The 280,280-nt window shown below is 39.5% G+C and overlaps 7 protein-coding genes across 40 annotated transcripts; 3 read left to right on the forward strand and 4 right to left on the reverse strand.

Moving 5' to 3' along the window:
* Positions 1–12,741: 12,741 nt before the first annotated feature.
* On the reverse strand, positions 12,742–234,093 carry LOC1275271 (hemicentin-2). 19 transcript variants are annotated; one of them, XM_061659569.1, is made up of 10 exons: positions 233,201–233,390; positions 228,460–229,044; positions 188,355–188,438; positions 160,645–160,694; positions 132,431–132,541; positions 130,809–132,005; positions 47,458–47,747; positions 43,524–43,734; positions 17,616–17,912; positions 12,742–17,405 (listed from the first exon to the last, which is right to left on the reverse strand). In XM_061659569.1, the coding sequence occupies exons 6-10, from the start codon at positions 130,864–130,866 to the stop codon at positions 17,065–17,067; spliced, it is 1,197 nt and encodes a 398-aa protein (XP_061515553.1). In that variant the 5' UTR covers positions 130,867–132,005; positions 132,431–132,541; positions 160,645–160,694; positions 188,355–188,438; positions 228,460–229,044; positions 233,201–233,390; the 3' UTR covers positions 12,742–17,064. The 19 variants fall into 19 exon arrangements, with proteins under 19 accessions (XP_061515553.1, XP_061515552.1, XP_061515560.1 ...); XM_061659568.1 differs by lacking the exon at positions 188,355–188,438 and adding an exon at positions 192,106–192,190; XM_061659576.1 differs by lacking the exons at positions 188,355–188,438; positions 233,201–233,390 and adding an exon at positions 234,032–234,093.
* Positions 100,291–106,661, forward strand: LOC1275273 (protein yellow). 14 transcript variants are annotated; one of them, XM_061659550.1, is made up of 3 exons: positions 100,291–100,441; positions 104,220–105,201; positions 105,279–106,661. In XM_061659550.1, exons 2-3 carry the CDS (start codon positions 104,694–104,696, stop codon positions 106,361–106,363), a joined length of 1,593 nt encoding a protein of 530 aa, XP_061515534.1. In that variant the 5' UTR covers positions 100,291–100,441; positions 104,220–104,693; the 3' UTR covers positions 106,364–106,661. The 14 variants fall into 14 exon arrangements, with proteins under 14 accessions (XP_061515534.1, XP_061515539.1, XP_061515543.1 ...); XM_061659555.1 differs by having other exon boundaries at positions 100,323–100,422; XM_061659559.1 differs by having other exon boundaries at positions 100,325–100,422; positions 104,331–105,201.
* LOC1275274 (mitotic checkpoint protein BUB3) lies at positions 115,128–116,480 on the reverse strand. The gene is made up of 2 exons (XM_314512.6): positions 116,185–116,480; positions 115,128–116,105 (listed from the first exon to the last, which is right to left on the reverse strand). The coding sequence occupies exons 1-2, from the start codon at positions 116,377–116,379 to the stop codon at positions 115,317–115,319; spliced, it is 984 nt and encodes a 327-aa protein (XP_314512.4). The 5' UTR covers positions 116,380–116,480; the 3' UTR covers positions 115,128–115,316.
* LOC1275276 (serine protease snake) lies at positions 147,750–151,695 on the forward strand. Of its 3 annotated transcripts, XM_061659538.1 has the most exons (9): positions 147,752–147,897; positions 149,024–149,116; positions 149,198–149,399; positions 149,484–149,651; positions 149,711–149,805; positions 149,866–150,023; positions 150,084–150,529; positions 150,594–150,880; positions 150,949–151,695. In XM_061659538.1, exons 1-9 carry the CDS (start codon positions 147,855–147,857, stop codon positions 151,635–151,637), a joined length of 2,181 nt encoding a protein of 726 aa, XP_061515522.1. In that variant the 5' UTR covers positions 147,752–147,854; the 3' UTR covers positions 151,638–151,695. The 3 variants fall into 3 exon arrangements, with proteins under 3 accessions (XP_061515524.1, XP_061515522.1, XP_061515523.1); XM_061659540.1 differs by lacking the exon at positions 150,949–151,695 and having other exon boundaries at positions 147,750–147,897; positions 150,084–150,357; positions 150,594–150,809; XM_061659539.1 differs by lacking the exon at positions 150,949–151,695 and having other exon boundaries at positions 149,866–150,708.
* Positions 152,585–156,683, forward strand: LOC1275277 (uncharacterized). Its single transcript, XM_061659541.1, has 11 exons — positions 152,585–152,882; positions 152,943–153,029; positions 153,104–153,305; positions 153,398–153,565; positions 153,670–153,764; positions 153,849–154,003; positions 154,071–154,510; positions 154,592–154,848; positions 154,928–155,598; positions 155,663–156,011; positions 156,082–156,683. Exons 1-11 carry the CDS (start codon positions 152,828–152,830, stop codon positions 156,366–156,368), a joined length of 2,766 nt encoding a protein of 921 aa, XP_061515525.1. The 5' UTR covers positions 152,585–152,827; the 3' UTR covers positions 156,369–156,683.
* On the reverse strand, positions 182,413–188,346 carry LOC133393671 (amyloid protein-binding protein 2-like). Its single transcript, XM_061659563.1, has one exon. The coding sequence runs from the start codon at positions 184,818–184,820 to the stop codon at positions 183,420–183,422; it is 1,401 nt and encodes a 466-aa protein (XP_061515547.1). The 5' UTR covers positions 184,821–188,346; the 3' UTR covers positions 182,413–183,419.
* Positions 234,094–240,944: 6,851 nt separating the features above from the next.
* On the reverse strand, positions 240,945–242,458 carry LOC1275280 (basement membrane-specific heparan sulfate proteoglycan core protein). The gene is made up of 3 exons (XM_314518.4): positions 242,298–242,458; positions 241,784–242,232; positions 240,945–241,704 (listed from the first exon to the last, which is right to left on the reverse strand). The coding sequence occupies exons 1-3, from the start codon at positions 242,371–242,373 to the stop codon at positions 241,072–241,074; spliced, it is 1,158 nt and encodes a 385-aa protein (XP_314518.4). The 5' UTR covers positions 242,374–242,458; the 3' UTR covers positions 240,945–241,071.
* Positions 242,459–280,280: the final 37,822 nt, after the last annotated feature.

Genomic DNA, 280,280 nt, shown 5'->3' on the forward strand with positions numbered 1-280,280 from the left:
GCTTGAAGTTTTAATTATTTCTGGCCATTTGGAAAACGAGTCGACTACTACCAAGAAATAAAACCCGTCGACTGGCCCTGCGTAATCTATATGAATTCTCTCCCAGGGTGCTAGTGTTTCTGGCCAAGTTGCTATTTTCTCCTTCGGTGGTGCTTTTGCTGCAGACTGACATGCCTGGCAACTGTTGACCAAATCAACTATATCTACATCCATTGACGGCCAATACACATAGCTACGAGCGATTGCTTTCATCCGGACTATCCCTGGGTGACCTTTATGGAGCTGATCAAGACATCGATTTTGTAATATTGCTGGGATCACTACCCTCTCTCCAAAAATTATGCTTCCTTGTATTATCGTTAGTGCATCTTTCCGACTATAAAAACATGATAGATCTTTTCCATACTGCATGTCGCGAGGCCAACCATGTTTCACAAATCCATATACCTTTCTTAAGAGCGTATCATTAAACGTAGCATTGGCAACCTCTTCATGAGTGAGCGGAAATGCTGACAGCGAGTTAATTGCTACATACGCTAAATCTTCTTCTACATCCACGCTGGCTATCATGCATTCAGATTCAGGCTTCTCATGTCTGCTGATCAATCTTGATAAAATATCTGCGTTTCCAAAATCTTCCGTGCGTACATATTGAATCTCAAAATCATAGGCGAGCAGGGTTAATGCAAAACGCTGCAAACGATTGGCTGTATATGTAGGAATGCCTTTCTTTGAGCCGAATATTCTCAATAACGGGCGATGGTCGGTTTGGAGGTAAAAATGTCTGCCGTAAATCATTTTATGAAATTTAACAACAGCAAAAATTATTGCTAAACCCTCTCTATCAATCTGACTATATGCCTGCTCTGTTTTGGTTAAAGCTCGCGATGCGTGTTGTACGACTCTTATTGACCCATCTGGGTATTTCTGACAAATAGTAGCTCCGAGCCCGATTGAGGAAGCATCTGCTGATACAATTATTTGTTGCCTCGGATCATAGTGTGTGAGTAAAAGATTTGATGACAATACTTTCTTAAAAGAATCAAATGCTGCCTTACATTCTGCAGTCCACTCAAACTTATGGTTATTTTTCAAGAGATTATCAAGCGGATAGCGCAAATTTCGCATGTTAGGAACAAACTTGCCATAATAATTTATGGCACCCAGGAAAGATCGTACGCTCGATACATCTGTTGGCTCTGGCATTTTCATGATCGCTTCGATTTTGTCCGGGTTAGGGCGTAGACCTCTCTTGTCGATAATATGGCCCAGGTACTTTATCTCTTTGACGTTGAAAGCACATTTCGATTTTTAAATCCTGGCTTCCACTTTGGCTTATAACTTTGGCTATGATTTTGGCTTGACTGGCAATAACCTTCCTTATGACCGAAACGGTTGCAATCGTTGCATTTGTTGTTGTAAAACGGGCATTCACTAACCCAGTGTAAATCACCGCACTTAAAGCAATTATACCTTGGCTTTCGTAATTGTGTTGGTGGTGAACGTTGGAACCGCTGTTCCCGCGACTGTACGGCAAATACATTTTCCTGCGCATTCGACTCTATCTTGGCGCTGTCCCGCTTTAAATTAACTATTCTATGACACTCAGCTGATAATTGTTGTAACGTAACATCAGGCTTATCCTCTATACGCGCGAGCATCCTAGTCCTCATGTCCTTATCTGACTCGTCCTTGAGTCCGCACACGAAAAGCAAACACTTTAACTGCTCTTCTCCCATTTTACTTAGCTCAAAATCAACACACGCTTTGTTGAGCCGGCACGCAAATGTGAGATGATCCTCGCTACTTTTTTTGTGTAATTGGAGACACTTAAAACGTTTACTAAGTAGTGATTCGCGTGTATCAAATAACGTTTCGAGCTGTGCTATCGTTTCATCGAAATGGAAATCACTAGCGCGCGCAGGTAGAATGAACGATAAATACCTGTCATGCTCAATGGGGCCGAGCTTGCGTAGCAGTAGACGAACCTTCGCTGCATCGTCGATACGAGCAGCATCCTTTTTGAACAACTCGTCGTAGCGCGAGAACCACGCTCTGAAAGTGATGCCGCTCTCACCATCGAAACGAAATTCACTAATGTTGCGGGAGAGCGCTTCGATCACTTGCTCCGGCTGGAAGCTGGGGACGGCAGGATTCAGCGTATACATTCGCTGGCACATGATTTGATTCAGCAACTGCTGTTGCTGTGCCATCTGTTGTTGGAGTAGCTGCAACGTTTCCGCCATCGTGTTGGCGCCTGTGCTGGAGCCTGAGATCATCGACCCCGTTGGCAATGGTTGCGATGACCCATGTTGAGCAGCAAAGTGCGATGGCGGAGGGACACCCGAATGCGATGGCGCAGGCCGGTCATCACGGCCGAAATTTACAGCTTGCTCAGGATAAGTACCGGCATGGTGCTGCGTAACACCGCCAATAACAGGTCCGCCGGGTTGTTGCACCGGGTCCAATGCACTGGGCCGTCCAAATGACGAACGCCGTTGATCTTCATCGGGATGCACGCCTGCACCGTTTGCCTCAATGGTGCTCATCCTCCGTCGTTTGCGTTGTGGTCGCGGAATTTTCGTCGCGTGGGTAAAATAAAACAATAAAAACAGAAAAACGTTAGACTCGTCGCCACTTTTGTGTTCGGATGACCGATGAAGCGTTGATGATAATGACGCGAACACAAACTACAATTTACAACTTATATTATAAGTAAAATGATAACATCCGTGCCGCGCTGACACACAACCGTTCGCCACCAAAGCCAGATCGGAAGAGCGAGAGCAATTCCTAGATTCTAATTCTCCTACTTCTAATTCTCCTGATTTCGCCTTGCCTATCTAGTTTTCGCCTCTCTCGTTGCGTCGGCCGCCTGACTGGTATCGGCGGCTGTCTCCAGCCGCGATCCAGGGGTGAGCAACAATACGATCACAACAGGAACCATCAACATTTTTCATTCGCTTAAGAAAAACTCATTTTTAGGAAAAATAAAATAAATGTAGGTTTTTTATGTTTGACATGATATACGATTCATGAGTGAAATCGAGTGAAATCATAAAAAAATGTAAAAGTAAAGTAAAGACACCAAAAATGTCAAAAGTGATGCTTGCTTTCAAACTTGTTTACTAAGAAAATAATATTATTTTTCAATTGTTGTTCAATCGATCACCAGAACAAAACCATTCCAAAGATATATACATTATAATTACTGGTTATTGAAATAATTAACATGATACGGATATTGCAATAATGACTTATTACAGGATATGTGGTTTGGTTTAAATAAGCCACTGGTTAGGATTACTTATCCATAGAAATCAACAAGCAACAATTATCGCCAAAAAATTGCCTCAAACCAGTTGTACCGCTGTGTCTGAAACTATTTGTAAAAACTTATTATTGGTTTATCTATTAAAAGTCGCTTCAAATTCAAATCAGAAACTTTAAAACTATACAAACTAAATATAGAACTATGCAGCAGAACTTAAGTCATCTGAATTTTGTGAGGTTCGATTAGTATCACTTCGTTGTTATCCTTCAAAAAGGATAGATGACCAACATCCGATACGATGAAAACTGAGTATCTTTTTTGTCTTCAAAGAATCAAGCAAAAGCCAAAACAAAAAAAATCCTGCATGCGGCCAGCAATCGATACTCTTTCTATCTTTCAGAGCATGAGGTGCGTTCTTTGCACGTTCGTTCCCGTTCAACACCTTGCTTGTGGTACGAGGCAAGGACACATACTCATTATTTTTCAACGCTATCATCAACACCATCTAAGCGACGATAGACACGTTTGAAATATCGATATCAAATCCACTTGCCTTCGGTTTGGTGAAAAGAAGGACTGAATGATGGTAGATGCACACGATGTGAAAAGGGAAAAAAGTGATGATGATAAAGTCTTCTGAAAGAGAAATGCGCCATTAGAAGAAGAGGATGAATTATCATGATACTACTATAAAAAATAAAAACGTGCAAATACAAATAAAATATGCAATTAAACTATTCTTCAACGACGCTGTGTGTGTTCTGTCTTTGGAAATATTCGGCTAAGTGTTAGGTCACTGATATTTAACTATGTTACCGCTCACACAGTGTTTGAATGTCTATTTTCATTTATTCTTCCATAATTATTGAATAAGTGATGATTAAAAGATACGATTAAAAGATATGTTCACCAGCCTTGGTTTATATCTTCATCAACCTATTTTACGATGGGTGACTCAGGGATGTGGTTGTGAAATTTATCCATAACATTATTGCAACTCTTTGAGTAGAGCAAAGGATAGTATTTGGAAGTGAACCACATTCATATTTGAAGAAGCTGGCACGGTTCAACTGTTCAATTTAAATAACGCTTATTTTGGCGTTACTGAGCTATACACTTATACCATTAGCTTGTTTGTTTGTTGGTTTATTCGTTAAGGCCTATTTAGTTATCAGAGCTACGCGAAACATCAAATATACACAATAGTCATTTGAGTGGCTCAATAGAGCATTGCTCCGTTATTGTTATTCAAAGCTCAATGAATTATTGTTGTTCTTGAAAAATGTCTATTAATTACGATTCTTGTTCTCATTTTTATCGATTATGTTTGAATGATTGATATGGTATGGTAAATGATGAACGATTAAAAAATAAAACACATTGTTTTGCAGATATAATTTAATCAATTTTAAAGATTTTTTTATTGCGATGTTTGATTGTTGTTGATTGATGTTTGTTTCCAGCAGTTTTCGATTTTAAGTGATTTTAAAGCTTTTTGGAAAGTCAACGATAGTACGGTCCAAATACACCACATAACAACACGTACCCAAGAGAGTGTTTCCCTTTTCGCTAGGGTAAAATCGTTCAAATTTCAACGATATTTTCAAAAAAGTCATTCAACGATAAAATCATCCATAATTTGATTCGCTTCCCAATTCGAGCAGTTTTGGATTGTAGCGTGATAAACCATATCCCCTTAATTGGTTCAACTTTTGCTTTCTACCTTCACATATATTTTGAAACTCATGGCATAAAGCATGTGTAAAACCGACCCAAAAAAAGCAGCAGAAAAACGAAAACGGTGAGCATACATCGGTTACCAAGGATAAGAACTTTTCTGAGTTTTCATCCTCAAAGTGGTCGAATGTTGCATGAAATCAATTAAAATTATTTTTTCCAAATGTTGTGTTAGCGAGATAGGGATTTATAATTCAATATTGGCTTCTTGAAGGTTATGTTTTTATGAGAAAGTAAATAGAAACATATTTTTAATAAATTTTCTTGTCTTTGACTTCGATATCTTTTTAGAAGGAACTATAATATTTTTAAGATTAATCTAAAAATTTAAATTGGATTTGGCAAAGAAAATACAAAATCCATATCCATACAAAGCCATAAGTCTATAACTTTTCTAGATTCTGTCAGTCTCTATAGTTGTGAAGCAAATTTGTTGCAATTTTGAATTATAAACCACTTCACACTGCTACTGTCGATGATGTTTTAACATTTTCCGTTAGCTACAACGTACCACCTGTCCTAATTAAATGTACACCAACTTCAAAACCTCTCCGATACGAGTTGGCAGACATATTGCATGCACAAAACCGCTGCAAAAACGTGTTTTCGTAGCGCATTGAAGGATAACGGTTATACAGTCAGGGATATATGGTTTGCATGTTTTACGCGATGCCTGTTTCCGGTGTTTGAATAGAGCTTGAAACCATACCGTTCCGTTGCGAGAATGCTGGTGAAAAATCAGAGCTGCATTATTTCTAACCTGCACGATTGGATCAGTTGCCCTCTGAAAAGAGGGTCAACCACACACCCTCACGCGCGGTTGACCAGATTTTGAAACGAGCGGTTGATGTTTTGATTCCACTTGAGCTTCCGGGTGCCTGGTGTTAACGCTGGCAAAGCTCGCATCATACTGGTGGTGCTTGTAGACTCTAGCAATAGCCAAACTTGTGTTTTTGTTAAACATTTTACGGCCAAAGCAAGCGGGAGAGGTGAACTGCTGTCTGGGTTTTCAGCGCAAAGTGAAATATATTGTTGAAAGTTCTAAACATAGCTGTGTGTACGCATGTGTCGGAAGGTCGTGTAGAGCACATGTAATTAAAACTGAAACATGTTCGTGTAGCCGTTAGTATTTTATTGAATTATTGCATTAAAGACATTTTTATCAATCTCCAGCTTTTTATTTTTGCTGTTTAGTTGTTTTTTTATGTACTTTAGTCTTCTTCCCTTTACGGGTTCCCAGATTATTAAAAGCTATGGAAATATACACAGAAAATTGTACCCGGCTTATCCCTATCATTCATATCAAGCAAGCGGCTCCCTATCCTTCGTTTGTTTGCGAACTATGTTATCCAAATCATTGGCAACAATAATGCTGCGATTGATTTATAAATCCTTAAATGTTTTTTGTAACCTGTTTGTCATTCATTCTATCCTAATTTTATATGTTATCTAGTCTGTAAGTTGTTTTTAAACATTTAATATACCACATTGATTGTTGTCAAATGTTGTAATGTTGTTGTAATTAATAAAATAGGATTTAACATTATGATTGTAACACACAATATGTTATTGTTATAGAATATGTTATAGAAAACGTACATTGCAGAATCTGTGCATCCAGCAGTCCTGATACAATAAATAAATAATAGCCGAAGAAAAAAATATAATAGTTTACACACAATTTTATATAGAAACATCATTACAAATGTCTAGAATTTGTATTGCAGAATTTTGAAGCCCTCTAAAGTCAAGGTGCCCACATCATAGGTAGGAATCGTACTTCACAGACAAAAACAAATAGGTCTGTTTGAGAAGATGATTGTCTCGTTTATTTGAAAGTGTCTGACCGCCTGTCTTCAAATTACTTTTCTCTTTTGTTCGAGTCCTGTGCCTTGTTCGATTCAGACAGATCGCTTGCTAAATCTTACTTTTACTACAAACTTTGTTGTCTCTAAATGATATATATTCATTTGGCGAATTCTATAGGGGAAGTTAGGTAAAGACGGACACTGCGGGTAAGATGGACACTTCTTATAAATGCATCAAAATGGTAATTTTTCAAAAAATCAACAATGCAGCATCCTAACATTAAATTAAACAACACACTTGAGAACATTTTTGGCATAATATATGCAAAATTGTTTAAATCCACGAACAAAATAAATTTTCAATCATGTGCAACTTTAAGCAATAAAAAGATGAGGCATTGATACGACATCGTTCAGGAATAGATGAGAAATTCTGTGGGATTACAAATATCAAATGTTGAATTTTGACACGGTGGAAAATGGCTTTAACTATTAACGAGTTCCTCAAAAAATACTGGGGTCGTGGTCTTTTCGCGGAGAAATTTCCTTAAAGGAAGTTCTAGCCTGTTCTGCTGTAAACTGGAGCAACGTCAGCTGTAAGTGCGCAATATTTCAATAATGCTTTAGATGCTGCATTCTACGATATATTAGAAGCGGTGCTTACAATTCCTTAAACCACGGCTGAATGAACCGTCGTTGCAATAGGCCAAAATTGGTTTATAAACGTACCAGGACGTAGAAAGCGATATAATTTGTTAAAATACTGTAAAACTCTTCACTTTCCAACGTTTTCTACAGGTGTCCATCTTACTCTTCAAGGTGTCCATCTTTTCCATATCAGTCCGTTTTATCCGAACATGTCAAAACCGCACGAAAAAAATCATGTTTTTCATTCATAAAAAAACGCAAAAATGGATGGAAACTTAAAAGTTTCACCACATTTTCTGATAAAACATGAGTGTAAGATAATATATGCACATTTTTATGGTCGTTGCACTCATATATCCCTAGATTTCCCTTAACGTGTCCGTCTTTACCTACCTTCCCCTATCACATCGAGTAGCTTTCCAAACTTGAAGAAAATTTCAATTGGCAATGCCATACAGCTGAGAATGCATAAACATTTCATAAACTAACATATAAAGTAAAATCCAGAAACAAACGCGTTTCCGTGTTTTACCCAGAGCCGTGGGTGCGAAACTGGCTTCGAAGCCGTTGGTACGTCCATGTTTTAAACTATACTTAAGTAAAAACCGCACCCAAACCATAAATACGATAACAATGTAAAAACCCACGTGGAAATTAAAGCATTTGTCAAACATTCGTTTGCTGCGTGTAACGTTCTAAAGCAAAAGTTATCGATTTAAACATCTGGTTGTCAAATGAGCACGAAAATTCAACATTGTTCATATAAATTAAGCTCGCAAAATATACAGCAAGTCAGTTCTCATTGGACAAAGGATCGTACGTCTCGTCCGTTCAACTCACTTGTGAGCTGGTAGTGTCAAAACAAACCGTGCTGATTATGGAATATGTGCAATTCAAGATGACAAATGTGTTATTAAATTGGACAGAGTAGCTTACACCATCTGACGTGTGATCAAGTGGTAGAGAGCGGAGTCTATTGAAAAAGATTGTTAAGTGGAAAGTTATTTATTGGATTGGTAAACCCTATATAAAGAGGTATATCTGCGAATCTTTACATACGAACAAACCCAGAACATTCAATGTTGGGCAAGAAAAAATTTACTTCCCTTCGCAAAATCCTTAAAATCACTTCAAAGATCGTCAAAGATACAGGAAGTTTTCTATTTTCTATTTTTGGTTTTTTTCTATAAATGATATCAAACGAAGTCGCAGTGAGGTTAACACTGTTTAGTGTTCATCAATGTTTGTACCCTCCTGCTTTTAATACAGTTTGCACATACGGGGTCCATATCATGTCTTCTTAATAAATTCAAAATTGTTAAAATTTCATGACTCTGAAATGTATTCAGGTGCAGAGCTGCAATGCTATAAGTACGCAACAGTAAAATAAGTAGATGCGAAATGCTCGTTTAAGTGTATCATTATGTTAGAAAATATAATGAGTCAGCGTTTGACATTAGATTGGTGAAGTTTAAGACGGTTTTGTAGTTTTACGGAAAAAGCAACTCTACTTAGGCTCAAACAAAGCTGTGAAATAACTTCATGATGTGCTTCGGTCAGTGTAATCTGTTACTCGGTTTATCGTAATTGAGCTTCTATATTATTGGTTGAATTAATCACCATTGTAGTAAGAGTGCAATAATCACCATTGTAGTAAGAGCAATAAATCCAGGCTTATCTTTCCAATTTTCACCAATCGTTACTAGGGGTTTGTCGAAACGCACACTTAATGCCTTCCTTTTACCGGGCATAGTAGTTCACTATCCCACTGAATTGCTTTTAACACGGATCAGGCATACCGATGCAACAAAAAATCAAGATTGGATAGTTGGAAGAGCTGAGCCGGATTATGATTTCATTCCGCTTCAACTCTTCTGCTAGGACGTCGTATATAAGATTGATTTTCTGCTTTCGTTCATCGGTTTTGCAGTTGTCCGAAGAGAAGAATTTGTCATTACGATTTGTTTGGTTCGTTTTTGCTATCCATCAGTTTGGAAAGATCAAAATCGAGAAACTTTTTTATCATTCTTCAAAAAGATAGAAAAAGTTGAAGGACGAATTGAACAGAAAGAGAGCTTTTGCTGACATAGCAGGGCAAAAAAATAAATATGTCCCCTAAATCAAAATCAGTGAGCAGATTTCGAAGAATGAATAGGCTTCCAATAGGGTCGAGCATACGTGGAGCAATAAATCTGTTCTCAATCAAACTCTAAAGGCGGTTGTTCCTTCGGGAGCCTGTGGGATTGAAGGTTTTGGAAGGCGAATGAAGAATGGTTGAAGTGCTGTTTTTCTATGGAGCTAAAGTTTCAACGATATGTTAATCGTAGGGTATTGTTATGCTGGCTTAAAAGTTGGACCCCATTATTTGACCTTTTTCAGAAAGCGCGTTTGTGTAGCAATACAAAAAAAAAACTAGCATAATCATGATTTTCTTATCAAATAGCCTAGCTTAGCTTAGTTACTACATTTTCTTTTGACTTGTTTTATTATTTTTTACTAGCTGCCTTACTCGTTTTGTCACGGGTCAGAATAAATGTTTCGTTTTATTTTATAAAAAAAAAGATTATTCAATCAAAAAAATACAAAAACAATTAAAAATGTGGATATATCCCTAAGCATCGTTTCTTCTTATGTGGCGCAACAACTGTAGTTGTTATAGACATGCCTTAGCTACTCAAGGCTGGCTGGCTTGCCTGTCAGTTAGCCAGCGCTCTGGCACCAATCCAAAAAGACACCGAACATGAAAAATGTATGGAACTAGACAGGTTCGAGTCTTGTTTGTTTTAGATGTCTAACGATGCACTTACATCATATACGCATGCATCATATACGTTTGTTCGAGTTATTTATTTATCTATATGGGTAGCAAGATAAGCCTTGTGTATGAAGAACTCGATTCAGTTTACATTTAGGTTAGACGTTAGTTTAGTTTATTATTAAGACTCTTTTGTTATATATGAGATTTCAATATTCGTTATTTAGCCATGATGGCAGATATTAAATTATGTAAAAATTAAATGAAATGAAATAATTCAAGAAATAAGAATCACAGTGAAATCTTTCTATGGTTTATCTTCAAGAGACATACTTAATAGAGAGATATCAATCTTATGCTAAATAAATCAACGCATTGGTTACAAGTTTTTAAGCCAAATATAAGCCAAATATACCACTGGACCACCCTTGAACTTTAGTATCTGCTGCATTTTCCACGAGTTTTTCCGTTTCAAACTTGATTGAAAAGGAATTGTTTTGCTGCACTGTGTGAAAACCGGCTCTGAAGCTGTGGGTGCGGAGCCGTTGATGCGGAGCTAGCTCCGGAGTCGGCTCCGAAATTATCTGGAGTTGGTCGGATCCAGCATTGGAGCCGTTTTGCCCACCACTTCATGGTGTACTTATAAACATTTAATCAATGATTCAATATCATATGAAATTTGTAAGGAACGATGTAAAACGGGTTCGGTCGTAATCAGTTGCATTTTATTGAAACATGCGATAGAACATTTGATTATAGGAAATCAACTTTATTTGAAGGGAATTGGAACCAAGACCATGATTAGACAAACCCTGTGATATATGTTATTTGTCATCCTATTTTACGTATAAGTATACTTACTTGCTTATTTGGCGCTGCAAATACTTTACTCAACACGCGAAACTAGTACTTACAATATTGCAAATATGTTCTCCAGAGGGTCTATTGGTTCGTTTCATAAAATAAAATAAACAAAATGACAGTTAAACCCTTTACGGCTTTGGCTTGCTACAGGAGTTTCTGTAATCACTCAGAGCCTCGAACCTTTGTCTGTCACTCCGTTTTCCCGTACGTTGCCATAGCATCCTACCACCTACGCCTACCACGAATACGCCTCTAACATGGCTAGCCCACTGGAGTCTGGTACGCTTACACAACTTGTCATTTGTGAAATAAAATATTTTATCCTCCTTCAAAGCAATATCAGTATCAAATACCAGACATCGTAACAAGAATGAGTTAACATTGATGGAGCAATTATTTGCGGTATGATGATTTTGATGTTTGAGCGCTTTTGAGGAGTATGCTTTAATATACTGTGTTTTCAATATTCTGATATGTGCTACACAGCACCAGCAATAATGACCAGCATTTTTCTCAGTACTACTATAGGTGTTGCGTTCCTATAGTAGTGGTATTAAATTAATCCTTTAAAAAGCTGTAATGAATCTGACTTCCAAAGCTTTTCGGAAAGCTAAGAAAATTAATGATTACTCATCTGTTGTCACACTTTTTGTTGACTATTAATATGTGGTTATACTAAACAAAGTCAAATGTAACAAAAAAAAAACAAAAGGACTTAAAACCTTCTTCTGAGCGGACTCCAAAAACAAATCTTGTGAAGAAAAAAAGTCAAGCTACAAATGATGAATTGAGTGGTTTGGGCGTTCCATAGGATTTTAAAAGATGGTTTTTTTTTATAATTAGATTCTTCTTATAAATCTTCAATGAATCATTCATCATTACATAATTTGAAGTGTGACTTAAGAAAGCGATCTCAAGAAATTAAAATGAACTATTAAAGAATGATGCTTAGACGATATAATTAATGTTACAACGCTATAGTTTGTTCATAAACTTCAAACAATTTTCCTCTTGGTCGCATTACACGCAAATTACACGCATTTAAACGGCACTCACACAAACGGAACACAGTAAATTGAAATAATTTAAATACTTGCTATGCGAAACAATCAGAACATCTTTTTCAGTTTTGTTTGGGGGAAAACGACACAAAACGAATCATAAATATCATGTTTTTATACGCATCCTTAGCGTACAATGACAGGGAACAGTTCAGTTCGGGCACTGATATGGCGGAAAATCGTTTCATACCCTATTGCTAAAGACCGACCCATCCAGCAAACCGTTCGAGGACAAATCCCCAGTGTGTGTAGCATGTCTGTTTCTTTGGTCAATAAAATTCTTTCCATTTTAATAACCGTCGCTGTGTTTGGGGTAGGAGCGTTGGTGGCACATGAAATGCGAAAATTGAATCGCAAAAAGGGGGAAAGAATCTCAACAGATTGAAACAGTTCATAATTTTTCCCGCAAATTGTGCTCGGGGCAAAGGCTAAGTGCACTAGATAGACCCTCGTCGAGGCGTGCTGTCTTTTTGATCGTGAATATTCCATCCTTTCGGTCTTGCATTACTAAATCTGGAAAAGATGGTGAGAAACGAAAAAAAAAAAATCAAAACTCGAAACATGAGTAAAACATTGAAGAACGAGATGATGGTCTATAGTTTTATAATCAACTCAGATGCTATATTTATTAATCATTCTTCAAACCACTTCACAATCTACTTGTCTGCCACTTGTTCGCTTTACAGTACATTCTGCTTTTTGCCTCCCTCTTGCAGGGTTTGCCCTATCCTTCTCACTCACACTTTCGCGCGTTCTTTGTCAGGTTCACAGCATTTAAACCTCAATCCTTTGGAACGGGTTCAAAATTATTTTTTGTCTCCACTTTTGATCGCAAATACACAACTGCTCTTGTACGTCAAGTTTTGCTGTTTCGCAATTCATTTTCTTATGTTTGTAACTGATGTGATTTTATACTGTGCGAGCCGCTGCGGGTGTTTTTAGTCGGTATGTTAATGTTTTACTCAAGAAGTAGTTTACATAGTGATATTTACAAATGTTTCGAATGATTTTTTATTTCCGCATTCGATTCTTCCCATTGGAATGGTTTTGGATTAGCTCTCTTATTCAGTTATGCACTTAATTCAAGATTCAAGAATTGTTTTTCGGGTTTATTATGTTTCTGTTCTTCATAACTTTGCTTGATTACAAAAAATCATACATTATTACGGTTTTTTCGTAGGTATGCATTGGATTTATTTAACTTCCACTTCCAACTGTAATATGTACACATTTTGCTAACGTCAATATTTCCCATCATTCAACGGAAAATGGATATTTATCCTCCAACTTCAATCTTTATGCTTGCTGATTGACTGTAAATTAAGTTGGTGTGTGTATTTTTAGAGCGGAATTCATGCCAGTGTTTGAACCTCCTGTATTATACTAACTTTATACACTTTTATCTACATCCGTCTCTGAATTTCCTTTCAATCTTTATGCTGCACGTTTCATCAACTCTTCATTAGCTAAACCGCGACAGTATGAAAATTAAACTTTTCCTCGAACCACCGTGCCAGGCTTGCGGTTGTGATTGCCTTCTCTGCTGTATGGTTTCAATTATAAACCTCAACTTTCCTACCAATTTCCCGAAAGTTCAAAAACACCAATTAAGTTCTTCTTCATCACTGTGCACGGATAAGGTTGGTGGCATCTGGATTTCGATCGAAGCTTTCCAGCCCTACCTTTCTGCGATCGTCACTTTTGTGCAATAAAAGCAATCTTATCAATTTCCCATGAAGCATCCTCCACTCCCCTCCCGGTTCCGAGTCCGCATTCAACAGCGATCCTAGTTGAAGAATCATTTGCGAATATTCGCATCATTCCATTTCACCGGCTGCAAAAGTTGAAAAGTTACTCAATTTATTCTTAGCTTGTGTTTTGTTTTGACTGCGAAAGCTTTGCGAATTAGGCGCAGGGCGGAATGATCGGGAGTGAAATGATTTGTGCTCGTTCGTTTGCACAAGTACGCCGTGCTATCCCGTGGGGAAACGCTTCCGCTAAAGAAAACGTGCCATTTGAGCTACAGGGTTACATTTTTCTCCCAACACCTACAAGGTGTCGGTTAAGGGTGGCTTTTACTGTTGAATGATTCAGAAGGATCCGTGTTGCCAGTGGGCACACACGTAGCTTAGGCTTTGCTTAGCTTCGGATTTTTCGGTATTTCGTTTCGGTGAGACTTGATTTGAATCGTTATTGGAGGAGCTTTCGTCTGTAAGTGATACGAAGCGTAGAAGAAGGTATAAAATCTCGCACAGAACAGAAACGAACGCAACGAACGTGATGTGAAAAAACTGGCTTGAGCCGGAAGTAAAGCCCGTCTTTGGTCAACGTTTGAAGCCGAGTGGCCAAAGCCACACGCAGACCAGAGAAGTGAAAAACCGAATCAATTATTTATGCATCAATATTTTTTTAATGATATTGAAAGGCGTCCCAGGCGTGTCTCGTGTGGCGATTGCGTGTAGAGCGTCGTGGTGCACGCTTTTCGGAAATTGTTTTCCATCCCTTCTCTTTCGCTTTTATACCATTTCACTTCCGCCGAACCGCATCCCGACGATTGTTAAACCGAACACCAAGCACACACACAGGAAAAATCTTTCTTTCGAGACGGTGGGATCATTTTTATTTCTCTGCCTTCATTTCTGCTCGATTTCGTAACCACAAACTCTTACTGAAAAGCCAGCACACAACCACTCACACGCACACACACACTTCGTATGGTTTGAAGTGCGTGTGGTGGAAAGCCCACTGAGAAGCGATTTTGGTTTGTGGTAGTTACGGCACTGATCCAGCTGATGTCGAAATGGTTACCCGATAAGCGCTGCTATTGCACGACATTATAAAAAAAGAGCGAAAGATAAGTAAAACCGCACCCATTATCTGGAAAAAAACAAACACCCCGACAGCAGTTAACTGAAACTGTGTGCCAACGTTATATCATGCTTGCTTTCTGATCGGGGTGGTAGAATGGTCCTCGCGTGGGAAGAAAGGTTGGAAGCGTGCCAGGGATCTGCCAATGGCATTATAATGGGTTTCCATAAATGGGCTGATTATGAACAAATTGTTTCGCAATTGATTTCGCTCAGTGAAGATTTTTTTTTGTTGATCATGATGAGTTAATTAGTGGAACCAAATGTAATAAACTTCGTTACGGGTGGTGTGTTGATTCACATATCCTTTTTAAATAATTAATTTTCTTGGAATCTTGGCAATCGGGCTTATCTGGCAGTTGGTGTGTGGAACAGGAAAAGCCACAGAATTTTAAATTATCTGAAAAAAGGCATTGTTCTAGAGGTTGGCAATCAAACATTAGATCTATTTTAAACGATTTCCATTTAATTTCCTCCGATGATGTGATTTGTTTTTAAATCTTTGCTGCACGCAAAGACTAGTAACAACTTTCATTTATGCTTTTTGCAAATACATTCGCAAAATTTGTCTTTTTCTATTCGAACGCATTCATTCATATTGCTTCCCATTTTACGTTTCATCAAAATGTTTCGTTGCTTGTTCTGTGTGTGTGTGTGTGCTTTTTCGGAACAATAGTGAAGTGATTAAAGATTCTAATCGTATAGTATTATGTACAGTACAGCTCTGTTGGTAAGATGAATGAACGAAAGAGGAAAATTAAGCTCATTCAGTACTAATTGCCACACACAAATGTTTTCATACTCTACCGCAAACTTTACAACTTGACCAATCCAAATTTGCCAGCATGAAATTGTGTTATATAGATTTTTTTATGCATCAAAAACTACACCACGATTAAAATCTCGCTTGTCATCATTCAACTTGTTTTTTTTATGTTTTTTTAATGACATTTTGTTGTTGAGTGTTGCTGTCGTTTTTGTTTGTGTGTGTGTATTTTTGTTATGTACCGGGTGTAGAAATAGTTGTGTAGTGATTAGGGGTTTTCTATTTTGCAGTTTAATGTGGTTGTTACGTTTTGTTGAGTGTATGAGCCTTGGGATTGTATGTTTTTTTTTCATATTCTTAAATGTACAAGATATTGTGAGTGAAAAGTTGCATTTCCTCAGTCATCCTAGTGCTACCAATTTTGCAGTTTTTTACTTATTCTATCATCAATTTGATTGATTTATCTAAATGCTGAAAACAAAAATTATAGTAAAACATTCGCATTGGTGAGATGAAAGATAACGATCTCGTTTTTTTAATTGTTTCAAAGTGTAAGTACGGATTTAAATAATATTTTTCCTATAGGTTTTATTCGTGCCTGTGAACAACAATATAAAAACGATCATTAAACGTAAACAAATATCCTTCACGTATTTTGTGGCATAATAACATTTCGATGGTTCTAAGTCAACATGGGCACGTGTTAAATTTGTACCGTTCGTATTCGGTTGTTTCAGGAGGACTGTGGTTTATATAGAGCAAACAAAACTCTTCTTTTGCAGCAAAATAAAATGAAGATTCATTAAAAGTAAAATAATATACGATGTTCGGTCGAGAAAAAAAAATATCAAAACATAGCATATGCCAATCAATTTGAAAACAATGAGACAAATCAAATAAATTTCAACGAACAACTGCAATAAAACCACATGTCTATCAACTAGCTTTATGTTCTGCTTCTGTTTTCAACCAAATCCAAAGTATATGTGCTTGATGCTATACTACCATTTCACCTAGTACCTGTCACAATAGACAGCGAGAAAATCGCATCCTCTCACAAACACTTACGCTCCCGATGTCTCCCGAGACATGGAACGGATTTATGAACGTACCCTCCCATGGCAAAACTACGATTGCTGCTTCTCTAGCATTCAGAGTAGTGGAGAAAAGGTAAAGTTATCTATGGTAACGAAAGCCAAAAACAAAAACAAAAAACTATGACCCCCTGTCCTGGTTTCGGTGCCAGACACTACTGCTCTCGGTTCCAAATCGATGGGGGGTTTATCATCTCGCAGAATCACACCGTACGGACGTCCGTTCGTCGATGCAGACAGTGACGGTAATGTGGTGGTGAATATTTGAAGCTACCCCATGCTGAAGAAGCGCCTGGTCTCTACTACACCCACCGGTGGTGAATGAAGCCAACGTCACCGATAGGTTTCGTTCGCTTGAGGTCGGTTGTCGGTCGAGTTTTCTACTGGGAATCGGCGAAACGACGCTCATCGATGCTGATGGAGATATCGTGAGGAGCAGTAGTGCGAGCAGGATCAGTGGTAGTAACAAGAGAGCGTCCGACGAAACGACTGCCGTGGCGCCACCAGTCTGCATCGCCTCCGGATGTTCACCTGAAACGACCGCGCGAACTGATATCAGCGTTAATAGAAGTGACGTGTGGTTTGTGTTATTTTCCCTACACTACACTCAGCAGGGGAACAAAGCGCGATGCGGAAAGGCACATGTTTCCTCTCACACCTTTCTATGCGAACTGAGCTCGTTCTCACTCGTGCACTGGTCAGGTGCCTATTCGGTAGCACCAGCTTCATGGTTACACTTACCGTTGAGGACGTGCACACGCACGCTGGCCACGTCTGCGTTGGACGGTGAGCAGGAGTACTTGCCCGAATCGTCCAGATCAGCATTCTGGATCAGCAGGTGCGAGGTGGTGACGTCACCTTTCTCCGTGATGACCGAAACACCTCCACGGCTCGAATCGTAGCTGATCACCTCGTCATGATGATACCAGAAGATGTACGCTGGCGGCTCCGGACTGTACTTGACCGCGCAGGTAAGGTTGATGGTGCTGCCCTTGTCCACATGCAGATCTGGTCCACCGATTATTGTGGCCGTTGGCACTACAAAACAAAGAAAAGAACAAACGTGTTCAGTTAAGAGTTTGCTGTTCGATTGCAAGCATAGAATTGCGATCAACTATGCCCGTTTTTTGATAGCTTTGTTTCGGCTATGACTAGGAGGATGCGTATGTTCGCTATGTACTGAACGACGCTTCGTATAGAAGTGAGCAACATGGGATGCAAATGTCCCAAAGGTCATTCTCGATGATGTTGTGTGACACTGAACGATATCTTTATTGAGTTGTCAAGAATCTCAGGAGCATTATTGCTGATATTGTATGAAGACACAGACGTGTTTTTTGTGCAAATTTGAACAAATGTGCAATTTGAATAAAACGTGATGAGTTTTTAATATGCAATAGGTTTGTTTTTGCCATGTCTTCTTCTGCTTTTACTGCGAAGTGGTAATATTGTACTTGATTTTATGTTACAAAAATATTGCTGTAATGTTGTTCAGGGTAATGTTTTCTATTTTGTCTCTTTGGTATTAGCAAATGTAAGGAAATATTTTCATAATTAAGATAATTGTGATCTGTACGTCTCTTATTGTTCCAACCCACATAGTTCATGCGCCTTACGTGACTTGTTTCCGTAAAAGCAATGGCATAATACAAAAATATTCGTATAAATGTACCAAGGATTTGTGATTTATTTGACTCCAACACATCTTCTATTAGGCATAACAACTTACGTGGTAATGCCGCCATATCGATTCTTATTGAGTACTACGCATCTGGATAGTCAAGTCTTACCAAGTCAACCTTATCACGGAATTGTTTACTTATATGCCTGCATGTACTATTGTAAACGAGTACATATTTTAAATAATTAAAATTTATTATTTAATAAATGTCAACGAATTTTGAATGATCATTTCAATTAGCGTAAAACATCATCTGCTCTGAAAATATTGCTCGGAATTATGAGCTTTTCATACAACAGGCCTAGTAATGCACAGGAATCGAAGAGTGACGTCATGGATATGCAACAGAAATTATGTTATACAGTTCACAAACGATCCTGTCCCTGATGCATGTTTCTCTCTTCCCCTTATAAGCATGAATTGATTTACTATCGTTGTTTCGTGTACCACCGCTTAGAATAACATGTGTTGTGCCACACCTTGTTAGTTCTCGCTCCTTATCTGTATCGCTTCAGGGCCCAGAACAAGTGTTTGCATTGTTTTACCAAATCAAACAAAGTCTTACCACATCTGATTTTGGGTGGGACTAATTTCGGCTCTGTTTAGTTTTGAGGCACCATCAAACAATCGGTCATTAACGTCAGGGATGAGAGCTTTGCCATCTCGGCCAGCGGCTAGAATGGCGAATATCTGACCCGATTACTAACAAATGGTAGGTTGAAATAGGCATTACAATTAATTAGGTCCTCCTTCCAAACCGTGATGACCCAGCCCGTCAAATGTCGAACCGCAACAAGTACACACCAGCTGCTCTAAACCAGCAAAGCGGTAAAGCTTAAAGTCTCTTGGTTTTCCTACAAGGTTTCAAAAGCACCGAAGGCAGCCGACAGTGGCAGAGGTTGAGTGTTAGTACATGGATGAAAAATGAGATCGTCCTTATCTAAACGATACTGGATGAACACAGAACAAGAGTAGGAAGGGGAAAAATGAGGGTGGAAAACACCACAACTGTCCTTTCGGAGGAGGGCGGTCTCAACGAGGCGTGAAAAATAAAAAAACACCCCCAAAACTAAGCGAACGTCCCTTTTTGCACTTCCCATACTTCCATGTGCCTACGGGAGGCTTCTTCATAGCGGAACATGTTATCCATCCCTGTGCGTTGCGTTTGGTGCGAACCATTTGGTGTGATGGGCGGGCTGGACTAAAATTAAACATCAACAGCGATTCATTTCCGCCACGTCGTTTGCAGCATTCCACTGAGACAAACAGTAGCCCTACCCACCATGGAACGAGCAGCCCAGCCGTAGGTTGTTTCTGTGACAGGGATATCTTTTTCCCACCATCGAAGCTTACATAAGAGAACTTTTTCTGTACGGGGTCGAAACGGACGGCTGCAGTAAAAACAGCACAAATGTATACCCGGGCGTATTTGGGTGGTGTGCTGTTTGCCCTGGCACTTTTTTCCTGCTAGAGCGTTCCAGCTAAATTCCTTCATTATCATCATCGTCGTCGTCACTGACAATGTTTACATTATGGCTTTCGTTTTTGCGCAACCTTACGTGTCGACAAAGCTTACCGGTCTCCTCGGAACGGTGGAAGGGCAACTGAGTCGTGATTTAGGACTAATGTAAACTGTTTAATGTTACATGGCAAATGGTGGAGCTTTACTGTGGAACCGAATTTGGTATTTTGGTAGAAATTTGGAAACATCTGTGTTGAACTTCACTTTTTGAAGAGATTTTCAAAACAAAAATGAAAGCCAAATAACCATGAGTTATTTAGATCGAGTTATTTTTTTATTTAGATTGAAAAAAGAAAATAAATCATATCAAGAGAACTTACAAATCAATGGGAATGCTTATCTAAAACACAATCCTGCAAAGTATTGATAGTATATTGCTTGAAGAAATAATTATTGATAACCTTAGTGCTGCGGTTGATGAGATGGACATGACAAATTGAGTTAAGAATTGATAAGTTAAGATGTATATTTTAGCTAGGAAAACTTCAGAACAAATGTAAGAAGTAAAAGATTATTATATTGCTTCTAGGTATTTTTTGTTAAATTAAAGTATTTAACGATATTGGGGTCCTTTCCATTTGAAGCTCGTAGGCTGAAATTTCAGCCTGTCAGCTGTTTGCATTGTATAGCAGTTTTCGAGCAGCTATCTAAGTGAATATAATATACAGGTGGGCTTATCCCAAGGTGTATGAATTTAGAAGGCTGATTTTTATCGCTTCTGCTTCTGAATGAAGATTGTAAGAGTGTTTTGAGTATTCGTCAAGCCTCCAGAAAGTTCGTTGGAGCAAAAGTTTTCACTCGTTCTGTCAAAAAGTGATATTCAAATTTGGTTATAAAAAATGCTATGAGACCACCTGGACTACATACACTTTGATTCCAGATTCGATCACCTGATTTCTTTAATGCACCTTGGGATAAATGTAAACAAACCCGTGTTTTCGAGCAGGTACTCGAATCTAATTCTAGCTTTAAGGCTAAAATTTTCTAGACTGAAAATCGCAGGCTAGTTTTTTGTGTGGTTTTGTATGGATTGTTTACATGATTTCAGCCTCCAACTGTCAAACTCCATACAAAAAACTAACTAGAATCGTGAAGGCCCCCATTATTAGATTAAATTACGCCTCAATACATTATATACGCCTATAGTAAGTTTTCATTTTGGAACTGTTTCATTACTTTAAATGTAACTTCAAATTCTTCAAGAATAAAAAATAATGAAGTTACTAGGTATCCAAGGAATTGAAATCTGTAATCGAAATTATTCTAAAACCAAATTAAATTAACGAAAATGAGTGCATTTGATTTCTCCTGTGTCGTAAAAGAAGCTTTCTCATTATGCCTTCAAGCCTTTAGCACAACCCAAACACAAATCACAAAACAACAAACAATAAATTGCCATTGCTGTTAGTTTCTTTCGAGACTCCGGCTGGATTTAGAAAACCGTAGCAGTTTGGCGTCAATTAGTGAATTTACTCCATTCAAAACCCCTAACCATGTTTCTACTTCCGCACTGATTCTGCTTCACCAGCGGGATCAATTTCTTTCAAATACGCCTGGGAAAAGCTGGTGACAGCGGCAAAGAATCAGAGTTCGTTTGGTACTTTCTCAATTACTCAGGATTTTGTTTCACGAACGAAATCGAAGATGGCCATTTCTCAGCGTAAGAAAGTTTCATCCGTTTACGAAGTCTTTAGATGGTAAATTCAATAATTTGCACCAGAACTTATACAATTCGTCTCGTAAGGCACTAAGCGACCGAACAGAAAGGGGACGAAAATAAATCCACTCGAAAGTTTACTTCCATTTGCACTCGATTCTAACGGTTTGCCATTCGCTTTGTCGTTGGTTGTGATGGCATTCGTCGGTCCTTTTTAGTGTTTTTTGTTCGTCCACAAAAGCATGAGCATTCAGGATGTAAGAAAAGCTGTTCACGGTGGACACATTTCTATGTTAATTAATCGAACACTAATGCATTTACCGGATTTAGTTTTTGCCGGTACCACCATTTCAGCTTGAACCCAGCAAATCGTTGAGTGCGAGTGAGAAATTGTAATTGCACTTACTAGACTTTTTGTTTCCCTACTCAGCCACGTCTCTGCTCAACCTTTGTACGCCTTACGGTGTACAGGGCTCCACAAGGGATTATCATTTGCGAAAGGTCAGTTTTTGGAAAAGTTTTCTTCTCAGTGCCTTCTGAAATCCTTGCACAACTAATTTCCACTTTCTGTTTTTACTTGATATTGTAAAAGGAAGTAAATGTAGATGAAGCAAGGTGAGAATGGAAAACTTAAGCAAAAAAAAGAATAGAAAAGGCAGATCCTTAGGGATGAAAGCGGACATGCTTACGATACGATGCTTTTTAGATGGATTTTATTATTTTACCGGTAATGAAGGATTTGTACATGGCTACTTTTACAATGTTATAAGAAAGGCATGTTCGAAGAAATATCGTTCGTCTCCATGGCTTTGTGATGATTCATTCGTTTTATATTTATTGTTCTTCCTGCTGAAGGAAAATCAGCTTGATAGAAACGTGTGTGGGGTAGATTACTCTGTAACAATATTCACTATTACAAAAATGGATATTTCTTACGCAGTTTCTAGGATCATTTTGCAATATAAGCAGCATCATTAAACATTCACAAGATGTTTTTTTTTCATGACAGTATCTTGAAATTTTGCGAACTTTTAATAATGCTATTAAAATTGTAATTTTGGAGACTAGTTCGGAAACCAAAGTACACTGTGAAAGTTAAAGGTCCAAGATGGCCGTATTGCTAAAGAAATTAATGTTTAGTTGTATTATCAAAACAAAAAAACTATTTTCATCACCCTTACTGTACGAGGCGTGGTGCTTTAAAAATACATACAGCGGCGGCCACCTGTGGTTCGGATTAATGAATTTAAATATCAGAGTAATTTCAAAAAGGGTATTAGTGTATTTCATAATTTTAAAGCAATAAAATAATTTAGAACTATCAGGAATTAAATAATGGAGAAAATTTTGTCTGATTTTAATTAATACAAATAAAAGACGGGAAACAAATGAATTTTAAGAAAATATTTGGATACTACCATGTAGAGAACTCTTCAAAAACATGCGGGTGTTGGAATTAACAAATAATTATTCATGATTCTGACAACGAGCTTGAGACTACGTGAATATAATAAATTGATAAGAACAACTAAATATTGTTCAAGGCCGCGTCAAAGCTATCGGTTGTAACAAATTTATTTCGATGAGCTTTACACTAGTAAAGAAGCTACATTTTGTTCAAAGGTAAGCTGTCAAGAAATACATAGAATTATATTTTTAAGTTAGAATTTATTTAGAATGTATGCATCAATACAAAAAAACATTAGTTATGATGAGGAAAATGTCGCGCAGGCTGATAAAATCCAGAAGGAATATTCATGCTTGGCACTATTGAACTTGTTACGGTATCTAGAAAGTTATGGGAATGCATGAGCGCTTATGGCACGAAGTCTTAATCATTAGCTTGCTAAATATAGATAAGGTTCATGTTATTAACATGTTCAAACATATTCAGTAACCAAGCCAGGAACAAAAATGTGGATCAAATTCGAAGCAGTAATTATTCTATCAAAAAAATGAAGAACGTTATTAAAGCAATCAGGTATTTAATGGCAGGTAAGGCAGTAAATTTCCAACACTCTTTCATTTCTGATACTTCGGAAAGTTTAAGTAACTCTAAAATTATGAAAATTAATAACATGAAAGAGTGCTAATTACTATGCTAAATTTGTTGGAGCCTTTCACCAACGGTATATGGCTGACCGTAGAGCGCTTGGCCTGAACGTCCTGAACGGTATATGGGTGACTGTAGAGCGCTTGGCCTAGGTTATGTAATACGCAGATGATCCCCCAATTTAGTCTATTGACCTTTAATGACTGATACTAAATAATTTTAGAACTTCTTCTTCTTTGGCTCAACAACCGATGTAGGTCAAGGCCTGCCTGTACCCACTTGTGGGCTTGGCTTTCAATGACTGATTGATTCCCCCCCATAGCAGGATAGTCAGTCCTACGTATGGCGGCGCGGTCTATTTGGGGATTGAACCCATGACGGGCATGTTGTTAAGTCGTACGAGTTGACGACTGTACTACGAGACCGGCTCATTTAGAACTATATTGGTCATTATTGGAATGCTACGTGGTCATTTTGCTATGAAATGAATACTGTCCGACTGTCAGTGGTTCGCATAAATTTCATACCTTTTAGCACATTTATGCATAGTGTTCCAAGATTTTAGAATTTAAAACTCAACATCACATGCACACATACGTGTGTGTACCTCAGCAACTTGTTCTATTAAAAGGGCACTTAATTTATTGCGATCGTCATTGCTACTAATGAATTATTCACAATGGTCTAAAATTAAAAACAAACTGTTCATTTCATTACATTTGGTTCGATGTTGTATGCTTTAAGTGCTTTTGAGGTAAAAACGTATGAGCTGTGTGTTTTCCAAGAAGCAAGAAGTAATGAGCTTTTTTAAATATATTTGAGGGAAACATTACTAAGAGGAGTGTGATGAGTGCAACACAGGCTATTTAAATTATTTTTAGCGTAATTAAAAAAAACATTTAGGATTGCCGGGCTTTACATTTTTCCAAACAGTTTGTAAGTTTGCAATACTGACATATGACATTGTATGACATACAATATAACCCTTTGAACAAGCAGAAAAATTCGAATCGACCATATTGCAATAGATCACGTTAATGGTACGGTACTACCCATGTGTCTCATAGGAAAATAAAACGACACCAACGTTTAAAATTCACTACCACATAAAAAAACATTTAGAATGCTTTCTACCTCATCGGTCAATGTAGTGCGAGCGTTGCTTGCATGCACCATGTACCACGATATCAGGCACGAAATTGATTAAATCTAAACTGCATAATTTACACCTGCACGACGGGAGTTGTCAGCGTCATCGTTGTCGTCCGTTGAGGTTAGATTTTGAGCCACAACTGACTCGTTGCTTTTTATATCCTTTTGCTTGAAACCACTGCACGATCATCGTGTCCATGGAATGTCAGGGACAAATTGTTAAGCAGAGACAAAAAAATCGCCTGGTAAAGAAGGCAGAAAAGGGTTGAGGTAGCCGTAAACGACACACAACGACGCGAGAACATGAACAGGATGGCTGTTTCTTAGGGTAAAGCTATTTTAATCTGTGCCATGCTGCTTCTGCTGCTTTCTAGCTGCAACTGGATCAGGCTTACCATTCCAGCTTGCTCTCTGCCGCTGGCTCTCGCTCTCTTTCCTGTTCTCTCTCCCTTTTCTCTTCACTGTATACTAATTTCAATACTACGGTGGGCGAAAGGATAAAACTGTGCCAACCCAAGTGTTGCAAGGTGCATATTAAACAGTACAATTCCTACCCCTTTTCCCGCTGTGAATCGACTTTTTTTTTATCGCGTTTGTTCATTCAATGGCGAGATCGAGACCCCTCGATAGAATCAACACGTCGGTGAAAGAAAGCGGTAAAACACAGCAAAAGCACCTGCTCATACTGCAGCGGAAGTTGCAAAGGATGGGTGGTTTCGTAATTACAGTGCAATGTGTTAGGAATTAAAATGCAATTAAGCATTATATGGCGTTGTGTGTATTCGTGTACAAAAATCCTCGATGTGAAGCGAAAAAACACAGAAGCATGGTAAGAATGCAGTGCACAAAAACATCCTTTTTTTTGCTACGTCGCTAAAACGAAGAGATATCGCGTTTGCTGTTTGTTGGTTTGTATGATTTTTCTTTACATCCTCCTATACTATTTTATGTTCAGATGATAATTTAATACATTTGTTATTTTATGTTAATTTCCAGCAAAGCAGATCCGGCCGAATGTTTTTGTATTCTAGTCTCAATAGTGCTTTCAACTATATAACAAACATTTTCAATAACAAAAGACACAAAATAGCGAACATTTATGATGATCATTATTATATGGTCTTGCTCTTGTTTACATTCAAAAACAATTATGTTTCATATTGTTTGCCTGATCGGATATAAAATTATATTAAATATTAAGCATTTTTTTTGATAATTCTGTATAGATGTAGGAATACTTACAGATATTTGTTATATTAAAAAAATGTTTTAAAACATGATAAAAAATATATCGGGCTGAATAATGACGATCATTGATAAAACTTGATTAATGAAATAGGGAATTTTCTTTGTCATGGTTTAATGTTAATTTAATTTCGTTCGAAGAACATTACACTTTTCAAAGAAATTTAAAGACTCTAATCGTTGAAAATTGTGAATCACGTGGCCCTAAAAATTGGTACTACAATTTTCTGGTCAAAGAAACATAAGAATGTTGAATAAATGAGTTAAAACAAAAAAATAATCGTCTCTGCTGCAAAAACCGCCTAAGTCAAACTTTCAGAGCAAACTAAATGATGCGATAAAGTAACTGCTGCACGGTATTTGTCGCTGTGCTTCATGGAACAGCGTGATGAAAGTATGTTCAAGTATAACGCTGGAACACTGAAAAGACACAATTTTCCTGTGCCAATTCTACACAAACCATCTTGAAGCGTCATCGAGGCACTTGCTACGGCTCAACTGTTTTGGGGCTCCGATGGGAAAATTAATTTAATTTAAATCATTGCAAAGTTTATCTTTTGCGAGCGCCTCTTCCCGTAACAGCTTCCATCTTGGCTTTTCAACTCGCTTCCTTCAATCCTGCTGTGCCATAAAGATGGAATGTAGCCTTGAAGATTCAACTCCATTGGGACAGGAGTTTAAAGCCGTGAATAAATGTTCCCAATGAAAATAATGACGGAAAGTCTGAATTGAGATGAAAGTCTTTACCACAGAATATAGTACATACACATGATAGGTTTAAAAAATGGTCCTCCTCACTCTTTTAGTACACGAAAAGATATCGTTAATATCATTATAAATCGTTCACAGTATCTGTATATGAAAATGCACGATTGGCCGCATCATGCCATTTTAATTAAAGACCCACCATTGATTAAAAGAAAATTATGTTCCAGCACGTGTATGGTGTGCCTTCAAACGTGCCATATAAACAGAAGGAAATTCATCCGTTTCGGGTCAATTTATTCGCAGTCTGAGGGTCCACATGTTAGTTTTAAAAGTAATCAGGCATGCATGTTCAATAATTACTTCTGCTCATGCATTACTTCATTCAGCCTGCCTACTTTTCCCCAGCCCAATGGAAAAGCAATTAGTACGCTTCGACGGTATTGTCCCGTGTACCGCCACGAAACGATAATCACCAAGGAAAAGGCAGTTTATTAATAAATTGCAAACCTTTGCGGTGCAATGAGACGGTTCATGTCGAACAGAAGAAGTATAAAAAGAAAGATAATTATGCCCTTTGGAATGCTTGAAGTGTGGCAAACGGAAGTCATGTAAAAGCAACCTGCAATCGTGATGCTTAACGAGGAGTGTTAAAGGAAATTTAATTTATGTAATATTTCAAACGGCATATACGATACTACTTAATTTGCAACAAAAGACCACAGCAAGTTCCGGAAAAGTCTGATACAAACGATATTTGTTTATAGCTATGTTCAATAATTGGAAAATTGATCATTAAAATAGGCTCATTCTTTCGATGAATAAAAAAATAGCTTCACTGGTACTGACCTTTACTCCTGCACTGTTGAAGGGAGTCCCCGGAGTGCTATGATGTCTATCAACCATATTACGGAACAAAGGTAAACAACCATACGTCTCCATACCTACGTTGAAACGGTTTAATTAAGCAATCTAATCCATGCTTACCATGCTAAATGGGTCGTGACGGAGTGGTTTTTTTCCTCCCGATAGTTAGTATGCTTCTTTTGACACGCGGAACAAACGATGCAAAATGTCTTTTTGACACGATTTTCATCCATTTGTGGCTGAACCGTAAACCTGTTCCAGGTAAATTTGGAAGCAAAAATGGGGAACCGGTTTTTTTTTCTCCATGAGCTATTTCTGGCCCGTTTGAAGCGACAGGGAACGCAAAAGCTTGGCAGGATACGGAAAGCAGGTTCCAAACATTAGTTTAGGTAAGGTCATTCCGATCCGTGTAACATTTAATTATGGTCGTGTTCCGATATACCTATCAACGCGAGGTTGTAGAAAGACTGCTTCTAAAAGTAGCCAAATAAAGCCCACGGTTGTGTTGTGTGCCCCACAAGCTGCTATATATTTGCCTATGTCTTGTAGTCCTTTTGTACTACGAAACTCTGCAGCCTGAAACACTGTATTTGGAGCAGACGAAAATGTAGTAGAAACAAAAAAAAAACAACTGCCGGACGCAATATATTCAAGAATTAGTCATGTCCAACGAAAAACGAACATCAGGACGTGGGTCAAACCCGCGGCACAGGGTTCGATGGTTTAATAAATATTCAAGAATGTTTACCCTTCACGCTGCGACCGAGAACAAGAAAAGGAAAGAAAATCAGCGAATATCTTACCAGCTCAACCTACCAGCCACAAACTAAGTTCCCATGGTCTCAGTTGGCTTTTTGCGAAGCACAATCTTACTTATAGCAGCACCCCAGGTCGGTGTTTGTACTAGGTTGAGACTGTTTTTTCTCCCTAGAAATTCCCGTGCTTCCACCGACAGTGGGTAGTGGGAAGGTGGCAATGGAAATGCTCAAGCCCACGACCCAGCCCTATTGTTATCCGGTGCCCATTTGCCATCGTCGTCCATAAATTATAACTTTCATGCAATAATTTTCCTACTAGCCTGTGTACGATCCAGCACGTGCATGAGTGTGTGTGTGTGTGAGAGAGAGCGTTTTGGGGACATAGCTACCGGTGAAATTACCCCAACAGTGCTGTTAGCGAAGCCTTCGGGTTCATTTCATTTCGTTTATCGAGCTTAGGAAATCTACAGAAGGTGCTCCTGTGGAAGAAACGTCTGCAGATTTTTTCTTGCACATATTTTTCTTCAGCTTTGCGAAGAAAGTTGAATTTTTATCCTTAAAAAAGGATAGAAAAAAGGGGCACGAGTTGACTATTGGGCCCTTTCGAGTGGACAAGGTTAGCTGGGTAATTATGAGATTATCATATTTCACCGAAAATACTCCTGTACAACAATTTGCATACCATTAGACGACGCTTTACCGGTATGCTTGTGAATGTGTAGCAACAGGAAGTGTAGTAGCTCTGTCTTACTTGTAACGTTATTTCATTTGTGTACGCCAATCCGCGACCATTGTCCAACAAGTGACCGAAGGGTGGAGGAACCTACCCCTTAGGAACTTAGGAAAAAATGTAAATAAACTTCACAACATTCAATACACATTCTGAGAAAAGCATATTACACAACAAATAAAATGGTTACAAAAAGCTATTAAATGCTGCTGATTGACTGTTTACTTCATGCTTTATTGTTTGTGATCTTCTTCTTCTATTTGGCTTAACGTCCTATACGGACATACCAGCTTATACAGAGGCTTTCGAGACGGTTCATTCTAGGTTTAATTCATTCGATTGACGACTATCCCACGGGAACACCCCTTATTCTTTGTGATAGACATGGCATATACAAATATATAGCTGTAACTGTAACTGTGCCCTCAAAACAATCAATATTACTAAAAAAAGACTAATTCATTATATACATAATTATTATTTTTTGTTTTTGATTCAGGAGTAACGGTCCAAAAAGGCCGTATTGCTTAAGAGTAGAAAATACAAATGTAATTCATGGCGCTACAATCCATATTGGCAGGGAGACATTTCCTTCTCTGAGCCATGGAAGGGCACCTTATCCCGGGTGTACTCGGACGGTTTGGTTTTAATCAATCCAGTCCATGATTTTGCGGTCCTATAAGCGTGGCGAAGGTCTACATCATTCGGGTTTCGAGATTGTCTATTCCAGTTCAGTGTTCCAAATGGCATTGCGGGGGTCTGTATCGTGTGGATTCCAGGCATTTCGTCGGATCCATCCATCAGAAGCGGTCCGAGTATGTTCCCATTTAGTGGCTCAAATGACATTGCGAGGGTATCGTTGTAGTCCTTTCCTTCAGTGGTCCGAGTGACATGGCGGGGGTCTGTATCGTTCCAGTTATCTAGTAAATCCTTGCAAGAACATCGTTCGAGCAAGGATCTTCTGTCTGCCGTCAATGCCGATTACTCAGCCATACAAATTGCACTCATTCATTCTTACATTCATGCATACATTCATCCATCACAAACATACAAGCGATGTACAACATGTAACACATAGACAAACAAGAGGAAATAACATAGGATGCAAGATTGCTGTTGCCAACAATGTTGGTTGGTTCACAGACATTTTGCTTAAGGAAAGTCACACAGTTAAGCCGTTCTCTTTACAGAAATCGAATATGGCCTTCAGGAATTCCCAGTCCGATGCCGCTAATATATCCCGAATCGGAATATCAGTACATTTTCCCAGTCTTTCGACCGCGTCCAGCAAGGCAGGTCGAGCAGACTCGTATTCCACGCAGGACCACAAAAAATGATTCATGTCGTGGAATCCAAGCCTGCAGCCACATACCTTGGAGTCGACCAGTCCTATACGCTGGAGATGTGCACCCAATGCGAAATGATTAGACCTAAGTCTAGACATCATTCGAATGAACGCACGATCGCCAGGGGTGTTATGGAACCAAGGCTTCAAGCTTACACGAGGAGTGATAGTATACAGAAACCTTCCGAGTTCATCCGAGTCCCACAGATTTTGCCAACGTGCCATGCAAAACGCCTGTGGGGCCTGCAAGAACTCATGAGGAAGGATAGGCCTATAAAAGAAAGACCCTTCTGCAGCTCCCCTTTTGGCCAAATGGTCTGCCTGTTCATTTCCTGGTATACCACAATGAGCAGGTAACCATACTAACGATATGCGAAACGACTTTTCAAACAGTGAGCTTAAAACCTTTACAATTTCTTTCACAAAATGGTCTGGGCTCTTAACAGCCTTTACGGATTTTAATGCTTCAATAGCTCTTAAACTGTCTGAAAAAATTACATATTGATCCGCTGGGCATGCACTTATCAATAATAAGGCATAAAAGATTGCGGCGAGCTCCGCTACATATACTGAGCATGGTTGGCGTAATTTAAAGAATGCTTCGGAGCACGTGTTGTATACACCAAATCCAATGCCCTGCTCTGATGAGGATCCGTCAGTATAAAAATGGTTACTGTTAGCATGGCCATGTTACTCCACAAATTTGCTGGGAATTGTCATCCGGTGAAGGTTATCGGGGATACCTTTAATTTCCTCCTTCAATGAGGTATCTACACTTAAAATGGAACTGCAGGACTCTGGTAAGCTGGCACTAGTTATACTTTGAGAAGTACTAGGGTGCACCTGTAAGGAAACAAAATCATGATAGACCTTCATGATTTTGCATTTAGAACCTATCTCTTGCAGTGTTTCAAAGTTCTCGATTATCAAGGGATTTGATACTGTAGAGCGGACGAAAAGGCGAAGCGATAGTAGCTCAAAACGTAGCTTTAGCGGCATCACTCCGGACATCACTTCGAGTGACATGTTATGAGTCGACTTCAAGCTACCTAGCGCGATTCTAAGACAGCGATACTGAATCCTCTCAAGTCGGATTAAATGCGACTTGGCTGCCCAGTGGAAGCATATGCAACCATACTCCAAGACGGACAGTATCGTAGTCTTATATAGGTTAAGGACGTCTTTGGGGTGTGCACCCCACCAGAGTCCGGTAATCGTTCTGAGAAAATTGATTCTTCTTGTACACTTCTGTACCAGATAGTCAATTATGTGTCCTCCATACATTTTTGCTATCAAACCAAACCCCTAGGTATCGAAAAGATCTGGCAATGGATATCTTTTTACCATATAAAAAGATATCGACCTTTGGGTCAACCAAATTCAAGCGTCTATTACTCTGAGTGTTGTAAAAGAAAGAGAATATCAGCATTTCCGTTTTCTCTGGAGAAAACTCGATACCTAGGTTTGTGGCCCACACTTCTAAATTGTTGAGTGTGGTTTGCAAAGGACTTTGAAGGTCGGCGATGTTGTTGCTGGCGACTGATACAACACCGTCGTCCGCCAATTGCCTAAGGCTACAGCCAGGTGCAAGGCAAGTATCTATATCGTTGACATAAAAATTGTACAACAAGGGGCTCAAACAGGACCCTTGTGGTAGTCCATAAAAGCTGACTCTCCGAATTTTCATGAAGCCATTGTCGAAATTCATTGCCTTTTCCGAAAGGAAGTTGAATAAGACGTTATTCAGTCTTGGGGTTAAGCCCGCAGATTCTAACTTTTGACACATAACATTGACTGATACTGAATCAAAAGCCCCCTTGATGTCAAGAAATGCAGATGCCATCATTTCTTTACGAGAATGAGCCATCTCGATTTCGGACACAAGCAGCGCCAAGCAATCGTTGGTACCCTTGCCTTTGCGAAAGCCAAATTGGGTACTTGACAAGAGGCCTTTGGATTCAAGCCAATTGTCCAGTCTAAAAAGAATCATTTTCTCAAATAATTTTCGCAGACAAGATAACATTGCTATCGGTCGATATGAGTTATATTCTGATGCCGGTTTACCAGGTTTCAAAAGGGTGACTACTTTCACTTCTCTCCACTCCAACGGGACGGTGTTAAGCTCCAACATAATGTTGAATAATCTCAACAGCCGTTTCCTCGCCAGATCTGGCAGATTATGGAGCAATTTGTTCCGAATCTGATCCAGTCCTGGAGACGAATTGTTGCTGGAGTACAGAGCAAGCGATAGCTCAACCATTGAGAACGGTGAATCCATTTGCGGATCACTCCCATGAGCACTCTGTTGATATGGTGGTGCTTGAGCGAAATCAGGGCAGACTTTTTGTGCAAATGGCTCTAGCCATGCCCCAGAAACCCTTTCGCTCTCGTTTGTTGCTTTGCTGTTGCGCATCCTTTTCGCCATGCTCTGAAGCTCCGTTAGCGAAGTGGAAGGCTTGAGGTTTTTGACATACCTCGGCCAGTATGACCTTTTTTTGCTTTAAGCAAGTTTTTGCACCTACGCTCCAGGCCTCTATAATGAACGTATAGATCCATGGAACCGGTGTCTCTATACCTGGCAAAAGCCTTCCGCTTCGCTGAGAATGCCGCTTTACAATCCGCGTCCCACCAAGGAGTGGGTGGTCTTTTAAAAATCCTTGCCTGGGGGGGCGGCCTCGTTTGGGCACCGAGGGCGCACTCGTTTATCGCCATAACGAGATTTGCATACTCCTCATTTACGGAGAAACTGGGTTCTACGCGGATTAGCAAAGCGGTTATTTGGTCGCCGTATTTCGTCCAGTCGATGTTCCTCGTTAAGTCACAATTAGCGGGGACTTGATCGACTGTGCGACTCCTCTTGATAATCGAGATCTTTATTGGCAGATGGTCGCTACCAAGCGGGTCTTGGATTACCTTCCACATAGAATCCAGCCCTAAAGACGACGAACAAAGAGAAAGGTCTATTGCGCTGGGTCGTGCCATAGGTGAGGGCACCCTAGTTGCTTCACCAGAGTTTAGAATTGTCAAACTGTGTGTGTCGCAAATATCCCTAATGATTGGTGCACGATTATCGTCATGCGTGCAACCCCAATCTGATCCATGGGCGTTAAAGTCGCCCAGGATGAAAAATGGTTTTGGTAGTACCGTTACTACTGTCTCAAGATCCTTGTTGATCTTCTTTGGATCCAGATTGGCTCCCGGTGGGATATAAATTGAGGCAATAGAAACGTTAAGATCTCCTAGCTTTGCCTGGATCGCGACGTATTCGATTATCTCGGGTGTGGGGAGGGGTATTCTGCTGAAGCTGTGACTGCTACGAATACCAATTAACACTCCCCCACCACGCCTATCGCTAGTTGGATCATGTCGATCTTGACGAATAATATTATATCCCGGGAAGGTAATATTTTTATCGGCTGAGAGCCAAGTTTCACTTAGGGCAAATGCATTACAATTATATTGCCCTAGTAATACCTTAAAAGAATCTATTTTTTCCAAAAAACTTCTGCAGTTCCACTGTAGTATAGTGGCCATTGGAGAAATTAATCATCCAATCGGACCATCATACTAAGACAAGGCCATTTTGATAACCACTGCTTGACCATTCCTCTTAGGAAAGGAAATGCCAGGGGAATCAATCCGGGAAGGGGTTCCGGGAGGTGGAGGAAGTCAAGGAGAGAGTGTAAAATCTCTGTCAGGCTTGGGAGGGATGGCCTGGAGAAAGATCTGGGTTCGCTAGGGAACGCCAGATTGCTGGGATTGGAAGGGTTACGGGAACGTGGATGGGTGCGAGCGTCACGGGGGGGTTTGGAGCCCTGGGGTTGGCGTGGGGTCGCGTTGTCGTGACGTCGAGGTGCCTTTTTGGGTGAAGCTTTGACATTTTTTTTTATCGTCCTTTTGTTTGGTACCCGTGTTGTATACAATCTTTTAACTCCATTTAATGGTGCCAGATTGGGCAACGGTTCATTACCCTCCAATAGAGAAAGGTTATCGAACGGATTCACATTTGAGGTGGACTTCAAAACATCGGCGTACGATCCTCTTGTATTCTGCAAGACGGCCCGTTTGTGTTCCGATTGTTTTTTCCGGTAAACAGAACACAACGACATTTCGTGCCATTCCTGCTTGCAATGAATGCATTTCTGGGTTTCGGCCTTGCATTCGGATGTTGAATGCGATCCCTTGCATTTGCCACACTTCACGGAGTTTGTGCAGTAAGGCTCTGAATGTCCAATCTGGCTACATTTTGTGCAGCATGCTATTTTTGCACAAATGGTCGACGGATGGGCACTCTGAGCCCTTCAATGTACAGCGTGTTTGGCAGGACTGTACCCTCGAAGGTGATCCGGAGTGAGGAAGTCTCACGGAACACCTTCTTTCCATCGACCGCACTTGAAGCGTAAAGTTTTTTAACTTCAAGGACCTTTACCCGAGGGGAGGATTGGTGTAGAAAAGCCCCTTGTCCGTACTTTAGGATGTCCTCTAAGGGGTAATCTAAGTCATCAATGACACCGACGACTTCCACCAATCCACCGGGAATATATACCCGGTAATCCTCCGTATAGGACGGATCGGCCGCAATAGCATTGGCTTGCATCCGGTCTTTTGCGGTGACCCGCAGCTTGTTTGGACGCGGGCGAATAATGTCTAAAGGCCGGGCTACATTGATCGTACTCGCAAGCGTAATTTTGATTTTCACTAGCGCATCTGGCGGCAGCTGACCGAAGCATTTTGCCAAACAACTTGAAGTCGCTTCAGAAAATAAGTTATTTTTCCTTTTTTTTTTACTTTAACTGGACTGGAAAAGCTAGATGAATGAAGCTGATAGATGAATATGTTGTTCACGTATTTCAGCCATTTTCGCATCAAAAAACGGTGAAAAAACAACTTAAATTTGAGATCCGGCACGACCATTCCCTTGATGACCAAAAAAAACTTCCACCAGCCGCCGCCAGATGCGCTAGTGAAAATCGAAATTACACTACGGAGTACGATCAATGTAGCCCGGCCTTAAGACACCTGGATATTTTTTATAAACTGATGCCGTAATTGCTCTTACATCGAGCTGTTTATTTTTCGGCATGAAAAATACATCATGTATCCCGTTATAAGATGCGGGATACGCTCGGAATCTGGGATTCCCTTTCAACGATTGACCCATGAATTGATCACGGGACGTTGAAGGTAAGGGCTCGTTACTAGCCTTTTTTTTCGCATTCTGTCCTGGATCAGAACTTTTTCGCTTCACTGTAGTAAAGCCCTCCTCCGATTCATCCATCGGCTCCGCCTCCATGAGAGAGTCGGAGCGAGAGAAAAAAAAACCCAACTGTGTGACGAGAAAGGATAGGTAAACAAGAGAGGATCACTTACCACAAGTAGACACACGAGAGCGAGAGTACACGACGAACGAGCGCTACGCACCTGTCCGACGAATGCGCTCTACACTCACAAACCTACACTACAGTACACACGCAGCGCGTATACACGCGCTGCACACAACTCTACGCACTACACACTGTACGCACTATACACTAAGCACAGATCGCTTTCCGATCGTTCTCGCACGTATTCCTTTGCAGTGCGTATGGTCGAGGTCAGTGGCTTGTTGTCCGGCAAAAAATCCATCCACTTGGAGCGCGTATCGATCACGTCTGATTCGCTTCGTGGTTGGGGACAGAATGATATGCATAATTTTATATGAGTTAATTCATATATAATTAAAAATGTTAGATCAAACTCAAGTCAAAGGTTAAAAGGTTCTCAAGAAACCCGGACTTGGAGGTAAGCATTTTTCTAAATTTCGGACGTTTTCTGTTTCTAGAAAATCAGCCGCTCAGTGGAACAATCAAAGTCTATGTAGGATACATTGTTCCTTTTTGCACTTATACAAAGATATTGGATCTGTCAGTTGCCTCGCTCATTTCCACACGCAAGCTAAAAGTGAGTGAGGTGTTAATTTTGCTACTAAGTTTACTACATTTGGTGCTTATTTCATCCTTTTTAATTTAATTTAGTCAAGAATATGTTCAAATATGTTCTCTCAGCAAAAATTCTTAACAAACACACAGGTTTATGGTAAAAATTAACTGTATTCGTTGCGCTAGATTATTCCGAACATCAAAGGTTTTTGCGTGTTTTGTTGGTGTATGATACTTATTATTACACTTGAAATATCATCAATCATAATCATTTTTAACTTTCTTTCATTTTGTCAATTCCTGAGGCATGCATTGACCTGTATCCTTTAAAGACTTTGATAAAAAGTATCATAAAACCTCCCTTATAGTTGATCTATTTTACATCTCATGCACGAAACGTATTAAAAAAATATTAGGTACTATGACTATGAATCATGAAATTATTATTAAAAGTGCTATATTTAGTAAAAATACCCATTTGGCGCAAGTATTTGGACTGAAAAACGTGATATTCAGTTAACCGCATTAACCGCGTATCTCGGGAGCAGACTGTATTTCGTTACCATTCGATAGAAAAATGGAAATAAAAATTAGTGTTTGCTCCATCAAACGAGTAACGGTTATACTATGTCGAGCAGTATATCCAATCAAAAGTAGTGCTAAGCTTTTTTTATTTCATGTGTTTAGCTAACAAAATACTGTTTCTTGGAAGAAGCTACAGATGGTTGTTAGTACCACATATATATCTCAATAAAGTTTCACAGAGAAATAAAAATTTAAATTAACTTGGGAGTCAAATTGGCGAAACAACTTTTACAAAGTTGTGTGCAATCGCCGTATCCACAAAATGGACAGCTCCCTTGACAAATGTAAAACTTTGTTACATCAATTAACTTGAGGTTTTTTTTTGGCTTCCTAGCCGGTACCATTCGAGCATCATTTTTAAATCGTTGTATGTTCATTACCCAACCCACCGTGGTACATTTACATATTATTTCAATTCTCCCGACGAAATTGAAACCTAACGAGAGCGGGCGAACCTTTTGTGGTGCAAATGTGTCAAAAAATGAACTAAAGATCACGCTCGTTGCATTCCGCAGAGAATCGCGATAAAAGCGACGAGTTTACTGGAACACGAACCCAAGAAACGCAAATAGAAACGATGGCAGGCAGAAGAACGTGCGGTGAGAAAAATGAACGGAAAAATTAGAATAAATGCTTCATCACAAACGACGACCAGGATGAACCGGAGGAAATGGAGCGTTCTTGCGTCGGCTCGACGGTGGGCGGTTAGTGAAAGGAAAGTTTTTAATGAGATTGAGTTTGCAGCGATCCGGGACTGTACGGACGATTCATTTCGATGTAGACCGATCCCTGACCACCAGACCGAAACCGAACCGAACATGGTGGTTTTTTGCCCAAGTGTTCGTGCAATGTGCACAGCGAGGGAACACGTTAGAATCCGGTCAGATAAAAGTTTTTCATTTTTGCGTAAGTTCAGCTCGGTATAAACTTTTTCACTAAATACTTGAGAGTGCCCAGAGAGTTAGGTAAGTGTACGTGTCAATTGATATGCATATTCAAAGATGGTTCATTTTTCTTGTGTAGGAATTATGTTGTGCAGCATTGTATGGAATTGCAAATGAAAAGATTGCAGTAAATAGGATCTAGGGTGTTGTTTCATCAATTGATTATTGTTTGGCTTTTACTTTGCATTATTTTCTGAGAGCAGGTAGGTTCAGGCCCAGATATTCAGTAACTACCAATGTTGTTTTTGTTTAATAAATAATGCTAATAAATAAGCCAACTGTTGAATATATCCGAAGTGTATATAATTCGTAACCAGTTTTGGTGTTGTTCAAGTGATGCTTTGCAGCGCAATGGTTAATTTTATGGTACCTATTTCTCCTTACCTGCTATAATGGGGATTGGCCCGGAAATGTGATTAAAAGTAACGTTATTACTTTCCACTTTTCACCCATCTAAACACGCTCGTTAGCTACATGCTTGCACCGAGGCAATCAAGTCATTAGAATGATTAAGAAATTACACACGACGTTAAAGCGGGTTTTCAAATTTGTTTACCCATCCGGTGCAGTTTAATCCCATCAAAACACACACACACACAAACCCCCCTTGGTGTTGGGGGTGGTGCGAATGATAAGCATGTGGAATGATATTGCGGATTAATTACTTTGACATATCTCTGTAGGTGTGCGGAATGGTTGAATATTTTTTATCTGCCTTATTGTGCGCTTTTTGATAGCTGTTGATTTAATGAATGATTCTGAGAAAAAACGGGAATGAATGCTGGCTACACGTGTGTCTCACTTTCCGGTTCCGATAAAAGGCGCTAATATTATGCCAGCTGGCGGTTCTTCGCATCAATTAAACTCGTCAGCCATCACACAAACCACGCGTCAACATTGTTTTGCTCTTAAACATTCGAATATTTTTAGTCACATCACATCGAATTCTTTACACCAGCACATACACAGGGCAAAATTGAGGGAGACATTTTTGGTTATCCGAAAGCCAAGAATTTTCTCGGTGGCATGGCCGGATGTCATGGTACACCAAACAAGCGAGAGTAACGCAACTTTGATGCTCATTATGTTGCCTCCGTACAATTTGAGCGAGCGAAAGTTTTCACACACCACAAAAACCGAATCCTTCAAACGGTACGCCGTGGCAAGAATCTAGTCCTTCGATAATTAGCACCACCCGGTACGTGCGCTCCAATGAACCCCGCACACGCAGGAAGTGCGTATGCGAGTGTGCTTCCGGTTGGGTATGGTTCGTACGTTGCACACCTACAGAACCGACGGCAGATAATAATAAGGAAGTACGCCTTTCGGGGCACAAGATAGATCGCACGTCGAAGCCGTACTGTAGGGAAACTTTTCGCTTGAATTGTGGTTCTTGTGGGATTGGGATTGATGAGACTTTTCGCCAGTCCCGCATGAAGAAAAAAAAAACAGACATCTTCCCTCTTTCCTCGGATCTACGACCTCAATGTGTGGTGTACATTAGAGTCGCTCTGTTTCCTTGCTACACTAAGTACACGATATGGCTAGATCGCCGGATGCAGGAGTTTTCTCATTAAAAGCCGCCCGAAAAGCCTCTACGCGCTTCATGGGCATGAAAAGCAAAACTGACGCCCCAATTAAAGAATGCTTCGGTGCATAAATAACGTGGCACACCGGTCGGTTTGGATGCTTTCGTTTAGCAGCGACAGAGGAAAGTTTTCGAGAGACGGAGTGACTTCCTTTTTCCGGCGTATTTCTCTGCCGTTTGTGCGACAATTACCCTACACCTTCCGGGCGCTTATTTGCGCCATTCTTGACGCTCATCGTACAAGGATGCTCCAGCGGGACAATGCCCAACGATTGAACGATTTATTTCGGACGATGCTGAACGGCATCGTGTTGGATAGGTAAGTGTTTTTCTACGAGCCTCCATAAGTTGGCAGCCGGAAATCTATTGAAAGAAGCTGCGCTATACGGAATGCGGTGAATAAGTTTGAATAGTGATTCTGTAAAAGCAGCGTGTTCTTTGTTATGCAGCGATAGAATCACTTGAAGAACTTGCTTCCGGAAAAACATTTATTATCTTACTGGATTCAAGTGATGGCCGGTTCGCTTTAGGCTGAGGAAGTTTAATATTCAAGAATATTTCACAATCAACATGAATGTAATATTTAGCAGAATCTATAACAAAAAAGTCATACTTTTGCATAGACGTTTAAAAAAGCACATAAATTAAGTTTGAAGAGCATTGTTACAATAATATGGAATAACATTCATGAATAAAACTACTTGCCCATTGAGCTAGTTAAATATCTCAAAGACAGTTGAAAACGCAACTGAAAAGTAACAAAAATTAAAGATAAAAAGATTTAAAGACACAACTTCATCTTGTCATCGAAGAATATATTTTGATATTTCGGTGGATGTTGGAATCCAATATTTTTGTTTTGTAGTTATTTTATTTCGATTCCAGAATGATTTACCTAAATTGAAACATTGTTACATTTGAAAATCACAAGTACGGTTTTTGTCAGATAAAACATAATATGGAAACAATTTGATTCGAATAGATTTAGTCAATATGCCCTTGATAGCTAAGATGCGTTATTTATGTTCTGAACATTAACTAGTAAAAGTATTTAGGAAGGAAGAGTTATTTTTGGGAATGGAGTAACACATTTTGGAAATATGGGACATATAATATCAAGACCTATAATTATGAGCTACGAATATAATTTCTAGATGAGCTCTGACAAATTTCAAAACGATCCAATGCAGCCATCTAAGCAAACTCTTTGAGGAATGTTGCGTGTTGAATACGTAATGTTAAGATTTGCCATCATGACACGATTGCTTCAAATTTAGGAAATCCAATCTGGTATAACGTAATGTTGCAAACTGGCGCTCAAAGTAAACTAAAAGAGCTATTGAATTGTTCTGAATAGTGTTGAGTTTCATGCATCTTTCGTTGAGATTCATTTAAATGAATCTTCAGTGATAAGTAAAACGAATCTCGAATCTCAATTCGTGAATCCTAAAAGATTCATAATATCAAAGGATTTATGAATCTTAAAAAAATCATGAATGTTCAAGGATTCATGAATCCCAAAAGATACAAGGATTCATGAATATCGAAAGATTGATGAGTCCATTAAAATTCATATGTATACAGGGGTTCATGATTCTTTAGGTATGTATGATTTTAAAAATGTTGAGTTTGCGTGATCCCACCTGACAACATGCCCGTCGTGGGTTCAAAACCACGCATAAACCGTCTTCCCGTAGCAAAACAAATTATCCGGCTGCGTGGTACTAGCCAAGAAGTCTCGAAAGCTTGTATAAGCTGGCATGACCACGTAGGTTGTTACGTCAATAAGAAGAATAATAAGAAGCTCAAAATCCATCGAATCTTTGAAGATTTATGATTTGTGAATCTTTTGATATTCATGAAACGTTGAGATTCATGAATCTTTGAGATTAATGAATCTTACCAATCAAGACGCAGATTCATTGAATCATTTCAAATATTAATTCAGATTCATGAATCTGAATCAGATTTTCCTAACACATTCAAATTAATAAAATATTTGTTTTACCTTTGCAAAATCATTACCGGACGCATTATACTTAGAATGCTTAGAATACTTAGAATTAGAACCTACGGGATCGATATACACTAGATTTTGAAATTGTCTACATATTCACACAAATTCAGAATGAAGAGTGTTCACGAAAACGAAACGAAATTTTAACATGATTGTGTTTCTCGCCTGGTAGAATGGTCCCATACGTTTTACTAAAATTGTTAATCAAACATAGCCATTGTATGAATTGTGTCTAAAATACTCTTATAAATACTCATAACATACGACATGTTCAATTATACCACGGATTATGCATACAATCGAGAAACAAATCATGTTGCAAAACCATGAGAGCAAAAATCGAAAACAATATTAATCCATTTGCATGTTTGATTATGCATCTTTGGTGGATATTAATTAACCTATCAGCCTATTACTGACAGGATGGTTTTTAGCGATCTTCCTAAACCCCCCTAGAGCTGGCACGAAAATCAATACTTTTGGATTAAATTTCTCTCCCCCGAGAATGATTGGCTATGACAAAATGTGACAAATGTAAATAATTAACCCACTCCGTACCAAATCCCGTACGCTTTGCACTCACTAATTGTCAGATGAGTTTTAGTTCCTACGCGACCATGGTTGTTGATCATGGCTTTGGGGTTAGGGAAAAATATCTCCAGTACATCCCCGGGAGAGATTATTGAATGTTGCAAGCTTGCGGCGTTGGTGGCACAATGCGGAAATGTTAGTGAAGGCTTATCCTGCACGCTAAAGAGATATCGCGTTTCGCATCCATTCCGGTCGATGGAACACTCTAATGGAATTCAAATCAATTCCGATCCGGTTAACTCATCCGTACATGATATTTGATTATATGTATGCGAAACGGGTTGATTGACATAATTACAACACATCCGGGGTATGCTGCCAGGTGCTACAGCAAAGGGCTGGATTCGTGGCAAAGCTCTAAATGCAAATCAAGGCCGCGCCACTAACGAAGACGGATTGCGCGATTACACCGTACGGGGTTCGACATCGAAGGCCTGTTCTCGTTAGAGAAACGGCTCCCGCGAGGGTTCGTAATCAATCGTCTTGCACTACATCGATAAAGCTCGAAAACGTGGATGAGGACGTTTAGTTTGTCTGATTAAATGTTTAGTGAAGGCTATCATCAGGCTTTCCATTTTCCAAGCGGGTAATAATAAGTAAACACATGTTATATCAAAATTGTTCTCATACTGCTGTACCGAGGGGAAAACACTCAACAAAAGAATGGCAATATGTTTTTTTTTTCATAATGTAGATCAAGTTTTGCTAGAATTGATTTGTGTTGCCTTTCGTAAGCGAATATATTCCTGAATAAATGTATGTGTATAAAATGTTTAAAAATATTATTCAAAGATTGAAGCACATAAAAAAAACTTATGTATAGTTAAATTATCATTTACATGCTATCTGACCCGATGTACATACATTTTAATTACTACTATTTTTATGTGTATTTATTTTAGAAAAGATGAGAATTATTCAATTATTCAGCCATACCGGTGAACTCGTTCGACGAGAAACATTCGTCGCTCATGAGTGGACAGGGTTGTACCACTAGGTTGACCAGTACAAAATCTATACGTTTTTCTAATTTTTGATCTAGAGGGCTATGAAATGAGTGAAAATGAGCGTCGCGGCGAACGTTCCCAGGAACGAACGAGTTCGCCGGTACGGCTGATTATTTCCTTATTGAGTTCGTGTAATGTTATATAAGTACTATATTAGCCTTGTCCTGCTGACATAAAAAAATAATGGCTTTGATGCTTGGTGTCAACCTGATTCCACCATCCTTTGCCGTGTTTATCGAAATTTGTCGAAAAAAACATCAAATTTTTTGTCAGGGTCCACTTACCTACAACACTGAGCGTGACAAAGTAGCTGCGCACTGGCTGGGTAGAAATCTGGCATTCATAGATTCCGGCGTCCCTTTTTTGGGCCCACTTTATCTGCAGCGTCCAGTCGTCGACGTCTTTGTGATGCGTCGCCTGGAATCGCTGGTCGGATGTGTACGTGTAGCTGCCGACGGTGAGTATGTGAATGTCCCGGTGCCTTATCCACGAAACCTACCCATCCCAACCGGTAACCATGAGTCATCGGATCCATCCGAAAGATATCCCATTTCGGAGCCACAGCAGTGATGGAATGCCACCCACCGGGGTGTTTTGGAGTAGCATGAAATGAGAAATTGTTCGTGAAGAGTAAATATTTAATTTGATTATTCAAAACGAGAAATAGAGAACTGCCGCTGGAGAGAAATGATGGGGTTTTCGTTCCTGAGGCACTCTGAAATCTATGACAGCTGGGATGACCTTTTTTTGTTTTGACATCCCACTCCGATTGAAAACGGAACTTTGCTCTGGGAAGATTTAATGTGCTTAATAATTTCTCAATGGCTTTCATCCGCAAAGCCTTCCATCCTCAAGTAGCCTTTTTTGATGGGTGATCTTGTTCTCCTTTTCAGCTCACGGAAAGGGTCTACTTTCACGTCGCCTGCCAACGTCGATTTGCAATGAATACTAAATTTCCTGCCTCTCAAATAATCTCGAAGGCAAAGACTTTGGAAACACGAGACTATCGACCTTTTTGTAGGGTGAATTTGCAAAGTAGTCGCGTCGTAGAACGGTAACGCTAAAAGTCGCCATTCATCTTGAGAAGTTTTTAAGGTAACATCTGCCAGTCGCTGGACACGCGTTGTTTTTGCGTGCGGAGGACGTTGCTCCAGTTAAGCGTTTTCACAAGAAACGTTCAACATTAACCATGGTGAATGGTGCAGGATAACTTTTCTTTTCAAGGTTTGGCTTTTCTTTTTCTTTTCTAAAGATTAAAGAAAAGCTTTTAAAATTTGAGTTTTTTTCTACTTCTGAATTAAGAATATCTATAGATAAACACATGGATTAAGCGTTTTATGGAGCAAGAACATTGTTGAGCTTGTTAAAGAGTCTTTGAACGTGATTTTTTGTTGCTCGAAGTATTATTTTTTATTAAAAAACTTAAAATATTGTTATCCTACTATACCTTGAAAGTGAAATTCATTCTCGGCCAAAGAGACAGGTGTTGATTTTTTAAAATTGAGTTTAGAGAGAAAGAGTTAGTTTAAAGAGAAGGAGAGAATAAAACCGCCATGAGTTGTTTTTCTCAACAAAAAAAAAATAAATAAAAAAACCCTACGGAACATGACACTGGTGTCGCAAATGAAAGAGTAAAGCAAAATGTCATTTGCACAGTTCTTTGGCTCAACAACCGTTGTCGGTCAAGGTCTGCCACTATTGGGCTTGGCTTTCAGTGAATTATTGATTATCCTTAGCAGGATAGCCATTCAGGATGTTACGGGGGGACGGTCCAGATGAGGCTTGAACCCATGACCGCCATGTTGTTAAGTCGTACGAGTAGCACGTATGTGTATGTCGATTATTAGATTAATCGATCAATCGAGCGAGGATTGCAAGGAGATGACCTATAAAACATTGCGATGGCGGCAGGATGAGAGAAAACTATTGATGACGCAACTTTGGTCATAATCCCCAAACAAAAAAACCGATTAAAGTGACTAATTTTGTGGCATATCTGCCTCAACTACCGCATTAAGTTTAAGTTTTTTGAGGGTGCAGTTGCTTTCGGAACAAATGGAATGTAGGTCGAATAGATTTTTATGACAGTTTAAATTTAAATTAAATTTAAATTAAATTTTGCCATCAACATAATAAAATCATACGTATTTGTTTAGTGTTTCTTCTTTTACCTAGCTTGGACACTGCCACAAGAGCAGAGTTTTGAAGCCATAAATATTGTTTCGCCAAATAAGATAATTTTCATGGCTTTCTACCAGCCGGTAGAAAGAACAGCTTTTGCATCGATCGTGTGTCTCAAAAAGCCTGCTAGCAAGCAGCAATTAAGAACCGGTCCCTTTAGTTGTTTTGATCGTTTCAACTGGGCATCCCTTTCAGCAACTTCTTAAAAATGATAAGCCTAACGACATTCCGGCGTTTGGCAATACATCAGAAAATAAAATAAGTTCCAAGCGGCTGCTCGATTATACCGGTACCGAAGCCTCGTAAATGTAGCGAGAAAGAGGACGAAAAGTACTTAAAACCAAACGATCCACCCGTCGGACCATAACTCTTTCTGCTTTTGTAATCGACGGGTGCGGGCGACCTGTTAATTATGGCCATCGAATGAAAATTTACGAACTGCTGCAACCATTTGCCTTCCAGACTGCTGTACGCAAAAGGCTCTTTTTTACGGGGGCACCTTTGATCATTGCGTCGTGTTTGTACGCTCCTTCGCCAAAAGGTAAAAAGGCGAGAACCCTATTCCGAGATGATGTTTGCAATTAATGAAGCCCAAAAGTCAGCAATTGTTGGGTATACTTTTTTTCTTCCCCTTGTATTCCAAAATCGTTTGTTGGCAAGCATCCTTCGCCGTAAAACAAAAAACGACCAGCACAAGCAAATTAATTTGTCTTTCCGTTAATGAATGTTTATTTTCCCGAGGTCGGTACCAGCTTCCGCGATCGGCACTCATCATACGCGCTACGGGCCACGCCGCCACTGTTTCGCGATACGTTTGTATTGTTGATGTGGTGCGAAAATTTAATCGAATCGTAGAAAACCCCTTTGGCGTGCCCGGAACGGCAACGTGTACCAAGCGGTGGCTTGTGCGCTTGCTGGTGAAGGTTTGCATAAATTTTGGCTTTTTTGGCGAGTCATCGAAACAAAATGTTGTACACACGTGCATCGCACACAAGTTGTTTGATGTTGGATAATTTAAATAATTATGGATGGCTCCGACGTCAGAAACAAGCTCATTATTCACAGTGAAATAACAAGTCGAGCGAGGGAAAATTACGAAAGGTAGCAAATGTGGTGATAAGTTAAATGTTTCCCACAACTTAAATAAATGAATGGCGAAAGCCAAAGAATTGTGTGTTGTATAAAACAAAACAAAAAATGTATAGAAAATTCTAGCTTGGTAATTAATTGATCAACACATGATTTAATCAACAATTCACGACTAAATTCTTAACCTCGTCTAAAATTTGCTTTAAACATTTTTGATAACATTTTGTAGTTTCATTCTAATATGTAACAAATAATTAAAAAAAATGAAAGCAATATTTAAATTATTTCATTTATTCGCCGCTGAAGTTGAATGAAATGTTCAAAAGCCGTAAGAATATCTTTTACAAAAGCATTTATTAAGTTAACCGATACTCTTGTTAATCCGTCTCTCTTTCTTTTACGAGATCTTCAGGCGTTTGGCTGTATAAGCTAATTATGCTTTTGTACCCTATCTGAGAACAGTAAGGACTGACTAGCTACATGTAAAAATTTATGTTGGGAATCAAATACGATCAAATCTGCATTTGTAGGAGCCTACGTGGCTGTAGAAAAGACCGCCAAGTAGCTCCCAAATATACGATAGTATTGTTAAATCAGTATGGCAATGTGATTAAATCATAATTCACGCAACCCACACCTACAAACGTCTGGTTAACTTAGTAAACCGTTGAAGCATTGCATTTCTGGGGCACTTCCAGACCCAAAGCCTGAGGGCAAGTGAATGACAATCTAATCCTTGCTGTCAACGTGTCCCTTTCGACTCTTTCGTGGTTGGCTTCTAGGGTACAGCAGTGCCTTCTCGTAGGCTGCATTTATGTGATAACATTGCATATGGATCTGGTTTTTTGGAGTGGTGCAAAATCCATACAACATATGTTTGATGAACGGAATGCACCTAAGCGGAGGGACGCAAAGCGCATGCTGAGTTGACAGTGAGTTGCATCTTACCGTTTTGTTGCCCAGGTTCTTCACCCGGCAGCTCAGATAAGCGGATTTGCCAACGAGTCCAGTCACATTCCTCGGCGTTGTGTCGTCAAAGTATGGTTCCTCCCATTTGCTTTGCGAGCTCTGCCCCGGTGTCTGCTGTTGGGCGTGATGCACGCCACCGAACTGGCTGGAGGACCCGGACGCAACCGAACCGGACGCCACGTACGTGCGCAGATGGGCCGTGCTGGTATCGAGGAATGATTTATATCCATCGTAGGGCTGATGAGGCTGGATGCCACCGCTGGTGATATCTGTAATTGGAACGCGCGCGCGCCACAGCAGCAAGCACGGCGGTAGATGGAGAGGAAAATTGTATCAGTACATCGATCACGCAAAAGCCAGCAGTCGGCGGTTTTCCCACCCATCCGCTTGTCGGGGAACCTATGCTACTTGACGGGGGAGAGATTGTGGTTTATTAGTTAGAGGTGTGGCTGACTGTGGTAGCAATCGTGGGCACGTATACGGTGTCGCACCGATGGGAAAACTTGGTGGGTTCGCAATCGTATTTACGTGCGGTCGGTTACGATGGTGTTTATACTCATCTGGTGGTCGTTTCATCTAGCATGGGTACCCCATTACCTAACCTCTCGATAGATGCGTATTGTCACAGACAATTTCGTTTGTGGCTTCCGCAATTCTTCTGCCCTCCGCTCCGCACAACATTACAGGTACATAACTACCAGCAAACATCGCCATGAATCTGTTATCGCGGCTGATGGGTATTATCTTCCCATCAGCAACCACCCAAAGCAATAGGACCAGAGGCAGAAGGTTTGGAAGTTTCAGTGCACACAGTGCATAAAACAGTGAGTTTCCAGTGCGGTGGACAGCGCTGGTAACGGTGAAATGGTACCATGCTACCGAAGATGGATGGACATGTGGTGCCCGTCTAGTAAGGTTTCCTGCCTTGCCAGCTACTACAGGAAGGGTACCCTTTTGCCGTTGATGCTAATAAATAATACAACATACTCGTTGGACAATCATTTTTCATTTAAAATAAATGGTCCGTCAGAAATGGTGGACGGTTGGTACGGGATTAATTTAGCTTCGCAGCGAAAGGTTGCAGTAATTCTTCACGGGTTAAATGAAAGATGAAAGGGGTCAGTAAAGTTAGTTTAACGAAGAAAAATGACCACGTCTAATTCTGAGAGGAAAAAAACTCAACCTTTGTTTGGTTTATTTTAGTTCTATGTTGAAATCAGAAAAAGAATAATAACGTGATTTTAAACAATTTCAATAATGGCATCAATTAGCTTTAATAAATTACTGCCGCACGAGCGTTCAATATTCCATTAATTAGAATATGCGGTGAAAATAATCATGGCATGAGCTAACTAAAAGAAATATCTTTAAGTGACATGAGAACACTTGCATTGCGGGAATGCATCATTGAGCTCAAAATTATATAATTTACCTATTCAAATCAGACTTGGATAGTGCTCGTCCGCTTCAATAATTCTGCAGACTATCGGCAGTTTAAAAGCAACCAAAAATTGCTAACACAAAATAAAAAAAAAATCTGTTACACTAAAATAAGTCTAGTAAGATTTAAATTGAGCCATTAGTAAGCGTATAAATACAACAAATTAGTAGTGCCTTAGCATACACAATGTTAATTGCTCCAGTTTTGATACTAGAAATTGAAAAAGAAACAAATATGTTAAGATTCATTACGTTGCGTTGTTATGCAAAAAGCTCGCCGTACTATTAGGCTCTACTTTTGTCGATGATCCTTGAGCAGACAGACCGCTGCTTAACTCATACAAACAAAGCACTCACACTTACGGCAAATAATAATACCCTTGGCGGTGGTGATGATATCGTCCTCACCTTTTAATATGAACCTCTAATAAACCCACACTGCAAGCATACACCCAAGATACGTAAGCTCATTCTGCTGTTTGTTCAGAAGGTGTCTTCTCAGCCTGGGCGCATCCTTCTGCAAACGAAAGCTGCAATGTCTGTGTTGCAATGCAACGAAGATAAATACACAAAACTTGTATTTTTTTTCTCTACCGCCTTTGTTCGCTTTGCTCGGTACGTTTGCGTGGCCATTGCACCATATACATATATAGGCGTGATGGGTCTGTTAAAGTGTTCTTTTAGACTCTGCCGCCAAATTAGAACGGTTGAAAAGATCCAGATGCGAGCTTTTTTTTCTTTCAAGCGCTGTTACCGAATGAAATTCGCAACACGAACTCAGCTACAAGCAAACCAGTGTGCCAGAAGGTTGACTTTGAGCCATACCCGTGCCTTTGAGTGTTTGCTCAGCTGCACCGAAAAGCATCATCCGGGTGAAAGTACGTTTAACCGGCTAAATTGGGGAGTTTCACAACATACACATACACTCACACGAACATGTGACTAAGACCTCGGCAAGCGCACAGTCAAAAAAGGCCGAAAAAAAGCCGAAAAGCTAAAAAAGACTACCCGTGGATCCCGTGAGGGATGTGTCCTTTTTTTGCTGCTTGATTTGAAATATATATTTTTCCGCTTTTTGACACAGTTTCCACCTTGCAGGCGAGCTCTGGTGCATCAGATTCTTTCACGTACCCAGTGCAGTAAAAGTTGTCGCCCTGCAAGGAAATGAAACACACTTCAAAAGTACAGCACGCATTCGCGCCGGATGCTTATTTGTTCGAGGTTATGGCTGCAAGGTGAGCAAGGAGGCCTCGTATAAACGGTAACAGCGAGTCGAAAACAGCTACGAATGCCCTACCCACGGACAACTACCAAGGCAACAGAAGGGAGAGCGAGCATGAAATTCTTGTCCTATTTCAATAAAGTTTGTATTTGCTTGCTGAATTATAGCGTTAGTTTTCCATAAATTACATTGTCGCCCGTCGACCGTGTTTCAAGACGGTTTCCGAAATACTGTTACGGTGCGATCTTTGCTACTACTTGCTTATAGCAAACACACGTGCATCGTTTGGCCAAAGGTATGCTTTCTTGCTCTAGGAGAAGGATTGCAATAGTACGGAGCCACGCGTTGGCAAGTAGAAGCATTGCTTTTGGTGCAAGTGGAACCTGAACTGTTGGCAGGGTTTGGAGACAAATGCCGGCGATGTAAAGTTATGATCCGGTACTATTTCGGGAAGATTTCAGTTCGCTGGGGTGAAACGATTAGGCGGAAACGGAATACGACTTCCATTTTTACGGGCAACATAAATAAACGAAGTTTAGATTCAAATTCTTGCACGATGGTGCTGTTTGTAAAACAATCACACAATTGTTTTCATTTAAAAATTCGAAATTCGTGCAAAATTCAAACATCCTCAAAACATTTTCTTTATTCGAACATTTATTCACAACATTTTGTTGATAAAACAGCTCTCACGTGCGTTTTTTATTACAATAACTATTTTATTTTGATTAAGCTGGTCTCGTGGTAAAGTCGTCAACTCGTACGACTTAACAACATGCCCGTCATGGGTTCAAGCGCCGAATGGGACCGTATGTAGGGCTGACTATCCTACTATGGGGAGTAATTCATAAGTCACTGAAAGCCAACCCCACAAGTGGGTACAGACAGGCCTTGACCGACAACGGTTGTTGAAGCAAAGAAGAAAAATAATATTTGATTTTGATGGTCGATACAAAATCTTAAAATTCCTCAAAAAATCTAGAATTCTGATACACGACATAAATCTTGTAAGGCTTTAGATAGGTAGATGTAGAAGCATATCATCATTTAGCGAGGAAGATAAGATTTAAATTTATAGACCCTTAAACTGCGTATTTTTATGTATTATTCTACCACGTTCGAAACCAGAGCGATTTTTCCTGCCTCTGGATCTCTCTATCAGCTAAATCCTTCATTTTATATGCCCATCTTCTTTTCTTGTGCCTAAAACTAGTTGATACAACACACTCCCGAAATCAGCCGGAAGAAGTTCGTCCGGTTTGCCTGACCGGAAGGATAACACCACTGGATACACTTCGCCGAACGTGACAAATGAGCTTGCTGGATGTATTTTAATTATTTACTGCTTCATAAACTCTCACTTTATCTCCCGGATACTTTGGGTAGGAAGATAATCTGCATCGAAAGAACCAGGAGGATGAAGATCAAAATAAAGTCCGCCTTTTTAAATTATGCTTACAATAGACTTCATACCGGAGGCCTCACAAAGGTTGAATAGAACTTCTTTGAGAGGAAGGTAAAGTTAAAAGTGGGTCCATAAAATTATGGTTCAGTTTTTCATCGACCCAACCTTCAAGAATGTCGCACGACGCTATTCGAAAAATGTAACACGCCGTCGCCTTCTTCAACCGGTACCATCATAGCTTCGGTAAAATAACTCAAACCGTGTGGTTTTAAAACGGCCCAAACGGTAGACTTTGGGGCTTTCTATGAAGCTTTATGCATGTATACTTTACGTCCTTCGTTCTAGTTGATCCACAAGATCAACCATTACACGATGGGTTAGAGGCAAGGTCCTGCCAGGGCATCCAGTGTCCAGCGGTTGAATGGAAAGAAATAATCTACTGTTGGGTTCATCCACAATCCATCGGTGGTATGCGACACCGACGGAACGACCAGAACCACGGGAAGGCAATCTTTGCACAGCGGGTGTTTTCAGTTTATTGCCAAAAAGATATATTAACTACTGGGCCATGCTAGTGGCAGGGGTAGAGCCGAATCCTACCTCATAGATGGGCAAATATTTATTCACCTTTACCAAAATTGGACCGCTCAAAATGTCACGAGAAGTTATTTCCTTTTCCCGTTCCGTTCCGGACGGAACCCAACGCACTCGGCCAAGCCAGTTTTTACGATCTTACGATAGCGGTCCTGGTGGACATTAATTTACCTGCAACCGGTGGTGGGGTCTTATTAGGATCATCGTGAAGAATCTGGCGGGGAAAACTTTATGGGAGACTAATTTATGAGGTAGCTACCGTTTTTTTGTCCAAACATTTGATTTCTGCCCTGTAGTTGGCTTCTTTACATTAAAATTGATGCAATTTAAATTCCTTAGAGTACATCGCATCATTTACGCTAGGTCAAATTAACCTCAACACTGCCGCGCTAGACGCAAACAATCACCTATACGGCACTAGGAGCACTCTTAGCATAAACCTAAACCGGCTCTCGGTTACTTAAAGATGAACATTGTCGTGCTTATCCTCCCGGGGATTTACGACTATTTTGCTCTATAAAAGAAGTCATTGTCGCTCGTAATGAGCTTGGATGGCGCATAGAATATCCCGTTAAGCGTGCGTTCGAAGGCGAACTGCAGGTACTAACAAGATTTTAGAGAGATACCCAGCCATCCCATGAAAAAAAAAAAACACTTTTCGAGAGCAGTTTGTTTGTTTAAATTTCAATGGTAAGTTGATTTTCTTCATTGACTATTGCGCCAAGGATAAGTAGATTTTGTTTTGCTGTTTTGTTGCTGTTTCGTTGTTTTCAAATAAGAAACGTGGGACGAATTTTAGGGATCCACGGTGCGTTCGGCAAACTTTCCAGGCAAGCCATTCCCATGGTGATGCCAAGCGTTCCGATGGTTGTAAACAGGTAATTACTTCAATAAAGTTAAATTTTGCTTTCCACGCCTCGTGTTGCTGCTTGCGAGACGCATCCGTATAGCATCTCGGTGTTTTGCCTCTGGGTACCAGTCGGAAGTCAGTAAAAAACATAACGAAATAAGATCGCACTAAATCACTTGTTCAACTGTTTTGCAACAAGTGCTCTGTTTTGTGAAGCGGTATGCTTTTATGGCGTGTTTTTCTTCGATAGAAGAATGATGTAGTTAGGTAAAATTGTAAGTAAAGAGACGGATAAGAGAAAATTATGTTTAATTCCAGGAATTATTTGCATGGTCACGGACAGAAATTTAAGTAAAACTTTTTAATGACAAACAATACGTTATTTGAAAAAATAGTCCAATATTTCGAATGTTTTCTCAATACACGTCAATGTATAAAATAAAGTGTATTTACTATATTTACAATCATAGATAATTCAAATTTCAAACCACTCTTGATGTAACTTGACTCCTCCGCAGGATGTTTTCATTAGCAATAAATCAAAGAACCCGACAAAAAAAAGGTCAAATTTCGAACTTCTGCTAGTACGTATGTCCTACTAGAAGATGCATAAGCATGTTTGGAAGTGCTCCAAACACACCAACAAAAATCGGTTGCGAATCACTGAAGTGGAAAATTAATACGTATTTATTGCACTGCTCAATCGTGTCCCTCTAGTGTCCACCAGCCCTTGCAAATGACAAGCTGTTGAGAATGATCGGCACACAACTTAACCACCAACTTTAAGCTAACGGTACTAAGTCACCGCTGGCCGGAGAAATGGTAGCATTCAATTTATTTTTATGGTCGCACATAAATATGCCAATACGTCTTGTCACGCCACAAATGGGTAGCATACGCTTCCAAACCACGGAAGTACCGATGAACGCAACTGACAGATGGCTAGTTTGAAGACCCTAGGCTACAGATGCTCTCGATGGTTGACGATATTACGATCCCCTAACGATATGGTATTTATTTTTATCAACGTAATCTCTACCCACATTCGGAAAAGGGACAAGGGTTCCCCAGCGAAAGTGGATCCTTCTCAAGAGGTAATGCCTGGGAGTATTTTTTCTTGAGATTTGAGATTTCATATATTGTATACTTACGGTCGAAAAGCAAACACTCGATTAGGATATATAGTTGAAGCGAGTAAAAATCATTAAAACATTTATCAGGTAAATTGAAATTTAAATCTAAATGGGAACTTTACACCCAATGAACGTGCGTTTTATCAGACAATAAGGAGATGACTTTTTTACCATGAAACATTCTTACTAAATGATTGCAACATGTGAATATTTTTCAGGCTGCGAACGACAATGGATGGAATTGAATTGTTATAGGATACTACTTATCAGCCCAATGTTACTGAAATAACTTGTTAGTTATTTGACATACGAGCAAACATTACGTTTTTGTTTATCAATGTGTGTATTTTTCGAATTGCGTTTTATATTCCATTTCTGATTGAAAACAGACGACTCAAAATCCATTTTTTATAAATACCTCGGTAAATTCCCATTATCCTGTAATATCAGCAGCATCCTTTGCATATGATACCGTGCGTTATCCTGTTTGAAACTGTGTCACGATTGGACAAAAAAGAGTATCCCGCACACAGATCGAATCCGTCAGCTTCGCTGTTGGCTCGATAAATCAACCTGACACATTTCACCTTCAAAATGCTATTTAACAGGTGAAATCGAGAGTACTTTTCCATCAAATATATCACTTGGATCGATCGTGTAAGAAAATGTATACATGTGTGTGTTCTTGTTCCACTCAAGTACGAAAATGTTTCCCATTCTACCACATCGAACATTAAGCGGGTTAAAGTCTCGAAAGGTGAAATGAGCTACGTTAACTGACGGTGCCAACGAAGCGTGGAAAATGTTCCCGATCAATTGCGTGTTTCTAAGCACCTTTTTCCGGCCACTTTTGCGTTCCATATCCACCTTACAGCTGACGTGTCTAGGTAAGCAGCAGCGAATGAAAATGCCAACACCGACCGAGTGGAAAAAGTAATGCTTCAGATGGAAAGGTACGAGGTATCGGCCGTTAAGTGAAACATTGATTGAATTCCGACGGAAAGAAAAATTCGACTATCACAGCCCACCCTACGGTAAACATCGTAGAGTGGGTAAGCGAGGTTCTGGATAGCTCAGCTTGAAACGGATTGCCGCTGGTTCTGGTTTTATTTTTCATTCGATCGCAGTCATTTTTCACAAATGTTCATGTGAACGTGCGGATGGCAGCTGCGTAAAGTGTGATATAAATTTGTATTTTGTGAGTATGCTTTGGAAAGGCAATTTCGTTCTTAGGAAGTAGATGGCTTTGGCACAGAAATGATAGGAAGCCAAAATAACCAGCACACGACTATTGATTCTTATTTAAATTTAAAAGAAGGCAATGCGAATCCACACCGCACCAGTTTAAAGTGGAAAATAATCTACGGCAATGCAGCAGCAAATTGGAGACACCCGGCACGGTGAAATTTCACCATGAGGATGGAAAAGCCATACGTTGAGAGGGACAAAGTGATGGCCGTGAAATTAGCTAATCCTTGGTGATGGCAAACTTTTTATGGAATTTGACAAATGGTGTATTCGTGACTGATGGGATTAGAAGCTTAGTTAAAATTTCAAGCTTGACATAGTTAGTGACAAGTTTAAGCTATGGTTTAGTGGCATTTCGCAAGACAATTCGAAATGTGTCGATGTATAATTCTGAAAACGGATCTTGATCGCTTGGATCAGAAAAATTAAAATTAAATGTACTTTATGCGCCTTGATGCAGTAATAAAATTCAAGCAACGATTCAAACGATTGATAAGATGTGATAGTATCTCTCAATCACTCAAACTTAATGTATTCAACTCAGGTCAACTATTTGGTGTTTATCTTTTCTCTAGTCTGCTCAATACTGTAAGCTTCATTTCCAACCCGTAAAATCCCTATATCTTCAACGATAAAGAAACCCTGTAAAGAAACCCTGTATCTTAATCGAACGCCGAGAAAACCTAGGATAATATGCTTCCAACAATGTTTTTTAAATAGGTTGAATAAATTTAATGTTCAGAAAGAAACGATAAGAATCAATCATCCATATCACTTGTTTTAAAATGTTCTACTTTTTTGCTGCATTTCACAATTTGACTTTAATCGATTAGCATCTGATGGCTTTGGCGCGAGTGAAAAATGCTTCTCAGATGATTAATCAATTTTTTGATGGATGATATCTTATAATCTGTATTTTTTTGAATGCTACAAAAGACTGCTTGTTTTCACAAAAACGCTAAACTCTCTAGAATAATAAAACCAGTGTTTTCCTGCACAAGTTGGTAATGATTCACGCATGGCAGCCTCATTGCTATTATTGTCCAAAATAATTCACTTTACTGAACAAATGTTGCAAAAGTTTTTTGTTGCAGCTCGTGCGAGCAATAATGAAAATTGTTAGCAAAAAGTATTTCTACTTTGTTATAATTCAACTGATGTGAGAGCCTCATGCATGCTCGAAGGTAAAAACCTTTTGACGCCCAATGATTGTCACGCAATTGAATTGAGAAAAGTTTGGCTTTCCCCCTTTCTTTCCTCACCACCCAGTTTGTTTTCCAATACAATTGCTGGCCTTTTGTCACATATGGCAATCTGTTTTCAAATCCATATCGATGACGAAGGGACATAAAAATGAGTTATGTTTACGTTCTGCCAGACAGATTTACCAAAACTGGAACTGGTGTGGTGTGGTTTTATTACGATTTGCAGAAACGAATTCCATGCAGCTTGCTCGCATTCCCACACACCAAGCTCCTCGCACACCGCAGTTCACGGAAAAGTATAGAAGGACGCTTACCCTTCCCATAGTCGAGGGGGCAATCAAAATGGGAACCTGCAACCAGCAACAAATTAATATGGTTGACTCGCAAAGTTTCTCTCGCGCTATGTGTGGTACACGTGGAGGAAAGTTTCTAGCCTTATATTTCGAGAAAGTACCACAATCGAAGTGAAGGGCACAGAAGTAACCAGCGGCATAAGTTTCAATATGAAGATATTTTTATGGCACATATTAAAATGGTGACATGTGGAGTTGCAGAAGTCGTTACGATTTATTTTGAGATTTATTGAGTAATGACATAACAAATCTATCGCTTGTTCTACGGGATATGATCATATATTTAATAAAACGTAGTCGTTTAGCGTTGAGAAATATTAAATTTATTTATTTTTTCTTTGGCGCCACAACCGTTGTCGGTCAAGGCCAACCTGTGACACCAATGGACTTGGCTATCAGAGACTAATCAATTACTCACAGCACATCACAGTAGGATAGTTAGTCTAAAATATAAGAGGCACGGTTCATACGGGGTTTGAACACATGACAGGCATGTTGCTAAGTTATGCTAGTTGACGACTGTACGACGGGACTAGCCACAAAGAATCTCAATCAATCAAATTATAATTTGTTACCTTTAATGTTATAAACGCATTTTGAGTAAAATAAAATCGTTTAAGCTTCAAAACGAGAAAATTTATTTATCATGAAATGCATTTTTTTTCATAAAAAAGGATAAACATTACCACAACTTCGGTCGTATTTTCGAAATACATTGTAGGATTTTTTGTTGTTTTTTTGCCGACAATTTTTGGATACTTTCCATTTTTTTTTTAATCGTTCGCATGAATTATTTTCAATTGTATGGATTTGAAACGATTTGCGTTGAAACGAGGGATGAACCCTCCAAATTACGGTAACCAACTAACAAATCCGAGAAACTCTGTTGTGTTATAACATTTTTTATTACATATACCATAATATAAAATAATCAAATTAAAATTGGCCTCGCTTAAATGTATGGTTAATTATTCTATTGCGTGTGTCCATTCTGTTGAGTATCTAAAGCAAGCTGAACAATGTCTGTCTTAAAATGAGTTTTCTCTTGTTAACGATTTATCTTCTCCTGTACGAAAAGATGTGTACCTCTCTTTTATAAGTTCATCGAAACATTTCACCTTGCAAGCGTGCGTCTATGTACGTGTCGTGAATAGTTTATTTAATTAATGAATACGAACTAAAATTTGTCTTTGCAGCACTGTCCCGTGATACTACATCCAAGTGTGCCAAGTGTTATGTCTTGGAAGCTGTTAAGATCCAGCGGCCCTAGACGTCTGTCGAGTTTTCCATTCCACAAAATGTATTAGCATAAGTTCAAAGAGCTTCGTATCGTTCATGCAGTGAAATTAGTCTGAAAGCGGTTCAAAGCTGGTGTGCTTTGATCGGCCACTGCTACTGAGAAGCTGGGTGCGTTTGAGCACGAACCGGGATTACGCTCAAGGAGAAGTTAATTAGTTATTAATTTCATCGGAACCAAGCACGACAGAAGGCGCTACTTGCAATCGATCGGCTGGCTGATGGGATTCCTGAGGAATGCTTTTCAAACCAATTAACTTTACGCTGGGAGGTCAGCGTGGTGATTAATCCAAGGGGTTTGATACAATAGCAGAAGCTTATACAAATAATGCAAATGCCGTACATATGAATGAATGAGAGAGAATGAGAAATAGAGCAAGTGTGTGTGAGAGAGAAACAGAGAGAGAGAGAGAGAGAGAGTAAGGGAAAGAGCGATTTGATACAGTCAGTGAGATAAATCTACTTAAAGTCTATTTATTGCTCCTGTGTTCGAAGCTAAGGGAGCCTCTGAACAATTTCAAAATTCACACGTCTGGTACATGGCTCGTATAGGACATTTCCAACACTAACAACCTAACAATGGTACACCATCGGTAGACCCCCCTGATCAATAAACGTACGTTACCCCTAATGTCTACAAGTTTCTGAACACTGTGATAGAAAGAATTGAACCTTCAAGCATATGGTTTTGTGCCCGATTACATACAAATCTCTTTTCAAAACAGTGTCATAAAAAGAGTTTATATGGCCTGTGCGACCTTTTGCTAGCAATGGGGAACAAAAGAGACAGAGAAAGAAAAAATAAAACCCAGGACCTGTCATCTACAACCGTCCACGACCACAGCACGGTGCCGGATGGATGGATGTTACCGGTTTATGTTTTGTGTGATAAGGTTATGTTGTGTTTGGCGCACGAACAAAAACAATAACATCGTGCCATATGCACGAAACGCTTCAACGAAGCATGCGATGCAATGGAGCATTTTCCTCCAAACCTAATACTACGTCCATGCGTCATGGTATGTTTATGTGTGTGTGTGTGTGTGTGTCTCTGTGTGTAAGTGAGTGTGAATGTAGGCGTGGGGAAAAACGTAAAGCTCAATGCTTCATCTCCGGTCGCTGAAAGCGTGTGCTTTCTGAGACGAAAGAAGACAGTTGACGAAAGAAGACAGTTGACGAAAGAAGACAGTAGTTGAGAAGCGTCTCGTTCACAGTTGGAGCACAAATAGGACAGGAGGCTAAACGAACAGGCCGAGTTAGCAATTGTGCCACGCCAGGGATGGCAAACGGGAGAACGCATCAAATAATGGCAACGTCATCAGCACGTCACGAACAGAAGTTTGTTATCATAACAGCCCCTAGTACGTATGGTAGCAAAGCAGCATTTCGAAGTTGGTTCGTCAAAAAATATTCAGCAAGCAGGAAAGCACCAGCACGGGGAAATGTACGCTGCAAACAGCAAAAACTACCGAAAAGTGGGTAACAGCGTAAGAGATTTTCGATTGTGTATGCGTTTATGGTTATGACTCTTTTTTCGCTTTGCTAAAGGATGGAGGGCAAAACATACTTGGTGATGGTGTATCGAGATACGCGAGTTCGCTTTTGATTGACGAAAGTTGGCTGACATGTTTCATTGTTTATTATTATTTCTTCCTTCGCGTTTCTTCCGAAAAATCGAACCTGTAGGCTGCTACTTCTACTGCCAAACGTATCGTGAATTTACTGGCAGTGGCATATGATTAGATTCGAATTGTCTGATAGGCTACAACCGCCCGTCGTGGTGACACATCGTCAGAGTGGCAATCGAGTAATGGCCTTCAGTTTGTAAGCAAACTGGCAGTCGAACAAATCGGCAATACAACGTTAGAAAATAAAAAGGAACAGCTACAGAATAATGTGTGCCGAAAAGTTTTCCTTTCAGCATCACCCTTACTACACTTTCTTCCAAATGTTGCGAACGAACTAAGTTTCAAGTTTGCACCTCGGAATACGCCGATCGTTTATGAAGAAAGGGTTCGAAGAATGCTCTGCTTCCTGCGTTTTCGTGATAAACTCGTAGCACAGCGGGTGTACTGCAAGTTTTGAAGAAGTTTCAACAAACTGTCAGTACAGCGTGTAGCGTTTTACCAGAAGCCTCGGTTGTTATGATGCAGGCGGGATGCAGCGCGTCGAAGTATGACACACTGCTGACAGTTCGGTTGTGCAGCTGAAGCAGAAAAAGTACAACGTGCTGTTTCCTTTAAACCTATCATCTCGAAGTTGATAGCGTCTCCTGCGAAACGTACGTTGTGAGACCGTGAAGAGGTTGTGGTTCCACAAAAGTTAAACCATCATGGTGTACATTAAAAGAGCTGAAAGAAGACTTTAACCATTGATCGTTTGAAGTAGTTTTTGAACGCTGCTGGCTGAAGTATTGTCTCACAACCTAGCTCAGGAGTATGATAGCGTGTATGGAAATTTACAATTTATGCCGAAATTATGTCAAATTATGGGATCATGAAAATGTATTTGTTATCTTATAACCGTGGTCATGCTTTCATTAAAATATTACACCCATTTTTTTGTATTAGTTTCCTAGTATACAAGATTCGTGGTATTAATCAAGTCAACGAAATATGTTCACTCTTATCTGTTGAATTACGTTTTCAATTATGTTTAAGCATTTAAAATATTATGCATGAACTGTACTAGAACGATTTAATAATGTTTTTGCTGTATTTTTTTTAACACGATGAGATTGTTATTGTTATTTATTTTGTTTAGAAACGTTTTACAAAATCACTTATTATAAGAAATACGTTGTTGTCCAGTTGCTACAAAATTTAAAAAAATGAAGATAAAGATGCATTTGCATTGTTTCGATTTCTTTCCTCCATGGAATGTACGTCTTTAATTTAGCAGATCATGTTCTGTCATCGGGCGAACGAAAGACTTCAATCAACTGCCAAAGATGCGTCCGTCACTCCGTAACAGTGCCATAAATTCAACCCCTACGAGCTAATTCACTCAAGTAATTACCGTACGACCCATTACTTATGGCCCCAGAACCCGTTCTACCGGCAGAAAATCCACCTTCACTGGCGATAATGGCGAGCAGAAGCTACGAAACTGGAGCAAATGGTAACCAATGTCGGTGACTTGGCAGCGACATCACTCAGCGCCTGTAATCACAGGCATCGCCATCGCACATCAAAATCCCATAACCTAACCTAACATAATCTAACCTAACCTCTGGGAATGGCACGAAACCGAACCATGACCGGTTTTCATCAGAACGCTGACATGATGTCGCAGGAAGCGACGGATGAAACGAGCCAGAAAGTGAAGTACATGTTCTTGAGATGTTACAGCTTTCTTATTTGGCCGGGTACTGCGACAACGCCGCCGTGGACGTCATTAGCAAACTGAAGCTGAGGCAAGACAAAGTGTGTATACATGCTTCATCTAGCACTAGAGGATGCAACGCTGTGCCAGGGTACCGCTCGTTCAGACAAGGCGTAGAAATGGATCGTTTATCCAGCGACCCGGTTGTGTTCTACGGGCGACTTTATCCGAGCGGACGCAAGTAAGAAAGAGCGCGCGAAAGGGCACCCTGTTCCTAATGCTATTACATGATAATTATTTCGCAAATAAATTAGACGCCTACATCCGAACAGCCAACCACTAACCCGAGCATGTCATTCTACACCAGCGTAACCAGCGTACGTAAAAGGATGGTACCGACCGACCGGCTCACCCTTGTGGCTGCATGTTTCATATTCCACCACTTGTGGACGTCATCTTGGGACACTACCACAGCAACGAAAACGGACATTTGTAATTGTGTACATCGGTTCCTGAGGGCGAAAATGTCCTTCATCAGGAAAAAGCAACTCAACGTGATGTGTCTTGATGGGGAGATATTTCTTTGCCGGAGTCAGATTTATCCGCACACTGGGACGGGCCCGGAAAAGGGTAAAGTGTCGGTAAATGAGAAACGTGCCTCGGCATAAATCTTCGTATGGAGAGGTCTTGGCATTTCAATTTGTTGCTTTTTTACTCACTCTCTTGATGTTAGTTTTCGAGGGAAACTTTCCCGCTTCTGTTGCAGCTACAACTGTCGTTGTTGGTTTGGTGCTGTCATGATCAGCTTACGAACGATGATAGCTTGCAAAGGGGAAAACCACATGAAAGAGGCAGATTGTTGTTTTCTTTGTGCACCCTTCGTCTTTCGCCCGTAAGAACACTGAACTGTAAAGGTGAAGGCATGAAGATAGGTTCATCAGGGTACCCATCCACCCTTCACAAGTGCATTCAGCAAGAGGGAGGTTCAAAAAAGTGGACATGGATATAGTGAGATAGATGGACAGCTTTCATCGTTGTCATTCCAAGGTTTTCATGCCTATTTTGCATGACGTTTTTGAAGAGTCTGTTTCCCGATTCCACCTCCGGTGAATGTATATGACCATGTGTAAACCAAGCTTTTATGAAACTGCATTATACATATTTGTTCCCATCATACGAATGAAAACTGGTACAAAAACTCCTACCATGATAATTTGTAGTTGCTTTTAACACTCTGGGCGCTATGTGGTTCATTTTCGATCCACAGTTTTTTTCATTCTCCTTCTTTGTGATTGATCTCTCAGCAACTCTCAGCAGAGCATATTGCAGCGGGAAGAAAAAGAGAGCGCATATTGCAAAAGCTACATTGTCTCTGAGGATCAGAAAGAGAGTGAGCGATCGTTAGCCAATGAAACTCGCAACGCTCTCTTATCTTGTACTGTGTTTTCCGCAGAAAACTAATGCAAAATGCCAGCGCCCAGAGTGTTTAAAAGTGATACCAGTCAAATTTACTCATAAAGCTCTATCAAATACAAACATCGGAGGTTTGACTAAGATATTAAACTAGTTAGAGATACCTGAACTAGTAAATCCAAAACCACTTAAACACACAGTATTTTTTAATGTTAAAGCGTATCTTTACTTGTGCTTCACATTGGTTAGCTTCATTACACTTCGAAAATTTGAAGAAAAACTGCTGCAAATAAATGAAACGTGTTTTATAAGAATATTGTTTATATATGTTATGATTAGCTCTCAATTTACAGCATTGTTAATCAGAAAACATTTTAAGTTATATTTAATATTTTTCGTCGTTGTTTGGCTTGGTCATAAGATTATGAAAATATTCTTCGTGGTGGTGTCGATAGCTCGATAGAAAATTTAAAATACTATGGAGGCGCCCAGTATTTTACAAAAACTTTCTTGCAACATTTGAATGTCAAAAGCAACATGTGTCATACGGATACTTGCTTCACCAAAGCTTACATAATTGTGGAATTATTATATTTTGAGGTTTTAAATACAATGTCTAATACATTTATGTCAAGAGACAATCATCCGGAGCCAAAAAAACAAATGGCATGGAGGCGCCTGGTAAATTAAAAAAGATGAGCTGAAGGATACTTAAAAAATCAAAGCTCAGTCGACAATAAGCAACAACCTAGCATATACTAATCTTACCATCTACTTGAAATTTTGTCTTATTATATTTTTTTATGATTTGTTAGAGTGGGTACACAAATGTTACTAAAATAATTTGCCAATATAAAAATTCCGCACATTTAAAAACGTTATTGCATCACTCAGATATCAGATGGACCAGAAAATTAACACCAATGAGCAACACACATATATATTGTCATTATCGCTGCTCATCGATTTGACACCACCTTGATGCTGTATAAACCTGTCCGGAAGGCTTTTCGATGCAGATAGCATTAAAGTGATTTAATATTGTCCGTGCAACTAGCTGCAAATGTGACATTTAAATAACATTACGCACAGATCATAAATTCCACACATCGTTCATCTGCATGTATCTATCTCTTTTCATTGCTTGGAAAGTGTACCTGCACAGATGTTCAGCACCTTTTCAACTTTTTTTCATTAGTAGTTGCAGTGTATGGAATCCATTCAAGTGGTAAGCTTTCATGACCTTATGACTGTTTCTGACAGGAGATTAACTGGTGCCCGGTGATACACCATATGAAAATAAAGTCTCGAATGCTACTAAAACTCGTAATCGTTAATCGAAAACCATGTGGGCGAACGTATGCGCTTCAGCTTTGATCAACTGAGGTGTGAAGTTGATAGCACTTTGGAGTACGCATGTGGCATGAATCCTTCAATAATTGCTTTGAAAAAATAAGCTAATAAATAAAACATAAATTTTATTTTTTACGATGTCATCGTAAAATTTTTGTAAATCACATGAGTTCGTTAAATTAACGAGAAATCTAGTTTACTGCTACTGTAAAACAATCACGTATATTTAATTCTTAAGCAACATTTATTTATGTAAGCGTCTTATTCCAAGCAGTAGAACATGTCTCCAAAAGAGTCAATTAAATGCTCGAACAAAATAACCTTCTGAACATGTCGATATAATCCCCGTAAACTCCAAGGTAATTTACTAGAGCTAAGCTTGTTTGATAATATTTTGAAGATGTTTTTATGCTGATAATCATGGATAGGGTGGCCAGGTGATGTATTCTATAGATGCGCCAACTGCTGTCAAGCCGGATAAATTCGATTCCTATTCCGACTGAATTTTTGATAGCATGTTGAACACAAGATTAAATGAAAAAAATGAAGATCTAAAAAAGTATACATTTTTTTTCATTCATTACTGAAGTTGCTGTTATTTTTTTGTTTGCGTTATGATGTTATTGTAATGTTATTTTTAGTACGATTTATTGGTTTGTAATAAAAAAGGTGCTAGAGCAAGAAAGGAATAATTCATCAAAAGTTAATAAAATTTCCTTTCCAATGATATATTATTCGTCCACCTACTACAAATATTCACACCTAAACCTAAGGTTTGGAAAGAATTTTCAACTTTGACCGGACATAACTTTTGAAATTGAAATGATAGAGTTATAAAAATACAGGTTTTTCTTAACTAACTATTTTGCTTTGTAATGAAAACGATATTTTTTTAATTCGAGAAAACATCGGACTTCTGACCGCCCTTGACCTACTGTGTCCTCGTAGCAAAAACTGGCTATCCGACTGCGTGGTACTAATAAGTTCCGAAGTCATGCATAGATCGGAAGAAGTAGTAGTAGAAGAAGACATTATAGACCAAAACAAATCTATTGTAAAACAATCCAGCCTCTCACAGATTTAATTAGACAGATGGCTAGATCCGGTCAAGAAAACGATTTCAACCTTCTTCAACCAGTAAGAAAGTCGAAGATATTAAATAGCCAACGAGGGACCTGAAAAAAAAACTTTCCAGTTGCTGCATCCTTTCAACCCTTTTTATCTTTTGTATTGGGTGTTTCTTTGCACGATAATAAATTTTCGCACGGTTGATTTTCGAAAATTCTGTTCAACCCTTAGGAGGACGTAGGTTAAAAAATAATAAGAATACATTTTCCCGATTTTTTTTCTCGTGTGGAAGAAATCAATAGAAGATCTCAAACAAAGATGCAAAGAAAAATTTACTGAAAAATGTTAAAATTCCATGCATTACACTTGTTTTTAGTTGCTTGTGCATTCTATTTATTACATTCTTACTCTTATTGCGTAAAAAATAAGTTAAAAATCTTTCAATAACTTTTTTATCATATAGTTTAAAAGCTTTAAAGTGGATATCTTGTGTTTACACTAAGACGATGCAGCATTTACGAAACTTTAAATCATTTTATGAGTGCAGTGAAATAAAAAGCACTTTAATGATAAGTGATAAGCAGATGTAAGTAACATAAAACTTTGATCATTGACTCAAAGCTCGTCTGGCTAATCTAGTTTAGAAGCTACAGTAACCTGATGGATCGGTCACTGGCTATGATGGATTGCGCTGTTTCTTGATGATGACGGTGGATGTTTTTTAGTCAATACGGTGAAACAGTCGCTTTATGCTCTACCGTAGCTGCAAAAATGTACGTGCATTTTTGTCGTCATTTTACTGCGCATGGGAGACACATTAGAGAATTTTACAGCCTTAAAGTTGTTTGATGCCAATGCCCTGAAGTTTATAGGTTAGTTTTATAGATTGACTTACAACAATCGATTTTGTGTTGAAGTGTTTTATTAAAATTATGTGGATGTACTTAATTTTATAAATTGACTTTTTTTTATTATAAACCTATCACTTGAATTTTTGAAACCGCGTCAACATCCATTTCACATCACTGGTAACAATTGCTTATAATTTGGTATTTTAAAAACCCATTGTCTTTCATTCCACTTCATATGATTGGATAAATATGGTATTTGAAAACCACTCCTAAACTCCTGCATCCAGCTGTACTGTAATCTTTACTGAATGCTCGCAATAAACTCCTGTGGCACTGTTTGAGCTATATTATCCATATATACGCAGCAAATGTGTTCGAATAAAAACAGCCGAACTGCAGATTGTAGCACAATCACCGTACCGCAACCGCATTTTCACCGCTGCAATCCGCGGAAACCGTAGGGCGGTGTTAAATTTTTATAGGAATTGGAATTTTATGTACCACGGAAAATCCCTACCGGTTGGTGCAGTTGTCCGCAAGTTGGTGCAAAAAAGTCATCCCTATCCCTGAGCCGTTAACGATCACAGCAGACGTAACCAACGTGGCGTAAAATCCGGGCATGATTTCGCTAATGGATGACAGAGGATTTGAGTCAATCGATCTACTCTCACACACAAGGGTTGGAAGCGTCGATGTGTTTAGATTTTTTTTGCGTGCTAAAACTAAGCATTTTGAACCAATTTTTTCTGTATATAGGGGAAAGTAGGTTTTGCATGAGATGAATCACATAACAGCAAGTGCAGGCACGGTATTGTTTCGCTTTCCTCATAAAAAAGAGTAACACCGTTGTCAACTGAACACCTTGTTTTTCTGAACAATCGCTCGACTTTCCCAACAATTTGCCTTATGGCTGATTGGCGTTATAGCCTTGTCTAGTGTTTCAAATAAACTTCAACTGCAATGAAATACCAGCAATATATTTCATTGGCAATAGCTTAAGACCGTAGTCTACTTAATTGTCCAAATATGCAGCTCAATTGAAAATAAAACGAAATCTTTGTGAATTATACATTATGTAAGCATCGATTTTTTGAAAAAAAAAAATTAAGTAAAGGATGGATATTTTTTTATGTTTTTCCTAGTTTAATTACTTTGCGAGTTTAAACTGTTAAATCTAGAACTGAATGTTCTTGATGGCTTAAATATAAAAAACTGGCTTTAACATAAAACAAAATATGTGTTCATATCTAGTGAAAAAAAAATCAAGAACAGCCTTGTATTGCAATAAATTAGGAACAAATAAAAAAAAGCTTCAGAAGTAAAATATTTAGAAATAATCATTGATAATAAACAAACATTTGGACACCTCATGAATGATGCCATAGCGAAAGTAGCAAAAACAAGTGGTGTATTAGCAGAGTGAACAAAGATTTAAACGTTTTTCGTATAGTGCAGTTTTACAAATCCCTTATTTAATCACATTTAGATTTTGGTGCTTTTCTTATTTTTCTTGGCAGCTACAAAAGTTACAACGTGCACAAAACAAAGTTATGAGGGTAATGTTTATTATTGGTCGAATCACTTTATCTACCGTTATGTTTTACATTTTGCAATGCACTGAATGTCAGTAAAATAAAGAAAAGCTTATCAAACAATGATTTTCATACATAAAATTATATATGAATTATTATCAAGATATCGGGGGAATGAACAAATAGTTCCTGGGACGGATGTTCATCGTTGTCCTACTAATAGATCAAATGAACCGAGAACATCAAGCTTTCTTTCATTAACAACTCCCAGCTGCTTAAAGAAATTGAAATGCATAATCAAATGCCAAGACAAGCTGTTAATGCTACAAGTCTAAACTAATTTAGATAACATTGTATGTTAAACATATAATTAAATCATCCACTCGAGTTTATAATGAAATCATATTCTAAATCTACATATATGACATAATAAAAGGTCATTCTCGAACCTTTGAAGGGGACGTGGAGGGATCATCATCATCATCATCATCAGTAAGTTGTCATTTGTCATTAAAACCATTTCTCTACTTTCTACAAAAAGGAACTAAAAGAAGATCCTGTATATTTAGTAGTACTGTAAAAATAATTTATTGGACAATCAATTGATACACCATTGATACATTATTTAAACAAATTATTTCAATACAAATAAGAACACAATTATACAAGATACCTTAAAATATACAAACGACGAAAATTTAGTAGTGTATCTGAGATGACATGTGTTTAAAAAATAAGGCTTTGAAATTGTGTGTGGTTGATATTTTTAAAGCCATGAAGAAAACTATACTGTCAACTGGAATTTCTTCTGAATGTACGATCTTATCTTACAAGGTATTTTTACTTTAAACTGCTCGAAATTATGAAATTAAATTTTGCATGTTGTGGTAAATTTAATAATGTTCTACTTTATTTTATAAAACCCCTGTAACATCAGAAATACTTTTAAGAAGCATCGTAAGTAGTGAGTTACAGCATAAGCAAGCATAACTAAGATGGCAGACATTCAGGTCATTTTTTCCTAGTACATTGGCACTGGTTATCTAACATAAATTAAGATATGTCATGTGTTTAATGCTTAATAACAAAAATACTGTAGTATGCTACATCTACTAAGGCGAAGAAGATTAAATGTATGTATTTATGAGATCAAATACATAGATGCATAATTTAGAAGCATTATCAACCTTATTCAGAGTCGGGTCTTTGAGTTTCAAGAGTTGTTTTTTATTCTAAAATTGGTGAATGTTAAAAAATTAGATAAATAACTTAGTCAATAAATATCTCAAATGTTAAATGAGTCGAATCGGGTGTATCATTTCAGAATCGAGATAAATTATTTCAGCAATCTTCATTTTCGTAAGACCACTAGTCCTATCAAAACCCGACCAGATTGCTGGCTTCGAAATAGAAAAAAACGAAGACCGAAAATCATAAAGCCGGAAGAGCACACCAAAAGCATGAAAAGCTAAATTCGCATAGTTAAACTCTGGATCAAACAAATCTCCCAGCTTGAATCAAGCCGAGTGCATGGACGATCGCCTCGTGGGAAAGATAAATTATTCATTGGAAGTCAGGAATCGAGGCACATCGGGATGGCGAAAGTAAATAACGACAAATACCAAGCATTACTCAATCTTTATTGGCAGTCAAATCAGGCCAAGGACCATCTGCCGTTGCCTTCTGTAAAATGTAGAGATTGAGACTGGGCAGTATTTTAGGAATTCTGCTCTACATTACTCGTAAGTTTTGTTACTACTTTACAAACAATGAATAATTTACTTAAAGATGAAATAATTAAGTAATAAAAATAAAAACAACAAGAAAAAAGCCTTAAAAATGTTCCATTTATGTATAAAAGGACAAATGCTAGACCAGCATTTACACATACGAGATTATTTGCTAATATCTCAAACTATGGTATGCTAGGACCCGTGATACATTAGGTGTAGAATGAAAGTTAAAGATTGATTGATAAAGAAGAATAATATTGATACATATGTGGAACTTACACTTATCTAATTATTATCCTCTCTAAAATCATTTGTAGGGGCTTCTGGAAACATAATAATAACTAATATCTCAATTAACTTACATTCGAATTTCGCTCACCAAACAGAACTTGATTTCTTTTCGCATAACTGGTACACAAATAAATATCTTATCTCTTTTCATCCCCTTCTGCGGAATAGGCTCCTAACTATTGGTTAAACCGTTCAGACAACCCGTTTTTCTGAGCGGACTTGCTTCCTTAAGTTTGGGTGCTTGGAAAATTTTCTCTATGCGTACTAATGTATCAATTACTTTTCATTTCTCGAATTGAAAAAAATATAGTGCTGTTGAACCACTATTTTAACATTTACCATTACCAAGCTAAACAATTTTAAATAGTTTGTAATAGATGAAAGATTTTCCAAGTATCACTATATTTAACTACCGAATTTGTGAACAGATATTTTTCCGAAACATTTATGCAGCCTTACATTTCAATTGTCGAAGAATTGCATAAAAACCTGTTCATTTAACAAAAGTTGTAGTACTGCCATATCCTTGACAAAGCATAAAAACAGGCGAAATTACTGGTCATACGTAGAATAAGATATGCACAAAGAAATGTAACATTTTTAAACCTGTATGGGGTAATTATGTTTTGGAGAATGCTCGTGACAGGTTTTAGAACCATTTTCCATCGTTTCATATCTTTTTCCTAGTACAGCAATACCGGTTGTGTGGTGTGAGGCTATTAATCTAATTGTTTCCTTCCCACGTGCGGTTCTACGGTAGCGTTCTTTAATACCGGGTCTGTCTGCTCTGCTCGGTAGCTTGTTTAATCTTCGCAGATGACTTTGCAACCCCACAGAGGAACATAATAAGGTTCATTGTGGCGTCAGCGTGACGCCAATGCACCTGATATCTTTGCTCACCAGTCTGCCGGTAGTTAGCTTAAAATAGGAGAACATTTCCGGGCGTGAAAAGTGTTTTACATCTCCGCCTTTTAAAAGAAAACAAAGGATTCTCCTCTCCCATTTAATGCTGGATTTCAACGGAAAAATATCAAAACCTTTTTATTCATAGACTTTCAATATAAGTTTTCATCCTTTTTTCAATTTAAAAAAAAGAAGAATGAAAAGAAATAAAATTTATGAAACTATGCTATGTCATATAACTATGTCATTATTGAACTTACTTCAAACGATTTAAAAATAAAAATATAAATTTTGTTCAATAAACTAATCATGAAAAATATGCTGATTTCACTCTCATTATTTATATTGATTTATTTTACAGACTACGCAAATTCGCACCCAAATGTTAATTGCCAGACTATGTTATATGACGTTACTGAAATTTCATCTCACATATATCCCAAACATGATGAAAACATGTGTAAATTTTTAAAAACAGAAGAGTTTATACTACTGTTTATACCTGCTGTAAGGATCATATTTTCTTTCTTAGACCAATATTTTTCCCATCCCAATATCCGAAGTAATATTAATGTCCAAAAAGTTTGTTTTTTTTTTGTTTTTGTTTTTTTTTTTTAAATCTTGTACACGCTGACTGCCCAAACTGCTCACACAACCCTAGTAATTATTCAGTTGCATTTTCGGTCTTATAATGCTCTGAAGTGACTCGTATGCCACCCTTCAACTGGACCGAAACATGTTTCAATGCATAGGTCTCGTTCAGGGAAAAAGGAGACTCTCAAGTTTCGATCAACATCATACAAAGCTAATACTAAGAAAAGCCATGGTGATGAAGAACGACGGTATAGTTATGGTACTTTCTTGTTGTTGTATTTTTGTGTGTCAAGTGCAGACATGGAACGGTACAAAACAGTTATGATAGAGTTGCCTGCTGAAGAATGTTGAAGATTTTACCGAGTCAGTTTTTGACACATTTCCCGGTAAATTGTTTCAGTTTTGGACATGTTGTTATTCATGCTGTGCAATCTTGAAGTTGGTTTTACTTTTACGGATTTTCTTTCCTCTATGTTATTCTAGTAAAGATCAATTTACAAACATGCTTTATTGCGTTATTGCTTACGTATACTACGTGTCGTTGACTAAAAATGACTTCAGTTTTGAACAGGTCTTGATTTTATTCTGGAGTTTTGTTGAACTATTGTTTAGATTTTTTAAAACATCATAAAATATTAACAATAATATTCCCGACCTCTCGCGTGATACAGTCATCAACTCGCACGGCTTAACAACAAGTCCGTCATGGGTTCAAATCTAAAATGGACCGTGTCCCTATACTATCTGATTATCTTACTATGTGTAATCAATACGTGACTGAAAGCCTGGTACCAACTAGTGGTACGGGCAGGTCTTGACCGACGACGGTTGTTGTGCAAAAGAAGAAAAGAAGTAAAAGCAGAATTATGATATGTTATATTTTTAAATGGATTAGGTTCAAACAACTAAGCACTTCAACGTCAATTTACTTCGAAAAAATTATATAATCCAAGCAGATTCAATCAAATCTAATATTTGAGTTGAAAAAAAGGTATAATGGTGTGAATATAACTGACCAATCACTTTTGCAATTTATTCACTCTTTAAAAATGTACATTACTTTAAAATTATCATAACAACGAAAACTCCATTCCTAACTCTCTGGACTCAACATATTTATTTCATACACTTTTCACACTACCTTAGTTGACCACTTATCCCACAATCGTCCATTTTTATCTCTATCTTGCACTCCTAAATCCAGATTCTCCGAGACACTCCTGTTGAATACATAATATGCTTTTCTCTCCCTATTTAGCCTGTTCCGTTGTGGTTGCTGTGGTCACTGCGGCTAATGACGAAATCACAGCTAACCGAAACGAAACCGTTCAGGGTAACATTTGAGACACTGTTTGCTATTGATTTAATCCCGTCCCTCTATCCCTTTCCGTTTGCCAAAAAAGGAAGGTGTGTTTCAGCGCAAAACCACCGAGTGGTGCCACCTATAGAGCGAGAGAAGGAATATCTAATACACAACAGTGGCAAAACCAAAAATTACCATAACCAACTGGTTTTCTGTTTGTTGCCTATAAATAGTCCCTTTTTCATAATTGAGGTTAATTACCATTTGTGCTCTGGTTGCGTCTGCTTTCCCTTTATTTCACGTTTGCGTTTGAGGGATGCAAGGTACATCCTATAGAAAACCCCATGTTGGTTTGTCCGGTAGGCCCGTACGCTACGGTCAGAACGTAATGAATTCAACGATGCTGTCGACCTCGCCACTCAAAAACCATAGGCCTCCGGCGTAGGACTGGTTTGGCTAGTTTGCGGGACCCAACCCTCTAAGAATTGTTTCCGGATCCTTAAATCCGGAGGTCCCCCTAGTGTCACGAACGGAAACATTCATTTCTCCAACACCACCTCTCTATACCTTCATAGAACCAACGCTGGCCTCCACAGCTCGGTGACTCTAAATATAAGCTCCTTAGATCCTGCTTTTTAGAGGCTTCCACTGAGAATGCTTGGCTCTCTGCTGCTGGCAGGACTGGTGTGCCCCGAAAAGCTAATTGATGGAAGATTACACAATTCCTGGAATGCCTGGTGTTGTGTGTGTGTTCTTTTTCCTTTATTTTAAATGAAGATTTTAAACGTTCCCAATTTTCTGTTGGTCTGACTGTCACACAGCAAGCCACATATTGGTCGGTTGGAACGGTGCGGTAGTACCAGTTACAATGCTATGTCAGACGAGGAACGTCAAATAAATGCCAATGTTTAGCACGATTAACCTTCGCACGCGTCAGGAGGTAGGACACGCAAACAAACTGTGCACGCAAACAAGTTTATGTGCTTTTTATGTGTGTGTGTATGTATGTTTGTTTTGTATAGTATAAGAGAAAGGAAAACAATGGAAAGCGGTAAAAAATGCTGCTAATGGGTTGTTTTGGGTAAAGTATGAAAAACACAACCCGTCTGGTGCCAAAGTTTAAATGATAATTGTACCCTTTGATTCTTGCTATCCCTATCCACGATGCATGATAATTATGGGTTACCAAAGTGTGTTTTAATATGTTTATTACTATGTATAATTACTTTAAAAAATTGTTTCGTATTAATGCAGATGGTACATTACTTCCTTCAAATGTTGGAATGATTGACAAATTAATTCATCAAAATCACGCTGGTTAATAAACACTACAGATACATGAGTTGGTTCTTAAGATATCTTACAACACCGTTGTGATTTACGCCATTTACGCATCTTTCTTTCTCTATGAAAGTTTAAATTTGTACATCTATTATTATTACATCTATTATTAATCAACAAACCGGAAACAAAACATCACTTAACAATTAACACTTTTGCGTCTGTTATTTTGTGCCCCAGCCGTCCCATTGTGTCAGTGTTTCACCCAAATCATACGTTTAATTGAATGTGCTCATTTTGCTTTCACTACAAACCACCACAGTGAAAGGTCAATAGGGAAAGGTCCATACAGAGTAACGCCGGAAGGAAAAGCATTGACCCAACCTCTACCTTCATAAATATGCAATTTCTGGTTGTTGGCTGCCCCATTAACGAGATTACAAAGGTTTCCGCATCTTCAATCCGTGCCAATTCCAAACAATAACAAAAGGCAATGTGCTGCTGCTACATACAAACTCCATTCGGACACTCCGCCCATTGTGGTAGAAAACTACCTCGAATGATGCCAAAGCAGGCATACTAAAATTAATTAACACAAAATTCTCCACCATCATACATGTACGTTCCTGTGCAAACTGTTCACACTCTCCTGTTGGTCGATACTGCTACGGTTTAACTCAGATTGCGGGGAATCTAAGAAACTAGTAGCTTGATTCTGTCTTCATTTTCTACCGCACTTGAATAGACACAAAATCCCCGTTGTTATCAATTAAATTGTTTCAGAATCGTTAAACATAAAAAGTGATAGTATCAGTGACTTCACTCTCTTAGCGCTCAGCAACCAACTGTTACAAATCAGCATAAACCGAATGAATAACGTGAATGTGAAAATGGGATATTAACTGACAAGGGGCATGGCGAATTAAAAAGTTCAATTAAAACTTACTTTTGCATATTCTTACAACTCTTTTCTCTTAAGACGCAAACGAAAGAAAGCTTTTATTGCCTTCCTTTGGAACGGAACGCCTCTTCTTCGTGGAAAAAGCGAAGCTCAAAGAACCATCATGTTCGTCGGAAGCAATGACATAATTGATGTTTTAATGTAATTTAAATAACGTATCATCGTGGGACGGTTTTATATTGTTTATTTTTACGCAGAAAAAGTGTTAAATTTTATTTTAATTTGAAGGTACTGCCACGTTTCGAATAATTCTATTACATATTGAACCATAAGTATTAATTAATTAGGGGTCAATACAAGATCAATCAAGGTAAGTTTCCGAAACAAAATTACTATTTCAAGTGGAAGTAACTTTAACATTTTCTGGTCAAGACAACCTGCTAGCAGTCACATGCTGGCTTTTTTCTGTGCTAAAGTAGACAATCAAAGTGCGATTTTATGCCGTAGGGCCTTTCAAGATCTGGCCATTAAACCACTGGACCGCCATTAGTTGAAGCTTTGAAAAAAAGCCGTGCACTGTTCACACTACATGCAGGATTGGTTCACCGATTCAACGATTCAACAACGACTAACGTAAGTAACTAGATTTCTTGTGAACTTGAATGTTGCGCTAAATTGCAACTTTATTACTCCGCTTTTTGGTTATTTTGTTCATCTGACAAAAATGATAAACAATATTTCAACAACTAGAGCCGGTCTCGTAGTACAGTCAACTCGTACGACTCAACAACATCCCCGTCATGGGTTCGATCCCCAAATAGACCGTGCCGCCATACCTGTAGGATTGACTATCCTGCTATGGGGGGAAATCAATTAGTCACTGAAAGCCAAAGCCCACTAGAGTGGTACAGGCAGGCCTTGACCGACAACGGTTGTTGAGCCAAAGAAGAAGAAGAAGAAATTTCAACAACTTCCATCTCTCTTCGTATCGCAAATGTTTTCTGTAAAACAATCACTGAAGTTCTGCTCAAAAATGCTTTACAACCTAATTAAGTTAATAGAGTTAATGGAAACGTTCAAAAATTCATCACCATGCTTAGAACGACTCAAACTAGTGTGAAGCAGCCTATTTGTCATTTTTCGACGAACAGCACAAAGCAACGCTACTGGCTCGTTGGTACGAGAGAACTGAAGCAAATGAGCCGTTCGTCAGCTTTATCAACCGAATTTCGTTTCACCTGCCCCGTTCCATATTCCTAAAATGGCATCATCGTAAGGTTCGAGGTGTTTTAGATGTGAAAATATTTCCGTAGAAGTAGGATGCTTGCGTTCCTACTTTTGTTCCTAATTATTTCCTGAACATACAAACACCTGCGACCTATTCGTTTACTCTTACCCAATTCCTTTATGTAAAACTTTGCTTACGAAGCACAGGAAGAAATTGGAGGGTGCGAAATGTGGGGTAATGAAGTTTACGCAATATTTTTCAATTATGAATATTGAAATTTCTAGATGATGGCTCTCAAGAGTGAGTGTGGCTAAATTTTAATTTGCGTTTGCTACGCTATTTGTTTGGAATCCTTTGTTGTCGAACGTTGACTTTACAACACTTTTTTTTGTTTTTTAGAGACAATATTCGTTTCAAAAAGTTATATGAACAAAACATTTATATTCAAATATTAAATCTGTATTGAGCTAGCAATGAAACTGTATTGAATTTTTTCACAAAGTTGCAATGAAAAATGTAAGAAATTAGATAACCCAATGACCCAAATCGTTCTTCTTCTTCTTCTTTGGCACAACAACCGCTGTCGGTCAAGGCCTGCTGCCTATACCCACTAGTGAGTGAGCTTGGCTTTCAGTGACTTATTGTTACCATAGCAGGATAGTCAGTCCTACGTATGGGGGCACGGTCTATTTGGGACTTGAACCCATGACGGGCATGTTGTTACGTCGTACGAGTTGACGACTGTACCACCAGACCAGCAACTCATTGGGTTAGTTTTAATCCAGAAAAGAGTAAATTACCATCTCGTTATTTATTATCTGACCTTTTGTACTTTTGCTCATAATAAACTATGACGTCCAGCTTCCGCTTTCCTTTGTAATAAGCGGTCATAAATGAAATGTTTGTAAATACAAATTTCAAGGTGTTCATCGTGTTCAATTCTGGTCCACAGCGTTGTTGAACAGCAATTTAACAAATGATAGAAAATACTTGTAATCCCATGTTCTGGAGAAGATATAAATTAAATCTGATTTAATTCCTGATAAATTTATCGAAAGATCGATAGTGATGATAATTTGAATTCCATCATAAAATTGAAGGAAAAATATCAACAAGCACGAGTACTACTCAGCTGCTATAAACCCCAACTCGTCGTGCCCAAGCACTTAGATTAAGAATATATTTACTACTTATTCTTGTCACTGAAATGGGATCACACTTTTTTCTTTAAATTTTGCTTCAAAAAGAGGTATTGATAAACGCAAAACATCATGAAAAGTCACCATCAAGATTACTTTGACCCACGGCAATGAAAGCTGGTCCAAGGCAAGTAACATTTTTCTTATTAATTTTCCAAAAATACCATTGCCTTTCATTTGACCACTCACATAAACGTTTCCAACATCGTTTGGATGTAATTTGATTACAAACTTTGTAAAAGCAAAAGCGGCCCCTAATGTCCGCCGGTAGATCCTTGCTAAGTAATTTAAATGGAGCAGCTACTTATCGCGAAATGTTTTTACACCAAAGACGCTTACGTGCAAAGATGATCAGAAATGACGCTTACCTGAAAAAAAACCAGAGAAAACGAAATGCTTAGAAAAATGGAAAAATACATGGAACCGAATGCAATGGGATACAAAATTTAAATTCATATTGCACCGCGTAAAGTGCTTCGCATTACTCGCCTAAACGTGATGGTCATGGTAAGCATCACCATTAACACTCTCAAAATTCGTCAATTACGTGAAGGTTTGCCAAGCTCCCACGGAGAAAAGGCGACGGACGAAGTTTAATGATGCAATTTAACGATATTAAATTAGAAACGCTATTAGATGAATATCTTTATCCCGATCGTCTTTATTATCATTCAAAGCGATACTTTAGATTGTATCCAGATGATGATATTACAAACATTACAAGCCCAAAATCACAATGCAAGCTGGGTTACAGCGAAGTTTGATTGCAATGAGTTTGTGAATACATGTCTAGCAAAGTAAATTTGCTAAACGTTGTGTAGCTCAGTACCGAAGAAAACATTAAAAATCAATAAATGTGTTTTGCACGTAAACTTAGACTTTTAATTTGAGATATTTAAGACCGATACAAAAATTCAATATAATAATTACTTCTTATTACATTACTTTCAGACCATACATAATTGCCGTCTCAAACATTACCAACATTCAATATTTTTAAATGTATTCATTGTTTTTATTACTTGTTTCAAATATTCAAGAACCTCAACAAAATATAGTATCTAAATTCTCATTGTGATTAAAAAAGTAAAGCATTGAATTTCTTAAAATATTTCAATTCTTTCTTTTGTATGTTATTGTTATGTTATGTTATCAGTTTCCTTCAAAACAGTTAATGATTTAAAAATTGCCGTCTTATGTCGTTTTTATTTTGGTAATTTCATATCTTCACTATAGTTTAACGCTGCAGACCAAGTGACCTCACGATTCATTATTTCGACTTCACCTGCATACTAAAAGCTCCGAGAACAGCTGCCGCCAAAGTCATAGTTTTGCGACAAGAGTCAACGAATACCGAATGTGACCCAAGTTAGCCCTTCAAACGCCGCGATCGAGCGGCAAAATTGAATTCGTAACTAAATTACGAACTAATAGAATTATAATTAAACTTCACGGCACTGGTAAAACTTTTCGTCTGGTACCCGACCTGTCATTTGCTTGTCACTAGCATTGCACTGTCTGCTTTAGAATATTATGCGCCGAACAGTTACGCCGGAGACACCGTCACGAGGTCGGGTCAAGTTAAAGTTTTCGCCTGGGAAATGGACAGAAAATTGTTCCGGCATAAGGTTTCTCGCAACTGATTACAATGCAGTGTTCGGTGGTTTTATGGCTCTTTCGAAAACGCTCACCAAAGTTTCCTGACCTGCCAAAGGCTGTAAGAAGTAAAGTCCAGAGAGTTTACATTTTCAAACAATTTTAAATATGTATGATCCTGGAGTGTCGGTTAGTTAGCAGTGTTAGTAGAAAAGGTTTACTAAAAATTGAAAAACAATTACGAACAATATTTCTTCGCGAGATATTGCAAAAAAGTGAAATTTGGTTTAATCTTAAATCCAATAACTGCTTTTGCTGCTAACAATTTATAAGTGACACACCAAACAAATTGTATCATAAAGTAATAAACTCCAAAGATTGAAATTATCATTTTGACTATAAAATATTTAAATAATTTGTAAAAGTAATCACATAGATGATTTGACAAAGCAATATCATCACAAAGATACATGCTGCATGTGATTACTTTCATTTTAATCCTCCTTCCATAATCGTCCATATCCAAAATCCAACTCAAAATAGCATGATATGGTATGGGATATTTATTGCTCGTTTGTCGATTTTTATTGCTTGCGATAAATTAGATACACACTTTAGCGTTTCTTTACATCAAACGTAAGAGGAAAAGGGACCACGTACGCAATGTTGTGACACAAATGATACAAGGCATCGAACATCTCTTTAAGAAATATGTAGCATGTCATCGAATATAGACTCACAATCTCACAATGTGTGAAACAATGGCAAAAAACACGTTACTCAACAGATAAAAAAATCGTTTCATAGCCAGATGGATACGGAAAAACAGAAAAATTCAACATATCACCAAAACCCGACATAAAACATTTCATCCAACGACATTCTACTAGGAGCCAGGACAAACCAACATACAAGCAGGATCCAATATACTGCCAATCTTGTACGCCATTCAAACGGCACTTCGATAGCCAAAACGACAGTCGCCAAATGTGATCAAATAGAGTAAGAAAAAAACATCGTTGTCCGTGAGATCTTTTATTTTTTCACTTTTTTGTACTGGGCTACTGCATCTTTCAAATTGGATGTGAGTGTGATAAAATATTAAAATTTATGTGTCGTGGCCGGTGGCACACATATTTCTTCATCTCGCTTGTGCAAGGATGTTCGTCGATTGGAACCCATTGAGAACGACAATTGTCTATCGTCCTTTCAGTAAGTTCTTTTTGCTGTACAAATAGTGCCGGTTTGTTGAGAAGATTTGTTTTTTTCCATATCTTTGTTAAGTTTTATCTCGTGTTAACGTAATTTTGATGCAATACTTGCATTAGTATTTCTTTGGATGATTTGTTATGGATTAAACTTTGTAACTAAATTTAAGAAATCGCACAAATAGTAAATAATCAAACGAGACCTCAGAATGTAGTCACATAATTGGCATGATTCTTACGAATTTTCCAATCGTTTTTTTTTTATATTTGGAACATTTATTTCCACAATGAACTCGCCATTTGCATATATTTTTTTCTTTCTTGAAAACTTTATTATTGTGCAAGGAATACTATAGTAATTCTTAGTGCAAGAGATACTACGAAAATCGTTCTTTACTCAAAATTCAAATTGGTAAAATTTCCATACGAAGGAGATCACAAGCCTGTTATGGTTTATTCTCATTGGCATGATGATACACCCTGGCATTATGGAATCAAACAGGTCCCCTAAACAATGAGTTTTTGTGTTGCTAAAGTATAGTTTTTCCTTTGTGAAGAGCAAATAAATAAACAGGCTTTGCACAAAGGCAACTATTGCAAGCACTTTTGGATTAGGAACAGACAATCTCTTCTCGAATTCATTTACCTGAACATACTCCTAATTGACAATATGATACTTCCCCTGGGAAACACCCTCTTCAGTGCTGTATGTGTGTGTGTGTGTGTCTTAAAGAAGAAGCTTTGGCTTCCGCTTCCTTAAGCTTCTCCTACTAGTGAATCTTTACATCAAACACTAACTATTCATGACAATTTCGCAACCGAAGCATTGTAAACTAATTAGGTATACGTGGAAAGAGGTCGGTAATACTTGCTTCATATGCATATAAACGAATCCTAGAGGCAGGTAAACAAACAAGTCTTTCAGCAAAAAAGTACACACTCCTGATACAATCGCAAACATTGGCACACGTACAGTAAATCACAGTTGAAGCCATTATCATTAACGAGCAGGCTTTTGGGAAAGGAGCTGAATGTTTCGCTTTAATGAACAAACAATGTTACCACTTCCAGAGTCTCGGCTCTTTGGCCCATCCAAAAGCACAAATACATGGGACTTTCTCGGCAACCATGCTTAAGATGTTCTTGATTATTTTCCGACCTTTTGTTTCGTTTGGCACAATGGGAACCTTTTCGCATTTGCTACTTGCACCAATGGTAGCTCACACAAACAATGTTGGAAGTTTGAGCGGAAAAATTAATCCAACCCGCTGCTAGCGCCAACTGTGCTGGCAGCCGTCTCCTAAAATTACCTGCCCGTCTGAGATCACGCTTTTCCGACAAACGGTGGAACGAAGGTTGGAGATCGGGGAAATCACAACATGCCCATCAACGGCACAAATAAGCATAGCATCATACACCGCCTTCCCTCATTTGCGGTTAATGGTGGCGATGATGCGGTGGTCATAGAAAATTCAAACGATGAAACGAATGGTAACTTCAACCCTGAAACAACTAACTAACAAGCTGGAGAGCCTTCAGCTCCTTTCCTTTATACGCACGAGCATCCTGCCATCATCAGAAAGTTACCATTAATTATTCCACGCACCACATAAACAGTCCACCGTAGTTTGTCTAGACAGCGAATGAGTGACGGCAAGCATCAAAAGGCGTTTACATGCCTTCGCGAAACGTCGTCTCGAAAGCACTACGCATCATCCCAGCTCATCACGTTGATTGCTTCCGTCGGATGGTTTATCGCCCACCAATTCGGATTCGCCACGTTGTTGACTTCCTTTGAATTTTCCACCATTTGCCATGACTCTTTTGCCACCAACGGTGCTGAACTGCACGAGTGTGTTTTTCACTCGCCGTTAATAGTTAAACGACTGACGAGGAAGGCGTTTTCCGGTTACACCGCACACCATGACGCTCGCATGTCTCGACTGCTACCAATTACCGATGGAGAAGAAAATGTCTAGCAAAACAGTGAATCGTCCCTGTTGGTGCCGTTCTGTTTAACCCATCTCTGTTTTCTGTTTTTCAAATGCAACACACAATCGGTTCGGTACGGCCAGATGAATAGCTGAATGTGCTGCTCGTTCTTGATTGGCGATCGCTGTTTGATTTGATGTACATTCTTTCTTGCTTCAATCGTAATACTTTACTAAAATGTCGCATGGTTCAAATGCCGCACTGTATCAAATATCAATACACTCATATATTTAGGTATATTTGAGATTTTTAATTTAAAAATAAGCCGGTCTCTTAGTACAGTCGTCAACTCGTACGACTTAACAACATGCCCGTCATGGGTTCAATTCCCAAATAGACCGCGCCGCCATGCGTAGGACTGACTATCCTGCTATGGGGGGGAATCAATTAGTCACTGAAAGCCAAGCCCGCAAGTGGGTACAGGCAGGCCTTGACCGACATCGGTTGTTGAGCCAAAGAAAAAGAAGAAGAATTTAAAAATGGCTATGGGGAGTAATCCAAAAGTCATTGAAAGCCAACCCCTCAAGTGGTACAGGCAGGCCTTGACCGACAACGGTAGAGCCAAAAACAAGAAGAATAAGAAGAATATAAAAATGGAGCGGTCTCGTAGTACAATCGTCTAATCGTCAATTCAATAACATGCCCGTCATGAGTTAAAGCCGCTTATGGAACGTCTCCCCGTAGCAAGGACTGACTATCCGGCTGCGTGATACTGAATATGTCTTGAAAGCCTATATAGGCCGCGTCCACGTAGCAGGTTACACCAAATTAAATAATATAGCAATACAGAATATGATTTTTATAACGTTTTCTCATAAAAAAGTTCATATATGTTTGAAAAAAAAACTAGCACGATTAATCAAAATGATGTACAGAAATCAAGTCAATGCACGTTCTTGAATGCATCAGTCGAGAACATAATTCAGTGAGAAAATCTTCAATTTTTCACGACAGAGTCATCTTATTAAGGTGATATATAAATGGTGCAAAAATGTACCAACAAACCTATTCCAATCTTAATATACCACTCCCAAAGCACCTTTTATAAGCATCTTTCATTGGAGCAGCATTCTTTAGAATCTCTTGTTGAGAAATATCAATGTTTTACACTAAAGCAAATTAAATTTCTTATAAATTTCATAAAAAGTTCACGATGCCTGAGTTGCAAATTGGCTTTCCCAAAAAAAAAAAGAACTCTACCGCCACCGACGAAGGACCCTTCCTAGCTGTGCGAGACAATCTAAAAAGCCACACCTCTCATTAAACTCATTTATACAAGCAATTGCAGCTGCAATGCGTAGCTACATTTCTCCAGCAAAAACTTTCCACCGAATCGTTCATTTGCATTTGCTGGAGACGAAAAGCGAGTAATTAAAGTACACTCTAACGCCCCGAGCTGTTTTTGCAGCGCCATTCAATTGCACCCTGAAGCGATGTTAATAGTTTCCACTTCTATATTTGCATACACCAGTAACGCTCTCCAGTGGGACAAGAACTTGTCCCATTTCATTACTCAATGTGGCTCACGTGGACTGTGTATTTCTTGTAGAAACGAAACAAAAAAAACCTAATACGTTCCTCAGATAGTCGTTCGCCCGGAGGTCGTTGTAATTGTTTGTCTGCTGCAGTTGCGCGGTATAACCAAAATGGGCAAAGTGAGCTTCTGATAGCATAAAATTTGGTAGGTGAAAAGGGAATGGTGGGGAGAAGGTCGCGAGTAACCTTTGTAATCGCCAAAGAGTTCTCGGTTGAGTGGCTTTGGCAGTGTTTGGCTTTGAAGTGTGACTTTTCGATGGTTATAAATTTTCCCCAGAATGGGTCTCTGTTACCAAGAGACAGCCAGTTCGATGCGGCTGCAGAACGATCTGACGTCGTTTGCAATTTGATTAGAAGACAGGGTGAAACCTACCGTCTACAATAAAGTAAAAAGAATGCCAGGCAAATGACACTAAAAGGAGAGAGGGAAAACTTTGCCCACTACGTGCAAAGTGTACAGCAGTAGCTTTAACGAAGTGTTTCTTTTTTCTCGAGACAATACAAAAAATGATGTAAACCAAGTGTCGTAGACCACGTCCGGTCCATTTGTTCCGTGTACGCCCCCCGTTCTAGAAATGGTGGTGTAACAGAGGGCAGAAAACGGTAGCTGCGGTTGACTGGTGATTCTTTGTGGCAAGTTCTTGTGCAAATGCTCAAACTGGACTGGGACGAGCGACCGAGAGTAAGAGATAACGATTTATTGCCATTAATCAAATAAACAAAGCCATAAATCTCTGGAAAAATGTGGGAGCAATGCAGACCGCCCCGTTTCCGCTCGGGAAGTTTGTCTTGTTTCGATTCAGTGCGTGAACTAAGTAACTGCAGGCGTTCAGCGGGATGTACGGTAGGACCTAGTGAAAAGAGTTACTGAGATTGAACCGCAACTAACGATCTTTTAAGAGTGTGTGCACAGAAGAAGATATTTTACCTTTGTTAAACGCGCTAGCTTAAAGCCGAATTTTCATCTAAATTCTTTTTAATCTGTAATAGAAATATATAATAAAAATACAATAGCAAGCTCAATTGTTTCATTGCTTTGAAGTGCATCTTGCTGGCGCCTACAGTTATGCAAACCAGTGTATTTATCTTGAAACACGCTTAAACGCTAGGTTGAGGCGTTTAATCAAATTACGCCTTTCGTTATTTGCTTCCAACGGTCTTACGTTCCCTCTATGCAGGTAGCACAGCACTCCACAAGCTGCCATCGCAAGAGTAGTACGAACAAACCTAACTTAACCTCATTGCTTTTAATTAATTTATACACGAAATCGATAATCTTCACTACCACAACGAGCACACGACCATTCGGTTCTGGCGAGAGACCCGCTCTGGGCGGTCTTAATTTGTCTTTCACCAATCAACATTCCTTTTCTGTTCCGTACCATTCGTTACGCTAGTAGCCGAGAAAAAAAGACACTCAATCAGTTGCAATCGCATTTACGTTCACACCGACGAAACCATGCCGCCTTAGCGAACCGGCGAAGCTAATCCTCAACAATCTGCTAATGCACGTAATTATGTCTTCAGAGGATTTTCTGGTATCTTCTGTTTGGTTCTTTTTTGTTTTGTTTGGATCTATACCCTAACCTTTACCGTACCTATCATCAGCTTGCTAAAGACGATGCCGGCGATACTTCTTCCCCTACGACAATTTAGCCAGTAGTTAACGAGCCATAACGCACACCATCCATGCTCAATCACATGGCTCAAGCTCTGGGAAACGCCGTCCGTCTACCTTTTGGGGTGGGCTACTATAGTCGGCTTCATGACCTAGATTCGTGTCAGATTTATCCCAACCGATCTTATCCAGGGATATAGCAGTTTGTCTTTATGGCCCCCCTAAGTACTGAAAGTCCCAGGCGGCACTAGAGCCAAATGATACCGGAAATGACATACATGTGGTTTTATGTAGGAAGCAAAACTTGAAACAGCAATCTAGTTTATTTTGGTTTGGAAAAATACCCTAAATTTGTGTGTTTTTTAACTTTTTACAAAATCTTAAACTACAAATACAGCCTAAAAGTCGATTTTCCAATCCCTTTGAATGTAATAGGTTCCTTTAAGCGTCGAATAAGTATATTGAATAAATCAATCCTTTCAAATCGGCTCTCGATATCGTGCTATGATCATCTTTCCATCGAACCATTAGATATCAATCTAAATGAAGTTAAGCTCAAAGGGATGACGTGATCGAACCCGTCCACGAGTCGGATTTTCAAGAAGGACATAAGTCTTCATTTTATTGCCATCAAGGGAGGTCATCTCGGTCATCGTGGGGTTATTGTTTGCTGCTTACAAACTAATCTTGTCTGCTTTGCTTTGCGATACGATGTGGGTGTTATTTTTTGTGTGAAATGATAACACCCCGTCCTACCACCCCCTCAGCAGGAGGAAGTCTGGGAGCTCCCGGGGACCACCACAGCTACCACAAATTGTTTGGCTTTCCTCGGCCGCAAATACGCTGGGAAATTTGCCATCCATCGATGGACAGGATTAAAGTCAACACGGAAGTCTAGATCCCCAGCACCGTCTAAATTGACGCCTTTTCGAAAAAGGTCCAATGAAAAGGGTCAAAGATTCTCCGGGTGATGGATATCGAAGGACAGCACGAATATTTTATGCATTTTTCTCTAACCATCGAAGTTTATCTCGGATGAAGTGATTGGATTTCGGTTGCAAACATCGTCGAGGATAACATGTAGGGCAAAAATGGTGGTGGATATCATGGAGAAGCCATTTTGTCACCAGTACTAGCCATCAAATCTGCAAAGCATCATGGTACTTCAAGAATGATAAAACACAGACGAAGAGTAGAAAGATCGAAAGGAAAATAAACAAAAAAGCTGCAAGGAACACAATCTTGATGGATCTGTGCAAGATTTGTGTTTGTTACAATAAATGAAAAGAAAGAAAAGCCAAACGACGAGGTTCGACGAGAGCTTACATAAAAATGTAATGGAAAGGCAAAACAGCGTATATTAATTAAATTTACTGTTTCATTTAGATTGAACGTATTTCTTTAAGACATATAAAAAAACGATAAAATATCAAAGGGTTAATTAAAACATAACGAAACTTCATTCTAAGGAATTTACAAAAGGCAGATCCAGTACGTGTGGTCAATTATGATAAATGGAAAGAAGATACACAGACAGCAAAAGCCACATAACGCACAAAATATATACGTTCTTTCATTCTAGCTCTCACGCACATGTTTCAAATTGCACCAGTTATCCGGACCGATTGCGTTTCACGATAGGGAAAAGAATAAAAACAGACATTCTGTTCCTGACCACAACTGCTACCCATTTAGTCGCTTTTATCCATGTCGACCGATTTCATACCGAAGCCGGGGGCGTTAATAGAAAAACTTTTCCCTTCACAAAACCTCCTGCCTAGTTACGGCAGGTTTCGTCCGTGGGTTCTTCAGTAATTTAGTTTTCTTGGCTTTATTTTTTGGTTGTCCTCGTTTGCTTCTACTCTATTGCTTGTATCCGGTTTTCTTTTACAAGTCAGCTTTTTGGCCGGCCAAAGCAGTCGAGTAATGAACCAATCAACGATTTGTTAGCTACTGTTAGGACGTTTATCGATCAATCAGTAACATAAAACAATAAACCACAATGCTGAGATGTGAAAATTGGAAAAGGAGGAAGCACACGACACCGGCACGTGTTAATCTAATTTGAGTGGTGACAGTTGTGGTGTTATTGTGTTTGGTTAGGTGTTGCTGTTGATTGTTTATCAGCCAAACTTTATGTGTCTATTATTTTTCTTCTAGTTGTAAAGATACAACGATACTGATATTCTACGTAATGTTTGTAAATGAACAGTAACTTGTAATGAGCTACTAGAGCGTGTTTTTCATTTTATTATTTGATAAAAACGATTGCCTTGTCATCTGTTGTCACAGAGATATTTCATGAGGTATTAATACACCGATTCGAAACCTGAAAAACGTAAGAGAAATTCGGATCCATGTACCATGTTGCGTGGAAAATTGATATCAAAACTCCCGCCCAATGGGAATACCGTATAATTTTCACTTACTCTTCACTTTCCTGAAAATCTTTGCGATCGATTTCACCATTTCTTGGAATCCTTCGACATAGTTGACAGTAAGAGTGTCTGTATGTTTGTTTACCTAAAACCGTTCGAGTGCATCCAAGTGGGAATCGATTCTATACGATGGTTCAATTTGTCTTGACATTTCCACGGATGACGAAGACCGTTTCGGCATCGATATGCTTGGGGAAAGTTCAATCATTGCGTTATGCATGTCCATCTGTTTATTTACCCGTGGGCTCATATGTTAAGAGCAAGGTCAATGTTGAAATTGGTTCCACCTCAACAAGCACGTTTTATCAGAAGGACTGCAAAACAAATACTTCTTTATAGATTTTCTCTCAAAAATATTGCAATGTTGTCATTGTAAACCCTTGGAAAAGGTACTTTACTGCTCTCTACATTTGAAATATTCTTGTGCAAAGAACACCAAACCACGAGACTTACTTTTATGGTGACAACTAACCTTACCTAACTGACATTGGGTGACAGAGAATTAGTCTTGTATTACATTCAACATCGCTGACAACTCGTCGTTCGTGATGCCATGTGGTACCATGTCACCTAGTCAATGCCTAGCTACATGGATACATGCGAAAAACCATGCTTAGTGATTCCGCCAGTGCTGCCAAAAACACACTTTCACACACACACACATGTCTGATCCGTCCGCCGGTTGAGTAAGTCAGGTCGGTATGCTTAAGGTTAAAGCGTGACACACGCCTTGTAGCCGCTTGGGTTGTGCGAGTCTAGCTGAGCGAGCGTGTGTTTGTGTGTATGCATTTAGTGGTTAAAACTTTGACAGTGTTTTTCCGACCGAAAGCATCACTAACCATGCCGGTAAAGTTGATTTGAGTGGCCTTTGAACCTGGACAAACCGTGATCGCTTCTACGTTCATACGTACTGTGGCGTGATTAGTAAAGTTGACACTAGCGTGAAAGCTTTTCGCTTCAACTTTCCAGAGAGTGCTTAAACGATAATCGCTGTTTATGACGGTAAGTGTCAAATAACTTTTGCAAAACAGTCGCGACGTGAAAAACGCTTTCGAATGCTGGATAAAATTAGAACCGATTTTGAAAAAAACTATGGACGAAGCTTTTACTGTAAACTTTTAATTTTCTATAGTGCTTTTTTTCGATTGAATATTTTACTATTAATTTAACAAATAACGATAAATATGAAGAAAATGGATACCACCAAAAAGGTGCATACCAATCGCATACCATCATATAAGCGCACATACCTACTAGCCACAATTCTAGTATAGTGAATTTCATCAAACTCTCAAACACTTTAGGAAGAGAAACCATCCACTACGACACTCACTCAACTCCATTAACAATGCATGGTAAGGCGACAGTGGAATTCATAATTCACAACGGTCAGCTTAACCTTGACCAAAACAGATAGACACCGCTAGGCCTTCACTGCCTCTGAGCCGTCATCCACCGGAGAAGGCAAAGTGTCTTGTCCGTTTCTTGCAAGTTGTGCGGCTGATGATGATGATGATGATATTAATTCTCGGCCCATACATGCGGTGGCGTTCAACACGCGTCCACGCCTTCTTCCCGTTTTCTAAAAGCCACTGTACCAGCCATGGTGTGTAAAGTGATTACGTATTAAAGCCTTTGGATGGACAGGAGTGTGTGTGTAAGTGAAGAAGGCAACATATCGCAATATATGACATAATCTAAAATACGATTATATAAATGACCAAGAATGGTGCGTGTGTGTGTCTAGTAATGTAAAATGTAGCTTTAATATATTGTTATAATCATTACATACACAATGTAACTTAAAGGAAATCTCATTGCAATTTTCAGCAATCAGATGGCCTTTTCTAATTTACCTGATCAAGAAAAATGAATCGAAAAACACATTTAAGTGATAATTTTACTAAGTCGTTTTTATAAAAAGACTTCATTGAACCTTTACTCATGTAACCAATTAGAACAATGAAAGCGTAAGTGGTTTAATTACTTAACAGATACTAAATTCTTCTGTACTGTATTTAAACACATTCGAAATTTAATTAAATGAATCTAAAAAGCTTGTTGATTAGTTTGATTTACTGAGAAAGAATCAAAAATAAATAAATAAATGAATTTTACTGATTCTGTGAGACCACTAACCTTTGATTTATATTGTTTTGAATCATTTTTTCAACTAAACCTAAAAATAAAGTGAGTTCTGCCAAAACAAAGAACTCCCGAAATAGCTTTACAAAGAACTCACCTTAAAGCCAATAACTGTGCTTGCATCTTAAAAATAAACTATTTTTATGATTTATGTTTTGACATGCAAAACATACAATAGCTAAAACCATACCGATGAAAACAGAATCCGTACTAAGCAGTGATATGCGCAGAAAAAAATAGCTGCAATGCTATTATCATCTTTACCTCCGCCAGCCCTTTGACATGCATGCGACGGTTAACGATATTTTAGAACCATTTCCTCTTCCTCGGAAGTGTTCTCACTTTGGCAAAGCAAAGCAAATAAAACAGCATTACCGCCTAGACGGGCAGCGACGTTTGGCTTCCTTGTCTCAACAACCGATCTTTCCCATGAAAGAAGCCAATTTAAGCGCCCATTTTGCACTCGAATCACGTAAATGCAGTCAACATTTTTATAATTTTCAATGAAAACAACAATGAGTGGGAAAGAGCAAGAGAGAAACATACAAAGAGAGCTAAACGTAGCTTTCCTCGAGGAAAACCCTCATACCCGACTAACTCCATACTGGCGGGCAATGGTGGCTGTCATCGGGTTCTGTACTGGTGGTGGTATCCTTAAAATAAATGAGCCCCCAAAGAGCTTCCTGGCCGCAATACCGTTCTGGAGCAATACACCCCTGCCAGGAAAAACGGGCACGAAGACGACAAGCAGTGTCGACTTTCAACCAAGCGAAACGGTATTGAAAACTGCGGAATGCGTGCGGTCCTCGTATGTGAGGGTGGGAATTTATGTTTAGGTGACCGTACGACAATCATGATAATAGTTATAGAATAACACCACTTAAACTTAATCGCTTGAATCCGCACAGCTTGCGGAAGTGTACCAGGGTCCCCAGTACCTACCTACGTCCTGCAAACATTACTCTTCCTCTTCCTCCTATCGATTCCTTCCCGGTTGGAAATGGTTCCAACACTTAACCTAATGGGGTGCGCCTTTTGCTCCCGTAAAGCTGAAACGGCCAATCAAATTTCTAATTGAGGGTTATAACCGTTGCTGAGCACAAATACAAACGCCAACGCTTAAACACCCTCTTCCAAGCCGCCTTCCCGGTCGAAAAAAGATTCCGATTTCACAGAGACGATGGCAACACGGTCACACTCTTCCGTTCGTTTCCGGTTTCTTAACGATAAGGACACATTATTTCCTCCCAGACGACGTGCCCTGCTGTTGGCCTACGCCACGACGGAGACATGTCAACGGGTCGGTTCCCCCCGTCCCCGAAACATACTCTCCACACTCCACCCTTACGTGCCAGCTCTCAAATCACTTCGCTTTTGGCTAATAAATTTGAATGTAAATAGTACGTGGCCCGGTTTTATGGCGCAGTTTCACGCAGACGAAATCTTTACGATCGTACGGTTCAAGTGCTTTCGACAACAGATTTTCCCTCTGCCTGCAGACAACAAAATAAAGGAATTGTTTGCTTTTTACCATGATTGTAACAATACGAATAGATTTCATTTTCACGAAATTCGCCACATAACTCCTTTAAGCGGGGAGATGAGCTTTTAAAAATTATTCTTTCTTCCATCCTTCCAGTTCAGTTCACACGTGGTTGTGAAGTAAAGCGGCAAGGCGGTAACGAAGAAGTGCTAAAAAACGGTCCCTGTTTATGGTTGGTATTTTGCAAAAGAGCATTTTCATGTAAAAGCACACGTTACGATTGAACGCGGGTCAGCCAGCGGTTAATGGTGCTGAGGAGTGCATTTTAAGCGCACATTTCACCGTTCAATTGTTTCGCAACAATCAATCTTCAATTTGCTCATATGATCAATTTAATATTTTATCTTCCCTTTGTCTGTTTTCGTTTTTTTTTTTTTCGTTTCACTCCAACAATAAAACGATACCCTCTGCTTTATACGTTCGGACTATCAATATCCAATCAATATCTCGGTGCAACGCGCTCGTTATATTCTCGCTTCTTTGTTTCGGCAACAACAATTGCTTTCAACAACAACAAAAAAATACTACGATAGAAACACAACGTTGCGTGATAAATGATTGTTCATTTCATGCTTCATTTGAACGAATTTGTTTTATGCCAGTGACGAGTGTTCATGAACATTTTGAGCTTTACCGTGCGGACGGTACTGATTTTCATTGTATGCGTTTCTTACAACACAACACTCCAAAGACAATATATCCGATGCTCTATGTGGGCGTCTCTAGTAAACCGGGCGTCTGTTTACCGACGGCAAACAGGATATTCCGATCGGGAAACGGATTTACATGACAAGCGTCTGCCGTCTGCCGAACATTGAACTGATTGAATAATGTATTAGACATGCATATGCCATTCCCTTCAACCAGGCTGTTTGAAATTGGGGATGGAAATTGGCAAATGATTGATTCTATGTGTGCGCTCTGCGTATGTGTGCAGAGTGCGATCGATTTTGCAGGAATCAGGTCAGTTAATTGAACTTGTGATCGATTGCAAATGGTTATTGTACTGTCTCGGTGGTTTGAGTTGAAATATCGATTTGAAAGTTTCGCTGAATACTAAGCTTTTCCAATCCCTTAGTTTCAACGTTAAAGATTTCTAATAAATTGAATGTATCTTTCTATAGATTTTGTGCATTTGTGCATAGAAAATGTTCTACTATTACGATTTGTTCATTATTTAATATTTGAAATAAATATAATTTCTCTGTATCATAGCAAAAAAGAAGAATAAAATCAATACGATCAATATACGCAATGTGTACAAAGATGTACCATATGATACACAGTTGCCGGTTTGATTCCAAATGATTGCAGATGATGGTTAAAATTGAATTCTGTGTCTAAAGTTAACAGGTCCCTAACAAAATAAATAATTTCTTACAAATTCCGTGCCATCTTTCATCTATTGCTTTTAGCAAGAACTTGGTAGTACCAAAATAATCAAGTCAAAGAATACATTCCGCACAATAAACTTATTTTTAAAATTCCACATCTATCTTTTTAAATAGTAACACATTTACTATTTCGTATAGCTTTCATCGGAGTGTCTATTCACAAGACATTGCAGATGTTTTCAAGTTGCATTTGAACTTTCTTTCAACTCTTGCTGTTCATTGGACTATAAAAGTGTTCCATCCGCTAGTTATTTTTCCGGTGAAATTACTGTCATGAAACTGTCAAGGAATAAATTTTCCTGTTGATTTGTACGTGAGACACGGAAGTAAGCGTTTGACCTTGACTCATTTTCTATTTACGAGGAATCATGTTTATTTACTTGTCCACAAACATAACCAGCTACTCCGCAACACGCTGATGGTACTAGTTACCGGTCACACAATGAATATGCAAAGCTGTAACAATAACTCGTAAAAATATATCCACGTGCCAGAACGGACGGCAAAAGATCAAGTCGGTTGGCGTTTGTGCGACCAGACGCGCAGTTCGCCGTCCACCTTCGCGAGCAATGCTATCCACCATTGTACACCACGATACCTTCAACATCGAATCGCACAGTCAAACAAACCCACAGAGTGCAGTATTAAAATTCTACTTGCAGCCGGGCCGTTGCGTCCCAGAAGAGTTATCTTACTTAATTATCAAAGAGACACGTAGTTGGTATATGCAGGTAGCCCGGGTTCGATCGTGCGTAGCCTTCAACCACCGCTGTCCGCATCCCTTAAGGTGTCCGGCAGCAAACAGTGTAAGATGTCCCTGCACACGTTCGTCGCAGCGTAAAGGCACACACAGAGCGCGTTGCATTTACGTAATCGCTTCTATCTTCTGAACAATGGTTTGTCAAAGCTCATCACAAAACCGTCTTACACCGGTCACCATCACCTTCTCAATCCAGGATTTGTCCACGTAAGCACAAAAAACAACCCACACACATATACACAAAAAGACTACCATTTGTTCCGCAGTTTTGGGGGCCACAGGTTAATAATGCTAAGATGTTTCTTATCTACCTTCCAGACCGACTCTCACTCTCGTCTGGTGCGCTTTTGATGAACCTTTTTGTTTATGATCCGGCGGTATAAATTGAGAGAAAATTCATCACACTGCACACGAAAGGTTCACGGGTTTAGCTTTTTAACACTTTCACCCCAAAACTAACTACCTTGTCAGTTCATGCCGGTGTTGCTGTGGCTCGGGAAGGCAATAAATGGATAAAGTAATACGTTGGAAGGGCACATTGGGAACAAGAAATTGGACACCCTATTTTTTATGGCGGTCAGTGGCGGAACTGCTGTTTGTGTGTTTAGTGTTTTTTTTTATCGTCATATAGAAGTTTCACTTTCATTGAATAAAATAAAACAAAAACCTTCATTGTATGTTTTGAAAACAAACACTATAAATATTTAACGAATCGTTTATCATCATTCTATTAAAAATGTAGCACCGTAGATACATATTATGCATTACGTTTCATGCATTCTTTCTCACAGCGAGTCATGGTAATTACAATATTCATTTATCATATACCATGGTCAACAGTTAACCTCGAAAGATAGCTGCTGTATCTGTAGATCTACAGCAACAAAAAATGTCCTACATTATCAACCGGAAAACATTCCAATCCTACCAATCGTGTCAAACGACAAAAATACATGAAACATCCAACCTTAGCAAAAACTCTAGCGTAATGATTCAACAAACAGCCATCAACATCCGGATGCATCTGCTTTTTTTATAATTTTAGCCTAGCCCAATCCCAAAGAAAACATCCCCAAACAAGGCCAAAAACATGACACGGCAACACGCGAAGAACAAAAAAATAAAAAGAGAAAAGAGTCAGCACGAACATAGCTCAAGCATAATTAATTACGATACAATTGATGCTTGCTTGCTTCTTTTCTTTTTGTCCCCCCAACTGCAGCATCCAACATCGGTGCCTTTTGACATCGGGCGTACACCATGGATGGAAAAAAAAATCATAAACGAACGATGGTGGGGACAGTTGTTGATAGCTTGCAGAAAATTCAACCCAAAAAAGTGAAACGCACTCACTAGCTTTTTGTTTTTTCCTTCATCCTTTCTTTCCCTCTATCCCTTTCCCATGAATGAGTTTTGTAATAATCCCTTCTTGGAAGATTAAAACGGGGAAAAGGGTTTGCTGACAAAATGAATAACATGTCAGACTACGCAGTTGTAGCATGCTTCTTCTCCTACCTTCCGTAGACCGAACACAACATCCAACAGATGAAGATTTCGTTTGTTCTTTTGACACATTCAACGACGGCAAGTGCACACTATGCGTCCGTTCATTCTTTGGGCGTGATTTGACAAAGTGCAACTTGTTGGCAGGTTGTTAGGTGTTTTAATGGCTGGCCTGCTTATGGATTTGCACTTTACAAACTAACGTCATGTTTATGACGCTGCTGATATCTCTTTGATTGTGCAGCATCGTGTAAACACTCGTGTAAATGCAAAAAGAGTAAAAAAGAAGCAATTTAATTGCATACTTTTCAACAATCAATCGTTGTTTGTCTGACACAAAAATGGACACTGTTTGATATTGCATCCATTCATATTATTGCTAAAAAAAAGCAATACGAATGAATGGTCTGGCTTTGCAGTAACAATAATGATTTGAGCAATAAGTTGTGTGTAATGTACCGTTTATCCATTTTACACGTCAGGACAGTGTATAGAACTGTGTCGAACATGTATAGTTTTTGTTATTGAATTGCTTTTTTTATATCCTTTGTGTTGCATAGAGTTACAAATGATTTCAATTCCACTACAAAAAATCTTTTCTTTTAACATGATGGCAGTCATTACATCCAGTATTTGACCCAACATGGTTCGGGGAAATGCTAAAAATACCATTGCGACTATTGGAGACACCACTTTTCTGTCCCAGCTACCACTTGCTAAGAGGAAAAGTTGGCGTCATAGATACTTTTCATATTGTCCCGAAAAAGTTGTTGATAAGTGGGATGAACATGATTGTCAAGTATTGTATGTTTTCACGGAATTAATCACGCCTTCCCGGCGTGTTTCGCAAACGCTAATAAGACTGTTAGTTCGAAATTTATTTTTAGAACCATGCTAATATTACGTGCAAATGGATGGCATTGCCGACAGGTGGTAATTGCCTGATGATGATCAAAATTAAGATATTATGTTTGCGTTATTTATATGAAGGTTGATACTAAGCGTATCAACGTCGACCTGGAAACAGATATGATTCCTACATATGACAGAATAGCATTTCGTAAATGGTTTCTGTAACTTAAGCAATAGACCAATAATATTTTAATAATGTCAAACACGTTACCATCGACATTCCATTTGCAAACCACAATCAATGACCGATAAATACGCACCAGCGAGAATCGCAAGGTGAACTCGAACCTGTTCCCGATGAGCATCGAGAACATTGCGCGGTTTTGTGAAGCAATGCGGCACGTAGACACATACACAAAACCAACATCCAACAAACAAACACCAGAGGAAGTACAAATAAAGTGAACAACTGAGCAAACCACTCGAGCAAATCACCGTCGAAGGTGCCCGGGTGATGGAGATGGATTAAACGGGCACTCGAGGCACCGCATGTGCCGCGAACCACCGAATGATGCGGAACGGAGCCTGCACGGAGTGTGAACAGGCGGGCCGATGCTACGTAGTTCGGTCATTCGGTCGATCGTCATCATCGTCGTGATCAGCCCCAGTGTGTGATCGTGATCGCTTAATCCACGCGCACCGGCTGAGCGCCTTTTCATGCCTTCGTTGCTGAACGCACCGCTTCCGTTCGACGTCACAAGCGCACGCTTTGGCGGGGCGGGTGGCCGATGGACATTGGAGACGCGCACGATAAAAACCAGTTTAAGCGTGAGTGGCCAAATCCATCTCTCGAGCGGTTCAATCCATACGGCCCGCTCTATTCGCATTGCATTTGACCGTATGGGAATGTTGATCGCTGCGGTCCTTTATCGGCGCTACGCATGGGAAGCATTTGGATTGGCGAAGCTTTGCCGCACAACGGCGAGTCTGAACTTGACACTGCCATTGGGGACATACTGTGGAGAAGCGACATGATCTTACATTGGCCGGATGCAAACAAGGATAGAGGTGGTGAGTCTGATGGACTTCCGTTGATTCCGTGATAAATATGGTTTTAACGGGGGACATTGGGAGTAAACATAACGGAGCTTACATTATTGTTTGAACAAAGTACTAATAAAGGCACTGCTAAGACAGGTATAATTTGTAAAATCTGACAGGAAATATTCGAAACAAAGAAATACTTATTTATCTCTAAATAAAAAAATTTAATCAAAATGAGGTATTAATCATGCTAAATTAACATATTCAAGCTTCTTCTAAAAAGAATCGGAATTAACACATGAACATGTTCTTTGAAAATAAGGAGAATAATAGAATAGGAACGGAAAACATTTCATCCTGGAAGTAGAGCAATGGCAATACTGTTAAATAACAGTAAAAAAACAATGAATTAAACAAAAATCATGTAAAACATCCTCCAATTTATCTATAAAACAAACAAATGAAACTGATATAAATTGAAAACACTCGAATCTCATAAATATCATGATTTATCCAAATATATCAAGAAATACAAACAGAAACATCAAGCAGCATACAAAAAAACTGGAAATAACAATTTACAAAAATTACAAAAAATAAGAAAAGTTTTTTCAACTAAATCACACCAAACATCTTCTTCTTCTTCTTCTCCTATTTGGCGTAACGTCCTACGCGGACAAGCCGGCCTTCACAGGCTTTCAAGACTGAATTCATTACCACGCAACCGGATAGTCAATCCTTGCTACGGGGGGGACGGTTCATTCTAGGCTTGAACCCATGACGGGTATGTTATTGAGTCGTTCGAGTTGATCAAACATAACAAAAATAAAAAAAATAATATCCCTGATAAAAGCTAATATTTTTATCATTACCATCAAAATAAAACCATAAACAACGCAGAAAGAAAAAATAATAATTGCAACCGCACAATATTTACCCTTTCAAACGATTATTCATAACAAACTGACAGTTTGACGCGATGGAAAACTTGTTCATCGAGTGAAAAATGAGTTCATTTTTTATTGCCCCAATACAACCCACTAACAACCCGTTTTGCATTTGATGGTGCGCCACAGATAATGAAAACGAACCGAACGCACTTGGGTGAAGCGCCAAACAGAACAAAACAAAACGAACCCAATTAACTATAATCACATTTCAGTAACGTGCTATCAACCTGTGCTCGTTGAACCTTTCACACCTACGAACTACTCTCTTTTTGTTGATAAATTATTCTTCAATCAAAATAAACGCTATCATTTATGTGTGCTTCCTCTCCCTTGCTGTAGCCCTTTTTACAACCAGAGTGTCGACGCGACCACCGTAACCATTCCCACACTGGCTGGGCCCGGGTAAATCAAAGGCAAATGAAGTGGCTGCCTATTAAAGCGTATGAAATGACCCCCAACGGAGGACGAGTCAAGAAGGGAGCGGTCAGCTAGCCGAGTCATGGTCGGGCGGCTCATCAAACTGGGGGCAGCCGATAGAACCGATAGAGAGCAAATTCAAATCAGCTCGCCTCGAGTAAGCCTGGGAAGGGGTTGTCATTTGTCCGTGCCGCCAACTTAGAGCCCCTGGTGCGCAATACCATCCTAGATTGCTAAAAAGTATCACCGCTACCGGAAGGGGATTCAAGGAGCGTTCGGTTACCGGTGGGCAGCTATATACACCACGAATGACGACGTTCCACCAAACTCCCGGGGCTATAATTACTGAAACTAACTCTCGGAACTTTGTATCCTGTCAGCGCCAAAACGATAAACGTTACCGGTCGAGCGATATGGCGAGTGAAACCGTATCGAGTCGCATTCTGCCAGTCCATATCTGATGGGCCTCCTCCTATCGTCGCCGAAGCGAAGCAAGCGAGCACCATGCTAGCCAGTCACCTTCCTTTATCCATCCGTTCCAGCTTCCGCGACTGAATGCGAGTCATCGCGGCTTAACCTCCGAAACCCTCCGCCCCTACCGGCTGTGTCCCTCTTTCACGCTCTCCCTCTTTCTATTCCTAATTGTAAACAAATCGTGTCCCGTCACCGTCACCTGCACATTGACGATACCGTCACTTGCTGGGAGCTAATGTAGTTTATAATTACAATACAACGCGTTGTCGATTCACGTTGACGCCTAATGCGAACACACTGAGCGAGTGCGAGTTGCAATTAGTTACACTGATTTAGTATTCATGTCATGAAAAACTATTTCTGTGCCACAATCTATCCAGCGTGTGTGGAGGTAACTCAGCTAATAATTCGAATCGATGCAAGTCGTTGGTCGTTGGGAAGGTAGTATACCTCATGGGTCCGGGATGATCGTGGGAATGTTTTCCGTCTTATATAACGTAGAACGGTGCGATTCTGAGTGATTCAGAAGCAAGACAGTAAGGGTTGTTGGTTTGCCCTGCTGTCTGAGCACACGTCGGATGCATTCGAGTGCTGGATGGACTCACATATATGAGATAATATTTCACTTACCGATAAACGTCACTCACGTACGCAGCGCTAATGAGTGTGGAGGTCTTAGACGGTAGTAGTCAATAGTCTACCGAGTCTACCGGTACCAAGCTTTGTAGAAGCGATGCTGTCATAAAGCCATAAAAAGGGGTTCATAAAATCGATCTAACTGACAACAAAGTAATTTCGATTTCCTTACACCAATCGACACAGCGGAATACAGATGACTGGAAATGAGATTGATTAAAGTGGTGAAGGCATAGCAAAAGTGAAATTAAAAAAAAAACCTGCTTCAAACAGAACAAAATGCTCTCGCCAGCAGATCAAACGATTCCTTGTGCCTATCAATACACCCCAAGAAGCTCTCAAATCATTTGAAGATTTCCACTTTGGTGCCCGTTCTAGGTGTTGATGGACAATGTACGACTAGCTCATGTAGGACCATTATGATCGACTAGGTGATGTAGAGCTGAACATCAAAAAAGTAACCGCAAGCAGCCAATCGCGCTCTACATTGTGGCTTTGAATGGCTATTTTGTAGCTCTATAGCAAACACAAGCAACTCACCTATTCACATGCGGTCAAATTTGTCTCAGAAAGATGCCACCTGATGTAATGGGTATGAAGAATTTCAATAACACTTGAGGAGTTCTGTTGGAGTAGTGTTCCATAGTGTTGTCAGCTTCGTGTAAAACTCAACCCTATCAGATCTCGCTTTATTCGTTTTCCGATTCTATCAAACAATCTCGGACCAACAAGTGGTTATAAATGTCTTTCCCGCAATGAAAAAACGCAACAATTAAGACGCATAATAATTCACCCCGCTCCCCCTTTTTTTGGGTTGTTGTTTTTTTCGCATCTCCCGCCCCATTCCAATCCGCATTCCTTCTCCCACCGGTGCAAATAAGACAAGCCAGTCGAAGGGCCGACGCTTGCCCCTCAATTATGCGCGATCAATCCGAGCACGGCTCACATGTGCGAGATTCTTCAAAGGAAGAAGTGAGAGCATCCACCGGGTGGAAGCAACGTCTAGCACGGTCGAAGTGTATATCTACACCTCGATATCCGGCGTTGGCGCTCAGTTGTCGTTCGGATGATCTTGCAGCAACACGCTAACGTTAACAAGCACCCGTGGCCCCGTACCGGTACCGATTTGTCGAGGGTGTGAGTGTGTGTGTTTTTTGAGTTGGTTATTTAAAAAATTGTGTCACGCACCGGCCTCTTCGCAGGTTGGCTACCATTGGCGAGGTTAACCATCATAACGATCGGCCCCATCGGACACCGGACGAGTGGGTCTAAATTATTGCTTTTAGCTTTGTAGTTGTTTTGCGCGTGTGATATCAAATTGGAGGTTATTTTGAGTGTGTGAGCCACACGGCCGCCCCCATCCGCTCCCAGTCGGCCGTTCGGAAGTGAGTTAAGTGAGATGGCTGTGTGCATATTAGCTCCGTGTTGGTGTGTGCGAGCAAACTTCCGGAAGGGAATGTCGACGGAACCGTGCCGTGCAATACACACCCTCGCTCGAAGGTCGATGGTGAGGGCTCAAAATTCCAAGTGAAAATGGTTTCAAGCGAAGAAATTAAAAACATAGCCCCGCACATACAGACCATGTGACTGTTTGTGCGTGCCCGAGCATACACATGAAAGACTTGCGCAAGCGACGGACGATGGACGATAATAATAAAAAAAAATACACAAAGAGGATTGGAGGTGGGAGGAGGGGAAATCCGACGGAGGAAAGTGTTTGTGTGACTATCTTTGGCCCTTTTGGGGCACACTTTGACGGTGTTCGAAAGTGTCATGAAGCGTGTGATGTATGCGGGTGCTCTGGTGGTGCTAAACAACTGCGGCCTTTAACAAACGATGTGTGGTACCATTGAACTGGCCAGCTGTTTGCGTATGTGTATGTGTGTGTCCATTTCCTGTACCGTCTGGGGTACACACCCTGTCCTTACGGAGAGGCTATCACTGTGACATTGAGCCAAGGCGAGTTTCACCATTCGGAAGCAAGCAAAGCGACGAAACTTTGTGTCCATATTGTGAGCACGAGATATCAACCAGACATGTTAATAATACGAAACAGAAAAGCTAGCATCACCTACGGCTGCGTTCGGAACCCTGCTGAAACCTCTGTGAGTCACCGTGCTCCCTGCAGTGTGCAGATGTTATGCCGCACGTTATTAGATTTGCATTCGGAAGGCAACGATCGGCATGGCAGCACGAGTTTCCCACGATTAACTCCCCCCAGAGGGTGGAGCATCACGGGGGAATTAATTGTCCACTCGCAAACTCGATCTCGTGGTGAGAAAACCGAACCCTGCAATCGACGTGTGAATTAATTGTGCGCAAATGTATGCGACTCTAGTAGGCGCCCCGCACTCCCCTCACTCTGTAACCCCCGGGAGAAGAGTTGGAGGAGCCGCCTAATGATTACGAGATGAGATCAATCAATCAGACCCATTGAGGCAAACGATGGCGGGACTCGTTCGTGGGGACAGCGGGATGCGAGAAAGGGTAGCTTGTACGATATCTTCGATCATGATTGTTTGTTGCTTCGTTAAACGGTTCTCCTGCCTCGGTGAAGCGTAAGCTGGCACAGCCGTACGGTATAACAAGGGACCCTCCTTTCGGTACATTTCGTCGCCAACATCAACGCAATCACGGCGAAAACAAATCACCGCCAGCGTGACACGAGCCGGTCAGCGTGATTGCGTTTGACGTTCGGCACGGCACACCGAACTCAAGACGAGGGAGGCAAAGATTGACATCGAGCTTAAGCAAATAATTGCCCCCGTAATGGGTGGCCGGGATTCGCGCGGCCCAGGTTTATGAGATTGTAAGCAGCAGGTGGGGAAGGAGCTGGCGTTAATAATGTGGTGTATTGGAATGCTATCATAGCAGGGGAATAGGCTATTATTAGCTTGTAGAATGGTACCGAATGCACTTGACTTTGATGTCATGCTTAAGAGCAAAGTTATAGCAGGGCTTTGCAATGCTCCACAGCCAAGCTGCCCAGCATGTTGTACCGTGTCAAATTCAGCTGCATTCGGAAGATTCAGCAAATAGCAATCAATCAAAGGACAATTAAATCCGCCATTGCCGCTCAATAACTGCAGCAGCGTGTGATAATGCAAGAATTCATCCGCAGTTACCAACGCAGTCCAAAGCGATCCTGCCGATCGCTCGTAAACAGTTTGATTAATTATGTGTTCATTTGCCGTCCGTTTGAAGTAGGATTACCTTACAGCTGCTTATAGCTGCCCGAAGTGCTAATCGAAACCCCTTGTTCATCGAACGCAGACGCCGAAGAAAATATTTTGCACCAAATTCGTTTCAGTTTCATCGGTGCTGTCAGCAGCTTCGTGCATCGCATATTAAAGCGACCGTCGCGCGTCTGATAACAAACCACGTGTTTATCTTTTTGATTTTAAAAATAGAAATACGCAAAGTGCGAAAACAAACAACTCCTTGCTCATAACAAAAGTTTACTGTAAAACAGCAAAAGGAAAATTCAAGTCTTCCACTGGTTGTGTGTCACACATCGAGAGCACACGCTTTGCACCATTTTTGCCACTGCGCATCGATCCCCGGGACCATTGTCGGGGCGCTCCGGACCATTACTAAATGATTTACCGCCGTTAAACGGCCACGGTACGTGGTATGCACCGAATGCAAATAATGGCATAATTTAATTATTCAAATTTATTCAACTAGCGGACCGAATTTATCCTATCAGCGCCAGGGCCGGAGGTGCGTCCGACAAGCTGGGGTGTTTTTGTGCGGTGGGAGAGGAATTTTTGCGCTAGCTTGACTTTTGTTACCACAAGTCAAGTACGCCTCTCACCTAAATTGTTGACGGATGACTCTTTTTGGTCTTTGTCGATGATCAGATTGTTCGAACCAAACTGTTACCTCTTTAATGCATCAGTGAAGCTACTAATAGATGTCAGAAAAAAGGAAAGTATCCTTCAACTCCGGCGATGAGTAATGTTTAGTTCAACGTACATGGTAAAGGAAAACCGCCCATTTCCCGCTTTAAAATTAAGCATAATTGCAATGAAAAATGGCAATTATTTGCACCGCACAGAAACAACAGCACAAGAACAACAACAAAAAACCCTCCAGCACAGCTTCAACCCAATGATGCGCCCGACGCTTTGAAGCTTGCCCCGTGGGCGAGCGAGCGCGAAACTTTTCCACTCGGGAACTGATATACCGAAACACGCGACCGGAAGCGAGCGTAGCGATCGTTCCCGTTGCACGTCCACTACTTCCCATCGTTGCGGAAGTAATAAAATAGAATGAATTACAGCCCGCCGGAAGTCCGCTGTTCCGTGCTCCCGCCCGACCGAGGGAAATTGTTTTAAAAGCGTACCACATCGATGAACGGAGAGATAGAGAGCATCGGGGGGCATAAGAGAAGCCTATCCAATCATAGTCCTTCATCCTTGCGGGAATACCCATGGGTGCACGTGAGTTCATCGGTGTGTCGGAACCGGTGGTATGCAGCCTGGTAGCATATTAATTAATTTTTCAAGAATCTACCTTCATTGCGGGGAAAAACTTTCCCCCTGGCACTCTTTCGCCTGACACGGTCTTCACGTGCGGGAAAGTTTATCACTCCGTTCCGCACTGCCTTCCAGCCGTCGCGCACAAGTGTAAAGGTCGCTTGCAATTTACATTAGGATGACCTCCAATCGTACTGCAGCACCTTCCGCTCAGCTGATGGACTGCTGGCGACGATTCGGGCGCCGCATATGACTACTGAGCTGCGATGGCGGCAAAAAGCGCGAGAAAAAGTGGTTCCAAGGAACACATACTCCGGTGGTGGTGGTGATACCTCTTCACACACTCGCAGAGCCCCGGAAAGTCATCGCAGGCTCGTGAAACGATCGCGTAATTATTGCAAATTAAATTAACACCTTCTTTTCTGCTTCTCTAGCACTTGTCCTAAAGTTTGCCGTTTGCCCCTCCCGGGCCATTCCCACCCACAGAGCAGAGCAGCAACTCGTGATATCGACAGCACCACCGCTCATTGCGTCTTTCGTTTTAGATCAAAACACGATCCAAGTGAAGTGATAATTGGCGCTTGCCGAGTTGCGGTACGTTTTCGTGTGTAACGCTGTGTATGTGTGTGTAGGTGTGACTATTTGTGTATGTCTGTATTATGGGCGGCTAGCTCCGTGTTCGACTTTAGCTCCGAATCAACAGCAGTGTCCGGCCGGTGCTCGTAGCAAGAAGAACCAGGTCACCAATATCATCTCTGTCTGTTTTAAAGGTGCCTGAAACACTGTGACACATAAGCGTCACCTACACATCAGGCTCGTTGAAAGTGAAGCGTTACGATCATTTACGGCGAGACATCAAATTAATTGATTTAAAACGTTGACCGTTTCGGGCGTAACCCAACGTGACCATGGCACTGGGACGCAAGCTGATTGCGTTCGCCCTTGTGGTCTCATGTGCACTGGCGCAGCAAGGCAGCGACGACGGCTCGCCGCCCCTCGACAGCCTGAGTCCACCGACACCGTCCGTACCGATCGCGCCCGGCGAAAAGCAGTTCCGGGTGGTGTACGAATGGAACGTGCTCGATTTTGCCTTCACCAATGAGGATGAGCGTGCGCAGGCCCTGTACAGTGGACACTACATCCCGAAAAATGTGATCATCTCGGACTGTAAGCCGTTTGCGAACCGACTGTATCTGACCATTCCCCGAATGCTGCCGGGCGTGCCGGCCACTCTCGGGTACGTGGTGCGACCAGAAAACAATGGCCGCACCGATCCAGAGATCGTACCCTTCCCATCGTGGGAGATGAACGAGCGGGGCAACTGTTCGGCGCTACAGTTCGTTCAGGGTGTTGCCGTGGACAAGCACGGCATCATGTGGGTCGTCGATTCGGGACGCACCGAAACGTTGACGCGTGGTGAGTGAATTTCTACCGGATCGATATCGAACTAAAACAAGATCTCTTATAAATTGTTTTCATCTCTCCCGTCACAGGTAAAGATCATGTCGTTTGTCCTCCGAAGATCATCCTGCTGGATCTCAAGCGGAATGGTACCGTCATGCTGCGCTACCAGTTCCCGGAGTCGGTCGTTCCGGCGGGCAACAACTACCTCAACAAGATCGTTGTCGATGATGCATTCGGTGGGTTTGCGTACATCACCGACAACAGTGGTGCTGATCCGGGCATTGTGGTGTTTTCGCGCCGCCTCACCCGATCGTGGAAGGTGCGGGAAAACAACTCAATGCGCGCCGCCCGCAACGCGGTCCGATTTGCCGTCAACGGTACGGAGCTGAACTTTTCGATCCACATCGACAGTATCGCGCTGGGCCCGTACTACAATCCAAACCTATCGCCCGACCAGCCGGTGCCGGATACGCTTGTCAACAGTCAGAACTACGAGCGTAACGTCTACTACAGCCCACTGTCCAGCTATCACATCTACTCGCTGCCCGCGTCGCTACTGCGCGACCCAGAGTTCAATGCTCGGGCGACCCCTCGCGACATTCTCGAGGCGGTCGTCGACTACGGTCGCAAGCAGTCGCAAACGGATGGCATGTTTATGGACAACCAGGGCGTGCTGTACTACGGTCTGCTCGGCGAGCATGCCGTCGCTAAGTGGGACAGCTACAAGCCGTTCACGGAGAAGAACCAGCAGATCATTGCGAAGGATGCGACCTACATCCAGTGGGTGGACAGCATGGGCATCGACCATGAGGGCTACCTGTACGTGGTGGTGAACCGCCTGCACAACTTTGTCGCCGGCCGTCTCAACCCGCTCGAGGTGAACTTCCGCATACTGCGCGCGAAAACGGGCGCCCTCAGCTACGTCTACACCCCGGACAACCTGTTCAACAGTGACGGTAAGTTCCTGTACTCGGGTGCTTCCGGTGAACCGTTCGCCGACAATGGGTTGGTTTATCAGTACGAGGGAACTACACCGGCGTCGAGCAGACTGGCCGCGGCCGGCATACTTGGTGCGAGCGGGGCGGCGACAAGCGCGGCCTCCTTCGCTGGATTTATCGGTGCCCTTGTCCTGGGCGCCGTGACTAGCATGATCGGTCGGCGTACCGTTGTTTGAGGATGGTTTGAGGAATATCGCACCGTTGTTGACATCATCACCGTTGTCCGCCAAGGACGAAACCGAGACGGCCAGATATGGAATAGATATCCCTCTCCCCTCCCTTGCCCCCTCCCTCCCATCCACATCCGATCCCCGCTACCAGTACTTCCGTATCAGTATTTGTATATAGTTCGAGCTTAAGTGTAAATAAGCGATCAAGCGTGTATGGGGCGCTGTCGTTTCTTTGATTTCATGTTGACTTTTAACGAGAATATGCGTTCGGAAATAAAGATGGTTATTTTTTACGACACCTGTACCCATTTCGTCGTGCGTCTGAGTGACATCGGCGCCACGGGGCGTTTGAATCAAACATTGATGACAGCTCTTCACAACAGTTCCACGAACGCACGCAATTGTCGCTACTTTATGTGCCGCTCTCCGTTTCATAAGTTGACATTCTCGCTCATGATGACTTTATGATTGCGTTCCGGGAAGGATATGAAACCGTTGCAAAATTAATAAAGATCTTCGCCAAATTGACGCCGCCCGCAGAAACGTGAGGAGCCGCGCTGACAGCGTGGGGTTTAGGGAGCGCCAACACCCTCTCAACAAGAAAGAAGTCATCCTCCCTTTTCCCAAGCGCGTAATATAGTCCAAAACGACGAATTGATACCACACAAAATTATTTCCTATTGCTGCGTCAACATTATTAATCACCTGGCGGTGGGAGAGTGCACGTCTTCGCTTCAACTGGTGCTGTTGCGGCTGCTGGTGTAGCTGTTGCTGATTGCGGGGTATTATCTTGTCCTTCGAGTGGAGTTTTCGAAAGGATTTTGCTGGTTCTTCTCGTTGATCAAGATTTATGCTCGTCTCGCCTGTCAGGAGACGCAGTTTGGCTCTGCCTGCTGCTTCTCTGAAGCTCCGAAACAGCTCCGAATGCTTTAAAATAAATGCAAATAAATTCCCATCCCGAACCAACGAGTCAGAACATTCCCATCCGCTACTAGGTAGTACCTCTTTGGGAAGGATTTTGCGGATCGGCGTCGCGACTCGAATCTCTTTTATTCCTTTCCATCAAGCAACACGTCCCAGTCCGTTTTGCTGTAAAGCACAGCGAAGCTTAAGGTTTTTTTTTTGCATCCATTTTCTGGTAAGTTGAAAGTGCGCAAATTTGTGACTCTCTCAGGTCTCGTTTCGGCCTCCCAAAATCCGTTGCCATCATTATCAACTAAGCGCGCGGCCGGCGAGTATGCCGAGACTAGCAAAAGGCACAATAAAACCTCATTGGGGCGGACCGAAGCTGAAAAATTTATTTTCCTTTCCATGATGCAGAATTAAACAAGCATACGAGGCGCGCTTTACGGTAGAAAAATCTTTTCGGCAATGGCGTTCGTTAAGCCGGTTCTCTAGGGACGGCAGTGCGGCAGAAAATTATAGGCAGCGCGAAGAGAGACGTGAGCTGATAGCAATTTTATGACGAACCAGCTTTCTTTCGCCAGCGTTGCAATGAAAAGTTGCGGTTGGTAAAAAATCAAAAATGCATGATAGTGGTATCATCGTGCGGTGAAAGAAAAGGAGCTTTGAATTTAGTTTTGAATAAACATAATTTAAGTTTGCTTTGCACCAAAGCTGTACAATGCGGATGAAATAAGTCCAGCTTTTCGTTTCTTTTCAGTTACTTCTGGCATACAGTAACCAAAACATGGTTACTAATTTAAAAGCAAAATCAAGGAGTTTTGCTTTTTGGTTCATTTTATTTCCTTCTTTATTCTTTAGACATATATTTCTTTCTGCATTATAATGATGAGTTCGTAATAAGGTTTATTTTCTCGTATGTGTTAGTTACATGACTTTGGTGAATACGTGATATAAATATTTTATGAAAAAAATATAGTTGTGTCACCTTACATGAACATATAATTTAGTTTAATTTATACTAACCCAACACTCCGTATTAAATATGTTCCAGTGCACATTAGATAGTTCGAATCTTTTAATCAGAACGATTTGCATCCTCACTTTGTTAGGCATCACTTAAGAATCCATTATTTTTTTAAAGAAATGGCAATGAAACATGGGACAGGGAAAATGTAATAAAATAAAGCAATATAATATAAACATAAATCTATTTTTAAAACAATATTTATTCTATGTAAAACGAATTGTTCAATGTAATCAACCAAGTAAAATATTATTTTGAAATGCTTATTCGATACTCAGTACTAAATTAAGAGGAGGCTACCAAAAGTGTACACAGGAAACAATATTATTTTATCATAGCTGCCTACAATTCAAAATTCCTTAACTTACGACATATTTATGGTAGCTACATTTAATCACCAAGAGGAAAATTTATCAATGTCTTTCAAGCTTACACAGTAATATGTTTGTAATATTATAGTATCTAATGTTGAAGCTAAGTTGACCATGAATGTTGTTGTGCATTTTATAGCAACATTTATGAATGTTAAATATATCTCAAAAGACAGCGATTGAACATGTTATTTTTTCGGATTTAACAGTTAGGTTTTCTTTACTCGTTTTGATTATCAAACTTTTATGTGGAATGTTTTAATGACAGTTATGATGTTATGATGATAATATTAAATTTTATTATTATAGAGTTGGTCGTAAATCGTATGTTTAGTATTGGTTAAACCTGTCATTGAATTCATAGCATATCTTGTTAAAAACTAGCTTCATATTTTAAAGTTAAAAACTGAGTTAAGCTCAACAAAATAATTTATTTATTTTAATTTGCTAATAATTTATCAATCAAATGTCATGGCAGTACATATCTAAGATCGTCTACTCTTAACATAATTAGGGTATTAATCAATTTTTTTGTTCATGCCAACACGATTTGGCTCGCCCTTATGCATTGAGCAAATTTTGAGTTTCGAGGTATGGTCATGCTCAGAAGGGTTACTAATTGTAGATAGACAGTTCAGTAGCCTTAATGAGAATCATTTATCAATATTTTATTTTGCCTACTTTTGGGCGTTTTTAGGCATGCGCTTACGCTAGAAATACACGTTAAGGAGTTTTCGGTTGCTTTTTTTATTCACTCTAAATTGAATTTATAGCTTAATTGTCCTCTCCTCCTGTCCTATGTAAAATACTCTTGGTATAACTATTGTGTTCCGAATAGGATATTAAAATATTTTAAAAATGTTCTTATAATGTCTTTATAATGCACACCTGTAAGAAGGTGTTCAATTTTTAATCATAAAATTTGACAAATGGTGAATTATTTAAAAATGTTGTGTGACTTGTTTGTCGTGATTGAGCGATACATAAAGAGCCTGAATTGCCTAAAACTGCTGAAAACTAATCTTGATTAGGAAGAAGCCACATTTCTGGTTAATTTAGAGTTGGTGTCTAAAAAGAACAGCTTTACTAAAGTCAGAAAAGCGACTCTAAAGGATCAAAATCTCTAACATTGACGTAAAACCAACAATCACTAATATTACTACCACACCATCACACAGAAGAGATATCATGCGCATGGTTTTCGTGTTTGTACATTTCATGAGCGAAATAAGCTTACGAATTTAACATTCAGCACCAAAGCGTCATCATGGCGAGCGTTATTGGGAGGAACATGCTTAATCACGCTAAGGCGCACAGTACACAATCAATTAGGAGCTAAGCCGATGCTTGATAAGCGCAATGCAAAGTATAATTTTAATTGTTAACGATGCAAGATATCAGACAGCATGGGAGCAAGTCTTGAGGCAACAAAATTACTGCATTATCCGGTTTTACGGTAGCCGTAAAGTGGTGCAGCAAAGGATTTTGTTGTTTTGCATACCGTTCGGATTACGATTTTTTTTCTGCGTCTGTTTCCTTGTTTACCTATTTTTGTGTACCCGGAAACCAAATAAAGCGATAAAATTTAAGCACGTTTCACGCTGATTATTTAAAAACCATGCCAACATTTCTATTTCCCATAAAGAAGGACCGTCCCTGAAGGATTGAGTTCTTTTCTTTACTCCTTTTTTTGTGTAAATATACTTTTTATTATTCCCCTCTAAATCCCACTTTAACGACCCCCTCGATCGGGATTCGTTTCCACAAATCCTTCCAAATTTAGCTTCGCGTAGTGTTTGTGGAGCATTTTTGATGCTTTTTCCCAGAGTGTTTATACGCCAAGGTGTAACCATAGCAACAGGACCACCGTATACCGGTTTCTATCTGCACTGTGTTGCTGTGCTCGTCGAGGTAACAAAAGGAAGTTGTACAATCCGTTCCAACAAGGGAGAGACTTCCCCACGTGTCCTTTCTATCCAGTATCCCAATGCCCTACGCTTTGCGGAAAAAAAAATACCAGAACTCAGCCAACCCATGCCCGGATATTAAATCTTGCCACCTCCTTCCGGGATGCAGCAAACTCAAAGCAAGGCAAGGTCAGCACATTTCAAAGGATGTTCCTTTTTTGCGTGGGTAATAAAATAGGGATTTCTATCGAAATTCGCAAAAAATAGGTCCCATAAAAGCATGCCACCTCCCCAGCGCCATACTACTGCTTGTTGTTTGTCCAACCCTCCCCCACGCAACATGGAAATCAAACAATCGATTAAACCTTTCAGGACCAAAAAATGAAAGCGCGAACATTGGGGACATTTTTTGTTGATGGCAGCGTTGCTCTTTCAAATACTAATCAGAAAATTGGAGTTGATTGTGTAGCGAGCAACCCTTTTTGGAACTTTTCCTTATGCTGGGAGCGAATCTGGAGGAACAATCTTTGAACTGAATAATTTACACCATCATAGTGCAAACATTTACTATCTTATCGTGCCAAACAACAATAGAAATGTGACACTCTTTTCTTTACTGGAACAGGACAGAACCTTTCGTAAAGTAAATATTGCCGAAATCGAACAGACACCAAAGAAACAAACTAGACCAATCGAGAAGGTCTCTTGAACTCGTTCTCTCTTTCTCCCACACTTACTCTCTTCTCTGTTTCCGGCTGTTTGATACCAGGTCAACGCAGCGCCCAAATCACGATAAAAGATAAAAACGTGCTTTTACCCAAATTTTGAGCCCATATCCCATGCGATGCGCGAGAAACTCTTCCAGTTTCTTATTTTTTCCACCGGCCTGCAGGCGAAGTGGGAAGAAAGACTCGAGCATAACTGAGCTGACAGTTACACCGGTTCAGGTGCAGTAATACCTGGTTGGGTAATTCCCGTTCCCTTCCTTACGTTCCCTGCGATCGCTTTCCTTTGCTGAGTATCCACCTTGGTAGAGGTAAGAAAAAACTGAGCAAAAGTTTACCTTCTTTTTATTTCGCTTCCCTTCCACTTTTACATTCACTGATAACGACGACCGAAATATGCACACGTTTCCGCGCGCGGCTGGGAAGGAAACGTTCGTTCAACGAAGCCGTTGCCAGAACAAAAGTTGTACAAAAAAGAAATAGCACAGTAAATAGTACGCAAAAGGGAAGGGAATTTGACCCTCGCAGCATCTTTTCTTGGTATACTTTTTATCAAATATTTGCATTGTGTGTCCTGTGTCATTCGGAGCCCGCCTCCGTCCCGGCCCACTGATAAGGTGAAGTAATTTCATTTCTCATCCCAGCGCATGATGGTGTTCCGGAAGTGTTCTAGAAGCGAAGATTAAAGCGAGACGAAGAACCATGCCGCCAGTCCACCAAGAACCGGCATTAAACAGTAATGAAGGACGGGAGCGCGTATCTGTAAGGCGTAAATCGATTCACGAAAACAGAAAACGTGACAACCGTTGACACGAAACAGGTAAACTTTCTTCACCGAAATTTCTGTTCCGTTGGAATCGTTCTTCCGGTTTGTCGGATGCTCCGTACAGCTCAGTATCATTCATAAATGATGTAATTTTCTTCGTTTCTTCAACGGGCGCGAATTGTAGTGTTTTGATGGTGATGTAGCGTTTGCTTATGTCCGGGACCTTACGGTTGACCCCAGACCGGCCATATCCAAAGTAAGTGCAGAGCACAGCTAATGCAAACCGCGGCCCAACGAAACTAGGATGAGACACGCTTCAACGCGCAAACTTCTAGCCAAATGTAATGAAGTACTATTTACGATCTAACTACTGCTAACCCGCAAATGGGAGGATTTCTGGGAGGCTGTGGAGCATGGCCAAAGAGCGTCCGTTGCGTTGCTCTGTGGCGAAAGTGTGGTGCTCGAGACCTTTCTCCAAAAATCCTACCCCGCCCGTTCGTAAACATCCGACGAGTAACGATTGTCGTCATCAACGAAGATTGCTTGCTGGCAATCGAGAAAAGTAATGACATTTTCGCACAGCCACAGCAGAAGAGGCTAGAACCTTCGAAACATAGACAAATTTGCGACCGTAATATAAACTCGCTTCCGTTCCCGTTCGCTTCTCGGATGTTTTTATTTTTGTTGTTGTTCCAGTACTTGCAGCACCATGGGCGATTGGAGGGGCGCTTCCCGGGCAAATGGAACATATTGCCCCACCATTCGCTTTCATCTTTCATCTGAACAGCGTGTTCGTGTTCTCGAAGACCGTAGACCGCTACCGGACCGGATCATATCCCTTCAGCTGCTTCATCGTTGGCTCTATAGTACGTGATTAACCTTGATGTGCTGCCGTACTCCCGAATATGGAGTGAGAGGCCAAGCTTCTTCTGAAAGGTTATGGATCTAGATGGAAAGTTTTACAGTGCTGCTACTTCTACTGAACTAAGGCGGGAAACCACCGCCGCCGAAAAACGAAACCATCAGCATCGTACAAAGTGGAACATCCCGTTTTTGAAGGACCTGGAAACGAAGCACTGCGACTCTACTAGTGCCATCTCGGGGTAACCATGTAGGGCATAAATCGCTTCATTTATTTCCATTACGGGACGTGCATTAGATTTTTTGCTTTTCTGGAAGGCGCGCTCTTCAACGTTTGCACACACACACACACACAATAGAAAAAAAAACCTTTCAAAAAAGGATTACACCGGGAACACATTCGTGAGTGCTGCCATCCGAAAATATGAGGGAATATATTTTTTCACAACCCCTTCGCTCCTCTCTAAAAGAGCCAGGGAGTTGTGAAATGGCGAGTTCATCAAATGGCATTTCTACGTTATGGAGTGCAATGAATTCTCGAGAAGAATTGGTGGAGAGACGTTTGTTACTGGGAAAATCCGCGTAACCCAATACCATGCGAACGGTGGATGTATTTTTCTCTTTACTGGAAATCTTCACCACGTTAACCTTGACCTTAATTGTGCAGCAATATGCTCTCTAATTTCAATCTCACTGTATTGCTGCACACAATCCGGATCCGTCTACGACGACATTATTAGTAGCTCCCCTCTAAACGCTATGTCTACTAGACGGTGTACTGTTAATAGTGCTACCAGCTTCTCGATTGCCTTTTCCGTTAAGCTACCGAATGGTTACAAATTCAATTTACACTCGATCAAAGCAATCTCTGTCTATCGGTGATACGGACGGGCAGTTCCTACTAGCGCCAAGTCGATCCACTGCAAGGAAAGCAACGTGTTTGCTTGGATCGTGCGGTCAAGAATGCAAAACTTTTCCCTCGCATGGCGTCTTCAGAGTTAAGATAACGTTACTTTTGACTGTTTTTTCACGTCGCAAATGACCAACTTGGTGGTGATTGGTGCGCTATCGCTACCCCTCCACGAAGTTTGTGGCCCGGGCCGTGGCGAATCTTGCCAGCACACGATATCAACCGTTGCTCGTTTCACGTTTCTACACGAACTGTTGGGTTTTTTTTTTGTTTTTGCTGGAAACTACTGCAGAACAAGTGAACCTCAACAGAAGGCTCCAGATTCACGGACTCCGGATCATAGTAATAGTTCCCGATAGGTGGTAGAGAGCCAAGAAACCATCAGACAAATCAGCAGTAATGCCCGCCATGACCATTGCCAGCAACGACTTTCACTTGTGTCTTTCCGTTTATCGGACACAATTTTATGTTCAAACTTTGCTCCGGCGCTGGAACGTGCCACAAGTTTCGGGTAACGGCAGTCAAACAGACCGACCGACCGACCAACCATCTTGGCAGAAAAAGATTCCGGGAACCGACCAACGTTTCGACCTCTGGGGCAGATTTTGGAAAAGCGTTGGAGTTCGTTAGAGCTTTCCGGATATGCTCTATCTTTGCCCCATCCATCCCTGTATACCATTTCAACCCTTCCAACCACACATCTTCCCGCAGCCAATGATGAAGGGTAGGGCGCATGCCCCGAAGCGTGTGGAATGTGGTCAAAAACAAAAGACGTCCCACAGTGGCTGTTCCACATTCAGTAACACTATTTGGAAAATTGAACCCTCACCACCACCAACGGGTGCCGTGCACTACCTCCTTTCCTCTCGTATAGGAGAAATAGTTGTGTAATCTTTCTTTTCATCTGTTCTCATCCACCTCCCCGGGAGCTGAGAAGCACTGACCATGATTGAAGCTGAAGCTAATTTTTCGTACTTGGTGAGCGTTCGAATCGAACGCCATCGTTTCATTACAGTGCAGTGTGGTGGTTAGGACGATTGCTCCGTATGGTTTTATGGCTAGTGCGGGAGAGAGTACATTGAAAGCAGTCCATTTGCAGTAAAAGGGACGAAACGAGCGTACCGCACTATGCCTCATTGAACTTCAAACGAAATTTGTCGGAATACAGCACCACCATGCAGGATTGCTGATATGAGCTTCCATGCACCCCGCGTCACCGCATGTTCTACTTTCTTCTTTTCTCTGCACTATCATCGTTGCATTAGTTGATTCAATTGAATTAAAGTGTGTTTAGCGTATGTTTGGAAGTAAAATTGGTTTGCTCTATATTTCCAGGAAGTCAATGGGCTATATTTCCTCTGTCCTTTCGTCCCTATCGAAAAGCTGGATGAGCACGTACATCGATTTAAATTCTACTTAACTAAACTTAGTTTATTACATTCAATACATTTAGAGCGCAAAAACCTCTCTCCCCCTCGAAGGTCCCATCCTATTTCGGTCGTGTCTCCTGCTCGCTCACGTAGCGCACGTACAGCGTCGGCTCCGGGTACGGTTCCGGTGGGGTTTCGGCCTCATCCATGTACGAACAGGCGATCGCGAGCGCACTGCCGTCCTCGCTGAAGCACAGGCTCGATATCGAACTATCGTACATGTGGAACTGACACAGCCGCTTCTTGTTGAACCCATCCCAAATGTTTACGAACCCATCGGAACCGCCCGTGGCGAAGGTGTGGTACACGTTGTGGAAGCTAATCGCGTTCACCGGATAGATGTGTTCGATCTCGTTCTGCTTCGACCGATGGCACTTGAAGGCAAACTTTTTCTTCTGCCACTCGGGGCTCGGATTGAAGTACTCGAGCGCCACCCGGCCCTCGATCGAGCTCATCACGTAGCCCTCCTTGTTCGGGAAGCAGCGCACGGTGCGGGTCTGGTACTTGAGGGACGATTCGCGCCGCTCGACGTAGTTGCTCATGTGTCGCAGATCCCAGATCAGCACCTTCCGGTCGGAGGTGGCCACCACGAGCCGCTCCTCGATGCAGCTCATCGAGTACACCTTGCCGGCGCTCTGGTCGTACGTGCCGACACACTCCTTCTCGCGCCCGTCCCACAGCTTCACCGTCCGGTCCCAGCTGCCGGTCAGTATGCCGTTCACCATCGACGCGTACTCAACACACTTCACCGCGGCATCGTGCGTCCCCAGGTTGTGCTCGATGTGTGTGTTCAGGTCGTACAGCTTCACCGTGTTGTCCAGCCCGCCGCTGACAGTTTTTACCGAATCCTGCACCCGGCGAAATCGGTAATCGGATTAGATGCATGTATCACGATAATCGGGACTAGAAAGCGAAAATGGAGCTTACCAGAAAGGCACAGTCCAGCACGGGCGAGGTGTGGAAAAACTTGTGCCGCAGCGTATTGTTGACAACATCGTACAGCCGGACGCTGGTGTCCCAGGACGCGACGAGCAGGAATTGGTTCGTTTTGGGCGCAAACTTCACCGACGATATTACGTCGCTCGGTGCGTTGAGGATTTGCACTTCCGCTTTGCGTGCCATTTCTGTGTGTTTTCACCCGAATAAATCCACAAATTTCTAGCAGCCGACCGCACCACAACACAAGCTTTGAACACAACGACAATCAATGATGCCGCAGCCAGCTGTCAAAACGTTCAAAACGACCGGTATTAGTACGCATGCTCAGATACAGGTGGCGCGACGAATGCCGACGATTGCCGAAGGGAGCCGAAGGTGACGTTCGAAAACGAGAAAAACGCGCACCGCGAAGGTGGAACGCAAAGGGCTAAGGAACAGTGGTAGTGACGAAATCGATATTACGCTTGTTCGTTTAATTTGGCCGTTGCTTGTGTGTGAGATTGTATACCATCAAGTGCTGTGGCGTTCTTATTTGACCGTTTTATGGATGGAAAGATTTTGATCGAGCATACATGATTTTTTAAGAGATTCGCAACCATCGTCAGCATTCACGGAGCCTGATAAGAAATAGGAAAAATACAGGTTGAGTGAGAAAAAATAGGGATAGGATTTAAAACACAACCCCTCGACGAAATTTGTGGTACATGAAGCTAAAATTAATTATTCCTTCAAATCCATACAGTAGACTACAAATCCTTTCCAAAAAAGGGTCGCCCCTAAATAGAAGTGGATGGAATTATTTCCCTCAAACATAAGATAACGGTCACCGAAACACTGTTCCACCACCCTGCAGAATGATAACAGCTCAAGGGTGGGAGAAAAGCCTGCAGGCAAATTGTGCTGTGGATTAAGAACTGCTTGAACCCTTAAGATAGCGTTATTGTATGTGCAGTACAGACATAAGTCCCACCGAAACCGGTGATCACGTGCTGCTGCTGCTGCTGCTGTGGTGTGGATTGAAGTCGCGTAACTTTTTGCCACACGGTAGCTACGATAGTACGGTAATACGAGAGCCAGAGCCCACGCAGCCAAGCCAGCATACTTTTGCCACAAGCGTTTACGGTAAACTTTTCGTCTTACCGAGAAGTGTGCGGCCGCACACTTTTCTTATAGATGGGGAAAAGAAAAAGCCATTCTAAGCACACTCGACACGCGTCGACGTATTCTAATCTTTTAATTCGTTCATTTGCACGCGCCCAAAGCTCGCGACCCGCTTACCCGGTGTGGAAAACCGTACGTAGGTTTAATCAGATTTGAACAGATTCTCGTATGCGCGACCTGCCACCAGCCACTGGAAAATTGTTGTAGAGCTTCGTACGATGCTGCTCGTTCTGAGCATGCTTGGAGAAGGAGAATATTTCATACTGTGTACTGCCATTTTTTCCTCTTTTATCAGACTGTTGATTTTACTTTCAGGATGTTAAAAATTCGGGCAACAATTAGACGCTCCAAGCTACCCGGGCATCAACAAACCCACAACGGTACAGAAAAACACAAAACCAGTCCAATTCGAATGCTTTTTATACATACCGTACAACCCGTACGAAATGGTGCACGGTCGGGTTGACGATTTGGAGGTAAAATATTTTAGCCCTTGCCGTTCCGTTCTAATGATTTTAATAAGCTCTCTCGTATAATTTACCCGGCTCCTAGTCCCTTACCCGTTTTCGCCGTGATCTTCAGCACCGTCCGATGTGAATTTTCTAAAATTTACGTTGGTGGTATCAACTCGGGAGGCTCAAACACATATCACCAACAGCACACAGTGACGCTGCTGTCCATGAAGCTCACGAAACGTCGAACGACAGCCGCACGAATACTCGGCATGTGGTGCCTGGTGAACGTTTGCTTATTAAATAATGAACGATAACGCCTTCATTAGCATGCGCCTTGTGGGTTTGCAAATGATGGACGTTGGCAGCCAAAATTCGCAAGTAGTTTGCTTTTTCGGTAATTGATTAGATTTAACTTAATTATGTGCGAATCATATAGTTGCCGCGTAGATTAAATGTCAGTTACACCCTAGACCCATCCCTCACGGGTTTGAAGCTCGGTTTTGAATTCCAAACAGCTTTAGAGCAACCTACGCAGCAAAGAGAATGCGCACTAATATTTGTACGAAATACAGCTTTGAGCATTATTTGTGATATAATGCCACCCTTTAAAAAAAAAAGTTCCAACAATTTATAGCTCAATGCAGAGTTTGCGTGTTTGCAGTTTGTTTTAATGAACAATATAAAAATATTTATAGACCACTGGCACTACCCAAAACCACAGTGTAGTTGATGAAACTTGTCGAAACTCTTCATAAACCGGCCGCACATCTCGTCGGGCAACGTTTCCGGACATTTCGGTGGCCATTACTCTCACCCGCACGCACCCCGAAGCCGCACCGGATCGATAAACCAGTTGATGGCGGACCGAGCCAGTGCTGGGTGCATTCCGATACACGCTTCTGGGTGCCTGGGTGTTTGCGTGTATCCATAAATTAAGAAGAAAAAACACGGTGATTCCAAACCCAATTGCAGTGAGCAACACTGCGCTCTTTTTTTTTTCGTTGTTGTTTATGCTACTCCAATATCCTTCCCTTCAACCGAAACGTCCACCGGCGGTGTGCCTACCACTGCCGGTTCGCATAGTTAATTACGCTTTTTTCTTTGTCACCGTGGACATCAAACTCGGGATCGTTCTTTGCAAATGACCGATCGAAATGGAACTCCTACTCCTGCACACGGTCGTACAAAAAGGGGGTTGGGTGGTGGTGGTGGTGGTGGCAGTGCTGTCATTAGCTGCGCTTGTGTGCGAATTTATAATCTGCAAAATTTACGACCTTCAACAGAAAACCCCAAATGCAAACCACAGCGAACCAGCTGGCCTCAGCACACATATATCCACCGGGTTTTAGGGGTGTGTGATAGGAGTGCATAAGAAGCGAAACAGACACCCCCCCCCCCCCATCCCCTCCCCTCCCTTGGTCTTCTCCTGTCTACCGAATTTAAGGGATGCGTACCGATGACTGAACAAACAAAAACTCCCGAGCACAATGATCCATTAAAATGTCCTCTCAAACACGCCATTTCGCTCCCACGGGAAACACTAACATGAGGTTTTTAGTAGTGTAGTGCTGTCACAGTGGTTCACGCTTTCCATCGCCAGATGGCACCATCGGCCACACACTACACGTCGAACGGCAGAGTTCAGTTGCACTTGCACGTACCTGCAGCACAAGCGACAGTGAGCGCGCACTCACAGCTTTGTGCGGTGTCATTATTGAACATTTGTTTGCACAAACCAGAAATGGAACGCCATGAACACAATATGATACCAAACGCTTCACATGAATGGTAAACGGTGGTGTGGCATCTCCTGCAACATACAAAGCCGAGCTGAAGCTTTGCTGCATAGCGGTATTCTTCCGTGTGCTTTATTTCTGTCTATTTTGGGTCAGATAAGAAAGGCGGCTTTCATTTTAATGAGAGGAGATTTATTCGTTGAAGGCCAGGTTTATCCTCACAAAAGAGGCTCTAGGAAGTAACCATTTGGGGCAGCAAAGAAGGATCAATGCTTTAGTATTTTGCTGATGCATCAGGCTAAGCATTATAGAGATTCTTGAATAGCATTAACAAAATCGTTCGCCTATTAGATTAAGGGCATAACATGGAAATCTATTTTGTTAACAAAACAAACTTGAAGCCTCAAAAACATTCAGCGAAGGATTCAACGAACTGTATTGCATACTGACCTCATCAACCCACACTTTCCTAATTGAATCCATTTGCCTGGCGGAGCTTACACAAAGGTTTACGGGAAGCGGAAAAACGCTTTTCATAAACACTTCCGCCCGGCGTGGTACAGAGCAGAAACCAACACAATGCGTGTAATAAATTGAGCATAAAACCCCGAAAGCCCAGATCGCCCGAGAGACTCATTAACTGGCCCACCGAGCCAGTGGCCCCGGCAAATGGCATCAATTAATATCCCTCCGAATGCCAATCATTCATCGGTGCTCGTTGAAATGCTCATAAATCCTGGCCGGGCCAAAGTTCCGCGAAACAAATGCACAATCGCTATTGGATCCGTTTATGAGTGGCCTACAAAAATAAGCATTAATATCCATTGCATCTCTTGCCCGCGCCAGCAGACTAAAAGGTCCCACCCCAAACTTTGTGGTTTAATCGATGCATCCGAGGGAGTGGGAGGGGGGGAGGGGTGGTGCGGGCGTGTGAGAAGAGTGCACAATAAATCGATCCACTCACCGACGGCCGAGCTGTGGATGGAGTAGGGAAAACGATTTCATTTCCGCTAAAACGCACCGAACTGTGCCGTAAAAGGCGGCTTTGGTTTTGATATAATGTGGTGAGTTGGCTCTTTTAGCGCTGTTTATTATCGATCAAATGGGTGAACGTTTGATACTGATTTGCTGTTTGCTGTGATGGACGGCAGACAAACAAACCCCCGAGACGTAAATAACTAGAACTGCGAGACATTCGAATTGGGTGCCTTTATCTCATTCCTTTCGCATGGCCGCGAGTCTTTTCCGATGGCCGATGACCGGAAGATAACCGCCATGTTGAAATTGATGATCGGATTATACATCACTTTTGTGGTCTGTGTGGGCTTTTTTTACTGCCTTGCTATCAAATCCCCATTCGCTGCTCGTAATCGATGCGTTTCGTTCAACGTACCAATTGAGCGGCGTTCGATGATTCTCCAAATGATGTTCAAAATTGGCTACAAAATACTAAATAGAGACATAAATTAGTGCACTGAGTTTCATACATTGAAATGCGCGACTAAAGTTTGAACTGAGCCTAATCTTTGAACCAGTTTGCTGTGAGTTAGTATGATGCTAACTACGCGCACATTAAGCTGTAATCGTACATTTCCAGGTCAGCTGAGCTCGTTTGAAGGTTTTGAACGAAAGCAGCCCTTACAGTTCCTAAAGCACTCATTACGAATGCAAATGAGGTCTGGATGGTTCGAATCGATGGTGTTTTTCGTTCACTTCTTTTGGCAGAGGGCATGGGAAAATCCAAAAATTCATTTGATACTCTGCCAAATGTCGGCCAACTCAAGCAAAGCATACTGGCTGACCAGAAACTGAAATCCCAAACCGTACCGGAAACAGCACCACATTGCGCACCATTATTGGACCACTTGCGCGATAGGGATTCGCAAGGAAATGTTTGCTGTGCACTTGTCCCTATCGCGAGATCATAGGAATGTGGGGTGGGCGATAACGATGGCCAAATTACTATTGAAAGTTGTAAAAAACCAAACTCCCTGCTGAAGCGTACGTGTGGGGAGCAGTGTGCCCGCAACCAAAGTTTGCTTCTGCGTTACGATCGGTAATCTGTAGACCAGGAAGCGGCTGAAGTCTCATTACGCACGCACACAAGAGGGTCGATCGTTGTCCATCAAATGTAATCAATATATTTACGATTGGTCGTGCAGGCGGACACCGGGCAACCGCACACAGTCGATCCAGCGACCCCTAGTAGCTAGGGCAGCGTCTAGGGTGTCCCGCGAAAGAAACATCAAGCCAATGATGGCGCGATAACTGGCGAGTGAACTTTTGCGCTATAAATACGGTGTTTATGACGATGGCAGTTTTATACCGCCTTGCGTAATGACCGATCCACTTGACCTTCTTTGTGCCTTTCCGCTGAAGAATTGCGTGAGATCAAACCAATTCCCGGGGAAACAGTGCGCTTCACGCAAATAATGGCCCAGATGTTTCGATGTTCAGTGGGTACGGGGTAGGGACGAAAATTGAAAATTCCATTGATGCACCATGACGCACGGATTGGGTTCGGTGCGGGATAAAAGTTTAGTATCTATCTCACGTGTTGTCAGCATAACATCGGGTCATAAAATATGTGTGAAACAGGCGAAAACCAAGACAACATTCGTATCGGATGGATTCGTGTGCACGATGGAGGAATACAGAATCAGTTGATCAGAGTGATCACAGTGGTGAAGTGTGTTATTATGATGTTCCTAGGAACGAAACTTTTCAACTGTTTTATGGTTTAAGGTAAGGGATTTTCGGCTCATTTGAGCTTATCAAAATTTCGCTATCCTATCTGTCAATGCATAACACTCAGAGAACAGAATAGAGCTTCTTAACTAAACTGTCCCGTTGCAAATCATTCGATTGCGAATCAATTCACTCCAGGTAAGGCGCTAGTCGACCTGAAGAGGAAGAGAATTACATCTTGAAAGAATTGTTAATACTGCTCGAGAAAAGATGAATTCATACTTTCTCTTGCCCAGTTCAACTGCAATCCGAGCACAATTCTGTACTGATAATAGAAATGCAATGAAAACTATTCATAAGAATATTACAAAGGCAGTGCTTATCAATTCAAATCAAGAAATAAATGAGAGATTTATTAGATGCCTAAGGCCATAACGAGCCTTCACTATTATATTTGAGTGCTCCCTGATTCGGTATACTTTTTTGTTTTGTTCGGTTCAGCTAAAGCAAACTTAGATTGTAAAACATTTTAATATCTGCATAAAAAATGCCATAGAAAAAAGCTCAGAGAAGTGATACACTATACACTACTTTTAGTTTCTACAGCCGCAACCCAAATTCTCGTGTTTTTGCTATATCTTCAAAAGATATTATATTGGTCAGTATGAGATGTTTGTTTGTGGTTAGAAAAAAGGAATTAGATCTAAATTCCTGTTCGGCACACTATTGACCAAATGCTCCATTTTTTATTCTAAGTTCTCTCAAGCTTTTCAAACATCGACTACAAATGTATTTACAACGGAAAATTGCCAGTTTTTCATATACCCTTATCAAAATTATTGTTTCAATATTTTCTACCCAATTAACCAATTACCCAATTGTAACCGCAATCGTGTATAATTTTGTAACGATACATTGTGTTCCTGAAAAATCAACTTTTTTATTTTATATTTTTATACAAATGGCCTTAGAAAGTTTTTTTTAATGATTGCCTAAAGTCATTTCAAACCACATTTACTATGTTTGTTGTTCTTGCGCCAGAGCACTGACTTGTTGAAAGACGTGACTGGCCTTTTGGTACAGTAATCAACTCGTACGACTTAACAACATATCAGTCATGGGTTCAAGTCGCGAATAGACCGTGCCCCCATAAGTATGACTGACTATCTTGGTATGTGTAAACCATTAAGTCACTGAAAGCCAAGCCCCACTAGTGGTTAAGGCTGGCAAAGAAGAAGAAGCAGACAATGCAACAAAATATAAATAAAAAAAAACATATTCCGAATTTAAGTAAAATCAACCTTCTCTCGTAATTTATTCAATTGCGGTTAAGAAACTAGACGGTACACAGTAACGGATTCCCCAAAAATGCTAACGATTACATTGAGCATACGCATATAACTGAATACGCAAAGCTACATATAGCGCGCAGAGCGTTGTAATGAAGCATTGGCTCTTCTTGTGTGACTTCTCTCATTAAAAACATCTAATCGAAACATTACAATTAACGTCCACCGCTTATCTAGGATGCTGCGTTTAACTCCCATCCCGACTGTCTGTCAAGGGTTTACCATCCGCTTGCTTGATAACGACGAATTCGCATTGGAATCCTGTAAACAGATATTGCTTGAACAGCAGCTTTTTATGTGAAAAATCCATGCTATTGATGTATTTAAAAAGACAAAAATATATTTTTAGAAATGAGTAAAAGACAGATTGTCACGGCTTTAAGCACTGTTATAACTGTAAGACTGTAAAATAATATAAAAACTGCTTTCGAGAAATAAAACCTCCATGGGGACATAACTAAAATAAAAAACTAAACACAAACAAAAGCTATAAATAATCAAGTTTTACAAGCACCATGAACACATACCAAACTGACACACACACACAAACCCTATTTCAAGCCACAACAAATTCCTGTTCCGTATCGACAGTAAGTTAGTAAAGTTCGAGTAAGAAATCCATTAGCTTTGCGCGTCCAATCGAACGTATCAATTCTGCCCCGGGAGAGAAAACTCAATGGACCATCGTACTGTCGCAGTCACGAAGCGCCGGTTTTCCTCGGGGCTGCCCAGTGAAGCAAAGCGGATGTGGACAGTGTAGCAACTTTTCAATTTTATCACTAAGCACTAACCCTGTAGTTCTCAAGGACCCATGCGAGTGGCCGTGTGTCTGCGTGAGTGTGTCTCTATTCACGCTCATATGTGTATAATTGAGCTGCGAATGCTGCTAGTATCATGAAGCAAAACGAAACAACGATAAAGTACTTAAAAATACGCTAGTTTCCTGTCTTCGGATACTATGTTAGCGATGGGACCAGCTTCAACCTCTTGTAATCGCAAAAAAAAACCGAAACCCATGGCTTTCCCATTGCAATGCACCATTTGGTGAGGCGGTATTGATTTCGAATTTCTCGTAGCAAGCATTTTTCTTACCGATTAGCTTTCCGCTCGGACGGGCATCGTCTCGAAAGGAGCTGGGCGGTAATGCATTGCCTTTACGACATGAGCCTTTCGTCGATTGCTCTGGGTAGCGGCCTGGGAGATGCTTGCCGCCACTGCAAGACAACGTTGGCACATTCGGAAAGCAAATGGAAAACTATTTCCGCCCTTTCTGCCCTTTTCTGCTTTCAGGTGCTTTTGCTCTTTTGTTTCCCATTCAGTGGTAGAAACAAAGCGAGACAGCTTCTTAGAAAACTGCATTCTGTTGAGAAACGACCGTTTGGTAGCGTACAGCGTTATGCACATTTGCAGCAAAAGTGCAACGAAAAATCACTTGCCAGCGCCATTTCGACTGGAGCGCAGGTCACCGTCACCGTTCACCCACTCACTGGTGAGAAGATTTATGGAACACAGCATGGAGTAAAAGGCTCATGAAACGGGTTTTTTTGTTGTTTCTTCTCAATGTGAGGTGAAATTGTAACGCGCGCTAGAAAACGCTATCTAAAGAAGCAGAAAAATGGCGAAATGGGGGACTTTCTTTGGGGTTTGGAGCATTGCTTGTATCACTGTCAACGGACACGATGTATGTGCCCGTGAGCGTGGGTATGGAGGATACGTTGAAAAAGCTCCAAACACACAACTCCAATGAACAACTTTAATCGCTTGAATGCTTTGGCATCTCTCGGGAGAAATTCTTTTCTTTACAGATCTTGACGACGCTCTACCGAGAGCGGAACAGGAATCAGAATGTGGACATTGCAGCACCAAGTTATAAGAGCCAGAAAGAAAAATAGAGAACGTTAAAACACACTGTAGTGAGGTGGAAAAAGCTTTTTGGCGAAAGGCGAATCGATATGCAACCGGTGATGGTGGTGCATCGGGCACTGTATGCGGGTGATGAAAATAAATGGATGTTCTGCTGGAACATTGCAGTGCTTTTAGCTTTCTAAACCTTTTGTCTGAAGGTCTGAGAAAGTGCGCTAAAGTGAGTAAACATAGAAGAGTAAAAGAGAGAGAGAACACACGTTAATCTAAAATGCCCGCAGCGCACAAGAAAAACTGTTTGAAATGCAGGTGAGAGAGCTTTTCATTATTCAGGATCATATAAATGGCACACTTTGAAGGATGGTGCTATCGATTGGGAAATGGAAACAGATGGCATTTTACTGTTTCTACCAAAAGATTAGTGAGAGAATATTTTATTATCATCTTTGTATAAAGTCACAATTTTGTACTTTTTTTTACGTTTTGCTTAACTAAGCCCTACTGATTTCAATAAAAGGGTTGTTTCATGTATAACAAATTTGACCAGCAAAACGTTTTCAACAAACTCCATTCAACTCGTACCATGATGTTCAAGTATAAGAGTCAAGATAAATGCGTTTTCGAAGCGCTGTATAATTCAGGCTCATAAAAGATTCCTCAAATTCATACATATTCGAACGATCTCATCAAGAACTTATCGACAGCTTTTAAGCAGCTGTGCGAACAAAAGCAGCGCAATATTCTTATTATAACATCAGGATTCCTCAATCTATTTCTAAGGTCAAGAAGCGACGGCTGTCGCATTTATCAAAAGCTATGAATTTGCCATTCCTCATCCATGAATTTCTAATTAAGCCTAGCGAATTGGCCACACCGTTATGAGGCTAAATTTAGATTGCTTTCCAAATGGCATGGCACACCACACGGGAACGATGGCTTTATTTTTGGAACATAAAAAAAAACTATGCGCAGACACTCACAGATATACATGGTCTCATAAAATGCCACTCTCGGGTTTCATATCCGCATCGCCTTCCATTCGCTTGGAAAATCGGCCAATTAAAGCATTAATCAATTTTTGTTGCTTTTTTATCTACCCGACGATGTTTTTTTTGTTTTATTCGGCTTTTCGCTTTTCCGTCCTACATCAGCTTTCAGGAATGAAAAATATATCGCAACGAGAAAAAAGCTTTAAATTTTCAGAGTACGGCTGGAGAAATCATCGACATAATTTGATTCTTAAAACTAGGTCAGAAAGCTGTGAAAACGTTCCGGTGAAATTTTGGTGGTTTGATGGAGCAAAGCAAAGAACAAATAGTATTTTATCATTTGTTTTGCACTTATCTCACGATTCCATTACCAATCACTAAGGAATGGCAAATATTTGTCGATGAGAAGTGTCGAACCAAAAAGTGGAAATGAGATGAGATGATGAAAACATTTCTTTTTTGCTGGTATGTTATATAAAAACAACAAGCTATCAAAAAGATTCTGTACAAGACGGTGCTCCTTCAAATTAGCAGTTTGAAATGAAATTATGTTTTGGTTTTTAGCGTGTGTATGGTTATGATTTAAACTGATGAGCTGCTGAAATGGTGTAAATTTGTTCTCGTTCATTTTTGGCCAATCCAATACAGGGTCGAGATCGTCATGCTGGTATACACTAAGAAAGACTCTCTGTAACTACTTAGAATACCCATAGTTTTCTGATTAAGGTTGAACATAAGTGTATTAAATGAATAAAAATAATAATATATAATATAAGATTACTAGACTAGACTAGACCGGGTTAGTCGAATAATTAGGAGTATAGTCTAGTAATGGCAAAAATGAAGTTATGGTTCAAATCGATTCCGGGTAGTTTCGATATTTTGTGGAATGGGCTCCAGAATCTAAATTCGCTCCTGAATCTCGATGAAAATAAAACATTTTGAAGTACATTTGAATCTTTTGCGACTTATTAAATTGGGATCGAAGCATCCAGTACTTTCGTGCAAAAACCGTGGAATCATTTTCACAGTTTGATGGAAAAGCATCAATCGTGCATTTTGGTCATTTTTTACAACGTTGATAAAATTAAATCGACCTTCATAGCAATTGGATTAACAATCAAAGGAATCTGATAACAGAGGCTTTATGTTATGATATCCCAAATGTTGATTGTTTAATATAAAAATGTTATTGAAATCACTTATTTATTTAACAAATAATAACATATTCAAATCAATCTGGCAGCTCAGAGTTCATATCAAACATATTTAGAAAGTTATGGAGATTGAGGAGTCAGTTCAAATTCTGGAGCAGATTCTGATTCTGGAGCTGATTCTGATTCTGGAGCCGATTCTGATTCCAGCACCGATTCCGATTCTGGAGCGGAATTCGCTTTCGGAATTGGCATCGATACCGGAGATGGATTCGCAATCAGGTAGATACGATTCCAAGCTCCCACTACTAGTTTAGTCATATCGAAGCATTATGGGCAAGGGTTTATTAAGGTTTTATGGGCTGCTTAATGTTGTCTGTTTCTGTGAGTGGGGCCCTTCACGATTCTAGTCAGTTTTTTGTATGTAGTTTGACAGTTGGGGGCTGAAATCATGTAAACACTCCATACAAAACCACACATAAAACTAGCCTGCAATTTTCAGTCTAGATTATTCTAGCCTCAAAGCTAGAATTAAATGGCAATGGCAGAATGGCAAAATAAGGTGGTGTTTACATTTATCCCAAGGTGCATTAAAGAGATCTGGTGATGGAATCCAGATTCAAAGGGTATGTAGTCCAGGTTGTCTCATAGCATGTTTTTATAGCCAAATTTGAATATCACTTTTTGACAGAATGGGTGAAAGCTTTTGTTCAAACAAGCTTTCTGGAGGCTTGACGAATACTCAAAATCTTAAATCTCTTAAAATCTTCTTTCAGAAACAGAAGCGATAAAAATCAGCCTTCTAAATTCATACACCTTGGAATAAGCTCACCTGTATATTATACTCACTTAGATAGTTGCTCGAAAACTGCTGTACAATGCAAACAGCTGACAGGCTGAAATTTCAGCCTACGAACTTAAAACGGCCCCAGTGATGAAAAATATATCGTTATATTTCTCTATTTTAATTACGTTGAGTGATAATATATCATAATTAAGGAAAATAAATTATACTTTAAACAAATATATTTATTTTGAAGTGTTTCCAATTATGTAGTGTTAAAGAATTATAGTGTCTGATATTGTTTCGGATTTTTGACTGATATTACTTTGATACGCGGATTTCAATCAATTTATATCGCTAAAATCATAATGACAGCGAGTACCATCCCTTCATAGCAATCCTATCATGGTGCGTGGTACTGCATAGGTTGCAAAAGCCGGTATAAGCCGGCCTGTGCGCGTATGACGTTGGTTTTAATTGATTTTAGTTTAAAAAATAATGTTCATTTCAGTTCTAAATTCATTTTGTTAAATGTAAAGGAGTTCGTATCGCAGTATATTTTAGGACATGCAACAAATTGCATAACTATCGAAAGAAAACATCATCACCGACCCTTAATAAACATTCTTATGTTGGATCATATATGTATTCATCCTTAACCTTGAGCGTAAGGTAATCAGAGCGTACTTTTTTAAATTTGACTTTCTATGATTGACTTTAGCAGGATAATTAGTCGTAGATTATCGAGGGTCCGGTCATTAAAACTCGTTAACTTGGTACAAGAAACCAGTACAGATTAAAAATATAACACAACATTTAAGAGCCGATAAACACAATCCAAAGATTGTTGTGCTTAGTACGCTGAAGCCCCAAACAGACAAAACATGTATAGATGTATGTATTGAATTGCATATGTAATTGTTATATATGCCGTGCGCTTATGAAACAGAACAGGAAACGCAGCAAGCAAAACCAAGAGCATTGTGTACCTATTACAAGCAACACCAACAATCTGCGGTAGTATGAAAGCTAGAAAAATAGATTATATTCAAACCAAGACTCAAACCAAGGAACCAAAAAAGATATCTCGTCCTCTATCAAGTTACTAATACAATCTTATCAGGTCATAATAATCTTACCTACAATCATAATAAAAAAACGATTATGTCTTTCGCCTGTTTGAAACAGACCACACACGTGAAATAACAAACGATAAATGAAAAAAAAACATAACAAGTAAAATGTACGAAACATTTTCTTCCAATTTATTTCAGAAAAATATTGCAATTGCGTTGCATTCGAAATAAACAGGCATGTTTCGACCGTGGAGTGCTCTACTGCTCGCTCAGTATGCATTATTTCCATTAAAAATTGTTTATTAGCGGAATTTGGGGCAAGTGTGCCATACGGGGCAAGAGTGCCACCAAGCATTTTTCCTTGAAAACTTTAGTTTAATGATCAATTTTGTATACAGTTGGTTGCTTTCCAATGACTGGGTATACTGAGCCAAATTTCATATAGATCAATCAAATTGAGCAGAATATTATAATTTTTTAATCCAATCAAATAAGCTCTCAAAAATCATGCGAACAATCAACCGAGAAAATATTTACACCACCGTATAGCTGAGAAAACGTGAAATTTTTTGTGGGGTTAGTTGAAAAAAACTTTCTTTTTGTCACTGAAAAATTCAATTTCAAAAAAGTTACAACTTTTGGGGCAAGTGTGCCATCTCTGTTTGGGGCAAGTGTGCCACCATCTTTCATAGGCGCGAGCTGTCAAAAATGTAAACATTGTTGTAGCGTGCTACGGAATGGTGCGCTATTGTGAGCGGATTCCACGCAAGAAAAACAGAACAGTAACAAACCATATTGTGGTACAGTTGGTGGTCAAAAAGGGTTCATTGGTGACTAAATACATGTAGGAATACATACACTAGTGGTACAAACGTAAATATTTCCAATTATCTAAGAAATACGGTTATTTTAACCAGACGGCAGTCTTGCCCCATACGAGTGGCACTCTTGCCCCATAGCCCAAAAAACAACGTCTTTTTGGACCCCTTTTAAAACGCTTCAAAAACTGTTTTGTTTGCACTTTTTTTCAAGCGAAACTCAGTTATAAGTGAGGAAATAGATCTTAAATGGTTATGAGATTTCAATCGGCTTTTGAAAAACACGTTTTAATGAGTTATAACTTGAAATGCTTAAGGTGGCACACTTGCCCCAAGTTCCGCTACTTTATGCTGAAACAAAGCAATAAATACTCCGACCTCAAGTTGACACCAATGCAAAATCTACTTTTTCAGTTCCACTTTTCAGTCGCCCACCTCAATTTACTCTCCGTTTAAGAAACAATTTTTTCACACCCCAAAGAAAACAATTTTTGCCTCACCCACCAATGTGTAAGCGTAAATCATGGCATGGCACTTACCTAGCACGTACACCAGCAGTATCCAGATGTCCAACGTAAGCCGCTTGTGACACTTCATGGTGATTGGGTTGTTATGCTGTGGTGGTCGCAAACAACGACTATTGTGACTCCTTTCTTTCTTTCGGTTCGTTTTACCACGTCGAAATCCTGGCTGTACAGAATAGGAATGAGAACACACTTCGGAAAACCGCTTTTCCGATCCCACTACATTTGCACCTTTTTCCGGTTGCGATATATATATTCCCCCCCCCCCCCCCCCCCCCTCCCAATCGGACTGCACTCGGAATAAAGCGCACACTGGGTTGCAATTTATATTTTCAATGCAAAACCTTCCACTGCTGAGAAAACACGAAACTTCTCTTTTCCCACTCACATACACACACACATACACAGACAAACGCGTACAGACACGCTTTCGCTCACACTGCCAACGCTTGAGGGAGTTTCCACTTTGTGAGGCACCCCAACGTCACCGCTTTTCTTTTACCACTATCATATACATGCACACGCATACATACATTCGTACACATATACACACACACGCGCGGTAAAGTTTTTCCTTCTTTAGGCTATGTGTGAGAGTGTTTGCGCGTTATTTACACCACCAGCTGGCCACTTGGCCCAAACCGCTGTGGAAAATCCATTGGCAACCCAAGGCAGCCGGAATCAGCGCGTGCTTTCCTTCCGTCGAGGTGAACGCCCTTTGGCAATGGCCCTACCGTTTGCGGTGCACGGTTGCCAGCGAGTGCACGGGATGACAGACCGCCGTGGGCCGGTTCCCAGCCATGGCTCCAGCAGTGTCACAGCTGGGGAAAATTCTCACATTTTTCAATCTCATCCCGAACCGCGTTTGGCCGCGTTTGGGTTTTGCACCTTCTTTGGTTTCGCCGCCAAGGCGTTTTTCTGGCGCCTTTCAAATGTAGTTTCTTTCGATGTTTTAGTGACTTGCGCAACAAACACACTTCACATGCACGCACACATGCACACTGCTTTAGACTTTTTTGTGCACCGTCCAGCTTACATTTGGATCTTATAGATCTGTGTGCGCTAGTTCGAGCTGGTTTGGTTAGTCAAATTTATGTTATTTTCCTTGCGGTTCCGGCTTTCCATTCATTTCCACTACTTTCAAATGCCACTTTTCATCGTCAGCAGTGGCTTTCGTTTTTGCTTCACAGTTTCACAAACACTTGCGCGCACCTGCAAGAAGAGAAAAGGGAAATAAAAAAATGATCATTCCATTTATCGCAAACAATCGCGTTTTAAACGACTACATCTAGTAACCCATGACGAAAGCTCTTTCATAAGGGAAGCTTGTTTTGGTCGTTTTGTGCGATTATTTGTTCGGTCGGCAGAGGAAGGTGGGAAGGGTTTTGTTTTCAATTTTTCTATCACTCTTCCGTCGCCGTTCTTTAAAAAAATCCACAAGGAAAAGCGCTTTTCTTGGTGGTTTTTGTTGTTGTTGTTGGTTGCGGCAAGAGCTCGACCATGCGTCACAATTCCGGATTCTGAGCTTCTCGAAGTGGGGACAAGCCAGTAGTAGTAGTAGTTGCCTGCAGCAAATTGCAAATCACATTTATCTAAATCACTTTTTCAGCTTGAAATTCCGACACAGGAAAACCTACATTTACCACCGGAAGTGTGCGGTTCGCTATGGTGTGATGCTTTTTTACGTTGCGGTTGACATGGTGGAAGGAATTTCCTGGCTGGGCAGCTTCTTAGCGCGGGTAGAAATTCTGCGAATGAAACAAGAAAAATAAAATTGATCGAATCAGAACCATACCAAATACTTTGGTGCAGATAGAACAAAATGCAAATGTTGTAAAAAACATCACCCCAGTGACGCCGGAAGAGAGAAAAAGAAAGGAAAGGAACTTATTCATCTATTATAGAATAAAGTCATTGTGTCGTTGCGGTTAGCAATTTTGCTTTCGATTTCACTGTTGTAATAAATTTGAATGGAATGAAAACGATCTTCACGAGTCATTTTGCGTAAGTTGGGGGAGCTTTTCGGAGTGAGATGTGACACCATTTTAAGCTATTTCTTTCCCTTGTTTTCCTGCTGATGTGATGTTCCGTTATTTGCAAAAAAGTGCCCTAAAACGATCGCCTTTTTATCTATGCAAGTATCCCTCTTCCGGTAAGCAATCGTATGCTTGACACGTTTGAAAAAGCTTTTGCACTTCAAGACATGCCGTGATGGATGAAATGGAGCTGGAAAATCTTATTTGTGTGTGTGTGTGTGTGTGTGTGTGTGTGTGTGTGTGTGCGTGAGTGAGGGTTTTTTGCTACTGCTTGACTCTCGCCCTCTTTTATTTCAAGCACTCGTCAAAATTGGAATTTTTAAGTAAAATAATCATAAAAAATATCCCCGGGACAGCATCCTCCAGCTAAGCTCCAGCTTCCTACGATGGTGCTGAGATGCTGCCCCTGGCAACTGAGCACATCGCCACCGTCGGGAATGGTTTCGCTGGGAGGACGCTTGAATGGTTTTTTCATTGTCAGCATTCAGCGGATGGGAAAATCATTGCACATCCACAATTGAAAACCGACAAACTGTTGAGCTCTGGGATCGATGTGCGGGACACGGGGACATTTTTCAATTTCATTACGGGACAAAAACGATGCGATTCCGTGTTTGTGGTGGATGAAGCGGGGGGTGAAAGAAAAATGGAATATTTATTGTAATTTAATACACCGTCGTACTCGGTAGCGTACTGTGGTGTTTGTTTTCTTTTTTTGCGCGGAAAACGCACGGAAAATCTGGGCGATGTGAACAATGTGCCATTATTTTTTGTTTGCGATGCTCGTAGGAATTTGAAGAAATTAATGGTCTTTGTAAAAATATTCTTTTTCGTTTCCAAAAAGCGAATGTTTACCAGAGCATCAGGGTAGAGGCGGTTCAGATGGCATATTCGGTCTTGTAAAAACTGACACAACTACCATCAGTAGTCTGATATGATCGTTAGCTGCTAAGTGATAAGCTACGGAAACAAGATTATATTTCTTCATAATCATTTTAGTAGTAATCAATTTTGAGAAACATTTTTACGGAGAGTGTGTTACACTAGATTATTTTTGATGAAACTTCAATGATGAATTGAAAAAATACAAAACCTAAATTTAGAACTCACCCTCGGTGCACTGATTTGCCAGTTAAACATTATTATGTTTGCAATTTGTAGTGTAAAGATTCTCTCCCTAACTAAACTTCATTAATATAAATCGACCTATTTGATTGAACTATCCGTTCGTTTCTAGTCTACCGTTCAAATATGGTCCTACCCGGACTAGTGGCAGCTGTGTGAAACTTTCGCTAGTATGCATTATTCAGTAAACCTTCGCCTTTTTTCTCCGGATATGACGACGCTGCTTCCTGCACGATTCAGCTTCAGTTCAGTCGTGTCCATTCGGGTGCAGAAAATAGGGTCACGCATACACACGCCAAAATGGTACAGCACAAAAAAACTCAAAGGGTTCGTTCTGGATAATGGACAAAGGAAAAACTAAGAGTGCTTGTGGCGGGGGAAAGGTGGAGATGCAACAAATGACACACGTGCTGGAAGCCGACAGTGACCCTTTGGTTCATCTTGCGATTCGTTTCATTTTTAATGGAACTGTTTCCGTAAGTTCAATTTTGAACCTGTCTACATCCTTTGCTCCGTACATGGTTGTTTGTAGGTCGCTGAAGCTTCGTTTTTCCTGTACCGTGGGAATGTTGAATGAACTATCGATTGGGAAGCATGTCGTGTCTGTTGGTATGACTAACGAGTAGACCTTTTATTGTGGCCTAGAAATGAAAGCTTTGCCCACAGAGCGGTGGGTATAGTGCAAATAAAAAGTTTTTTTTTTTATTATATTTCCTTATGTGTGCTTTCGATCTGATTTATGCTGCAATACACTCTATGTTTCAGAATAGCTGTCTTATTTAGTATTACGGGTTGATTTATTCAACTGTAATGATATTTGATTCACGATGCACTGCATTCATTGCATAACATTGTCATCTGCAAATGTTTACACGCTATTATCAGCTTGACTCATTTATAGCCGCCCCGGTACATGGGGAGGATTTATTTTCTTTTGCATATTTGTTCACGATTGTAACATGAAGATAATATTGAATTATGTACCTGGTTGAACGCAAGAAAGAGAACAAAATTGAAAAATATGCCGTGTAGAAATCCTTCAAAGTAAAAAAGACTGGATGAGTAGAAAAAGATCGAGAAGAATAAATTGCAAGAAAAAAAAAACACGTACGAACAGTGCTACGACAGATGCAAACAGCACGCCTAATACCCTACCGGCTCTCCTTTAAACATTAGATTTCGTTATGTAGATATACGCTGCAGGCTTCTGCTCTTTGCCACCCAAGATGTAGAGTCTGTACGTTTCAATTTCCGTTCCTACAAAAAAAAACACATAAAACCTCGAAAGAAACGTCCGGTTACGATATGGCAAACTGAAGATGTTACAGAACACTGATGCTGCAGCAGAAGGTACATCTCTCTACTGGTCAATGTCAACCGGTGCAGTGTGCAGAATTTCAAGCACAAGAAAAGGCAATGAAATCTGTCTACATGAAACGACGTTAGAGTTGGTCGGTGTAGAGAAAATTGTTCATCCTTTCTTCGAAAGCTGAAAAAACAATTCCGAAAACTACAAAAAGAGTTTTGTTCCATTGTAGATACAACAGATGATACAGCTTGTCTTTTTTTCCTCGAAAGGGTGGAATACATAACATTTACGGTGAACTAAGAAAGGACAGATAAACTAGAAATGAAGGATAGCCTGAAGGAGGAATAGTGTATAATTTGTCTTTTGTAAACTAATTTGTCAGGTAATATTGTTTTTACGAGAAATAAACCCAGGGATTTCAACCAATCCTATGAATATAAGTTAATTTTTGTAAAGGAATTTTCGACACATGACTTTAGAAGAATATTTCAAGTTGGGACACTTTTGATAAAGAGGTATTGAATGAGCACACGCATTTTTAATGAAATCGTCGCAAAATGAATGTCTAAAACCAAATCAAAACTCTTAATTAATGCATTGCTGCCGTTTCAGGCTGGATTTTAATAGAAGCAAGGAAAGCAAATATTATAAAAAAACTATATAATTTATTTAAAAATTAAAGCTTTTTAATATAGTTGGACGACAAAATAAGTTTAGGCAATGAAAACAAAACAATTTTTTTTAATGTTCGATGCATAGGGTAAATGTACCTATAGTGGTGGTAGTACCAATAGTGGTGGTATTGCACTAAAATGCGGTTCATACGGCAAATTACAAGTAATTAAGTTATTTACGCTAGTGTGAAATGTTATTTAGCCTTTTACAAAGGGTTTAAAAGGTAAAAGGGGCCATTCCGTTACTAAGTGACAGAAAAATCCATTATTTTGTTAAATGTGTCAACGTTTTTCCAAAATCCTTAGAGTTTCATAACGAAACTCATATTTCTTTTAACGTTCTAAATGACCACATAACCACGCAATTACTAGTTTCCAACATAACTGTTATTAAATGTTATTGTTTTACTAAAATTATTTGCTTTTTGACCATATTTATGCATTTTTAAGTGTTTTTTACCATAGTGCCATTATAGGTACACAAAACAGGCGTGTTCCTATAGTGGTTATTGTTATAAAATCAATAGAAACAGGTCGTTTTAGATTTTTTCGAGGATATTTTTGACATGTCGTACTGTTTTCACTAAAATAAGCAACAGAAATGAGTTTTATTTAGATAATTACCAAAAACAGGCCAAAATTCGCTTATATCGCTGAATGAAAAATTGACTTCAAAACAAGCGCACTCTTCCGGGTGTAGGTTGACGACAGGTGTGATGCGGTACTTTAGTCAATAGTTTAATCGATCAAATTTATACATTTTTTTACGATCAAATTACGCAAGAAACCTATATTATGGCAGTAATCCTTGCTATTCATACGAAAACAGCTTCAAAACTAAGTTTCATTGATATTATACACCGTTTTTGATGCATCTTTGTTTACCACCACTATAGGAACACAATACGACGACTATAGGAACCATACCACCATTATAGGTACAACGAAGCAGTCACAAAAATATGTATTTTTTCGTAAATTTGATGTATTTTATGGTAAAAATGGTTGTGATTGCGAAGATAAATCATATTTCAATTGTTTTGTGTTAAAATATTCAGAAATTGTCCTTCCTGACACTTTTAATCCATTAAAACACATCGGTACCACTACAAATTGCACCACTATTGGTACATTTACCCTAACTGTTTTAAAATAAATTAGCAAAATATAATCATTTATTTATTTTCAAGTATATTCCGGGAGATGTTTGTACATGTAAGGCTTAACCATTTTTATCGAGGAAGCTTGTATGTGACAACCACTAGTTTAGCATTAACATAGCTTCCTTGAATACAAAGAAAAAAAAACGATCATAAACGTGGAAAACGATCATAAACGAGGAACTGTGAAATAAATCCCTTTGAAAGTGATACCAAGTTCAATCTGGAGTTGTAGTCAGGCTTGAGGAAAGCAAAATACTCCAATGTACATGAAAACATTATTATGCACGATGAAAGAACTAGGATGTAACCATAACGTATATGAACATTCTTTACGTATCCATAGTATAGCATTCATATTTCTTTATAAGATCAATGCCGTTTTATACAAGGTACGGTTGAACCTTGCAAGAGAAATTATTCCACACATTTATGAACTGCACTATAAATAACTAGGTTATACAAGAGAACTGGCTGTTGCTCAAGCATATCGACATGTAAAGACTTTTTACATCAGAAATATGTACAGAAGGTTCATCGGGCCTTGATGAGCTAACTCCTAAATCCAGTTAAAGATACCCTTTCCCTTTTAGATGCTCTTACCTTTAAAAGAGATTAAAGAGAAGGTTATGCATAAAACCATTATTATAAATGCAGGCAATGCATCGAATGCAACGAGCTTCACCTTTCACCTACGAGAGGTACAACGTTATTGACTTTGGTTACACGCAATTTTACATGGCATCGTTTGCACCGGACCGAACCGGTTTGCTGTACACATCCTGTTCCGGGACGGGTGCCTTGCGGTGCTGTGGTACTGCTACCGATTACATCGTAGCTTTTATTGCATTTTGCAAAATTGAACAATTTCACACATAACATGGTCGATAAACATTTCGGTCTCCCTAATGGCTATCGAGATGCGGTTTGATGCAAACAAGCGCCGGTTCACATACAAACACATATAAACCTTTTGCATCCAGCATGGGAGGACAAAGAAGCTAAGCTTCGTTAGTCCTTCCATCTCGGAGCATCATCGAATATCTGGCCTCGGCCTCCCACCGATCTGCATCCTTGTCCATCTAGCTGCCTTGAACCACAGAAGGATGAACCAATAAATTATCCTTTAGCCTAGTACCGTTTCAAAACCCGATGGGTCGAGTGGGCCCGCTCCCGATGCCACTTCAAAAAGTTTATTTATGCGAGCAGCACACTCAAACAACACACGGGACACAGTTTTTGCTGTGCTGTGTTGTATAAATTTCGCACTCAGTTTTTGCATTTACTTCCCGTAACTGGACTGGTATATTTTTCCTTGTAGTGGACATGGAAACCACCTGGGCCTTGTCGTTGGATCGAATGCTCTCGAACGCTCGACAGGAAATAGTGTGTTTCATGTGGAATTTATTTCAACCTCTGCCTTGCCTGGGCACCAACTTACACCGCAACGTTGGTGCTTTTAGTCCGGTGCTGTGTTTTTCAACGCAGGTCAATGCATCCAGCGAGCTCTTCCAATTCTACACAGCAAATCGATCGCCTGGTGGAATGTTATAAATTAAATTTTGGGCATGTCAAGACGGTACTGGCAGGTGAGAGTAAGGATCTTGCTTATGGAACAAAGGGATGAGGAATATCCAAGATTTCATCATAAAAACAGAAACATCCTTGTCTGTTTTATTCGATCTTTTGAGACGGGATGAAACTAAAACCTTCCGACCTTTTGATATTCTAGCTTCAATTAGAGCAACAGGAATTTCAGTATTAATGTAGGATGGGAGAACTATCCCTCTAAAGACATCAAAATGACAGCTAGGTAGCGAGGGCATGACTGACGGCGATTTACGCTATAATCTTACCGCGAGCGTCATCACGAGGGGAAGCAAAGTTTGGACTAAATTCTTTTTTCATTGAAAAATTACATTAAACCGCTCGTTTACCTATTTCTTACATCACATTTTCTTGCCTCTTTAAAGTTCATTTCGAATCGATGCGTGCAAATTTTGTATTAAAGTGATACGTCCATTAATAAAAGCATCCATTACGAGCAAGGGTGCGTGCGCACAGAACAGACCGGTCATTAAAATATGAAACATAATTCCATATGATAAATAATCCAACACCAGGCTTAATCATCGTCGTTGCGATGTAAAGGAAAGCCGTTCATAACAATTGCCCGCCCGCTTTTCGTGGGAATATTCGCCGCAACACAAAACGAATTTGTGCTCTTTCCAGTTCTTTTCCCACGTCGATTTCCCTCCGGTGGCCAATCAGGAGGAGTAAATATTTGCAGGTCCATTTTGGAGAGGTGGGTCGGGATGCGCTCACAAGAAATGAGGTGACCATAAATTTTCTGCTATCAAATTTTACAGGACCAATGAAAATTTATTGCCACCGGCTGATTGGTGCTGGCAGAACGGGATGGCGAACTTGACCTGTTTTCCACGCATCGTGTTCTCGGCTCGTACCTTTATTTCCTCGGACAAATACGCATGCCACTGGATGAAGTTTGTTCAGTGTTCCAACCAAAAGTAAACACACGAGCCCGGATAACTACCGTTTTCCGAAAGAGGGATCGTTTTGCTCAAGTTACACAGTGCTCGAAAGCTCGCAAGTGAACAGCGAATCAGATCGTTTTGGTGAGTGCGGGGAGCAGGAGCTCAAGCAAGACAAGGGCAGACCAAGCCCGGTTTGTCTGGTCGGGCTGCTTGGGAACGCTGATCGATTAATCTTCGTTTGATTTCGATACAGACGTGTTAAATCAACAGAAACAATTCTGCAAAAGACTGTGCGTCTGTCTAGTATGTGAGAAAGGTCGCACTTTGCATGAACAGAAATAAATCATAATCTTTGTATTATATAGATACGGTTACCAAGAAAATATCAAAGCCTTATTTCAAATAAAATGTGAAGTGCGCCAGGAACCTAAGGCCGGATATTTATTGATTGAAATTTGCAATTGGTATGTGCAAGACTGATAAGAACAGACAAATTGAAACGATAAAATACTACTCGTACGTTGGTAAATTTTTCAACTCGCTAAGCATATTTTACAGTCAACTGAAATGTAGAGGATGATTTTTGCTGTATAGTACTTTATAAACGTTGAATTATTTTTTACGAATCGCTCAGTCCCATCCACTCATAAAATAAATGGAGCCTTTATTAAAAACTATGTAAACATAAAACAAATACTCCATCCCCTCCATCAGAAAGCCTAAACTTGTTTGTTCCTCTATTTAGGGAAACCCCATTCACTCCCAACCACCACATCTTTGGCAAAATGTACATTTCATAGTTTTACGGTTGATTTAAAGTTTTTCATCCCCTCCCGAGACACACATTCTTTGGCGATACTTTCCCAAACAAAGAAAAGTGCCTCGAATGTCAGCGAAAAAGTTTGTAGGAAAATGTGTACCAGCTGGACCAAAGGCGCTGTGGTAATACCCTTGAGGCGAAAAGATCTCACCCAAACCTCGATAGCTGGTGGCTAGAGTTACGGCCAAGTTTTGCATAATTAGTTCAGCCGGTTCCATCAGCTCCTAACAACGGTCTTCGAAGTGTTTTAAACACACAAAAAGAGAATAAGCAACCTTTTTTTGCTGTTGAAACCATAAGTGCTAGTTAAAAAATGAAGAATACAACAATATCAGCAGATCAGAATCATACTCATTAAGTCAAGCGCGTGTGCACGGCTGATGGGTGATGTAGAAAATAGTGTGGCAATGATAGTGGCAGCACTTCATTCTTTTTAAAACATAGAACATCAAATGAAGCTGAATAAGCTTTCGATTTTTAACCCTTACCACACTAAACATACTAAGTGCTCTTAATCACTATGCCGTTAAGGAATATGAGCCAACGATTTGGTTATGTGGGGTGCTTTCATAGACAGCGGGTCGAGAAAGCTTTTGGTAGCAGATTTTTCATCTTTATAACAAAAGCAAATGTTATATATTATGTGAAATGTTAACACTTTATCCTGAGACGTTACACACACCTTATGATTATCCATTCTGGTTGTGGTGATTTTGGTTGAAATGGAATAAATCAACTTGGTTTTGATTAATGTTACATTTTACTCATTATTTTTTAAAGAAAATTCAAATTTGTATGCTTAATTTTCAGTTCAAAACTCTTATTTGGTAAACAAGTTGAAACTTCATTTAACAAAACATTTAATCTTTTTTTAGGCAATTTTGCCGGGCTACTGTTGAATAATAATATAAAAAAAAGTTAATTTGGAAGAACTGAAGTGTTTTAACTCTTTAACTGAAGGAAGAAGTGTTTTAACTCGTTTCTACTTTTTATGCCTCTTTTATTCGAATTCTTCAGTGATTGAATTGCATGAAGATATGTTTTTTTTTTTCAATATTCATAACAATTCATAGCAATTGCAATTTTTTAAATTTTAGTATTTTATTTCGATAACATTCATTAAATACCATGAGCATCAACCGAACATTCAAGATTAACGTTATAACAGTATCTTGAATATTGTGATCTTTAGTGTAATCGAATATAATTTCATATTAATAATCTGCAAATATGCACGGGGCGGTCCTGTGGTACAGTCGTCAACTTGAACGATTCAATAACATGCCCGTCATGGGTTCAAGCCTATAATGGACCGTCCTCCCGTAGCAAGGATTGACTATCCGGCTGGGTGGTAATGAATTAAGTCTCGAAAGCCTGTATAGGCCGGCATGTCCGCGTAGGACATTACGGCAAATAGAAGAAGAAGAATCTGCAAATATCAAAGTCACAACTAAACTATCAAACTCACTCTTCAACATTCCCATGTGTTTTCATGTTTAAAATTTCTCGAAACGAATTTTATGTTTATTCTTAAGTATTTTTTTTGTATGATTTTGCAACTCAGCCAAATAAAATGGCTAAAGGTAGGAAGTAATTTCAACACAATTTATAGAATTGACAAGACTGACCAAGACATTGTAAAACAATGGATATACTATCCATCGTAATCATAATACTTGCAAATAATAATAATGGATCATTGACAAGACTGACCAAGACATTGTAAAAAAATGGATATACTATCCATCGTAATCATAATACTTGCAAATAATTATATGAAAATGTTTCTGGTTTCATGAAGGGTAGTCAAGCATACATCAATAAAACAAAACATCTATTAAACGCTGTAAAGTGTAAATTATATGATTAAGCGGGGATATGGTAGATGATATTGGTAAAAATCCAAATAATTAAGCTAATATTGTTGTACTTAAAAATTACCACCATGGGAAACAATTAAATGTAACTTAAAAAATAACAAATAATCAATAAAACACTTAAAACGAGACACAGTTTATTTAACTAAGAACCCAAGTGACCATTTTCCATACTTGCTTACCTAAATTCGTAAAGGTTCATAGGCATTCAGAACTACTGGTATGTTATCATGTGGTACGAATTCGTATCATTATTTCATTTCATATATTTCATTCATTAATGTTAATTCAATATCGGCCATGAAGGCTAAATATCGAATATTTCAAATTTCGTCTTAACGTAAACAAAACTAAACCAACTTCTGAATTAAAAAAAAAGAACAGATAAAAGATAACAGATAAAGCACAAAAGGACTAGAGTAAACTTATAAAAAATAAGTAGAGAGAAAAAGGAATCCAAGAAGATAAATTACACGATATAAGAAATTAGACGGTAAATAAAACGAAAAAAGAAAGGTGTAAAAATCAAATAGAAAGTAAAAATACTTAAATCACCCGAAGCAGGATAGAAGAGGATCATTGTATGTATATAACATATCTCGTTTCTCAATTGACAGAGAATCACGAGAGCGAAGAGAAAGAGAAGGGACATACATTAGTATTTTTTTAAATATGGAGCTACTGATTTTTATGGACGATTTGTGCTTTTTAATAAAGACAACTCAACAACAGCGTTTAAAACTTTTTTTTTTACAATAACGGTTAAATTACCCAATATGCTTTCCTATTAACGTTATTTGAAAACTACTATTTTCTTCACATTTTAATTGTTTAACATATTATTATTTATTTCAACATTTTCAGTGTTTAGACATGACCATAAAATAACGTTCGTTACATTAAAATTTTGAAAGCAGCAAGTAGACAATAAAGTGTGTCGTGACTCTGAATAGATCGTTCCCTTGCAAGCATGGTATTAATCATAAACAAAATTAACCCCATCCCATTGTCTTTTAAACAATTCAATTGTTTAAAAACTTATCAAGCAGAACACATTAAACGTTGCTAAGTGAGCAGTTTAACGCTGCAGGACTAGTGATACATTTTTGCTACCGTTTATAATTTATTCCAATAAATTTGCCTAATCTGTGAAAATCTTCATCTTCTTACCTTACCTACCCTTGCTGCTGGGTTCTGTATCTCGTCAGTTTCAGGGCCTCAAAATACTCGCTCACAGCGTGTGCTTCCGTTCAGTAAACCACTTTCGTTCGGTCACTTTCCACTTTCCAAAGGTTCATTTATCCAGTCCTGTCAACTCGACCAAGCCCGAGACCGGATATTTATCTTCAATCAAGATCCGGTGGAATTAATTATCTTCCGCTTGACAAATTCATATCGACAGTTTTTTTTGTGTATTTTGGTAGTGATCAACAACACCCGCCTTGTTTGTTCTCTCCATTGACCGGAAATCGTCACTCCCTGGCCGACCAACTTTGCTGACGACCCGTTGGGCGCAAGGAAAATTTCGCAAAACTGATAGAGCCGTGCAACCCATTTACAAACCACCGCAGGTTATTTCAGCTCCAACGGCATCGTAGGCTAGACGGTAGTATCCGATGTGGGGTGGGGTGGAGTAGGTGGGCTTTCTCAGGAGCATAAATTCAACCAGGCGGTCGAGGAAAAGCCTCCAGCAGGAAAGGCGTACAATTTAATCGGGAAAACTTCCACTTTTGGGGAAGGCACAAAGTTCCTTACGCTCTGCGCCAGGTCATGGGCAAAGGAGTAATTTTCGAAATAAACGCAAGCAAAATCGTTTATATTCTTGGAAGAAAAAAAAGTAAGAGAGCGGGAAGGAGTAAAAAACCATAGAATCGAATCGATCATGATGATACTGATAATGATGTTGATGGAAATGGGCGCAACCCTGCAGGGGGTTCACAGCTTCCTGGGCTAGCTTTCCCAAAACCCATTCCAATCCCAACCAAACGATGGTGCTTCAAATAAGAACCTCCAATCTGAATGGGGCTTTGGAGAAGAATTATGGAAAGAAAAAGTTTGGCCTCCCTTTCTCCTGCAGCAAGAAAGCAATTTTCGATCGGACGATGTTAAACAAAAACACACAATACAATGCGTTGGAAATGAAAAGGCATAAACATTTTGAAGCATAGCGAAAAATCGTACGATGGGCTGTGTAGCAAATGCTTCCTGGAAGAAAGAATGCCTTCGGCGCTCTTGCTTGATGCAGGAGTTGAACCAATGAATGGCGCTCAAACATGACAATCCATAAGGGGGCGAGTGGGGAAAAGAAAGGGTCGAGAAAAGACACGAGAACTTTAGTAACAAATTAAATTGGTCCACTTTGGGTAGTTTCTTTTTGTTTGTTTCTTTCGCAAATAAGGTAGATAAAATTGTCTCATCGTTAACGGGAAAGATAAATAACCTGCAGCTTGAAGCATTTGTTTATAGATTCATATTTGTAAACATATGTTTGTTTTCGAAGGAGTAAAATAAAAAAAAGAACGAAACAGCGTTTCAATTATTTATTTAAAAAAGTAATGCAATAACAAGATCACAGTATCTAAATGAGCTTATTGTTTTTTATTTTGCTTTATAGAATTTTATTTTTGTGGTCATGTTATATTCAACAATTAGCCAATATCTTTTAAATATTTTACCATCAACATGCAACTAAACAGAATAAATCGAGAGATATCTTCTATGCAAACTCAATCAGAAAAGGGTTGCTTTCCAGCCCTTCATAAACGTGACCAACCAGTCAAATTAAAAATCCTAGCGATGGCCCTTCACAACAGGAACTCCATTCCAATATTCACTAGCAAAACTTCAACCGCAGCAACTGAGATTTCCTTGGTTTTTTGCATTGTTTTTTGTATAGGCCGATATCGGTTGACAGGTTTTTGTCATATTTCCTATTTCTAAACCTGCCTTCAACACGATCCAACGTTTGATGAATTGTGTAGCCCTACATCAAAAGGAAAAATCGTGATAAGAAAATGTAAGCAAAAAGTGAACTGCAAAATTTCAAGGACTAATCGACGCAAAAAAAAGCATGTTTACTATCAGGATTATACACAGCTAGTGGTACTCCTTGATGCAAATGTTTGTTTGTTTTGACGTCGGTTTTTGTTGCCTCACTGTCTGACAGTGTTATGAATGGAAGAGACGTAAAAAATGTGTTGCTCTATGGCATATCCCGATCAACACCGAGCAAAGAAAACCCTCTTATCGAATTCTTTGCTCTGTGACAGACGGAAGGATGGATGGTTGTTAGGGCATTGGTTTCCCGCTGATTGGAGATTTTGATGTTTTTCGATTTTATTTTTCACTTTACCTTAGGCAAACGGTATCTGCAACGGTTCAATCGTTCTGGCATTGGTTTGATTGAGTCACTGGACGAGTTGTTTGCCACAGGTACTTGCAAAACGAACTGGTTTATTGAAGCATTTTTAATCGGTTTATTCACAAACATCACGATATTTTCGAAGCATCGCGTTACGCTTGACGCATTTTAGCATTAAAAGAGTGAATCATAACGATTTTTTGACGAAATGAAAATTGTATAACTAATACTTTTAAAAAGTTTGTTTCAAATATATTGATAAGAAATGTATAATTGATTTTTTTGTACTCTTTTTTAACAATCGCTTCAATGGTTTTCAATCCCGATAGACGTTTAGAACAATTATTTTATGTTTATGTTTCTTATAAAGGTTTATTTTGATACAATTTATTTAAGTTCAAACTATTTAAAGAACGTATTATTTAATTAAACGAAATATACATTTGATAGAGATACATGATAGATGGCTCATAAAATCCTATACAGTTTTTCTTTCTCCATATCTTTGATAACGCTTCATCTCAAGCAGAAAAGCCTCTCACCCCGCCAATATTTATCCCAAACGTATCAAACTTCAACAGAACTACTGTATTCATCATCATTCATTTGCTTTCCACCGGAACGCTGAAAAAGGGAATTCAATACTCACCATGGTCAGCCGCTCGGAATGGTTGGGTGAAATGAATGGATTGCAACGATGCTGAAATTCAGCGAACATGGTGCTGCTCATTCACATCAACAAAAAAAAACAGACACAAATATATGGATTATGGATTCGAGGAAAGCCTAACAACTGTGAGCGCAATGCTACGGAAGCAAAAGTGAATGTTGTGTAAAAATCACCCCGCAGCAAGGGTAGCTCATCAGCATGTTGAAACGCAGGAACAAATAAACTGCCAACGTGCGGAACAAAGATAAAAAATAACAGTCAAAAGCTCCTTAAAAAATGAGGCCACAAAGGCAAGGACCTATCAGCACTATCAAAGCACGCAGCATCCGGCGTGATGAAGGAACGTGTTTAAGCCGATATTCTCCTTGGCGATGGAGAAAGCATATTACAAACGCTCTCCTCTCTTCAACACACACCTGAAGCAATGGTAGGCGAGTGGGAGGTTTTCGCTCCACACAGTGCTTTGTTAGATGTGCAACTTCATAAATCATTTTGTTTTTTTTTTCTTTTCCTGTTCCTAAGGCCTCAGAGGGCTCCTTCAGAATTGTTTGCAATGTTCTTCATCCATGCTTCAGGTTTGCGCGTGTCATATTTTCATCAGTCACGTGAGTCCTCACCTGTTCAGGGCTGAGCTTTCTTATCTTCTACCTTTCTTCGATGGCGATAGAGTTTCGAAGCAGTTATTGACTCCTTCGGAAGGACGGGTTGGAGGCTCGAGCCACGAACGACAGAGGAGCCGTAATATGTAAAGACCATTAATAAGCTGACGTGCCTTTTACATCCCGTTCACACGAACGATGTTGAAAGCAACGATGATGATGACGATGATGATGAGATGTCGCGTATCCGCTTCAATCTTTGGCTCCACACTGAGGAGCGATCCGGGAGGTAAGTTTGACAGCGACGGAAGCAAAAATTTGTCACTCATTGAACAATGCCGACAAGCATGGTTTCGGTCGTTGGCATCGACCAGTGAGTAAAGGAATAGGTTTGTCAAGTCATTCTGTGCCGTTGTCAAGCAATAAGCCTTGTTTGCGTCATTCCCTAGACACGTTAAGAAATAATAATAAAGGTCAATAATCGACTGATCAAGGAAGTAAAGTGAAAATTATTACTATTACTTACGTTAAAAATAATTCGGGGGCTTTAATTAGGCAAAGGGCAATCCCGCAGTACAGTCATGTCAAAGTCAAAGAAAATGCATTGATCGGTTTGGGGATTGCTTGGCTGTACTACCAGAAAATATATTTATCTAAAATTTGGATTTTTTTATCCATTTCCAAACTCGTGAGTGCATAAATGATATCGATTAAAGTTGATTCTAACGGCTGCATTATGCGCACGAAATCACAATACACGCATGTACTTGTACTGATGCAATCAGTTGCTATTAATTTGCAATACATTCTGTATGAAACTGTTCTCTCACCGTGCGAGAGAGCAAGAGAGTTTTCAGTTTGAATACACAGTGATTAAAATCTAGACGATGGATGTTAGTCTCATCTCGGCGCTTGGCTGTAACTGACGAGTAATAATGGGCTGCGTGTATTTAATACTGCTTGTTAGTTTGGTGAGAGGTAAGGCTTATAGGGTAAATGTACCAATAGTGGTGCAATTTTTAGTGGTGTTTTAATGGATTTAAAGTGTCAGGAAAGTCAATTTCTGAATATTTTAACACATAGCAATTGGAATATGTTTTATCTACGCAATCACAACCATTTTTATCATGAAATACATCAAATTTACGAAAAAATACATATTTTTGTGACTGCTTCGTTGTACCTATAATGGTGGTATGGTTCCTATAGTCGTCGTATTGTGTACCTATAGTGGTGGTAAACAAAGATGCATCAAAAACGGTGTATAATATCAATGAAACTTAGTTTTGAAGCTGTTTTCGTATGAATAGCAAGGATTACTGCCATAATATAGGTTTCTTGCGTAATTTGATCGTAAAAAAATGTATAAATTTGATCAATGAAACTATTGACTAAAGTACACAATTTTTCATTCAGCAATATAAGCGAATTTTGGCCTGTTTTTGGTAAATTACCTACATAAAACTCATTTCTGTTGCTTATTTTAGTGAAAACAGTACGACATGTCGAAAAATGTCCTCGAAAAAATCTAAAACGACCTGTTTTTATTGATTTTATAACTATAACCACTATAGGAACATGCCTGTTTTGTGTACCTATAATGGCACTATGGTAAAAAACACTTAAAAATGCATAAATATGGTCAAAAGGTAAATAATTTCAGTAAAACAATAACATTTCATAACAGTTATGTTGAACAACTAGTAATTGCGTGGTTTTGTGGTCATTTAGAACGTTAACAGAAAAATATGTTTCGTTATGAAATCCTAAGGATTTTGGAAAAATGTTGACACATTTAACAAAATAATGGATTGTTTGGTCACTAAGTAACGGAATGACCCCATTAAACTTTTAAACCCTTTGTAAAAGGCTAAAGAACATTTCACACTAACGTAAATAACTTAATTACTTGTAATTTGCCGTATGAACCGCATTTTAGTGCAATACCACCACTATTGGTACTACCACCACTATTGGTACTACCACCACTATTGGTACTACCACCACTATTGGTACTACCACCACTATAGGTACATTTACCCTAATTGAGGTTTTCATTACGTCAAACAGTGTGTATCATGTGTCATGTACACTATCTTTACAGCTACTGTTGCGGATCTCTATCCAGTACTGTCGGGTTTGGATGAAGATCTACCGGAGAATTCTTTTATGCCGAATGAGCGAGCTACAATCGATGGTACTATTTGCAAATGCAGTTATTGTACAATTTAACAACTATTAACAATTAACAACAACAATTATGCATATTTTTCCATAGACTGTCACTTACGTCACTACAGGCATGGAAACACTGGTATAGTAGGACCGGCGTTTGCTAAGCCGGCCTTTTTAACGGAGTTTGCACACATTGGAGCCATCGGTTGGACTCAACCGGACGGCAAGATTATATGGGGTTGTGGTGGCTCATTGATATGGAACAACTTCATTATCACCGCCGCTCATTGCACAGCGAATGATGAGTTGAGTTTGAGTTGAGCTTTTTGGCATAGAACTGGAGATCCGTAAATTGTAAATATGATTAAATATGATTCATTTTTCCTCAGTAATGTTTCCCCAGATGTAGTTCGCTTCGGAGATCTGAACATATACAGCGATGAAGATGATAGGTACGCACAACAGTTAACGATCGTGAGCATCATTCGTCATCCCAAGTACAGTTTTAGTGCCAGATATTATGACATAGCGCTGATGAAGTTAGAGCACAATGTCACGTAAGGATTGTTAGTTAAGTGAGGTCAACATCACACATATTAAGAAGTGTTATTTTTAGTGTACACGAGACAGTTGCACCCGCTTGTCTATGGCTAGACGAAGAAGTCCGGTTTAAGGAACTAGAATCAGCCGGATGGGGACAGACAGGATTTGGTAAGTATGTGGTAGAATCTACTAAACGGAATCCGTAACAATAACATTAATTTGCAACAGGTGAATCTCCAACACCCATTCTTTTAAAAATTACTTTGAAACCGATGAGCAATGAGAATTGCACCGAACATTACACATCCACTACCGTTCGAGGCTTGCAAAGAGGGCTTGATCAGCATCATATTTGTGCTGGAGATGCTAAGATGGACACATGTTTGGTAAACAGTGCCTTCAATAATATATTCCAGATCTTTCAATCACATTCAATCTGTTTGCAGGGCGATTCTGGAGGTCCTCTGCATATACGGCTACAGCATAATTACAAAGTAACGCCTTTCCTAGTGGGCCTAACCTCATTTGGGCGACCTTGTGGACAATCTCACCCAGGAGTGTACACCCGGATAGCACCGTTTCGCTCATGGATTGTTGAAACACTGCAAAACAATGGACTGACGGGACTGAGGAACAATGACTTTGATCCTGCCGACTGTGCTTTACGTCACGTTGCAATACGACAGTTGGCTATTTCGAACGTCGTAACTAACCAGTCCGGTGTGTTCGAATCATTCGATATACAGCGAGAGTATATTTCGCGCGATTATGTAGGGGAAAAAGTGCAGCTAAAATGGCCTGATTCAGTTACGCCCCAGAAAAACAATTGTATGGGCTCCATTATTGATCACAACATAGTGGTTACGTTGGGTGATTGTACCTCGCATGCAGGGTGATGTTGATTAAGATTTTTCATAACATTCTTTACAAACTTTAATACTTTTTTTTCATTTCAGATTGCAACCATCGCATGTATTGCATTCTGAAAGAACCGACATTTGGGTACGAGACACTCCAGTTCTAGACGAAAAGTTGTACAATGTGATCGAGATACACTTGCATCCAAACTATATTAACGGTTCCTACTACAACAATATAGCGATCTTAAAGATCGATCGATCATTTAACACTCTACCGGCTTGCATTTGGAATGCTCCAAATCTACCAGATCCGTTGATCGAAGTAGCAACTGTTGGGAGAGTTGACTTGATTATATATCAGTACAAAGGAAACACCATATATGGTACGTAAACAAGCTCCTTTGAAATAGAAAAATTAATTTGAAACACATTGCTTTGTATCGTTTTGCAGATCCCAGCTATGCGTCGCTAACTCCCCGAGTTTACGCGTACGACAATACAAACTGTTTACTTACAGATCAATATCAAAAAAATCAGGTCCAAGGACTTGCACATCAGCACCTGTGCTTTGGTAATGACCCATTTCTGGTGCCTGAAGTGTGTAACCTTACAAGTGGTGGACCACTTCAACGTTCAGTTTTTCGCCTTCAACGCCATTACAAGCATGTGTACGGAATTAGCCTTTTTGGCAGAGATTGTGGTTACGGCGAACCTGCAGTAGCTATTCGACTGCATGCTCATATGAACTGGCTAGAGTCGGTGCTTTTACCCGCCAAATTGTCAAGCCAAAATTCTCACTCTCTAGATGCTGTTCAATTCATCAACTCCGATCTGGAATTGTTTGATCGCTGTGATTTTTACGATGAGTCGGTTGGACTTTGTGTTCCCACTGAACGTTGTAGACGAGTTCGGCAACGCTTAGAACAAAATGAAGCCATGATATTCTGTGGGAATGGGACGATCATATGCTGCCTACCTAAGGACGTCTTGGAAGATGAACAGCTGCTTAACGATGAAGATCAACAGTTAGAAGATTGTGAAAATCGTTTCGAGTCATTCCGTCGGCGAAATTTTCTTAGTAGTGCGGAGCAGCCTCAACCGACGCCACATATAGTATTTATCATTAATTTTGTACGTTAGATAAAAAATATAAACGATATTTTTTTTTTCAGGCGGAGGTAGTTTGGATGAATGAAAAGACTGGTGCTCAATATACACTATGTTTGGGTTATCTCATAACCACTGGAACTGTAATTACGAGCGCTGCGTGCACCGAGATTGTAAACCGCAAACCCAATATTTTGTTATTTGGTACCATCCGGAGTCAATATGAAGATTTTCCTATTCGAGCACCAATTGCAACTATTATTCGCCATCCACAGTATGAGTCTGCTACAGGAGCAAATAATCTTGCTCTAATAAAACTAAGCGATCCCATAAAACCCACCGCAGCGATCTTCCCCGGTTGTTTGTGGAGAAACAAAACACACACACCGTTGGTGGCAACACTACAGACCTTTGGTTGGTTAATGGTGAACTTGTAAAGAAGTATTTGAACACATTTATATTTTCTTTGCAGTTCAATCACAACTACGGCAATCATCGGTGCATCCCGTCTACGATTCTGATTGCAAGCGGTACGTAAAAACGTCATTGCACGGTGGGGAATTTTGTATGCATTCTACGACCTCGCAATCAACAAACACTGCAGGTCTTATCGTTTGGCGTGGAAAAGGAACCAAAAACGCTCCGGTTGAGTATTTGATCGGGGTATACAGCCGCGGTGGCAACTATGAAGCTGACGAGCCGCTGATTAATAGCCGTATTTCGGAATATGATCCATGGATAATAGATAACCTTTACACTGAATCAGTCTAATGAGAGTATTTATGCTTCTAATAAAACTAGCAGTTTTTAGGTGATTCTCTTAATCTTAAGCAAACTATCGCACAATAAAAAAATTGTCATTTTATATGTGAAAATGACTGAAATATTTAGTATGACCTTGCTTCATCTTTAAAATAATCATACCAATAAAATAAGAGAATTATTGTGGCAATACAATACACATGTTTTCATTAGTGAAACCTCCCCCTCTACGCTACCAGTAGAACTTGGCGATCTTTCAATCGCGTGATCTAACAGACAGATTAACAGTTGCTTCTGTAGCAGCAGTGCTATAAAGCTGTTCATAAACCGGTTTACTGCCGGTAAGAGTGAGCACGAATCAGTTGTGGCGGGAAAGAGAGACGCTAATAAACCGATGCACTTTAGCAGTACCACAGACTCGCAGCATGCTTTAGTGTACGATCAACAACAGATCAGTGATAATGGCGTGTGATTGGGCTCTGCTGGTAGTGCTAATTGTTGCAGTTTTACCATATTGTAAGTATGTGAATCAAAACTATTCGCATGTTTTATGCATGGATTAAATTTATTTCACAGGTACTTGCAAATTGTACCCGATCAGACCTCGATTACCTGAAGATGAGATGGATATGATGTTAGCGAATGATAGAATATCTCTAAACGGTGAGCAGCTTCTGAATTTCTAAATGCACAAATGTTGCATACAGTACCAGTCATTTTGTTTATTTTTGAGCCAGATTGTCACACAAGAAACTGGAAAGACGGGTTCGAGGGGTTAGTGGCACCGGCATACGGAAATCCTGCACTGTTACGCGAGTTCGCTCATATCGCCGCGATCGGCTGGACGGGAGCTGACGGTAAAGTGAACTGGGGCTGCGGTGGATCACTGATATGGGAGAACTTCATTCTTACTGCAGCACACTGTGCGGCAAACGATGAGTATGGAATCAATCAATTTTAAATAGCCAGACTCTTGCTATTCGTTATTCTATTTGATTTCTGCTTCCTGTTTATTTGTACGTCTCGCATAGAGATGTAGCACCAGATGTGGCACGAATGGGAGACCTCAACATCTACAGCGATGATGACGATGAGTTTCCACAGCAGTTACGCATTGTGAAAGTCATACGCCACCAACAGCATCGGTTTAGTGCGAAGTATTACGATGTGGCACTAATGCAGCTGGAAAAAAATATCACGTGAGAAATCAAAGCCGGTTACAAAACAGCCCAACAGATAATAACGGTACTGCTGGTGGGTTTTTTGCTAAAAACATCATACCATTTTTTTCTTTTCGAACCAGGGTACACGAAACGGTGGCCCCTGCCTGCCTCTGGTTAGATGACGAAGTGCGCTTTCCGAAGCTATATGCCGCTGGTTGGGGTAGAACAGGTTTTGGTGAGTGAATGTCTCAAAGCGCTAGGGATAATCCAGCCAGGTAATCCCAAACGTGCAATACACTCTAATGACCATGTCGTTTAGGTGAGGATAAAACAAACATTTTGCTCAAGGTCGATCTTACCCCGATGAACAATACGCAGTGCTCAAAGTTCTACACCTCCTCCGAGCGTGGCTTAAGAAACGGGCTGCACGCACATCACCTTTGTGCGGGCGATGAGAAAATGGATACATGCCCGGTAAGAAGCTAAATATATGCGTTTTTTAAATGGCATAGCACTGACTAACGTATTCCTTTTCTCACAGGGTGACTCCGGTGGACCGCTGCACGTGAAACTATTGCACAACGCCAAAATGACGCCCTTCCTGGTGGGTGTTACATCGTTTGGTAAACCGTGTGGACAAGCAAATCCGGGCGTATATGCTCGGGTATCCAGCTTTGTCGAGTGGATCATTGCGACGCTCCAGAAGGAAGGAGAGCTAGCAACGGTGCACAAATTTCAACCATGGACCTGCGCCTTACGCTATGTACATGTGCGCGAGTATGAAGACGATGTGGTGGTCTCGAGAAGCAATAACTTTGAAACCTACGATTCAGACAAAGCTCATTTAGTAGGAGGCGATAGCCTACAGCGGGTCGACATTTTTTGGGAAAATTCGATTGTTCCCTCTCGGCACAACTGCTCCGGTGTCCTCATAGAGCGAGATGCCATTGCAACATTAGCAGATTGTGCATCACATATGGGGTATGTAGGATGTGTGTGTGTGTGTGTATGTGTGTGTAACCGGCCAGTAATTAAGTACGCTAAATAACACATCTCTCTTAGTTCAACACCGTCCAGAGTGCGGCTAAGCAATGGCAATTTCATCAACGTATCGGAAACCATCGTTCATCCAAAGTACAACCCTGCGACAGGACCTTACTACAACAATATTGCTATTTTGAAGCTACCGTTTCCAGTATCAATTATTCCCGCCTGTGTATGGTACAATGACATCATTCCCGATCCGCAGTTTGAGGTCATCGGTAAAGGTCGTGCTGATTTGGTAGGCTATAATCGAGACGAACGAGTTACGACCCTAAGTATGTTTCAACCATACGATACATGTCGTATAAATTGTGATCCACTATTGTATCAAGCCAACGATTGCTCTCATTTAAGATCCTACCATCATTGGAATTTCACCACGGGCAACACTGCACTCCAACAACGAATGCCGGCTGGCCGAACAGTACCGAACGTTACTCAAAAACGGGCTACAACATGAACACATTTGCTTCCAAAATAAGCCATTTTTAGTACCAGCCACATGTGACCAGCACCTTGGTGGTCCTATCGAGAGAGAAATGTGGCGCTATTCGAAGTACTTCAATTACGCTTACGGAATGAATCTGTTCGGTCGTGATTGTGGCTTCGGAGAGCCAGCAGTAGCTGTACGGTTTAATGCACACAGGTCGTGGATTGAGTCTGTATTGCTACCGGAAATTGCTAACAACAGAAAATTCTCCACTGCAGGATCGAAGGACGAGGTGATCTTCATCGATCCCGACCTTCGTTTGAACGATCGTTGTAGCTACAGTGGAGGCGTGCAGGGTGTTTGTGTAGCCCATGATAGATGTCCCAGTATACGGCAGCGAATGTCAAACGGCGATTCTATAATTATATGCTCCGGTGGGTCCGTGGTATGTTGCCCTCATACAGATGTAACAAGTAATCCGAGTGAGATTGAGAGAGAATTTAACGAGTGCGGTCAGCGGTACGCACAGCTACGCAAGCAGCGCCAGCAACAATGGGAGGGTTTTCAACCATTGAGATTAAGGTTGCCTCATTTTGTAAGTATTGTCTACTTAGTTAGTGTGACGAACTCATAAAATCCTGATTCTATTCTCCTTGTAGGCTGAGGTAGGATGGGAAGAAGGATCGGAAATACGGTTCCAGTGCATTGCATATCTCATCAGTACTCGTGCTGTCGTAACGTCTGCGTCCTGTTTGGTTTCGAAAGAATTCGAACCGACCGTTGTGCGCCTGGGAAATATCCGATCTGGACCGCAGACCACGAATATAGCGATCATACCTATCAGCACAGTGGAAATTCATCCGGAGTTCAATCAAAGTACGTTTGAGAATAATATTGCCCTATTAAAGCTTACTTTGCCAGTGCAGCCTACAGTGTACATGTTCCCGGGATGTTTATGGCAAAATAAAACTCATTCTCCGGTGGAGTCGGCAATATTTCGAGGTGGAAGTAAGAAAAAAAACCTTCATTTATCTATATTGACGAATTGAAACCTACAACCAATTGTGTCCTTCCGCAGATGGTTTCGACCCCATACATCCAATGTACGTGAGGGATTGTAATGTACGCTTTGCCAGAACATTCTCGGATCCGCGGATTACGTGTATGGTTCCGGGCGTTTACGGAACAGGGGAACACTGTTACCCAACGGGAAGTCCAATTATTTTCAGACAAAATGAGGACACCAATCTCTTTACTGAGTATCTGGTGAACATCTATAGCCATGGACGTTGCAATTCAACCTCTCTGCGCATTGTACACCGCATTGCGATGTACATTGATTGGTTTAAGGAAGTTCTGAAGTAAGGGTCAAATCATGCATAATTTAATAAACTGCACTCATAGATGAAAACTAATAAGTGCAGATTATTATGAAATCTAATTTGTAGATTAATTATGAAAACTTAATAAGAGATATAATACAAAGCTTTTTACTTAAAACAATGTTCCGACCACCGAGACAGTTTCTTTCATTATAAATAATCAAATCTACAAAAGGTGATTCATGATTTCATTATTTTCAATTGCATAGGATGATTCCAACAACCTTTCAACATTATTAATCAGCGTAAGTAGAAAGATGTAAAAAGAGGAATAAAAGACAGGAAATATTGCATAAAACTGTATCCGGTATTATTATTATTTAAAACCCGTTATTATTAATAACTGTCTTTTTAGTATTAACGAAATTATGTCCAGCAACCACCAAACGCTAAATTATATTTGAGTGGTAATCTTGCTAGTTGTTGATTATTCGAAAAGTAATATATTCCACCAGCTTAAAGCTATTTGCGGATAATGCATGAGGCTTTCCCAAGGTAAGCCGGAAGTAAAAATCAGTGACATCTTTAGCTACGATTCACTCGTTGCCAATAAACAACACGCGCGCAAGCATTAATTCTCATTACCGAAGGGTTTTCTGTGAAGGTGTCGAGCCGAGCGCAAAGACAACCATTTTCGATTGAAATAGGAAGGAAACGGCACACATCTTTCCACAAACCTCAATTCAGCATACTTGCCAATGTCACCTAAGGATAACAGTACCTTTTAAGCCCGGAAACGGAAACCTAGTCGCTTCATCCCATGTTTCTCTCAAACAAAGTTGCTTCTCAGCGTATGTTCTTAGTGCCTAAGCCAATCTGAGACCGGATCTACGTTCAAAGCTAACGAAACTATGTTACGGAAACTGGGTTGTTACGATGCCTGCCTTTCCAAGCGTTGGTTGAGTTGGTGCTAACTAACGAAGCGGATCAAACCTCCAGTAGTCACCCGATGGGGATACTGTTGTTAGTTTTTTTTCTTGTTCACATTTTTCTATTCACGAGCACACTCATTTATACAGATACAAAACACGAGCAAAGATTTCAGCACGGTAACACTGCCATAACTAAATCTTTGCAGACCAGCTACGCTCATTGGCAATCAGTACCACCCTTCATACCGCTATTTTGGTCCCCGCAAAGTTCCCCGAAGGCATCAGAGGTACGGATGGGCAATCTTTGACGGATAGCCGAAAGAAAAGTAATTCCCAATGCCACAGAAAAACACGGTTTTTCATTTGCGATCGCTATGGATGGCATTAGTTTCGACTGATTTCACGCCATCGTTTCGTTGTGGTTCTCTGATGTGGTTCTCGTTTTCGTTCCTTTCTACACTCATCACTTCAGAAGTGAGCTTGTTGATGAGTTTTTAAACTACGATCCTACGATAGCTGTGCAAAAGCGGAATGGATAAGCCCTAACCGACATTTACTCTAAAGAAAGAAGGAAGGAATCATGCAAAAAAAATAATAGAAATGCAACCAGCAAAAAGCACAAAGCGTAAAACATAAACAGACTTGCAGCAGGGAAAGATAGTAAAATCAGCGTTAGAAAATCATCAGTGAAAGATCCCAGGATGGGAAATAGAACGGAAAATTGTCTGATTCGGGAAGTGAAGCTACCTCCTGCTGGACGGATCCCTTGGTACTGATGTAACTGAAGCGGTGACAAAATTGCTTTGTCATAAGGTATGGGGTAAAGCTTTCACGGCCACGGTGGCCGACGGCCATTAAAAACCCATCATTATACGTACCCATAGCCGCAAACCCAAGCTCCTAACGCATTTGGCATTACTTTCAAACTTAATCTCACGCTAAGCAAAAGACAGGGGAGCTTTCCAACGTCTTGGATTAAAGAGCGATAGTAAGGTTGTTTAAAATTTTGGACGCTTTTCTACAGAAAAAATTTCAGTCAGTGTTCAATTTAAAGCCAATTAATCAAATATTAGCTTTTTGCTGTACGGAGGCAAATATAAGCATTATATTAGTTGAGGGAAACAGCGTCTTTTTTTGTCACTGCTCTTATGTAAAGATATTATTTTTGTTCATACCTGTTGACAGACAGTTACATCAATATCTCTTTATCTGATACTGATGTGCTACTTCATCCCCTTAAGCAAATCAATAGCTTATTTCATGACACTCAAATACACCACACGTTGTGAATGAAACCAAAAATACTACTTAAGTCTCATCGATAGTGAAGCAACACAACCTCATCAGTGGTGTAAGTTTTCGCTCAAAAGCTTACAGTGACATCGAAAAACCGTACCAAATTTGCCGTACTTCGGACGGAAGTTTTCATAAGCCACATTGCATATACTAGAAGTCTTTTTGCTGTCTTTTCATACAGACACTACCCCAGCTTAAGAGCTCATCATCAGCAGAAAAAAATGAATAGAAAAAAGCGACGTCAAAACATCTCCATAGACACATCTACAGCCAGTGCGCTATCGTGAATGATGCTGTTGATTCAAGGATTTTCTGCACATCCAATAAGCAATGAGGTGAAACATCTCAAATCACGCCTGCAGAAATGAGCCACTGCATCGGTTCCATTTCCACTTCTCGAGCAGTGCCTGGCGGCTCATGGATCGTTTGCCTAGAAACGGTTGGCATGCCATGTTATCGACACCGTTGACGAGGCTTCATCTCGTTTGTCAGCGTATTTGTCGAATACGAGAAGAAAAAGAAGAAGATCCGCGTAATAGAGACGCGGAGCAATGCACGCCAGCTACCATGCCAATGAGCTTTAGAAAATTAAGCAAATCGATACTTATTTTCTGAGAAAATTAATAGTTCGCCCGCGACCACGATAGCAGCATCAGCAGATGGGACCTGTCGGGGCCACTATTTTCAACAACAGTGCTTGCATTGACAAATGCTATTAATAAATTAGTAAGCAATTGGCTCATTAGCGTTGATTTTGTTAGCATAATCAACAATCTTCATGATGGAGAATTATCGCGTGTTTCACGCAGTTTCACGCTTGTATAAGAATTTACTATTTCAAATATAATTTTAAAATAAGCTGAAAAATACAATCGATGCAATAATTGACATCTCTCAATTACACTTATGTAACATGTAAATGTATGTAAGAAGAATGTACTTGGTGGGAAAAACATATTTAGCACTCTTTTCGAAAACCAACCAAAAATACATTTTCATCCCTAGCTTATTTCAAACCAAACAGATCACATCCAATCAATGGTCCCATTTCACACAAGATTGAATCGTTTAAATTACAATCCCGTGTCGTTTAAAAATTGCTAAATGTTGTTTAACCTTTTTGTTTGATGACAACATGCCAATTTTTTGCAGCACAAATCCCCTTTCCCGAAATACTGACAATCGGTTTTCGATCTCTTGAAATGACAAAATGCAAATGACATTCATCTCTCTCTCTTTGTCTCTCCCCTTGGCATGTCAACTGATCGGTAAAAAGCAAAAGCGTGTTCACATCCAATTTGAAAACTGGCCCCAGAGACAACTCACCAAACTGAAACAAATTTTAAGTTTTTTTCTGTCCTTCCCAAACCACGCACATGAGCCGAAATCAGTCGTGTTTCGTGAGGTTCAACTCACAATGAATTGAATCATGCTACAGTCGGTGTACAAGAATATTTTTTTACATTTACATTACTTCCTTTGTTTTTTTTTATTTTTTATTTTGTCGTAGTTCGCATTGCTAGTGCGATGACACGCCCTTTATCGTAAGGTCCGAAAGCACCTCAAATCACGCATTCAATATTGTCAATTTGCTGTACTATTGCCATCGAATATCTGATTACAAATGGTATTGTTCGTTACTCTAGTGGGACAATGTAAAAAAATCGTTCGGTGGGAATTAGAATATACCTTCTTTGACAGCATCGGTTTCATCCTCACCGTACAGAGAGTTGTTTATCTCAATCGCTTATTGATATCAACCTAATGAATGACTAGCTTCTTTTAGCGTTACACCATTAATCTATTGACATTTTATTGCGTTTTATTTTATGCCGTTCACAAATAATGACATTGATATGATCGGACTAAACTGGTATCTTGTTGGAGAATAGCTTAATTTCAATAATGTCATGGAAAATCGGACACAAAATCTGTTTCAAAATTCGACATTAAAATGCAAGATGAGGGTACTTCTGACAAAATAAAACTGGTATCTATTTGATATGATTGAAAATGATAATTTTGTTGGTGTTTTTAGTGGTATAATGTGTAAAAATTATATTACATTATATTTACATTTTACTAGCTTACCTGTCACTTCAAAGAGAGATTTTTATGGAAGCCACACGAAATTTCATAATCTGTAATTAAACGGAAGCATTGGTGAACACGAGTTAGTTAGAACGCGACATTTAAAAAAGGATTAATTAAATAAAGAATCGTATAATTTCTGTTCATAGCAATTTTCATTCCTTATCCTGTGAATTTTTGCGGCTATTGAAGCGTTCAAACATATTTTACAAAACCAAAATGATACTTTATTGGTTTCGCTATAATCGCTTTATGAAACTTTCACAAGAAATATTACCCTTTTTTGTTCTCTCTTTCTCCCGCCGTGTTCTCTTTACATTACGCGCTTATTGGATTGGGCGATTGGTTGGCTTCCGTTAGAATCTCATCTCTCTTTGTTACAGTCTTATTAATTCCGTGAAAGTCATGAAAGATTTTTTCCCTCCACAGAACCATTTACCAACAAGGTATGGTTCGAATTTTTCATCACCATCAATGAGTAATGCTTTGGGAGAAATTTCACCCAAAGAGACAAAGGAAACATGCACAAAGAAGTTGCACGCTATAAATGTGCGTATGTATGTGAATAGTAAAGTTGTTGGAAAGAAAAAAGTACCCTATCTTGGTGAGGAAGTTTTATTAAAACCGATTAAAATTTTCTCAAGCATAAGTCACATACAAGAATCATAGCAGAAAGAGAATTTCTAATAAAATCAGGATACGATGAAAATACAACAACATGTTGTATTTTTTGCTTGTGTCTTTGTATATATTTCACCGCTTAAAGATACTTTAGGGTGGTGGAAAAGGTTTTGAAAATTTTTTTTTTATGTTAAAGAACTCTAAAGTTATCATTTTACTGGTTTTCAGCTATTTTTCTACAATTGTCTAAATGTTCAAAAGTGCTTGCACAATAATAATTAGTCAATATTCAAACAGCTTAAACTCAGACTTTCTTGATTACACGGTTTTCTATAATTTAATAATTTTTTTTTCAATATCATGAACGCACATCAAAGGTTTAAATGAAATGCAAATCTGATTGTACAAGGTCTGCATCATTGCATCAACTTCAAATTAATTGTCTGAATCGCTTGTGTACTTTATACCGTGAATAAGTAAATGTCAGTATCAAACATTTGATCGCAATCGAGTTAGCTTTACTAGATGATGTAGCCGTTTTCATATGTTGTGGCATTTGGTATTCTCAGTAAAGTGTTTCGATAGTCGAATGTCTAGATATACGATATATGCATCTTACCATTACTAAAAGCATGATTTGATCTACACATACGAGGCTTGAACTCAGGACTGGCATGCTGTAAATTTGTGCGACTTAACCACTGTGACACAGGAAAATCATTATTTCATATGTGTAGAATGAATGGGCATGTTTTCTTCTTCTTCTTTGGCTCAATAACCGATGTCGGTCAAGGCCTGCCTGTACCCACTTGTGGGCTTGGCTTTCAGTGACTAATTGATTTCCCCCCATAGCAGAATAATCAGTCCTACGTATGGCGGCGCGGTCTATTTGGGGATTGAACCCATGACGGGCATGTTGTTAAGTCGTACTAGTTAACGACTGTACTACGAGACCGGCTCAACCGGGCATGTTTTAACAATAGTAAAATATCAAACAATACATACCAAGCTTATTTCTTCACGCTGTTTTTTGCCAAAACACTTTAGTGATTGCTTTTGTTTTTGTTGAACAATTGTGTTAAATCTCATATAAATATCGATTTGATAGAAATTTGACAAAAAAACCTTAAAAACCTTGAGAGAGCCAATTCTCGGCAAATTTGTTATACGCATGTCTAGAAATGAACCCTTAATGTGTCTTTCAGTTTTACAACACCGTGGACAATACTTGCCATCGCGAGACAGCAACGATCGACTGACACGGATTAAGCAGTGTGCTGTTCCGTTGGGAAATTTTCAATTTAATTTCATTTGCTCCCAAACGGGGTCAACACCCATTTACCACCCACTCTTTCGTAACACAACTGCTACATTGTGTGCAAAAGGCGAAATGAAGTGATAACAGTTTCCAATTAGCTAAATCACCAACGATTAATCCATTTTGCCAATTTTATCCTTAATTGCACTTGGAGAGCATCATTGATTGGATAAAATGAAGCATCCCGATTCTTTTGGATATTTTTTCTTGAATTTTGTAACTATTTAATTTAATTACTACTTAAAACCATGTATTAATTTTTAAAAAGTTTACATTAAAAAAAATAAAAAGACTTCAATAAAAAGATTTAATTCTCAAACCAATCAATTACCAATGCCCGACCACCATAAAAACGCTAAACATTAAAACGGAACATGCAAGCGAGACAAATAATACTTATTAAATATAAATAAAGGAAGTTAGAAAATGTTTGGTGTACACATACTCGTTCAAGAAACGTTTCTTTATATGCCTGGACGTACAGGGTGTATAAACCTTTGTCGCTATCTACCTACAACGAAAACAATCTACCATTCTTCGAGAACAAAAAAAAAATTAGCGGCCGTGCCGTGGTTAACGGGGCTTATTTAATATTCTGTCATAAATTCGATGAGATAGCTTCGACCATAACATATGCAAATAATCTTCTAATGATGGTAGCGTCTGGGATGATCATGCCCTCATTTTTTATATAAAAAATAACCAAAAACATAAACCTACAAAATATACAAAACAAATTAAAAATATTCTGACCTGCGTATATTATAAGAAATAAAGCCCAATGATGTATAAGTCATAGAACACATACAACTGGTAGCATTATTTTAGTAATCTAAAGAGTTAATAATAATAATTGAGATACGAATACAACAACCATGAACAATGAGCACAAGTTCTCTAAATTAGCCACACGAACTCATTATTAAGTTCGAGTTATCCTTATGTCTTTATTTACCCTTCTTATAAACTTTGCAGCGCGCGAAGATTTGATCTAATTCGCATCTAATCACAAAATTTTAAGCTTCATTTGGGAGTGATTTTATAATTTTGATTTATTCATTCGTTCATTATAAATCGTCCACCGTACCCGGTGTTGAAGGAACTCAACAACACGACGATAACGGTGCACTTTCTAGCCCCGAACGTATAACGAGTGTCTCGAATGATAAATAGATTTATTGGCAACTGTATCGATTTGCAGTTTTCATTTTGTCGCTGTCGCATCGGGTCGAAGGTTTGTCGTTTTGCATTGGAGGTGCACGATGACTGATACGATGGCACTGGACCGGACGGATGAACTATGAATGTTAATCAGAGTTTGAAAGAGCCGATGTCAACCACTGCTTGTCGCTGCTAATGCAGCTGGAAAAACGACTGCGATGGCTTCGAAAGCTTATTAGCCACAACCCGTTCGTTATCGCACGGCACGTAGCACCCGGTGAAAGAGAGCATAAAGCTGTTATTTTCCCTATCGTGATGGGTCAAACGGGGGCTAACGAACACGGCCATCGGTAGTCACCGGTGGAGTTGTTCTGACATTCATAATCATTTTGTTAAGGGTCATAGAATGCCCGAATAGTTAGTGTGCTTGGTTTGCGAAGAGCAAACGCGAACAAGGAGTGTTCTCGGAAACAAAGTTTCATTTGGATTAAGATGAAGTGAAGAGGTGCATTAGAAGTGCAACACATTGAACATAAATTAGAACGATAACTAAATTATTCTCGGTGGTGAATGACTACCAAAACGTTGCGCTGGTAGAGCGTGGTTAGAGCGTTGTTTTGCTGTACATAATTTTCTTAGACCATAAATCTTCTTCTTCTTCTTTGGCTCAACAACCGATGTCGGTCAAGGTATGCCTGTACCCACTTATGGGCTTGGCTTCCAGTGACTAATTGATTCCCCCCCATAGCAGGATAGTCAGTCCTACGTATGGCGGCACGGTCTATTTGGGGATTGAACCCATGACGGGCATGTTGTTAAGTCGCACGAGTTGACGACTGTACTACGAGACCGGCTAAGACCATAAATACGAATATAAATATACTTGCGTTGAGTAGAAAGCAACTTCTACAAAACTTATCATTAACAAAGATGCACATAAAACTTTGGCAGAATTGAAACATTATTAGATTGTTCTATAAACATTTTAAAGGTAGACAAAGTTGTAGGTGTTTGGGTATGTGTATGTTTATTATGAACGAATGCTATAGAAAATCAAATGTTAGCGTAAGATTAAACCCATAATTTTCTCAATTCTCAGCAAAATAAACATAATTTGCATTGATAAAACCGTTTTGCACAGGTATTGTACAATGCACAAACATGTCACGTTTGACTGAATAATGCTTTCGAAATCGGTCAATGCACAAACCATTTATTAGCGATTTTATAGGGCTTTATGTTAATTAACCTCCAAACGCAAAAACGTCCATCTAGCATATTAGTGTCAGTAAAATAATACACGCCCGTGGTACATGCGGCCATCGTACCGAGTACAGCTTTTGTTTGCACTTCTCTATCGCACAAAACGTCACGCGTTCAAATATGCCTAATGATAGTTGACGTGCCCAAAATAGATACCCCTAACATCGAAAGCAATGGACACATTTTCCAATCGTTACCGACAGGACAAAGCCGTCTGGAACATAACCTTTCCCGTCGCGATTAACGGAGCCAATAAATATGCTGAAGACAAAACCTATTTATACGGACCATTAAGGATCGAAGTTGAAAATGGCAGTTGCAACGATGAAAAAAAAGTACTTCGTTGCCTGAGAAACGATTTTTTGCAAACGACAAGCAACATTACATGCCCACATGCCAAAGCTCATTAAACCTGTGCTCCAGTACTGAATGTTGGGCTATGATGTGGCTTTTTTTGTAACAACGTGCTAGAGCCAAAAAAAACATTCCGACCGGAAAGTGGCTCAAGCTAACGATATCGATACCGTAGCAGAGTGGTCAGCTTGCAGGTGATACAATTAGAACGGGTAGCTTTGCCTCTCCGTCCTTCACTAGCGGACATGCCTGCTCATCTGTCCGACTGGCAATAGAATTAAGGTAATCGAATTGATAGCGATCAGGTTTGCCCGCCATACCGTGCTCTAATGGCCAGATGGAGGCGGTTCTATTTCTAGATTGTATTTCACTTTCCCTTTAGCCATTTTCCGTCTCTTCGATACGTCAAAAGAAAGTCGACAGACAGACATAAATGGAAACAAATCGCAAGCACTCGTATTAATCTACATTAGGCCTATCAGGTGCAGAGATTCGCCTGCTGGAACCGATTTTTCGCAGATACCGGGTATAATTAACAACCATTGGTCGTTTGAGCCTTTTAGCTCTTTCCTTTTTTTGTGTGGATGTTGATTCAACCAGACTATCGCTCACAATCCATCAATCAATCAATCTGATGATATGAGAACGAACGAACGAACAATTTAATCCAATAAAATGACATTTCCTCTCATGTCCGTTGTTTGTGTAGTTTGTGTAGTTAGAAAACAACGTACTGTTTCATTCATGCACGTGGTTTGCTGGCACAGGAAGTAAAAAATAATGAAATCAACAACTCTCCTTAACTGTGTACTGTCTGGTAGCAGGTTAAGTTGAGATACTTTACGACAAGTGCACCTGAGATACAGTACTTATTATGTAACTTACAAATAACGGGTAGGATTACTACAGGAGCCCCTATTTTATTCATTTTTGCTGATTGATTTTCAAGGAACGAAAAAAATCCACTTGTGGGTATGGAAAACAACTTTCCAGGAGGAATCTCCATAACAATTTATAAAATATGGCGTTTTTCTCCCATCCTCCACTGCTTCTCTTAAAGCCGCTGAAACCTTTCCTTTGGTGAACTGGATATTCCGCTGACAATGTCCATCGATGACCATCAGCCTGTCGTTAGTGTTGGGTTACGGCCCAAGGTAACGTTCGTAAAACGTGTGTAGATTACATTGCCGGAACGGTGATGTTCAAAGGATTTCGGGATTTTATCATTGCGTACCTTTTTCGGTATCCGAGCACGTAGCGTACACGGGAAGAATATGGTAAAAAATGATCTCAAACAAAAAATAAGAACAGCAGAAAGGATGCGAATGTAAGTTCCGTGTGGAAAGTTTCATTTCAATAGTCGATACCTTCTCAATTGCGGATATGTTTAGCACTTTCCTTTGCATGGGTTTATTGCGTAACAAACACACACACACGTACTCGGTTTTGTACGTAGTTCTTTCCGATTGGTTACAGGGATAGGTAGATATAAATTTTTCCTTCGTTACGCTGACTGGTTATGCCAAACGGACTGTAAAAGAATCAATTTCACTGAAAGCTTACAATTCAAGAGTTTCCTGTACCCAGGGTGCCAAGAAGCATGCTGTATTTATGTTTGTAATAAAGAGAAAAGTGGAGAGGTTTGTTAGACCATTAACGATTTAAAGGTAATGGACATTTGATTTCAAATTTATTTTTAAAAAATTATACAACAAAAATATTCAAATATGTTCAAAAATTGTCAAACACTACTAAACATAAACCAAAGACCAGGTTTTGAGATCAGCATAAAGCAATGAGTATAAATGGTAATAAACAGCTAAGAATTTGATTTGCGTAAGAACATTTACAGCAAAATTATTTATGAAATAATAATGCTGGATTTGCTTTGGTAGTGAAAGTTTATCGTTTATCTCAAATGAACGATTCTTCCGATTAAAATGTAAATCATCAAAACTGTAAAGCAACATTTAAGTAATTCAACTGATAAAATTAATGATTGTACGAGTGGAAAATATAGACACTCTGGATTACAGTTTTATCTTACCATCTTATCGACATAGCATATATTTAAAACTAAGCAGTATTGTTTCTATTTGATGATGCTGCAAACGATATCGCCATGTTTGCTTATTTTCATAAGCAGTTATAAACACTGTTCATGCCAGCTTGGTCTATTTGATTCCTATTCCCGTTCAAATGCGGTGCAAAGTGTGAATAACTCGTAGCTCATTCCATGAATTGGCATTTGACACACCAGTCATTGTTTTGTTTTGGAAAGGATTTCGGTCTTGCTGTAAGAATGTTGGTCGTAAGATTAAAGCAAAAGCGTTCCGATGACAGCACACAATTTCACACGGAATGAAAGATTCATCCGGGCGCATGTTGCCATGGTGCGGCAAACAGTTATCTACTCCGACTATAAGGAAAAGGGGAAACGATCTGGTTCACTCAGTGCTACTGTCCTGCCGGGCCAGTTAGTCGTTTGATTCCTTTTAAGATAATTGAATTCCGGTCCATTTAATTTCACCAGTCAACGGATACTTCCCGTAACCGTGGCTCCTTGCCTTCGTTACGAGGATAGCTTTCTTTATGGGATAAGATTTTTGCTTTTTTTTAATATAAATTGACGCAAACCTTTGGCGAGTCAGACTGGTCACTAATTCGCTGCTCGAAGATTACCTGCCCATACTCATCCGGGAAGGAAAAGGCATCAGATCTTTTGGTTTCGTGCAACTTGTGTCCTTTCAATTTAATTAACCCTCAATCAGGATTTTACCTTTTTTATTTCTTTTTCAACGAGTATCCCACAAACCATAACGTCACCAAGGTAATTAATCAGGGTTCAATGCACGTTTACAACAGTGAGCGCTATCGTATATTTCTCCAGGTTCCTATTTTTCCTGTTTTTTTCTGGTCTTATTAACATGCTGTTGGAGGCCTTTAATTACCTGCATTATACGTCACCTTACCTTACCTGCATTCATCTTGATTGTAAGATTTGGACATTTAACAAAGAAAATGCGCTTATATTCATCGGAAACAGCACCACGTGTTCTGATAAACGTCTAGGGAAAACATTTACTACTCCCTTTCCATTGGTGCAGCAAATCGAGCAGAATCAAATCGAAAAAATACCGTGTTCTACAGTACAAGGCCATCACGAAAAACCACGAAACCAACGCTTGCCTCTTATCTGTGTGCGAAGAGTTATCCATCGATTCAAGTGTCTGTCAAACAGCGTGTCACTCGACAGAGTTTGTCCTCAATACGCTCATGGCAAAGTGGTCCACTTGATGATACTGACGATAGGATGGAAACGTAAATCGGATTCTACCACCGAATCAGCATGGGGATTTTTTTTTCAAAGGAGCTCAAGTGCTGAAGAGTTAAAAAAGTTTATACAACAGCAAAACATCCAACCAATGAATAAAATATGCGGAAAAATTCGATTCGTGGTATTGCTGATGAAGTTAGGCCGATGAACCGCTGGTTGAGTACCTTGGCAGAGTAGGAAGGCTGTTAATTATAAAGGTCAAAGATGCAATAAAAGATTGAGTGAGGTGCTCAATGGATGAAGAGATTTTTAATTAAATTCAACAGAAGCTACGCCTCACACAAAGTGTGTCTGTAAACCTGCATCCATGTTTCAAATGGTTGAATGTTAAGTATATTGCATGACATTGAAATTTCCTGACAGTCTCTCAGTGTATCTATTCATCATTATTTTTTTTTTGTTAGTGCATTAATGGTTTAAAAATAACATTGTAAAAGTACCGCCTTAGAATAAATATTCAAAATTTAGTAAGGCTAGACAACGCGATGATAAAAAAGGAGGCGCCTGGTAGTTTTAAATAGTTACATGGCAAGCATTAGGAGTGTTTTGTTATTGCAAACTGTACACTTAATACCTTACTTATAGTTTTTTTTAAATATTTTATAGAAATATAAGCTTTGTAGAGTTGTTGTTATTTTAACCTCAGCTTGGTTCATAAATTTATTATTATGTATTTTTAATATTTATACCATACCACCAATTTTACTGTTGTCATAAAAACAATGTTCCAAAGAAATTAATTAAAGCACTTAAAAGAACAATTATAGCTACCATACTGGTTCTTTAAATTAAATTTTAAATTTTCTTCTCTGACCTTCGTGTGTCCAAAACATCAGTTAACGCTTTATTAATTTGTTGGGTTACGTTAGAGTAAGGTTAGATTATAATTATGTATTAACGCATTTCAAAGAGCAACATTGATCTTCTTCTTCTTTGGCTCAACAACCGATGTCGGTCAAGGCCTGCCTGTACCCACTTATGGGCTTGGCTTCCAGTGACTAATTGATTCCCCCCATAGCAGGATAGTCAGTCCTACGTATGGTGGCGCGGTCTATTTGGGGATTGAACCCATGACGGGCATGTTGTTAAGTCGTACGAGTTGACGACTGTACTACGAGACCGGCTCGAGCAACATTGATACAATACTAATAAACTAGTAAATGACTATGAAAGAGGGTGGGTCAAGGTCCATACGGGGCTTGAACCCATGACGGGCGAGCTGATGACTATACCAAGCTACCGGCTTGATTTGCTACTATGACTAGTATTTAATCGTTTTGATGATCTGCAATCTGTGAATTTGTCTTACACATTGCAAAGGAGCAGAATATGTAGATTAACACGCGACATTGTAATTAAAACCTAACAACAATATATAAGACTACCAAAGATGGTTTCATTTATTGTCTTCACACTCGTTCTCTCTCTCTCTCTCTCTCTCTCTCTCTCTCTCTCTATCTCTCTCTCTCTCCCTTTCTCTCCCTTTCTCTCTCTCTATCTCTCTCTTTCTCTCTCTCGTTCTCTCTCTCTTTCTTTGAGCTTATTTTACATTTTATACTAATTTTACATTTTTCTCACCCCAATGCTATGATAAATGCAATCAGCAAGATTTCCTATTTTGCCTGCATCACACTCACTTAACATGTCATTTCTGATGAACATAACGCTTTTGCCCCAGCCATAATATCCGGCATAACGTTGCTCAGCCAATCACATCTTACGCGAATGCGAACGAAGTTGTACATGTGATAATAATAAACCCCCCCCCCCCCCCCCCCCTAAATTCAAACCTACATTCACCCACGCCTACAAATTGTGCTACGTTCCAGCGAAATTTTATGGAACCAAATATTTACACTTCATTGGGTTAACATCTTCGAAGGTCCTCCGTGAACCAACATCTAGCCCGACGAGAAGGATCCTTCCGAGCAGTGAATCCTTTTTCGTGCCTGTACGTTGTAGCTGTTGTCCTGGGCATGCAAGATTGGGATACATAAATATCCCATCTATTACGGCGACTGCTTGTATGGTGTTGATGTATTTTGCTTCTTCTTTTTCTTATTTTGCTTCTTGCTGAAGTGAATGAGAATCCGCTTCAAACGCTTACTGCTGCTTGCTCTGCGTTATCTATACAAGGGTTCCGTTTCATACCACGCATGAGTTGAAATGTTTGATTGAACCAACGTTCTTGTAATGTTACGAGACCAAAGTGCGTTGGCCGGGAGCGGATAACCTTGTGTGCTGTGTATTTTTTAAACACACCTTCGAACGCACCGACAAATACTACGATTGCAGGAGAGTTTAGCGTTTTGCATAGACATTCCAGGTACTTGGCGTGTGAGATATTCCAATTCAGCTGATCGTCATGCATCGACACGTCAACCAGTCGGTCAGGATATACGCTCCCTTCTGACGGCACGCAAGCCGCGCCAGTAAAGCCATTATTGACTCACCGTCGTGCACCCGGGGTCGTAAATTTGGTGACGGCAACACATTATGATAGCTACGGGTAATGATGATGTTTCGCAATAAACTCAGCCACCAGCCATTACCACTCGAATGCGCGTTTTATGTTGCGCTGATGGATGATAGAATTGCGATTACCGGAAGAAATAATGATGCGGGAAATGGATTTTTCTCTAACAAAACCACAGGCAGTGGTAAAAATCCCACCGCTGGGATCGAAATTGAGTTCGACGATGAGCCTGTGCTGAACGTAGCCTCCGGTTTTTGCAGTTTTGGTATGTCCATGAGGGTGAAGATATGGTGAAGGAAGTAAGGAGAAGAAAAATCTTGCCTCTAAAAGAAAAAAACCATTAACCGTCGCCGGTGGAACAAATGCAACAAACGAGACTCGGAGGAAATTTAAAATCCTATCATTGAGCTCAAGAAAATCCTTTTCTACGGCACGACAGTCAACCACGGTCTGTCGTTATTCGCGATTCTGTTTGCTTCCTTCGATTATTCTTTTGGGAGGCAATTAATGTCAAGTTTGATGACAAACGGTGGTGGTGTCGTACGAACAGAGGCAGAAATCGAGCCCTGCAGGATCCATCATTTTAGAATAAAGAATACCGAAAAATAAAAATACTTGAAGTAAAAAAAAAAAATAAAATAAAAATACTTAAAGTACTTAAACGCTGAAGCTGAAGAAAGATGTTAAAAAGCTTTCTTATAAACTTTAATCGTTAAAATGCACCAACACGAAAGGGTGAGGTGAGAAAAGTCATTAGAATTACTCAAAAACAACCCGTCGTAATAATGAAGTTTGTTGAGTAGGCTGCACGGTCATTAAAATCGTGCCAACATTTGGTACGACTTACGTCAGTGTTGTTTGTTGTGTTGAAATACTAAACACCGAGAAAAATAACATCGATTGAACTTTCATGCCTTTCCGCTCTTACAGAGAAACGAAAATATGAGGGGTGAAATTTCAGATCATTTCTAAACGATATATCCTTCTGTCACAAAAACTTTATTAGTTATTACAACCTTAGTAAAAATTATGAATAATTAGAAACTTTAATGTAACTGAATGAAAACTCACATAAAACGATTGATTCCTCCAAACCCTTCCGGTAGAAACATGAACAACTTCTGAACCTATTAGAATCATTGGAATCATTTTAATAATGAAACTCCAAAAGGATGCTGTAGTTGCATTTCATTTACCGAATAGTTAAGATAATTGAGTTAGGGCAAGAGTATAGTGCATGTGCGATAATTATTGAATTCTGAAGAAGTTATTAATACACGTTTCACCATTGGTGCCTTATCCACCATGCACCAAATCAATAAGTTTATGCACTTGCATAAAGCTACTTGCATAGCTTGAACTTGCTCTTTTTCGAGGAAATTTCAAACGATACCGAAAACAGTCTGATTTCAACTATTCACTATAATCATAAACTAGCTATTATGTAAAATATAGTAAAAAATGTATCAAAGTTTTGAGGATGTAAAAAATTTAAAATTAAAAAAAAACTTCGAAAAATATTATTTCAGAACATAAAAATAAAATATTTAATAAAATAATAATAACAATATAATAATAATAAAATATTTAAATAAAATCAGCAAGTGATAACAATCGGCCTCAATTATCGTTCGTTCTGGATGAAAAAGAATAAAATAAATGTTCCTTCCATCCAACAGTACAGCTAATGCTGGCGGTGGATTTTCTATACTCTGTAAAACGAAACCTTCTTTCGTTTCACCGTGACAGCATGACAAACAAAACACAACAGTTAGAAAGCCAATAGGGTATCCTTTCTTGACAAACTCGCATGGAGAGAAAAAAACATACCATAGCGAAAGAGGATCGCTTCACATATAAACCAACAAATAAGTAAACCGTCTACCGAACGCTAACGCAATCCAATAATTCCATCACCTGCCTTCCTTCGCAAGGCATAACGTCTACCTGTACCTATCGACAACGATTCTGGCGGAGCTGTGCAAATGATGAGAATGAGAAAAACAGACCATACCGATGGGATTCATTTTCAAGGATAAGAATGTGTTCCACTGATGATGGTAACAACAACATCAGCAACGGCTTCTGCTGCAAACAAAAAAACATCCTTCAAGCTCACCTTTAACTTGCACGTGAAAAGGATCAACCGGTGTGTGTGCGTGTGTGAGCGTTTGTGTGTGTGTGCAAGTGTTTGTAATTCTATGCCCTTGCTGTAAACCTTGAACAACAAGCGCCAAGCACAGCACCTACCTTTTTCGAGCGCAAACGCGAAAGCGAAAAGAGCGAAACAGATCAAGCAGCCGCTGGATGAGCAACAAACGCCACCATGTCAGCGTGCAAATGGTTCAACATACTTTTGATTGTTGCTCTGGTAGATGCTTGGATGGATGTTTTTTACATGACTAACTTTTTCGCTGACTGGCAGGTTTTGTTCACCTTCTGCGGGATGAAAAAAAGGTCTGGCCATGGCTTTGGCCATCGTTTTGAGAGACGTAAAGCATCAACTCAGCACCGTTGCAGCAGACACTAGCATGGGCTACCTTGTAAGCTCAGTGCTCGGTGCGAGATTGTTTCTTCAAAAGACACCGAGATACGGTATCCGAAGCACGCTGGAACCACGTGTGCTAGATATTAATCCTAAAGCATCATTCAAAAGTGCTAGCGAGTGAACTTTTTCCACACATCACACACAGTTTTCACTAGCAACTGATGAACGCACGTGTGGAATGTTCTACTTTGGATACAAACGGAAGCGCCTTATTGGCAGCATGTGTGAATGTGTGAGTGTGAGGGGGTATTTTTTAAGTATATCCCTCCGTAGTATCAATTTCATTAGCAGCATTTTGTGTATGGATTTGAGTTTTTACTGTAGTTTGTGACGCTATTTATTTTTACTATGGTATATTTAGGAGGAAAAAATCATGTACATCTTTTCCCATCGTTATTCCGCAGCTTTCATAAACAATTGTGATATTGTTGTACCTTCCTACTTAAACTCCTACGCTTTGTAAAATATCTTGGGTTCACATGGCCCACGCTCGGGATTTTTGGTTATCAAGGATCCTTCTTCTCTTCCTTTTTGCTTTAAAAATTACAACCATGCACCCGTTTTGCGTACACGTTAGCACCAAACTTATTTCCCATAGGAAACGAAACTTACCAGTCAGAACGAATCAAAAGTACACTGATACCTTATGTTTTTTTAACGCATAATGATACCAAATGAGCTTACGTCACAAACTGGAATGATGTTATCATGGTCTTTATTCATAACGAGAGAAATAGGCACACCCTGGGCCCTCCCTAGGCAGGGCCGATTGTTGCACAAATTTCTATGTTGATATTAATGGTTTTACACATTTAAGTTTATTTTTGACTTAAGAATATGATTCACACGTTCTATCTTTTTTGATAGCTGATTTTCAGTTGGTCAGTTGATGAAGGTGATAGGTCCATTTTACGTTTAATTTTTGTTATGAAACATTCACGAAAATCGATGAGGAGCTAAGTAAATGAAATTTATAAAAAAGTTTCTATGACGTGCAGAGTACATTAATAATAAATTCGTGCAGTATAAATACCAATCAATTGCTTAAAATGACAAAAAAACAATCGTATTCTATTCTATGTTTCTGCATATATTAGCGACAATTATTATCTTATTCGCTTGGTACCATGATATACCATCCGGTTAATAATGCTACTACAAGCATCGTAATCACTGCCGTTTTCTCATGCATAAATTGCGCATAAATTTTTTAACGTTCCGTAACATAAAAATCATATCGTGCAGATAGTCGGTCATTCTCTTCGATTCAAAATGTTAGTCACATTGTACTCCATTTCAGGAAGGAAGAAACTTTCCGGGAAAACACGTGTACATCTTCAACGAAATAGACTCGACCCTAACACAATCAGCCGAACCGCATAAAACAATGATAAAGCCGGCAACTGTCGTGTGGTTAGTATGCCGTTGCTAAACGCTCCCCAGTTCCACCATTCGACGTCATCGGTTAGATGAGGGTGCCATTTGTGTCAGTGTTCCCAAAAACAGCGTCGTGCAGCGAGTTGATCCTGGGTAAGCTTTGACCCCGCGCCAAAACAAGGTGAGCCCGCGATGACAGGCCAGAGCGGAACTTGCTCGAAGTGGGAAATTACCCAAAAGCCGCCTGTCAAAATGACGCTTATATAGCGCGGTGCTAGAAAAACGCTCCGGTGCGTGGCGAAAAACTGTTGGTTTTCGTTATTGGAGCAGGCGAGACAGGGGGAGAATGAATCGACAAATCAGGCCGACGCGTATAATTGCTTGAAGTGGATGGACGTGCCTAGAATTTCTAATACCGGTCCGTCGTGTAGGAGTGTGCCGTACGCGAGGCTAACGCTTCGTATCCCAAATCGAAACCCAAACCAAGCAATTGGTGCCGCGAACTCGGCTCGGGTTTCCACTTGATCTAATTGAGGGAAACGAGATGCTTAGGGAAAGAATTTAGTATTTAACTTGTGGATTAGGGCGAAACAATAACTGATCCGTAGGACTTTTGAAGTTTGATCTTGGAAAAAGTCGATGTTTCACGCAAAAACATTTTGAAGCGTGGCTTTACCTCCTCCGCCAAATTGGGTTTAATATGTTGCTTTTAACAACAACATCGTTCAGACACGTTGTGCAGACAAAAAAACATACAAGCACCAGGTTTTTTTAACTTAAAAACTGATTTAAAGTAATGGACTAGAATTTAAGAGATGAATAAGAGTAGATAAAATGACTTGTCCAATAAAACTCAAAATTGTTTTGTAAATTTGTGCAATGTATCTGTTTTTTTCCACGACAAAGAAATTTCTCGCTGTTTACAATGCTCTTACATTTTATTTCAAACCATCGTTCTCTTAAAGTTTTATGAAATCTGAAATGGGGTTATTCAATCTTCTTTTAATTTCTTCTGATTGAACACGTTCCATTTGCCCACCACATCTTTTTTGTTGCTTTTAATTGAAAACATACAAACATGTGCAGGAGACATTGAAAGACATTACATGAAACAAACTTTTTTTAATCAATACTTTACTTCATTCTTTCACGTATGTTGCAAAGCTTATAAAAAAAACTCACCAACTAGTAATATCAACCACAGTAAAACCCCACATATGTACAGTACCAGTGATATGGTAATTTGGCGGCCCGAAACGCTAATGAAGATAAACGGACGGCAATCCTAAATCGCACAAAAAAAAGCGCTTCATCATCATCATTGGCGTCATCGAGCTGGATGCAATCATACAAATGTACTCCAAAAAGCTCCTTTCCAGCTTTTTTTACACATTTGCTCACACAAAGTAACCGGATTTCCGATGAAAAGTGGCATACAATTTTGCCTTTTAGTAGCACTTTCCTGCCGCTACTCAGAGTGTGTTTCTTTCCTGCCGTTGGCAAATGTTTGCTTGCCATGCGTGGGTAAACACATGTTGAGCCACCGTCTCGATGCTTGGCACGTTTCAATTTCACCTATCAACGGATTTAATCAAGCGTTCATCATACGTTGGCTGCAGTCCTGCGCCCTTGCTCTCTCGCTCTCACAGTCACATCAACACACACACACACCGTTATTCACTTCGTGCATTCTGTTGCAAATGGAAGTCTGTTAAATAATTGATCGTAGAGCCAACAGGCGGATGGCTAGTTCCAACTCGCGAATGCATTTGTTGCAATGACCGTTCAGGGTGTGGTAATGGACCATTCACTGCAACAAAATAAGGCAAAAGAAACCACATCCCTCAAGTTACAATTGGAAGGAGAGGGAGGCACCGATAGGTTTGCCTTTTACCCTGTAAATCATTTCGCTCTATCGATCGACCAAGAGCCGGCTGTGAATGATTTATAGAGTAAAAATGAGCAACATACCCTTTGATCGATGGAAAACTTTAAAAAAATTTAAAGAAAATTCATGGATGATATAAATGTATTTATAAGTAACACAAATTCAAGACGAAGTATTGCAAAAATGCTAGCGAAAACGGCTGGCCGTTTTTACTTGAATTTTAATAAATCATTATTACCAAATGTATTATTTTGGAAAATCTCGAACACGGTTGGATAGGTTCAAAATTCAACTGAACTGAATATCTGGGTAGCAAGAATTGACTATACGGCTTCGTGATACCATTAAGTCTAGGAATACCGGCATAACCGAAAATATCAGTATGGCATAAAATGAGAAGACGAATATAAAATAACAAAAATAATGATGAAAACACGTAAACAAAGGAACAAATAAAATAACTCTACTCTACGCTAATTAAAACTATTTTACATGTAGGTGAACCCTTTTATATAGATAACACAGTTTAATAGCGTGCTAAACCGCATTGTTCCATTACAACTCCAAAGATGTGTTCTCTTGCTCGTGACTAGAAAACATTAGCGAAAACCAGTTTTCCACTTTTCCATCTAGCATAGGCGAGCTTTTGTATTATATCATGTTTCAGCTGTACGATTAAGAAACTCTTTAACTACCGCACTAACAATTTGAACTACACAAACTAAAATTGATATGTAAAAATGTGTGGTAACCTTGCACAAAAATTACCTAGAAAACATACAACGTCTTGAGATAACGGAAACTCATTCACATGCGCTACCGACAGGCAATAACCCAAGCAAGGTATACTTAAACCATAAACCTTCGCGTAGAATAGATAGCGCGGTCAACCAAACACCACGAAATGAAAATCTCACTTTGGAGTTTCTACTGTTTTTCTTTATATTTAACCACCTCCATTTAAGTATGTGAAGCGCCTTTCCGCGACGACTACATTGAATAGCTTGTAAGGGATGAACGACTCGATGGGGCCGAAGCGTGTAACGTGAAACGAAAACCACTCACACTTGACACGCAATTAGTGGGAAACACTTTAGTTGTTTTGAAGCATGCAACTCAAACCTCTGTGTTACTATCAAGAAGCGCCTATACATACAAACATCCGCAAGTAGTTCGTGGGAAGAAGTTCGGTTTCACCGCCAAAAAGATTCTTTTCTTGAAAACTATGTGGCCTTTGCAGCCATTCAAAACAATCATTTATTTATTCTCAAAGTAAAGCATTTCAGAGTCAAATTCATAACGATTGTGGACGCAAACGTCGTCGCCTCTTAGACGCTGCCACTGGTTTTAGAAATGTTATCAAAATTGTTATCCCACAAGATGAGCTTTCGTTTGCACGGCCAAAGCAGGCAAAGAGTGTAGCCCAAGTCCTCAATGAGGTGGAGAATTCTTCCCACCAGCAAACAGAAGACGATATAATGGCTTATGCTGTACTCTGGAGCCCTGAAGCCCATCGAGATAACTATAATTAACACGACCCACAAGCTTCCTTCGCTATACACGAACGCTTGTTTGCAACGCCCGTGCTTCCGGAACACATCAAGTCACAGGGAGAAGTTCTGCGTACGGAACACGTCCTGATTACATCAGCAGCCACCATAGGATCTCGGGAGTTTGTATGATGAACTTTCTCTTGCGCGTTCACCTTGATGATTCCCGCCCGCAACTTTCCGTTCGTGGACACTTAAAACGCTGTGTCCTATAGAAGCATGAATGTGCAGGTGTTTCCTACAAGATGGTTAGAATTTGCCCACACTCGGAATCTACGAAGGTGTGCCCATAAATGTGCAGCATCAACTGGCCGGAAGATAGCCTGTGATCTTTCCCCCATTGCCACGATACCATGATCCCATCGTAGAGCTATGGTTTCTTTTCCGGAAACCACACGGTCCTGCCACTACTGAAAAGCACGGGACACACATTTATACAGCGTGGGACAATAAAATGTGACATCCCCAGTCCTGCTTTTGAACAGGACGCTAGTGCGCATGAAAGACAGAGAGAAAAAGAGGTAAAAGGTTGGTAAAATTTATTCCACCTTATCGCTACCGTTTATTTCTTCCCAGCATGCACCTTAGATGCTGCTGCCAATGCTGCTGCACCCTCAGTGCCAGTTTGCGTCATCCTGCTTTTGTTGTTGTGGTTCAGCGCTGCAGTGTGTCAACATATGGATGTGGATGAAGGTTGAGCGGTGCATTGAGACCGGCATCCGATTCGTCCACCACCATAAGATGTGGACCGAGCAGCGATAAGTAGGACACCCTCTGGAATCCTTGGATTCCTTTGCCAGGACAAAACGTCTTTGCAAACAGACCTCTCTATTCAATGTGGTTACTATTCCGAAAGACTGCTGGAACCCTTTGGTACGTTGGTTGCATTTCTTGCTGCTCCGCGTGCAGTGTCCGGTACTCTACCAACGAGTTTTGGGCTGTGGGTATGGGTGTTTCGAATCGAATTAAGATAAAGACATGAATTGATTTCTTTAAACTGGAATGTTCGAATGCACTGCAGCCATCGCATCACGATGCAATAAAATAAATGGGACAATGCAATCCTCAACCGGATGCAAATTGCAGAGGATCTGTGCGAAAAAGGGATTTTACAGTGGCAGGACCATGTGCTTTCGCTTCACATCAGCATTCCCGTGACTAATGCCGAACCAGGGAGGTGGACTGTGGACCATGCAAATATGCACATCTGGTGGCATTTACAATCTACCGGTGGCCTGTTGCTGCTTATCAATTTATCAATCAATCGGTTGGCTTAGCACAGGTTAAGGAGTTTAAGTCTTTGGTTCGATTGTATAAAGCACTTGCACGTGACATCTAGATTGATTAATGATATTGTAAAGCTTCTCGAACCAGATGTTGTGTGCACGACGGAGTGATTTACATTGATGCAATCAATGAGTCCGGTCCCGTGGTACAGTCGTCAACTAGTGCGACTTAAAAACATGCCCTACAAGGGTTCAAGCCCGAAGTGGGAAGGTATGGACTGACTATCCTGCTTTTGGTATTCAATAAGTCACTGCAAGTGACGCTCACTTGTGTTACAGGCAGGCCTTGACCGACAACGGTTGTTGTGCCAAAGAAGAAGAAGAAGACTGAATGACGCGTGGCCACGGAGCTGAAAAAATGTTGAAAAAATTTTCAACTTTGTCAAAATTGCTTGTCAACTGCAAAAAAGAGCTTTTCTCGTGGCCACACCAAAAACATACACAAGAGCGACAAAAAGCTCCAACATCTGAATATAATCGATATTTTGTTTAAGAAGCACTAACTAGGTACATAAATCAATTAGAATCATGCATTTTAGCATTATTATCATAACAATGGGTCACAACTGTGCCAAATAGCTTTTTGTTTACGCTTTTTCACGAACGTCAAATTTTGTCAACTTTTGTCAACTTTTTTTCCTGGCTGCTCCAGGTCACAAAATTTTGACAAAAGCTCATATTTTGACAAATTTGTCAGCATTTTGTCACTCCCGTAGTCTTTCGCTTAGTCATTTTATTTTTAACCATTGTACGAATGTTAGTTGTCATGAAAAAAAAAATTTTTTGATTACAACAGCGTATTTTTGGATATCATTAATTATTAATATTTGTTTGGAAACTTATACAAATCTATGTTATTTATTACTACAATAGTTAAAATCTTCCTTGATTAACCTAAATGGTTATAACATTCAACATACCATATTCTACGTTGAATAGCAAAGTTCACCGCGAATCGAAAAATGCTCGATTTTACTTGGTTCACATTTATTCACTCTTACATCCACAACATACTTATGCTATCTCCTTGGTATGGTCTTGGTATGCAAGATTGATTGATGGAATTCATCCGTCGTTTCACGTACCACCCTTCCTCTTTCTCTATCTGATCTCTCTCTATCTCTGTCTATCTCACTATACAATTCCTATTAAATCTTCCTGCTACGGGAAAGCATTCATTTGTTTGCCACGCATCCCTCAGTGCAACAAGCTAACTAGCCGTCTAACGAAGCAAACTGTCAGCGGCTCGCCTGGTTGACCTGCTTTCACACTGCTTTACACAAAACCCACCCTTCAACCAAGGTAGCCAGCCCCACACACCCACCAGCGTAAAAAAATCAGCGACAAAAGTTGCACCACTCTTGCGTTTCTTGGGCGTGGAAAATGATTGGCACAAATAGAAAGTGTTAGGTTTCAGCGAGCATCACCCACAAGTCTCACCAGTCACGTCCGCGTGACGTTCTTGTGGTGAACTTTTCCTACAATCCGACCGTATGTGGTAGATGCCCGGAGTGTGGCTGTTATTAAGTATAATTTGATTTATTTTCATTACCACAAACGTCAATCACGGTGCCAACCAACCTGTTTCTACAGGTGGGTGTGTATGTGTGTGTAGGGTTTTGGAACACAATTTGTTCTTTGAAGTGTTCTATTCCATAGAAGCGCAGAGCAGTGCTGCAACAAGTACACCACAGTTTGGAAGATAACTTTAGCACAATTTTTCTTACAGAAGCTTCATTATTTTTCAAGGAATGGGAAATATATATCATATATTTTATTGTTATAGTATAAAGTTTTTTTTATTCATCCCTCAGTGTGCTATAACTTCACGAGAGAAGCCCACAACATAACATTTACCACTGCACTGGATAACGTGGCTATTTAAAGTGTGGATAAAGCTGGCTATTTAATTCACAAATTTTCATTGCAAAACGAGTACTTTGAAAGCAGTTTTAACCCGGCAAACAACCGCAGCACCAAAAACTGCATCAACATCATAACAACTCATCAAATTAGTAGAAACGGCACCCCAACATTTTGGTTTGCAGTGCCTTTTTCATCTCACAACAAACATCTCATTTACGGGCGCAGTCTACGAATGTGGTATTTCTACATCAGCTGGCAATATACAAAAAAAATCCAGGGAATCCTTCTCTTCTAACGAACTCGTATTTCCTCAGTTTAATGCAAGCGCTCTCTCAATATGAATGCATTTCAAGCTCCGTTTCTCAAGGGTGTGATTGGCACACTGGCATTAGGCCAACGTGTGTTTATTTAGGAACACAATCTCTTTTTCCACCGCTTCAGGCGGAATGCAGCGAAACGAAATAAGCGGATAAGTTGCGGTGAAAAGCGAAATAAGTGGCAGCGAAGCACGCGAAAAAGCGCTTGCGAATGTTTGCGGTCGACCACACGGGTGGCTCCAATGCACGGCTGCATGTTTAAGTAATTAAATGGAAAATCTCGCCTCGAATGAACGTGTGTGTGCCGTCTGTACGAGTAGTGTGGATTGTACGGTTGCTTCCTTGATGTGGGAGGCTTGAATGTGAGATTTATATTCCTCCACGGCACAATCCGCAGGCGTGGTGTAGCGCATTATATGTAAAATGGTCACGGAAAGTAGCCTTACGCTTTACACGCTACAATCAATGTGGAGAAATGTTTAAAGTTTGAGAATAAATTTCGCATGCATTAATTATTCAGAGAGTTCGGTCCTAAAATATTGAATTGCGTCTTATGCATTTTATAATTCAAAAAATGCTGAAGTGGTATATGAATTTATTCACTTCAATTTATTGAATGTAAATTATTATTTTCAAAAATATACTGTAAATATTTATATTTACTTTAAAAATCTACTTTTTCTATTGCTCACGCCATCCACTACTCTTATACTCGTAGTTTCTTTCTTAATCTCAAGTACACGACTGATGGATTTTATTGTTGGTCGCATGTTGTCAAGAATGATATTGATTGTATTAAACGAATTGCAACATTTTATAATTATACATAATAATTTAAAGTGACTAAGCTTACATATAAATTTGTGCCTAAAATGTAACCTGCTTTTGTAAGTTTAAATAATATTTGTCAAACACAATTTCAGTATTTCAGATTATGCGTTACAGTGGTTCAATAAAACAAGCTTTTGTTATTTTGAAAAGAGGAAATATATAGTTTATCCTACTTTCGCCGATCCTATCCAGCAATGCTATTTGAATATATGTTAAAAATACAAATATTTTACAGTTATAGTTACAGTACACTCATGTAGAAAAAATGCAGTAAAACATCAATCTTTTATTATTAGTCATGTTATATTCTTCTTCTTCTTCTTTTGGGCTCAACAACCGTTGTCGGTCAAGGCATGTCTGTACCACTTGTGGGCTTGGATTTCAGTGACATGTTATATTACAAGTCTTAAACGCATTGCTTAAAAGACAATTAAAATTGATAATAAAAGAACCAAACGCATTATTGAAGCTATTCCTTCAATTATATTTTAAGAACTGTTTTGATATAATATAATAAAATATAAGATATAATATAGATTTGATATAACCTCGCCTACAAAAAAAAACAATGATTTCAGCATTTTACTCATCGTTATAAGATTTATTAATTTCGTGAAAATGTTCCCAAACATCTCTTACGGATAGCGCTTCAATTTCCTTATGATTAATTGACACTACATTGAACCCATCCAAATCACTTCCAGCAACACTTCCAAAAGTAAAAAGATCCATCGTAACACTCAGTCGCCGAGCCTGAGTCAACATTCGATGGTCCGGCGGTAAGATGCGTTTATAATTTTCGACAGCCTTCATCACATGATGGAGTGCACGATCCCGACGACCAGTAACGTATGCCTGCAGATACAGCCCATACGCTAGATTACCCTGAGCAAGCGAATGTAGCAAATTGCGTGCACCGTATAGCTGCATATAGATATGTTGAGCATCTGCATACACATCGACACTTTCACTGACCTGATTGCAGGCAAGTAGCAGAATAGCAAGATCCTCTAGCGTTTCCGCATACAGTCCACTCCCACGGCCATATTCATGCGCAACTAAACCGATCGCAAACTTTAGCATACAAGCAGCTTTTGCATACCTCTGACTGGCGGTGCAGGCGCGGGCAATTTGTCGTAAAACATCCACTAGCAGTCGGCTGGGTGATCGTGCACTGATCATACTTAACGATTGCATACCGTACTCGTAACTATCGACCAAGTTTAAATCTTCAAAGTGATACAATGAGAATGCATGACATACACCGGCCTGTAGATCTTGCAAACGCTGTACTTCCTGCTCTTTTTCTGGCAAATTTTGAAACATCAACCTCTGTTGAACCACTTTACCTAGCATCCTTTTCATGCGATCATAAGTTTTGTTGGCGTTGATCAGTTTTCCAGCAAGAGTCTGGGCACGCATCAACTGTCTTAGTACAGAGAGCTCTTTCGCCGTTCCAAATTGCGCATGTTGCTGAGTAAGCTGCAGTATTCCGATGGCTTCTACAAGCCACCCGGTCTCGGTTAGGAACGTGCCTATTCGTAACCCACACCTGTAGTCGAAACGGGATAAGCCACCGGTACGGATGTTCTCGTCGATAAGTTTTTTGTACTGTCGAAACAGCTGGATCGGAAGAGACTTTTTGACACTTTCGAGCCATTGAAGGCATTGTACTAAAGGAGTTAGATCACTGGAGAAGTTTCTTATAAAGTCACTGATCAGCAGTGGATCGGAAAGAATTTTCAACTGAACGTCCACTAGGCTGGGATAATCACACATTTCACTTAACACGTTGAAGCGTATGCCCAACGGCAGCTCGTCGATGGCTTCTCTATAAGCCGTACATCGTGGATTGTTGGAGAAGTTCCTCGTTGTTGCTTCAATTGCTAAGCGGTACAATGTCTTGCTATTGAACACCAAGCCGGAATTGTTCATTTCCAAATGTACATCAGACAATGGCCAAAACTTTGCCACATGATTCATGACAGTAGAGTGCTATGAACACTGGGATGCCTTTATTTTCCTACGAATACCTCGATCAACTTATTCCAAATAAACGTTGCACTAACAACCCGAGGGGAGTATGCTGCATTGAACTTTTTCCATGTATATCACTGTTTTCCCTAAAAACACACACAATTGTTACTTTGTATCTTTCGCTTGTGCGCAAAGGCGAAGAACAACCTGCTCATCGCATACCTTGCTACGTCGTTCTTCTCCGAATGGAAATCATAAACTGACACCACTGTGAACGGGCACGATTTTGACACTCACCAAGGACAGTCATTTGTTCTTACCACCCTCAAAGCATAATATTCATAATGTTCATTTCGACACCATCACTGCTGTGAAAAATACAATAAATATAAAGGTTGTAACCTAAATAAATATCGTTTCTGTGGGCTATCTCCCAGCTAACTGAAACTTGAAGCATGAAGGCTCAATAGTTGCAAAAAAACTATATTGTGTGCTGATGAAACTTGAGCAAAATAATATTAAATGTTATTGAGTTCCATTACAACCCAAATTTATCTAAATTGATAATTTGATGAACATCTGTACACGCTACTGTTTATGTATAGAAATCAAAGATTACTTTCTACCGTATGTCACTTCTATCAAAGCTATAATTTACTATGTCTCTCCAGAGAGACGACCATCTAATCACCTCTGATAGTAATGACTTGAGACATACAATTATTCCAAAAGTATATCGTACACGTTCTATTCCCAATATCAAACAACACAGCCCAGCCACAGCAAAAAAGAGTGAAACATTAATCCAACACCTACAACGTATCCTTTTCACGTCATAGACCAATCTGTGATGGCAGGCCCAAAGCAGCATCTTCAGATAAAATTGGACCGTGTACAAAACCTGGTTCTACCTGGTACAAAAAACCATGGGATGGTTTTTACATAAGACAGGTAGCGTCTGGTGACTAACACCACAAAAGTGCTAAGGTAACAAAAGGGAAAAAGGATCGATATGGCAGAAAAAAGGATCAACATAACCTTTCTCTTAGCGTCCCGAGGGTGTACACGCTGAAAGAGATTCATTAGCAGATAATCGGAGCAAATGTTGTTCTCAGAACGGGAAAAGAACCAAACGTACCAAGGGTAGCAATTTGTGTACTGGGTCTACGGATCCCTACAGGTAAACCTAGCTGACACCTAATTAACACGCATATTTTCTGATGCGGGAACGCTTCCAGCAATGACTTACATAATTTACACATCCTCCAATATTCAAAAGTGTAAGTATAGCATGAGATGCTCATCTTTTTCAAGAGTATTGGAGCTTACCTTTTGAACCAATTGTAGACCCTGATAGTATATTTTCTACACTCAATCATATTTGCATGCAAATCCATCACTTTACCAATATCAGCCCTCTACCGAGCATCAACTTCGTCAACAATGGACCAAAACTGTCTCTGCTTATAACAACAAAGCAGCTATTCTTTAAACGAATATTGATCAAAGCAACATCCTCTACTCCGACATGTTTTTGAAAGAGGAGGCCTTCGCCGTCTGGCAAATATTCAAACTACCAGAACATCAAAAGCGGAAATAGAAAATTGGAAGGAGAGAAGTGAGTGTTCAAACTTGAATAAAAAAAGTAAAACTTAAAAAGATTGCTTTTCCTATGAAAAGGTCTTCTAATCGAAGAATTCGTGTCGGATGATGTCGGATGACGTGGAGATTTTATGAGCAAGTCTCGTGCGTAACTAGTTTTTGAATGAGCTCGGATAATGTAGATAAATTGCCCCGATGGCTCAAATTTAAATCAGGCTGATTGAAGCATCAGACTTATTGTTCTATTCAATCTAGGTTAATTCCTGGCAAACAGTGTACTGAGAGCTAGTCTTTTGACACCGGAGTACGTGGTTCGAAAATACACACACCAATGAGACGGCAAAATGACACAATTGCAATGAATCTCCACATGAAAGCTTAAATTAACATAGATTGAGCGATAAACCATTGGATCTTTCGTGTATCGATCTCAAAACAAAATCATGCTAGTTGACGTGACCTGGTCACCTACCTAGTGTTGCGGAAATCCATTGATGGACATCTGCTAGAGGGGAGCATTTAAAATAACTCTAGAAATACTATTACCTACTCTTTCTTTATTTCTCTATCTCTCTGCCTAAGAGACTCATATACTCTCTTTCTCGTTTTCTCTCTTTGATCAACGATTCTAATCTTTTCGATTGTACCCTGTACCATCGTAACAACGTAAGCGGATTTCAAAGTGATGTAACTTTTTGACAGCTTGCCAGCACCCAACTCCCAGCACACCGAATGCATCCATCAATGATGAGCTCGTGCTTCAGAACATACGACAATCGATGGCGTCAACGTGGCGTTCACTCTGACTCGATTGCAAGCTTTTCCAAAAATGGTTCAACTTTAGAAGGGTAGGCGTTTTGAGAGGCCAATTGGTTGTTGTTAGTTGATTTGATTGATGCAAATAAGCGGATTGGCTTTGGTTCACACTGTACGCGACGCAGAAATTCCAACGGGACAAGAAAAACAACGCAAATGTCCAATGCTAAGGACCGGTGCTTTGGAGTTTTCAAGTGGTTTTAGTGTTTGTTTACTGCAAAATAAAATCATATTAAATATACAAAGCAGTACAACAAAATTGTGCAGGTGTCTATAGAAAGATTTGATGTTTTATCCTAAATTTATTTAATTTTTTTACAAAATTAGCTCAAAAATGTTTATACTTCTTTGACTGATCAGTTCAAGGGCCCTTCTTTAAAAAAGTAGTATCATATATAACAAATAACATGAAGATTCAATGTAGCTAAAACAATCACGCGTAAGGAATTTTCGGAGTGAATGCCTATTCCTTAAAAGAACATTTGATCATGATTATTCATAAAGCCTCAGTTGTCTGTACACACAATCGTTTTCATGTACAATATTTTGATTGTCATTGATGTTAAGGCCGGGCTACATTGATCGTACTCCGTGGTGTAATTTTGATTTTCACTAGCGCATCTGGCGGCCGCTGGTGGAAGCTTTTTTTGGTCATCGAGGGAATGGTCGTGCCGGATCTCAAAATTAAGTAGTTTTTACATCGTTTTTTGATGCGAAAACGGCTGAAATACTTGCACAATATGATTGTCTATCAATTACAAAGCTTTTCCAGTCCAGTTAAAGTACCATGGAAACATAACATATTTTCTGGAGCGGCTCTAAATTGTTTGGCAAAATGCTTCGGTCAGCCTCCGCCAGATGCGCTAGTGAAAATCGAAATTACACTTGCGAGTACGATCAATGTAGCCCGGCCTTTATACATTTATGTTGAACAGCCGTTAAACACGGTAACATCAAATAAACAAACGCCTGCCCTAGTCACAATGAATAAATTTTCTAGTGATAGTGACTGACTGGAACATTTTCAACCTTACACCGGAAACCCATAAAATGTTCTATAAGAGTAACACTGTTCCAAAGGATCAACATCCGAAATACACTAGAAACGATCGCTAAACATACCCCTCAGGCAAATGCTATGCTCAACGCCATGCTGTTCCTACCAGTCCTACCGGATGTCCTGCTGTGTATGCTAAAAACGCTCACCTGAAACATAAAAAAGAAAAGAATGTCAAAAATTAGCACTAAACACTACAGAGCACGCTGATTGAGGGTTATTTAATTTGAAATTTAAATGACCGAAACTACCTCTAGAATATCGGAGGAACTTAGAAACAGTGTTGGTAAATTTAACTTGCTATTCTTTACGAGCAACCCGAACAGAACAAGAAAACTAACTCCACGGCGATGAATCTTGTGCAAAATAACGTCCTAATTTAACGCAACACTAAACCCCAAAGTAGTTCACGCGACGAGGGCAGCCCTCATTTTTGGTGCGGCATTCCAATGATGGTTGATGGGATGATGGGTCCGATGAAGTAGAGTAACGAACAAAGCTCCGGAGTGGAATAATCAACAAAACAACAAACGCGAAATTTTGTCGCTTTCTAAAATGGCCAAATTCATTTGCAAGCTTTTTCCAAGTGTTGTTCATAGGGATCTGAATCGATTTTCATTTACCACACTTTCAGCCTGGGCTGGGCTAGTTGCTTTTCGTTGCGTCAAAGCATCGTACACCCTTGCCTCCCGATCGATTTGCTATTTTCTTCGTTACAGTTTCCGATCCGAAATAGAAATACAAAAGTTATGGACACGGCTACAGAACAGTGAAAATCAATTTTTATCCGCTACACCGTCTTTGTCAATCGGCTTTGGCGCCAGCCTTTTTTTCACCCCATACCCCTACACTCCGGTATGTTACCAACATGTTTCATCTGACCTTGTCTGCGCATGCTATAAAACGATAACATTGTCTGACGTAGTGGGTAGGTTAAAAATTGGTTAAAAATTGGCAGCAAGCGGACGGATACAACGACAAAAACGAACCAATGTGCGACACAGAAGGAAATTGGATAGCCGTGCAGCGTTTTTCATCCCCGAAAGAGACCAATCAACTGGTAAACATCATAATTTTTGATCATTTGAGAATGCATAAATAAACGTATCGAAAAGGGAAAGAGAAATGTCCACCGTTCTGCAACTGTTATTGCGACCAGTCGATGCTGACGATGATGATAATGATGATGATGACGATGATGATGATGTGAAACCGTATACAGCTAAAATATAAGGGTTAAGAGAAAACGTCCACGATCAATGACATGCACAAAAGCGGACCATTCCACACGAAAGCCTTTCCGCTTGCTTGAAATGGCAGAATGGCTGGAAAAGGGTGGAAAATTCAATTTGATGAAAATGTTTCTTCATTTTACACCAGCGTGCCCATTAGCGCTTTGCACCAGCGAACCATTCCGAACACGCTGAGTTCATTCGGCCGCACTCTTTGCAGGTTCATGGCCGGATGCTCTTTTCGATGTTGTGCGATGGAAATTTATCTGCCTCTGGGGAGGGTACGGCAAAAACATATTGGCCGCATTGCAGTCAGGTAATAGGAAATGAAACTTTTGAAATATGATTCATCTAACGTTGGTGAAAAATACAAGCTACCGAGAATAAAAAATATTTTCAGGGAGACCATATTGTTCAAGAATAACTGTCGTGTCTTTTAAATGTTGTTTGAGTGATTTAAAAGGATTTAAAAGGAGTGAACAGGGAAAATATACGGTTCTCAACAGCAATTGGAATGTAAATATTTTTTGCATTAATAATAATAATACAAAAAAACAGAGCAAAACTGAGTTTACGCTCTTATGAAATTCTCATCTGAAATTCCCACGGGATGATATGCCAGCATTTCATCAAATATTTTCATTTGGGACTATTTGTGAGTAACGAGCAAAATCTCCAATGATATACACAGTTGGGCAAACATTTTTCACATGTTTTTCGCATCACCAATACCCCCAGTGACAACTTTTTCAGTGTCCTTTTTGAGCAGGGCATCAATAGCAAATGTTGTTTTCCACCTCGGCCCAGCACGCCTACCGCCCGATAAAATCAATCGCAATCGTAGTGGCGAAACATACCAACGCTTGGATGATGATTGATGAATTTCGAATTTCTACACCACTGTTTATTTATTAATTCCCAATCAAATGGTACGGGCGTTTAACAAAATTGGCAACAATCCACTGGGATTTGACGGCCCAAAGCTGGTACCATGAGAAACATGGCGTGATGTTAAAGTTTTCTTTGATTTTTCATCCTTTTCAACTTTAAAGTTTTTCTTTCTTGTTTTATTGTGATACACCTTGCGTTATTTATTATACTTCATGCAAATATTTGAATGGCTGTTAAACGTTGTTTTAAATTAAAAGAATACCTAGACTAAATATTTAATTAATTTTGTATTTTGTTTTGTGCTTGGGATTCAATTCAATTATAAATGCTTTTAATGTGCATTTACTTCAATTAATGTTGAACGTGGTGAGCTTCAAATAATACAGCCCAGTCCTTGCTAATGCATTAATAAGGAATTGAAAAAAAAAACACAACACAATGTTAATGTTAATGTTAAGCTCTATTGCTGACTTCAATCACGGAACAATGCCAGTTACAACAAGCGCAGTTATTGAACAATACTAAACAAATGCAGAAATCTTCTTCTTCTTCTATTTGGCGTAACGTCCTACGCGGACATGCCGGCATATACAGGCTTTCGAGACTTAATTCATTACCTTACAGCCAGATAGTCAATCCTTGCTACGGGGAGACGGTCCATTCTAGGCTTGAACCCATGACGGGCATGTTATTGAGTCGTTTGAGTTAACGACTGTACCACGGGACCGCTCCTGAATGCAGAAAGATTCGGCTCACTGATGCAGTTATTATTATATTGTAAGAAGTTAGTTCATGTTATCCAAAAAGCACATCAATATTGATTTGAGGCTTATTAAGAATAATCAGTTAATGATACGTTTACAAATATTCTTTTCAGGGTTAAGGTTCAGCCTTGTAGGCTCCAATGTGCCTATCGCATAGACAAACGTGCCATACTCTAATCAATCAACCAAAACATGGGCCCCTTTCCCTATTAAGATAGTAGGCTGAAATTTCAGCATGGCAGCTGTTTGCATTGTATACCAATTTTTAAGCAGCTATCAAAATGAGTTTAACATACAGGTGGGCTTATCCCAGGGTGTATGCATTTAGAAGGATGATTTTAGCGCCTCTGCTGAGTGACATTGTGAGAGACATCTGTCAATCCCTGCATACACTTTTCCAAAGAGTATGTAAACCAGGGTGTCTCATAGTCTGTTTTTTTACAAGGCAATAGTCTAATGTTGTTGCGCGAAACATATAGCTGAGGAGGTCTATGAGTGTGACTGGTAACATTTCGATTTGATATTGTAAAACATCAAAAACTCAAAAAGTCGATTAACAGCTCCGAGTTCATTATTTACTATCCACCTGCTGATTAAAGCATTGCATTGATTATATATACATCAAAAATGATTAAATTTCAGATTTAGCAGATGTCAACAAAACGCACATTTTATACATTTATTTTATTTTTTTATGCTGTGTAATTGTATACCCCCCATAACCGACCAAGGTATAGAAGAGCCGTATAAAATCGACCAAGGTAAATAAAAAATCACATTGCACAATGGGCAGTTTAGAACAAATTTCGGGATAATTTTTTTTTTTGCAGAAAATGTTAGTTTTTATCGTTTGTAGTAAAGTATTATGATAGAAAATAACATTTTATATGTAGTTCGCATCCATACCACCACCACCAGCTTAACGATACCTGTTACTTCTCTTTTGCCTTTTTTTGCCGGGTCGATGTCGCATACAATAGGGTTTAACGTGATTAGAAAATTTGGTGGCCAAAACTAAAAAAAATTAGTAAACATTTTGGCATTTGGTTAGATTGTGCGTATTATGTATGATTTGGCATTCAAGAACATAAGCATAAGCTCTTTACAGATTAAAACATTTACTACGGCAAGACAAGACAATATATCCATTCCTATCGCTCATAATCAACGCCATCAAATGGAATGCCAATTGTAATACCGTAAAGACACCAAGTTAATCAAAGAGAAAAACTTCAAAACACTAAGTAATGCTTTTTTTTCGATTGATTCCTTCTTTTCAACCCGCAGCAATACTTGTCTGAAACGATGCCCAAGTTAAGTGATCCACGAATGAATCCATTTGACACCTAATTAGTAGTCGTTCGTGCTGAAACAAAGATCGTTCCGGTTTGTCTACCAACGATAGTAAACTATGGTGATGATGACCGACAGGAGGGTTTACGTGACCTTCAGAAGGTTTGTCAATCGTTGTCTAGTCTGAAAGAATGTTAAAAAATGGTCTGTGTTTTTATCTCTCCTCATTGCTTTTCCTTGCTTTATTTTTCATGCCAAAAGAGAGCGAAAAATTAAAACCATTTACAAAAGACGACTTCGAAACCCTTTTCAAATGCAAAAAGGTTTTTACAAAAAAAAAAACAAGCATGAAATCATTTTGCTTTTAAACCTGTCGTGGTTACAAAATCATCATGCAGTGATATTCACTTCACTGCGCCGGTCTGTTAAAGCGTAACCAAAACAAATAACTTTGCACAAAATTTTCCACGTGCAAAACTGCATTGTGAAGCGAACGGGAAAAAGTTTGATAATAAAACCCTGACTGCAGCCCAAAAATGAACTTTTGCTCTCGCAGGAAACGTAAAAGCCGGACAGTTGAGGTGAACTTAGTATGTTTGTGTGTGTTTGCGATAGAGAAAAAAGTGGTTTGTACCCGATGTCTGCATGTTGGATGAATAAATGCGAAATGCAAACTCTACGACACAGCGTCCAATCCTTGGCCCATGTCTTTGTCTGGCGTCTGTTGGTTTCTCCCGGCCCGCTTCCATCCAGTCAGGACAAAAAAACGTAAACGAAATTCATAGTTCGTCTGATGTTATTTTTTGTTTTGTTTTGTTTCCATTCAACATCCGGACACTGGCAATCGTTTTCCTCTGTATGTTTGCATATATATGTGTGTGTACATGAGGGTTTGTGTGTCGCTACTACCTCCAACATTATCGTTTGGACTGCAAATAAACGCAGCAAAGAATTGCATCGGTGGCTATGTACACATTCAACGAAAAGTTTTTAAAACCCTTTCTCAGCACACATTTACATAGGGCGAGCAGAATGCAGACACTGTGTAAGAAGAATGAAAAAAGGGAGCTTGGTAAACACACAAATATCATTGGAATAGTCATGAAGTTTAGTACGAAATTGCAGGCTTGCACGATTTAATTGATAAAAACATGTAAGTGAAAAAGTTCATCTGATCTTCAATGGGCATCGTAAAGAGCTGAATAAGTAAGAAACAATCAGCATATAAGCACGACAGAAGTACAGTAGTACATCAAAATTGTCATTGAAATTATTAATTATAAGAATAAACAAAACTAAGTAAAACAGAATGTTTCTAAATTGGTATCTTCCTTTAAGCATCGGTCTACGGGTTTCTGAATACTTTATATCGGCAATGATATACGGAAACCAAATTGCTTTTGCGTAGAGTCCAACAAATTATAAATTGCATGCAGCAAAATGCAAAAAAAAATATTGAAGTTTTTCCTCCGTTTTTTTGTGAAACGTAGTAGAGAGAAACTTCTATCCAAACTATGTACAATTCATCCTACCACATCAGATAGGTTGAACATGACACGTTTTTCGGTCAAAGCTGTGTGACACGATTGTACTAAACTTTCTGCGTCTTTTCCTCTTTCTGATACTTTCTCTCTCTCTTTATCTTTCTCTCTCTCTTTCACTCTCTCTCGTACTTTTGCTTTTACTCGCCTGTTCTCTCACACATGCTATCCGACCGGTTGGAGTGCACGATACCATTCATCAGGCAATAAAGACAAGAAATTAAAAATGCAAATTTCATCACAACATTTCCTACATTTTAATAAGTTTTTTTTCATTTCGACATTCAAATGCAGATACGGAGATGTGCACTGATACCGCATCATGACATGGATTAGCACTATAATGCAAACAATAAACCGTGCTATGTACATGGAATTGTCTCTTTTATTCATACGTAAGAATTAAGGAACATGTTTGAATCGTTAGAAGTTTCACTTCTCTACCTTGTTTGAAGCCTTTTTACTTTTCAAAATACTTTTTTAATTTTTTTGAATATTCTTACACGACTTACACCGATTTACACGATTTACACCGGGAAGAAGTAGGTAAATTCAAATTCATTAAATATTCATTCTATTGTAATTACAATGTTACAAGTTACAAATGATTTACATTTTTTCAACTAGTTTTACGCACAACTTTAAATAATGATAAAATAAAATAATTGTTCTTTATCTTAGAATATTTGTTTCTTTATATGACGTATATCGTTCTAATTCCAACATTTCATTTAACAGGAACTAATAGCTGTTAAAATATTGTATAATAAAAACTATTTTTCAAAACTAGGTAATTTTCTTCAGAAAGTTGTAGAAATTTTGAAGATACTACAAAACATCACCCTTCTATTTCACCCGGTGTGTCAAGTAACGTCACGAATGTAAAACATACACTATTAAATTAAGATATTTGATAACATGTTTAGTGCCAGTAGTATCAGAAACAGAACATCTGAAACGTCAGCAGCAGTTCAGTGCGCCATAACTCTTACAAAAAGCGACACGACTACCACTCACATCATCATCATCGCCATCAGAATCAATTAGGACTGTTTTACTAACCGCCATAAACAGCGTTCTACTTTATGGTTCTATGCACGCAGTCCTCCCTTGAACATGAGTAATCCACAAAACCTCCGAGCGTGGCGTTCCCCATGGCGAGAAGTTATATCGATCTAATGCTGGGCGGTTGTGGTGGATCTTAAAAAATGTAAGCCAAACATTTTCCTCTATTTTATTAAAACGATCGATTATGCTAGAAGTTGTCCCATTTCAGTTCGCTTCGTGGCCACAGCTGGTACGTGTATTATCCTAGGGCGAATTATTTTGAAGCAAAAAGATCGATAAAATTCACACCTTGCGTTTGTTCGCCGAGGGCGCTACATAACACCCTCTGTAGCAGAAAAAGTTCACCTAAACATCACAAACAGGGTACTGGATGGCCAACGCAAAGGCAACGGAAGTGTCGACGTTTATTGGGAGGAATATTTTTGCCCTATTTCTCGGGCTGCAGGTACGCGTGTTTATTTGATCGTACCTTTTCTTTTTACTCACATTCAACATCAAATTCCTTCCCCACTTACGACGCCATACGATTTGAAGACACTCGAAGGAAAAACGTGTAACTTTCTTACGGTAGTATACTGATTACAATGAGCAGCTGGCATGGGCAGCCTTTTCGATGGGTGGTTTTAATGAAGGTGTTAATTTGCAAATTAATTTTCATGAGATAGAATAAGTTTGTTTCCGCAAAGAAACGAAACCAAACAGCGTCCATCGGTTAGAATGAATATGTTTATCTGCCTTTCTGAGAGCAAAACATTGTCGGCTCATGCAACAATCCAACAAGAATTAGCAAAGTCTTGCCGGACGGAAAGTTTCACTAACAAATAACGACGCATGCAAATCGTATGATCTGGGAGTTTAACACTACGTTTGCTAGCTCGCATGCCCAACTGCACTATTCAGCTTCTTGGCAACGATGTACAGTGAACCTTTCATCAGCATCAACCATCTTAAGCGTACATGGACGAACGAGAGAAACTTTTTTAAGTTTACCATAACCTGCTCTATCATGTCTCTTGCCAATATCACCACAATATGTGTTACGGATAACTTTCTGCTGTGTTTTTGTGCCTCCATTGAATAGCATAGCAAGAGTAAAAACAAAATGGAGCATGTTTCTTATGAAAATCAACACGAAATACGTTGCGGTTGAGATGAGATCAGCGTTGATTATTTACGCAAACAAAAGACACATTGCTTGTTCAGTGATGTTTCTTTTTTAAGAAAATTCAAACGCAAAACAACGAAATGAGAATTTACTTTTCATATTCTTCTACGAACGTTTTGAAAAGTACATAAGGCACAGCTGTTACAAGAATTAAACACAGGCTATTTTTTTATATTCATCCGACGCGCGTATAGGTTTTTGTGAAAATTTACCCTATCATTTTTAACCGAAACGAACATTCTAACGAGTCAATTAGCTCTTTTTCTAAACATGGTTCTGAACATGGTCCAATTATTATAACTTTTTTATTCAATTTCAATAACAATCAATTGATTGCATCGAGATATGTTGTTATGCTTCAAACTGCTCAGTGTTGAATATCCTAGCAACCATACTTGCACAACCCGCAGAAGGACAATTACCGAGGAATCTCATTAGAGAGAACAATAACACGCTACACGAACATTCCAAGAACGCATCCTTCCCTACAGCACAAAGTGCAGAAAGTACAGGACAAACCTCGACCAACCCAAAAGGAAGACCCACCATGGGTACTATCTACGGAAAATCCAATCAAGCGCACCGGAAAGGTGTGACACAGGCCCTTTGCAACACGCGGGCGACCGAGTAACTCCCCGGTGAGCAGGACTCCGGCATACCAACCATCCCATGTCAAGCGCTGCCCTGCACTGCTGGCAAGAAACATCGGGCCGTACATGTGGCAAGGAGTGAAAATTTATCACATCATCTAACCAGCACCAGCTCCCTAAAGCACACAGCTCGTACATCTTCCAGAATCCACCTACACCGGGCACACACACACACCCAACCGGCATATCCCGATGCGGGATGCTGTGACACGTATAGGGAGTGTGTAGGTTCGCGTACATGTCGCTGTGCCTTCTTTTTTCTCGCCTTGCTCAATCTCACGCAGATGGAATTCGGACAAGCTCGGTCGCATTGAGATACCTGAGGCCGTACGAAACATTCACACCGGGTCGCTCTGGTGCACGCAATGGTTCAATGAGTTGGAAAATTGAAAAAAGAATCCTTTCCACCAACTTCCAGCACGGACAAACACATTCACACGCATGCCTGCTCACGCATGATTGTGTCGAATCTTCATCACGCGACCGCCAAAAAGAGACCAATGACATTTCGTTAGCTGCGGGGCAGTGTCATAAAAACGCCTTAGTTTTAAAGGTTGGAAACTACATCCATCGATCTTGGGGCTCTGTGTTTACCTGGGGGATACCCAGTTTGAGGGATGGTCGATTTTTTAACGACCTTATCCCGCGTGATCCAAACCAAGAATCACGAGGCAAGATTCAATTACTACGTGCCTTCGTTGCAAGAAGCTGTGATCAGGGATTTTCAAAGTCATCTGAACTTTTTCAAGAGTGTGGGATCAGAGACGAATGAACTAGGACCGTCTCATGGATGCTAATGAAATACATCATAAAGCACACACATTAAAAAACGAGCTACTCAGCTAATCTGCACGTTCCGGACGATGGATCCTACCCGACACATATTAGCGTTATGGTGGAGTACTCCACAAAGATCGTGCTGTGCCACGTGCTGTCCCAAATGATACGAATTACGACAAAGTAAAGATTTGTGGAAAGGTATTTCCCACGGCAAGTCCCATCTGCCATCCGTCATTTGGTGTCAATGATTTCGTCCGGTGGTGTTATTCCTCGGACCACATGTATTCAACCCTGCGTAACCACAAAACCCGCAGGGAATTAGCGAAGAGCATGTTGTTGCCCCACATTACTATGCACAATCGTATCTTTTTTTCGCTCTCTCTCTCTCTCTCTCTCTCTCTATCATCTATCTCTCTCTCTCTTTATCTCTTTCTACTGAACTGAAAAGGTTCAGAGACTCCGAAACTCAGGTACATTTGACCACAATGGATCACTTATGGTTCTTCCGGGGATATGCAAAACCGTAAAGCCTACTACTTGAGCGAGCCTAAGCTTTGCTAACCTAAGGGTTAGTTAGGCAGTGCGATCCTGTGCCCATTTCGCATCCATTTTCATTATCCATGCACTGATGCGGAAATGCCCCCAAAAAAACAAACAACCTGCTCAGCAACGTTCCGTTCCTGACGACCTCCATTTGGGTGTATAAATAGAGGCGCCCCACAGTACGCGTTTTTTTTTTCTTTTTGCCTGGGCAAAAAGCATCTACTACAACAACTTGCTTTTAGTTTTGTATTATTTAGTTTTGTATGTGTACCTCTAAGCAATGTTTCTACCGGGCCATAACACTGCTCAGAAGCTATAAAACATGCAAAACGACGTACCACAACGAATAGAAGTGAAGAAGAATTACGTTCAGCTTGCACACCGATCCAGATACAACCAGGCTAGAAAAGTACACAACGAGTCGCTCGCACTGCCGAATATGTCTAGCAAATAGAGGCATCCTCATATGTGGACGCTCAACAAACCAACAGTGAAATACGGTGACGAACCAGGGCGTTAGCAAGTTATACATTACACGTATTTACGTTGACAACCTGCCAGAAGCAACCCGTCCATCAGCCAGTGTAAGCCGTGAAAGTTTTCCCCGTCCGCGAGTTATACAGGACGCAGAACGGTGTGCGTCTTAGGTAGGTGTGTTACGTTTCGCATGACACTGTACAGGATTTTGTGAGTTGCATTCAGCTTGTATTTTGTCGGGCCGCAAAAAAAAACATAAATGTGAAAAATTGTTATTCCTTTTGCGATATAGCACTACCAGTTCTGAGTGCAAACAAGAGAAGCTTTATTTCGCATCAGTTGGTAGCGCTGGATGAATTTGGCTTCTCTAACGTAGCGTATTGGGTAAGAGAAAAACACACACACATGTTACGGTCAGAGGGTAATAATAGGGTTACAGTGCTGATTCTTAAAATATTTTATCAATTCTGTACATGTTACAACTTTTATTTTTGCTTCACTCCAAAAGGTACGGTTTTGGTTACTAAAAGTTAGTTTATTGCATTACAATTCATACGGTATCAAGACAATTCCTTGTCGCAGCCTTGGAAGGGAACTTTATCCCGGTTGTACTCATATGTTGCATCTATATCTATTGTCAAGAACGCATTTTTGATGCCACAACGATGTAAATCGTTTACAGGTATACGAAGCGCAACGTTCATTCATTCAATTTAGGTTCAGATTCTTGATTTCAGGAGGGGTAATACCGTAATACGGCTGAAGAACACACTTCAAGGGTTCTATTAAGATTACAACTGGGACCTACGTTTACCGAACATATTGTCCAAAGTCCATCTATTAGTCACAGGTCACATGAGTGATATTCAATGTTGATACGAGCACAGGGACGTTGCAGCATATTGACTATCATTGTGCCACTGATTCTCAAGACAAAGCTATATCTATGGTGTCAGAAAATGACATAAATGAGATTTGTTTCGTATACGATACATCTAAAAGAATCAAGGCTGGGTTGTACCGTTTTGCGAAACAGCATTTTATCCCATAAAGTATTTAACTCTGATGCAAACATCATAATAGGAAAATAGAGTTTGGAAAGATTGCTCAAGTTAATAGACACATTTTCAAGCAAGCCATATGAAGATAATTCAACTACAGGATTTCTAGTAAATGGCCTATGGGAGTAATTCTAGAAATTCGTTCAAATATCATATTTCCATCCCGCATTTCACCTCGCAATGGCTGAAGGAATCAAACCTTAGTTCGTTCATAATTCGATTTATCAACCGATGTTCCATGTTTTGTCCCAAAATAACTAGTCGGGAAGGTTAGGAATGGACTTTTCAGATTCGTTCGGGTAGTTCATCATACTGATGGAATGCCAGTGGATGGCCTCTGGCACTATGAGAGATGGCCAGACGGAGATGGCTATGAAATAAGAAAAAACCATCGTATCTTTCTCCCTGCCGATTGCTGATAACCGGTTGCCAAGAGCATAGACACATCAATTTATTATGCACGACCCTTTAATAAGATCAAGTCACAAACGAAAGCTAGGATGAAAAGTGAAAAGTCAAAGGAACTACAATTTTTCAACCTGTGTAGCAATCGACTTCCCCGAAACCATTTGATATTCAGGATGCGTTGGAAGGCAGTACATCAGTGCTGTTCTGTAGTCTGATAGATTTCATCTTTGTGATTGATGATGTAGTGTGCGTTGGCGGAGATTTCATTATTTGTCAATATTTTTGAAAAGGCTTTTTTACGAGGTCAACGCAATGTTTTTTTAACTCTCGAATGGAATATTTACCATTCATTCGTCTATAAACGAATTTTAACGTACAAAACATGTGACCATTGAACAGTTTTGCTTTTACAATTTGAAGTATACTTCAAAAACATCCAGCATCAAATTACATTTACGGTACGGTTATATTCCAATTGGTTCTGTTCCTATTCGGACCGTTTCCACGAAGCAAATACTGAACAATAACTTTTGTAATATAAAGTTCACATTTATTGAACAATCACTACGCAACAAATAATGCTTTAGATTTTTCACTCTCTTCCATAAACCAACAAATAAAAATCATAGCCAAACTTTCGGACATAACAGCGACCCGGTGCAACAGTCAAACCGAAATGCTGCAGTACCAGTCCGCCCCACTACGGAATCCGTGTGAACGGTAAGAGTGCGCCTAATACGCATACCAGCTAATGTTCACAAATGGAACTGTTCATAAGCGACACCGTGCACGAAAGTAACTTTGGTAATTGTTCACACACTCACATTAGAGCACCCCGATGAGGTTCCTCGCAGACTCTGCGTAAGCGGTTCGACTCCAAATCGTTCCGGAGCGACTACCTACCTAGCTAAATCTAGCCCTAGCTCCAGCTTTCGGCTCCAACCAACAACGTACTTAGTGCGACACAATGGGAAAAAAGCAATTAAAACTTTGTCTTTCATATCCATTAAAAATTTCATTCATTCCTGCACACACAACTTCTATGATGCGCCCGAAGAAGGGGGGGGGGGGGGGGGGGCATGGTGCAGTTTGGTTTTTGTTTGTTACCGTGCTCTCTGCTTTCGAATTCAAGCAGCATCATTGGAAAACTTCATCACCTGCTGTACTCTCGGCGGCAAAGGGAACGGATGAGGATCGCGCACCGGGTGTAACATGATTATTTGCACCAAAACTCAAGCAGTAAGTTATTTTTGACGGTTGTTTTAAATGACATTCCCTTTGAGGGATCAGCTACCGGATAGTGGACGATTACCGATAAAACGTTATCACACCATGGCGCGAGCTACCGTTCAGCAACCGGTGTCATTTGCAGTGTGTGCTGGGAATTATTTGTTCCGCGAAAACATGCCCCATTTGCGCAAGTTTGTCAATAACGTTAAGGCAGCATTAATGTGTTCTTCTTTGATTCTTCATTGTACTTCCGGCACTGGAGAATTCATCACGTTACGTTAACCTACTTATCGTTCATAACAAAAACAAGCCAGCACATTTCTTAAACACGTGCTGCAACATAACGAGAACATTGGAATGTGCTGTGCCATTAGGCTGAGCATTTTTTGAGGATGCAAAAAAGCCAATACAAATCTTCTTACAGGTCGGCTGGAGCAGCGATCCCATGAAATCGCTGCTTGTTTTCTAAGTGGAGCAGGCTGTGAAGTCCAAAAGGGGACAATGATGAACCGCTTTCGTTTTACGCAAGGTTTCACTTTATTACGCCTTCACACGACTGTTTGCCATCGTCAAAATGAAATTGACTCATGCCAAGTTCTTGCCCGCCCCGTCTTAACGACCCTTGTGACGATGACGTTCCAGCTCGCAAAGCAAACGCACAAGGGGCCACCTTGCCGAGCGAATGAATCGTTGACATTCCTGCATTTCCCTCTGTCCCTCCTGTACGGACACTATTAACGATGGCAAGAGAAATAGGGAGCAAGAGAGAGAGAGAGAAAGAGAGCGAGAGAGACAGAGAGAGAGAGAGAGAGAAAGGGAGTTGAAACATTATGTTGTTTGAATTTCTCAGCTTAGTAGCCCCTTAAATCGCATGTTTGAACTACAACAATAGCACTGCCAAAGTCAATGCTTCAACCTTGCTGAAAAAAAAATATCATGAGCCTGGGAAATTCATTACAAAACCCAACGGGCAGCCCTGTTTGGTTGGAATGAAAATTGGAAATGGAAACGGGGCGTATAATTAGCGCATTTTGTGCCACACAAGGTTCGTTTAGTTTAAACGGGAGCGCACACATTCATACACTGTACTGCTCGGTAAGGTTTACGCTGCTTCTTCTTCTTCTTCTTTGGCTCAACAACCGTTGTCGGTCAAGGCCTGCCTGTACCACTTGTGGGCTTGGCTTTCAGTGACTAATTGATTTCCCCCCATAGCAGGATAGTCAATCCTACGTATGGCGGCACGGTCTATTTGGGGATTGAACCCATGACGGGCATGTTGTTAAGTCGTACGAGTTGACGACTGTACTACGAGACCGGCTCATCGGGTTTACGCTGCTACACAGCAAATAATGTCGTAAAGGATAATTTAATGAAGGTTGCCTCGAATCGTTACTACGCCAGTTTGATTCCTCTAACTCTTTGCTAATGTTCTGTATACTGGCACTTTCCAACAGCACCAATAAAACCATATTTATTGATACAGAATTTTAACGAAGTCAAGGGTAAATGAAGGATTTCATACATTTTGCTGCAGATGTCATGCATTCATTATATTCTAGTTATATGGTCTGGATCATAAAGTTCCTAAAAAAAATCAAATTTCTTTGTTTGATCATCAATTTTGAAATCAGCAATACGAACAAGTCATGAAATAATCTCATCCTCAAAGCTCGTGTTTGTATCGTTATGTGTTATCATATTGTTAAAAAACTCTACAGTGGACTTTTTCAAAAGCAAAACTACCCAGAATGAGCATTCCAATTTAAATTTTCTCACTGTCTGTGACAGCCCGCTCCAAGGTCAGATACCTACAGCGTAACAATAGAGTCCTTTTCTTCCAGCCCGATAGTGTTTCAATTGCAGCCACCGCCGATCGGCTCCACCTAATCAAGATTCTCGGCAAAACGAACGTGACCACTTATCGTGCGTCCGAAGCACAACCGAACCGTAAAGTAGCCGTTAATGAATTTCCTCTTATCGAACCCCGACCGGAAACCGGATGTACTGAGCTTTGCCAAAGGAAAAACGGCGGCACACATAATCAGTGAACGAGAAAACCCAACACGTAGGGAAACAAGGGAATCCCCGTTTGCTCGTAACGCAGATTCCAGATGAAAGATAATGAGCACGGTGAACCAATCGTAGGTGGTGGGAAAGAAAAGAGAAAATAGAATTTCCACCATACGCCAGTACTGCCACTGCAGTGGGTGCTGCTACTGAAATGGCAGGATGAGAAAGTCTTTCGTTTTGGTATTTCTTCCAACATGATGGGACCCGGTGGGAAAACAGCGGAATTTCATTATCACATCCGTTTTGCCCGGTAAAAGCTTCGTCTATAAATATTGCGAAAATCGATACTGCAATCGTTACGCCTCTTTAAGGAAAATACGCTCAATGTTGAGATTTAAGAATGAATTATTGCTTGTTGGCTGCAATCTCTTGAAGATAACAAAACGTAGCTACGAATCTCAGACCTAAATATGTTCATAGCCTGCATGCAAGTGTGTACTGAAGAACATATTTTATCTTTTCTATACTTATCTACACCCACCGCAAACGTTTCCAATCTTATTCTTCTTATTTGTTTCTATTGTTTTCAATCACCTAGTTGTTTTTTGAACGTTTAAAAACAGTTTTCAATCAAAATAAATCTACGTTTACAAACTTTTTGAAACTTCTAGTTGATTATGTATCTGTTGTTAAGAGTTGCTTCGCATAGTAATAAAAGACTATGATGCTTAATTCCTCATTCATTTCTCTTTAGGTAGTTTATTTTTAATGCGAGTTTAGCTTGGATGGCTGTGTAAATTTTTGTAAATAATCTTAAATCCAGTACTTAATATTTAATATTTTCTGATATTTCCCTTGCATTCCAGCTTATTCTCTCTCATGATTCATTCATTCAATCCATATACTAACTACTCGTTCCATCTTTTCCTGCTCCGTTATGGTAAACCACCCACATCTGCACACGTCGATCGGTTGTAAATGGTGAAATTGACTTTTATTCCACTAGGAAATGAATAAAATATGCCCCTTTCCTCTTTTCATATCACTTAATTTCCATCAAATTACCTGGCAGGGAGCGTAACGATATGACAAAAATCAACATCCGCAAGTACCTACCCTGTACTAATTTAATTTCCTATGGCTTATTAGGAAATCATTAATTTTTCGTGCGCCTCAACTTCGTTTGCAACGCACATTACACGGAAGATGTTATTTTTGTTCGGTCGCTACTTTTTGGCGGAAAAACAGTTGGTAACAAAAATATCAACTTTTGCACGGTGAACACGATTGAAAAGTAACCAGCTAACAAAAAAACTATGTAAAGTTAAATTACCGTTTTGCTTAACATGTTGAAATGAACGTATCCAAAATTAAGCTTTATATACTTTTCAAAACATATCTTAAGATCCATAAAAACTACACTCCCAGAATAACTGACGTTTCCGTAACATCTTTAACGGCGATTGTACCAACTTTTCATCCCTCTCTCGTCAACCACATCATCTTCCACATCAGCTTGCTCTAGTACCAAAGGTATTCTAACCAACTTCTATCCGAAAGCTCAAACCATTTCCGAAAATTTACCACAGCACCGACATGAAAACTTCATCCCGTATAGGAAACACATTCTGTCACCGTTCATTGCACACTAAACTTCACCTTTGCCAGTCGATGATTTAGCGGAAATTGATTAGGGCACCACTTGATTCCGGTTCTCCCTCTGCGGGCACATGCGACATTGCTGGTTCAATTTGTGCTCCAGCCGAAAGGGGAAGTTTTAACCACCTGGGTAACCGTTGTGAAGAAACAGTTGAGATATGTGTGTATCCTGAATGTGTGGAGAAATATTGAACAGGAGAAGGTGAAAGGAATGAACGCTTGTGCCTGAAAATATAGCCTTGAAACCTCACCGATGACACACACCTATCAGCGCTTAGTCAGAAGCAGCATGAGTACACTGTCTTGGTGGTATGAGTCGGAAATCGACGATTATTTCGTGGACAGGATCCTTTGTAGTAGTGGTTTTGTATTTGAAAGCATTTGTTCTCTGCTATTTCATTAACTATTATATTTGCTATTTGCTATTTGTATTATTTTTGTTATTTGTTAACATAAATGTGTAAATATGAGGTATAACATTCGATACTTCATTATGCGTAATGTTAAGTGAAATGTGTTAAGAACATTTAACATTGATTAAGAACATATTTAAATTCATAATTGAACATGATCCTTTATTATCCATGATCCATGATTGAACATGATTCCCCGAGTGTTATAATAATGCTCTTTATAGATTTACTTTTTACATATTACCTTTCATGTGTCATTTGCTGAATACACATATGTGTAACATGAAAAAATATTCCAGCATAGGTCCATCCGGACCATAAGCCTTGAATAAAAAATAAATAAAATATAGATAATCACCATCATTGGCACAATCGTAGAACTATGTTCCATAGCCACTGCCAATTAATTTTGCTTTATTATTACTTTTCAATATTGACACTCTGACCGACACGCTGCATTGCGGATTACCAAGAATCATAACATAACCGAACATTCACAGTAAAAACCATAATTTTCTAGCAAAATTATTTTACTTCTTTCCACCAAAGAGTCTTTTCTCGTTCATCGATAGAAAGCTCCCTCCGATTACACGGTATCAGCAATGCGTCAAACGATCGAAATTCACGCAGCATAAACGATTCACGGCTGAGCAATCGCGATGGTAGCAACTATTTGCAATCATAGCGCACCGTTTCCTTCGAAATGGGGTTTCTCTGTTCTGATGATTTTTTGCTTTGTAAAACATTTCCTTATGGACGTGAGCTGCGTAGGCAACAGTGCACAATAGCAAAACGCCACCACTATCTAACGATAAAAAATCACACAACGTGATGCAAAAACACACCGATAACGTGTTGGGCGGTGAAATCAAATCACAAGATTTCAATCCTCTCGAGAGGCTGCCGGCACGGATTTTGACACCTCCAGAGCATTGCAGATCAGACTGGACACAATGCTTACCTTTCCGGTTCGCAAAACAAAGCTACACGCTTTCCATTTCCAGTCCAGGAAAAATGTGTCTGCTGTGTTATTCTGTGCCATCCCAACGTCAAGCATTATAACAGAAAGCCACGAAAACGGCCGAACCCTGCAGGCCGATGGGAATGATTGGTTCTGTACCACTGTAGCGGAACCGTTGAATTCTTCTGGAACCACAACCTTAACGACATTTTGATTCACCTTCACGCCGTTTCACTTTCGCCGCACGATCGATGCGCTACACACAGCATACGGCTACGACCTTTCTATAGAAACAATGGTAACGTGGTATCAGAAATCCGATCACGTACAAAATCGAAGTAAGACGCAATCATTTCGTCAAAATAATACAATACCTTCACGGGAAAGCGTTAAAAAAAGTTGTTATGAAACCCTCGGTGGCTGGTGGATGTGTTGAACAGATTTTTTGTTTCAATAGGCTTATGCACTGCTGCAGAGCGATCAAATGATTCACGAAAAACACGTCAAGGAATGCAGTGTTTATGGTGGTAAAATGGTGTATGTACAGTGTTTTTGTAAACAATTTATTAGAACGGCAACAGCAATAATAATAACTAATACTGAACTTATTAGACCAAACCGTCATTTTTTTTTGGCAATACAAATAATGGAGACGCCCAGTACTTCATAAAATTATTCAAACTAGCAAACATTCCTTAATACATATTTAAACCAACATTCAATCGATAGCTAGCCAAGCAAAAGAAAACGATAACAAGGCATATGCATTTAACATTCATTGTACAGTCAACCTAAAAATAAGACATCATCTTAACTCAATTACATTGTACATAAAAACGTGTAAATGTAATCAAAAGATGGTTCAAAATGGACTGTGAAAATTATTGAGTGCTAACGTTCAACTCTAAATTCTTCTTCCGGCAAGTCTTTGCCATTATCATGCAAGATTCCAACGTGGAAGTGACGCCAGCCTCACAAAGGCGCAATGTCACGTTTCGTTTATCAAATTTGAGGTGGTCAATCAACGGTAAGCATATTTTCTATTCGTCACCGGCTACATCCATTCAAATCCAAATAATTCATCTTACAGCTTGAAGGAAATCACTTAATTCAATATGCGTGATAATTTTACGTTTTTCTGAATTTGCACTGTGTCTTCAAATCTGTACTGACTGTACTTAGAAAGCTCTTCATCCAAATTTACATTTATTAAAGAAAGAAAAAAATTGCTAAAGACATTTCTTAATAAATACATTATTTTATGTACTATATTTAAATTTGATACATTTTATCACATTTCTGTTCAAACAAGGTCTCCTTTCATCGTTATCTTAAAACATTGCAAAATATTCTGTTATCTCAAATATTTTGTATCACTCTTAAAAGAAGCAAAGATCATCATTTACTCCATTTCCAGGCAACATTAAATTCAAAATATTACTACTATGTTACTACAACACAAGTTGAAAGCTTTACAAATATTCAATTGATGTTCCTTTCTCTTTCCTTTTTTTCTCTTTTCAATCTTATTGCACTTCAACCACTACATATCTTTAAACTTTTACAAAAAAAAAGTTTCACCAAAGAAAAGTACATGATACCAGAATAAGAGAAAACAATGGTTCAACGTAAAAACAAAAACTCTTAAAAGAACCATTCCGAACAACTTTTTCTGTAGATTCCAAGCAAAAGTAATCCAAAAAAAAGTACAGTTCGAAAGAATTGCTTACTCGTACAGAGCCACAAAGGTACACACAACCAAACACATACTCAAGTCCATACCTCCATAACTCGAAAACAAAAAAGATACAAGCTCAGCAAGTAAGACCAGTCGTCGAACGTGATATAATTAAATAAATCTTCAACTGTAAGCACAATTCGTTTTTGCCCGAAACGCGAAGAAAAGTGATTGTAGTCGTCCCGTCTCTTGGTTTTTGGCTGCCGTGGCTGCCAGTTTTTGGAAAATTGTTTGTGGCATATTCTTGCCCACTTGTTCTTTGTTTCTTATTTCTCATGATTTTGTAACCGACTTCTTACAGTTGTTCCTATTCGGCGAATTGTGCAACTCTACCAACTATAAATTTTTAACCCCGGAAAGCGAAACGCGGAACTCGACAGGGAATATAATTCTCTCCAACAATTGTAAACCATTTGTAGGTGGAAAAGCTCCCAAAACTATCAACAAATGCTCGATTTTCAATTTGAAGAAAGCTTGCGAAGGTAGTTTCTCGTTGCTTGATTTTACCAAAAGACCTTTTACAATATTCCACAAGAGAGCTCCCCACGTAGCAAGAGTTCCACAGCACCGGTTTTGTTGGTAAAAAATCGATATTTTTCCAATCCATTCCATTTTAGTAAGGGTCGTTGTGGAGGTGTACAGTTTTTGGGGTTTATTCGATAACATATTTTTACCCTAAATCCTCCTCGAGAGCATACTATAGCAAGGCAAAATATCATTTCATTTACATCCATGCTGACGCTTTTCACCGAATATTTTCATTACACAGAGTAGCAACACTATGTATTGCTACTCCTCGTGGGAGGAACAACATTTCGTTTTTGCAAAATTTCTAATTTCGACACGAGAATTGGCCGGTATTGAGCAGCCTTCTAGTTCCACGCACCGCGTTGTGGTTATTGAAAAAAGGTGGCGTATTTATTCGAACGTCCAATTTGCTATCCAAATTGCGTGCCATTTTAACGCCGGTTCCAGTGATTGGGCTTGTACAATATGTAAGAACATGCATACATACATTCCATATAATATTTTCCGTTGCTGCAGGAGCTGATTATTAAAGTCATGTTCGATAAAGGTAACACATTTTTGCAGCTATTAGTTCACACACAAAATCAGTCCATACTTACTCTGTTTTTTTTGCATTCATGTTTGTATTCTCAAACATTGTTATATGTTAGTAATTTATTTTAATTCTGTTCGCAATTTCAACTATACCTTTTTTTATTCAACTAAATTTTGTTTAAAATCACTGTAGAGTTCATCCCTGAAAGACACTATGCTGACAAATAGTCTATTTTTGCTACTAGTGTTCATTGCACACACTAGCAAAGCCCACAAAATTACCCTTACACTCGCACCGCATCATCACTATTCAGATTCCGTTATCACCTCAAGTGTTACACCAATACTAAACTGAACTAAGGCAACTGGTGGTGTCGTAATTTCTAGACCTGCCAGAACTTGGTTAATATTCGTCGCAAAGAACTACTGCCCTAACTGTTCCAGAGGGACCTCCCCAATCGTTTGCGTCCCATAAAATGCTTAACATTCTCTTCCCCGAACCGGGAAGTACTACGTGCAGACGCCCACATGCTTCGACACTTCGATTGATAAAAGCAAGGCTGACAGCAACAGTCGCTACCCTGTGTTGCCCACCCTACAGTGAATGTGTCGCAACAGACACACTCTGCGTGCGGAGTTTTCAGAACTCCACGGTGTGCATGGCAGATATGAATGGACTGTCTGGGACGGTGTCGACTGGGGCAACAAAACAAAGACACAGCTCACCACAATCGTGCTTGCCAGCTTACGTCAGCATTATATCCCTTGGATATACTCATCCAAGGGGATACGTATGTCCTGTACGTTTATATCACACCGTGAAACTCTCCAGAGTTCCGCAACCGTCTGCTGACAGAGCCAGAAATGATGCCAACACTTACGCGACACTTTCCCCCAGTGTGTAAATGCAACGATAAAACCGGAATCTAAACGGTCCCGTCTTGCCCCACACACCCAAAATGGTACTGAGAAAATGCAGACTTATTGTGATAGCTCCACAAACTTCCATTTCCTGATGAGATATCGCGAGACAAAAGTGTTCCCACAAGCTCTTTGACATTTTCTTATCTGAACGGGATAGAGCTGCTATATTGCACGTGCACATGCACAAATACACAATTTCATACACATAGCAACCAACAAACGATGTAGGATGGGTTATGAGGGTGCTGCTTCTCATTAGTAATTTCAAAATGGTTTCGTTGCAGTAAATTGGTTGCTAGCGTCAAATGTTTCATTTCAAGTATATTGCCCTTTGTCACACTGGCGAGTGTCCAAGACCAAGTTAAAGCAACAGCCAACAGATTTAGTTTAAGATTTTTTATTATTTTCAACATAAACTGATCACAGACATACATTGTAGACCACATACACATACACATACATGATAGATGTTTGAGAGGCAATTTCGCTTTCTCTACGTTTTGCACCATTTTCAGAACGAACGAAAGTATTCATACTTTGAGGTTTTTAATTGGCGTACGTATATGTGAAAATAAAACAGGAAACTACCAGGAAACCCGTTCATAATGCCCTAATTCACTACCATCCATTTGGTGCAGCAAGGTCTTCGTTCCGGAAAAGCCTGCAACTACACTCAAAGTTGCCGTTTTCAAGTACAGTCCCCGCATAACCTGCAAGACTTTTGTTACTAGCTTCTTTCCGCCCAGGCTGTTTGTGAAGAGCAACAAACTAGATTTCGTTATTTTTGCTAGCAAACAATCTTTTACCTTAAGGGCAAGGATGCAGTGTCTCGTAATGGTGCTAGGGTACCTACAAACAAGATGTGACCGAGACGTTCCAGCATGCTGCAAAAAATACCAACCCTAATTGAATTATGTTCTAAATGTTATACACCCTTCGGGCGAATCTAGAAGGGTTTTAGCTACAAGACGCCAAGAAATCAAGTCATGTATACTGGTAGCATTTGGGGATACGGGTGTGATGAAAAGTAAAGCCAAAAGCAAGCAGTTTGTGAAACACTTATGACCATCTTTCCGTCCTTCGCTATGTGAAATAGATTACTGCAAAGAAGGTTCAAAATTTTATAGAGTGGTTGGCGTAAGCATTTGAAGTACAATTGCACCTCTTCAATTCTTCAATTTCGGGGAAAACGAGTAATGCTTCAACATATTTAACCCTATCAACTTGTAATATGACTTTGAAGAAAATGTGTTTAAAGAACATATATTTATAATATTTTAATGGCATTCACAGTTGCAGCTGCAGTCTGCAAGAAACATATAGAAATATTATTCTATTGCACTCAATTGATGCGGTACAAAAACATCAAACGGTTCGTTCATACCGAAAAGATTATTATTTTCTGCAGTAATATGTATATTGAGTGCTTAGAGGTTTTGATAAATTTCACTTGAAAATCAATATATTTGTAAGAGTTACCAAATTTTGATATCATAACATAAAATAGTTTTTCAAAATCATCAAATTACTACATAATTTCAAAGACAATGAAAGTTGATTTAATACCAATATTAAAGTAAAACTAGCTCGTGCATTCATTGCCAAATCCACTTTATGTGAGTTTCATTAAACTAGCAATAATCAAACACCATTACAATGCAATATTATTCGTAATTTCAAATCAAAAATAGCACTACCATGGGAAAAGAAAGTTGAGCCATTTGTGCCAATTGCACTTTCAATAGATGACACACCAGGCATAAGATTGCTTTTTACAATCTAAAACACCTGGAACACCACACGACTAGGAGTACTAGCAAATGTTCGTTCAAAACCATGCATACGACGATTCATTCGAATCTGCCAACGAATGGGTGTACAATCTTGCCAACACTAAATCCTTCGTTAAAAACAGCATTAACCTACCGCTGTTAGTGGTTTGGCATTGTTCCCTGAACCGGTCGATGCACGCTTAGTGAGTGGTCAATGTTTACGACACTTATCGACGGTTATTTGTAGCTTCGCTCAGCTCGTTCACGGACAGACAGCAGTGGCACTAGAACGTAAAATATGGAAGCAACGCTATTGCAAAGACAGACAATTTCACACAATCGATTCGAAGCGTTTCTAGTTCGATATGATGATTCTTTGAACTTTTTCGCCCCACTACAAGACAGCTACGGAGATCCAACGTTACAGTTACCGACGACATCATTCTCACATCGAAACAGATCTCAATGTGGTTCGATTTGTTTGGCAAGGCCATAAGCAACACGCCGTAAGGCAGATAAAAACTAGGTGCACACGAAAACTAAGGGACGCAGTGCAAAGTGAGATGTTCGAATATATGGTTCCCGTGAGACTTGGATTTCAGCTTTGAATTTCGAGTAGTGGTGCAGTTATTTCGGAACAGCCCATCATGTTGTTTCCTACCACTCGCACAGCATTGGTAGATTGTGCGATATACCACCAGTTGAACCAAACGTCCGTCCAAAAACCCGAACACCATCCTAGCCTAGCTCCTGTTGTTGATCGTTAGTTTAGAAGAAAACAAACCCTGGAGCTGTTTACCTTCCCGTTTGTCGGTCCCAATAGCAGCAACGCTTCACACAACCGAACCAAAACCCTCCAGAGAGGGAATCTTATCGAAGGCCTCGAAATGACCCCGAGAGGGCCACACTCGAACACTGCAGAGGGATAAAGAATTAGCGTTTAGGTTTATTGCAGACCGAAAGTCCATGTTTGCTTACGTTTGGGTGAAACAGCATCCCATATCAGAAGTGACAGAGGTTGACTACGGCTGACTCCCTCAGCCAGTCGTACATAGCATACAAAGCTCTTTTTCCAGTTAACCTAGCAAATAACGAACGAACGAACGAAGCACACTAGCAGCAAACCACAGTCTAGCAAAAATAGTCGTCAAATCTAGCGTAGATGTGTATTTGTTTTTTTTTTTTGTATACTTGGTTCTTAACAAACACATGTTGCTTTGAAGTAGCCCTCAGTTTAGAAATGTTTTCTTTTCGGTTAGAAAGCTAAATTCGATATTTGCAAGCCCAAAACTGAAACCGAATGTCGTTATCCCGATTGCAAAGATAACTGCCTAAGGATTGTCTTTAACACAGGCAATTCAAATAGACAGTGTTCGATCTTACGATTTCGGATAATCTTTTCTTTCGTGTTTCGGTGTAACTTTTCTAGCGTTCGATATTTACCGGCGGTTGTGGCTTGTTCAGTTGCAAAATTAGAAGAGAGTTCATTTGTAGAACTACACTTATACTCATAAACTAATCGCCCGAGCCGAAAGCTCAAAGCTCAACGAAGCAATCTTCGTGTTTCGATAAACATGATTAAATGACAGGGCTTCCGTGCCTGTGTCTCAACATCCTCCCCCCCCTTGACGCAAGTCAACAATCAAAACAAAATAAGGAAGTAAATTACATGTGCTCTCGCTATTCTGCAGTGAAAATACAAAATACATTACGTTATGTGTGCAGCAATACTACTCATGCCAACTTACTGTCGCAGGCGTGCGCATGGCTGAAGCGCTCAAGTGGGCAGCGGGTTAGAGGAATCAATTAGAGGGACCGATCGTCGGGATGAACCGTTTAGCGCGTAAGTTGTTGCCGTATCATTCGAATAACCGCGTTGCATTTTTGTAGGCGTCGAATGAAAACAAAAACCTCCGCTGGAAGCGCTGCACCATCAGTTGCAAATTGCAGAATATGCTCGTGCGCAGCTGAGTAAAGGTGGTCTCGCGGACTACATCGTAAGAAGTGCCGTCGACAGCAATGATCGCTGACGAAGCTTCAGGCTGGCTTTCAGGAGGCAAGACTGGATGCTTTGCTTCGTAGGGAAGCAGATAACGTCGAAGGTGTTTTCCGAGTCTTATAACTTCTTGTCGTGATACCATGTATGCTGCCCATGGCAAGGCAACTGCTGGCAAATCGTCTGTCAATTGGTCGCAAATCAGCAAATCAACATGCAGCTCGAAAGAGGGGACAATCTTCGCACGCACCGTTTTTTGCACCGGAGTAGAAAATTGTACCACGCCAACCTGAGTGATGCTGACTACATTCGGTTTGATTCTTAACCTATGAGAGAATCGATTGCTCATCAGGTTAGGCTGGGATGCAGCATCCAATAGTGTAGGATGCACAAAAGCATGTACATCGCTAGTGTCCGCAACTACAGTTTGAGACATAACTTTTTCGGGAGTTTGCCTTAGAGCTGTATTGTCGCTTCTTTGTGTGCCTGCCGTGTGATCGTTAGTGTGTTGTGTGTGTGTCACCGGAGCATTTTGCGCAGCTGGCTTGATCGCAGTGGAAAATGAACCGATGCTGTATGTGCAACACGCGGGAACATTTTGCGCAGCTGACGTCGGTGCAGTGGAAAATGTACCAGTGTTTTGTGCTTTCCACGCAGGAGCATTTGGCGCAGCTAGCGTTGGTGCAGTGGCAAATGTGCTGGTGGAGTGCGGTGTGTATGTGAGTGTGTGTTTTGCGCGTTTATGTTGGTAGCTCGTTTCTTTGCCGCAAGGTGTCGCTATGGCTCTGTTTACATTAGTGTAACTACCACATAATTTGGAAAGCGCGATGGTGGGCAGCTGTAACCCTCCTAAAGAGTTGATGCTTGTGATTTGCGGTTTGTTTGCATTTAGTTGAATGCATCGTTTTGCTTTCAACAAGGCCTCACCACGAATCAAACGAGGCTCAAAATCTTCGCGTAAAGCAGCATTTTGGGCGATCTGCTCTTCGTTTGATACTGCTGCATCTTCTAATTTCCATTGAATCATTTCCAGCTCAGTGGAAAGTAGTTGAGCTTTGCAATGCGAATGGGATGTTTCAATTGCATCCCGTTCTGGGATAAAGACACTCAGAAACCTTTCATGACTGGCCAATACCGCGAGTAATACTGTCCTTTTGGACGATAACACATCAACTTGGACGGGCATAATGTAGTTTTTGCAGGAAAAAAGTGCTAAATTTCGCGGACACAATGAGCTTGGTCGATTGCGTAGCGACTAAAGCAATTAAAGTTACGTGCACGAAACAGCGATTATCGCGAGAATCCGTAAAATGAAGAAACCATATCCGTCGTTATCCTGGTCACGGCACCAATGTTCGATCTTACGATTTCGGATAATCTTTTCTTTCGTGTTTCGGTGTAACTTTTCTAGCGTTCGATATTTACCGGCGGTTGTGGCTTGTTCAGTTGCAAAATTAGAAGAGAGTTCATTTGTAGAACTACACTTATACTTATAAACTAATCGCCCGAGCCGAAAGCTCAAAGCTCAACGAAGCAATCTTCGTGATTCGATAAACACGATTAAATGACAGGGCTTCCGTGCCTGTGTCTCAACAGACAGTCATTGTCTAATGTGAAATGATGTTTCATTCTCGTCCATTATGCAAAGCTTTTGGTTTTGAGATGCACTGTAGAAAGAGAGGTTTGAGCCTCTCTTGATTTGTTGCATCAAGATATGGAAATATTAGCTTGTATAACAAATAAAATATCCGCAAAGGCCAATCTGTTTGTGAGACGTTATCAGAAAATATCTTAAATTATTTCAGTTCAAATTTAATGAACACACTATAATTAGTTAAACAATATTGCTAATAATATCACATAAGTTTTGAGACAAAAACTGATTGTTTCTTATAGGTTCTATTTACTAAAATCTGATCATTATTTTGCTTCTCTCACATTAATACATTGTTTGACTGGTAAAAAGGTCAATGTTTAAATATAATTATAACGCTGTAGATCTTATATCGTATAAATCATATCAATACATTTTTCACACACAAGATGTGATGAGATTTATTCATTTTGATTTATACCAATTATCTCATATTCTATTTATCAAATATATTTATATCAAATAACATATCCTTCAAATACTCTTATTAAAATACGAATCCTCTGAACTCTTCGTGTTAAAAATAAATCATTAGTTACGAAGAGAAATAGAGTTATTTCACCAATTACTAAACAATACAAAGTCAGCAAAAACCGGAAGAATGATATAACGAAATCGTACATATACGGAGCGATTCATGTTTCTGTCGGATTTATCAATCAGCTCAGAATAATCCCCCTAGAACACAAACTCCTTGTTTGAGATTACAACCTACACCATTCTATTTTTATACAAGATGTACTGCTGCGATTTGAAAAACTGTTTCTTTCAAAACTGATTCTATAATTCTCCGCTCTCTCGAAACAACGGCATGTGAAAATAGTGGAGAATATTTAAACAACTTTCACCTCAGATGGCACGTGAAGAGATAAAGCAGTGTATTTCTTTCCATTGATAACAAATCTGATTCAAACATCAACTGGCAACCTAATTCCTTTTCCCCCATGCACTGCTAATCCATCATATGCTCTTACTTTTGAACTCATCATCTTACCAGATATTTTATCTTGAATGAGGTTTAACTTAAATTGGTTCAAATCAAGAGAAATTGTGCTGATATTTTGATGAATAGGTTGACCAAAAATCCCCTTATGTTCAAGTGCATTTTCTTTTTTTATTTTATTTCAAGTGACGCAAAATAGCAAACGGAAAATAGGGTCCCTAATCGGAAGTACATCATTTGCACACGCTAATAAATACATACTAGAGCATTGAAGGAAACTTTCATAATCTTTTACAACATCACAACCTACTCTTTTGAAGTGATTTGTACCTAGTGAACATGCCATGATGCTTATTTGAGCTTCGAAACCAATTATGATGGAATGGTATGTGTTGCCCATCGAGTGCTGGTGGATTTATGAAAGAAAAATATACACCCCATCTAGCATGCACCTTCCACGAACTACCGCAAAATCCCAATACTAGAACCTCAAACACAATTACTATAATCAAATTGCCTGTTTTGTAGAACCGGCAAGGTGGATTACGGAGGCATTGGGGAAATGAGTTAGCTTACCAGTGCTTCCCTTAAATACACAACCACATACATTTTCACACACACACACATACACACACATCCATACGTGTTAGAGGCTGTGAACTCGCAATTTTCCAATTATCCACAGCGAACAACTTTGCTAATCAAATTTGCCAACTTACTAACGGGCTTCTTGCCGCACGTCTCTTCCTCGGGCTTTATTTTCTCTGATTTTATAGTGTCCTGCTGAGAGTCCTGTGGCACTTTCATTGTTGAGCAACCATGGGAAAGTCTAATCATATTCTGTATTTCCTTTCGTTTTTTTTTACTTCATCTACGAGATTGAGCCAAAAAGGAATAGCGAATAAAGAAACCACACCAACGGCAATTGCGATTGGAATAAGGCCCACTCTACCCGCACGAAAAATCCTACGGGAAGTGATTAAATCGATCCTGTTGCGGTTATGACCAAAGCAAACAAACCATCCCGTACAAGCTTTGACCGCAAATTCTCATCCTGTAGAACGGTAAATACGCACAGACAAGCGCAAAGATGGCAGCAGAGACGCGTGCACGAAACAATTTTTCACTCCTATGAAGTACCGTCGTCAAACACGGGTGGGCCATTTCCGGGTGCCCCGTGGAACTACAAGCTAATAAAGTCCCTCCAGAACGGGAAACTTTGCCCGGTTTGCGCGTTTCATCCATACGCGGCCAGAAGTTGACCCGAGGGCTCGTAAAAGTTCGTAAACCACGCAAAAGATCAAGCTGCCCCCTTTCCAACCACACGATCTCCTGTCGCCATCACCGCCCGCCCTTACAAATGTCTGAAATGTCTTGTAATATAAAATTAATTGAAAGTAATGTTTAAATTAAACCGCAAGCACCACGCAACACGCACTGTGCTAGGGACATGTTGCCGGGACTGACGGTCGGATGTCGAGCGAGTATTTACCGCGCTTAAAACGACGTTCGAATCACGGTGGTTGGCCCAAAGGCATACCTCTGAGGGGTGTTTTTTGTAGTTGTTATTCGTTCGTTCCTGGCTCATGAAAAGAGGCTTGTTAGTGGAGCACCACGGACATGTGCTTTATTGTCGGTACCCGTGGACCACCCAGGGAGAGATTTAAGGATTCATTTACAACACCCTAGCTCCCGAGAGAGCACCACAACCACGAGCTCGTAATGAAAGACCTGCCGGAGGGGGCAACTAACGAAATGGTGACACCATTTGAATTTTGTTCCCCAAAACCACACACTATTCTCAGTGCGAACTAGCGGGAATGGGTTCGGCAGGAGGCAAAGACAGTTGCGATTTATAATTTTATGCACATCACGCACGTCAACATCTAGAAGGAAACTTAAACATCATTAGCATCATACAGTGCCATGGTACTGTTTATGTGGCGGAAAAGGTTAAAAACGTTCTTACATAGTTTTTGCTGTTATGAACGCACAAGAGCCTTGAAAGAACATTTAGAATTCAAGATATGACCTTTTGGATTACATGGTTGTTTAACAGGTACAACAACCTGCGCTCTGCATATGAGTATGGTAGGTAAATGGGGTACAATAAAATGTAAGTTTAAAATACCATCATTAGGTAGTATTAGCATGTTAAAAACATTATGAATGTCTGCAACGTTTTGCAATTGAAAAGTCTTCCACTATCTGCATTAATGAATGATTTAAAACACAACAGATGAGATTTAATTAAGCCTTTTAAGCTAATTAGAGAGAAAGGTACATCAAATTGACCTAAGCGATCAGTTTGGCTGAAGATGCAAACTAGCGATATGGTACTTGCTATAAGACAATGGAAAAACCAAACAATAACTTCAATCCTGGCTAAAAGTCAGCACTTCTGTGATAACAGATCAGAAGATGTATTCCCAAAAACTCATGGTGCATTTTTTCAGTAAAAGTCACTACTACTGAATTTCGAGTGTAAAACAAGAGAAATGAAAATTATTTCACAAAACATACAAAACATCTGATTCTAGAAACTTTACTCATAATTTCTAAAATATGTATTCTAGGTACTTCGCAAGGAACTATCTTCCATAGTCCTAAATTTATTTGTTACTTACTAAGAATTACTTGCATTTTTGCAATGAATTTTTTTTATCTGACAGAATCGATTAATGACCCATGAACGGTACACATACACAATACCGCTGTGACAAACTTTTCATTTGTTACGAGCAATATTTTAGAAGTTTTTTATGATTTATTTTTTTGTGAGATGTGAGATTTTGAGATGTGCTATTTCTAGTTATAATAATAGTACTGAGATATGTATGTTTTTGAAATTGTTTATAAAAACGAGGAGCCAATAACTTTGTTTGTTTTTGAATTTTTAGTTTTTTGGTAGTTACTTTTTAATCTCGATATTATAGTCTCTATAATATGATTTTATGTTTTTCTTATAATAACAAATTTCTATATTTGTTTGTTAAACATATCTTTAATACATGTATGAGTTTGAAACAATTTTATTCTAACTATATTTTAACAAAAAAAAATCCGATGGAGCTGTGTGACAGATATGAACAATTCTTTTGAGAAACATTCCGCGCATTTAGTTTTGTTGTGTTTGTTTTTGTTTTAGAGTTTTAACATAAGGCTCACCGAATCAAAACTGAGTTACTTATTTATTTTTAATTTCCTGTTTGTATTTATTCAAGTAAAATACTGAGTGGTTGAGCCTCGTATGCGTACCGTGAACTTAGTTAGTATTTGATCGGTAGGATACCAATTTAGAGAAATATATGAAGTACAGAGAAATATGTGACGGACCATTTTGCCAGTTGCCTCTAACGATTAATATCGATTACTGCTATCATACAATGAAATAAAAAAACTGTTCTTCAAATTACAATGTCAAAATCATCAAATATATAGTAAATTATATAAGACATGGCTATTCTCTTCCAATTAAAAGAGTATAAACTCCAGCTTTTCTGCTTGATAAACAGCTTTTTATATTGAATTAGATTTTTGTGTCCTAAAACTAAAAAAGAGCCATTTTAATAAGTACTTTAATTTAGGGACAGAATTTACATCTTCGGCTGATCTGGTTCATAACATTATGAAAAATTGGAGAGAGAATTGTTTTCCCCAGGTTACCATCAAAATATTTCATCCCAACAACTGCACCAACCAGATGACTACGGGTAATGAATTAAAATGTTCAACACATACCATTTTCTCAAAAGATTTGTTCAATTTACAGAGAACAAAACAATCATTCCTTTATTAGCATCATTTAATCGCAGCGCTTGCTAGTTATGTCAGGTTTATTGCTCACTGTGAGGAAATTTATAAATTCTTAAGAATTATTAATTATCGTGCGGTTATATAAACAAAGTATGATCAATTGACTATTTTTTCAAAAGGAAGTCTCAGTAGCGCAACATTATTCGCCACTCATTTTTTAATGTAATTGTTGCGTCCAGCAACAAAGCTCTTTCTTTCGCGAATTTAAAGTTGAAACATCAGTTTTCTTAATTCACTTAATTTCATTAAACTGTATTAAAAATTCACTGAACTTTCTTCTCTTGGCGCGATGGTAGAAAGAGGTCGATTTTCGTCTTCGTGCCCGTTTTAAAACTTCACGCAAACCCGATTGCGGTCATTCCACTTAATTTGCGCAGGTTCATCCATTGCACGCGAAGCTCCTTCGGGATGAACCATTCCTACTCTCTCTATTTCGCCCGTGTTTGTTTCGCCTGTGCTACCTGTCCCTCTCTCTCACTTCACCACAACGCATCTGTCAAACTAGAACCGCTGTTGGTAAACAACAGTAATCGTTATATGTTTAATTTATTCTTAAATTTATCTATTACTCCTAGATTTTTTTTATTTAACATACACAACATCTCGATTCAAATTTATTCAACGATCACAAAGTAAAATACGTTACATGCATAAAAATGTTATACGAATCAACATCTCCTATCGTTAAAAACCTGTACAGCGAAATAGTTGTCAACGAAAAGATCATAAAAATCAACCGATATGAATTATTTCGAGGAAAATGCTCAGATTGTCTATAATAACTCTCCCATAAATTTCGTTATCTAGCGTTTTCATAGGAAGAATAAAGATTCCCATGAAAAATGGTACTTGTGCATTAAGCGTGGTTCAAATGCACTAGCAGCTTTCCACTGATGATAATCTTTGGGCACAGATATATGTAATTTTTTAAATTATTTACCGAAACAAGAACCCAATTGCTATGTCGACTTGATATGATTCAAATCATATTAGTAAGGCTTACATTCTTTTCATTATCTAGAAATACTATATTTATTAAATTTTTATCCTTAAACAAAAATTATTTATCTAAAATGTACAAACAATATCACAATCACTGTCTCAGACACATTCTAGGTTTTTTATTTATTTTCTTCCACATCAATCAATTAGCAACAATTCCCATACACACGCATTAGTGTCGCCAAAACTGGTACCTTATGTAGAAACAGTAACCGTGCGACCAATAAATTCTCGTCCCAGACAGGCTAGGAGTATTATTTTATTGCTGCACACGACGGCATGAGGATGAAACGATTCACTTTGTAACAGTGCTGTTCATGTATCGTATGGCTAATCGAAGCGGATAGTCTCCAACGGATAGGTTTTGTAATCCTTACTAAAGCATCAGCCCTAAAAGGAGGGAAAAAATATTGTACATAAAAAAATATTGTTGATAAAAAATGCTCACATGGTCCCACAGAATAGCTGTATGACCTTTTTCATTTTTCTGTTCATCCAATTTGATCATCGCCATTAAACGCAGATTGGTCGTCTTTCATCAGAAAACGAACAATCACACATGTTCTGTTTTTCACTTTGGTGCGACTTTTTTATGTACATAACTGATTTTTATCACCACAACGAATTCCAACCTACGCAATAATCCATCAACTCAGAAGAAGAGGAAAACCAAATCGGCAAAATCAAGGAAAATGGATAGTTAACAGCAAAACTAGAGCTGAGGGGAACAGAAATGAAGAATCAAATACAAATCCATAACCAGTACAAACTAGACCACACATTGTTGCAAAGAAACATAAACTGATTAGAAAGATAAATGAACTTATCGATTTGCTCTCGATAAAGTAAAGCAAAGATTATTGAATATACTCTTAGTTTCTTTTCCACGTGATTGTACTACATCCTAACATCTTTCTACGCTACTTAAAGCTTGATACAAAATTAGTCTTTAAACCAGGCGTGCTTAAGAAAATCTTCAGTATTGCAACAGTCATTATAGGTTACGGTTGATCCTAGTTCGAAACCTATCACAACATCAAACGCACTCGCCAAGTTCCAACACGTGAACTTGTGTGTCGTTTTCATAATCATATTACCGCTTCAAGAGGTAATTAATATACCACCTTCACGACAAGCACAGCCCACCTGACGACAGTCCAGGTTCATCGCTGGTATGCGTCATTAGTTGGCGGTACGTTCTATCCTTAGCCCCCAGGACTGCCGTCAGGTATTGTGTTCGTCGCTTCAAGCGTTATGTTGCTCTACACGCACACACACAGTTGCTCGTAAATTTAGTCGCTTAAATGCGTATAGCTAGCTACAAACCAAAGCTACCAGCATGAAATAGCATCAACACTAACCGCTAGTACCCGCTCAGCACGCGTACAATAGGTGCATTTATAAATTTTCCCTACCCATCGAAACGGCTCTTCCACTACCGCCATAATAGTTCACATAAGTTTACCGAATAGCGTCGCCTCGAAATGCAAATCGAAATCCAAAACAGTAAGAAGCCATGAGTTCGATGCAAATCGCGACCGGTGCGCGATGCAAACCGGGTTTGCCTGGGTTGGAAAATTATTGAACTCGGTTCTCATTCGCACCGTAACGCACTGGTGTCCGCAGCAAAACGCAACGCTAGCTGCATTCACTTCCGGGCGAAGTGGTGCTAGCCTAGCGTGTATTTTAACAGTGCAAATGTGCATTGTGGACCGAAAGAAAAGAGGATGGAGAGGGAGAGCAGGATGAAATAGGCCACCAAAGCCATCTACGGTCATGGCCGGTTTGCTCGACCGCTAACTTATGGTGATCGGTATCAAAACGGCGTCCGAGGATGGCGATTTTAACGTTTTTCGATGACTATGAAGTGACCCTCTACGCACCAGTGCAGCTTGGTTGAAAATAGGGCACTAATTTATGACCAGCAAAGTGGGCGAAGGAACAGCGTTTATGGTGCAAATATTGAAGAGAGACCGGGCGTAAAAGCTTTTTTTTCGCCCTGTATGGCATAATGGGTCAGGTTTTTTGGTACACAATTAAACAAGAGGCTACCTCTGGTGCGCTGTACTGCAGGAGATTTAAATTTTTCAGATTCATACACTTTGCATGCAAAAAAATTAAACAGGTTTAAATTGAACTATTAAATTTATTCTACTAAATATGGTCATTTGAATTCAATTCTAAATTATCGGCGTAAAAGAAGACTAACAAGAGGTTAATTAAACAGCAATTCATATTAAATACAATGAAACAACACAGTTGATACCCTTAATGATAGTTGCACAGATCATCATATTGTATTACAAAGCAGTATAAGAACCATTCACAACAATCAGTCCTATCAGTCCTAGTTCTATGACTTCATAATATAAACAAAAGACTTTCAAACGATTTATTATAATTTCCCAATAATACCATTGTAAATCAAATTCTACAGAAATGGGATTCCTAGGCAAAATTTGTTATATATAATGTCAGGAACTGAACAAAGCACTTGAAACAACATTGTAACGTTGTGAAAAAACTGTAAAATTGTGTACGTGGTATGTAACAAAAATATGAACTCTTTTTTGCGATTAATATCGCTTGGTTAATACCAACCAACCTTACCTTACCTTACCTTACCCTTTAAAAAGTTTTCTTACACTCCTTAGGCTATGCATCTATGCGACAGTAACGAAACGTAACTGGTAGAATGACCCATACTTGTTACAATGAAATGTAAAAAAAAGTTAAACTCTAAGTTCTGCTTAGTTTTTTTTTTGTCGTTGGAAGAAAACTTAAACCAAACGTTCACAATGGGTGCAGTTTTCCCTTGGGCATTGAAAACGCGCACAGTAAGTAACATTTCTCAACCACAAGATAAACAAACTGAAACTGCTTGCTCGTTTCATAATTCTGATTTGTTCATTTTTTTTTGGATTTGATGTCTTTATGGTTTCTAATGAGAACATTCGTTTACCATAAAATTCTATTCTTTAGTCGTTTAACGAATTAATTACAGCTAGACCAATGCACAATACTTATACATTATTGCTTATTATATAAGTTTCATGATTTATTTTCAGTTCGTATTATTGCGCTTTTTTATTGAAGTCGTTTACTTTTGGCTATTTAAATGTAATGTTCGTCAAATTGCGAGCATTATTCGCACCAACTCTCTCAAATGCACCTTTCGCTCAAGATTGCGCTCTCCCCTGAAACAGTCTTGTTATGCGTACTTACTGATTCATGAAACATCATCGTTTGAACATTATCGAAAACGTACGCCGACTACTCGGTGCCAATCCTTACGTGGCACTCCAATGCATCGTTACCACCTCATCTAAACAAGACTCATTTCCAATTGGATCGATTCAACCCAACGGGGATCCAACCCATCGCAATCAGTACACAAAGAAAACAAAACTAATGAGCTGGAAGATACTGAAACGACCACATCCAAGAAGGGGAAACATTTCCACAACTTTTCGACGCTGTCTGGAGGGTACGGAATTCTGCAGTTGCTTCTAGCCCACTTCTAGCATCCTACCTTTAAGCGTGTGGTGCTCATACCCTTTAGTTTGATATCGTGGTAGAATGGTAAGTATGCATCAACAAGATTTTGTCCACAACATCTCACCTAGTCCTTTATTTTGGGGAGAGAATCTCGATGTAGCTAGAGCAAGCGCAACAATTTGGTGCTTCTTTTTTGTTTTTGATACCAATTGCCAAAGGCTCGATGTCTCATCTATCCATCCATTGCTTCTACTCAATAACGTAGGTCTTCTAATCAATAGTATTCAACCACTACCGGAAATATACACATCTTGTTACACTATTTCGCTTACATGGACGTTTTATCATATGCTGGGATTACGATACGCCTTGGTTTATCTAGTAACTAAAGTAACCCTACATGGTAGGAACCCAAGGCGTTTTCTGCCACTTGTTTGTGTTTGTCGAACTTTTTCGGTTTGCTCACATTATGTTAAGTATCATCGTCATTCTACACACGTTCTACGTACTATGAGTAACATAAGTGGTAATTGGCGTAATCAAAACATGGTAACTTGTAAGCCGTTTCCTATTTTTCCAAAACTCTACCAGCACAGCATGCGACCACGTTGATTTGTTGATTTAAATAGTGGATGTTATCCATGTATTCACTCTAAAGAACTAATTTTTTTCGTTCTTAAGCGATCTTTTAAACTGTTAAGTTCAAAAGGCATACAGTAAAAAAACATTAAAAAGATTATCTGATAACTATTGTTGCCCTGTCCAGACGACTCTGAACTGATACTATTTGAATCCTGCAGACAGCCAGTTGATCAAATTCCCTCAAAACACATCCTGTTGACATGTTCATTTAGCATCAATAGCAACAAGGAAGGGACCGTATAATCATGCTGGAAAGGTTAATCTTCCGAATATACTTGTTCAATACTTCGACCGTGCGAGTTAAATCGACCACATCTACCTGACGGACAGCAACCGAAATCAGATATCACACTGGCACTCACCTCCTTCAAGCACAGCTACAAACTTAGTTCTCCCTAAGGATGCTGTCAGAAACGGCTTAAGAAAAAAAATGTATACATCGTGTTTTTCTATTTTTTGGGAAAATTTATTCCCTCTCCAAAAATGTTTTTTTCCTTATTTCCAGAAAATCTATACAAGCTTTTCCGTGCGTATGTTCACCTTGAAGCGTAGCTATGCAGGATATTAAGATTCAGCATGGACCAAATCGAAACCTCTATTATATGATCCACACCTATCGCACACATACATCCCCTCACTCACGCATAGGGGATCTTTTTTGGTTTGAAGTACGGTGGCTTCTTTCCGCATGGAGCGTTCTGAAGGACTACTGGACCGTTGATTTGTTCTTCTCATCTGGCATGAAGATACTGCTCGAAGAAAAGTGAACGGTAAACACCCTAAAGGACCATCTTCTTCCGATTTAGAAATAAGGATAAACCGAATGCGGATGAATCTTAAATAGAAATGTTTGGATCGTGTTGTTTTTTTTTCACCTAAATGCGACTGTATGCGGAATCTCGAACACTAAGAATGGTATCGCAAGACAGATGAAATATTGAAAGGTGCCTAAAGCGGACAACACATGTACACCCTTGCGAGGTGATTGATTGGACCGTTCTCCTCCTCCATCGGTAGTGGCACGGTATTATCCTAACATTTCGAACATGATAAAACATCGCTTCCAGTCAACTGGGACGACATCGTTTCGGAGTTTCGTGTACTATGGTCAAGCGTCTTTGAAAAAATGACTTCAGCTACCTTCAAACATCGTTCTGGCCGTGTTTTGATAAGTCCCAATAATACACTGCTATATCTAGTTCCTTCATATTCGGATCATTCGGGTCAGGGCGATCTGAGGCAGACTTAATCATTACTGTTATGGTTTCACCACTACCGACCACCGCACAGCCCTATCAATGGTGTGCGTGTGACCAGAATGAATGAGGGCAAGTTTTGGAGCTGATTTCCTTTTTGCACCCTGCTATGCATTCTTGATGGCAACGATTTAGATTGGAAGATACTCTCGTTGTGTACAAATTTACTAGAATCTATTTGCTATTCTTTGTTTTTGTGGGAATTACTGGAACCAAAACAATACTAATACAAAATATATTGTTAAGTAACATTGTTATTTCTAATTCACCTTATTTCCATATTCTAGTAATCTTGAATGTGTGATAAAAATAAATTTTAATTTTTTTTGAATATTTTACTGTATTACATTCAACTATGGCCTCAGAAACAATTATTCATATCATGAAGTGTATTAGTTCGTATAGAGCCGCAAGCAAACATATGTTTCATATATTGTATGAACTGTGATATTTTTGTTACTTTTACTATACACATATACACATACCATACTCCGAGCTTATTACAAATGAACTAACACTTTGCCCTTTTTGTATTGTATATCATTTATCAAACAAACAAAAATTTAGTTGATTTCGCTAAAATTCTATAATGCTTTATGGATGACTTATAATTCTGTCGGCATTATTTTCTTATAGTTTCTACTTGCAATCATATTCTTAAATGTTTACAGTCAATTAGTCAATCTGCTATCAATAAGTCACTGATTGTCAAAACATTTAATGCGACAGGCAAGTCTTGGCCGGCGACGGTCAAAGAATATACTGAAACTGTCGTAGGCATTATATAAGGGTCCCTAGCATTGCAAGCCAATACAAAAATAATGCCATTATTTTAATATAAAGAAAAATATCAAATACTGTTATGAATCAAATTACGCACAGCTTCAAATACCGGACATTCATGCTGTTTTTGTTTAATTTCTTTATATTTTGACTTTAACTTTTGACTTTTAATTGCCATGATGTACTAGAATCAAACAGACCCCTAGCAGGCTTTGATGCCACAGTAAATAATTATTTTGGCGTCCACGTGCGAATTATTTATCAACTTGGAAACAACAGCGTTTTATGATGTTCTGCTCTGAATTTCATTAAAACACGTATTTAATTCTGTCTGGAAAACTAAGATACATTTTTTCTTGTTTTTAATTCTGGACAGCCGAAGTAAATTGTGGTTCATTGCATAAATTTCTTTTTAAACAGTGATAATAACAAAAAACAACGAAATTTGAAGATGTCTGTGACAAATACGTTGATGGCCGTACGAGAAAACCGTTTATTCGCGTAGCAAATCTAGGGTTCTATTCATATACCAGTATAAGAGACAAAGAGCACTGAAACCCAATTGTATGAAAGACCGTCGTTCTCTCGGCCTAGGAGGACACCGATATCCAGAATCCAAGTAAAAAACTAAAAAAGGTGTAATGTGAGTGTAAATTTAAAGATTATAAAAGGAATTTTGAAGCTGTATGCAATATTGATCAAATCGTCGGTAATTTAATTTAATTTAAGCTCGAAACTGTCCGAAATATGAATTAAAATATCATTGCAGTTTTATGATATTTTGCAATATTTCGAGTTGTAAATACAGATGATTGACTGATTTAAATTGAATTAGTAAGAAAATATTAAATGCCAAAAAGTGTCCGTAATTCAAAGCAGTAAGGTAAAACTAAAATAAATAAATAAAAAATAGCAGAGAAGAAAGCAAACTCTCTTACCTTGCGGATGTACTTTGTCAAGGATGCAGTGCCCACTCAATGCAATATACTCCGGATCAATTTATGTACGCTCCGAACACCAACTCACAACGCTTCGCGTATTCTCACTAGTACATTTTGTGCCAGCGGCTAGGGCATGGCAAGTTTTCCCCGTTTGGCATTGTTGCAACCACTTCAAACCACCATCCGGCAAACAGAATGCGGAATACCTCCTCTCACAGCGCCAAACAACGCTCACAAGAACAATAAACTGGTCAACAAAACAATCAACAAACTCTCTCACACGTACACACGCTGCCACACACACACACACACTACACAACGCTGGGTATTCGATATGGCACGAACGACTGAATGCCAAGTTGCACAATTTTGCACAATTTCTATTTATTTTCCAATTGCTCCGTTCTCCGTTTGGCCGAGAAAACTGGATACAGAAATCAATATTTTTCACATTTCACTGCCAACAACAACAGCCACACACTGGGGTACTTGGTTGGTACTTTATTTTCCATTCCGACCCATTTGTCGATGCCTACTCGATAGATGATGGTTTTATTTTCACACTGGTTTGTTTCTTGCCACCTAACACAAGGACGGGAAAAACGGAATAAAGTTTTACAATGTTGCAACATTATTTCAATCATCGAAGCGTTTCATAGCTTTCGACACAATCGATCGATTAGAGGGGATGAAATGATCGACTTCCCGCTACCTCCCGCTGTGTGCATTAGTTAATACTAATGTATGTTCCAGGATAAGTTTTTGCCAGTCACGTGGTCAATGGCATAATAAAAAAAGAAGAAAATAATTAATCATAACAGCAAAAATAGACTTTTTGCTTGTTTTACGTCTCGAAACAATGCCAGCAAAGTCCAAAGGAATATTAAAAAAAACTTCAACACGCTTACACCACCCCACCGGGGAACTAATTCCGTGTAGCCTCTTCCGCTGACAGATTGCCGTGAGAACGATGATTAATACACGCCACGAAACTGATCCCGGGTAATGGGGGAGGAAGTGGGGGGGGGGGGTTAAAATTTCGTTGCACAACGACCTCACGATAGCTAACAGGGGACTATAAATAATTCAAAACCATTTACTCGCCATTCGGGGTGCTTTGGCCTGGCGCAACGCTGCGAAAACGTTGAACATCTCCACCGTGTTTCGTCCTTTCAGGAATTCCGTGTTATACGACGAGATTTATAATCCCACACCGGGTACATCCGGTTGGTAGTATGTGTGTCCAGGTCTCTTCCCCGGTGACCAACGCGTCACAAACGACCCTAGGCTACCTTTAATTATTTTATCTTCCACGAAACAGTACCGCACATCGCGTTCTGCGGTAGCACCAGATGGAAAAAACTGCATTCCGTACGGGTGTAAATCCTCACGTGTAACAAGCAGTACATATGAGATACCATGTTCGAGAGTCGTCTGGCAAAAGTTCCCTCACAAAGCTTAGTAGCTGAGAGCTGCAATAATAGATTTCAAAACATCTTGTGGCCGAATTTACTTTGCATTTACTGACAATCCCCACTGATAGGCAACGTCAATCCTCCAGCGGCACCATCTTGCAATCTAAAATTGTACCAAGCGAAGGGCTTCCTTTTTGTTTGATTTTAATTATCGGACCATCGTCACCGTAGCACGTCCAACTGATGGTCTCTAAAAAGCGGATATCCACTCTGCCGGTCCGACGGCTTGAACACATTTATATACATCAAGAATTGAATCAGGACATCCGCAAATCAACATCCGACATCAAACAACCTTCCCCGGAAAACACTTTCAGCAGGGTTTGTGTCGTTGTACTGTAACCATCAAGCATCATCAACACCACCACGCTGTGAGCTGTCCGTGGGAAATCGAAGCGAGGGAATAATATTTGAATCTCTCGCCCCACACAAGAGAACCAAACGAAGAAGCTACAGAGCAACGCGAACAACCAAGGTACCCGTAGCAGTCTCAAATGGAGTGCATGTTAGGAATTAATTCTCTGCCACCATCGAGAAACGCAGAGACGTGAAGTCAAGTGATAAGAGATTACTTCAGAAATACTGCTAGGGAAACACAATCGTCGGTAGGCCTTTTCCCTGCAGCCCCAATCCGTCCCATCCGATTTGATGGCACTTGTGTCTCACGCAAACGGTGGTGCAGTGAGCAAGACATGGGATTAAGGGACACACACTTGAGCTTGGCTGACAAATTTTCCAAGCACGTTCTGGTGAGTGAAAGTCGTCACACATTTACACGCCTCCTAGTCACGCTAGTCTTGCGGTTGGTAGTTGATTCTGCGAGATGTACGTAATACACACGGATGCGAACGGTGTGGCTCTGGAGAATGGAACGATGATTGATGTAAAGATTCGTGGTAGTTCGACCAAGTGGAGCAAAAGGGATAAATATGCTTATTTTTTGCATAAAATAACGCACAGCCTCAACTATATTTCAAACGACCAAAGTCAGCCCAATGCTAATGGCATTCTACGTACTAGTCTTCAAGGAAAAAAAACACTTACTTTACGATGGAAAACATCTCTCGACTGTCTACTTTTTAGGAGCTTCTAAAATTGTGGCCTTTCCTTCATATGGACACTTTTTATCTACCACCCGCAGCTGCTTCCACGGAAAGGTTCAATATGTTTCATACTTTCTCCGCTTTCACAACGCAACGGAAAGTTGAGTGGTGTGTATAAAAAATCAAACCTCACAGTTCAGTTTGCATTTTCCGTTTCCGGTACAAAAAAAAAACTCGAAGACGCTTCTGTACCAAACACGTCGAGGAAAGCTTTCTCCAAAAGGTGATGATGATGAAAATGGGATTAACTTTGGTATCTGCTTTTGCCCTCGCATGAGCTGGGGAGTTTTTTCTCCCTCTTTCCTCTTAAGCTGACCGAAACTCAAAGCCGGATTGTACACAATGAATAAGAAACACCGAACCCTGCTCCACTACTTCCTGCCTGAGCCGTCCCCAGTTTTGTCGCCAGAAGTGTGTGTGTGGCTTGTGCTAAAGGGCCAAACAAACTTATGACATAAAAAGGAAACACGGTCGCTAACAGAAAACTGTAACCGTCAGCTGGTGACGGAAGGCTAAGGTGAAGAAGAAAAAAACACACACCAACTCCAACCAACTCCATAACACATCCACAAAAAGGCATTAAACCTTTGCGTGAAATAGTTCTTTCTGCTTCACATTGTTTAATATCCCGCAGACGCCACCATCCAGTCCGGGATGGTTTGCAACTTTTTTAACGTTTTGTTGTTGTTGCATGTGTGTGTGTTATATTCCTTTGGAACTGGGACTTCTCTTTTACAGCTTCCACACTGTGACGAACGGGTTGCCTGTCGAGTTGAACTGTGAGACGAATGATGATTTTTATCGCATCTGTTTGCTACAAACATTGATCGTTGTTGCCACGTGCACATTTTCTTCTACTGGTCGGTTATAATTTTGGCTTTTTTCTATCATTTTTGTGAAGTTTTCTTTTTTTTCTTCTTTTACACACACACGCACGTATTCATCAAAGTATTTCACATAAACTGGCGAACGGAAACAGTCTCACATATGTGTGGTCCATTCACATCCGCCAGCAAATTATCGTCATATTCTTCGCTTTTTGTTGGTGCTGTTCTATCCTTCGTGTGTGAACAACGGAAGTGCGTCGTCACCTAAATCCTGTTAAAGACACCGTACACGATGACCGCAACTGTTGGGCAATGTAAGACAGCATGGCTCGTTTTCTTTGCTCCTGTGCCATCACAGTTATATCTTGTGTGCGACGTAACATTTGCTTCGGATTGATGGTTTTCTTTTCTTTTCATTTTTCTTTTTTTTTGCGAAGGTCACCAAACGAAACCGAAACTCGTTCACAAACGATCCACCGCAGATAACGCACAGAACAAAACGGCGACGGAAAAGCCTCATTTCCGCTTCCGTGAGCACCCTCCGGTGCTGCTGTTTTGTTTTAGAGCGACGGATTAACCTTTGCACACATACAGGTATTTATTTTTGTTTCTTCTACTTTCTTCTGCTTTGTTCTATTCCGAGCTGAATTCGTTTTGTTTCTGCTTACTTCACTTAGCAGCTAGAGCAAAAAGTATCGACGCATTAAAGAAAACAATTTAACTTTTTTGTTTACAAAAGTTTTCTCCGAGCTAGATAATTCCAAGAATGCCACAGTTGTTTGTTAAGCTTTTTACAGTTTTTTCTTCTTCTGTTTAGTCGTTTCTTCTCTTATATACAACAACAAACACTGCATTACCAACACAAGCAGCTTACCGTTTTGACAAAAGGCGTTTCACAAACAAACAAAAGTTCCACATTTTGCTAGTAAACAACTAAAAAAACGCATGTCATTTTCTATTAATATTGCACGCACACACAACACGAAAAACTTTCATCTCAGCACCGGCTTTACGACCGCAGGTTTCGCCGAAATCCTTCTACTCCCCATTTTATTCGGTAATAATTTGCCGTTTTGCGAAAGAAAATAATCCTACGTCATGGGCGCACGTGGAGCAACTCTCCACAAAACCGACTCGCCCACGGAGTGGACACCCGTTTTAGGTGCGGTTTTTGGCAACCTTCACGAACACACTTTGCAATGCTCCGATTGCTTTGGGAAAATCCTTAAGTTGATCGAAAACTCATATCTAATCGTCAATTGATTAGAAGATTATTGTACTACACTTAACATATTTATTAGACGTAATCACACAATTGTAATCGCTTACTCACAGCTTCGAAACACTCTGATTCACTGGGAAAAGGCGATTTATTTTACGCTCTTAAAACATGCACGCAACGCGATACGCAAACGAACGGCACTACCGTGGGTCGAGCCTTCCTGCTGAACGGACACGCACACTCCACGAACGGGTACGAACTTCTAACTACCCATCGGGAGCCGCAACCGATCCATTAAAACCGTCGTGCCTTTTGCTTCTGCTCGCTCTCTGTCTTTCGGTTTGTCCCACGCCAGACAAAGCCGAAGCCCCGTGTCCCTGGTGAAGGTTCTCTCCAAAAAAACCGAACCAAAAATCTCTCCCGCAGCCCAGAATTGTGTGAGCTTTTTAACAGCCGAACGTACGAACGTGAAAGCTTTTGCTCGAGTCGTATCAGCATCACCAGAAACACGAGTGACGATTCAGTTGAGCAAAGCTTATTAGGGGAAAAATGGACAACAACCAATGTGGCAAGCTACTGGGAGAAAATTCTAGTACTTCGCCGGGTTTTTGCCTGACGTCAAAAAAGGTTCCAATGAGAGAGCTGTCCTGTTTCCCCTTTTCATGGGTTGTGAGAATTGAGCAAAGAGAGAAGTTGCTAGGTTTCACTCACTGGTCCAAGGGGCCACCTGCTCTGCTATAACCTTTGGTTGTATTTGCCAATAACAATCCCTGACACATCTTAAAAACACAATGATTTACTTCGCATGATACGACTCTTAAGGCACTGTATAATTGTAGCTTCAAATGTACTAATAGAATTAGCCGTCCAACGCGCACAATATCTTCAAACAAAACCCACATTACACTTATTTTGATACAATTTTTTCACGCATCACTGCACCTGTGAAAGTACACGCACCCTATCTCATCGACGTTCCGTACACACATGCAGCTTGTCCTGCATCACTGAAATCTAGTGCCTATTCTCTCCCAATTTCATCTCAGCTTGTTCTATCTCCTTTAGTGTAACGCTCTCTGCTTTATCCCGTTGCCCAGCCATGTTATACTGTTGTTTTGATTAGGAAGCAACAATATAACAGTTTGAAAATGCGTTTTTGTCATCTTACATTATTCGTTAGATGCGATTTGTTTGTTTTTTGTTTCTTTTACGTAAATCTATAAAATACCAGAGAATTGTATGAAACAAATCCTTTTTTGCTATTTTACCATGTATCTACTTCTTTTGGAATAATGTAACAAGTTAATGATTCATTTTTGTTTATTATGCTTTTTTCTTCTTTTAAACACTTGTCTGAACGTCATTTTTGTTTGAATTACTTTGTATCCCATTGCTGGTAAATTCCACGTCACAAAAATGCAGTTTGTATAAGCGGCAGATTCATTTTACCCAATATTGTTAGTTTTCTGTTAGTTAGTTTTCTGTTCCATACTGTTGTTTACCTGTAGTTCAAGATTAGAAAGTATTTTAAAGGATGCGCAATCTAGCAGAAATAAAAAGTTTTTGGATAATATTGTCTATTTTTTAACCCATTTTGATTATTTTATTTTATGTTGAAAGTCCACAACATATTCACGTTTCCCACTCTTCAAATGAGTATCCAAGTATTGTTTGTATCTAACCATCTAAATGTGAACCCTTTTGGTCACTAGAAGATGCAACAAGCTGCTTTATTTACGCAGAAGGTATGGCTTTCGAAACTTAAAAGCTTTGTTTGTATATGCTTTTGAAACTTATTCATGTAACCAGATAGTCAGTTCTTATTCATTTTATTAGGTCGTTCGAGTTGACGACTGTACCACGGGGCCACCCAAGTATGTACTGTTATTACTTGCAGACGAGTATATGCTAGCTATATTCTTGGATTAATATCCTTATTCCATGCCCTGTAAATAGGCAAACGTATGCTTGTTATTTCAGTTTAAATCTTCAAGATTTCATCTAAAATATTCCTGAATATTTTATTTTATTTTTCTGCTTCAAACATCTTTTTCATTATCGTTAACAAAAAAATGTAAAATAATTCATTTTGATATAGTTTCCTATCTTGATTGTCTAACTAAAGACTAACAAAATTGTTTGTCAAAATTAATAAAAATCTTTAATTAACACTTAAAGAACATAACACAAGAATTACAAGAAAGCAGTGATAAGGAAAGATACATGATTAGGAAAGTAGAATGAAGAAAGGTTTTGACAAACTATATTTTTTCAACCTGAAATGAAAGCCTAGAATGAAACTAGTATATAAGTTAAGTATACAATTGCATAATAAGGGATTGCATGATTTGATATTTTGTTATAGAATTAATTCACGGAACGGAAATTCCAAATGCTTAGTTGGTTTTACTCTCACATGTAAGCGGAAATGATTTGGCAAAAGTCTTCCACAAGCATGATTTTTCATCGTTATATGCACAGGTGTTTGACCGTTCTTAGAATCATTAGAGCCTGGCTCGTGCATGTGGATTATTCTGGGAAAAGTTTCTTAAAATTTCACGAAACAAAACGCAGCATATGCAAATGGCGGAAATGGCGGTGCTTATTCGACGGAAATGAAATATTCTAAATTGCTTACAGTTGCTTCCTTTCTCCTTTTCGATTTCGCATTCGTTTAGCTTCGTTATTTTGGCCGATACTTGGAACGGCTGGCTGGAGAAAAATTTGCAAGGAAATTCAAATTAAGTCACCTCAGTCGCGAACTTTAAACAACGCCAACCGGCAACGTTCGCCGCATATTCACCAATTCACGCGCTTGTTGCAATCGGGTGCAGGTTGCGAACCAACATCACCACTTCGGCAAACAGTGTACTCAAAGCGTCCGTTAGCTGCTGTGCACCGTCGAAGGTGTAAGATGGGCATGGTCTAAAGGGTGCAGCAACCGGTGAACACGAAAATATCGGAAATTATGTAACCAACCAGCACACACACAATGTTTGAGGCCGAATGTTTATTTATGAATCCTCGCCAACATGAATATGCATCGGAGCGGTTCACATGTACTCTGCTCCCCCAGAAGGGAATAACACGCGCGAAACAAGGAATCCGGGAAAACGAATCTGGCCCATCCCCCTACGTTCCAATCGAACGCTGACCGAAAACGAATCCATGTTCAGCGGCCGTCTGCTAATGTTTTGTTTGCATTCGATTCGCGGTATTGTTGTGCGATGGAATTCCATTCCATGCTCTCACCGCCCCCTTTTAAGCCCCCCTTATTACTTCCACAGTCGGCAGTAGTGCTGGCAAATCGACTGGCAAGTATTGGAAATCTTTACAACAAGAAGAGAGAGAGAGAGAGAGAGAGAGAGTGTGTGAGGAAAAGAGAAAAGTACCGGGACAAAGTAATCGAAAGGGAAAAACCACGTAAAATGAAACGGAAGCATCGCGATCTGTATGCACGCTCGCTACAAATCACTTCATTAGTAATGTGACTACTTCCGAGTCTCGAGCCATGATGCTTGAGTAGATGTGTTGCTCTACTTTGCCAATTACGGTGTGTGCGTGTGTCTGTTTGGGGAAGTGGGTGGTGGGTCAAGAGTACCGTTTCAATTCCTACCATCCGGCTCAGGAAACGCTACTGGACCGCTGAGTTTGTAGTTATTTTTAAACCTTTCAATCTTAATTATTGGTATTTTAGTGGAACTAGAATTGTTAGAATTACCAAGGGCTGAAGGTGACTATTTATAAGAACGTACTCTATGAATATGGAGGAGCAAATTCACTGTATTGATTATTTTAAACGAGATGCAATCTACAGATCTATCCATTATAATTCAATACATTTGAATATGGCTACTCGTTGATTATACTACACCTATTATAAAAACCTTAATCTTTTATTTACTGAGTATGCTAATACGCACGTTCATAAACAGCAACTGAGTATTTTAAGTGGGTCGCGTTTACAACAGGTAATGTGTAATGTCTGAACCTTGCGATAAAGCGGTAAAAACGTTAGCCTCAATCATTTAGTATGATTTGGATTGCTCTGCATACGTTCTACAGTTCCTATGCATACGGTGCGAAGCTGTATGGAGAAGGTGAAATGTGGACTCCACACCGTAATACATGCAACTAAACATGTGCCATTAGTTCCAAAATTATGAAATTTTATTTGAGCAAATGTAAACTTCATTTAATACAATGATTATTTGTTATACTTGAAATTTTTGGTCAACGTCATGTCACAAATTTCTATTAAACTAAACTATTAACCACGGACAATAAATATTAATCTGTACTTTAAAAATACATTCAAATAATTTTAAGATTATTATTAAAAACGATTATTATATGAGAAATCAAATAAGAAATCGCAAGCATTGAACGAAGCATTAGATTTTTGATGTTTGAAATATTTGGCGGGAATACTGGTAAAACGGTTTCCATAAAATCAGGAAGTTAAGACTTTTCACCAGTTAACATTATTTTATTATCAGTTTACTGTTGATTTGAGAAAACTCTTTTAAAATAATAATGCCTGAATTTCTATTTCTGAACTGTGATATAGAATTATTTTCTAATGCATGCTTCCTACCACCATGAACATACATCAACACCTCATTAAAAACGTGTAAAAACGCCTTGAATTAATATATTAGATCATTAGTTTTACATGCCGTGGCGACACATTCCTATTTAAGCATCCCATACACATACATATCGTTGCGGGATTTCCAACAGATAACACATCATGCCATTTTGCTTTAAGCGGGCTATAACCAGTTCCACGAATACGTACACCACTTACATCCAATCTGGATGCAGTTCTCCGATGACAAGAACGCAAGATACTCCGTCATTCACACATTATGCACAATAAATGTACCGCTTCAATGCACTGCTATATCCACAAATGGTATGGAAAAGTAAACACTTCCTTTGCACGACAAAAGGAACGAGGATCGTCATTATCAGTGTCACTCTTCGCACTCTTAAATAAGAAGACACCCAGCGGTGTATGCGTTGGGGGATGAAGTGGCTCACGAAGCTCTAAGTATACAGACGCGCGTGAAAGGATATAGATTACTGCGGTACTTCTGAGTGGAGCAATTTTCCATCCCAGCGGGGAAGTAAAAACGAAGCACGACTCACTGAATGTAATGTTGATTTGATGGAGAATGGTTTGCAAATTGTACTACTTGCTGCACAAAGCAAATCATGACTGCGTACAACGCCAGACATTTGAATCTCTTTCAGGGGCTTTCAGGGGCTAAATTGGGGAGGCACAGTTTAAGAGCTTTTTTTAAACCCGTCCAAGTTAATCATAGCTTGATTAGTAGCCCACTTGTAGGTAGAACGTTAGGCCACCAATGTGTTCTCAATTTAAGGCACTTCTCATTACTTACGCTGCATTTCTAACATTTGTTATTTGTTATTGTAACATGGATATTGCAGAGCTGATGGAAGAGCCGGTGATACAATTGTTTCAGTTTTTTTTGTTAAATTAACTTTATCTATTTCTAACCAAAAATAACTTCAAATTTTGTGCATCACTGATGTATTTGAAAAAAAAAATGATTGGAAGAATTCGTTAGGCAGCAGTTCAAATGTGTAATGAGCTAATGTAAATATTTCCTCTTGTAATTCATGTGTGTTCTCATAAGATACAACTTTTAAATTATAAAATTGTTAAATGAATTGTTAAAGGTTCTAGAACCTGTTTCATTATTTTATTTATTATTCAACAATACCAATCCCGGGCATAATGTTTAAAACTGGACAAATGAAATTGAATAACATATTAAAACATTGTTTAATCTTACTATTTCGGATAATGTTTTTTTCCCGTTTCGGTGTAAGTTTTTCTAGAGTTTTATATTTACCGGGTGTTATTTCTCTTATTGCACAATAAGAAGATAGTTTATTTCACGGAATCAACTTATACTTATAAACTAATCGATCGTGCCCGAAACCTCCGAACTCAACGAATGATCTTCGCGTTTTGTTAAACACGAATCAACTGACAGGGCTTCCGCGCCTAAGCCTGAACAAACATATGTTTTAGTAAAAATTGTCCAAAAGGTCGTATTCTTCTTTCTTTCTTCGTTGGCTCAACAACCGATGTAGGTCAAGGCCTGCCTGTACCCACTTGTGGGCTTGGCTTTCAGTGACTAAATGATTTCCCCCCATAGCAGGATAGTCAGTCCTACGTATGGCGGCACGGTCTATTTGGGGATTGAACTCATGACGGGCATGTTGTTAAGTCGTACGAGTTAACGACTGTACTACGAGACCGGCTAGGTCGTATAGGTTGCCCATAATCCAGCCCAGAACAAAACTATACATTTTTCTGTCTCATGTCCGTCCCTACAGAATAAAAGAACACAGTTTCACTGGTACCAACGTGATTCCATGACACTACTTTCTAATGCAGAAGAACCTAATGTATGTGGCAATGCCCTATTACATCCTTTATTTTTGTCAACTATGTTTAAAACAGTCACTAAAGATTCCTTTTTTCATGACGCATTGTTTGAGCAATCTTTTAATTGTGTAATTTATTTGTTTATAAAGTGTTAATAATTATTAACAACCGATTCGCACAGAAGGTGTTGTTCCCTGTAATTGCTGACAGAGGGCGACGCGGTAAATGCTTAGTGTGGACAACGTCCAACACTGATCGGGCCGAGTACTCCCGAAGGCTCACGATCGGGGCTACGGGAGAGAAGAAAGTCCACTCTTTCGCCTTAGCCCGAGACAAATGACGGATTTTTTAGCATCTCTCAATAAAATTCTAACTTACAGATAGCTTAAAAAACGCTTGTTTTTATTAATAATAATTTATTGCGGGCGAAAGAAAGAGTGCTGTTGTTAATTTCTCAAAACAGGGGAAAAATAGGAATATAGAATATGGTGAAGCCCTATATTTAATGCGTTTCGAATAGTAAAAGCTGTTTTTGATATGTATTTTTACAAACAATTTAAATAACCGTATGACCGTTTGGCTCCGAGTTCCTATGCTTATCGCTGTTCAACAGACATTTCCAATTGTATAGTTAGGTCCTACTATCCTTTGCAAGGTTAATTGAGGAATGTAACTAGGCATCAGGATTTGGTACTTGGGAATGCACGCATGCATCCAACAAGAGATGTTTGTTTGACTGCGACCGCCAGTTCAGGTGTAAGCGATTACAGCGACCTCTACACTAGATGACTAGATCAAGTGAAGTAAGACCTGTTGGAGATCCGGTGTCTACATGCATAGGAAACTGCCAGGGACCGAGCATACTGGAAAATTATTGTTAACTGAGTCATTACCATTTCAACGTGCTCTATTTCTAACACCTCCAATCTGATAGAAACACAAAGGTGTTTCTATCGTTGAAGTAGGATCAATTCTATATGAGCAAGTTTAGTTTAGTAAAGTCTCGTTAAATGATCGAATAACAGCAAACGTGAAAATGTTTTCTGATGACATCTCACAAAATAATCTTCAAATATATGTAGACCAACTAAAGCGAAATACAACGAATGCATACTATAACGCAACAATAAAAACAAACAATCAAAAACAACGTCCTCATAAAGGCTTAATTTGTGCTAAGGAAATGGAAGGGGAGGGAAATAAATGTTTATTATTTTCAATATTGTTTGTAACTTTAGAGTAAATAGTCAAAGAATGCAGTATCCTTTTGATATGCATTACCCACCATTTTAATAAAGTCAATCTTCATATTTTGCCAACAAAAATCACATTGAAGAATATAATGTATATTTACTTCAAACATTATGAAAGATAAGAGAGAGACAAGTATGGAAATATGTAATTTCACTAATAAACTGAACAGTTCAATTGAGCGATCGACCCGAGGAGGCTGCCTTAGCAATAATCGTTTTATAAAGCCTTTATTAAATTTTAAACACGCGAATGTTTGATGGGTTCCATTCTTATTTTACAGCATAATTAATGTTGTGCTCGATCAATTCTGTCGATAGATTTTTTTGTGCAGTTCCCAAAGCTCGGGAATGCTTAGGCAAATCCCCTCCGGACTGATTGAGTCGTACGTTCGAAGGTATCCTTTCTCACACCGCTCACAGGACAATCCACCGTAGCCTGGATGACAGTCACACTCCTCGACAGTAGTCACTGTACCCAACCCTTCATCATACGATGAAGCCATATCAATGGAAAGTATATTTTCCTCGCTGCGCGTCCGGTACCTTCCACGGATGTAAACCGAGTGGATGTTGCTTAGAGTAGACATAAAGATGAACTTAGTCAGCTCATCACCTGAATCTCGATCACTTAGCTCATCAATCGCTGGTAAGAGTTTCCAGTTCGACTCCTTCAGAAGCACCTGCACTTGTCGCTGATCGTGTGATGTTGGCAGAAAATATCCAACCGCTCGATGCATGTTTCGCTTGTCGACCATGACCACACACGGTTTGCTGCGATCAGTATAGCATTCTTCAGTAACAGGAAAACGCATATAGCCTCCGTAAGCTGTGATCAGGTTACCAAGCAAAACTGATAACGGAATACGGATATATTTGGCACCGGATGATTCACCGCCCAGCCTTACTGCAGTCAAGTTTGACAGATCGTATGTTTTCTACATGATAAAAAGTAAATAAAATCAGGAGCTCTGTAAATAACCCTAACATAGCTTGACATTTTTGATGTAGCCTTACTCTCATTCGGTACAGATCAAGGGCCATCCGACAACGTTCGGTCACTCCCGAACAGAAACAATCGTTCTCTACACGATTTTTTCGTTCAAAAAATGGTGGTGGCTCATCTTGTACCTTTGCTATGCGTTCCTTCGGCAGATCCCGTTCAACAGCTCTCGTGACTTGCACATTAGCGGAGAATATCAAACGCGCCTGACTATGCCGACTACCATCTCCTCCCCATAGATCATATCGTCCAGCATCTTCACGTTTTACCGAGGGACAAACCAGCTCACCATAGCTGGGAATGCAACGCGACTTTGAAACCGGCCGACCATTGAAGTACCATACTGGATTGCACAAGGGTCGATGTCCGTAGTCATGCACCTTGAGTTTGAGTTTTTTCCCCTCCGCTATCACCACATCAAACGTTGGAGTTGTTTCGTATTCCAACGAGACATCTTCGGAATCTGAAGAGAACAAAACACTATTACTTCGCAGTAATATTTGAATCAAGCAAAATTAAGTCTCTTGCCGTTGCAATTTACTAAAATACACAATGGGAAAAGGAGTCCCACAACAGCCAAAAGTTTCACACAATCATTCCACATAGTAGAGCTGAATCTGCTACTGCACTATTCTGCGTATAATGACTTACTGATCATATCGACACAACGCAACAGATTACAAGCTGCATTTACAATTGCAGATGCAGGAGCCATATGTAACCACCCTTACAAAGTAACAACAAGCTGATAAGGATGTGTTTTGCGTTTCTGGTTGATTGCACTTGGTTTGTACCATAGTGAAGGGAGAGTTGAGTTAATTTGTTGCGATACTTGTAAATATATGATTCATTGGCTAATCGCTTCATTAATTTCATTCATATTATAGAGTAAAATATCAGTATTTCAAGTGACGGTTTTCCTGTTTTAAAATAGACCACGGTAATGTGTTACATGAGTAATGATCTTTACCTCTAAGGAAACACTTGTTTTCAAATAGCTGAATATGGGGCCCTTCACGATTCTAGTCAGTTTTTTGTATCGAGTTTGACAGTTGGAGGCTGAAATCATGCAAACACTCCATACAAAACCACACATAAAACTAGCCTGCAATTTTCAGTCTAGATTATTCTAGCCGCAAAGCTAGAATTAGATTCGAAAATGGCAAAACAAGGTGGTGTTTACATTTATCCCAAGGTGCATTAAAGAGACCTGGTGATGGAATCTGGAATCGAAGTGTATGTAGTCCAGGTGGTCTCATAGAATGTTTTTTTAAACCAAATTTGAATATCACTTTTCGACAGGGTGGGTGAATTTTTTTGTTCAAACAAGCTGAACAGAGGAGGCTTGACGGACGGAGGCTTGACTGGAGGCTTGACGAATACACAAAACACTCTTAAAATCTTCATTAAAAAGCAGAAGTCATACAAATCAGCCCTCTAAATTCATACACCTGGGGATAAGCCCACCTGTATATTATACCCACTTAGATAGCTGCTCGAAAACTACTATACAATGAAAACAGCTGTCAGGCTGAAATTTCAGCCTACGAACTTAAAACGGAAAGGACCCCATTGTCAGTTTTATTTGATTTCTCCACATTTATTGTGAGTAAAATATTTCAGATAGATGAGAAACAAATTTTAATTGAACAATTCAAATTGTTCATCATTACTTAAAATGAATGATTATATTTTCTCCACCTTCACTGTTTAAAGCATTTATTACTTATTATATTGGTGATTAATATAGCTAACCATATACACACGTACAACTCAACAAAAATAGGAACCCCAGTGACACTAAACACAACACTAACCTAACATTATGTTGCATATACAAATACTTTACTCCAACAATGTGAAAACTGTAGTTTTTGTCGTCTTCGTCCCACGATTCCTTAAAACCCGCTTATTTTATTCTGCTCACGTTCATTTACAGCTTCCGTGAATAATCATTTCAGCCTAATTGCCAATTACGTTTTAAATCGATCAACGATGAATCGAACCATTAGTAACACCTTTCAAGGCTATTCGAACGGATATGCATTTCCGGTGCGGTTGCTTGATGAGTGCATCCACCCTTGCGATTGTCCTCGAGGACGGTTTCTTGGTAAGCAGTGAAACAATGTCAGCGATATAACCGTCGGACGGAAATAGGAGACAGAAACAGTAGATACAACAAAAAAAAACAAAACTCGTGCCCTGGTAACCCAACCCAAACCAAATACCCAACACCCGATACCCGATGATCCTTTCCCGCAGCTACGTTGCACGTTGCTGACAATTTTTTCCTATCATATTGCTCTATCTCTTCCCATCAGCCGTACAGCAGCAACAGCCGACAACAGGCCGACATTGTTGTAACAAGCAACGGATGCATCGATAGCCGGGGGAACGATGTGCTCATTGCACGGGTTTCCGATACGGCCATGTTGCTGTGCGCTAGAAGTAGCATTGAATGTGTGTTATTTTTACATTAACCACGGTATCCCTCTTCTGGGGTATGGCGCACGGCTAGGTGAGCTTGAGTCACCTGTGTGCCGAGCTGTTTGGTTGGTGTTTCCTTCCCGCTATAACAATTGGATGAAAAAGAAGTTTCGGATGACGGATAGGGTGTGCTGGAGTGAAAAGTTTGTATAAGAATTTAGATTGTCATAAATATTGACACATCAGGATCATATTGGGGATTAACAATTATTTTAAATCGTTTTTTATATGAGTATGAATGGCATGGAGCCGGTCTCGTGGTACAGTCGTCAACTCGAACAATCGTCGTAGTGGTACAGGCAGGCCTTGACCGACAACGGTTGTTGAGTCAAAAAGAAGAAAAAGAAGATGAATGGCATGAGTTGACTAACATGCTTAAACATAAGGTAACAGTAAATATCTAAATAAATATATAAATAAATATATCCAGCTATCTCTCAATCAAGTACAAATTCAAGCACGAGTTGCTACATTTTAGTTATTTCTGTGCATTGTTGCTAGTTCAAGTACATTATTAATACATTTTAGAATATGCGCTCAATTTAATAATTTAATTAATAAAAATAACAAAGTCTCTAACTCTATTTTTCGCAAAAGATCATGTGACAGAGTGCATAAAAATGTCTCCTATTTTTATTTTTCATAAAGCAAACTTTGAATTAAATTCGTTTTGAGCTTACTGACGAGACGTAAAATAAATGCAAGACTCCATGTTTATTTACCTTCCAATGAATTATCATTTTGTCATCCGATCCAGGCATATTCATTACAGTTTTTTTTCACCTGCAATTCAACTGTATCGATACCTCTGGTTCATTTTCCTGTGATCTAACCACGAAAGCCGGAGGTGCTTCATCACTTGTTTGATGGCAAGTGACGAGGTGTAAAAAAGCATCCATTCAACCCGCAACCCCTTCAGCAGCAGCAGCAGCAGCAGCAGTGGCATCAGCAGCATACAACACAGCTACAAGTTACACAGCGAGAAAATGTGCGCTTCGTCCCGTCGTTTGACACAGCGGAACGCAGGTTTCCCGAACTTTTTCACACCCTCATCGGACGCCACACAAACAAAACGGTGAAACGTGGCAGAAAATTATGTATGCTTCTTATCCGCGTGGCTTTCGCAGCCTTTCACCCGGCTAAAGGGCAAACGCTACCAGTTGTGTGGTTTACGGGGCCTGCCGATAAACTTGCGTTCTTCCTAGCAGCGAATACGGTGACATGGATGGGAGCAAAATTATACAAGAGCAGGAAAAAGCTGAGAGCTATTGGGACTGTATAAAAAAAATACAGGGAAAAACAAATAGCATCCAATGTGCTACAGAAGAAACATCTTTCCCGCCTGGAAGAACATCCATTCCGTAGCGGCATTTCGTTCATTAACATAAAGCAAACATATTTTTAAGCAAACGATGTAATTTATGCAGCAATGTGTTCGATTCATCGTTGATGTTTGTTTTTTTTTACTTCCATCCAGCGTATGGTGAGAAATCATTTCCACTGTGAGCTGGAAAGTGGCGGGCGGAAATACTGAAGGCTGACTTTGAACTCTTCCAATTGCAAAGAAACTTTTTTGTTTATCTTGATAGAAGTTATTAATATTTGGGCGTGTATTTTGTGTTGCACGTGTCTACAGTCCGAAAAACTTAATTTAACAGTTTTTTTTCCATAAGTCTCGTGCTCATGTGATAAGGATAGTAAAGTAAAAATATTTCAAAAATATAGACTTCCCATTACTGTTATTATTATATACACTCACTGCTTCTTTCAATTTACGTTTCTAACAACATTTAAAGCTCAATACAGCTGTGCCTGTCTGTATTTAATGGAAGAAATCAATACTCTTCCACACACTCTCCATCTCCTCGGAGGTAAACACCTTAAAAAAAAGCTATACCATCCTGTACATTGCTAAAAGCATCCGTTTCCTGTTTTTTCTCAGTCCACTCCTTCTTCCGGAAACAGTGATCTGTTAAGAGAAAAAGGAATACATACCAGCTATGCTGTTGACGATGCAACAGACGAACAGACACAAAAAGTGTTTTCGAATATACCAAGATGTTTTGTTTCAAAAACATGCTTACAGCAAGTGTAGCTGAAATCTTACTTTTGCTCATGCGATATACTTTGTTCGCCATAGCCTGACAAACAACCCATTTTTTCCTAAAGGGTGCTCCGCACTGTGCATGCAAAATAACCCCTAACAATCGTCTATTAAAACCGATACAGATGCATCAACCGTTCCGCTCGACAACCGGTACTGGATGCAGTCAAGGCAAGTCACATTGACCAGACATGCAAAACGGTACCAGTACGAATGCAATCCGCTTTGCGCCTTTCATGCACTACCCAGCCGACAATCTTTTTAAGCGGTAGTAATGAAGGCAGTAGGAAAATCGTGATGCAGTTTAAATTAATGAACATTTTGGACTTTAATGTGTTTCATATTTTGTATCTCAAATTACCATTGTGAACTGTTACCCACGTAAACATTCCCAAACCCATTCAGCTCAAACGTTTGCAACCAACACAACGTTGTACGTATTACATCAAACCTTGCTTTGCATTGCTTAGTGTAACATGTCCATTGGGAACCGTCTCCCACTGTGCAGGAAGCGTAAGCTTAAGGAAGAGCGTTTTCTTCGCTTGGTTGCGTCCCTGTGACATCCCCTCTTATCCGCTCATAAAAAAAACGTCTAAACGTCTGCAAGAGACTGCTGCTACTACGCTGGTAGAAATAGGTAGCATTCTAAAGTCTCGTTTATTGGAAAAGTCGTTCGTCTTGCTGTGCGAGTAGGAGTGCGTACAGAATGTGACTTCGAAGCAAGTCGTTATCAGATGCGCCGGCTTGCATTCCAATAATAGCAACCGTAGAAGAAGACTCAGAAAAAAGGACTCACATTGCGGACAAAGAACACACCGGGAGGTGGGCTTTAAGGGAGGGGGGCGTTCTGTCCACCACACCCTCTTTTCATACTCATTTGGCGCGTGGCTTCATCAAGATAGACCAAACAAACATAACTATTCACAAGAACGTGAAAACCGGCAGCAGTTATTGTGCACCGGAAGTCGAGCCCCTGTGAAGTGGAGCAAGCGTGAGCTGGGATCGATGGATGGTATGAAAATTTGTTTTGCCATTATCGATGCATGTACGACATAAATTATTGATCGGGGACGGGGATAATGTTTGCTGGGCTCCCTGGAGCTTCAGGTGCAGGACTTAGCCGCCCCTCGTGGGAAGGGGAGCATGTTAACAAGCGCCGTTAAAGGTTTTGTTTGCAGCCTAATTTCTATGTTGCATCATCCTGTTATGAGCTCCAACTCTGACCTGAAGGACTGAACAGTGGGAAACAATGTCTTCTATGTTGAATGATATTAAAAGTGCATTCATTTAAGTTTAAGGATGTATTATTGGTGCGCAACAAACTTTTTTGAAACAATAAAATTATTATTTTTAAAATATTTGAAATAACAATAATTTAACAAGATTTTTTTCTATTTAGGAGGTATGGATATTGTAGTTAAAACAGATAACGGAAAATGGAAAATAATTAAACAACATTATTGAACCTTTCCTGTGCTGCATCAATAAAAATGGACCGTATTTCATCATTATTATACAGGTATCATTACCGATCGAAACTTGTGAATACAAACGAAATGTATGTTTCTTTTGAGCAAAAAAAAACAACATCAAACTAAACATTTTTCCTACAACCAGAAACCCCACTGAGCACCTTCTAGCAGTGGTCAAACGTTTGACATAATCCACAGGCGGTACTAACCAGCAGGACCAAACAAATTTGAACCATCTTTTTCCTTCTTATCCTGATCGTCTGCTGGAAGCACGTGCATGTTTCGTATTCGCCTCCCATTAGAATGCCTGAAGCACTGGTCCATTTCGTACTTGGTGTATTTGTATCGGCCAACGAGGGAATGACGGGTATGGAGGAAACCTTAAAAAATTCAAACATGACTCAAACTGTGCCCGATAAAGCATTTGCCAAAGCTTCTCACTTGCCGACGGAACCGACAGCAGATTATGCTAGTTATGCTTGATTTATGCTGCAGGCTTACAAAAGGGCGTGCCTATCGCTGATGAAGAAACCCATCCGCTCTTGCCCGGCCAAGCTTCGGCCACAAGCTGATCGACGTACACACACAGGAAGCCAAACCAGCATCGTACGCGTAAAGCTTCTTTCGGAAATTTGCTTCCATTTAACTTCGGTTGCAAATTGCATGGCGTGCAGATGCAAAGGCGTCAGTGCAGCACAATCGCCCGATACGGCACCCCGCCTGCCCGCCGGTAAGGCTAGAATGGATAACGATAATTTAGGGTAAAATTTACGCTAAGCCTATTTCGGATGAAGCCTTTGCAATGTGAGGGCCCGCTTTCGAGGAGGAATTCAATTGCTCGACTAAATTGAATACATGCATTTTGCAACAATAATGCGCGTACGTGCCCGTACCGAAACTGAGCGCAACTTACGTAGAAACAGAGAAAGCCTAGTGTACGGTATCCAAGAGAAGGACGACGTAAATCAGCTCGAGACGGAACCGGGTTTTCCCGACACACCCTGCTCATTTCCTGACAGGTAGTTTTATAAATGTTGTTGTAAGCAGGTATCCAGAAATCTGTGGCAAGGATCTTACCGCTGTTGAAAACCTACAACGGATTATATTGAAATGTTTCAGGTTTTATAGGACGATAATAGAATGTGCAAAAAGGGATAAGGTTTAGCATTATAAAAAAAATGTAAGAAAATGCTTATTGTAGTAAAGTAATGATATATAATGGTAAAGTAAGAAAGTAAGTAAAAAGTAAGTAAGTAAGTAATTAAGTAAATAAGTAAGTAAGTGAGTACCGTATTTTAGTGTGTATACGAACCCCTTTTACTTCACAAATGACCAAACTCAGATTAAGGGAATCGTTATCTCGGGGTACAGTAAGGGCAAGGGATCGGTAGTAATTTTTATATGTTTATGTTTATGTTTAAAAAAAATATCTCATTGGTTATTTCACTTGATAATTCAAATTCATAACTAGGAACCACTTGAGCATAAAATACTAAACTTGCTCAGAAAATACCAAAGTTTGAATGAAAAACAAATTTGATCATAATCAAATTGGTAGTATTGACGAATTTTTGGGGATTTTTTAATTTTGAAAAATTAGAAATTAAAAAGATTCCAAAAATAATTCATCAGGGGGGAGTTTAAACACGGGGAGTCATTATGCACGCTAATACAGGTAAATTAGTTAGTAAGTAGGTAATTAAGTTGGCTAAGCATCAACTAGATGCGCTTTATTCTTTAGTTTTATTCCACTGCATAACTGAGTCAGTCCGAGTCACCTCAAGCAAAAATACTCTATCAACAAGGCAGCATACCGTGGACACGAGCAATTACAAGTTTATCTTCTTTTCGTTTTAAATTAAAATGGACTTAGAATTTCCATATTTTTCATAATATTTTAAACATTTATACATCTATTTATTTGATTATTTTAAAACAATTGTGTTTTATACATATTCTTATCTTCTGTTGCACCTCAAGCAAAAATACTCTATCAAGAAGGCAGCAGACCGTGGACACGAGCAATTACAAGTTTATCTTCTTTTCGTTTTAAATTAAAATGGACTTAGAATTTCCATATTTTTCATAATATTTTAAATATTTATACATCTATTTATTTGATTATTTTAAAACAATTGTGTTTTATACATATTCTTATCTTCTGTTTGTATAAAGTCTGTCATGTTTATTTTTTCTGACCTGTATAAATATGTTTAATATCGCATTTAGAAAGCCACTAGTTGACCACACATCGTATCCCTTTAATCTAGTTCTTCTTCTTCTTCTTCTTTTGCGTAACAACCGCTGTCGGTCAAGGCCTGCCTGAACAACTAAATATGCTCGGCTTTAGGTGACTTATTGATTTACCCATAGCAGGATAGTCAGTCCTACGTATGGGAACACGTTCCATTCGAGGCTTGACCTCATGACGGGCATGTTGTCAAGTCGTTGACGAGTTGACGGCTGTACCACCAGATCGGGCTAAATTAATCTAGTTCAGTGTACTAATAAATCTTCATTTAATACTGATTTCTAACGATTGTAAACATTTAGCACATTTCAACTGCAGGCAACATTTACGTACCCTCCAAGCTACTTGTAATCAATATGGTATCCTGCTGTGACGATTTGAAAGCAGCTTGAAGTTTTCATCGGAAACGTTTATCACTGCTCGCCAGCTTACGCAACCCTCTACCCCAACCCCCTCCAGCACATAATCATTTTGCAAAACGTGACACTATCAACGGGCGGTCGCGAACGATTCTCCTTGAGAAAAGTGTGCCACTGGTCTGCGGAACAGATTGGACAAGCCTATCTGACGTATAAACCGAATCAAACCCTCATAGGACGCCGTACACAAGAATAGAAAAAGATGCTTTGCAAAAGAAGTCCATCCCTCCGTACGCAATCGGACGGAGAGCATATAAGATAAAAATCTTGATTCATCTTTCCAACCACCGACCGTGGTTTCGTTCTTGTAGGGATCTCTGTCGCCCTTGGTTAACAATTTTCCCCCCATTCCTCCTTTTCCACTCTTTCTGTTAGGCATATAATTTCTCGCTTTTATTTATTTCATACCATTGCCATCGAGTTATCAGTCCACTCGCTGCGTTTTCTTTATTCTTTTTCCTTCTATCTATCGAACGGGAGGCCGAACGGACTACGAAACGGAGGAAAAGCAGGATTTTAACTGCGTGTCCAAGCCGATACTGCGTCCCATCCTGAAACGTGTAGCGGCACGACATGAAGAGAAAGCCCTTGCTGTCTACCAAAGACAGCAATAGTGAACCGCAGTCACGTCATGGTGGCAGCCACCGGACTTGGAAGCACTGGGTCGCTAAAGCGAATAGGTTTTGCTCGCATTTTATGCAAATTTTCCTTTATTCCATTTCATGACAACTGTTTCCTTTCATCGCTAAAGATTCACTATCGTGACTGTGGATATTATAAAAAAGGACAAATAAATGCGGCCCGTCTTGAAGTGGGTGTGTTGATACTATCCAATGAAAAAGCTTGCATAAACATTATTTCCTGTTTCTGTCTGATGAATTGAGCTGGCATAATTTATTTTAACATTTTCGTTGACGAATATCATCTATAAATTTTAGAAATGTTTAGCTGCACTATAGTTGATTTGGGTGATTGAATACAGCTAATATGGGTAGCTGTTTTTGTGCAAATACTAAAAGATGAGTCAATTAAATTTAGCTCAAAGTGCAAACAATTAACTATAATGTTTCACCAATTCTACGTATGATATTTCATGTTTGTCTGCCTATTTCATGTTTGAACCAGGCGCCTCCATTACCTAAAGCCTGGGGAGAAACTCATTCAAACAACGGAAATAATACAACCAGCACTAGCACACATTCCGATCTGTTGACACAAGAAGCCTGTGCTAATAAAACCAAAAACAAAAACAACAACAAAATTAACCGCATTCTACTACTGAAGCCGTATCGCATGATGTCTGCGTTTCAGGAACCTTTCCAGATATCCTTATCGGTTTCTCCATAGAAACCATGCACTGCTTAACGATTGAGTGTTTCAGTGCAACAAGGATCAAGCAAGCCATTTTTACGATAATTGACAGTGGCAACAGAACGAGACAAACCGTAGCCAGACTCCTGCCACCTTGCCTCAGGCTCGCTCCTTACCTCTTTATCTTTCCTTACCTGAAGTATCGCTGCTTTTTCGTTCGTTCACGCTTGTTCATATGGAGAAGATTGAATAGAAAAAAAGAGGACCAAACCACACTCGTTGGATATGTGAATACTGGTGAGAATCATACCTCGACCTTTTTGGGTTGTTTCTTTTTTGTGTGGTATAGGACCTGACTGAAATCTGCCGACCAGACGACCGCTGAACAAACGGTGTCAATGTCGTTTGGCGATAATATTAGGACTGCTTTTAATTTTTATGCCTTTTCCGATGACATTTTCAGCCATTACCACACTAATTGATACGGTCAGCAGATATGCCCTGCTTTGTGGTTTATTGTTTGCAATATTTACTTTCCGATTAAAACTGCCAAGGATGTTCTTTAAAAATCATAACAAACTGTACTAAAAGTAGATACAAATATTATTACTAAAAGTTATACGAAGTGCATTGTAAATGATAAATATTATTTTTTTAACAAATAGACTTGATTATGGCAGGATAGATTAATAGAATAACCCAAAAATACAGTCTGGTCGTCATAACTCAATAAAAAAATGTGAAATTACTATTTTCATATAAAAGTTATTGTTTAATGGCAATGATAATGAAATAAAGAAATATAATTATACGTACAGTATGTCAAAGTAGAATATACAGGGTTTTCGAGGATTATATAGACATGTTCAGCGAGTTGTAGATTCGTTCAGGCATATAATAAACTCTTTTAGCGAGATATAGAATTGTTCGGAAGTAGGCGTAGACATGTTCGGTTATACTGTAGAGCTGTCACTTTCGTACCCCTTGGACTGCAGCTTGGATCATTCTCATCAGGTGGTAAACAAACGGTTTTCGAAAAAATAAGCTTTTTTCAACTAATTTATGTATTAAACAGCTTGGGGAATGATTATGAGCTACTTTTAGGACTTTTAAAAATGAAAAATTGAACCCTGCGGCACAGTGTGTAAACAAAACAAATTACAGCTCTACAGAATCGCTGAACATGTCTACGCCTACTTCCGAACAATTCTATATCTCGCTTAACGAATCTACAACTCGCTGAACATGTCTATATAATCCTCGAAAACCCTGTAATGTACATGATATTATTTTGTTTAACATTATCAGCATCATTTCAGCAGTAAGGACTATTTGGACAAAATAATGTAACCAATTATGTAAACTTTGCCGGTCTCGTAGTACAGTCGTCAACTCGTACGACTTAACAACATGCCCGTCGTGGGTTCAATCCCCAAATAGACCGTGCCGCCATACGTAGGACTGACTATCCTGCTATGGGGGGGAATCAATCAGTCACTGAAAGCCAAGCCCACAAGTGGGTACAGGCAGGCCTTGACCGACATCGGTTGTTGAGCCAAAGAAGAAGAAGAAGAATGTAACCAAACTCATACAAACATAATTTAAAAAAAACAACAATGCATCAAAATACCCACAAGAAATTTAGGATTTGCTTAAAATTGAAATAAATAATACAAAAAATATAAAGAGCAATGATAAATACTTGAACATAATTTTTAACATTATAAATATGAATTTGATTGTCCCATGAAGTCAACTCCGAAGGTTTATTAACATACCTGCCATGGGTTCAAGCCCCGTGAGGATCTCGTTCCCATACATATAATAGTCGCTGAGACACTGATACCCAAACCCACCAGTGATAAAGGCAGCCCTAAAAAGCAAAATAAGAGGATGGGAAATATGAATCTTACTAAAAGAAAGTGCAATGAAAGCACCAATATAAAAAAGTAAAATATTAATATGCAACCATCAGTCAGGCAGTCTAAACATGTCATGAATTATTTTTTATTTATCGTTTTCTTACATAACTCTTGTTTATTATGTTGTCACGCAGACCAGGGTTTTCTCATCTATGGTCACAAACAAAGTTTACTCAACAAACTCGTTAAGTCTGAGAGAAACGATTTTTTACTCGTTGAGCTGCTTAAAGATTATTTTATTATCTTTCTCAAAATGTTTTCTTCGTCATTTCGCCCATCTTTCTCGAATCTGTGAAGTGTGTAAAAAATATCCATACACACACAGCCATAACTACCAGCATCTTAACACATTTCCCACCCTACAGAAAGTTCAAACAGGAGCTAAAACATACAGGCGCGATATACACGCACGTCAATCGCACTTCATCTGGACGAATCTGGGTTGTGCTGACTGAACTGAAGGTGCTGCGTACAATCTTTCACTCGTCTCTCACGCTTTTCCATCATGATCATAACAATAATTTACTTAACCTCCTCTCTCAAAATCTACAAAATCTCATACTATTCTTGGGGGAGCACAAAAAACAGCACGACGAAAACAAAAACGCCTGCTGAAACGCAAGCAAACAAACGAAAAACTGAGAACGACCTCAGCGTAGCCAGTAGCTCTTCATCGAGGGTGTGCTATATTCCATCATTAGGATGAATATGTCTTCCTTCGAAGTGGAAAATGTTTTCCACTTCTTGGTACTCTTGTCCTTTGTGCCATCTTGTTCCAGATACACGATAAACGGGCCTGGCCACCACTTCTGCACTTCAGCAGACCAGAGACAGGAACCAAAGAAATGAACCAAAAGAGGGAGCGAAAAACACCAAACGAATCTGATCAAAACAAAGGTATAAATTAAGCATTATGTGTTTTTCATTTTGATCCCAAATTTATTGCCATACTTGGCCTTTATGGAGTTTGCCATCGTTTCAGGAACATGTGCGACATTCGTTTTGCGCGGCCCACCAGTTAGCTGGTTAAGTTTTTGTTACCCACCCTAAAACAGTACAGAGAGAAAAAGGTTAAACTGGGTTTTCGTGTGAAATGATCGTTTAGCTACAATCAAAAACAGTTTCGGCAGCAGGGAATTGTATAGCCGAAAATGATGTGACACCGAATCATGTCCATGACATCCGCTCAGCGGGGCGGATGGACCAAGTCGATAACGATGAAAGTTATTACACGTCGTTGGGAAAATGAGTACATACGCACCATGGAAAGAAGGTTTAACGAACGAAAGGAAAGTCATGGCAATAATGCTACAACATGAGAGCACAGCAGCAGCAATGCTCATTTTTTCACAAAATGACTTTGTAGCATATCTGCTATACAGAACTTATTATAATACACACTATCAGCTATAGACGCATTGTAACACACTTCGGAAAGCCAAATCACACTATTGCAACACATTCATTATATTACATCAGCAAATCAATCCACACCATAGCAACATACCTAGACCATACCATCCATAGAAAAAACCATTGAGACATTTATCGAAAACAACCGAAACGCGCAACATAAGCAATTCAAGCGTTACTGCAGCAAAGTGGACAAACAGAGAACGCATAGCAACTTATTGCTAAAAGCGCAGCGTAGGCAATGATCGACGAACGCACTCGTTATTTGGCTAGAACAGTTGAAACTTTCCAGAACCTTTGTAAAAACACTGAAAGCGCAGCATAAGCATAAATTGACAGACACCTCACTCCGATAGAATGAATAAATTGCACCTCATATCAATAACCTTTAATTAGGACAAAAACACATTCCAAAACCAATATTTCGAAACCCATTGAGTATAAATAAAACCAATTCCGACCGTGGCAAGTCAGATTCGTTCGGACTGCCAAGATAGGACGTTACGCTTCCTAAAAACTTCGTGTACCAACTTATTTCAAGAGTTTAGTTATGTCCCCCTACCCAAGGTAAGGCTTCTAAACTCCAACATTTCCAGTAAGGTATTCCGGGTTTCCATGATCGCCTGGACGATCAAATCAGTCCGCTTCGAATAGTTTGTTCCACCTCAGCTCATGTCAGTAAAGACTGACTCCCCGCAAAAACGGTGCACGACGGCCCCGCGTACGTTCGATCACATTACATGGCGACCGTGACCTTAATCTGCAATCGACAGGCAGAAGTATAAGCAAATTATTTACAAGTAAAATGTGATAAGTACAACGGTAACGTAAAACGTAAGTGTCGTGTGACAAACCAAAAGTATTGTGACCATAACCGGCATTCGACGGGACGTGAGAAAAAAAAAGTGTCAAATGTGCATTTTTTTTAACGAAACATTCAACAACGCTGCTGGCACAAGTGACCCATATGTTATAAATAATAACGGTGAAAGAACAGCCAGAAGCAAGTGCAGTGCAGAAAAAAAAACAATATTTAGTGCAATGTAGTGCAAAAGGAATGTCAAATTGATGAACATCACAGTGTTGTGAGAACCTACCCCAATGTGTAAAAACGTAACGCTTATGCGATCGATTTACCAAGTAGAGTAACCTTAAAATGGGTAACGACGCATCAAACCCTAAAGCTAATGTTGATGGTGATAATGATCTTACCATTATTCAAACACAAAATGTTCATTCAGAGCAGCATGAAACCCATGAATTAAAACTGAACATTGTGCTGATACTTCTTGCTATCATACTCATGCAAAAAGTAATTAAAACCATTTTCAAAATATTGAAAACTCTAGCAAAACGTGATGCAATCAATAACATACAACTGCCTATATAATGTAACTCATTTTGGTAATCTATACGATTCGTGGAGCAATTGATATGGGGCAATAAAGTGCATAGCGAAACTACGGTTCACAAGCAGCGATTGAATGAAACAACCTTTCCCAACGTGGAAGACGAAAATACAAGACGAGCCCACTGCCCAATCTGGATTGGCAGGCAAGAATAGACAAGTGTCCCGACAAGACATCGAGCGACGACTGATCGACGACGTCATCGTAGAATATCGAGTATGCACCAAATACCGATTAAACACCCAGCACCGGTATAGATTCAGCGTAGCATCATCATCAGTAGCAACAAAATGCACGCAGCATATCCCATTAAGGTATTGAAACTTTAGAACATAATCAAATCAAATCAAATCAAAAGTTTTCAAGCTAGGAAATGAGTTCTATAAAAAGATTACATGAAAACAATTCAAAACAGGAATGATTACTATAAGCGATAGAATTGAAATTTTGAAACATATCTTTAAAAAAATACAGGACCCCAATCAAAGGACTTGTACGAAAACACAACTCAGAATACAAGCCGAGGAAACATTTAAAGAGATTCAAAAAGAGATAGAAAAAAATAAATTCAAATACACCTTTAACAAACTATTAGAATTTAGTAAAATTTCTAACGCACTAATTCATAATATCATTGCTATGAGCACATCAAAAACCAACGACGACTCACATAACAAGACATCTGATTGCTCAACAAATAGCTTAGAAGACAAAAATACCAACTTAACATTATTGACAACCAATAAGTTATCGTTCAAACTCTTAGCACAGACCATATCAGCCTTTCTACAACTCCATAAAAAATCTAAAATGGCTTTCGATCTTAATAGCGTAGGGTTCTCCGTACTCACGGGCATGCAACCGTTTGAGGGTAAAGCATCCGAATTGACTAAATTCATCGATACAGTCAATACAGTAAAAAGTATGATCAGTTCATCAAATTCCCTTATAGCAATCAACCTCCTACTCACAAAACTAGGAAAAGAACCTAGGGAATTGTTTAAAGAACTGCCTAAATCCTTCGATGAGATAATTGTTACCATCAAAGGAAGGTATACGAATACCATCTCAGTCGCCAAAATTTACAAACAATTATGCGACAGAAGAAAAGGTAAATTTGAAAATTTTAACACTTTTGCAAATAGCCTCAACGAATTGGCTGATCAACTGCAAACAGCATATATTCAGGAAAACATGACACCCGACATAGCAAAGACACTAACACAGCAAAACGTCATAATAAAACTAAAAGAAGCAGGTATCAGTAGAGACAGCCAACTAATTTTAGACATAAAAGAGTTTTCAAGTATCACCGACATGCTGGATACAGTGAAAAGTTATGAAAGAAAAAACCCGCCACATGAACAGAATAGTCGCACCACAAACTTTACACCGAACGCAAATCGTTCGACACAAGCGAAACCCCGATATGGCCCCCAGACCAACGGGACAAACAGAAACGCAAATGCATTCAAAGCGGCACACAGCAGGGTTATGCATACACAAATTCAAACCAACACACCCGACAAGAAAGAAGAAGAGGAAGGGGATCGTTTTTTAGACGACGACCAAAACCAATACCCACAGTAGTTTTGATGACAGGGATAAAAACAAACAACTTCATAAAGGTTAAATTGAACATAGCTAACGGGAAAAACACAACATTGGTCATTGACTCCGGAGCTGAGGTATCACTTTTTAAAGCCTCAAGTTTAAAGAAACAAATCCAGTTAAAGAAAAACAAGGAACTCACACTCATAGGTATCACAACAGATACAATGAAAACAAAGGGATACACTCAAGCAACCATTCATTTTGGTGACAAAAATGTCGAGCATACATTTTTTATTATAAAAGACCTACCAACTCAAGCAGACGGAGTATTAGGAATGGACTTTATCAGTAAATTCCAATGCGACATCCTTTTTTCGACTTGGATGTTACAGTTCCGTAACGGAAATGATATCATTGAACACCCCGTTGATGACAGCATCAATGGAATTATTGAAATACCACCAAGAAGTGAGGTAATTCGCAAACTCACTTTAAAACCAATAACAGAAGATTCAGTAATTTTTTCTAAAGAAATAAAACCAGGAGTGTTTATCGGTAACACAATAATTAGCAAAACTGATCCAAACATCAAGCTTATCAACACAACTGAGTCAACAGCCTTTATTAATACAGGCACAATCAAACCACAAATAGAACCTTTAAAAAATTATGAAATTTTCTTGGCAAATAATTACAATACCCCAGAAAGAACTAGAATAATTCAAGATAAAGTTCATATAGAACAAGTACCGGAAATAGCAAAAAGAAATTTAAAAAACCTTATTGCTGAATTTTCAGATATATTTTGTCTCGAAAATGAGCCTATCACAACAAATAATTTCTACAAACAACCAATAGAACTAATGGACAACAACCCATCATACATACCTAATTATAAACAAATCCATTCCCAAGCAGATGAAATTAATCAACAGGTCGACAAAATGCTGAAAAATGATATAATTGAACATTCAGTTTCAGCTTATAATTCGCCCATTCTCTTAGTCCCGAAAAAATCGATTGACGGAAGTAAAAAGTGGCGATTAGTAGTTGACTTCAGACAACTAAATAAAAAAATCCTGCCGGATAAATTTCCTCTCCCTAGAATAGATACAATATTGGACCAGTTAGGTAGAGCAAAATATTTTAGCACACTTGACTTAATGTCAGGGTTCCACCAAATTGAGCTAGAACCAGCATCAAGAAGATTCACTGCATTTTCCACACCAACAGGTCATTATCAATTTACGAGAATGCCTTTTGGTTTAAATATAAGCCCAAATAGTTTTCAACGTATGATGGCAATAGCTATGGCAGGATTATCACCTGAGCTAGCATTTGTTTACATCGACGATATAATCGTTACAGGGTGCAGCGCACAACACCATATAAGTAACTTAAGTAAGGTTTTTAACAAATTAAGAAAATGCAATCTTAAGTTAAATCCAGAAAAATGCTGCTTCTTTAAAACAGAAGTAACCTATCTAGGTCACAAAATAACAGACAAAGGTATATACCCGGATGACTCAAAATACGAAATAATAGAAAAATTTCCTGTACCCAAAAATGCAAATGATGCCAGACGCTTCGTAGCATTTTGTAATTATTACAGAAAATTTGTACAAAACTTTGCAAAAATAGCTAAACCTATTAATAACCTTATTAAAAAGGACGTAAAATTTGATTGGACCAAAGAATGTCAGGAAGCTTTTGAAAAACTTAAACAAAGTTTACTCTCACCAACAATACTACAATATCCCGATTTTACAAAACAGTTCATTATAACAACTGATGCATCGGATACAGCATGTGGCGCTGTATTGTCTCAAATAACTGACGGAAACGATTTACCAGTGGCATTTGCCAGCAAAAGTTTCACGCCAGGGGAGAAAAACAAACCAATAATAGAAAAAGAACTGACAGCGATCCATTGGGCAATCAATTACTTTAAACCATATATATATGGTCGAAAATTCATTGTAAAAACAGACCACAGACCATTAGCATACCTATTTGGGATGAAAAATCCAACATCTAAGTTAACTCGTATGAGATTAGATCTAGAAGAATTTGACTTTGACGTACAGTTCTTAGCAGGGAAAGCAAACGTAGCAGCGGACGCGTTGTCTAGAGTAGTCATTACCTCAGATGAACTTAAGGCTCAAATACCAACAAACATAATGTTAGCAACAACTAACAATATACAAAATCTTAAATCAACAATCCTCATGGTTAATACCAGAGCAATGGTTAAACAAAAAGAGGCTAAAAAAGTAACACCTCATAAACCCATCGATACCAGGTCTGATCAACCAACGATGTGGACAACGGATACACCATCCAAAACAAGGAAGCTTCTAAAAATTAGAACAAGCATTTCCGACAACAATATAACATTTGAAGTGTGCAACAGCACTTACAAGAAAGTCCTAGGGAAAGTTAACGCGAAAGCAGAAAAAAATGGAAGTCAAGCTTTAGAGCTTGCTCTTCTCAACATTTGCAAAATCGCCAATAACTACAAAAACAAAAAGCTAGCCTGGTCTCTACACGACCAAATATTTACACAGTACTCTCATCAAACCCTTAAAGAAATCGCCAACAGAGTGATTGACAAGTATGAATTCATACTGTTTACACCACCTAGGTGGGTTGAAACAGAACATGATCGGCTAAGAATAATCCATGATTATCACATGACCCCTTCGGGAGGACACGTAGGCCAATTCAGACTTTACAGGAAAATAAGAGATACTTACACGTGGAAAAACATGCGCAATGATATCAAAAATTTTATCAATAAGTGTGAAGCATGCTTAGTTAATAAGGTAAACAGACACACTAAAGAACAGACAGTAATTACAACGACGCCTAACAAACCATTTAACGTTATATCTATTGACACAGTTGGACCATTGACAAAGACCAATAACAACTACAGGTACGCAATAACTATACAATGTGACTTGACAAAATATGTTGTAATAATACCTATTCACAATAAAGAAGCAAACACTATTGCAAAAGCATTAGTAGAAAATTTCATATTAACATTTGGAACTTTTATAGAGCTTAAATCAGATCAAGGCTTAGAATACAATAACGAAATCCTTAACAAAATAACAGAAATCTTACAAATTAAACAAACGTTCAGTACAGCATACCATCCTCAAACCATAGGAGCACTAGAAAGAAACCACAGGTGTTTAAATGAATATCTTAGAAGCTTTGTAAATGAGCACCATGATGACTGGGATGACTGGATTAAATTTTACGAATTTGTTTATAACACCACAGAACACACAGACACAGGTTATACGCCTTACGAATTAATTTTTGGCAGAAAAGCAAATCTACCTCAAGAAATTTACCAAAACAAAATAGAGCCAGTATATAATGTTGAACAATATTATAATGAAATGAAATTTAAATTACAGAAATCACACGAAATAGCACAGAAAAACCTTGTGAGCTCTAAAGAAAATAGGCAAAATATACTAAATAAAAATACTAACTCCTTAAAACTTGAGATAGGCGACATAGTTTACTTAACAAATGAAAATAGGAAGAAATTGGATCCCGTTTATATTGGACCATTTACAGTAACAAATATACAAGAACCAAACTGCACCATAATACACAAAACCACCAACAAATCGTCAACAGTACACAAAAACAGGTTAATTAAATCAAAAGAATAACTTCAATCATTTTATTATTTACGTTATTCTCCTAAAGGGAGGAGGTGTAGCATATCTGCTATACAGAACTTATTATAATACACACTATCAGCTATAGACGCATTGTAACACACTTCGGAAAGCCAAATCACACTATTGCAACACATTCATTATATTACATCAGCAAATCAATCCACACCATAGCAACATACCTAGACCATACCATCCATAGAAAAAACCATTGAGACATTTATCGAAAACAACCGAAACGCGCAACATAAGCAATTCAAGCGTTACTGCAGCAAAGTGGACAAACAGAGAACGCATAGCAACTTATTGCTAAAAGCGCAGCGTAGGCAATGATCGACGAACGCACTCGTTATTTGGCTAGAACAGTTGAAACTTTCCAGAACCTTTGTAAAAACACTGAAAGCGCAGCATAAGCATAAATTGACAGACACCTCACTCCGATAGAATGAATAAATTGCACCTCATATCAATAACCTTTAATTAGGACAAAAACACATTCCAAAACCAATATTTCGAAACCCATTGAGTATAAATAAAACCAATTCCGACCGTGGCAAGTCAGATTCGTTCGGACTGCCAAGATAGGACGTTACGCTTCCTAAAAACTTCGTGTACCAACTTATTTCAAGAGTTTAGTTATGTCCCCCTACCCAAGGTAAGGCTTCTAAACTCCAACATTTCCAGTAAGGGAAACTCCTTCCGGGTTTCCATGATCGCCTGGACGATCAAATCAGTCCGCTTCGAATAGTTTGTTCCACCTCAGCTCATGTCAGTAAAGACTGACTCCCCGCAAAAACGGTGCACGACGGCCCCGCGTACGTTCGATCACATTACAACTTCACCCTCAAAAGATATTAGTCTTAGAAAGTGCTTATGCAATGTTCATTTGCTGCTAACCAACAATAACCTTATAGTTAATCAATCGAAGGACACTCAAAACGAAATATTTAAGAAGTGAAATTATGTTCCAAATCTATACACTCTATTACATATTTAGTAAAACAAAAACTGCAGATCTTCTAGGCGAATAAGCATGCATTTGTCCTTTTGTTTAAGATTTAGCACTAATTCCTTATCATCATACCATGAACAAATTAAATTTCCTTTACATTACGTGTTTTTTACATTGAATTAGCAGGAGGGAGTTATACCCTCAAATGAGCGTACATCAAACGACATAGGGAGCTCATAACCTAATAATAAGTCAAATGATGGTACTTGCACACATTTCCATGCTAATTCCAATGAACTAACACAGGATGTTTTCATGAAATCCAACAAACGCATGACATAGTTTAATTAAGGTTTTCCGGATAAGAAATAAGCCTCATGGGGTTGGGTTAATTAAAGAAACTGCAAAATGAAAAACCGAGCAGAGTTGCTTCAAGCGTTTTCGATGTACACAATTGAAATCGGTGGAAAACAATTAATTCTAGCGCATCGATACGCCGAAAAAATAGATTTGAGTTAAACATAAAAATAAATTAATATTAAAGCAGTATGTTTTTTTTTTAAATACCTATTTCACTACTCAAACTCTTGAGATATGTCAAAGTATCGAGATAAAATACCGTATCGGTCTGAAAATATTATATTCTGCGTTCACGCCCAGATTTCTAGAAAGCATTCAAAAAATATTCTGCAGAATAGTAACATACCGACTTCAGTGGCCATCTTCGGAACAATTAGATTATTTGTCTCGGTGCATGCTTCTTGGTCCACAAACCTAAGATCATAGACGTCAGGCATTAGGCGTCATCCATCAATTATGTAACGCTGATAAAGGGGGGGGGGGGGGAGAGGGTGTCGTCAAACGACCCAATCGTAAGATTACAAGGGGAAGAGGGGGAGTTAAACTTTTGTTACTTAAAAACGCAAAATATGTTTTTTTCGAATAACAAATGAGTAATAAACGAAGATTCTACTTCGTGACCTAACAATCTTTGTGGTTATGCCGGCCTAAAACGGATTTCGTTACTTTTTATGTACCACGCAGCCGAATAGCTCAAACAAACTGGAGATGGAATTAATGCAGTTGAACCCTTTTTCGACGGAGTTGATCATTGGTCGTAATTTTATAAATACATCAAAAATGCAGCCGAAACTCTGGCAAACATTACCGATTTCGTTTGTAACACATGCGTAACATATTACACATCACATGTTATGTGAAATAGAACAATCAATTTGATGATGGTACAATATCTAAAGCGAAACAAACATGTCTAAAGAAATGGACATACTTATGGAGGATCAGGAAGATGGCTGGATAAAATACGCTTCTGATGATGGTGATGCAAGAACTTTACAAATAGTACGTTTTGGATTTGATTGCTGTTTGGGACAACTTTTCTTATTTTTTTTTCTTTTTTCATTTAAAATTGTCTGAATGAAGTACAATCAAGTAAAAAATAGAAAAATTAATTTAAAAAATCTGATTTCGTTCAGTAAAATAAGCCATTAGAGGGAGGGGTCAACCTGTTACTTATTTTTTTTAGAGGAGAATTATTCCCACGTTACAGTTTGTTACACTAGGGAGGGGGGGGGGGGGTTTCTACTGTAAATATGCAAAAAACCAAGCGTTACAGTTCGTTTGTAGATTGTGATTATCACTAAAATAACTCAATGTATCGAATTTACAGTAACGAACAGTATGACCAAAAGCAAACGCGCTCAAGATCGCAAAAAACTCTCTCTCTCGAGAAAACAAAACGAACAAAACAAGATAATGCTATTCCGAAATAAATTGCTTTCGAAAATATAAATTCCTCTTCCACGCGCCAGGCAACCTAACACCGAACCATACCACTCGGGAAATGTGGCACCGGCTCTTTGCACCACGACTGAGGCATCTCCCTTAAAGCCCCAAAACGGTGACAACAACCGGCGACGCAACGCACCTTCCCCAAGCAACGCCCAGCACGATAAGCAAATCGTAGAAAACGAATTAAAATTTCTCCAACCTTTTTACCTTTTTTTTTTTTTTGCTCCTGATTTTCCATTCATTTGCACCCACAATACCGGTTCGTCCGCCTCTTTTTTTCGAGACGGACGACCACTTACTGTGTTACTATTGTGCTACAAAACCGACCGAGGACTTTACATGCCGCTCATCCTACAAGGAAATAGGAACGCTTCTTAAGGCAAATATAACACACATAAAAAAATCCCACTTCAAACCTTACCAGCAAACCTGTGCGGACAGGGTTGAAGGCGGAAAGAAAATGAAGCTTTTATTTCGAGGCCAAGGTTGCGGCAACGGCAAACGGCATTCCTCCGGGCCGGCGTCAGATGTCAGTGCTGCCAGTTGCAGACATTTGCCCGGTAGAAACAGTGCTTTACACCACTCAGCTCATTTTACAATGCACCGCCTCACCAAAGGGCGGAAACCGCCTGATATACGTGTGTATCTGAAGCGGCACCGGGTGCAGCACGGGAACTCATAAAGGAAAGATACCCGTCGTTCTTGGTCCCATTGTTTCTCCGATCCCCTGCAAAAGATCAGTCCCCACAAATGGTACGGTCTTTAGATTGGTAAGGTTGGCGGGAGGTTAGTGTTCGCACTGTTTGGGTTACAAATATGCCTTCCTGCTGAAACCGTTTGTGCCTTTGAATGCTATTTGTCGATAAGGATCTAGAATAAATTATTTTATTACTACAAATTGTTAAAACGTTTTTACTATAAACTGGAAAATGAGTGTTAATAAATTTATACTTTAATAAGTTTAGCAGGAATATAAATTATTGATTTAAAACAATTCATAAATTAATATTTATTAAATTCAAACAACTTAAATCAATTTAACCTCTCATCAATTTAACCTCAACCCTATCCAAACACACTTTTAATTCAAGTTAAGTGATACTTCTGACACCTTTGAAGATGATCCTCATTCATTATCACCCTAAAAGATAGTTAATTATATCGTTCGAATTCGGTTGATGGTTTAAAATTAACATACATCCAGACACTCATATACAGTTAGAATTCAATAGTTGAACGCTTTTTGGTTGACATGATTTTTAATTGAATACTTGATAGTTGGCTGACAGCTCAATTAAAAAGCATGCGCTAGGATGGAAAACTGTTTTTGAAGATTCAACAAAAATCTCATGGCTTACCGAGAAAAATTTCAGACTTTTTTGCAAAGTCCATATAATACAGAGGTCGATGCATAGCTCGATTTTGGTCCACCATTTTGAAAGCTTATTTTTGACAGTTAGATGAAAAAGCTTCACAAACGATTCCAAACAACCATACACTTTTTAGGGCTAATTGTGCATTTTGTGCTCAAAACTTAGTTTAACTATACATTTCTTTCTCATGAACGTGGCATGGAGTAGTTTTTTCAGTAATTCATCACCTAAAAATTACCACAATCAGAAATCTGGCCTCTTAGCTTTGACCCTCTTGAGCTGCACAAGATTTCGTCGTAATTTCGGGCACTGATCTTGTTGTTATTGATAATTTCACTATAATTCTATCTTTTCTTGATATTGGTCAACTTTTTAAAGTACAATATTACAAACAAACGATGTAAAAATGGCCGAAAATGCTTTCAGACCACTGCATGCACAACAACTAAAACCTCAATGTATGCTACGATGAAACTATTGAAGCTTTTTCATCCAGCTGTCAAACTTTCCCACGCTTTTTGATCAAATGTTCTGGACGACTCGACCTCTGTATTATATAGACTTTGCTTTTTTGTATGGAAAAACGTGCCAACTAAAAAGCATATATCAAATAGTTGCCAGGGAATCGATGCAAAGACAAACCGTCGTGACACTTCGAACAAAATGAGCTTCAAAAGTTGTCTCTTTATTTCAAATGAAAATACGTTAAACACTAGCGCCATCTCTATAATGATTCGTTTACTACACTGACACAGAAGAGAAACTGCTAAAACCCTTTTTTGTTTTTCTCTCCAACTTCCAACGAAGAATATTTTCTCCACTTCTCACATCATTTGTATTGATTTGGAAACCCATCAAATGATTTGTCTGGGTATGTTGTCCAATTATTTTCATAAAATCTTGCCTAACACTTCCTCCGTCATTTGTAATTGAAAAAGTTGTTTCCATCTAAGTAGCCGCGAACAGAGCTTATTTTGACAAAAGTGATCGCCTTCATTGCAAATGACAGTACTTTCGTGTGGGATAGCTTTGTAACGCAAGTGTCAAGTCGGTTTGTCGGTGATCGAAGTTCAACCGATGAGTTCAGACTGTAATTGTAATATTTGAAACTGGTTCGAGTGTCACAATTCCAATGACGGTTCAAAATCACAATTTTATCTTGCGATATCTGCTAAGCTTTTTAATTTATGATTATTGGACACATTTATTCTATAAAATCTTTTTTTTTCTGTCCCCTATCTATTGGCCATGTAAGTGAAATAACCACAATCTATAAAACAGAAAAAAATATGACCCCTCAAACAACTTTTCAATCAACAACACTTTCCTATAAAACTTTGCATAAAAACGAAACTGGTCCAAGATCAAAGTACACACCGAGATCAAGGTGTGTAGATGCCTATGTAGGCAGAATAAACACAGGCCTGCTAACCTCCCTCCAAAGCCGGCCACAGCCAAATGTCAACGAAATGTACGTACCACGGTGGTACGCACAACGGTGCGCAAATAATTAGTTCCTCGGGATTACTTTATTATGCGATTATGGAAAGAAGGTGAAAATTCACGAAATGCTAAAACGTAGGCTTGTCAGGGTGGATGATATTGCATTTGAGTTGGCACTGGGTGCGTGTGTATGAATGTGTGTATGTGTGTGAGTGTAAGGCTTACTAAGAACCAAACACCAACAAAGGTAACCGAGACGAGCCTACCCTCGGGTGCTTTCAGTGTGGTTTAAAGGGATGAAGCTTGAGATTTCATAAAATAACTGCACACCTGGGAAGTACCGGCACTCGAACCCACACACGCACACACACACCATTCTTTGGCTTCTCGTGCTCGTGGTTTCAGACCACTTCGGCAGGGTGGCTACATATTTCTTTAACCTCCTGCTGCCCCCAGAAGAGTTTTCCGAAGGAATGTGTATTTGAACGTGTTTGTGTTAGTGTGTATGTGCGTTGTGCTCCACGCTAGGAAAAGTAGAACACATGGTTCCAAATCATTGGCATAATTGATTCAACGAATGCTACCGAAAGCTTTACTGCCTGGTGCACCTGCTAGAGTAGCTCGAGCATATATTTATATATTTTGCTTACCACGGTTTCATCACCTACTGGGGCTTGTTTATTTCCCTACGGTCGGTACACCGCGCCTTACACCGTCCGGGCTAGTAAGCGTGAGAAAAAGATTCACACAATGATACACAAGATGGTACTTCAGTTGAGGAATAATACCACTTAAAGAACGTTTCATTGAACGAATGAATTTTGCTTCAAATTGAATAAATCATGCCCGGTTGTGCCGGATGTTGTGCAAGGCATTACTCGCTGCTTGCCGGGTTTAAAATTCGCACCGTAAGTGAATTTAAGCATAAAACGAGATGCAATAGACGTGACTTTGTTGCTTCTACTCCTTCTACTCGCAAAACATTCCATTATGCAGTGATGAGAAGAAAAAACTCCCGGTCCACAGTTACGCTTTTTCCATTCGTAACCGTTCCAAGTGTATTTTAACCATCTGAAATGTTGTTCTTCCTTGTAAAAATATCAGAAAATACGGACATAGCTGGTTACCTTTTATTCCTTGCTTGCTTGCCTAAGAGCGCACCTTTGTCGTTTTCGGACTGTTACATCATAAATTAATTTATCCTTTTTTTATATTCAAATTTATATACGATGAGCGGTGCTCGGTTCTGGGTACTGTTGTAGAAAAGTAAAACCTCAACCCGACAACTATTTCGTGTAAACAGATATCATTATAACAAAAGCTAAACTATTTCATTTCCTTTTTTCACATTACATATCCGTTCAAGGACTTGCTCAACGAAGATGTCTGTTCTTGCTGGTAAGATTATTTATATCATTTCAACGGTAAACAGTGTTTTCAGTATGTATGACTTTAGACCTTCAGATACATCGAGAGATCCATATCGAGAGGTATCGCATTATTCACATTTTAAGCTGTTGCGAAATGGTTGAATACTCGACTCGTCGCGCTACAGGGCTACAAACAAAACACGTACCATCCTTTCATTGACTTCCAAGCCGTATATGATAGCATAGCCAGAGTATGACGCTAAGAGTTCTTTTGGAATCCCGGCCAAACTGGTAAGGCTAGTTAGAATGACTATGACCAACGTCTCTTGCCAGGTGAGAGTGGATGGAAAACTCTCAGGACCTTTTGCTACCACTAAGGGTCTGCGCCAGGAGGACGTGCTTGCCTGTCTCCTATTCAACCTGGCGATAGAGAGGGCCATCCATGACTCGAGGGTGTAGACTTGGGAGGGAACCATCTTCTATAAGTCAACTCAGATCCTGGCATATGATTCCAACGGATCGAGCAGGCGGCAGAGAACCTCAGATTGCAGATAAAAGAGACAGAGACTAAACTAACTAAACCAACTAAACTAAGACTATGGTAACATCAGTAGTTAGTAGTAAGCCCTACCAACACTAACGTAGGGGTGACTTGCAAAACTTACGTAGGGTCAACGTGCAAATAGGTGAACGCACTTTTGAAGTCGTCCCACAATTCACCTATCTCGGGTCAAAGGTCAGCAACGACAATGGCATAGTATGGTAGCTGAGATGCTGACAAGTATCTGCCAACTGTCAACCCGTCATTCTATAGCCTGAGAAAGTAGTTCAAAGAATCTGTCGCGGCATAAGTTCTGAGACACGGACACTGTCCAATTATGCCGAAACCCTCTGGGCCACGTTTGACAGGAAGATGCTCAGTAGGACAACGTTACAACAACGAGCTATGCAGGCTCCGGTGGGCTGGCTATATTGTACGCATATAAACAGATGACCCAAGCCGTTATTCCTAACTTTTTTCATTATTATTTTCTTTGTTACTAACAATTAGCACTAAAATATGTATTTTATTGTAACACTTGCTGTAAGTTCTAACTCAATGTATTAATCGAATAACAAATCGTTCATTGTAAAATTTGATCATCAGTTGATTATTCAACCAGTAAACCTGTTTCAAAGCCTCATAAAAAAGTATGAAAAAAATTCCTTACCTTAGTACAAAACTTGGAATAGTTTAATAGCAAAATTCAAATTACACAAAAATTATGTAAATGTGCAATAAAAATTATTCTTACTTATAACAATAGCAAAATTAGATCGATATTTATAATGGAATACACCTGATTCTGTATCCTGCATAGATAATAAATTTTCCAACGTAACGAGGTCGACAAAAAAAGAAGCATATGCATAGAAGGTGTTACTAATACCCTACACCTCTTATGAATGTAAATTTTTGAATAAAATATTAAATGAATCATACAATGTTTTATTCCAGCACTCCAAAGCAACCTAAACGCTGCACGAACATACTATTTTCGCTCCGGCTGGAATGCAATTTACATTACCCATAAGCATCGAGGCATGTGCGGGCTTCGGTATGTGGCATTCGTTCACATCTACCACACGCCCTCCGGAAAAAGTGAAACGCAAGGGTAAAAAACGAAATGAAAACTCGCTTTTCTTCCATCTTCGATACGCTTTAAGCACTCCTCACTCACCTTCCCCCGAGTCATGTTTCGCCTTTGCTAAGGGCTTGTTTCGTGGTCAGGCATTTCCGCTATGGATCATCCCAGACACGGATCAGAACGCCGGGTACGATGGGATATTTATTTTCTGACCCCCTTGCTTGGTGTGTGTGAGTGTGTGTCGTGCTCCCGCGCTGAAGGTCAACATGTTTGTTCGTGCGGAGTTTCCATTTCGTTACGTCTCGCCGATTTTTGCTTCTGCCCGAGCGATTTCGATTTGGGTTACGGGTGAGTTGACCTTAGAGTATTTTCCTTCATGTGTGTTTTTTGGCTTTCTGAACACCCGTAACCTTCGGCCACTGCCCTAGAAAGGTGAAGAAGGGAGTGGAAAGCTTCTTAATTTGCATAACAATCCACCAACGGGCTTGCCCGAGCTGACAAACCGTTGCGTACGCAAGCACGTAACGATACATATTCTACTGACGCTAAACCTTCAAAGAATCTACGCCAAGCTTGAAGAAAAAAGGCAGAAAATATGGTTAAGAAGCTGAAATTCCTTCCACTCCAAAATCACACGACAAAAACAGTTAACGACAAAGGCCTTTGCTAACTTATCGAACGACCAATGGCTTCGTTAGGATTGGGGTTAGGAACTAATTGATGAATAATAGATACTAGTTATCGACGCACACCACTAGCGAACTTCCGGTGAAGAGGAAAGCTAATTCTGTCCCTCGAGGCAAAGCTGCGAGCTAAGCCATGAAAGCGATACATACTGAATAGCATAACTTTTCGCTTCTACCGTAAGCAACCGCAAGAAAGGATTCCGCTCAGTAGTGGAAATGCAAACGACGAAGAAATGTGATATTGTTTATATTCATAAAATGTGTTTAACCCTTCGATTTAATCTTCCCCTCACTTTTCGTTGTATCACCCCCTTTTCCATTTGCTTTCCTAAGCCATGTTTGGTAGACAGTGGCGGATTTAACGGTGCGCGGACTGAGCGGCCGCGGGGGGCCCCGTCAATGTAGGGGCCCCGTGTATGGTAATTCCTGCATATAGAAGAGTGTGTACAGTAGTCTCAGCGAGATCTTCTGTGCTAGATAGGGGCCCTATGGATGAAGGGACTCATAAACTATAGGGACCCAGTACAGGGATTCTGAGCGCCCCCCCCCCCCCCCCCCCCCCCAACAAAACATTACACTGTGTTTGATTCAAAACTTAATGCAGCATTATGCACCCCCCCCCCCCCCCGCTCGACACCAACCGTGGGGCCTCCACTGCTTTTAACGCTTAGGGCCCCCAACACCCTAAATCCGCCACTGTTGGTAGATGACCACAGCAAAGTAAAACAAAATTGAAATAGAATTTCTTCGCACATCAAACCAAGAAGAAATTCTTCGGCCGATTTATTCCTAGATTTTTTCCTATAATACTAACCTTTCTGCACCTCTTCTTTTTTAACGAAAGTACATCTTTCTTTAAAACACAGTTAAAACAGTTTTTAGTTTTATGTAGCGGTTGCAATTTCAATTTTAATTTTTAATTTTAATAATTTTAATAACTATTTTTTTTTTATTAATTATTTATTATTATTTTATTATTTAAGAGTGAAACTATTTTATTTACTTCTTTTTCACATTACTTTATTTTTATATTTTGTTAAATAAATTTTCAATAAAAGGTGATAAAATTAGTAGTAGTAGTAGTAGTAGTAGTAAAAGTAAAATTTACGTGACGTCTGTAGTGATGGGGGGGAGGGGTAACCGGAACAAAATGGGTAGATTAAGCAGTTTGATGGACATTTGTTTGAATTTACCACGGTACATAATTATTCATAAGATCATTATATGCTTCTACTATTTATCTATGGATTCAAACTACCACAAGGCCTGAAAATAACGCAATAACATTTAAAAAAAACTGTAACATAAAAGATGATGTTTCACGTGCCACGCGCGGCAAAATGGGCATCCCTATTAGCCAAAATTGTTAATAGATGTCTATTAGACAGACCAATATACAAAGACTGCTTGTCTATAAGGCATCTATTAGGTTCACGAATGGAAGTATTTATAAGACAATAAAAATCAAAACCACCAGGAGAAAAAAGTAGCGTTCTACGGCATCACATTTGTAGAGTTTGGCGAATATGTTTGTTGTGAAGAACTTTTTTCGTGTTTATTCCAGATTTTATGTTATTGTGTGTAGACGCGTTTCGAACTCAGTCCTGTGATGATAAAGTGAACTTATAACTCGTAATTTCAAACTTATTTTTTAATTTTTACTCTTTACCAAAATAGACAATTTCTTCTTCTTCAATATGACGAGAGGAAATGTAAAACTAGCTATGCATTTTTGTTCCAAAAATATCCTTTCAATATTAATACACATATACAAATAAACGAATAAACAAATAAACAAATTAATCCACTTTGTATTGTTAACAAATTTGGATATTTGTGAAACTGTGCCTGTTAGCTTTATTATGTGGACAGATGGACAAATGGCTTGCTTTAGAAAAGTCTTAAATAAATACGATATGTTTTAAAATATTGCATGTAATTTTCCACGTCTTCGTGCAACATTATTTAAAGCTTATTTTCGAAATGGTAGAAATAAATTTTGTTGGAAGCTAATCCATAATTATAATTCGTTTTTTTTTATTATTTTAAACACACGTGGGTGAAATATTATTTTCTTTATTTTGGGTTGTAGCAATTCAATCATATGAAATTCTAATTGATAATCATTAATTACTTCCTATCTACCGAATCAAATAACTGCAGGAATATTTCTTATTTGCAAAAGTTATTACAGAGTTTTCCAAAAATCTATGGAATAGGATAAAAAAATCGTGGGAACGCACCAAAAAATCATGGGAACTGACCAATAAATCGTGGGAAACCCTGTACATAAAACCATTTCAGTACAAGTAACACAAAATTTATTAAATTACTTTGTGAATTTGTTTTTTGTAGCTAAAATATGCTTCAATAGATCCAGTAATAGCATATTTATTTAGGCCGAACTGAAAGATGAAACAAATTAGCATGACTTTAATCGGGTTTCATTTGATTGCCTTGTGACGATGGCACAGCGAGCATGTTATTTGCATGTCTATTTTAGCGTTCCCTTCAATAAGAATGCAAGGTTTCAATTTGGTACGCTCGGCTGGATGGTGTTTAATGAATACCCTGCAGCTATCGATTGACATCGGAAGGATGTGACATTCTTATAATGTACACAAACTCTCTTGCTCTGGTGACATTTATCCTAATATAAAACGCCAATCAATCACACTTGAATGAAGTTGTTTGATCAAAGAAAAACGACTCGGTTCTCGATAAGAAAGTTATGTTGCCTCCAGTTATAAATTCTGTAACATACTTCATTTGATTTATAATTTTCCCAGTGTTGCTAAAATGAATACCTTCAAAATGCATTATAGACAAGATATGTTTTCCTAACGCTTCTAAAAATAATGTCTAGTGGATTGATCTTTTGATGAATAACTCATCAAGCATTCAACAATAGACGAAACAGACTCTCCTGAAATAACATTGATTTTTCCAGCCAGTCCCGAAAAATGATGAATTCTACTTTCTGAACGCACGGTGTTGATCTGGGTGAGATGAAAATTTATTCAATCTGTTTGATACTAAGTGATCCGATGCCCCTTTTTGCTATCAACCACTTTGCATTCTCATTTGAATATGATTGAAGGGAATGGTACAACGATAGAGAGACCCTCACCGACTTTGTATTTTTGTCCCGTTATCGATCATTTGAGCTGTTTATTTTCTTGCTTGTGTACAGTTTCTAATGCGTTTCGTTTGTTTACAAAACAGTTGCAATCATTGTTTTATACATAGAAATTGACCTACTTGTCCAAAAGATTTGAAAGCATTAGAGCAATACCAATCTTTGGTAATAATGCACAACATGCCTTTGTGGGTTGAATCTTACACCACACTTCCCCGCCTAGTGTCGCATCGGTTACCCCTAAACCAAACACTCTAGAATGCATTGAATGAGAAATGCACCGAAACGATTTGCATTCGTTCACGTCCCATCGCCGTCGCCGAGAAATGGAACGCGACGGTTCGTGAAATCGAAAGCCTGTACGTATGACACTTCCTTCGTGTACACCTTCTAGCCTGCTTCTTCTAACACCTCGCCTATGCCCGCACACTCGCACTCCCAAAGTAGCTAGATTGCAATCAAATAAATCAACGCGAAACAGCAATTGCCATCATCGGTACGCGAATCGGTCGCGCTTCCATGCCAGCGTGCCTGATCGCTGAACGAACCCCACCGCTCCCCCTGGACCGGGAGGAATGCAAACGTTCAATTTCAACGATGTTTTGAAAACATGTAGCAGAACGTACAGCAAACTTCAGAGATCAATTTTGAAGGTTTCAGCGATGCTTGTAGAGTTGACGAAGGTGTTACAACTGACTCATTTCGAATGCAATACGTCGCCATCGTGTTTCTCATATCATGAATGTTATTTAATGTAGTTTCATTGGTACAATTCAAAATTTAATAAATAAAACGAAAAATATCAGCGTTTTTTTTTTACATAATGGGAAAACAAAGTTCACATTTCTTCATTGTATCGAAACGTGAAATTTCCAACAGAATGTAAATCATGCAGCAAAGTAAAACACACACTGTCTATGTCAATGGCAAATGGATTCAATATACATGTTTGGTATTTTATCGGTCCACTTCCGCATCCCCCGGCAGGGGCAATGATAATGCATTCCAAAATTCTTCCACAGAATGCAACAATAGTAGCACGGCATCACTCGCAGCTGTTTGTTATTCATTGCCCAAAGGGCCAACCAGCCGTTGCAATCGAACCCGCGCGCCAATGGGCAAGTGCTGGCGCGCAAGTTCTTTCGCTAGCCCAAATCCCGGGAGCATGATTGTATCGTTCGCTGTCCCTAAGCACAGCCACCATAAACTATAATAAATAGATATTCAATCTTCGCCATGCCGTGTAGTCCACGGCTCTAGGGACATTTCTTCCAGCGGGTGTACCGAATGATTGCGAAAACGCAAATGGAATCTTGCATGGAAATGAGATGCAGCGGCAAGGCTGTCTTAGCGCGAGCGGAGAACGCCACGTGTTTTTGTGTGTATGTGAGTGCCATTGTTTTGTCTTCGTCATTCCCTTCCCTTCACCCCCACCGACCGGAAAGGATGGCTCTGGAGGAAAATGTCACAGATTTCCTGATCGCAACTGGACCATTTGGAGGCAGAATTCCATTTGCAGTTGAACAGACGACGAAGACGACGAAGGCGAAAGATGGACTGCCGGGTTGACGTTTATAGTGGCTGGTTTATGGTGGCAGTAGACTATTTCTTTGAGCGCTAGTTTACAAGCACAAATCCGTTTCGTTAGGTTCGTTAGAGGACAACCGGTGACGCAATCATTGAGTCTCAATCAAAGCTGCTCTGCGAAGGAAGGCCCATAAGGAAAAGATGCTCTCTCGTGCCAAATCAACAACAAAAAGGACACCAAAACTTTAACCAATTTCACATCCTCCAGCTCGTTTGCATTTCTAGCATTGCACCAAGCATTGCCACGGCGTAGACTTCTGATACGAAAAGCAGAAGGAAAAAAAAGAACGCTATCCAACCCGCATCAACCAATGATCCCGAGTTGTTTTCTTACCAAAGCTCTCGTTTTTGGGACCTTTGCAAACGACCAGATTTCGCGCGAATCTTCCTTGGACGTGACCGACATTCATGAGCCTAAAACAGTCGGACGAGGCGACATTGAGCGTTCTTAGGTGGGGATAAAATCGGTGCAAACTGGTAGGAAAACGTTCACTGCCAAACGATTCGCAGCGGAAAAACTGTTTTCTAAGAACTTCTTTTTGGTATAAACATCGAAAAAATTGCATTCATTTTGTTTTTTTTTTAGCAAGGGCTAATCAGACTAAAAACGAAGAAGTAAAACCATTTGTACTAGTATATCACGTATATTAATTATTAATATCTTATATTAGATTATACTCATTTTTATTTTTCTTTATTTATTTTTCATCAAAATTTTACAGGGTATTTACGTAAGATATTTTGCATTTTTTCTTCTTTTTTCTATTTTGCATCCTTTTTTATAGGTTTAAAAAATTTTGTAATAAATCGTTTCAATTATTCCAACAGACAAAGCGAATTGTGACTTAATATTCAGAAATCGTTTCGATTTGCCAAGATGTATGCAGTGCGGATTACAACAAAACTTAATCAACGGTACCGGTGAACACGTTCGTTCCCGGGAACGTTCGCCGCGACGCTCATTTTCACTCATTTCATAGGCCTCTAGATTAAAAATTAGAAAACCGTCTGGTATTTGTACTGCCCAACTTAGTGGTACAACCCTGACCACTCATGAGCGACGAATGTTTCTCGACGAGTTCGCCGGTATGGCTGAATAACTCGTCTAGTAAGGTTTTTTGTGACTACAGTGATGACAGGTTATTTGATACGTTATGAAACGTAACACACATTTGATAAAAATTTGCATTTTACTATAAGAAGAATAAATATTTAGCTAAAATCAATATCTTTCAACACATTCACACGACAAATTGTAGGTAGCAAGCTTGCTCGCTAACATGCCCTATATTTGAACTTTAGAAAGTTGATTGACATCACAATTTATAAAAGCTTATTTTACACATTGATTTTTTTACTTTTTTTATTCATTCATCTTTGTTTTAAATTTTACACGAAGCATATGTGGTAGTTAGGGAAGTCGACAAGTTTACAAAAGCATTTAGGAAAAAGTGTTTTTTTTTTTCGAATAACGTGCCAATTAAAAGTTCGAATTCAATTCAGTAGGCATTTTATTTTTTCGCATTCTAGTTATTTTGCTTTTGGTTTGTTTGATAGTTACCCTGCTATAAAAAATCACATAACGAAAAGCCAATTTCAAAAGAAAAAAAAAGAAAAAAAAAGAAAAAAATAAAAACACGTTTTTAATGCACAAAAACAAAAAAATACCTTAAAACATGAGGTTTATTTTATTACTCCTTTCATTCAAATTTTAATGCTAACGGTAAACGTAAGTAATGAAACAAACTTGTCGTTATAAAGGTTTTTTTTTTCAGTACATTGAATTTTTTTTTCAGTATTTCTTATCTAGTTTCCTTTGATAGATATTTCATTAATCAGACATTGGATCGTTTATAACTTTACACTTATAGTTTTCTAATCATGATTATTTCGATCATTTCAAGTACATGAAAGTAAATCATTTCAATTCAACGTAGAAAGATAAAGATAAACAGCAATCGAGAATAAAAAGTAAAATTTACCTTAGCAACGAATAGAGACAGGGGAGAGTACAATCTAGAGCGTAAAATACATGTAAGAGAGTTGATGAGAATATGCTCGGAAATTTTCATAACCAAAAGTAACTGCCCTCAATAAAAAAACGTGTACAAACGTGTAATAAAAACGTGTAATAATAAAAAACGTCACATGGTAAACCTTGTAATAAAACTTTTTTTATCTAAAAAACGTACCAATGCATACATATTCATATTCATATTCATATTTATCTAAAAAACGTACCAATGCATACGATAAAACTTTGTTAATAATCATTTGTACAAACAAATAATTGGCAGATCAAATCATGTTGTTCAGAAGGCTCATTACAATTTAAAAGCAGCAAATATGTATTCCGTTTCTCTATTTACCCACCAGTATGAATAAAGCCAATTTTAAATCGATAAACAATAAATCCCTTACAATGCTTCGATTATTTTCCCATACAATAGGATCTTTTTCCTATTGTAAAGATTAATCTGAATGTTTTCCATCCTTACAATGTCGAACCATTTATTGCCGTTTTCGATGCTTAATATGCACAAACTCATACACACACGTACGCTTGTATACTGTTTATTCGGTGCATTCACTTGCACTAGAACGATTGAGAGTGATCGTCAACCACACACATTGGTATTTGCGCTCTGCAATTGATACGGACCGAAATGAATCAACTCCGTAACCTGGTAGGAGGTTTCTGGAATTATCAACCTAAAAAGAGGGGTGTGCCATAGGAGGATGGGATAAGTTCTCCGAGCTAAACCGATAAGGAAGCTTAGTGAGCTAGAATCAAGCCGAAATCATGATTGCTAGCTCCACTGGGAAATGGGCAAACCCCCATTGTTAGAACTAGTGAAATAGAGCCATCTTTTCGCCCTGTTCAACTTGTGCCCATAGCTTTCATGGGTGGCCATCGCTGTAGTAATCCAGGAATGAGAATATTCAAATTTGCAATGGCACCCAAATGGAAGCACAGAGAAAGGGCTTTGGTTCGCGCGTTAGGATTGCATTCCGTTTGCATTCGATGGTCGATTTGCTCAAGGCCGTCTCTATTCGGCCATTAGCATTCTAACATTCCATGAGTGTGGAATACGAAATTTTACACTCACTTCTTTCTCGAGATTTCCCTAGCACAGGAACGGACAGAGACTGGAGACCCGGCTGCAGTACGTTCTTAAGATTGACGCAAATTTCACGCATTTGATTGCTCACACATCGGCCCTCGTTGTTGGCCTCGAATGCTGATTTGGGTCACACTGGAGCACTGGAATTCAGGCTGCGTTTATGTTGTGGGAGTGTGATAAACGTGAGGGTGGAGTGTACAATTTCACGCCTACATTAGCACATTAGATGTGCCAAATGGGTGATGGTGTAATCAAATCAGTTACAATGACTTGGGGGAATGAATGCATGAGTGTGTTTGTGGAGTTGATTGAAGCACTTCTACCGCACCACAAATTATACAACTAGTACACTAGTGTTCAATCATACAGATTGTATTGTAGATATCTCATTGAACATATTTATGAAATATTAACAGTGATAAATGATCTTTATCATCTGGTTCCAATCACTGCCAGTATGGACATTTTAAATTGACAAACCCATCATTTGACATTTTAAATTGGTCTGTATAAGGGCATCGTTTTACTTTTAACAACATAAATCAAAAGACAAACCCTTTGCTTGTTCGCCAATTAGACCCTCATCCATTCAACGAATGTAGCCGCATTACACGTTACCGGTAAAGACAGCTTGTTACATGTGACGAGCTAGTCGACCCTTGTTTATGGGTAGATGTTTGCTCACAATGCTGTACGTTGTCAAGATGAATGCTTTGTGTCGGTTTTGACAATCCATACTGCTGTCTAAACTTTTTGCCCCGTTGTAAACGAAATGGCAATTTATTTAATTACCAAAGAATTACATTACAATGAACATGTCTCAAACAACCGACCGACAAGTCAAAATTGCTTTATGTTTCCGTGAAATTGACATGGTCACACAATGGAGACAAATTAAAACACAATCCTTCCATTTAGCAATCAATAACAGTTGCTAGCTGTTGCAGTCAGTGTGGTTGTAACGATGCCTGGTTTGCAACAACATATGCGTTGTTAAAACGTACCTTTAACGTAAATAATATAATAACAAGCTAACGAAGCTTGTTAGTTAGCCTTTTAATTGATATAATTTCTTCAAGTCCATTGACATCGCAAATCGTTTAGTTCTGCATTAGACTCTGTTTCCCTTCCAACGGAACATGTGGCCATAGTTTTCGGCTTATGGAACATTATGTGGCAAAAGCCCTTGTTTAAATGGCAGCAGTTTTCGTACATCACTCAAATCAGTCCAAAGACACAGGAAATGAGTTGACAAGATAGTTAAATAGAGCAATATTGTATATTTTTGGTTGATATTGAACGTGTGACACGAAAAACTCTTGTGTGTGTCAGTTTATAGTAGTTTAT

The sequence above is a fragment of the Anopheles gambiae genome, chromosome 3 (genome assembly GCF_943734735.2).
Source record: "Anopheles gambiae chromosome 3, idAnoGambNW_F1_1, whole genome shotgun sequence".
NCBI lineage: Eukaryota > Metazoa > Arthropoda > Insecta > Diptera > Culicidae > Anopheles > Anopheles gambiae.

What these genes read in the sequence shown, in the direction of transcription:
- LOC1275277 (XM_061659541.1), top strand. Translation starts at nt 152,828, where the DNA reads ATGGCGTGTGATTGGGCTCTGCTGGTAGTGCTAATTGTTGCAGTTTTA. An exon ending in TGTTGCAGTTTTACCATATT is followed by an intron (nt 152,883 to 152,942) that starts GTAAGTATGTGA and finishes TTTATTTCACAG; the next exon opens with GTACTTGCAAATTGTACCCG. An exon ending in TTGGGGTAGAACAGGTTTTG is followed by an intron (nt 153,765 to 153,848) that starts GTGAGTGAATGT and finishes CATGTCGTTTAG; the next exon opens with GTGAGGATAAAACAAACATT.
- LOC1275274 (XM_314512.6), bottom strand. Translation starts at nt 116,379, where the DNA reads ATGGCACGCAAAGCGGAAGTGCAAATCCTCAACGCACCGAGCGACGTA. An exon ending in TGCTGGACTGTGCCTTTCTG is followed by an intron (nt 116,106 to 116,184) that starts GTAAGCTCCATT and finishes CGCCGGGTGCAG; the next exon opens with GATTCGGTAAAAACTGTCAG.
- LOC133393671 (XM_061659563.1), bottom strand. Translation starts at nt 184,820, where the DNA reads ATGAATCATGTGGCAAAGTTTTGGCCATTGTCTGATGTACATTTGGAA.
- LOC1275273 (XM_061659550.1), top strand. Translation starts at nt 104,694, where the DNA reads ATGGCACTGGGACGCAAGCTGATTGCGTTCGCCCTTGTGGTCTCATGT. An exon ending in CACCGAAACGTTGACGCGTG is followed by an intron (nt 105,202 to 105,278) that starts GTGAGTGAATTT and finishes CTCCCGTCACAG; the next exon opens with GTAAAGATCATGTCGTTTGT.
- LOC1275276 (XM_061659538.1), top strand. Translation starts at nt 147,855, where the DNA reads ATGGGCTGCGTGTATTTAATACTGCTTGTTAGTTTGGTGAGAG. An exon ending in GATTGTACCTCGCATGCAGG is followed by an intron (nt 150,530 to 150,593) that starts GTGATGTTGATT and finishes TTTTCATTTCAG; the next exon opens with ATTGCAACCATCGCATGTAT. An exon ending in CAAAGGAAACACCATATATG is followed by an intron (nt 150,881 to 150,948) that starts GTACGTAAACAA and finishes ATCGTTTTGCAG; the next exon opens with ATCCCAGCTATGCGTCGCTA.
- LOC1275280 (XM_314518.4), bottom strand. Translation starts at nt 242,373, where the DNA reads ATGTGGAATGATTGTGTGAAACTTTTGGCTGTTGTGGGACTCCTTTTC. An exon ending in TATTTTAGTAAATTGCAACG is followed by an intron (nt 242,233 to 242,297) that starts GCAAGAGACTTA and finishes TGTTCTCTTCAG; the next exon opens with ATTCCGAAGATGTCTCGTTG. An exon ending in TTGATCTGTACCGAATGAGA is followed by an intron (nt 241,705 to 241,783) that starts GTAAGGCTACAT and finishes TTTATCATGTAG; the next exon opens with AAAACATACGATCTGTCAAA.
- LOC1275271 (XM_061659564.1), bottom strand. Translation starts at nt 232,785, where the DNA reads ATGTGGAACTTTTGTTTGTTTGTGAAACGCCTTTTGTCAAAACG. An exon ending in TGTCACGCTCAGTGTTGTAG is followed by an intron (nt 17,913 to 43,523) that starts GTAAGTGGACCC and finishes TTTGTTTTGTAG; the next exon opens with TGCCAACGGCCACAATAATC. An exon ending in GCGTGTGCACGTCCTCAACG is followed by an intron (nt 17,424 to 17,615) that starts GTAAGTGTAACC and finishes CGCTGATATCAG; the next exon opens with TTCGCGCGGTCGTTTCAGGT.